This window comes from Streptopelia decaocto (assembly GCF_964273445.1).
Source record: "Streptopelia decaocto genome assembly, chromosome: 5".
Lineage (NCBI taxonomy): Eukaryota > Metazoa > Chordata > Aves > Columbiformes > Columbidae > Streptopelia > Streptopelia decaocto.
Window position 1 is genome coordinate 44,351,763 of NC_138659.1, and position 283,363 is coordinate 44,635,125.

General features: G+C 40.8%; 5 protein-coding genes and 1 long non-coding RNA gene across 9 annotated transcripts; 3 read left to right on the plus strand and 3 right to left on the minus strand.

The window, feature by feature from the left end:
- Window positions 1–23,485: 23,485 nt before the first annotated feature.
- Window positions 23,486–137,178, minus strand: ZCCHC24 (zinc finger CCHC-type containing 24). The gene is made up of 4 exons (XM_082053522.1): window positions 136,620–137,178; window positions 119,683–119,883; window positions 37,334–37,498; window positions 23,486–26,871 (listed from the first exon to the last, which is right to left on the minus strand). Exons 1-4 carry the CDS (start codon window positions 136,857–136,859, stop codon window positions 26,758–26,760), a joined length of 720 nt encoding a protein of 239 aa, XP_081909648.1. The 5' UTR covers window positions 136,860–137,178; the 3' UTR covers window positions 23,486–26,757.
- A 32,267-nt stretch (window positions 137,179–169,445) lies between these two features.
- Window positions 169,446–174,698, plus strand: LOC309440140. Its single transcript, XR_014184137.1, has 3 exons — window positions 169,446–169,535; window positions 172,016–172,112; window positions 174,516–174,698. It is a non-coding gene; the product is annotated as an uncharacterized lncRNA (long non-coding RNA).
- Window positions 174,699–177,510: 2,812 nt separating this feature from the next.
- ANXA11 (annexin A11) lies at window positions 177,511–202,421 on the plus strand. Its single transcript, XM_082052760.1, has 15 exons — window positions 177,511–177,641; window positions 188,096–188,156; window positions 189,266–189,378; window positions 190,755–191,120; window positions 191,656–191,743; window positions 192,134–192,228; window positions 192,670–192,783; window positions 193,899–193,989; window positions 194,103–194,182; window positions 194,299–194,355; window positions 195,239–195,332; window positions 196,091–196,186; window positions 198,777–198,835; window positions 199,460–199,582; window positions 201,671–202,421. The coding sequence occupies exons 2-15, from the start codon at window positions 188,105–188,107 to the stop codon at window positions 201,728–201,730; spliced, it is 1,488 nt and encodes a 495-aa protein (XP_081908886.1). The 5' UTR covers window positions 177,511–177,641; window positions 188,096–188,104; the 3' UTR covers window positions 201,731–202,421.
- A 962-nt stretch (window positions 202,422–203,383) lies between these two features.
- On the minus strand, window positions 203,384–216,776 carry PLAC9 (placenta associated 9). 2 transcript variants are annotated; one of them, XM_082053056.1, is made up of 4 exons: window positions 216,306–216,763; window positions 206,057–206,157; window positions 205,024–205,144; window positions 203,384–203,574 (listed from the first exon to the last, which is right to left on the minus strand). In XM_082053056.1, the coding sequence occupies exons 1-4, from the start codon at window positions 216,361–216,363 to the stop codon at window positions 203,564–203,566; spliced, it is 291 nt and encodes a 96-aa protein (XP_081909182.1). In that variant the 5' UTR covers window positions 216,364–216,763; the 3' UTR covers window positions 203,384–203,563. The 2 variants fall into 2 exon arrangements, with proteins under 2 accessions (XP_081909182.1, XP_081909183.1); XM_082053057.1 differs by lacking the exon at window positions 203,384–203,574 and adding an exon at window positions 203,581–204,940 and having other exon boundaries at window positions 216,306–216,776.
- Window positions 216,777–229,118: 12,342 nt separating this feature from the next.
- On the plus strand, window positions 229,119–260,829 carry LOC309439564 (L-threonine ammonia-lyase-like). 3 transcript variants are annotated; one of them, XM_082052279.1, is made up of 12 exons: window positions 229,119–229,324; window positions 233,846–233,872; window positions 236,533–236,875; window positions 240,906–241,022; window positions 241,628–241,869; window positions 246,079–246,244; window positions 246,673–246,769; window positions 247,670–247,745; window positions 248,446–248,571; window positions 249,838–250,005; window positions 250,329–250,386; window positions 258,962–260,829. In XM_082052279.1, exons 1-12 carry the CDS (start codon window positions 229,224–229,226, stop codon window positions 259,058–259,060), a joined length of 1,620 nt encoding a protein of 539 aa, XP_081908405.1. In that variant the 5' UTR covers window positions 229,119–229,223; the 3' UTR covers window positions 259,061–260,829. The 3 variants fall into 3 exon arrangements, with proteins under 3 accessions (XP_081908405.1, XP_081908406.1, XP_081908404.1); XM_082052278.1 differs by having other exon boundaries at window positions 229,185–229,518; XM_082052280.1 differs by lacking the exon at window positions 233,846–233,872.
- Window positions 260,830–266,022: 5,193 nt separating this feature from the next.
- TMEM254 (transmembrane protein 254) lies at window positions 266,023–273,402 on the minus strand. The gene is made up of 4 exons (XM_082052802.1): window positions 272,980–273,402; window positions 271,183–271,286; window positions 269,891–269,950; window positions 266,023–267,585 (listed from the first exon to the last, which is right to left on the minus strand). Exons 1-4 carry the CDS (start codon window positions 273,085–273,087, stop codon window positions 267,465–267,467), a joined length of 393 nt encoding a protein of 130 aa, XP_081908928.1. The 5' UTR covers window positions 273,088–273,402; the 3' UTR covers window positions 266,023–267,464.
- Window positions 273,403–283,363: the final 9,961 nt, after the last annotated feature.

Consider the following 283,363-nt stretch of genomic DNA (forward strand, 5'->3'; position numbering starts at 1 on the left):
CTGCCACCAGGAGCAGGTGCAGCTGGACAGGTTGTTGCAGGGCACCACAAACACACGTTCTGCTGCTTGTGCTTTCCTTACACAGGCATTTGGGTGCCTGATGATGAACTCTCAGCTGGATTTTGCCCTGTACTGAAGCAACTTCCTTAGCCTGCAGCAAGACCACGCCATTCCCTCATCTGTGTGTGTCACCCACCTGAAATCACACCTTAATACCATCTTCTTTCCAGTAACCTACCAGTGAAGGCAGGTGCTGACTGGAAAACCAAACTCCAAGTGTGTGTGGTGTTTGCTGTCACCAATTTGTGTCCCTTGCACAGCAGCTGTGCCTCCAGAATGACATGACACGGGGCTCAGGGCATCTGCCTTCAGCCTGCGCCGCTCCCACCTGCCTGTGCAGAGTGGGGGTCTCTGGCATGGCTGCAGCTCTGGGGCTCAGGTACTGACCCACCTTTGGAGGATGAAGGTGGACACGGCTACCCTGGCTCCGAGCAGTGCTCCCACCATATCCCTTCGGGTTGCAGGCTTGTCCCTCTGTGGGAAATCTGGCCTGTCTGGCTAAAAACATCGATTGCAAATCGCTGAAGCTAGAAGAGGTGCAAGGATTTAATATATTGAAAACAAAACAAAACAAAACACTCTCTGTTAAACGCTTCCCTTTTTCTGCTGGGCGAACAGGATTGCACAGAGTGTGAGGGCTCAAAACACAAGACACAAGGGGAGTTCACCAGGGGATGGGCCACCTCTGGGGTAGCTGTTGTTACAAACCACTTGTTGGAACTGACTGTGTCATGTTGGGTCAAGGCAAAGCAGTTCATTTTTCCAGTGCTTTTATTCTGTTTCTTTTCCAGTTGTTTTGAAACCACTGGAAAAGTGGTTTGATGCCCCTGGATTTCGGAAAATAGTATTCATGCACTCAGATGCAGGAGTGCGTAACGAAGGAAAACTAGATACTTCTTTTAGTTGTAAGGATGACTTCATTTCTGGGGTGAACTGGAGGATTATATGACAGTTAGTTACAAAATGCATAGAAATTGCTGTGGAACAGAGGAGAAGCTAATTATGTCTTGCTCTTCTCCACCTTTTCAGCACCGTTCCCTTCATGCTGAAACGAAATGCTTTTTTCTGTTCACAATAATATGAAATAATTTTCCAGTAACAATCCTGGCCCTGATCGCCTTAAGCAGAGTTTTAAAACTGCATCTGGTTCAGCACACAATTCACAAGAGAGGGCAGCCAAACTGTACCCTGATGGCTGTATGACATGTCCTTCCTGTGGGGTCCTGCTGCATGAAACCCAAAAGCTCGTCCGGCCCCTAATTTTACAACCCTGCTTCTTGGCCATGCTAAAAAATGTGACTTTTGAGGTCTGCAGCTAACGCTTCTTTCAGCCATTAAGATCTGGTTCCTGAGAAAGGTGGAGGAGGCAGAGGGTGTGGGGGGAGCTGGAGAACAGTCAGCTTCACCTGCAGGCAGCACAGCAGCATTTCCCAGCTGCTGATGGTATTTTTACTCCCATTTAATTACTGCCCCAATTAATGAGGTTTACATCGGCTCCTTCCATAGCTGTTTCATAGGGCGTCTGAGGAGCAGGGTGGCAGGGGGCACCTTCACCCACCAGCAGCCAAGGGAGGGATGTCATTTGCTGCCAGTGTCACACCCGAGGTGCCACAGCACCATCCTGCATCATGGGGGCAGAATGATGTACTCCTTCCGCTTTCTATTTGCTTTGCTTTCTAAACTCAAGACACGGGTGAAAGAGCAAGGGTGTGAGAGTGAAGAGAGACAAAACCATGGTAGCAAAGTGCCAGGTAAGTCAGTGAAACAGAAGCAGCTCTGAAACCAGCACAGCTCAGTGTGGACATAGTACCTTAGAATACAGAAGAAAATAGTATTTTGTACCTATAGGAGAGGAATTAATACAGTATTTCAGAAAAAAAATAGGTAAAGCAATGTATTTTATGTGCCACAAAATGGAAAAGATGCGAGTACTGATGTGTTAGCTGGAGAATCATCTGTGTATGTGAGCCTGCAGCTGTGGAGGAGGTGTGAGCGGAGCACACGGCTACTGCAGCTGCTGCTGGGGCATTTGGAGCACAGCCTGTGCCAGCTTTGCCTGCTCAGAAGCTGCCTCAGTACCTCAGGAATGGAGCTGGCTGTTTTTCCGTGGCTGCTAACAGCCTGCAGATAACGTAGGTTTGTTCCCTGTTGTTCTTCGAGAGCAGGGCCCCTCTAAGAGCAGACTGAACTCTGTATCAAGGAGTCAAAGGGTTAAAATAATATTGCCCCAGCATGTCATTGCTGACTAGGGTCCTGGGCTTAACAAGACCCCAAATTGCTCCTGTTGCACTGATGTAATTTGTTATCCTGAATTTCCCCCCTATTTTATTATTTCAGAGTTCCTGTCTCTAAAGTCAAAGCTTCAACACGCATTCTTCAGTCACTCTCTCAAAACCTGGCAGAAATATGAGTCTGCATGATAAACAAGTTCTGATCTTGTCTGTATTTGACATTGTTCACCTGGCGAGCTGGTTTCCTGTGGATCAGGGTGCTGAGGCTGATTCTGTCCCCAACCAAGTTGTCTCTGGCTTTTCCTTGTTGTTTAGTCAAGGAAATAGATGTGCTGGGAAACAGTAGTGGTCCCAAAGGGGGAAAAACACTAGGAAAAATGACTTGTGCTCATGTGGTGTGATCCTCAACCTGATACGGTTCTTCAATAATCAGTGAAATTTTTACCCTGTTCCAATCCAGTGTCACTTTTTTAGGACAACTCATTCTTCCTGGGGAAACACTTAGTTTAGAGCCAGTTATTTCTTAGCTTTTTTTATAGACTTGTAGCTGGGGCATCTGAGTGTTAGGGTCTCAGTGTTGAGGTGACTTCATTGCTACCAACAGACCATCAGCATAAATGAGGACAGACAGCATTTTACATGTATTTTGTACTAGCTGGCAGAGAGCAATAGAAAACTGGAAAAAAACAAAACCACAGACTATATAGCAGAATGAATAAAAACAAAAAAATAAGCCAGGTCCTTTATTTTTGGAAACTCTCCAACACACTCTAATATGCATTAGTGAGATATCAACTTTCTGCCTTGCAGGGTGAACTATAAAATATTATATCTTAGCCCTGCACATTTTCAAGTTCCCTGTCCTTTGTTACAGCCACTGGTTTATTAAAACTGGAAATGGACCTAGACCAAACCTCTGCCTTCTGTGTCTGAATGGCTGCATCCAAACCCTGCAGCTTTTGCAAACTGGTTTCTAAAGTCTAAACCAAAACCGAGCCCAACACAACAGTGAGTAACTTCTCATTTCTCCTCCCTTATTTCCCTAGCAGAACAAAAATCCTTGCACCTGGGCATGCAAGGTTATTAGGTTGACGGAGTAACTCATTGCCCACTAATGTTAAAGGCAAAATGCTCAGTCTGGTTAGCAGTGTCTGAGGATTAAAATTCAATCCTCCTTGAAACCCTTCCCAAGCATATATGATCAACGGTGAATTTGAAAGCATATTATTATTTTATTTTTTAAGTCCATTGATTTGATTTGTTCTGTTTGTAAGACTAACTGGCAGTAGAAGGTATTAATTTCCTATCACTTTTTTCCAAATTATCCTTCTCTTGTCCTTGTATTTTATGGTCTTCATTATGGAATGTTGTTCTCTGGATCATTTTTATTGGCTTTGATTTTTAATAATCAGCATTCATGCTTAATACAGCAGTATTTTTGGTAACAAAAGTCATAGCTTAAAAAACCCAAAGCATCCCCTCTTTCCCTTGGACAGATTTGAAATGCGATTACTTTTATAAGTTATAAATAAATGCCTGGTAGTTGATGTTTAGTGGGAAACTCTCCCAGTGTATTTCAGAGCCCCATTTTTCAGGCTCCTCTGATAAGAAAACTGCTGACTTGGCATTTTGGGGAGCTGTTTTTCGTGCTTTGTGTTCCTGCTGTATCTGCCAGGGGTTAGCAAACCTTCAGGCTGCAACGTGGCTGGACCAGCTGCCTGTGCTGCTGTGCTCCCTGACAACCATAACACCGCGTTGGCAGCTGCTGGGCTTTGCCCATGAGCTGCCAGATCAGGACGAGCTTTGGGACATCAGGTTGCTGTCCCCAGGTGCTCAATCTTGGTGGCGTCTGTGGCAGCCCTTGCCCCCACCTGAGCACCATTCATACCAGCCCGCTGCAGATAACCCTCACCGCTAGGTTAGAGACGGTCATCTGGGACAACACATAATTATGTCTGCTTTTTGCATTTACAAGTCTCGCAGACAGAGCTTGCTTAAAAAGAGGTAACGCGCCTCCCCGCTCTGTGCACGTTGTCCATTTTTTTCCATGGTAAGCCACTGGGCTAAGTCTGGGGCAGCCCCAGGGTGAGCAGGGGCTGCCCAGCCTCTCCTGCAGATAAACCACCGCTGGCTTCATCCCTCGGCAGGCTACTGATGTGGCGGTGGTTTGGGGACAGAGAGGAATATCTGGTGATAAACAAATGGCTTCGACTAAAAGCAACTACTGACAGATATGGCTAAAGTACTGCATGGGTTTTGTAAAGTAAATAGAAGGGTTTGCAGTGATTAAAATGACACTTACAAGCCTCAATTTACAATAACGATGTTTTCTCTTGACCTCATTTAGTGATATCCTTTTGTAGCAAAGAGAGACCAAATAGCATTCACAGACCCAGAGGTTTCCTGAAGGATTTGCAATTTGGCAAAGGTGTTTCTAAATAGCCTGGCAGAAGTGCGTGGTTTTGAGGAAAATGTGCTGGTCTGTTATTGGGGGTTCCCTGCCAGCCTGTGCTAGAGAGATTTCTTTTTTCTTTTTTATTTTCCTCCCCATAATTTGCTGCACCAGTTCAGCACAGGAAAGTTCAAGGGGAAGTAACCCTTGTCAGGATTAAAAAAAAAAAGCTGTAAAAGCAGTCTTTCTGATGATAGTAGGTGAGAGCCCAGTAAAAGAGATGATGATCCAGCTTAAAGCCTGCTTCAGTAACTTAAAAAAAAAATCTAGTATTTAAAATGGAATTAATTTTGTCTTTGGATTGTGGTCAGGTTGGAATCAAGTTTAATTCCTTCAAGCTATGCTTTCCCTCAAACGCCATTAGTTTTTAGAAGCATTCCTAGGAGAAGCGAGTTCATTTGTCTTACAGCCCATCATGCTGCTGGACTTTGTCTTGGTGGAGGAGGAAGGCTGGGCTGTAGCTGTCTCCTAATGAGCTCCTAACGGCTGTCTCCTAATGAGCTCATACTTGTCACATATCCAGGGCTAGATGGGCTTGTCTGCCCCTCGCACCCACCCAAAATATAGCTGTGTCCCAGGGAGATGGCCTCCACCCTGGGCCCCACAAGGACGAGGCGATGCTGAGGTACGCACAGGCAGATGCAGCCCTGCCCGGGGACTGCCGGGACATACGGCTCTGGTACAACTGCCAGAAAGAGATACAGGACAGCAGGAACAGCTCAGCTTTCCAATCCTGGAACCCCCAAGGAGCACAGAGACTGCGGCTGCCCCGGGAAGTGTGCAGGGAGTGTGCTCCTGCAGGCAGCTGCCCCTACCTGCCTGCGTGGAGCAGGCAGCAGCAGGGTCCAGGGCTTGTGACAGGATCCCCAAAACCAGGAGTTCTTTTTTTTTCCCAATAGCTGATATGTGCATGTAGATAACAAGCAAGAAGAATTAGGAATGCTCATTAATGGCAGAAGTATCATATAATAGGCAAAACTGAACCTTAGAGATTGATTTTCTTGTCTGAGATGTTGGTGCCTCTGTCAACAGCCTGCTTGGGCTTGGAGAGAGAGGTCTTTGGTGCACCTGTGAGATGTGAAACCTCCACATCAGGACATCTCTAGATCTCTTGTCTAGGCAGTCCTGGTGTGCAGAAGACAGAGAGCAAGGCTGTCAGGTCAGAAGAAGCAAATGTGATGGCTCAGGCTGTGCAGCCCCATGTGGCTCCTGAACTCCTCCCTGAGCTCCCTGTCCATTCTGCCGCTGCAGCACCCCAGACCTGGGGAATCTGAGCTGTGGTCTTGGAAGAGATTCTAGATTTGGCTGATAAAACTAGGGGTGTGACATAATGTGCTTCACCTTCTGTACCACACGTGACTTAGGATATCATGGCTTTCTGATTTAAGTAAAAAAAATAACTGTAACATCAATAAGGCACCTGAGAGGTGAATTAGAATTTGATACTGATAGCTCTCCTCAAGCAGTCATCAAATGCAGAGTGAGTGTGTAGTCAGTGGGATTTTACAAGGATTGGGACTTCTAAACAGATTCCTGATCAATCCTTTTTATCAATACTAATATAAAATCACTGCTGGTAAAACTTATGGACAGAATGGTGACAAATAGGTAATGATGGATGGCACCAGGGAAGTCAGGCACAGTAATGAGAGTGATGGGTTCACTTCTATGAAAGCGATTTTTATGTAGCCAACTACAAAGCTATACTTCTGAGAAAATGGAAGGAGCATGTATGTGTAGAGTGAGTATTGCATCCTAAAACCTGCATATTTGAAGGAGTTAAGGGCTGTAGTGGATGCAAAACTCATCATGAGCTTCCATTATGGTGCTGTAGCAAAAGGGCCATGCAATGCTGGGGGTGGCAAGTAGAAAGCAGAAGAAGCTCTATGAAAAGGAGAGAAAAACCTGTGTGGTTCATGGACCATTTTCAAAAGATGTTGAAAAACTAAGCAAGTTGCAGAAAAGAGCCACAGATATTATTTGGACTAGAAGAAAATCCCTTATAAAAAGAGACTTTTTAGCTTAAAAGTTAATAAAATGGGAGGGAAAAAAGGAAAGGACTAAGAGTGACTTAGTTACACTATGTAAGTGGAATGTGGGAAAAAATACCAGGTACTTAATTTACCGTGTGAAAGTCCAAAGAAGACACAACACCTGGACTCTGAGGTGTGTGAATTAATACAGGAAATGAGGATCAACATCTGACCAGTGAGGATGATGAGCTTTGGACCCAGCCACCAACTGATGCGAGTCCTCCAGTTAAGATGAAATGCCTCTCTTCGAAGACAAGCCAGAAGAGTTATTAGGGTAAATATGAGAGTAACTGGCTGAGATTTAATGACTTGTAGCATATGGGCTGTCAGAATAGATGCTTTAGTGCTCCCTTTTGGCCTCCAACTGCATTTAAACCCCTCTTTCCTGACGTGAATCTTGGCTTTCCAGCAATCCTTATCATTTCTTTCTGCTCTTGTTCTTAGTCTGTTTTTGGAGGAGTTTCTCTCTCTCTCTCTCTCCTTTTATTAAGCCACTGCAGACAAAAACTGGGGTTTTTGAAGGTCCCGAAGGGAGTTAGACTCCCGGCTTCATCTGAAGTCAAAGGCAACTGGGTGCCAAACACAGATCTCGTGAAAGCCTGAACTCAGAGCCCTGAAATTCTGTGTAGCTTTGAAAGCCTCATAAAAAGCAAGCTTGCTGATAGTGGGCTGTCTTGAGTTTTATTCCTTCATCTTAAGCATTTTTCTGATGGGGGTTCTATAAATATAAACAATGATGACTAGAAATAAGAGAGTACATGTCTGGCTGTCACATACAAATTTTCTGCAAGGAAAATCTCCACAGTTATTTTACTGGCTGGTTATCTCAAAACAGCAAGTATCCAGACGGTTGTCTCCAACTGTTGTTATTAAATTCAGCAGGAAATCCATCCTGTCCAAAAGAATTATTAGTTTCCATTGCTCCTGGAGATGTCCGGAGATGTTAATTTGTGCATGTTTGTGTTGCACAAGTAGCCAGCCAGTGAGCAGGGCCATGGTTTGATCTTGTCCTCGAGCTCTGGGGGCTGGGTGGCAGCTGTGAAACCAATGTCCACATCTAAGCCAGGGGGTTATTTATGAAGGTGTGTCTTCCCAAAACACCCCGATTGCTCCAGCTATAAATATGTTTCACATCACAGGGCAGCATTTGAAATTAGTAGTTTAACAACTCGGAGTGGGGCCCACATTCCATTAGTGGCAGCCTTCTCCGTGAAGAAGTTGGTATTTGTCAGCTATTTCTGCCCAGAGGTGTGTGAGACACCACAGTTTCCCTAGTTACTTACAAGATGAAATAACTGTGGTGGCAATCTTGTCTTTGTCAGTGCTGTAGATGCTCAGCCCCAAAGCTGTGGTCACTTATTTACACCATAAGGTCTGTCAGGGGTGGGAATCATCTACCAAAGGGAGCAGGATGCAGAAGCTGGACAGGGGGGGAAATTTTGCCTTGGTCGGCTGCCCAGAGAGGAGTCCGCCCTTGCCAGCCCCACCTCAGTGCTGGTGAAGAGGGACCACGCCGGGACCTGACCCCTCGCTGTGGGGGGACCTGGGCTGCAGAGATCCCAGGGGTGCTGGACGAGCCCTCGCCCACTGCCAGGGGTGCTGCATTTCCAGCCACGCTGGCTGCTGCTGCGACCACCAGGAAGATGACCAGATTGCAAGGTGGCCATCAAAGGTAATTCCCAGTGCTCTGCCAGTCTCCAGCATACAGTTTTCCTCTCCTCCTTTCTACAGTACAGGAGAGCTCGAACCTATCCCCTGACTTCCCAACTGGACCTTTCCTCGGCCAGCAGACAGGAGGTGGGATGGAGAAACCGGCATGTGCCCAGACTTGGCCTGGCTTCACGCTGCAGCGTTACTTCTCAGGTCGTGTTGGCCGTACCGAAATGATGGATGTTATCCTGGCGTAAGCCTGGCAGCCTGTCAGTGTAATTGCAGTACTCAACCACCAGCCCCTATTTGTTTTTCAGAAAGAAAATTTAGAAAATTTTAGATTAGTCTTTAAAACTCTGGTTCAGCTTTAAAATAGTTGTATTTCTGGCAAACTAAATACATGAACTTTTTACAGGGATGTCTGCATCAGGTCTCTATTTGGCATTCTCAGTAACACCACAGCCATGCATAGCTGTCTGGCAAGTCTCCTGGAGAAACTCAACAGCACAGGAACATGCTGCTGCAGCCTAAAGAAAATAACCATGCAGCACAGACGTTGTTCAGATGTTTTATTAAAAAAAAAATACTTCTGTACATAAATAAAGCAGGCCGCAGTGAGCACACACACACGTAGCGGGGCTGGCTGTCGGTGCTGCAGCGTGACACAAGCTGCGGTGGATGCACGCTGCTGCGGTGGGTGGTGTGGGGAGTCCTGTGGCACCAGTGGCTGGTACACAGCTGGAGCACAGCTGGAGCATGGCTGGAAGGGCAGCTGGTGGGGAGCACTGCGCTGCTGGTGCAATCCTGGGGCCTGCAGGCTTTGGGACTTGTGAGAATCGCTTTGGGTGGGTACCAGCAAGTTGAACCCCAGCCGGAAGGTGAATCCTGGGGCTGGCCTCGGAGCAGGCAGAGCTTCCCAGAAGCCTTCAGCATTTTGCTGTGCCCTTTCTATCTTGTTCCAGTTGCACAACGGCAGTCAGCCTCCTGGGCTAACCCTTGATGTTAGCGAAACCTGCACAGTGTTGTTTCCAGTGTAGGACCAGTCTGCAGGGCTCAGAAGCTGTTCCTGCCCTTCACCCAGAGGAAACAGTTGATAGCCAACAAGGCTTGATGTGCTGAGGTTTTAGCTGCACTGAAGCTGACCTCCTCATTTATTTTTAAGGAATGGTTTCAAACGTTGTAACTTTAGGATGGCAGTGGGTTGTTATGCTGCATTCAGCCTCACACTTGCTTTATAAATCATTAATAAATCTATGACAAATTCTGCAAGGCTTTGGGTTTTATCTGTTGTGCTTTACTGTCACCACTTCTTACAGCCAGGATGGCTGTGTCAGCCAGGGAGCACTCCTCCAAAGTCTAGCAAAAACCCTGCTCTGATCTTCTGCAGGTGGTCAGGGCACATTTTCAGGTGCTGCCAAAATACCCCCACGGTCACCAAGCTGCCTGCAAGTCTCGCTTTATGCTGTGCTGCCAGTTAAGTGAGGGCTGGCACTAAACCAAAGCAAACGGTTATTCAGTGAGCCTTCAGGTCGAGATTGTCTAGAAAATAGGTATAGAAAAGAAAAATAGATATAGAAAATAAAGCACAGACCCCGAAACATTGATTATCTACAGTATATTTCTTTTCCTCTCTTACTCAAGTACAGGTATTCCAGCTTGACATCCCAGGAGTCCATAGTTCAAAGACTTTCACCCTCTCTTCCCTGTTTCTAGAGAATATTTGTGAACTCCAGCAACAATCACACTAATTTGAGGTTCAGAACTTTTCTGTCTGTTGACCTTCCCTTTTCCCTCCCCTCTGCCTCCAAGCAGGTCGGTTGGGTCCCCAGGAGTTTCTCACACGTTGGCCAGGGTGGCACATGTGAACGCCACAGGGACAGCCCGGTGCACAGTGCACTCTCCTTCCCTCAGCTCACATGTGGTGAGGGGGGAATCACCAAGTTTCTAGGTCAGCTTTTCTACCTGCTCTAGAGACTTCGCCCTTCCTACACAAAAGTTTCCACGGATGTGTGTGCTTCATATCTAGAACATTAACTGCAAACTCATGATCTTTGGTACATTTGCAAATTATCTTGCAAAAATGAAATTAAAAAAAAGGAGTGTGTTGTCCAGCTGTCTCTGGGGCAGCGCGCCCTTACCGCCTTCTCTTGCTCTGGGAACTTCATGACATGTGCACTCTCCATCACAGACCCTGCAAATGAGGCAGGGCTTTCGCAATTAATAACAATACTGAAATACAGGCATTCAAAGTAACAGCCCTGAAACCACACATACAAGCTAAAAACACTTCTCCAGTGATGAGTTCAAGATGGATAAAACCCTTTACATGTTTCAGGGCTCCATACAAAGAAGAATTTGAAGCATCAACCCTTAACATTTCCTATCTTTCAAGTACTGTGTTTTACTATCTAATGGCTTACTGCTGACAACTCATGATTATCTGGTGTAGCAGAAGAATTGAGATGACCAAGACATAGTAAAAACAAAGATAATAAAAAGCATATGGCAATTAAATGGTAAGAAAATAAAATAAAAGCACGGTGGAAGACTGAGCAGCACCGACCTAGGCAGGGGTGGTCTTAGAGGACTGTGTGATGGGAAAGGGCTGCAGTTCATCCAAGCCCTTTTGCAACTCACTTTGGACCCTCTGTGTTCCCAGTATGATTAATGTTCACCCTGGGTAATCTGGCTATGAATGGCTAAGGGCTGTTTTATTTTTGTACACAGTCATATCACTCCAATGAAGCATTTCACACTCTATGTTACTGGTGATGGTCCAAAGTGAGGTCAGCACAGATGAACAACGAGCATTTCACACCATTAGCCACCCCTGCAGACCATGCTGGGCCAAGAACTGACCAGCCTGGCTGGTGGGGATGCCCTCCATGCCCCAGCCCCAGATGGGCAGAGCAGGCTGGCTTTCCACAGCAAACTGCCCGCGAATAGAGTTCCATACAGGTGTATGTGGGGAAGTGATTCAGCAGTTGTTCCCAGATGTTGTAAAATGTCTCCAGGTTCCAGCCAAGCTGCTGGGGGCTTTCAAAACAGCTTACCACTAGCTGGAAAATGTTTATAGAGGGGAGCAAAAGCCCAGACATTCATTCACATGTGATTGCTCAGTGTGAGCCTGGACCCTCCCTAGGGCTCAGGATATTTGGGCAGGTTGGCTGCAGGTAAGATGTGCAAGGCCTTATCAGGCAGCTCATTCAGGAGTACTTGTGACTCTCTCAGAACTACTTTCTGATCAGCTTTTTTCCAAAGTAACCACCCTTGCTCTCTCCCTCTGGCTCTGTGACCCTGGAACAAGCATATCACAATTTTGGCATGTTTGGGACATGCTACCACAGTAAAGCAATATTATGTGGCAAGCACAACATATGTTTTGGAAGAGAGTTTGGTTTATTTTAGCTGCTCCAAATTTACTTGACCTGTTTAATCCAGCTTTCACACTACATCATCTCAATTACTGAGATTGCTTTTAGGTCATGCCCCACACAACATGTGCAGCCAGTTGGCCTTTTATTTATATGCTTAATTGTCCAAAATTATTTCCATGTGATTAATATAAAGCCCCAACATCCATGAGAGCCTAGGCTGCTCCATCCTCCATGTTATGTTTGGCAGGTGCAGGGTCTGGCCCACTGAGAAAGGAATAGTGTGAACAGAGTGTGTTGGGGAGCTGCGACAGCTTCCTAGCTGTGTGCTATCTGGTTGCTCCCGATCTAGGCTGGGTGAAAGTTAATATTGACTCAGCCACCCATGGGAACCAGTGAGGGGCAAAGCTCATGGTGTGGGCAGCCCCATCCTGCTCTGGATGCTGAGCTGTGGCTTTGCATGGCTGTTTGCTGCTCTGTGTATGGAAACAGTGGCTCAGGCTAGCTCTGCATGGGAGCCACTGCCACGCACAGTGGTACATAGGCATGTCTCTTCTTTTGGGACCTGTCCCTCCAAACATGCAGCATAGCAGGTGGTGCCAGTGAAGGTGTGAGTGCCAGGTAAGTCCGATGGCTGCTGCAGGTGGTCCCTGCAGGTCCCCTGCAGGTGCACCCCCCACACACTATGCTGGGGGGTGGGACAGACGATGGTGTTCTGCTCAGGGATTGCACCAGGAGAAATGCTACAGGTGTCACTGAGGGATGAACAGCCACAACAGCTACATCCTCACACTGCAGCCTGTTGTACCGGTGCTGCGGCTGTATGTGAGTTTTCTCTCTTGCAAGCACTTTAGTGTAGTGCCCTGAGGTGGTGTCATGTCCCACACAAAGTAAGATGATTGCTGTCAGCGCCACTTCTTTAAAAGAGAGATGCTCCGTTCCAACTCCTACCCTCTGGTTTCTCTTGCCAACAGCAACACCCACCACCCCAGCCTGTCAGCCGCTCCCCTGCCAGCCAGCTGAATCATACTAGAGAGGGGAGGCTTTTTGGGTGCTAAAACTTTACGAGGCAGACTTACAGAATACACCCATATGCGCTGCCTGGAAACTGGCTCCCACCTCTGCGGAAAAAGCCAGGCAGTCTCAATTAGGCATTCATGGAAAGTGGGGACGAGCTGGGGCTGGAGCCAGAGGCTGCAAAAGTTTCCACATTTGCCAGCACCGATGTTGCAGACCTGTCTGCTAACTCTGTCTTGTGCTTCTTCTCACTACGCAACCAAATATGCTAGAAGGAGAAATCAAGAAGATCATTTTCACATACAGTTTACTGTGCTTGGGATTTTCTCTTTTTTTTTTTTTCTGCACTGCAAACCATTACACTGTGTCACTTGTCTCCCCTAATATTCAGGGGAGCAACGTGCTCCCCTAAGCAATGTGCTTTCTGCCTGAAGAGCTATTCAGTGGTTCCACCTGTGCAAACGAAAGAAGAGGGATTCAACCAGGCCATTCGGGGGTAGAAAAATCTGATTCAGCCCTCATGGAAAGGCCTTCTAGAGCTATTGAGCTATCTGAGGAGTGACAGAAGGAGCTCTGGGATGAAGAAAAGGTTGGCTGTAACCCAGCTGCAGGTGGTCACACTTGGGGACTAACAGGGCAATCAAGACCTCAGCTCCCACCCCTTACAAAGCAGTGCTGTGTGCCTCATATGTGGCATTTTTGGTTCTCTGCTGACCCAGTCACCAGGACTGTGTGAGAAAGACTAGAAACCACAATAATGACTTAATTACAGAGACCTTGCTCTGCTTCCCATCAGGGCAGGGAAATGGCAGTGGTCGTGCACCTGCTTCCTCCTGATCTAGAGGTGGCTGGAGTTTGGCACTGGTTAAAGCCTGAGTAGTTGGCCTAGCTACTTCTCCATGTCCTTCTAACAAACTTAAGGCCCTTTCAGTGCTTCCTAAATGTTTCTCTTAAAAAAAAAAAAAATAAATAAATTACTCAACAGTCTACAACAAATCATTTTCTTTATAGTACCACTGGCGGCAGAGAGCACCAGGGCGTGTGGGCCAGGGGCTGGTTGTGATGTGTGTGAGAACACTATTAAGGACATGGGGAGAAGATATCATGTTATTGTAAAACAAAATATTGCTTTTGAATGGCTGGGAGTGGTGCAAAGCACATAATATAACTGCAGGCTTGAAATAAAGGGGCCACAAAACACCAACAACTGTGAAATACAGGCAATAGGAGGGAGTTGAGGGAGGCAAGAGAAACTGAGGAGGTAAGAGTCATCTAGGGACTTGAAGTTTACAGTTCCAGTTATTTCATGCACAATCACTTACAAACTAAATCTATAGGTGAAAGAGCCTCTGCTGAAGTTAATCATCTTTGTAATCTCAACATACACGTCTCATTCCAGTCACGGAAAAGATATTAACCAGATGGGAGTTATTAGAAGACTAGTTATTGGGATGATTTTTGATTTTGCTGTTGTTGTTGTTGACCAGGGAAACAGGGCACAGTTTGGGGTGAATTAATAGCAGATTTTTTTTTTTTTTCATTCTTAGGTATCCCTGAAAGGGACTGGTGACATGCTAGAGACCAGGCAGTACCTGGCTTAAAAGAAAAGCAGTTCTTGACTCTTAAGAAAACAAGAATACTTGCCAGTAGTGAAAACAAGGTTTATATGCCCATTACTGTAAGTTAAACACTACCAGCTGTATTGTCTACCCTTACAAAAAGAACTTGGTGACAAATCTCCCATGCTTTTCATATTTAAAAAGTCGTTTGAAATCTGCCAGGTTTGCTAGTAAGGTGTTGAAGAGAAGATCAGGTTTATGAAGTGTATTAAATTCTCATTAAAAAAAAAAAAAAATCTAAGCTATATTTCACATGTACAGCCCTTGAGGGAGCATATCACACATACCTTAGACAGGACTTCACCTTTCCTGGGACTATAAAGCCTTCTTTGAGCCTCTGTTTCTTCTCCTGTGCTAAATTCTTGCTCAACATAGGAAGGAAATCGGGGCAGAAAAAGTTCACTTTCTTCTCTTGGCTACATTAATTTCACAAAAACCTCCAGATGTAAGCCCTTTGGTCTGAATATTTCTGTCTGCCTCAGACTGACATTTCCTCCCCTCGCAGAGAGATGGGCAGAGATATTTATGGCAGAAAAGACAAATTGTGAAGTGTTTTTCAATCGAGCTCTGCACATCTTGTTCTTTTCCCAGAGCTCCTGTGTGTTTTTTATTCAGACAAGAGAACCTCAGGTCTCTGAGCCAGCACGAGGGGCTGTCTGGGTGTGAGGCTGCACCCCTGGAGTTAAAGACATCCATAAAGAGATCAGCAGATGGGGAAACACGGGTGCAGGCTATCCATCCTCCCTGGTAATGCAGGATGTCCTTGGCTGTGGCTCGGTAGCATGGCTGAAACCCATAGTGGAAGCCCAACACGGTTTGGCTGCCTCTTGTCTGCATCGCAGCACAGCATATGGCTCAGCCAGAGCCTACAACCTTATCCTTATGACCTCTGTTTACTGGACCTTTAGGATTCTAGGAGGTGCTTAAACACCTCTTAGAATTTTACTCAGTTCACTAAATGCCTTTGTGACCCCAGAAAACCATATGGTGAGGCTAATTGAGGGCTAGACCCTATTCTTCCACTTGGAAAGTAAGAGCCAGTGGCACAGCCCAGTGAGCTGGAATGCAGTGCGTGAATGTATTTAAAATAACTTGAAACACAGTTAATTAGGACCAGCTTTTCAAACAGAAGTATCTGCAATGAATTAAAAAAGAAAGAAAAAAAAAAGATAAGATACTGAACTAGCCACAGTAGTTCAATATCCAGTTGTAGTCTACGAATCACAGTGGTGTTTCAATCACTTTCCTCCCAATTTGCCCAACCGAGCATGAGTGTAGAGTTGCAAGGTTTTCTTCCACAGCACAGCTGCGGGGAGCTCAGGGATATTGCCCTGGGCACGTCTGTCTGAGCCTGCCCCGACAGCCGTCAGGTGCTGGATGGGTGCCATGCAAGTGTTGCCTTCCACGCAGCCCTAAAAGTATGTTTGCGTTCATATACCGCAGCTCCCACTGTTACACAAAACCAGTCCTCTCAGACCAGCCCAATGATCAGACCAGCACCTACTCCAGTATCTCCTTTCCTACAAGAACTTACTGAGGGAAAAGATATTAAACATAACCAATTGACCTTCTGTTGGTGTTGTCTCTTGCTGCTGGCCACTTCTGTGCTTTGGGATTTCCTGAGCTGGGGTTGCAGCTTTGTGGTTAATAACCCTTACAGGATTTTTTTTTTTTTTTTTAGTGTAGTTTTGTATCTCATGTAGTTTTTGATCTCATTTATTCTTTTGACAGCTAGACTATCCTATGACTACAAATTTCAGTTTCCTGTGTGAAATTTTTGCTTTAATTCTGTTACCTCAGATAATTTTATCCTAAATTATCTGCGTTTAGAAGGAAAAGGATTATAGAAGCAATGACTATTTCCTCCCTCCTTACTGTCTTTTATTACAAGATAGATAGGCCACTATCACATCTGCCCTCAGTGATCTCTTTTCCGGGAGATGGAGGGCCAATTCACAAAGTCTCTTTTCACAGATAAACCATTTCTTTCCTTTCATCATTCCTGAATTTTTTGACTTCTGTTTTATCCTTTTAGAGCGATAAGGATCATATAGTGATGTTTTCTCTTTGGTTTCCTGTCCCTCCTTCCAAATCCTCTATTTGTGCCTTTCCTGACTCTTACTAGCTAATTTAAAATCTGTTACTGAATTTGCACAATTTGGGGTATCTTTCCAATTGTGCATTATTTGTATTTATCAATGTCAAATTTCAGCTGCCAACTTATCAGCCCATCAGTGAGTGTCAGGGACTCTGTCAGTCACTACTCCCATTTGGTTTTGCTTTTGTGACTCTGAATCAATGAATTGGTGTTCACCTCCCTCCAGAAGACTAGTTCAATGAAGTGGGTTCATTTCCTTTAAATCCTGAAAGATGTTGGTGCGAGCGAGTACTGGTTCTCTTTATTTAACTCAGTCACTTTTACCTCAGTTTAACTAAAGCAATGCAAACGCATGGGGTAGCCAAACGGCCAAAGAAGTAATCACACCTTAGACCAAGGTATTACTTGATATGTGCAATCAATGTGCATTCCAAAATTGTCCAGGACATCCAGAAACTTTAGCAGAGCATGTTAGAAAGTCGTTTGAATGGGTTTATTACAATGTGCATTTTTTAGGTTTCCATCCAGAACAGCTTACTTTTGTGTATTTCTTTGATGAAATTCCTACAGCTGCCTAAGACTTAGCCATGTTGAGATTTGTGTTACTGTGAATGTTAAAATGAGAGTTATTAGTCTCTCCTAGATGTGAATTGAACTGTCCTTTGTCTCCCAGCTGCCTGTGAGGATTCCTGCTGGTGGCACTGATGTCCTTGCACTGTTTTGCTGTTGGCTGTTTGGTTTTGCCCTGCAGTGGGGACAGTGAAGTGGGAAATGCCTGCACCTGGGGAGGGGCTGGTGCCCCACAGCTGCCAGCACAGCTGGAGCCCACAGCAATCAGTGCTGGCAGCCAATGGAAGAGAGGTGGAGGGGAACGACACCCTTTCCTGGGCTTGAGGCTGCCAGCTCTCTGGATTTCTACCTGAAGGTACCCAATACATGTGTTTTTGTTCTTTCTTCAGCCAGTGGTATTTGTTTGTTTATTGCTGTTCAATTTGTAAGCAGTGAGTTTTGAGGTATTTTCTTTCTGTAGTGTTTTCCTGCATTGTTACTTCTTTTCTAAGCTTAACTGGCTGAAATCAAATGGAGCATGATTATGTCTGACTCTTTGAAAGCCCATTGAGTTGTAACTTCTTTTATATTGCAAAACTGTAAGGAAACCTTATGAAAAGCTGGCTGGAGTTAGGTTTCCTATACCTGCTGCTTAGATGTATTCAGAAATTGTGTAAGAGAGAACTCTCTTATGGTGTTCTGACATTCTAGTTTCTGTTCTCAGCTGGTGAAAAGGAGGCTAGAGTACAAAATAAAATAAAATATTTGGCTTGCACGCTACTCCGTTTAAAACGTCCATAAAGTTTTTGGCTACAATTTGCTTTCCCTGTGGGTGTTTTGGATGGGTTAGCTGGGCACACAAGCTCCATTTTTACCTTTTATTAAAAAAAAAAAAAAAAAAAAAAAAAGGAGAGAGAAAAGAAGTCAATGATTACTGCATTTTTGTTTAGCTAAGCTCATGGCATAGAAGCAAAGTCTCCGAAGAATGCCCAGGGTTGTGGCTGCCTCTGTGGTTTGCTGGTCAGCCACAGAGCTGTGTGCTGGGGCAGCCCCTTACTCAGAAGTGGCTGATGATCTTCTCTTCTCTTGCAGAGTGGTGTTGGCTGCCTCTGCTCACCTGGGCTGCAGACTGGGGAAGCTCCAACTCCTTGTGAATGTGGTTGCCTCAACCTCAGTTTCGGCCCTTCGGAAAAAAGGCTCAATAAATGCTGACTGAGGTAGGTGTTTCTCAGCATGTTCAGTTACTAAAAATGTCTCCTAAAGTTTGTAGAAGGATGGTGAGAAGTATTTTTAAATGTTGTTTGAAAGAGGTTTTGCAGTTTTGGTAGGTTGTTTTCACGACCAGTTTTCTGGGTTTTGATATTGTGTGAAGGGTTTTTGAGGTACTGATGGTGATGAAGAGCAATTGTGTTACTTCCAGTAAAACAGAAGTGCTGGGTGTGTAGGTTTGGGGCCCCCTGGCCAGTGTTTCCGAGACAGGAGTTTGCAAATGCTCTATTTCTGTGAGTTCAAAAGGTGGATACTAGAGAGAAGCAAAACTGAATGTTGTAGTCTGTTTTTTCAGGATCACAAAGTATGTACTATGTGCTTCTGAGGACTGAGGATCTTATATGTTCTTCCAGTTAGGAGGTTTCTTTAGTCTTTGACTGCTTAGTTCTTAGTGGAAAGGCCTGACCATCAGCACTCAGACCTCGGTGTTTCAGGTTCTCTTGCCAATGTAATTTGTGTACATCCTCTGCAGAGGGACATGGAGAAAGGAGAAGACTTTTAAACTTATTTGACTTGTGTTATATGGCAGTGAATGATCCATGTATGGGGGGTCTGAGCAAGACTACACAGGTGCAACATGCAGGCTGTTTGTCCTTCCCAGCTGGGATTTAAGGTCGAGTTTGTATGTCTGGGAGGATCTGGGATGAGGGTTTTGATGTGGTGGGACTGGCTTTAAAAATAGTAACCTTGGTGTACTGTTTAAATTGTTTTTCCACAAAGAATAATGAAACAGCTTTTTATTTCAAAGTATCAATGTTATATGAAATCCCTATTATTTTTTTTAAAGTGGGAATTATTTGGCCCTTCTGTTACGAGCACGTTGTTGCATTGTTGCTTGACCTTATTCATATAGAGCAGGAAGGTAAAGTGCTTGGCAAGGAAAAATGAGGGAAAAGTAGTTTGGTCATTTTTGCCAACACCATATCATTTGTGTTAATTTACTTTTGGTTTAAGTATGAAAAAGTTATTTTTTTTGAGGAATCACAGAAAATGTGGTAAAAACGAGTTAGGACTTTATAGTTGGTCTACTCACTGTTTCTTCTGGTCTCGGTGGAGCGCTAAATCTGAGGTGTTGGCATTGGGGGAGACCACAGTTGTTCTGTAGGAAAATGTATTTCAGTTCTGAGCTTGGCTTTGTGGCTCGTGTTTGCTATGGGAACAGTGCTATTGGCAAGCTTTATATTGAAGAGCAGTATGTTTTACTTTTCAAACAATAATTTACCAACTAGCTCTGAATATGCTCTTTTCCTTTCTATGGGGCTGAGCTGGGAGGAAATCTTTCATCATTTGATGAAATAGTCACCTTTTTCAAGGCTTCAGCATTGCACCATTCCTTCGCCGACCTCTCCCCCTCAATGCATACCCGTGCACACACAAGTGAGATTTAAAGGATGTCACTGTGGTAAAGATCTCCAGGTGTCAAATATGCGCCATGTTTGTAGGGGGGATCATGCACAGATGAACTGTCTGCTGGTGTGTCTATCAAAAATTTTCTGTTTGTTTTAAATTAAGGGTATCTCCATTTTAGAGGCAGGATACCTGAAGTCCAAAGTTAATTTCATGACATCCTTATTTTAACTTCCAATCACAAGAGTATTGGCAGTCTCAATAGAAAAACTGCTTCAATTGAATTTTGGGGACGAAAGAAGAGCATTGCTAATAAGCAACAAGCATTTAGTCAGTCTAGTCCTTGCCATCTGATAGCATCCACAAAGAATGAATTAGATCAAATCGCCTAACTTTTAAGTGATATAACTTAATGGCATTTTAAAAGGACCATTATAGTAGCTTTCTGGCACTTAAACTTTTCTTTCCAACTATTAAGGATAGAAATGCACTTTGTCTGATTATAGGAGGGTTTTCCTTCCGAAGAATGCTAGACAGTAGGAGGCTGTTGGAATCTCCGAGCTGACACCACTAACCTGTTCCAGGCGCAGATCAGGCTGTGGGTGAAGCGCTCTCAGCCAGGTGCCACCGGGCTGGTTGCAGCCCAGGGACTCAGCTGCAGTGCAGAAATGCCTCTTCCTATGGTTGGGTCACGGTTGTGCTGGGGCAGGTTTGCACCACAAACACGCAGCTGCTAGTAAAATTTCAAAGGAAGGAACATTCAAGAAAACCATACCACACTCTTGTTTTTTTTTTCAGTACTTTAATACAGCATTAAAATGCTAGAATACTAGAGGAAAGCTGTATACTATCCAGCAAATAAGGCACATGTCGGAATGCCATTTTATGGACAATCCACAACAGAGGTTTTACAGTCTCTTTAGCAACACAGTCACCAGATGAGCAAGCTGTCATCTCGATTGCTGAAGCAGAACTGGTACCTCTGAGGCCTTTGTCCATAGGTTTTGTTTGTTTGTTTTAGCTGTACAAGTTTATTAACAGTTACAGAAAAAGAAATTATACAAATCACCAACTGAATCTGACAAGGTCAGTGGGTACAGCTAAACAACTGTAATAATATATAGGTTAATTTTTTTTTAAAGCTGAAGAAATTCATAAGATACAGTGTTAGTTTTAGCACTAGTACACAACGCAGTTGAGTGCTGTACTAAATAACCTTTTAAAGGAAACAAGAATCCAGTACAGGGTTGGGCAGACCTCCCATTTCAGTATGGTAAAATATCAAACTAAAAACCCAATCCTTCATAGTATAATCAAACTACATGAAATGTAAAGTGTAAAAATGCTTCAAATACGTGCACATGCATATTCTATATTGCTATGAGTTCTAATTAAAATAAACATAAACCTCTACAATAATCTACTTCAATCCTTTTCTCTTACATCCTTTGATTGATATTATTGCTGTAGCCGATACTGCATAGCTGAGCTCACAGTCTGCAAAGAGTTGTGAAAGTCAAGTTGTCAAACAGTGTCCCAAACATCTCTCTTCCCCTCTGCTTATGGGAAAGGAAAGAGCCACCATCTGAAACCCAACGCTTGTGCTTCGGAGTTTCTGAAAGCCGAGTCTCTACGGTGCTTTCAGCATCTTCTCTCTCTCACAAGGCCATAAAGTGACAATATACTGTTATTTGCTCCTCACTTGCTATATGTCTAGTGATAGCTTTTTCTAGCAATCCTTCCCCAAATACACATAAATAAACTGTATAAGCATTTTCATATAAGTCTAAGCACTTGAATAATACATTGGTTACTTAATACTGATATTTTCATCCAAGGATAACAAAAACAATATGGCTTAAAGAATTGCAAGGTTTTTTTGTCAGAATTATGTACCAACTTTCATATAATATTTTACGTAGACAATATTTCCTTCTTAATGTAGTTCTGTTGCATACTTTATACAGACAAAAGCATTGTAAAAAAAAAAAAAAAATTACTTCCATAAATATTTTCTTGAGGATACATCCTTAGTTCTGTAAAATACTTAAGAAAATCCTTACCTCTGTTAGTATCCTAGTTGAAAGGAAGGCCCTTCTGAAAGCTTCCAAATTGTAAAAACTTTTCCCAAAAAAACAAACAATACTTTTTTTAAAAAGGCCCTCAAATATATACAAAAAAGTTACTGTAAAGAGTTTCCAGGTAAGATAACAATTCAGTATTACAAGAAATATTTGTAACCATTCAAAAATTTTAACATCTAAAAAGGTTTTCAAAATACACACATAGTATTAAAAAAAAAATTGAAAGAAACTCTATGTCAAGTATAACTCAAGATAAATACACATCTGCAAGTAAAACTGTAAAATACTTCATACGGGGTAAACATTTGTATCAATCATCTATAGCTAGTAACTGCACACGATTGTCCCTTTGAAATTCATCCTAGAAACCCAAACCATCGTCCCTATATCCAAGCTCTCAAACAGCCCTCTGAGCACTTCAGCAGTATAGCAAACTGAATGGACAGCAGTGGTTTTGCAGATAGGAAAGAGATATGTCTTGAAGCCCAATTGGGAGTGGAGTGATATCTTAAAGAATGATTATTTTTTTGTACGGGGATAGTTCCGTCACGTTTTAAAATATGTTGGCAAAGGCAAGTGGAAAATGTATGTCAATTCACTTAACTTGAAAAACACATGTTGATGATTTATTGCATACTGTTTGCTGGACACCTCTCAGGATTCATACTAGGAAAAAAACATAATCTATGTCACTGTAGGACAAAGAGAACTAATCTATGAAGTTGGACATTGTCAAAAGCTCTTAACATTCAATGTTCTGCTTTATTTTTGGAATAACTGCTTGAGCGTCACAGGTATGCAGCCCATGTATAATCTAAATTTCATGTTCTACAAAAAGGTAAAATGTAGAGAATACTTCTCGGTATAAGGCTTCCGTCAGACATATGTAAATTCACATTTTTAGTTTATAAACTATATCCCATATAATGGGGAACTTCAAAATACACCTGTTTTCAGAAAGAATATATACTCTTGTGTATTTATTGGATATTAAAAAGCAACTTTGAGACTAAAAAGCCTCAAACTTTGCTTGTGTGGCATCATTTTACATCCATGGTAGCAGCAGCAGAAACTGGCTAAAATGGGGCCATCCTTTAAACTACAGGGATTTTTCTTCTTCACCATTAAATGAAGTATTCGTAACAACTTCATTGGAACCGCATCAAGTTAGAGCAGCTAAAAAACTACACCACGCATTTCAAATCACTGATACTTTTCTCCAGAGTAGTGTCAATGCCAAATTCTGTGTGAAATGTTCTGACCGACTGAGGAAACAATTTGTGTTTATTTTTTTTAAAGAAATAAATGAAAGTTTAAAAGCCTCCAAAGGTTTGAGGGGAGAAGGGGCAAAAAAACCACCCCAAACTCTGTGCTGGATGGATTGGGAGACAGGCAACAGCAAACATCTGAGGTTAAAAATCCAGTTTGCCAAATAAGCGCACAGAGCCAAATTTCTCTTAGGTACATCCCTAAAGAGTACTTGATCTACAGAGTACTGATTTAAAACTTCTAACTGATGATTGCTTTGCTTCAGAAAGACTGTCTAAGAATGTCTTTGAGGATTGCTAGCTGATGTTGTAAATGCAGAGCTGGCTAAAGAGAATGTCAGAAAGCATTCAAAAAATCTAAAAGGTAAATCAACTTACCTTCTTTTCAGTCAAAAATCTCAATTTTTAAGCTTTTTTTTTCAATTTTGAGAGAGTTAGGTCTATGGGTGAATTACCCTGGTGGGGCAGGAGGGGGAGAGAAGAAATCTATGTTTTGTAATCAATCTTTTTTTTTTTTTTTTTTAATAAAAATTCAGAAATTTCCCTCTGTGCCATTAACCGAAAGCCAGTGGCTGTAAGCTATTGTAAGTTACTTATGCGGACGTGTTTTCCCAGCAACCCACAAACTATACACAGCCGAGCGTGGAGCAAGTTCCCAGGGCTGGAGGCTGCGATGGAGTTGTGGTGTCTGAGTCAGGCAGTACAAACTGTGGCAGTGTCGCTCCTTGCTTTCCTGCACGTTTTGTTCTTCAGCTGCTTTTCCCCTACATAAGTGCAGGGGAAAATCTGTTCTTCTCGTTATTTCAAATATGCTGAATATTACTTAGATACTTTATATGTCTGCTGCTTAGGAAAATAACAATGATATAAATATTGAACTCTCATAAGTATGCTTTTAAGAATTCTTGTTCTACACATACAGACACTTATTGTTTTCGAGTCGATCATGTGCATATTTAGGAACCTTATTTTAAAGTACAACCTAAAGATCCATATGCTAAAGGCATTGCCATGCAGTGTTGAATCTGGTTAAAAAAATTTTAACACTGTCATGAAGAAAAATAGCAACAGTTGCATTTAATGGTATCTTTTAGTTGGTCTTTGTTCAGAACCTGGCAATGTGCTGTATATTGATGCAGCTGTATGGGGGATGTGCTGTTTTACTGATCTAGTGGTTATCATAAGATGGAAATAATTTCAACACAGAAAAAATGGTTGATAGCAACATCATATTTTCAGGGAGAAAATAAACCAACATTTTCCTTATCTTAATCTAACCGGGTTTCTCTACTTGTCCTTTAGCTGGATGTGAAGCATTAAGGCATTTTTTTTTTCTTTTCTTAAATGTATTATTAAGTGCTCAAGAGGAAAAAAATAGATCTGGTTTAGTATGTGTCTCTTTCAAAATTAATTGTCCTTGAGGCAAAATACCAAGATTAATACTGGAGCTCAAGCTTTGAAAATCCACCCCTAGATTTGCCTGTCTATTTTCTTATTCTTCTTCACATGGGCAGATTAGTATCTTTGCTTAGAAAATTTGTGTCTAAGGTAATTTCTGAGTCTGTGCAAAAGAATGTGTTTCCATTCGAAAATACTAAAACTGCATATCTTCACTGAGGCAACTGAGCTGTTATTAGTGTTTACTTTCAATATTATTTTTAGCTAATTTAGCTGATGGAATTGCCAACTAGGCAAAGCTAGTTTCAAAATGATTAATTTAGTCAATACTAAATACTTTAGCATTACATAGCACTTTTTATCCAGTGATGTCAAAACACGGATGTTAAGTAAGTCTCACAACACTCCTGTGAGGTATGTGTGCTGAAGTATTATTATCCTCATTTGGCACTTGGGGAAACTGAGGTCTAGAAGGATCTTGCGACTTGCCCCAAATCAGGGAGCTAATGGAAGAGCCATGGTAAAAAGCCAGGAGTCCCAAGCTTTATCCATTGCTCTGACCAGTAGACTGGGTCACCTGGACTACCCATAAATAAGGGAGTTTGCAAGATATGTACGTGACATTACCACCAGAAAAAGCAGAAACAATTTTGTCCACTGACAGAAAGGCAGGGAAATGGCAAAAATTTCACCCTAGAGCAAAACTGTACAGAGTTTCACATTTCCTATACGAATACTCACTGTTAAGTATTCAATTTGCTTTACAAGTGCTTGACTGTACCTACTGGTAACATCCTGTTATAACTTGGCATAAAAACCCCTCTGACTTAGCATTATGGAATTAATCCTCGAAACAAATTTAATCTGCATCAAGTTATTTAGGATTTAAAGTATTTCCACTAAGTATCATTCAGACAAATCAATCTCTCTAAAGGAAAATTCATAAAAAATAGAAATTGTTGATTAAAAAAAAAAAAGGCAAACATTATCCCTGTAATTTTTTTAGTGAATAATGCAAGTGAGTTGCTTGTTGTGTCTTTTTGCCAATGTACACTTATGTAGACATACAAACAGGATATTGTCTCGAGGTACTTTCAGTTCATGGTATTTCCAAATCCCTGACAATATGCTTCTTTGCAGCAGGATGCCCCTGCACAAAGTTTTACCTGAAATGGGACAATGAAATATAACTCCTACATTTCTCCTCAGATATGTAGGTGTTTCAGGAAGACATAAAGAGGGAAGGTTATACAGAGTGTTCTCCATGCCTCAAAACACCCCTATGGCCAAGAAGTTTTATATTATTACAAATTTGTACAGTAGAAAAGAGGACATAAAAATATTTCTAGAAAGTGGCTTTAAAACTATTATAAATAGTCAGTTTGGCTAATATTTCAATTAAGGGTTTCAGGGACAGTTTTAAGTATTCTTATCCCCCCTTATTCACAGTAAATTTAGTGTGCTTGTGGTCTAATGAACAGCCCATACACATACAGGGACCATTTCAGCGGGATTATATGACAAGAGAAGGATCTGTTAGTCACACAAGCAAGCCAATTTTGTCTCCTCTAAAAACCCCTTGGAATCCTTCCTGATTCTGGGTCCCATCATGGCATTCCCTTTCTACCCAACTCACACCCTCAAACAATTATTCACTTTTTTTTTGGCACATCCTGCAAAACTGGTTTTGCCTAAGCCCTGCCCAAGCGATGGCAACAAATGGGAAAAGTCCAAGAAAGCAGCAGCACAAAACTTCTCAGACTTTCTAAAACTGGGAAAAAAAATATTTTTCCTTCTTTTATGCTGTGGCTTGTTTCATTTCCTTTGTCTTGTCATATAATAGGAATAATGTTCATGTTGTGGGTGAGTGCTTGCAATTAGTGGCCCCACAGTTATTCAACCTCTGCAAAAGCCATACATATAACATATACTCCTTGTGAAACCTTGCCTATTGAATAGTACTTCTTTTCACCTGGCCATGATATAGGGTCTGTGTAAACAATCAGCAGAACCTGTAACCACGGTTCTGTTGTGAACACTATCAGTAACGCTTCATATATGTGTGTGTACATATACATATAAGTTTACATATATGTATGTATACAAATCATAGTCCTGTAAATACCTGTTGCATGCATGTGCGTGCACAGGAGAAATGTTACATTCTATTAATGGTAAGGCATATTATTAGATAGGCAATATTGGCAATTATTTTAGCTTTTATCTTGATTTGTTGTGTTGCTGTTGATCGCGTGCTGCCAGAGGATCTTTAAGGATGACGGGGACGGGAAGAGGCCACTTCGAAGGCTTATTGCACACGGCGGCAGTAGTAGCCCAAAACTTTGCACTTCTCACACAGATGCTGAGGATGCTCTTTGCTCTGATCCGAAACATCCAGGCCATCTGGCTTTTCCAGGGGCCTCTGCAGTGAAGGGAAGGAAATCAGATTAGGTCCCAGGTTTTGTCACTGTTACTGTTTACTGTGCCTGTGATGCCCACTTTCATGCTTAAACTGGGCTTTCTCCGAGCAATTATGAAGGTACTGTATTTATTTCCTGAAAGGATGAAATATTTATTCAGCTCTGCACTGGTTCAGAGTGGCCTCACAACTTACTGTCATTCTTCTTCATAAAGGTGGTGGTAATTTTGTCATAGACAAATCACTAAAAGACTTAACTGGAGCCTATATTTATAAAAGCAGTAGTGTAGAAGAGTTTATTCTCTCGGGCCCAGTAACTGAGATGTCCCCAAGGCATTAACTAATACCTCAAGCATGGGAATGCCATTATCCAGCAATTCCAGCAGGGTTTACCAATGTTGGGATTAGCTACTATGACAAGAAAACTGTCTTAACCATGCACAGATATTATGTAGTTAAATGAGGTTTTCCCAATATTCAGACCCATATTTCTGAGTCTGAAATTTTTGAAGTAGAGCAGCAGCAAAGCTAAACAATAAAAACAAAAAGAATAAAACCAACATAAATCCCCCAAAATAAACAAACATAAACCAAACAAAACCCAACAAAAACAAAAATGCAGTCAACCAAACAAACAAAACCCCCAAACAACAACAAAAATGAACCTCACACAACTTTGCTTGAACCTGAGTAATAAATTGACTACGTATTTGTAATAATATTTGTGAAATTGCAGGGTTGAACGTGTATTTGGCTAAAGAAGGGAATTAAACTGCTTTGGGTTTAGTAGATCTTTGATCTTTAATGTTCCATGACAAGTAAAAGGTTTCACAATTATTCTGAAAATAAAATGCCCATGTGAAGTAAGGTTAAGTGTTTGGGAAATCTAATAGGTGAAGAGGTAACAGAGATGTGAGGCAGAACACCATAAAGTGCACCATTTGTTTGAACAACAACAAGAACTCTCTAACCTGTAATTTCTCTGTTTTTCTGAAATGTACCTGAAGGACTGTTTCATTACACAGTGCCTTCCCATGAAGACAGTGGTTGTTCTGGGGGCCTGTGGTCCATGCAGCCAGTATGGGGTGTGAAATCTGAAAAGAGGCCAGAAGCTTCTCACTGTTCTCATAGGGATATTAGACTCTTGCTTATCTCTTCAAAATATGGTTCTTGGAGCAGGTGGTGGATAAATATAATTTACAAAATGATTACCATTTATCTTTTCGCACCGTTCCTAAATCCTAAAGACTTTCCTTTAGCTGTGAAAATCTTAAAGTACACCTCATGATCTAAGTTTTCATTTGTAAGTTCTTCATTCCAAAGCCACCCACCTGAGATCCTGTGGATAGGAAGAAGAGACATTCAAAGCTTTTTTGTTTATTTTTTTAGCTATGTAGCATTGCAAAAACAGCTCATAATCCAGAGAACAGAAGGGTTTTTCAGCTCTCTCAATAGCTAAAATGAGACAAAATATATTCTATTATCCTGAACAAGGGTTGTGTTCAAATTCTTGCTTGGTTGTATTGGATTATAAGTGCAACACTCTTATTATATTGCATAGCTAGTAAAAACAATATCTGGGAGTAACTGTGTAGTGATTGCCAATGGCTTGTTACTGAATCAATGTTCTTACTCATGATATTCCCTGAAGTTTTGTCTGTCCTGGGCCACATATTATATGTCTTTCAGTTTAACTTTTTTTACAATTTAATTGAAAATTGGATTTCCTGTATCAGGTGGGGGATAAGGAAGGCAGATGGATCCCTCATCTCCTCTAAATCCTTTAATTTCCCCCTGAAGCCCCACAGAGCTTTGAATGACTTGTTGGAAGTCAGTATGTTAGGATTTGAGATCAGAACCAGCAATCCTGTTCCTACGCTTGCAACCCAACCCCTGGTGCAGGCAGCGCTTCTGCCACAATGCAGACAAGTTGAGTAAGTCCGTTTGGTCAGAAAAACTGCCCTTCTGACTCTACTACTTATTCCATCAACACCTGCCCACAAATTTTATTCAAGAATTTGCGTTACATAAATGCAGCCCAAGATGATGCTCAGGTTCATGAGTCCCAGGAGTTAATTTATGCTCCTCAACAGAGAATTAGAGAATTTTGAAATGCTACACTTAAAACAGGCTCTTCGACTCAGCTCTGATTGCTTCTACATGCTGGCTGTGCTCTGATTAAAGAGGAAAAAAATACAGCAGTTATCATGTTTATTGATATAAGCCAGATTTTTTTCCTTTTTTTAAAATACGCAAGGCCTTGGGAATAATTTTTCCTGGAAATAGTGCAAAGGACATTGGGAATGCCTTAAAGCGCCAAGAGTTTTTGGATGGTTTTCAGAAACAATAGCTCTCTGTGGTTTGCTTTCCCCCTGCGTTGATTGAGCTCAGCTTTTTGGCCTGCAAAGCATTTAGATTTCAGAAATGTTATTGTTACCAGCGTGTTACGACACACAGGCTGGGGAGAGAGGGGTTACGAATGCAGGAAAGCAGGTTGCCAAGGGCCAGCTGGAAGGAGCTGAGCTGAGCCCAGGCTACGTTTCTGGTGAGGTGATGGAGGGCTAGAGGCTTCAAAACTGGTACTGTGGTAGTTTTTATGTCCCAAAAGCAATTCAATCCAACTTCTGCATAAAATGCAGCCCCAGCTTTATCTCCACTTTTTTGTCTTCATGGGTTTCTTGTAAGGCAAAAAAACCCCCATTCATACAGCCTGAGAAGTGTTCTTGTCCTGCTGCTATTTGTCTGTTATTAATTGTGGAGAACTTTAATAACCTTACAGCCTTTCAACCTTTCTTAGACCACTCTGAAAGGGTAGGATGTTAGCCAAAGAGCTGTGTGTCCACCAAGGTTGGACTTCCTTGGCACAGGCTGACCTTGGACAATTCTCACCAGCTTTGGTGCGGTGGAAGCAGAGGGGCAGGAGAAGATGCTGGAGCAAGAGGGGTGCAGCAGGGTCAGGCTGCTGCACACTGGGTATTAGTTTTGGGGATTGCCTGAATTATGCAAAAGATCTGAATAGCTGAGGAGGCTGCAAGAGTTTGGTGGTGATGCTGCTGAGAGGCTGGTAGCACAAAAACTCAGCCATGGGTTGGAGAGGGTGTGGAGAAGGGGATGAGCTATTTGGCTGAATAAATAATTCCTTTCCTTAGAAAGATGTGAAATGGAGTTTGTAAAACAACAGAAAATCCTCCTACGTTTCTCTGGGAAAGGCATACTTTTTTCCATTAAATGGAGAGTTTAAATATAATACTTCAGTTTTCATTGTCTTTTTTTTTTTTTTTTTTTTTAATGTAAGCATCCTGGATTTGGCAGTCCGTATTTTCAGTAAAAACTGCAGGGATGGGCATGCTTACATTCTTCGTTTTTGTGCATCTTTGCTTCATTTTCTCCTAGTAGTTGCCAAATGGAAATAATCTTGTGCAGCTCCACCAGAAAAACATTTGGTGGTTGTGACTAAAGCTGTTGCCTCAGGGGAATGAAGCTGAAATAAATTTAAATTTATATAGCAATTCCTGTCCCGCAAATTAACTTTTGACTGTGAAGTATTGCTGTCCCAGTCTACATGTACTGAATGAACTCTGCACTCCCCACAAGTCAGTTAAAAAGCCCAAACCCTCAAAACAAAAAAAAATCAACCTTATGAAGTGTTAGGTGTCAGAGAAAATGTCAGTAGGACATCCTTGAGGAAAATTGCTTCCACTAAGAAGCAAAATGGAATAATGTGGCTGTTTATGCTTGTATTTGGAAGATTGATTTTTTAAAATTTATTTTATTTTATTGTTCTTTTTTCTGTAGAATGGAACTATTTGATTGCACCACTGATGGGTAAAGGGTTGCATCAAAATTCAAATGTGAGAAAACACTTCTAAATAATTTTCTGGATGTATTACCTCAAGTCTTAATGCAGCAAATGAGATGATTAAATGACAGAGTAGTCATGTGAATAGAAATGGATTCTACAGCTATGGCTGGCAGGATAATTGTTAGGTTAACAGTCTTAAGAAGCCATAGCTAGCGTGAATTTGTAAGTTTTTAGTTCAATAAAAGGTGTGCACTGGGGATAAAGAATGAAATGCAATGTGCATTCTCCAACAGCAGACCCTCTGCTTTTCTGTCTGCGTAAGGGAACAGGGACGCTGACAAGGCCCTCAGTGGTTGCTGTGGATCCGAGACAGCGATAGGAAGGCTGCAGATCAGAGGCATGATGCTCGGAGAGAGCAAGGATCCTCTGTCAGCAGCATGCCACTGGGACAGCCCAGCTAGGAATGAATGATAACCACATGGATAATGGTGAAAATCTCTTTTTAGAATTTACAGAAGGAGCAGTCTGGGGTGACCTGTACTCCTACTGCTGAAGCATGCAAGTAAGGGCATGCTGGGGAGGGCTTATTAAATCTGAAGTGTCAAAAAAATGTATGCCTGTAACTGTTGAGAAGTTTATTGAGCTTGAGTGATCAGACCCATCCCTGCCCACACTGAGAGAAGTGGCTGTGGCTGCACCCAGGTACGGGAATTGTGATGCGGCCATTGCATGGCCCATGGATGTAATAGCTCGGATATCATGAATACTATATTTACATATCAAATTATTTCCAATTCAACAGTAAATTCCTGACAGCTGGAAATAAATAGTGTCCAAGAGGACAAGTTGGTCACCAGATGGCTGGTTCTGCACCAGTGTGACAGCTGTCATCACAAACAGCACTGGAGTTAGCCACAAAGTCAGAGGAGAAGCCTTGATAAGCGGCCAGCCAGGAAGCAACCACAGGCGCAGATGTTGCCGCTATAGCAGACGAGAAGAAAATGAGAATTCAAAGCTTGGCGTCTGGGCTGTTATAGTGCCAGGAATGCCGGTGAATGGCTGCAAGGACTAGCTCCATTGCTGGAGCAGGGTAAGAAGGAGCATAAACAACTACAAAATCCAAATTCCTTGGAAGAATAAGAGGTAGGTTTAAGTCCCATCTGTTTATGTTCAGAGTAGCTAAAGTAACTACCCAGGAAATGGCTTTCGGAACAGCCATAGAGCAACTTTATCAGGGTAGTTCTTCGGTCTCCTGTTCCTCAATAAGACTTGAGCTCAACTGGCCTCCAAATTTTGCCCCGTGCCCTGTGAATTCCTACAAGCACTCTCACGGGGAGGTTTACTGTTTGAGAGATGTGGTGGAAACCCAAAAGGAGGAACACAGTGGCATCATTTCGTCACAAAACCAAAAATGCATACAGAGCTTCCTTGGGACAAGGAGCAATTTTACAGCTCAGGTGCAAGACCCACCTGATTCCCCCCTCTGTGGATGAGATGGAGAATGAATGGCAGCAGCCCTGCTATCAGGATCTTGCATTACTACTTGTAATATGTGCTCCACCCATCTCTCTTAAATGCAGAGGTTTAGAGCTGTATTTATAGAGCACTCTGAATTATATACACAGCTGTAAAATTGCTGAGAAGACTTTTCCTGCCCCAGAGAGATTAAAAGCTCCTTCTAACAGATAGGGAATGTGGAGTGAGAGCGCAGGGCTGAATTGAGACATTCCTTGTGGGGAATTGGCACAGGATCGTTTCCTGGAGTGAAATGAGCCTCTGGGAACAAAGAGCAGGTGGCAGGGAAGTGTGGCTGCTCTCCTCTCCGGGGACTCACTAACGAAAGGTATGCATAAGAAATCAAAATTTGAGCATAGCTGAACAAGCCATTCACAGAACCAGCACATGTGCTTGAACGGCTCCCCCAGAGCACTCCAGAGTGGAGATTATTATCTTCAGTACTCTGATAGTATTGCCTGAGCCAGTTACATGGGAGTACTCTGGCAAGAACCATCCCTTGTGTGACAATGTGGACAAGCCCTACACGACTCAAAAGTCCATAGATTGAGGAAAGTAACCAGGGAAGATGAAAGAGAGATGGAGATGAGGACTGGAGAAAAGGGCAAGCCCAAGTATTGAGAATAAGCTACTAATTCACTGCGATGTCAGGCAATTCCGAATATAAGGATTTCATTTTTTTTCTCCTAAATTGGACAAAATCTCAAATATTCAGGATGATGTAGCAAAGCATGGTGGCCCATGTGGTTATATTTCAGCTGTTGAATAGACTCTACAGAGGTTGATCTCTTTGGTGAGAAACAGGGGGAATAGAGATAATTGGCAATACCAAGGATGGAAAAGTATCCTCAGAGGTGGTTCCTGTGTCTTGTCCTATATCCACACCTTCCTTTAAGTGTCCTCTGCTGCCCAGGATCACATGTGGAATAGGGAAGTATGGTGTGATCTGGTATGAGTTGTCATTCTGTATGCACTATTGTGAATGGAGACTTCAATAAAATGCCTACACCAGGGAAAGGTGGCACCTGAGTGGCTTCAGACTTGGTCCAAGTGGCTTGCAGTTAAGTAATTTCTGTGGTTTTGGAGGCTTTTGTATAATAACTTGACATAAGGCTAGTTAATGTTGAGGATCCAACAGTGATTTGCATCTGGTGATAAAATGATAATTATTTTTTAAAATAACATTTGAGATATCATTGCAGCCTAACAGATGAAAAGTTATGTTTACTGGACAGTAGGGCAAGGAGTAGGAAAAGGAGATAATGAGTTTCCAACACATTGCAGAGAAGAAATATTGACAAAATTGCTTTGAAGTAGAAATAAGACTCTTTGTAGTGGTGCCCGACAACAGGATGAGGGGCAACTGGCACAGATAGAAGCACAGGAGGTTCCTTCTAAACATGAGGGGAAACGTTTTTATTTTGAGGGTGCCAGAGCACTGGAACAGGCTGCCCAGAGAGGTTGTGGAGTCTCCATCTCTGGAGACGTTCAAAACCTGCCTGGACACCTTCCTGTGCAACTTGCTCTGGGTGAAGCTGCTTTAGCAGGTGGGTTGGACTGGATGATTTCCAGAGGTCACTTCCAACCCCAACCATTCTGTGATTCTGTTATAATTTGTTTCACTAGAGCTAAATAGTGTTTGAGCTTGAATGGAAGTTGAACTTCTGTGTGGCCAGTTCACTGGGTTTTTTTACATTAAAAAATAATCCACTTATGGATTACCTGTACTATGATCACACCACACAGTGTGGTGACCTTGCAGTGAAAGAGTAGATATTATAAAACAATATTGGTTTCTTCATTCTGAATGGAGTTAAAATGACACAAGAGAAACATCGCTTCTAGTAAGAGGCAGCATCTTTTCTTAGACAAATTAAGTTGGAAAAACTGTTTAATGGAAGATTCACATGAGAGTGAAAATATTCTAATCCCATATAATGAAGGCAATAGGAGCACATAACTAGCTGAGGACATACACTAATGCACTGAGGAGGGAAAAAAGTGATTGCTAGAAACTTGCAGAAGTGCATAGGAGCTTAAACATGAATAAGAACTCTCCTGTTATAGGTGCTGACAAAGTAATCAAAATCTAAAGAATAAATAGGAATCATAGACAGAAAAAGATAAGGTGGTGCTCGCAGTGCTAATTAAGAAAACTACTAAATAACACCACACAGATAAATGTTGATCAATGTTTAGAGAGAGTATGGTGTGGAGCTGGATGCTTGGATGAAAAACATGTATGGGTGAGCAAACACTAGGCTCTGTCAAGAAGCAGCGCTGAGCTCATGCAGCCCAAGGTAGCTCTCCTTTGCTACTGGCTCTGTGCATGAACTGGTGCCGTTTTCTTTACTGTCTGGCCTCAGGACGAATGAAAAAGTATAGAAAGAATGATGACAGTAACACTGAGAAGCAGAAGCTAACAGAGGTGAGGCAGAGACAACAGGATGTAAAATCTTTCAACTCAAGGCCCTAAGTTCAAATTTTAGGAAGGAGCACTAGTGACCAGATGCAAGTTATTTCTATCTAGAAGCCTGGCTGAAATGCACTCTCATCTTGAAGATCTCAAATAGCTGCAATACCTACTGGTGGGACATGAACATATGGATAGATAAGAAAGGCAATGCTCTTCCACATCCTGAGTTATGGTGTCCTTAGGGAATGATGTGGAAACAGTGATGGAAACCTGCACCGCACATGCTGTGATTCTTCCCAGGAGAACACCACGTATGTGGCTCCAAGGCAAGCACAGGTTACAGAAGCACTGTAGACCTTAACCTTTCCACATCATGTCCTTGATGTTAGTACTGCTATGCAGATTAGACTCCTCTAGCCGTGCTAGGAGGGGCAACTCTACCCAAGGGACTACTTGAAAACCTTCTTTACTACAAAATATACATATTCCCAAGTCTGTGCCTCTTGTGTGCTGTGGATGGGATACCTCTTGAGCAATTTCTCATAATCCTTTGAACAGCAACATAAATGATGAATAGAATTTAGAAGAACAAAGTAAATATTTATAAAATTGGGTTGTAAATCAGTGGTCTTGTAATTTCACGCATGTGATGAATGCATGAATGCACGAATCCATTGCTCAGCCTGGATTTTGCTTCTTAGTCTACACAATCTGTCTAAAGAGGGGCAAGGAACCAGAGACCTTGGAAGCTTTGAGACTGTCTCAGGTAATTTAGCAAAAAAGGTTCTTGAATTTTCTTGTGATATAGTTTCCGGACACAGTTTTGTCAGGGACATTAGACTGCTGTTTCTAAAGATGACATCTTGTTTTCAGGTTTGGAATCAGAGTGGCATTAGCCCAGAGAAAGGAGAACAGATCACATCATCTCAACTGGCCAACAAAGATATTCACTGTCTCGTCCAGGGAAACATCTATGTTCATTGTAAAGTACAAAAACTTCCATGATAGAAAGAAGGGATGATAATCTCACAGTGAAGTACGTCAGGTTTAAACCAAGGCTTCTGCCACAAGCATGGCAAGCTTCAAGCACCACATTTTAACTACAATTTGTATTGCTTCAAGGTACTAGTAATTATAAATCAGTATTTTGGCTGCATATTGGAATGCAATGTTGCTGTAGAGACTGAGCCAAATCTTGCCTTTAGAATTAGATGAATATGCATATGCATGTAAGAGGAGGAAATATAACTGATTGGATATTCCTGGGTGTGATAAAGCTAAATAAACTTATTTGTATCTCTTCTTCTTGCCCGTTGCAATGCATTTCAATATTCCTCTGTCTTTTCATGATAATTAAGTCACAGTATCCTCATTTAGGATTTTTTTTCCTGACACCATCCTGTCCAAAATCTCATGAAATGGTATGATGTGTTCCTTATGAGCCCATGGAAAGAGCAGAGCTTTTTATAGCCATTTTGCAAGCACTTAAGTAACTAATGAGGCACCTAAGGCTCTTGATGGAATTTCCTTTGTACCTTTTGCAAGTATACCCACATGATCTGTCTATGGTTTGAGCAGTATCTGAGTGGGCAGCAGGTAACCTGACCCATGCAGAACTCTATTTATTACTGAGATTCAGCTAGGATGAATTATACTTGCGGCAAATCACACCTCCCAAACTCTCCTAAAATAATTCTTACCTTTTCCATCCACAACCATTTTCTGCAACATTGCAAAATCCCTCTCAAATTTTTCTGTTATGGCCAAATTTATTTTTCATGGGGTTGTCAAAAGTGAATTTCTGCATGAAAATACAGCTTTGACAGCCAGTCTGTAGTCTGGTTTGTCAGCAGAACAAAAGGGGTGTGAGCTCATGCAGATGGCCCGTCTGTCTCCTTCTAAAGACTGCTGAACTGGTTGACTGTTTGTGACCAGTGCTGGTGGGGTACAAGCAGGAACTCACAGTCTGTTTTCCCATCATGAGCTGGAAATGCAGGAAATTACTTCAAGGGACGGGCGCAAAGGCAGGCTGCAGGGAGCAGGAAGGAAGGCTGTGTGCACCCTGTGAGCTACGGCTGACAGGATGGCAGATACAGCTTTCCGAGCAGAGCTACTGCTTAGATTTGACCCTTTCAGTTTAATAAAAGACTTTCTCTTGAAGTTCTTTGCTTGGGCATCACTTGGTATTATGGAAACAGAGAAATCACTCCTTAACCGGGTTGTCTTGGTTTACTGTCATTAACCAATGAAATCTGTAGGCAGGAGTCATTTTAGTATTGTACTCTTTTATCATTTATCGTTATAAATAGACATAGCCTATTGCCCAAATCCAATCTTATTTCAACAGGTGAAAAAAGTACTGACACCAGTGGAATGAAACATTAAATTGGTGTAAATACAAAGAGAATCAGAAGGACTAGGAGTCCCACTGCTACTCCTGAACTTGTTTTAATTAATCTCAGATTACAAGGCCCCACAGTCTGTTTCTGTAATAAAGGCAGGTAAAGATTTTGGTTTGCAGGTATTTTTACTGAAAGACAGGACATTCAAACTTTGCAACTCTGACACCAGTCCAGATTCCCAGGACTGAGAACAGCAGCTCATGTAGGGAACAATTTTTGTGGCCTCTTGTAATCTGTGTTGAGTCCTGTTTAAGCCTTACCCACAGTTTACAAAGGCAGGAGCATTTCTAGTTCCAAGCCTGTATGCTAGCACATCTGCACTTCTCCTACCTGTTTGTGAGGATAAACATTAATGTGGCACTTGATACATTCTTGTCCCATGTTAGCCCAGGAGTTTCCACTCATCCATTTTCTCTTGCATTTGGGGCACTTATATTCACCGAAGCAGCGTTTCTTGCCCTGGTATGGAGTCAGGCCTTCTCCTTTTGGACGAGCCTACAAAACAAAGGGAAGTAGCAATGAATGACCAAAAGGGGCGTGGGGAAGTGGTAGTAAAGTATGGGTTTTTTTAATTAGGAAACTTTGCACAAAAGATACTGGAGGCAAACACGAAGGTCATAGCCCCTTAACGAAGAGTTCATATGTTGAAGTTCAAGTTTAACTGTTCGGAGAGTTATTTCTGTGAGAAGTATGCAAAAGACGTAAGACTTGCGACACTGAACATAGTATTGAAAAATATGTCCATGTGCTTTTTGCAGTGAATAGTTTTGATAGCCATTTCATTATATAAGATCGTCTCTCTTGAGAACGTATTGCTAGCATTACATATAGCATTTTGAGAAGTAGCTTTGTAGTGAAGGACTATATTTCTTCACTAGATGCTTGCATATTCCCCAGTAGAACCCACCATTAAGACAACTTTTTGTAAGTTAGCTTTGCACAGCCTTTAAATGATGAAATATTGGCAATTCATTACTGTATGGATCTGCATTATTATTATACATGAGAGTGAAAATTGGGGTTGAGCATGACAGGAAGACGTGTTTTTGATTAGTGAAAATAAATAATTTAATGACCTTCTTTATTTTGTTTGGGGTTTTTTTGTGCTCTTGGTAACAATGTTTCAACAATTTCTACATTTTGAAGGACATAGGAAGAGATTGCCAAATATAATGGCCTGTTGTGCTGTTTAAATGTTAAATGTTCCCTAAAGAAAGCTTTTTTACTTAAGGAAGCTAATAGAATAGGCAATGACCTTATGCAAATACTGGTTTTATTTTTTCTAAATACACTTACTAAAACTGTGTGTCATACTTAACAATAGCAGAATGCATAATACGTGAAGTGAAGGTGAAGATGTGAGTATTGCATACAGCTGTCCTGAAGATAGCTGTAAAGATGAAGCCATTTTCCCAGAGTCTCAAGCAGGTGTTGAAATATTGTCCATATGTTTGCTGTATTTTGTTTATTGTTGCCTAGAGGGACATATTCTGCCTGTATAGCGGCAGAATGGTATGATCACCTATCAAAGGATTCTTTGTCATTTATTTATATGTCACGCCTCTGCGGCTTTGTTTTTTTCCCAAGGTTCCCAGCTGAAGTTTACAAAAGTTAAATGACCCATCATGCTGGGAAAGTGTTTGTTTTTGTTTTGGGAGCTTGTACAATTTCTCAGTATAGAGGTCCAAATTGCATTCTATGTAAAAACAGGGTTGAAAAAGCAGGTGGTTGGCAGAAAGACCTGAGCTTGGCAGGAGCTCTGGGACTTGAACTCCCATGGCTGATGGAGATGGTGTACACTGTGTTACCTCCAGGGTCGCACTTGGGAGCAAGTGGGAACGGAACATTGAGTGCACTTCCCACTGCATGCTGGCAGGTGGAAGAGGAGCAGGAGGACCTCAAACCTATTCTGGACTTTTTTTTTTCTCTGTAGCATCAGGAAAAACCATTCTCTCAGCATAGCAATACTCTTCTTTAAAAGGTCAGATGCAGGAGCAACGTCCATTACAAATAGGCAAACATCTGTAATAATTTGCTTTGTGACACTCAATCTGACAAGCCACTGTAAATATTCTGGCTCATAGCAAAGATGAAGCTGACACTAGGACGTGCATATTTACGGAAGTATTGCTTAGAAGGCAATAAAAAAAAAAAATTCATTGGTGTAACGAGAAACACTTGGACTTTCATGAGTAGATGAGTGCTGGCAGGCACCCAGAGTGTAATCCTCTGATCCATGGTGTCCCTTGATAAGGATGGGAGATTGTAATTGAATGTAGGGCAGGAAAATGTCAATTTATGGAGACATCCTTATTCTGGACACTTAATTTGGCTCTGCATCTGAGAAATTTGTAGCAGAACTCAAGTCAGTGTAAGAAGGAGCGACATGCTCTCTTCATTTAGGAATTGAATAGGAAGTCTGTGTACAGAGAGCTCCCATGATTGAGAGATGTTTCCCCTCCTCCTGAGGTGTCACTGATTGCTTTATTTGTAGCTTCAGCTGGGGCTATGTTATTGAACATAAGTTATTTCTGATTCTCGGGCTTGGTGACACTTTACTTAAACCCTCTCTGCAGTCAGACCTGGAAATGCAGCTCCATTGCCCCTCCTCAGAAGCAGTCCTTTCAGAAAGCATGCAAGCCACCGAATGTGTTATTTCCAAAAGTAATAGCACTGACTTTGGAGACTGAGTGTGTCTGAGAAGTCTTGTAAATGTTTACAAACAGTATATAAACATAACACTCCCACTGCAATATGTTATGCCAGCCATAAAGAGCATTTAAACACCAGACTCCCACAGCAGTATGTTGTGCTAGCCACAATTGGCAGACAAGGGACACTTGCAGAGACGGCCACTCCGAGCGGGCTGGTAACTGCAGGTTTCTCCAGGTCAGGTAGCTGAGTCCAGAGGTGCCAATGCCCCAAAATGTTTTGCCCCCTGAAACACACAGAAGGCTACTGAGGATGATAGTCAGTGATGTCCTCTGTGTGTAGAGCTGGGCATCAGAAACGGAGGTTTTCCAAATTAGAAGCTACTTTCAAAACTTGGCTTCTTCACCTTGCTCAGTAAATCGGAAGCAGAACCAGGAAAAGAACGTAGGAGCCTTGACTCCGGCAGTAATTTCCTGTCATAATTGCTAGACTAAACTTCTGATTTATTTTTATTTTAACTTTTTGGCTGTCACAGCTCCCTCCTCAGTCAGTGACTTTAATTAGTTTGCTGGCAAAGCTACAACATTCTCTGTAGGTGCTTCGCTATTCTGCTTTATGGATGTTTATACTTTGCCCTAACAGATATTATTTTCCTCACCATATCTTCAGTTTCCCAAACTGTGCCCCACAGGGAATTTGGATTCTCAAACAAACAAGCTCATTTTCTCTAGTGAGAAACATCATTAGGAAGCACTGACAGCAGTGAAGGCAACTCTCCAACTCCCTCCACCCTTCATGTCCAAACAAAACAGAAATTTGACAGTTTTTGGTGGAAGGCGAAACCTGAGTGAGATACACTAATGGCCTTAGAGGTCTGAGGCTGCGTGATTTCTTTTTTTTCTTTGGTGTGTGTGTGTGCCTGTGGCTTCAGCAGCAGCAGAGCTGAATTGCATAAACATTTCCAAGAAGCAGGCTGCTCCTTGGCGCAGAAGCCGTGGGCCCAGCCTAAGCACCCAGTTGCTCTGTGACAGAGGTGCCTCAGTGCTCATCCAGCTGCAGGGCAGGAACTGTTTTCACCAAAGGTTTTTGTTAACTAAGTGCCAAAAAAGAGCAAGAAGATACATTTTGTCTTTTGGTATTGACCTAAAGACTCTTTATTTTATAAAATGTAGGATTTACCTTTTTAAGCCATTAGCCTCCTATTCCCTCCTCACCCTGACTCGATTTGAAGGGTGTTTAATAGTAAACCGTGGTTGGTGCTTAGGTCCTACAATTAACTCACTGAGCATCATCTTTTCTTACTCTTTCTGAGATAGGGATTTATTTATGTTCCAAATTAACCTGGAAAAGTTGCAAAATATCTTGGTTTTACACACTAACGTAAGTTGTCCTGTTGCCTTTAGGCTCAGGTAGTCTTTGGCCCAGTTTCTATCCTTGGCTGCAAAAGCTTGGTGGAACCTCTGTCTCACTATGTTTGAAACAACATTCACACTAGCTTACAGACCATAACATGGACAAGGTTTTTACACTTTCATGTCTCTTTTTGTCTGGGAGTTGACAATTTTGTACTTTAAATGTTGATTTGACAGTCTTACTTGGTAAAACAAAAGCTCCCATTATTTTTCCTCCTATGTTACCGTTTGGCTATCCAACAAATAACTCAAAGATTATTAAATGCACCCAGGGAAGGTAGGTCTTTGGGGATGATCAAAACCAAACAGTTTTCTACAATGACCAGAAACTAGCCATTACTTGAAGTATGTTTCAATGTCCTGATCTAGATTCTTTGTGCTGCTTTGACTTTGGAAATCAGCTGTGGGTTTGCAGAAGGAGGAGCCTTCCTTCCTCAAGGCACCCCTGGGGTGGGAGCTGTGGTGGCCCAGAAGACCTGCCTTCCTTGTGGCCCTTGGGCACAGCCTGAAGCCAGTCCTAGAGTGGTGGTGTTAGTGCCAAGGGTGATGGGGACTCCCTCTGGCCTCAGATTCGGGAAGCAGCACAGATTCTACAAAAGCCCTTGCTGGGCCCTCTGTCCACTAGCAGTTAGCCAAAGGAAAGGACCTTGCCCTCTGATTCATGAGACAGCCATATATCACCTCAATCTTCCAAACAAGCGCTAAGACAAGTGACATCATCTTCGCAGGTTTACCTAGCCAGTGCACGTGCCTGCCTTAGCTACATCCAATGTACATACAAAGCCAGTATCTTTTGTGTGGCACAGCAGAGAAAATGACATTGATATTCCATCTTTCACTGACACTCAGCTGCCTCTATTTTTCATCCTCCTCCTTTCTTCAGCCAAAACCACAAATTGGCCTCAATAAGATTTTAAAAGTGTTGAAGTTGAGCTTTTCTGTGGTAACTGGCCAGCCAAGCTCTCTCACAACGTATCATATTGTGCATCTCACGGTGGAATCTGCCAAATCACTTGGCAGTGATGGACATAATAAAGGACTCTTTGCTTTCCCCAGACAATTCTCTCAAAGTATCAGTTTGCAGAGTCAGCAAAAAACAAAACACTCTCCGCCCCCCCATGCCCTGCTTGAAACTAGATTAGTTAAAAAAAACAACAGGCAGCGAGGTCCCTCAAAGTGAGATGCAGAGAAACAGTTTATTTGATGCTTCTCTTCCCCTCATCTTCCCCCGAGTTTGTGTTGTACAGCTGAAAGATGTAGAGGACAGGGGGAAGACGAAGTCAGCATGACACTGGTAGGTGGGTCCCCTTCCTCGAAGAACTCTGTAAGGGTCTGCTTAGAAGGATGCTTCATCAAATAAAGGAGAAAAGCAATAATAGCAAACAACAGCTTGATGCATTGATTAGATCCCAAGTGGTTTGCAGGAGTGGGACAGACAGAGTTGTATTTTGAAATATGAGCCCTCCAGCACTCTCAATTGTAAGTCAACACAACTAGGAGATGGAATAAAAAACCCTAGCCCTCTTATTTTTTCTTACTCTACAGGCATAGTTTTGAGAACGGTGAAATGATGACAATAAACCATACCCAAAATGTTCAATTAGAAAATGAACAAGAAAGTATTGGGCCAGATTCAGCATACTGGGTGTCCTGGCACTCTAGTTCTGACTCTGCAGCAAGGTGTAGAGAGTTGGGAAATTCATTGAATTCCTCTGACCTTTCTCAGTGCTGTGTAGAGAATAAGGATGCACTCATACACCGATGGGAGTCTTCAGCAAAAGTGATGCCAAAATGGCACATAAAAGGGAATCCTTAGATTAGTCATTTTTTTTTCTTTGTCCTTCCTGACTTTTGTATTTATTTAAATCTCAGTATTGATAGAATACATATACAGATGCAGAAGTTATATGTTTAGGAAATGAATTCTAAGATAGCTGGTCTATTTTTCCTTGCTGTGTGTACTCCATGTTGCTGCTGTATGATATTACTGATGTGTGATACTGGAGACTTCTCAGGTACTTAAAAGAACTGCTGCTACATCTTTAATTAGTAGATGCAATATAGGAAGAGCATCTAGGAGATACAGAAATTAAATTAATGCTCTGTTTCAGCCTTCTTGTCTCTGGTGTAATTAGTGTATTGATGATACGGTGAGAAGTCTTGCTTGATATGGGTCAGTTAAAGGATAAGGACAATAGCTGTCAGAAAGCAGACTCTACATGAAGCATTACTCTTAAAATAAAAACTTCAATTTGATTTATTGAACTATAGACATTACAGAGTTCCTAGATGTATTTATTGGATGTTCCAGACTAAGTATTTACTGCAAACAAAATTGTATCTGAGCAAGACATGACTGAAAAATAAAGAAAACTTGAAAACTTGTTTGTGCAGCTTAACAGAGGAGGTCAGTAGGTATTTTATTGGGCTGGCATTTTCTTGGGGTCCTTGCCTGTGACAAGCCCTAGAGCTACTTCAGCCTCTGACTGGGTTGTCTACTGTATGGCTTTTATCGCCACTGGAAGCATCAGGAATTTGAACTGCTACATTCATAGAAATAAGTTTGTTTTTCACTGCAGTTAAAGTTGATGAGTTGTTATTGCTCATCTGAAACCTTCTATCACACTCATACCACTCTTAAAATCTGATCAAGGTGGGAAGTGGTTTTTTACTAAGGTCCCAAACAATGAAACTGTTACAGTCAGATATTTTGTAAAGTTGGTAGGATTTCTCAGCACCTCTTCTCCAGGGCACTGTTTGTATTGTAGCCTTCCTGCTCACTGACAGTGTGTTGGGCAGGGGAAAAGGGGGCAACGAGTTACTGGAGCTGATGCCCGGCCTTGCCTGGCCCCTCCAAAGAAATGTAGAACTAGAAGGAGGCACGACTGCTTAGGTACTCTGTGTGTCTCCTTCCACTCCAGGGGTCACTGTGTACTGGGCTATTGCTAGTGGCATATTCTATCACCTTATGTGGACAATCATTTCACAGCCACATGTGTACAGAATTTTGCTCGTTGATACATTTATCCTTTTGTTTCATCTTCATGCAGGTACCTCTACTGAGCATAAACAGAGTCCTCTACTTTCTTGGTCACACAGTCAGTGTCCTTCTAGCAGGGTGGTGTTCAGAGTGGAACACGACTCTCCAGATGCACAGTGTTAAGCAAAACATGCAAGTTTGTGTATCATGCAATCCGAAATAACATTAGTCTTTTTATTTTGCTTGAACAAATACCCTAGTTCCGCTGCTAAAAAAAATGTTCATTTCTCCAAGTATTACTCTTTGAAAAATATATCAATTAAGCTGTGTCAATGAACTTTATAGGTAAATTTTGAAATGGCAGAAGACCAATTCTATATTTGTCATTTCAATATATGAGTATGTATCTCTTGGTTGCTCAGTGTTGTCAACATATCATATGTTGACTAAGATTTTGATCTCATTTCCATAATGGTAAACCGAGAGTAAGATTTGGCAGTATTTGTTACTAATAGCATGCACATGGTTTCTGATGATGATTAAAGCAATAGGCATGGTTGTCATGGACATGCTGATCAAAGTCTAGAAATCCAAGAAGATGGCTTGGCAAAGATTCTAATATTTAAATCAAAATCTGGTTTTGCAGATTTTTCAGAATCCTAGCCATGCTTTTTGGAACAAAGGCTTTTTTTCTGCTATCAAATGCCTAGCTGAGCTGATCATTAGGACCACCCTTGGGCCAAAGATACATAATACTAATTTCTGTGTTAAGTCAGTTTGAACCATAATATGTGCAGAATTGCCAAATATTAGTTACTATCTGATGTTTCAATTACTAAACATGGACTGTTCTGAGAAGTTGATAGTGTGGGTTTCCTTCTTGGTGAATCTTAGTCATCACTCCACAGCTAGTATAAAAATAGAAAACATGTAAAAGCTCAGGACCATACAGTCTGAGAAAACAACTGTATTAATCAAATAATAGTATGGTGTTTTCATAAACGTGCAGTTATTGACACAACTAAGGAGTGTAACAGAAAAATATTTGGGAAGAATGGTAATGTGTTGACAGGACTGGTGTTGGACTCCAACACCTGGACTGAGAATGTAGCTCTGACAGATTTTTCTGCCTGATCTTGGTCAGGTTGTGTAATCAGACTGTACCTCAGCTCTTTATTTGTAGTAGGGAGAGGTCCTTTTGCTGTTCCCTGCCATTTCTGTGGTTCTTGTGGCATTGTATAATCACTTTGGGCTACGTACGGTGACACAGATTATGTAGCATAATGGAACTTCATCTGCGCCATCTCATAAGAGCTATTATAACATACCAAGCAAGTAACACTCGCAAAACTTTCAGTCAATCCTTTTCACAGAAGAAAATTTGAGTGCATAGTGTATTGCATAGAAACATGTTCTCTCTAGATGAAGCGTGTTAGTGGAGTCTTAATAGAAGGTGAAATTCCACTTGCATTCACAATTCTAACCACAGATTTTTTTTTTTCTGAATGCTCACATTGAATTTTCCAAGTTTTAGAATTTCAAACACTATGCTTATATATTCAGTTATATCATGTGTTATATATAGGGCAACAGGCAATGATTAAGTGTTTAATGTGTTTGGTAGACTTTCAGAGCTGCACAGTTCAACTAACCCTACCCAAATCTTCTATTAAGGAAAGATGCAAATAATTATCTTGGTTGACTGTACTTCAAGGACTTATTTTACCTGTGTGTGCTACTCTTTGCTTGTGCATGACTGTGAAAGAGCTCCCAAACTGACTATTGACTTGCAGCCAATCACAGCTTTAATGTGTTTGTTCCCGTAGGACCTTGAAAACAATGGAATTACTTGAGCATATAAATAGCTGCCTAATGAATCTTCTTTTGAAAGTATTGCATAACTCAGCCTAACCCAGAACCTAAAATGTCAAGAACGGGGAAAGAATAGGTCTCTGGTCCTTATGCACGTGAAGATAACAGTCAAAATGTGAACCAAATGTTAACTCATAAAATGAAGCAAGCATATTGAAAAATGTTCTTACTGAATTGGGTAGTAAAAACTGTTTTCCATGTATTGTTTAGTGCAATATGAAGTAAAAAAGGGGGTGGGTCTAGAAAGTGGTGATGGGTAGTTCCTAACTGAACCTGGGTCTTTGCTGTGTAATTTAAGTGCTGTATGTCATACAGAAAATAGGGATTTGCATATCAAATTAGGCATGTGGAAGAGTTAAAATTACACTTGCCTGCTGGGATGCAGTGAGGCACTTCTTTTCAGTGTTACAAGATCATATTATTTCAAACAGCTTGAGATAAAAGGAAGTGGTTGAAATAGTTCTTTCCCCTTCTCTGATACAAAATTGGCCATGCTGAATTAATTATGAAGAAACTAGGAATGTATTCATTTTAATAGTTTCCTGATGTGTGGACTCTTTTGTCTCTCTTCATTCGTTGCTTGAAAACATACAATAGCAATACCTTTCTCCTCTCTCCCTCCCCCTTCTCCTCTGGTAGCACTCGATATTAAATATGTTGACATTTTTTTCAGTACTTGGAATCAGAGTTTTGGAGCAGTGAGGGTCACACCCTTGCTATAATCAGGCATTAACTTGTCCAAGCTGAGGTCACGACTCATATTTTTGGACCTGTTTAATTGGTCCAACTCAGATGGCTTCATGTGGGTTTCAGATTTCTCCTAGAGCTAATGTGGCACAGCCAGGGCACTGCTGTAGTGATGACCTGATAAGTCTAAACAAGATGATCTTCTGTCCTTGAAAAAGCAGCGGAGCATCTCTGGGAGCTCCCTTGCCTCACCCATAGGTCATGGGACCCTTCCAGAGGCAAAACAGATGGGAAAGCAGTGAGGTGTCAAAGGAGGAAATTTTATTCCAAATTGAAGTTAGTGGCAGGTGCTTTTGACGCCCCATTCAGAATGTGGGATGTCGCCTTCTGCTTCTTTACTTGTGCCTATACAAAGTCTCTACCTGAAGAGAAGATTTGGACTGAATTATGTTGTTGAGATACAGCTGCAGGTCTCCAATAGATCATGTGGTGGTACTTCTTTCCTTAGTAAGTGTCCAGGTAAATAAAATGCATGAGAAGACTCTGTCCATACTAGGTTGAGTGTGAGACTATTTGGTGAAAGCAAATTTTCAAAAGAGGATCTGGATCAGGGAATTTTGCAATTTATGCGGTGAGCACAGAGCTTGCATTACTTTTTGGTTTATGTTTTAGCTGAGACCTTTTTCTGCAACAAACTACATGCAGAGTAGTAGTGTTGTCCCTACTATTTGATCTGTTTGCGAAAGCTGCATAGGAACTTTAATTGCAGGCATGACAAATTGCAAAATATTTAGTACTTTATGAACTAATGCAGTGTAGTCTTATACTGGGTGCAGCTTGATATAACTTCGGTGTGAATTTACAGAGAGGAGCAGAGAAAGGGCATGTATTAAATATAAAGAGGACTGCAGACACTGATGTGAGATGCTTTCCTCTGCTGCTCGAGTGGCTGCTGTATGACTATCCATATCTTTTGGTGCCTTCTCCTTCTGTAAATCTGGACCTTCTGTGGCTTTCCTCCAATCCCTGTATCTGCTGGGCTACACTTGCTGAAAGTACTTTGGGAAGGACTCTAATACCTCAGTGGCATTAAGAAGAAACCTCACCTTTGGAATCTGCTACTCTTGCTCGTTCATTAGAAACAGTCTGATGTCCAGGGACGTCAGGACAGACCACTGCTTTATGCTAAGATAATTTCTCCACTGAGGCAGAGTGGTTTGTAGGACTCAGATTACATTAATGAGGCAATTACAATAAATCATATTTTTTTCAAGTAGAAGCTTTGACATCGCTCATATATTTAAAATTAACATTAGTTTTTTGCCTAGTTTCCAAGTGAAACTGCATAAACCCAAAACATTACTGTTTTTCTTCTATTCTAACAATTCGTAGCCCACAGCAAGGTCAACCTGATACAACAGATATTTTATTATCTTTAATTAAGAAAGCAATTTTTAAAGAAACATATCAAGTTCCTATGCAGTTTCCTGAGTAGTCGCTGTCCTGGGCTCTGATGGTGGCCAAAGGCTGAGTGCTTTGCTCCCTGCGGGCTGGGCAAGGCGCAAATGTATTGCACTGGGATGTTGAGAATTTATGTGGTAGGGAGGAGGAGAAGGTGGCAAAGCAGAGAATATTTTAACTCAATGCAATTGCACAGCGCAACAAGAAATGCAACTTTAGCAGTGTTACCACTCAGGAAATGGCTCGTTTTACTCTAATTCGATTTTGCTTGCTGCCCCCTCTGGACTGACACATTCTTTTCTTGTTGCTTTTCTATGTGTATGAATCAACATAACAATGGATTTCTTTTAGCTTGAATTAGAAATGCTTTTGCTCTTGTAAAGGTTTTATCTTTTCAAAACAACTCTTGGAAAGCAAAGGAAATATTGTCAAGACGGTAAGGATGAGTTTCAGGGGAAAGGATGTTTCTAGAAGATCTGAGTCTTCTTCCTTCCTTCTGCTCTGAAAGAGACAGTAACTCTTTCAACTACCTACTAAATCCTTAAGGGTTCAAGACCTGGTTCATGGCACATCCTGCGCACTGCATAAGAATAGGTATAACTGCAATAAGAAAAATCCACCAGAAGAGTGCACATCACAAGGAGAAGAATGTGGTCTTATGGTTAAGACATTGGACTGGGCCTCTGCAAGCCCATTTCTGGCTTGACTACAGCCCCTTTCTGTGGGTTTGTGGACAAGCTACTTGATGTCTCTGTGCTTCATTCATCTGGGATATGGGCAGCTCTAGCATGCCTCGTGTTCTGGGAGTATAATTAATGTTTGTTATGACAAAAGTGAGCAGTATGCATGAATCCTGAGTTACACAATTCTCAGATAAGGGCTTTGAACATGGACTGCTACGGGCCTGCCACTGGTGACCATGACCTCACCTTTTGAGACAAATTTTTTAAAAGCTCTGCTTAACAGATGTTTTCTCTTTCATACATTTTATGTTTTCCCTACAGCCCAGTTGGCTAAAGCAGTCAGAAATGTCATTTTCCATTAACTGCCTGTGACATGTCCACTGATACATCATTAAAAAAGTAAACAAAAACCACATGGCAGAAGGTAAGGCAAGTACATATACAGTTGTTATAATGATTTCTAGCTAGGAAATTCTTTAGGCAAAAGATAAAGCATGGGCTCTCTTTAGAAACATTTCCGCTGCAATAGAAACGAGGCAAGGACGGCTCGCAGCCCCTCCAGCCTCCCCTCCCCAAAGCAGCGCTGTGGTGGGAGCTCCCAGGATGCCAGCACACAGAGCGGGCTGTGGCCGGTCCTCCTCCAAGATGAAATACCACAGCAGGAGTGTCATTGCTTCTAGCTGGAATAGGCCCTTTGCTTGAACTATTAACAAACAGGGAAAGGAAATAAAGACCAGATGAGCAACCACCCTCCCTTTCTCCACCTCAGCCTCCTTCCCTCCACCTTCCCTCCCCCACCGCGCTGTCTCCAAGATGACACACAAAAACACCGATTGAGTCAATCAGCCTGCTTTAAATTGCAGCATTCTTTTTGAGCCTGGAAGAAGACATGCTATGCATAGCCCAGAAATGAAACATGATTTCAGCTGCTGATATCTAAACTGCATAAATGTTTGTTATGTTTAATAATGTGAAAGGGACTCTTTTATCTAGTCTCAGCATTCTTTCCTCTAGAAATTTTCTGCCAAGATTACACAGGAGCATAATGCACAGAATAAAGTCCTGGAAACTCACCCCTTTTGCCCAGAACACTCTTGTGTAAGTCAGTCTACCTCAAAAGCCCTCCAGTCCCAGCTACCTGACTTAGTTCATGTGTATGACATCACTTGAGAGCTCCTTGCTTGCTCACTTGCTTTGGACTCTTGTACAGGTACCTGGGAGGATCTCCTTGCTAGACCTTTCTTCTACTGTAGGCTCAAGTCTCTCTGTTAGAAAAGAGCAGGTTTTAAACATCTTAATTGAAGTGATTCAGAGAAGTCTCACTGTTTTAAACATAACCATTGGTTTACATTGAAAACTTACTGGCCTATACACCTATACTTTAGATGACCCAAAGACAACTGTCCTTTGGTGTGAGGTTTGTGATAGAACATTTTGAATCCATAACTCTGATCTCTTCCATCCTTGCCCTTCTCAGTCCATCCTGTTTCTGCAGTTGTATTTGCATTTTCCACTGTGCTTCTTCACTGTTTTTTTTTCCACTATGTGCAAAGCTAGCTTGAATCATCTAAGGAATCGCTTGTGTCATGCTACCAAAACAGCATCAGTGGCTGCCAAACTTTGCTAACCATTCTGTGACATTCATGGTTGATGTTTGTAGTGTTACAAGAACTTTGAACATTTAGCTGAAACTCTCATGAAAAGAAACTGAGGCAAACTGGTTCCCTCTGCAATATCTTCCTTGATCACAGGCAGAAATATGCAGTGCCTTCATGGTGAGGAAGGATGGACTGCAATCAAAGTGTACAGAGTAAGAATGCTAATGGGCATCTGAAGGGTGAGAGCACGACATAGTTAAAGCATGGGGTGAAGAGAGCTGCTCACATCAGTGTTCTGGCTAGACTGAAAGGAGAGAAGTGGCACGTAGGAGATGACAGCACAGAAAAGATACAGCATAAAATGTATAGCCTTTTCAGTGATTCAGATTCTGCTAAAAAGTTAGTTTACTGACTCTATCTCTTCACTACTAATTATTTAGTTCTTCTAATATGTCACAAAACAAGCCGGGAGAAGGACTGTTTTCAGAAACCTTTTGGGAAGTGGAAAGGTCATAGGTTGAATCAGGCCATGGATGTTGTATGTCTTGGTCTGTAACTGTGGCTTTTGAGAAAAATAAAATCTCTTATGTGTTGAAATAGGAAACACATCTGACTCATCAGGATGCCTGGCTGTACTGTAAGAAATTGATTCTTTTGGACACCTATGTTTTAGGCTTGTTCTGTACAGCTGTGTAGCAGGAACTTTGGGATTAAGATAATCATCGCTGTTAAAAATTTTGAATGGAAACTCTGTTTTGACCAGAATGTAGTCAGAAAAGCGACACAAAATGGTAACTGTATAAACAAGCAAGTTGTAATCACAGTTTCCTTTAATGCAAGTAGATGACATTTCTATTCCAGTTTTTTTTTCATTACCTCTTTGCCTACTCCATCTTTAAAAAGCAAACTATTCAACTGTTTGCAGCCTTCACAATATGTTTGTACAGTGGCTCCAGACAGCATTTCCTATATTTAAGCATTTTATTGTCAAAGACACTCACACACAGCACTTCCTTATCATGGATACCTAAAAATCTCACTTCCTGAAAGTCACAGCTTTCCTGCCGGGGTACAGAGAAGTAGCTGTCACCACAGGAGTCTCACACGGGACTGCTCTGAGCACATGATGTTGGCAGTACCTCAGATCTGTTGCTGGCAGCTGATCCAAAATCAGGAAGTAGTCAGAGACCAACTAGTAGTTCCATATTCCTTGACATATACTGACCCTAAGCAACACCAGGAGACGGACTGGGAGATGAATGAGCCTTACGGAATAAATAATCTTTCTCCCCAAAGGGAGAAATTTTCTTCAAGAAAAAAATGAAGCCAACACCAAACCCCACCAACAAACTAGGTATGTTTTTTACTAGTGAAGAAATGCTGCACCAGAAAGCACATGTGAAGCACAGCTGTGGTGTTCAGCTACTGTACATATTCTAGTAGCATTTTTCTCCAAAGAGGCTAGTTCTATTTTAGAGATTACACCCATCGCTCTGCTCAAAATATCTGATTCCACTTTTGTCCTAGCAGAGAGTTTCAATACCCACAGGCAAGTAAAGTGAAAAGCTCATTATCAAACAATAGAAAGGATGAATACTTGTTCTAATAGAAACCTCATGAGAGTGGAGGATCTACCAAGGGGCTGTAGGGCACAAAAGGCCTGACAAGCCTTTGCGCTGTGTTCAGCACTTTTCATGGGAACGTTTATGACCAAGGCCATCTTCAACTTTTATAAAGTCTAAGGCAGCCTTCCTGACACAGACAGTGAGCAGGCCGCTGCAAAATGTCTTCACTGGATGCTGTCTCTCTGTTTGCTCAAGGCTAAGAAACTATTCATTTCTGAAAGGGTATTGTTCAAGAAGCATCTGGTACGAAATGCTTGCCATAGTGTTTGCTGCAGATGATTACTGGAGAGGTGCGATGAAGATTTGGGTAAGGGAGGTGTGCAGTTTTTTATCCCTTTTGCTGCTCTCTTTCCTCTCCTGTTTCACCCTGATAGTCTTTCTCTGGAGAGATGGTTGGCTAAGGATGCCTGCTCTGCTTGCAGAGGTGCAGTAGGAGTGAATTTGCCTTGATCTTGGAGTGGAAGGAAAAATTCCAAAGTACTGAGAAAAATTATCAGGAGTCCTTGATTTTGGTTTTCATATTAAGGTACTCCTCTTTGTTGCATGGGAACATTTCAGTAGTGTTACTGATTTAAGAAAAAAAATGAAAAAAATCTATAGGGAATGATAAAATATAAGACGAACAGAAACCAGTATATTACATCTGACTTACTACAAGGTCTCTGAGTCTAAAGGTGTTATTTTCCCAAATCAAGGAGTACCATCAAGGCTGTGCTGTTCTGGTAAGCCACGGATTCAGACTCTTGTGCGGAGGCTGGCACAGCAGCAAATGCCTTCTAGCCCCTTGTTTTATTTTTTTTCAGTCCTTCCAAGGACCAGTTAACTTTATCCGCTCAGCGCTTCAGGGGGATGTGCAGTTCAGTGTGTGCCTGGTGAGAGGCTCATTATCCTCCGCAGGCTCAACACAAACCCTCGATTTTTAAAAGGCGACAAAAGAGGCAGTAGGTCCCAGTTTCCTGGCTCCCCAGGGTGGCTGGCTCCTTGTCCCCGGCGCAGCTGCCGCTTTGTGCGTGGGGGCATCGCGGGGAGGGCTCGGGAGGAAGCTGACACAGGTGTGCCACAGGACCGGGGACTTGGCTGGGGACGCTGCCTCGGGTGTGCACGCACGTGTCCCCACACATAGGTCTTGTGTTCGGTCTTGGCCGCGTCCTTCAAGGGCCTCCTTGTCGCGGCACAAAGAACAGCGTCACGCAGCCGCCCTTGTGCGCTGCCTCCCGGCCAGCACTGACCAAAATAATCCCCTTCCTAAGCCCTAATACCACAGCAGAAATGTCATCCTTATTCTGTAGCTGGCATTTGTCAACTTGGCGGGAACAAAGAGAGCATTCATTGAGCGGGAGACAGACAAGGAGGGCCTCAGGAAAAGCCCTTTGAGGGGACAGAACACGCTGAACTCCACCGGAGCTGCTGTTTGTCTTCAGGTCTGACTGGACTGGAGATAGAGGGTTGCCTTGCATTGGCCATGTCTTCAGCTGGGGTTGCAGGGTAAATTCAGGTATATTTTTTAGGACAGCTGACTAGCAACAGATGGTCTTTCTTCTGGGGCAGCTCCATCTTTAATAATTCTAGAACTCTACTGCTCAGCTGGGTTTGCTCTTGCTTGGCAAAATAAAGCCTATAAGAAATGGCTTTATATTCACACTTACTTTACACACAGATGCAGTTATTCTAATATCAGAGACTTGTACCTCCTGTCCAACATTTAGCAATACAAGGCTCTTGGCAGTGGCGAGGGACAGCTTGAGCTCTACCAAAGGTACCAGTGAGAGGCAGCAAGATGAAGCAGGGGAAGCCTGCTCTTCCTTGGACATCCTAGTAAGCCCTGCAGGATGCTGAAAGACAGCAGACATTTCCACTGGAGACAAATATGTCAACAACAACCTGCAGAAGAGATCGAGCCCTTTTGACAGTTTGCTTAGTGAGTGAGCAGACTCCTCACAAACAGCACTGGCTCCTCTTGCCCTTGCTGTTGAGTTGAAGTAGATGGCTCAGGACAGCACCATGGAACCAAGAATATTACACTTTACTGAAAACAGATCCAGTGGTTTTCTAAATATCACATTACCTACTAGCTGAGCACAAGCACTGAGCTAACTTAGAAATCTCTCTGCTTGGAGCAATGCTCAGAGGTGGTTAAGCCTGGGATATTTGTGTTAAGATGACTGCTGCAGTGGAGATCTCGGAAGGCTAATAATTTCAGACAATCTTTTTTTAAATGTCCTCTAATGAGGCTGTGTTAAAGCATTATCATGCATCACTGCAGAAGTTGCAGTGTAAAAGTGAAAAGTTAAATGAACTTTGTGGGCCATAAATAACATAACCTGGGCTGCTTCTCACTTGGTCCCATTCCGGAGCACTCATCAAAGTACAGAGTATATCTGCTGGTATGGAAATGCAGCTACCTGTTGGGTGGAGAGCAGGACCAGTCTGTGCTTTGCATTCTGCTAACTCTTTACATTAATAAATCTTTTGTCTAAAAGTACTGGGGTGTGCTCAGTATGTATGGTCTTCAGGAAGAGAAGGTCCTTCTAATAGCTATCAAATGCAAGGCTGTGTTAATGACAGTGGGATTTTAATCAGTTTTGAGAAGCTGAAATTATTTTATCATCATACATAATTACTCTAAATGTAAGATTAATAACAGCAGCAATAAGGATATATGAGGATGTATTCATTAGGCATTTAACTTCCACGGATAAATGGAAACGAAAGAAGAGTATGCGTTGTGTATATTTAGCATGAGGTATGCAATTGACTCAGCAAATGTAGGGAATTTTCCTTACAATGGCAAATGTTATAGTTCAATTTGATATAATGTTATTGCTGGATGGGTCACCAGTGAAGCTGCAGTTCAATAGGTCTGTACTGAATTTTGAGAGCTGGTGGAAACTGACAGAGAAGACTCTGGGACAGTGGATGGTGCCTTGGGTGAGCCCTTCCTAAAGGCTGGTGTAGCCAAGTCAGCTTGGCAAGAGGACTTGTGTTCTAAGCTATTCCAGCTCCTCCTTGAAGATGAAAGGAAGAAATATGTGTCAAGTATGTACCTGTTACTCTGTTCTGATGGTTGTGGGGAGTGCTTTGGTTGTACAACAAGATGCTAGAGCTGCCCGCCTGGCCTGTGGGCAGCACACTCCATGTTGCCAGGCTGTGTTCAGGGAAACATGCTGGAAACCATTTTAAAGATGTGTATCACCTGCTTCTTTTTAAGGACGTGGTTCCGCACATGAAATTGGGATATAAACAGGAAAAGCCTCCTCTTTCGTCTTGCTATCTGCATATGCAGTAGATGGGGAATCCAGTGTCTCCAGTTCTCTAAAGGATACAGTTAAGTGCCTTATTCCTAAACCAACACTTAGGATTTGGGTTTAAACTGAAGTCACGTCCTCAACAGCAGGCAAAGTAGTACTTGAAAATCCCTTCCCTTGCTTGTCCTGTATTCCCTACTGGATATAAAACAGTGGAACAGATATTTTCTTTTTCTACTTAGAAATATATGAAGAATGAGTAAGGAGAACTCTTCAGAGCACAGGGACAGGGAGTTTAAGGACTATAAACATAATCTGTAGTAAAGTCAATAGACTGGATTAAAATAGAAGCATAACAATGTGTTCTGAAGGAGAGAGATGTGAAAAAAAAAGTGTTGAATTGCATATTCACTGTAATTTGCAGCATAACAAGAAGTGGGGTGTTAGACTTGCACAGAGATGGATGTACCCATCAGTCAGAAGTGCATATCTGTGCTCTCTCATCACCTTCTCCAACAGTCAGCCATGTTTCATGCTCTTTCACTGGCCTCTATTCTTCAGATATTACATATTAAAATAGTGTTCTTCTCTAGAAGGCGAGGTAGGATGATGGCTGTCCAGTGTTTTAAAGTGAAAACAGTAGCTGCAATTTCTATGTATGTAGTTTAAATTCTTGGCTTTTTCTGTGCTTCAGTTCAACTTGTGAAATGGCAAAAATTTCACTGTTCTACATCACATGGTATTAGGAATCTTAAATGCACTAAAACCTCTGAAAATCTTTAAGAACTGCCTCCAAAATTTACTCTATCTGCCATCATTGATAACATAGCCATCAGTTTTTCCTTCCTGTACATGTCTGAAAACATCCCAGGGCCATTAAACACAGTGAATCCTTGTTACTCTATTTAGGTTTGTGATCTAATAGCTTATTCAGCATATTAGGGTAGACGCATGTGAAATGGGATGGGATAGAGCTCATTTCTTACTATGCCTGTCCTTGTGCTGTTTTTCTCAGGCTTTATCCACGTTATTTAACACATTGTTCTTTTATATACAAATTGTTAAGCTTAAAATATGTAAATATTTTCTGTAAGTAAAGGGTATGTAGGGAAATATAAAAGAACTTACCCAGACTTTTTAACAAAATATTGAGTTTCTAATTAAGTTGGAATTGTCCTCACTTAGTTTATATCTACGATACCCTGTAGTTAGTGTTAATTGAGTGATCTATTATGACTAAATTTGTCAAAGCAGAGGTGATGGGGTTTTTTGTTTGTTTTTTAAAAAAGGCTTTTGATGCCAGAAGACTGTAACCACACAAGGATTATCTTTCAGTTCTCATATGAAGCAGATGTTTCATTCCTTCATATAGAGGAAACAGAGATCAGCTGATTACCTCACAGGCTGGCCTGAAAGAGAGAACATGTTGCTCCCAGTCAGTGACTGTGGGAAGTGTTTTGGAAATGCAGTTTGACTTGGGAAAGGGGCAGTAGTAAACAACCAGCTTGGAGTGGTACTTAGCAAGAAGGTTGTGATGACAGTGTATTTTTGAAGGCACCATGAAACAAAGTGTTCCAAAAAAACAGATATGCGCAACAAATTCCAGGGAAGGAGAACAGCTGCAAAAAACTTCTCTGCCTTTGTTTGATCTCTGATTTTAAACTGAACTGTTTTGTTTCACAGTGCCTGCAAACAACTGGAGCACTTCTAATGCTACTATTGATACCTGTTTGTAGAAAAGCTGGAGCTATTAGCAGTCATCTCAGTGTGCAGATAGATCTGCATTTAACAGGACTTTATTAACCAAGGAGGCGATGTATTTGGAATGATTAGTTCAGATTTTAAAGTTGTGATGCCAGCAGGCTGCCTGGCTGCTGCTGGTGGGCAGCACGGTTCTGCAGGGAAGCTGCATAAGGGCTCAGCAGGGCTGGGTGTCACGGCTTGGTGCCTAAGGTAGCGTGGAGGACACAAGACAAGGAGTGCTGCTGTTTAGTGTCCATACACACCTGTCACTGGGGTAACTTGCAGATATCTGTCTGCCTAGACTGCAGGTCCTGTCACATCCCTGGGTAAGCACGTGTCACACATGGGGAGCAGACAGACACCCCGGCTTTGGTGCTGTTCTCCTGCAGCCAGCCCAGGTGTGCGCGCAGGAGGAGGCTGCTGCTTGTGATGCAGATGTGTGCGCGTTCTGCTCGGGTGGCTGGGATGGGCCACGGCAGCCCTCAAGTGCTGTCATAAAAGCCGGGTGGTCTGTCCCAGCTCACATGTACGCAACTTTGCAGCTTTTTACATAGGATACTTCTTTGAAAACATTCTGTCCGTATTCACTGGAAACTCTTTTGGGACTTTGTTCAAGGAGACATTCAACACTGTATAAGGAAAACTGTGCTGAAAATGTAAGGCAGCCCTCTTATAGCAAAGTCAGTTTTGTAAACTTGCAGAAAAAATTGCTTTCAACCACAACTTAGCAATAGTCTGTTGAAATGTGTGGAGCCAATTTAGGATTTGTATTCCCCTCTCTCTCAAACAATTAGCTCAGCTAAAAGTGCATTATACTAAAGTGTTTAACCAAGAGAAAAAAGTAATGTCTCTTCTGTTAACCAGCGTTACAGATTAACGAAGAACAGAAGTACAATTGCATATGAAGCTCCTGCCTGGCAGCGAGAGCTTTTCAAACTACAGTTCAAAACTTCTCCCTAGAAAAGCCATGAGTGGGTTGTGTGGGTTTGAGCCTGCAGTGCCTGTGTCTGCACAGGAACAGCTGCCGCTCCTGGCTGGGAGCAGGACTGGCAGGGGGATGGGGACAGTGTGGGGCTTCCAGCAGCGGGGAGTAGGTCATTTTAGTATTTGCACTGGTGAATAGGAAGGACAAAAGGAAATAGCTGGATCTTGCCAGTAAATGGGCATAAAAATAAAGGATGGAGAATTTTTTCTTCTGTCCAGGAAACAGGGACTAACCATGAACCTGTTCACTACAATAAAAAGCATCAGAGCACAGTTTTACACTCATTTGAATATGGTGACTATCTTTAGGCCATTCAGATAGAGATTAATATCCTCACAAGCAATAGATATAGTCATTCCCTTAAGTGGAGAGAGCTGAACAGCCCCTTACACTGAAGACAAGATAGTTTGCAGAAGGAATAAAGCACCCAAGGCACACCAATTTCTTACAGCTGTCTTAATATTCCTGGACAAATGATGTACCGCCATGGCAAGATACATAATAGGAGGAAAGGGCCTGTGACCATTTTGGCCGGTGTGAAGATGAACTTCCCTTTGCAGCATCTGCACTGTTTGCACATTTGCTTTCCATAAGCCAAGTGATTAGTCATGTAAACATGTTTCTAAAAACAAACAAGCCCAGATGCTAACTGAACCGGAGTTAAACGAAGGTTGTTCAGGTGGCACTGTTAAACCAAGGCCCTAAATCCCAACATGTTCTGGTACGTGATTGCAGAAGCAGCAAAATGAACAGTGTTTTCTCTCATATATGCAACGCATTATTCCCCCTTTGTTTCTTTGGTCCTTTCTTAGTAGAAGTTGCAATGTGCAGTATCAGATTTCGAAGGGCATATTCTGAAACCTTGCATTGCAGACCAAATGTCACAAAGTAGACATAAAACATATACTTGTTGTAGACAGTGGGAAATTTGGTCGGGTAAGTGGAAGTAAAAAAGTCTCTGTGTTACATCTGAGGAAGAAACAAAACTGTCCGAAATTCTGACAAGTGTTAAAGGCAGGTAGGACTTTGGTGCCCATCTCCCCTCAGCAGGTACAGTGTGAGCAATACAATCAGTTATTTTAGTCTTGCTTACATGTGCATCCTTCTTGATGATCAGCTGCCCTAAACCAGTCCTCTTCCAGAAAACAGAAAAGTAGATGAGGTGAAATTACCATCAGATAGTCTGCACTTTTTAGTAGTTAATTAACAGAGTTCTCTGCTCTTATTTTTTCTTTGCTGCTATGACTTTCATGCTCTTCCGTATTCTTTTGTTCTTTTTGGGATCAGTGTTCTTAATGTTTAAAAAGTTCAACAGTGGAGGAAAAAAAAGTATATGTGTAAAAATCTCCTCTAAGTAGTTCTTCTCTGTAGCAAAGCAGTGCTCTGTGTCATCTACAAATGAAGCTTTCTTCCCAGTGATACCTCTCCCCTCTCAGCACTGTCCTCCACCCTGACTCCTTGCTCCTTTTAGTCACATTATGATAAACAGACTTCTCTCTGTGGGGCTCGGTTGTTAGTAATAACTCAGCCCCATGAGGCAGAAATATAACTTTATAGTCTATGTGATCTGTCAGAAGTGGTGATATGTAGGACTGTACTGTAAGTAGTTGCAGGAAATGCAGCTTATGGACCTAGTTATTAAAATCTACTGTAGAAACAGACACGCAAACCATAGCAATTAATGAAAAAAGTCACAGAAATCTGACCGTATACAACTTGCAAATTACTTTTAAACACAAAATTGCACCAGTAAACTGTTTTCAATTAATGATTTACCAGTTCAATTTGAAATTGAGCAGGAGATCCCAGCTGAGTGTAGAAACTGTAGTAGATGGGAAAATATTGCACATGAGCTTTGGGTTTTTCTGAATCTTGAACCAAAAATTAGTGCAGATAGTGGTCTTGTTTACAATACTAACAACTTGCTGGGAACTTGAAAATTTGCCTCTTTACCTCTCTTAGAGTTGCAATCACTTTCTCAGACTTGACTGGGAAAAACAAAATGCTCCCGACTGATGGAAAAATAGGTTCTCTCAAACAGGGAGCTACCACAGACAAACATTAACTCTTATCAAAAATATTAGTAATACATATAAAGAGACCACAGGAGCTGAAGTGTTCTGCATGCATGCTGATTCTAAACCAGTAAGAAGATATGCATCCTTTAGATGCATAGAAAGATGGAAAAAAAAAAATCTTAGAAAGTTTGTTATCCCAAGATAATTAGCATTAAGACCAAAGTACCTTCACCCAGTACGTTGTCATAACATCATTCGGCAATCTCTCTCACCCTTCTTTAGTGCAGTGGAAATCATGTTCTAGACAGGACTTTTCATTTTTAAATCTGTTGTAAAAATACATACTTCAATAGATGTTTACGTGAAGACAAGCTGACAATGTGCACAGCTTGTACTCAGGGAGGCTTATGGTAATCTTTAATTCCTGACCACCCTTATTCCTGAAGTTAAGACCCCCCATTAAAAAGGTTGCTGCTCTTGGGCACAAGTGCTAGGGGAACTCTTAGTGATCCTAGTGGGTGAACTGTAGGTACCCTTAGGTAATACAGCCCAGTTCATGAAACAACTCAAAGATGTGGATTTTATGGACCACATAATTAAAGATGTTTGGAGTATCTCATTAGCTCAGTGATAGTGTCTGTAGGATCTCAGCATGTGATTCAGCCTTCTATTTTGAGGAAAGCTGTAGAAGACAAGCTGACTCGTCAATTGCTAGGGACACATTAAGCTATTCTTGAATGCTCTTCTCTTCCTAAGAGGTGTTGGCATCATATCCAGGTACACACAGTGTTGCACTCAAGTAGAGAGGTGAGGAAGAGGAGAATAAAGCAGTCTGGATCATCTCCTGCAAAGAGGAACTAAACTGCAGTATTTGGAGAGGGGAAGAAACATGTTGCTTGATAATTATGACAAGTTAGTCTTGGAGAGTAGAACTACAATAGTCCTAAAAGAGTGACTAAATTTGACTAATCTTTACATTGCACTAGTCCTAAAACATTTCCAAATGCTCTCTCCTCCGGCTGCCAGCGTCAGCTCTTGTTCTTGTTCAGCTTCAAGCAGCTGTTCTTCATCCATGAATTCAATTTACCCCACTGAACATGGGCTCACTATGTAGAAGTGATTATTGGTTGCAGGCAGTGAAAACTAGCTATGTGTGTCACATATATAAATATTGCTGGCATTTAAATGCAACCATCCTACCTAGTAAATGCAACCACACAGATGCTGTAAGAGATCAGAGGGAAAACTGAATCTTGTGGGATGCCACAAAACTGAGCCAAGGAAGAGGGACAACTGTTGGAAGTGGTGTTCCTGTTGAAAAAGACCGAAGCCATTTTAACGCATCACTCTGGTTGTCTGCCACCTCTTCTTGGTGCAACAGCTGTATCTCACGGCCAGTGGTGTCAAATGCTAAAGAGGTGCAGGATGAAGAGAATGGATGTGTTCCCTCTTCATTGCCAGACCAAGGTCATCCATCAGTGCCATTATAGTGGTTTCATTTGTGCCCTGGTTTGCATCCAAGCTGTGCTGGGACTGTTTAAGTTCGCTAAGACAGACTCCTTTAACTCTTGTAAGACATACATTTCTTGACACAAGCAGAGCATTCCTTCGGAGAATTCTATTTTTATCTATACTTTTGTGAATATCTGTCAGCCAGACAAGAAGCTGTCCAAGATCTTCACATAGAGAAGTAGCAGATTGATTTGAACTTACGCCATACAATTAACCAAGCCTTTCATAAATGTTACAAGATTAAGTATGCACTGTGCTGTTGAAGTTGCTACTGCACTGTCTTAACTCTCCCCTTCCCCCTACCCACTTCTACCCTTTCAGTATCATGTTAATAAATTTTGCAGACATTTGGGATCAAAAACTACTGGCAGAAAAGGGGAAAAAGCTTCCCTAGTATTACTGCTGAGCTATAAGCTGGGTCTGGGAGTTTTAAAAAAAATGTATTTATACTACTGGCCACAAAATGGCTTAAGGCCTAAATCATGCAGTAGGAGTTCCTCCAGCAAACCCATTAAATGATTAATCTTCAAGTATCTTAAAAGAAATATAACTATAAAGTTGTATGCAAAATATACGTTGCACTTCACTGAAAGAATTCCAGGCATCCATTTCTTTAGTCTCAGGCTCAGCAGCATATCTTTAACAAGCTTGCAGGTAACATTTTAAAGCATTCCCAGCTTATTGAGCCTACCTAAGTGGTCTCCCAGTTTGCTTGCGTTTTTAAACTTCTCAGCTTTCATGGTTAGGGTTGCTGTTTGCAGTTCAGAGCAGATATAGGTATATTATTATTTTGTTTAATTTTGCTTGTACTACTTGGGTTGTGTTTCAATGTGAGGCCATTACAGTGAAAATGTTCTATGTATCAATGCGAAGAGGATAGGAAAAAAAAAATCAATCTCCTGTGCTTGCTCAAAATAGAAATAAATTGGCAGGCTCTTAAGTTTCTACAGATTTCTGTAATCTTAATAGAAATTAGGTGGTATAGTTGAATATAGTACCCCGGAAAGGAACAAAATGTGGTCAGTGCTTAATGAGGATGTCAGGGCTTGGCCAGTGAACCCCTAGAAAGGCTCTCTTGCGGTCAGAGGCAGGGCCAGCCTTGCCAGCCAACCTGGGGACGCAGGCTGGGCCAACTCAGTGCCATAGTCCTTTCACATTGGGAGACAGATTTGATCAAAACAGCTAGCACTGTGAATCTAGTTTCCCTGAACAAGTCCTCCTGACCATTCTGGTGCCAAGTCCCTAACCTTCACAAATTGATATAACTATCTTTGATCAGCAGACAAGCAATCACCTGTTTGAGGTCAAAGCTGATAAAGCCAAGTGCCAAAACACATGTAACACACCATCTTCCAGGTGCACTGCTAGCTGCAGGGATCCAACTGCATGGCATGTCCTTGTTTTATTCTTGTCTTCTAGCTCTGGCACTACCTACGTACCTATCTTTCTCACAGAAATAAAATTGTGGATCTGGGAGCATGTATGGTTATTTACCTATGAAATGCCAGGTGGGTTTCTTCAGGGTGTGCTAGGAATGTTCAGCAACTTAAAAGGTGACTTAAAGATGAAGGCCTAAATCTCTTGCACAATTCCATTCTGTTCAGCATCCTCACACTTTGGAAGAAGTTAATGAAAGTAAAACACATGGAATAAGATGATCCATTTAAATGCAGTACAGAAGCCTTGACCTGTGTGTGGTCAGTAACACCAGACAGTTTCACACAGTTCAAAGATTGTCTTTTGAAACAGAAGTCTGGAAAGAACAAGGACCTGTCAGCTCCTGCCCCCGCCATGACCACCAGCACCAGTCCTGGAGCTGCCATGGTTAATCTAGAGCAGTTTATTTCACAGCACTGAAAGAGGCAGCCCCCCCTCAACAGTCTTTGGTTTTGAAATGACTTTAGCTCTTTGCAATTGCCAATATAGCACCTGCACTAAGAACAGATTTTAAAAAGTAGGTCACAACTGCACATGCAATTATTGATTGCACAAAACAGGCAGGCTATAAAAGTGTCCTGGTGTATCTGCTTTAAGCGCTGGCACGCAATGTCAGGAAACCCAGAAAACACAGGACCACCTGTGGAGTCCTCATTGCGGTATGATCCTGTTAAGTTAATACTCTCGAGCCTCTCTGCTGACTAATACAGGCAAACATTACAGTCAGCCAGGATTTTAATAAGCAGGACGCTTTTACCTAGGGCACATGCCAACCCGAAGCTTGCTGTGGAAAGCAAGCACAAAAGTAAGCAAGAGGTTAAAAAAGAAAACGTCTGGCTTTTTCAACAGCTGGGTTCCATTGTGAAAGGGTCATGTGGTGCCAAGGAAAACAGAAAATAGGAAGGCACACAGATTTGTTAGTTTGAAGTAATTGACCACATGGTGTCCAATGGTTTGTGTTCTCATGTTCTCCAGAGCGAGGTCCCATGGGAGCTGAGGCAGGGGTTCCAGTTCCTAGCACTCTATTGTTTACTCTGATGGTTTCCAGATGCTGGAGACAAGGACAGTGAAATCTTTGGGACTTTGCCAAAGAATGAAAAAGACTAAAGAAAACGTGTATTTTTTTTCATTTTATTTTTAAAGAGACAGTGCTTCTTTTCACTAAGATCACCCTTCATTTACAGTTCCCCTGCACTCTCAAGTACAGATGTGCACACTGCTTCTCTCTCTTTCTGCCTTCCCCCCACCTCTGCTCTCTGTTTCTCTGTCTTCTCATATTTAAAGAGCTCTGTAATGCAACTGACCAAGGGGGAAAGCAATGTAGGTTTGTGGTGTGGGTTGTGTTGGGTGGTTGTTTTTGGTTTTGTTTTGTTTTGTTTTTTTTCTTTTTCCCCCTTGGAATCCATAGCTCATTTAGCTGTAACACAGTGGATGTGCAAAAATGGTCAGAAAACCCCAGCAAAAACTTCATAGCAGGCAAATCACCAAGAGAGTGTCAGCAGTGATGGGAAAGCCTCAGAAGGCTGCGAGTTCAAGTTTGCTTTGGCATGGTTGGAAGAAGTTTGCAGAATTCTACAAAGCATTTCCAAACATCTGAACCATGGAAAGAAGTGGGAAAGGGGAGCAAGAACGGGAGAGCAGTAGGCACTTTGACCAGCAAGGCCAGCAAGCATAGGAGACCAAAGGAGTGGAAAATAATGAAGAGAGGGGAAGGGGGGAAAAAAGAGAGATCCCCCACCTACCCCAACCCAAACAAACCTCCTGGTAATTAATTCTTAACTTCCAGGAGGCTGAGGTCTAAGAGCAGGACTTCATGGCTTGGAGACCTGTGTGCTAGTCAAGTTCGGCTGCCAACACTCTGAGTCAGAGGAAGTTTCTACGTTTCACTTACATGAATGTATGTACTTGGGGTTAGGCAGAGACTGTGGAAATCCACAAAAGAGTTCTTGTTGTTGCCATCAAAAGGTGGTGGAAGAGATAGAAATAGAAATATCAGGTTGTGTCTTGACTTTTGTTTAATAAAGGGTATCTGCTATAGTAATTTCTGCTGCGCTCTTCATATCTCTTCTGAGGGGTGGTAAGTGCATGGAAATGGGTGTTTTGCAGAAAAAAGTTCCTCTACAGTAGTCTTTGTGGAGAGTTTAATTTGCTAAAATAAAACTTTAACAAAAATACACCATTCAAAAAGAAATAAAGTTTTGAAACATTCTACAAGCTTCATTCTAGATTTACTAGGAAGTGTAAAAAGCCACTCGGATCATTGGTCAAAGCACATCTACCCTCAAAACCTCAGGCAATCTGCTGGCCAGACTTCAGATCTGCTCCTTATTCAGTCTCTCCCAAAGAACCTCGTACAAACCCCAAAGATGCTGAAATCTGATGTTCTGGGTCTAAGGTACAATAAAGGGGCACAACTGCTTTTCCTTTTTCTTCTTCCCACCAAAAGGGCCCTGACATCTCTTCCCTTTTTGATTTGGTCGTCCTTGCCTGGAGGGCTGATAAAAACCGCATCATTCAGAGAGGAGTACTGGTTTGTTTCTAGTGTACATTTCACGGCTTTTTTTATGTTAAATGTACTTTTGTTTTTTTTTTTTTTACTGTATGAGTTAACATTAAAACAGAGGAGCTGAACCCTGACAGCACTGAAATCAAAAAGGGTTTAAGAAAGCAACTTCTCAGCAGATGCCGTAAACAAGACTTTCAGTGTTAGCCGATACTTGAGCAACCGAGCGCGGGGTGTGTTTGTATGTTGACCTGGACATGCCCTGTTGTTCTGTGTGTCAGACCACTGAAGGGTTGCACCGACACACATCTCAATGCACACACTTGGTAAATCCATCCAGAGACAAATGGAGAGGCACAAGATGAATAAGTTTACATGTCTGTTTAATGACATGCTAAAAACCTTAGCTGTCTTATTTTGTCAAAGAATTGTGCTACTTTCCAACTGTAAACCAGATCAGACCATGCTGAATGCTAAAACAGTGCAGCCTTTCTATTGTCCCTGATGTGACTGTGTACAGTCTCAACCTTCATTTTCCCACTTCTTTAAAATAAAAAAATCTAAACTGTATTTGAAAATGAAAGGGTTCCTGTGATTTTTCCAATTAACCTCCTTCCTTGTTGCCAAATAATATGTAATAAATGAGCTGCAAGCCTGTTTCCCTCTACACGAACTGCAAATAATTTCTAAGGTTGCTATTACCTAGTATTTGAATCACAGTTTGATTGGTGCTTGTTATCAGCAACCAGTCAGGTGGTTCCATGTCAAGATTCTGTTTTACAGTGTGGCATGCCTAATATCTTAATTTTTTGTTAATGTAGATCAAATGATAGCTATGGTAACTGTATCACCTCTTCTGGAGTTGGAACTTTTTTTGTTTTTATTGTAACTAAAGGCATTTGTTTCCTTCATTAAATAACTTCATTTTGTACAGGCACATACATGCCAGAACTGCTGTACTGGGCCAGACAAAGGTGCTGGTCCAGTCCCTGGCGGGGCCAGCAGTGGATATCACAGGGGAATACAAAGCCAAGCTAAGCATAAAACAGAATTTACCCCAGTGTGCTCTCCCAGCCTCCACCAATTCATACTTCAGGGGTGCCCTGAACCAGAGGTGGTATCTTTTTCCAAGTTCCCTTCTGGCTTTGCTTCTCAGAAATATCATCTGAAAGCACTGTATCTGATCGAGCACAGCTGACGAAAGAAAAAAGAAATGAATAACCATGTAGTGAATGTGCTAACCAAGTGTCAGGGCTGGGTCATAATTCACTTCCACTGAAAAAATCAGAAGTGACTACACGCTCCATATTTCTTATTTTGGGTGGAGATAATGAACAATGAGACTGTCAAATGCTACATGAAAATCCTTATGTTCCCCACGCTTTGCCTTCTAACGTAAAGGACACAGAAGAATGAAAAAATGTTTTACAGTCAGAATAGAAAAGATGTTTTTGTTTTCAGGCTTGAACTTTTTGCAGGCTCCAAAGCAACGAAGTTTTTATAAAGAGCTCTGTTGTCTCTGTCAGGGTGTCTTGGTTTAAACATGCTGCTTGTGCTGGTGACTTATCAAGATATGCTTTTCAATACAGCTCCTGAAAGACAGACTCCTGCAGACAGAACCGCCACCAGAGCTCCCTGTGCTGCTGCGCGCTGGTCTCGGGCGGGCAGAGGAGATGTGGGCTGGGCTGGGGGAAGGAGCACGACTGTGGTGACTTTTCCTATTTATTTTCATAACCCTAGGTTTGGAAAAGATGGTTTAGGACTGATCTTTAGCTAGTCTAAACAGACATAAATGGGTAAATGCAGCTTGATGGCTTTCTAGTGGCTGCAAATCTAGGTGCTAGCATTTCCCTTTTAAACCCTATTGTAGAGATGAACCATATGGAAGGCTATTTACTGTGATCTCCTAAATACAGGTACTGCAATTTTGACTGTTTTTTAGGTACCCCCTGAGGGGTATGGTACCAATTCCCTTGTACCTTCTGCTTTTTCAGGCACCTGAGTTTCAAGAACTTGACAGAAATTAGTACACAGGTCTTTGCCAAAGAACTGTGAATATCTAACACACTGTGTTAAAGCTTAGCGGCAAGATGGAAACCTTTCAATTCCATTGCACTTTCAACCGCTGCCAACCTGGCACTCCAGTGTGCAAGTTTTGAATCAAGCCTGGTGTATTTTTTTCCAGGCAGATTTTTCCTTACTTGTAAAAACTGACTGCTCCATTTTAGAATAACATTTCATTTATGGTAGGTAAAAGGTGGCTTGAAAGAGCTCTAGGACAAGCCCTTGGTGGCTTAAGAAGAAGAAATAATTTCTCACTAAATATGTTTTTTCTCTCTATCTGTATCCACATTTTTGTTATTGGAGAGATGAGCATGAATCCTGGGTATTTATTGGCCTTTTTTTCACATATGCTCCTGAAACAACTGAAATGTTTTAAATAATTAATATAAGAAGGGGCACCCAGTGCTTCATAAGCCAGTAGTGCTTTGGAGAATCTCTGGATTTGGATGTTCAGCTTCAGATATCAAGAAGGGGTTTTGTTTTCACAAAGTACAACTCAACCTGTTTTTCAGACGTCAACATATTACATTAGTATTTTATTTTTGCGTCTCTTCACTTCTATGATTTTTTAGAAAATTAGAAGGAATACAGTACAAATTCAGTTACCTAGTGCCAAAAGTGAGGGTTGTATTTTGCTTTGTAAGTTTTTCAATAATCACTATTGTTTACAATTCAAACATTTAAGAGTTTGAACTCTTAATCTAATGCTCTTTATCAGCATTGGAGATAGAGCTCTGATCAGGAAAAGATATTTTAAATGGCATACGTGGATATATGCATTTGTTAGAGAGACAGAAAAAGAGAGAGATCCTTTCAACATTTGTGACTCCAGTCTGCTAATGATGTGTTTTCTGCAAGCAGCTGATTCTCGTCAAGTCCATCTGACCCAGCAGATGTCTTAAAGTTAGGGAGCTATGACCTCAAGCACTGGCTTATGGAGAGGTTGGCTCCCAAAGAGACAGTCAGAGAAAATAAGAAAGGAAAATGGTTTTATTTGTTGCATCCGGTTAACCGGTAACAAAACAAACAGAAAAACATACACAATTATATCCTGGATTTCAAGAGCTTCAGTTCCAAACTTTGTTTGACCTGTTTGCTCTGGGCTGGCTTTAGAAAATGAAACACTGTCTTTCCTCCTAGGCTTGAAAACTGTTTCCTGCCTGGGATTTATGGCTAGTGGTGGACCTCAGAGGACTGCACAATGTTCAGTATCATAGGAAGTGAAGTGGATTTAGCTGCGAACAAAAACCAAGGAGATTATCAGCACATTTCTGTAGCGCTTGTGTCTGTCACGTGTAGCAGACTCCAAGGAGTTTTCTTCCCTCTTCTTTTGTCCTGTTTGTACTCAGTAAATTGCGTGTCTGGGGATTGTATGTTGTGGTCAAAATGTCACGAGTTAAAATGTGAGCAGTTTTAAGATGGTTACATTGCTCTAAAGTATTCTACATTAAGATACTATCTTGTTTCCATACAAAATAGAGACATTGGCTGTTTCTGCTGCAGCTGTTTAGTGCTTTATTTTTTTTGAGGTTCAGGCCTAAAATAGTGGTTTATGTTATACATCTTTTGAACTGTAAATTTTCTTGTCAGAATGCGTGAACAGATTACAGTACAGGCAGATCATGCTTCTTTTAATCCACAGGGAAATCAGATAGCAGAGCACTGAATGACCCGTGTGGTTTCAAATCAGGCTTCACCGATGGCTGCAGAAGTTGTGCTGTAGAAGTCAGTGGGAATAAGGTACAGCTCCCATTGGGATGAACATAAATAGAGAGGCAGTAAAATTTTCTCATTTGCAATTGGTATCTGGTTTGAGGAGAATTGAACATAAAGTGGTAAGAGATCAGTTTTTAAATTTCTTCTGGTGAGAGCCTTGTAACTGATGCAGAACTTACAACTACCAGTAATATTTTGCATTTGTTTTTGCTGTGCTTTCCTTGAAGTATTATGCAAATATCACTTTGAATCCCCAATTTTCCTGTGCTCTGGCACACTGGAATAAGGCTGCATGGCAGTGCCTTGCCTCCTTGGCACTGTGTTTTCAGCCCCTCTGAAAAGCCTGGGGTTTTTTGTAAGTCACTGAGTATCATCCTGCAGGTCATCTTAACTTTGTACAAAACTGGTCACTTCAGAGACAAGAGAGAATCATTGGGAAATCTTGGTCTCTGTATGCTTCTAAGAGAGTGGCTGCTGCCAGGAGGGAGAGGATGCAGCTTCCTCACTGCGTGGAGCTGCACCACAGCTGCTTGGGTGGTTGGCACCATTAAGCAGAAGGGGTTCAAGCCTTGTAGGCCCTCCAGAAAAGTCATGGCTGTGGTCTTGTTACATCTTCAGCATGTTGGTTGCCTCCTCCTTTCTTTTGTATATATTCTAAATCTTTTCTAGCAGTACACTATTGTTTCTCAGGTCACATCACAAAAGCCAAAACTACTACTTGGAAACTATTTTTGCAAAATACTGAGTAGACATAACTTTCTGTTTCTCATGGTAGGTCTCTACCTACCTATGTATTTCTGGCCATAAAGTACAAAATATAGCTGAAGAAGAACCTGCTTTAAGGGAAAAAAACCCCCACCTTTCCAGAGCTAGAAGAGCATTCAATTCCATTATGGCCCTTAGGACGTATCATTGCCTTTCTTATTCCTCACCCTTCCTCATGGATTACTAGTTACTTTTGGCTTAATGGTAATGTGCTAAAGCAAAGCTAATAATTTTAGACTCTTATTATTATAGCAATGTGGGTCAAACAATAAAAAGAGTGTTAGAACACAAATAAGAGGGAAAAAATGGATTAAGTACTGTAACTGAACAAGGAAAGCTCTCTTTGAATTTAAGGATTAAGGATTGCAAGATATGGCAAAATATTTGAGAAAGTAAAGGCCGTGTCTTTGGCACTTGGTACCTAAAGCTGTAGACACGAGAGCCAAGATGGAGGTGTTTGTGTGTCACAAGCCTCATAACCCAAGCAGGCAAGTTCTTAAATATATATTTAACTTTGGAAGCAAATGAAAAACTATACTGGAATGAGGTAAATTTTGCTGGATTGCGGTCTTATGACTCCAATAGTAAACTTAATTTGAAGGAATCTGAACTTAAACTGTTTTTTTCCTAAAGAGAAAAAAACCCGTCTTATCTCAACCCAATTTCATTCCTCTGTGTGAGTTGTGTATGTGGGGAAAGGTTCAGTACTTCTTACTCTTCCTAACACTCAGACTATTTTAGAGCAGACAAAAGAGAAAAGAACCATTGCTGAATGAGACTCTGTTTCCATTGCTTAAGATGGCTCTCATCTTGCTGCAGAAATACATGTGAAAGCAAAAGAGACAGCTGCGCCAAAGAGCCCAGTAACCCAGAAATTTCCTGTCCCATTCTTTCCTGTGGAGAATGCGGGGATTTGGGAGCTCTCAAGACAAACGTGCATCTATATTCCCATATAAGACAGTACAGCTGCCAAGATTGCAAGATGTCACAGAGTCTGTAGTTGTTTCTGAGACAAACCGTGATAGGAATGGATAATCCCACCTTTTATCTACACATTAAAAAATATTTTTAAAAAATTCCCTGTTAGGTTATCCATTAAAGTCAAAAGGATGCTAGGGTAAACTAACATGAAAATGGCTAATTCCTCGGCTTTAGTACTATTTCATTGGGACTGGGATTTTGTGGCAGGTTTTGCTATAGTGCTTGCTCACATGCACCAGAAACACCATGAGAAATGACTGACTGCTGATGGTGGGTGTCATCTTTTTCTTGTGATGCACATATAGATTTACATAAAACTGGAAGTAAATAGTTGTCCATCACTCAGGGCAAGGATGTTCTTCTGCTGAGTTCAGATGCAATTAAAATCAGAGCTGTGATACTGACTGGCATGAACAGTCACAGGAGACCTATGATGTTATTGATGGTAGCACAGGCTTTCCTGGCAGCTGTGGAGGTTGGAGACTGGGTACCTACGGGGCAGACATCTCATCTTTTGCCTGCAGAGCACCCTGATGCCAACCCTGGGCTGTCTTCTGCTGCAGGCGCTGCTTCTCCTTGGGAGCGTCGCTCTCCAAAAACAGTGCCTGTGCACAAACTGACCAATTTACTTTTTCCACTTTATCTTAGTTCTTAAGCTATGGAAAGATAACAACAAGTACAGAAAGCCTGTTTCAAAGTGACATTTCCCTGTTTACTGGGGAGCACTAGGGCATTGCTCTCTGGATCCTGACTAGAGATAAAACCTTATAAGCAAGTTTGACCAGAAGAACTCTTTGAATGTGCCATTGAATCCATTGATCCTTTCTCTTTCTCTCCTTCTTCTCTCCTTGCACCTTCTTCCATTGTATGGTAGCGGTGGAAAGAAGTAAAGTGAAAGAAAGGAATAAAAATAAAAGATCAAAGATGTTGATATGATCAGACCAAGCAACTGCTTTTTCCCACCTTACTTAAAGTCCGTACATTAAAAAAATTTTGAAAGTGTAGGTCTTCGAAGTTTCTTGCTGGCTGCATTGATGTAAACTTGAGCTACTCTTTTGTGACCTGCTGCTGGTATTTCTACATAAAAATACTCCGACACTACCAGGGAACAGTTCGGCAACCAGTTCTGATCAGAGAAAACTGTGTTTTAAATGTCACCTTATTAATATCTTGTGCTTGTCTTCATAGATGTTTTGAGTATTTTTTTTTTTCTTGGCAATTGATATCTGTTTTGATATCTGAAAATTTACATATTTTTGTTAAAGAGTACTCAGATTCCATAATGGAACTGCACTACTGCGCTCTCTCTTTCAGAAGTTAAAACCAGTCAGCTAGAGTTTTTGTGGGAAATAACAACAATCTTAGATTCCAGTCTTGCAACTGGGTTAATGCAGGATGACCTGTAGTACAGTTGGAAATTCCCCTGAAGTTTAGGGAAAATCTTCGTAGACACAAGGATAGGACTGTAAATTCATTACCTTGAAAACATATGTTTTGTCACTCACTGTAAGACCAGAGCTCTAGCCATGTCTTGATAGTTGAAACAGATATATTAAAAATTCAGTCATTTTCCTTTAATAGATTATCTAATAATTGTTTATTTGGAATTAAACATCAGCCTTTCCTCAGAGAAGAACTGAGAGAAACACATGTGGTCGGAAAGACCTGACCTTCCAGTAAAAGGTGAAGACGATACAGAAATTTGCTTTATATTGACCTGTGATCATTTGTCTTATTAATAGTTAAAGTTCAACAACAAAAAAACCCAGGCATGAATCCGATAGAGACATCTGTGCCTGGAAAACGTGCTGTGTTCTGGCCAAGCTGTCTCTGCAGAATGAAATACAGGGTAAGTGAAAGCACTGCCCTGGAAAAGTGAGTAGTATAATAGTAAAGCTATACAGACATGAGAGAGTCTTCTTTTCTGCCCAGTGGATCCTCCTGCCAGGGGTGGCCAGCGGAAGAGAGAAGAAGAAACACTCAGGGATGAAAGGGAAATAAGGACGAGTGAGGAGAAAAATCAAGTGCCAAGTGAGGGACTGCAGAAAACACTATGAAAACAAGACCAAAAATAATGTTTCTTCAGCATTCAGGTTTTTTTTCTTTTCTCACTTGTAACACACTGCTAACTCACCCTAATAAGTCAGCCAAACAGTTAGCACCCTGTCCTGGAGTAAACTAACTGTCAAAACAGAGGAGAACGATGCATTTTAACAATCACAGAATGTTAGCGACTGGAAGACACCTCGAAAGCTCATCCAGTCCAATCCCCCTGCCAGAGCAGGAACACCCAGATGAGGTTACACAGGAAGGCATCCAGGTGGGTTTTGACCGTCTCCAGAGTAGGAGACTCCACAACCTCCCTGGGCAGCCTGGCTGAACTAAGCATGATATTTGTATGCAAAACTATAAGGCCACCAGCAAAGAGCTCATTTATTCTACAAGTCAAACAAATGTAGCTAACATTTCTTCAGATTTACGACTGAGTCGTCCAGCACAGATTTTCCTCTAATTTGGCAGTATATTTCTGTCCCGTTCCTCTTAAGAGGTCTAAAATCTGCACAGGTTATTTTGCTTGTTGTACATCAGGTCTGCAGAGACTGCTATCTCTCTTGATTTGGGCTGTGATAACGCCACAAGGATGATCTGGGAAAAGAAAGGCTGATCAGCCTCTCTTCAGTCCTTGGCAAAACCATGGAGCATATCCTCTTGGAAACCACTTCTGGGTTTGAAGGAGGCCGTTGGGAGCAAACAGCATGGATTTACTGAGGGTAAATCACACCTGATTGCCTCCTGTGATAAAATAACTGACTTGTGGATGAGGGGAGAGCAGTGTGTGCCAATAACTTGACTTGAAGCAATCTGTAGACAAGTAGTAATAAACTGTAGAGATTCAGAAGATGATTATGAAGGCCAAATAAAAACTGGGATTGTTTAGACACAGCAAGTGAACAAGTACATGACAGAATTGCAGAGTGGGTAAACTGGAAGATCTCCTAGCTCTTTTGCAGAGGAAGATGTTAAAGTAAATTAGAAAATAACACACGGAAAAGGTTTAAAGGAAGCGCACATTATACAATGCGTAGTTCGAACTTTGGTACTCTCTAAGACTGAGAACCAAATTGGATTTAAAACCAGAATCGGGGACTTACAAAGAGTGAGAACAATGAGTTAGGCATGGTAAAAACTCTTCTGCAATTAATAAAAACCATTATTCTGCAGGACATGTGGCAACTACTACTCATAAAGTGTATCTTTGTCACATTGTTTTAAAATTTTACATCCACTAGAGGATTTTTTTTTAAATTTCTTGAAGTATCTGTTCAGTCATTGTTCTTTACTAAGAGTGATGTCTTTTTTGAGGCTGCTCCTGTCTAATGGTTTGAGAAAAGGTGCTGGGTATCTCCAGGCTTTTGGTGATGTTGACAGAACTTACACAGTAGTTGTGAATCTGATGGTGGGAGGTGATGACTCTATAGAAAGGGTTGGAGGCACAAGACAAGCAACACAGAGTGCAGAATGCTGTAAGAGTGCAGTTGCAAGCAAAGATGGGGCTGCAGAGATCTTACCGAAAACCAAGATGCTCATAGGAAGGGGCCACTGACAAAGATACTAGTGTTGGAGAGGGACAGAAGAGGATGTAATCACAATAATAGAGATCTGAACTTAACTAAAGTGGCACTGAGCTGGAGGCATGCTGCTATTTTGGTCCATCTCCTGGAACTGCAGTGTTATTTACTGGAAATCTAGCCTGAAAACGCATTCTTTGTGTAATGCTCTAAGTAGGAAGCCACCCCAAGGGATGTGAATTACCAAATACTGTGACGCTTTGGTGTACAACAGAAACCCAAACAAACCAGGACCCTCAAAGGCCTATAGCTAAATATTTATTTCAGAGTCAATTTAAAAACAGAATTTTCATCCAGCAAGAGCACACAGTAATCCTGCAGGTCTGACTTGGTCCCGCTATTTGCTCACGCCACGTTCCCGGCCCACACAGATTTTAACGCTCCAAGACTTGGGGTCTGCAGTGGGGTCAGTCCTGTCTGTCAGGCAAGGGAAAGGGCGCTTTTCACAGCACTTAACAGTACAACACCTATTCAACACACATTATGGAAACTAATAGTAAATATAACCTAAGTCTATTAGAAAAATGACACTGAACAGACGGGATTTATATTTTACACTAGATTACCACAGATGTTTAATAATTAAAATGCCATTTAATTTTTCAACCAGTCTCAAATTAAGATTCATTGGCATTCATCCAGTAGTAATGTGGCAAACTTACCTTTCATGGATTTGAAAGAGACTCTTACCACAGATTAATCTGTTGCTGATGAACAAATTTCTAAACGTTTGGATTTTTTTAGGGAAGTTTGTGAACATTCATTCCTCTCACTGAATGCTTTTTCGTTCACGAATAACCACAAAGACGCAAATGCAATTATTTTTTGAGCCTGTGGTCCTCCTGAATGAACGTCTCATCATTTATCTTCATCTGTGGGCACATAAAACTGTGGTCTCTCCATTATTATTTTATACCTCACAGAAACTCTGTGTCTTAGATAAAATTCTATGATGGCCTAACAGCTAAATTAATTCCACAGGTACCAAAATAAGGAACAGCAGAGCACACTTCTATTTGTGTTATTTGGTATTTTACACATGCAGCATTTTTGCTATAAAAGGCTGATCTTTTTTGGCATAGCAGTTCAAGGATGAGCAGATTTTATGAATTTAGCTGTGGAAGTCTGTTATCAATTTTCTACATTAAAAAAAGAATAGGATCACAGTGAGTTCTCCAAGACTGACTATGAGTTTTTGGCCACATGCATAATGTTTTTAACTGGTTGCCAAGGAGAGTCAGCTGTAGGTGACACAGCTGGTAGGTTTCAATGATTTTGATTCTATAGAAACACTTTTAAAAGGTATGGCTGACAGGATAGCACATGGAAAAGGTTTTTTGATTAGTCTTATTATAATGAGCTTACACAGACCCAGAGGCTGCTTTACAGAGGTGAATGTCGTGATGCCCATTTTGCAGAGGAGAAACTGAGGCATAGATGGGTGGAAAAAATGTGCAGGGCAGGAGTAGGGCTGGGAGGAAAATCCAGGTGTCCTGGCTCTGGGCTCAGTTCCTGATTTCAGGCATTAAATGTTTCCATTTAACAGACATGCAAATCCCTGTCCTGACGAATTGTTTCTTATGCATATGTTGTCATTAATAATGCAACCCTGAGGCAGGACAATTTAGTGCAAAAATGATGTCTCCCTAAGTTGTCTAGATTTGGGGCCTGATTTATTTGCTATGAAGCAATCATTTTTGTCTTCCTGTTAGGACAGCTGCCATGTGGCCTCTGACACTGCTGAATCATCCCCTCACGCTCATACACACTGGTAATATTTATTAAATGAAACACTTATGTCAACAATCAATGCTTGGCAGTGAGGAAAACATGACAGGAAATATCTTTAGTATCAAAAGAGTTGTTACACAGCAGGACAAATACACTGCTTGAAAGTAGAAGTTTATGGCTGTTTAGCTGGGTCTTTATTGATATCCATCTAGAGAAAGGACCTAGATTCCAAGGGGCCAATTGGTGTGTTAACATCCCAATCTGCCCTGCCGTTTTAAAGCTCTGCAGATTGTCATAACACTCTCTGGAACTACAAGGTTTGATATCAAATCAGCAGCAACTGCAAAAACACACATACAGTTTTGCTTACTAATAAGTATTAGGGCAGTACAAAAAAACAGAACACAAAGAATCAGACACAGATGTGGCGTACCTATAAACCAAAAGAACTGCAAGCTGAAAGCAAGACAATGGTGGTAGGAAACAGTGGGACTCGTGTGTCCAGTTCCATAAGGTTCCTTCAGAAATTTTAGTAAGTGTGGGAAGCTTAATGTGTGTAGCATCATTCTGAGATTCAGCATCTCTTGGAGGTTTTGTGAGGAATGAGGAGTGACCAGCTGCTTAAAAACTAATAGCTCCAGGATTTGGATTAGGATTTGGATCAGGATCTGGTTTTCTGTCTTAATTTCTAGGGAAAAAGAGCCACATTACCAACCTCAAAAATGGCTGTAGGTGAGTTTTCCTCTGAGGCTGTGCCCTATGCCATTAACCAACATGACTTCCTGCTGAAAAATTCCTTCCTTCCAGGAAGCCATGAAGCGGAGACCAACAGGAGAGAGAAAAATACTATTCTAGCTACTTTAGGGCTTGGATTTCCACTAGGGAAGTGGACTTTCCCAGAGAAATGCTTTGTTTGAAGGGGGAAATACAAACAAATGCAACCAAACAACTAAAAACCCCAGCTCATTTGGAATCTTGCCCCTTGGACGTGAAGCTCTTCTGTTCCCATCCTGTCATGCTATGCTTCAGTTTCTATTTGCAGTCCTTGAGTCACCAAGTGACCAGGCTGCAAACTCTTGCACATGTACTCACATACTCTTCTGCTCTGTTTACCTCCCCCTTTGTTCCACTGGGATAAAGAATTATTATTTTGCTGAGAGGGAAGAATGTCAATGATTATGTACAAGATGAATTCAGAACCTGCTTAATGGAGGTGCACACCTTAAAGACAAACATCCTGCAATTGTAAATCCCAGAACTGCCTTGTTTTCTTGAGCCTGTGCTTGGAATTTGTGGAAGAAATCTCTGGGTGCTCTGATCCAGACTCACTACCTGGGGCTTTGCTTAGTAAGCATTACAAATACTGAATGGCATCCTGATGTTTATAAGTGAGTGCACGTGAGTAAAAACCCAAACCAAAAGATTAAGAGATGTCTTGCATAAATAATTAGGAGTGGGCTCAGCATTATTAAAAATAAAATAAAATAAAAATTGAATCCAGGAACACTGAATTCCCAGGAGTTTAGGAGCATCCAGGTCCATGGTTTGGATTCTGTCCTTTTTATAGATGCATATCCAGAGTTGGGCTGGGCTCAGACACTGAACAGTTTGATCAGGCAGGTTCAAAGATTCTCTGGTCTGGAGCTGGGCATCCACATTATTTCCAAGAATAATTTACATTTACATTTTTTCCTCTTGTCCTCCAAGAGCCTAACTATATTGCTCTTGGCTTACGGAACATGCATGGACATCAAAGGGGATCTTCTGTAGCTAGACAATATGTATCAGACCCTACACAAAAACAGAGAAGAAAAAGGTCCTTTATAGGTTTTAAAATGATGATCTAAATTTTTGAATGAATTCTCTGGATGTCACAGGCTGGTGCTGCTTGTTGCTCCACACTGCAATGAGAAGTGAATGAATATTGGGTTATGTTATCCCTATCCTGATTTACCATATTTCACGGGTTTCAAACACTATTTCCTGAAGCTAGAGATCTAGTGTTAAAGATGGGACAAAATCCAGAAACAACAGTGATCACTCGTAGCTTTCTCTCAACATACCTGCTTTGTTCTTGGTTCTAATTTTTAGCTCAGCCAGGCTGAGGTGATAGTGCTGAAGTGTAGTGAGACCACAGAATTATTTTTCTTAGCTGCTAAGATATGGTGGATACTCGTTAGGCAGAATATATGTTCTTCCAGGCACATCTCAAAGGGCCCCCTCATAGAAGCGTTTATGTGGAAACCACAATTCCTGGAGGAAAACAAAATTAGGGAGGAAAATTTCTGTCCACTTGCTAGGATTTGCCATAACCTCTAGCACCAGATTGTGTTCCAAAAAAGAGCTGATTTTTTTTTTCCCTTAATGAAAGGATTGAAAGTGTAGAAAGCATTGAAAGTATAGTCTTGTGCTAACCAGATTTTCAGCTGGACTGCAGGACGAAAGTGTTCTTCTGTTGGAACATATTCAATATATCTGTACTCAGTTGGATTTTATCTAACTGAAAGAAGATATATAACAGGGGCACAAAAAAAAAGTACTCTGTGAAGATGCATTCCAGCCAAAGATGCCAGCCACCCTGCTGACCTGAGTCTGGACTGTGCAGCTGCTGAGGATGGTTTGTTAAGGTATCATTGTGCAAGGGAGACCTGAAAAGTTATCCATCCCAGTTAGTGATTTTTTTCATGCTGTGGAAAGAAAGGAAGAAAGAGAGGAAATCTCTTTTCCTTTTTTCTCTCTGTCTAGATGATGTGTGTGAGATGAAACAGTCCTCCCTGGAACTGGTAGGAAAGCACAGGCAGGAGCACATGTTCCTGGGAAGTTTCTGGATTTTTGGGAAGTTTAAAGGCCTGGGGCATCTAATGCATCCTCATCCCTCCAAGTGAAATGGCCAACAGAAGAGGAAATAAGAGATTGAGCAAAGCCATGTGCTGGTAGAACAACACTGGCATGATGGCAGCGATAGTAATTTCAAATAGTTAGTGAGCAGTAACCGGCTTGATTGCAGTTACAGGAGGGTCACACACATTATAACAGCTGGCATTTTGGAACATGGCCTAGAAAATACACTAAAATGGTAAGTCGCCTCAAATTTCACTCAGACATTTTACGTGCTTATGTGCACCCATGGCAGGTTGTCTCTCATCTCCCATTTCCCTCTCTGCTACAAAAACAGAGCCCAGTTCAACTTACCTTAGTAATAAATTTACATACCTGCACATCCAGAGTGATGGAAAAAGACTAGAAGTCTACTGTAAAAACAGAACTAAACTGAGATTTCTCTCCTGAGGGCCCAACAAACACACTGTGAACAGAACATCTCACCACTGCTTTGCCTGCTAATCTTCCAGGGCTCTGAAACCTGAGACTCAGTGAGCTAAAGCCAGGTTTAAAGCCAGCTTAGCTCTGCTAGAATGACCTGTTCTCCTGAAGCTGATTCTTTCTCTCCTGGTTTTAATACATTTCCAGTTCTAATCACAATTAGAGCATTTTTCTTCCTGTCAGGTTCCTGCTTTTGACACACACAGATACGTTTCACTTCTTAAAGCCTGGGAATACACAAACACATCTATATCTCCAGATTGGGGGTGTCAAACTCATTTTCATGGGGGGCCACATCAGCCTCACAGTTGCCTTCAAAGGGTAGGAGTAGTTACATTTATACAGTCCTAAAATTACATTTGGCCCTTTGAAAGCAATTGCGAGGCTGATGTGGCCCCTGGTAAATGAGTTTGACAGCCCTGCTCTAGACAGATGGTAAAGGCCCAAGTAATAAATCCCAAATTCAGCTTGAAAGCACAGTTTCAACCAAAACAGTGGGTTTAGCCTTTTATAATTGAACCCCTAAGTTAGAAAATTTAAATTGAAATGAGAGTTGTCGTCCCTATTTTGTAAGAACTCATACAAATTACTTGAGTGCAGGTTCCGTGCTTGCAGGTAGTTTTTAAAAATTTCAAGACAGTATCCTTCCTTTGGGTCACGGCACAGAAGATAAGGGAGTCTAAGCAAAATATTGGTAGGAGAGCAATCTTTAGAGGGAGAGGGATAAACTTGCTCTCAGCATGCAGAGCTGGGTCCTGATTCTTTATCTCTCTGCTAGAATCATTATAATGAAAAAGATAACTCAAAAAAAGTGCTCATTGTATGAAAGAAACATTGCAGAGTGCTGTTTCCTGGAGCTGGCTTCAAATCAGAATCTCTTGTGTGGGTGAGACTTTAAGAATTCCTTTAAACATTACTTGGATCGTGAGACATCTGCCGAGCATTACTGCTCAGATCCCTGGACCACCACTTCTGCATATGGATAGCTTCAATGAATACATTGGCTTTTTGAGGGTTTTCTTTTCCCCTGATTTAATGTTGTACCATCCTCTCTTCACCAAGGGAGCGGTTTCCTCATTTGTGATGTGGTAGCTTTTGCCAGTTTAGGAAATTCCAGCTTGAAAAAAACCCAGACGCGTGAGGGTCTACATGTTGTTATAATTATGTCTGAACCAAAAATCATTTGCATTATCTAGTCAGAGGGAAGTTCCTACTCTGATCTGCAACTGAACTTTGCAGCTTGACTGGCCTGCTTTTCGATATTGCCTTTTTATGCTAAGAGCTTCTAGAGGAATAAAAGCTACCTGACATGGGATAAATGTTGATGGAGGTAACTGCATGTAAATGGGTATTAGCAATTTATTTAAATGCATTTTCAGACCTGAAAAAAAGGAGGCCTTACGCTGCCCACACCACCGCGTTTGTCCGCACGTTTGCAAGCAGGCTTCCTTTCCCAGGGCAGCCGCACGAGCTATGGAAAGAATTCCCTGGCTGGCAGCAGCCTGGTCGGCGGCAGGAAAACACAGAGCAGAGCCGCTCTCAGCCGCGCGGCCCCTGCGAGGCCCGTTCGACGCAGCGATAAAGTTCAGTGCCCTGTGGTTTCGCAACCGGGTTCACGGTGGGGACTGCCGTTGTTTACTTTAGGGGAAGATGGAGGCGTGCAGGGGAGAAGGGAGTCACTCCGCCATGTGCTGCCAACTGCTTGACACCCCACGGCAGCCCCGTTCCTAATGATTTATGCAGCTGCTGGATGGGGTCTGGTTTCACAGGCTGTGAGCTGCAGGAGCAGGTGGGACTCCAAGGCAAGGACTCCAGACCCTGGAGACAACAGAAAGCAAAATCTGTCCTCTTCCCAGGGTGGTGAGGGGTCTGACAAGTACTTTGTGAGCTTAACTTTTCTCCATGACTCCAGCCCCAAGGATCTCTGCAAAGCCACCTGCCATTTCCAGGGTAATAGGAGCCTGTGTAAAAATGCAGGAGAATTAGCCCAAAGTACAAGAGCAAATGTTGTTGAACTGCTCAACACCTAAGGTAATTACTACAGTAATTTTTCTGTGTGCTAGAAATTCTTTGTTTAGGTCTGTGTACACACACATCCTTTCAACACATCAACTCTGACATGCAGCACTTGCCAAGCTAGGGTTTTATATCACCTCCCACATTATCTGTGGCATAAAGAGAGACAGGATGCTCTTTATTTAGTGCCATTTGGGGGATTCTTCCCCTGGGCCTGCTATCTATGTTTTTACAATTTAAAGTAATTTGTAATTTAAAGCCACAATCCCTGGGCCAATGATAACATCTCTTCTTGAGCTCTGTGGAAGTTCACATCCTCCACTTTGTATTCCCCTTCTCCCCTGCCTGCACTTGATGTATTTTACCGGTAGGCTGATATCAGATGTAATTTTCAAAGAACAGAAGCTTCTGTGATATTAATTTCAAATGCTGTTTTTACACTGAAGCGTGTGCATAGGGGAGATCATTCTGGGGCAAAAGGTTAGTGGTTGAGGATGGGGCTGGGAAGGGCTCCTTTCCTGGGAGTTGTCTGAGACTGAACTGGGCTTCTCGGTTCGCTCCTTACTTCTCTGTGCACTGCTTAATAGTCTGTTGTGGGGACGATGCACTGCCCGGCTCAGGCAGGGTCTGTGATGAAGGTGGATGCAGATGGGAAGTCCTATGCCTCGGCTTGGTTGCAGTTAATGGGACCCTTGCACATGTTTCAGGCTTTGTGACACTAGGCTTATAATAAAAAAATTGTTGGTATCAAGTTAATCTCTTAAAAAAACCCCAAAAGATTATTAATTTTCCAACTGGGCTATGATATATTCCTTTAAACCTGGAGGTTTTGACTGTTTCTTTTGGAAGATCAAATGTTATTGGAAGGAAGTCTAGGCTCAGAAGAGAGAGAGGGGGAAAAAAACTTTTAGACCACAATTTCAAAGTGACCTCATTAGCCCCTGTAAGTGAGCGATTCTCCAAGACATGGCAGCGATTGACCGTAGGACACTACTGTGTGTCAGGCCTTCCTGGCCTCCTGCATGCCCTTTATATTTTTCCCATAGCCTTCTTTGCACTCTGGCCAGGCCAAGATTTCTGTTTGGGATAAGTTCTCAGGACAACTGGAGTCTCCTTTAGTTCAGCTCTGAGCTCCTCTTTGGTCTGTTAGTTTTGCTGACGCAGATGCTGGAGAAAGGCTGGTGTGAAGGTTACTGAATGAAACTTGGGACAGGAGCGGGGGACACTGAGCAATCTTCATCCATGTAAGAACAGAAGTTGTAGCTCTTAAGGTGAGGACACAGAGAAAACTGTCAGCGTAGGTATTCCTTATTCTCACCTATATGCATAGGTACAGATTGATTTTACTCTCAACCACTTCCAAGAACTGCAATTCCTTTTTTCTTCATGCCTCGTAGCTGGTTCCTATCAGTGTTTAAGAACTTTAACAGAGTTTTTGAAGGAATTTACTATGTGTACATGTCATTTATTTTATCGCTCCCTGCTGGCACCCTGCCCTTCTAGCTCCTCTCTAGCAAAAGGGATGGGATGTTTCTAGCAGAGCCTGCAAAGCTGTGCACAGCCCTGCGTTGTCTGCAAGCACCTACACACCCCAGTAACTGGGACATGGAGAGCAGAAAAACCATCCCTCTGCCTCCAAATAGCTCCCTTTTGCACCATAAAAGTTTTTGAAAACTAAAAATCCACCCTGCGCTAGTTATTTTCAGGTGATGCAGGGAATAAGTGGGGTGTCATAGCTGCAAACTAAAGGATGGGATTTTTGGTTTCTTTTTGTACAAGTGTAATGAACTCCTCCCTCTTCTGTGTGATAACTCAAAGATCTTAGCGCCTAAGAAGACTCCAAGGTAGGTGTCTGGGATTTGTAAGAAGCTCCTGGAAATTTAGGTCTGTGTTTGCACACATCCATGTTGTAATGTCTTGCTCTTCACCATCCTTCCAAAGTCAGGCAATTCCACAATAAACAGAAAGCAGAAATTCTTTGCAGACATATTCTGTGTCATAGGCACTTGGGTCAATGGCTTTCGAATCAATTCTTTGGATGCAATTGGATTTCCTAGTAGAATACTGATTCTCAGGTTGTGTGTTTTAGGAAGAGGATATATATCAACAGTCACTTAGTAGTTATTCCAATGAGCTAAGCACCTAACTAACTATTGAAAATGTAAGTTATAGGGTGTATAAGTAAATGGTTTTGAGATGCTATTTCTAAACAGGCTTATCAGGACATAAGCCTGGCCACAGAAATTTTTCTTGGTCTAGTTCAATGGCCCTAAACAGCAGGTTTTTTATACTGGTCTGTATGGTGATTATCTTCACTTCCTAACTTTGAAGTCCTTAGCACTTGGTTTGAAGAGGACACAAATGTCTGTTTATAGGACAGCCTCATCAAAACCAGAAATGAAAGGAAATTGAAGGGAGTTGCAAATATTTGAACAGTTTATGTATTTGGGCCTTTCTCATGCTGTGTTCAATTCTCATTTCTGAATATGCATAGTATCCTCACCGTGCACCCTGAAAAATGGGGACTTGCTTTATAGCTTCACTCACTTTTAGTTTCTCTGGTAAGAAACATGAAAATCTGTTTTGCATGTTTATTATGAAAAAAAAAAAAGTCTAGTTCCTCACCTTGCTAGAAAATTACTACTTGTCTCCTACCATGTAACACAGAGACTTCTGAACCCCTCTGATCAGCAATATAAAATATATCAAATGGTGCAGGGAACACTGGTTACTGGCTGTGCCAGTTTGGCAAGGCACCAACCTGGGCAAGCAGGGAGGAAACTATTGCTGGAGGACAAAACTGTAGGTTGGGTTTTTTTTTTTCATTGTTTTTTAGTATATTGAAAGTTAGGACTTATAATTCTCCCTTTTGACATGAACCGCATTTACCAGTGAACCTTTCTGGTGATCTTTCTGTCTCTTGACATATACTCGATCTCTGAAGTCAGATCATCTGCACATCTCTTGACACCTCTTCATGCTAACTATGTGTATTTCAGGATTTTCTCAGCCAAAAGAAGAAGAAAAGCAAGAAGTAGGAACTATCTCCCACTTTCTCTATGTATTTTAGTTCTAGAGTTAAACTTATTCCCTGCATCACTTGCTTAGACCAAGAGGAACAGCACAGTCAATACTTTTTGCTATAGCTGAAGCCGAAGTATAGGTAGAATGAGTATTTCCAAGCTTCCTAAGGTGATGGTATAAGCAATATGACCAATCAGGTTATTTCCAAACGGACAATTTCCCATTTTTATTGTTTTTCAGTATCTTCCTTTCCTAACACAACAGAAAACTTGCCTGTTTGCTATTCCAAGCTTCAAACAAATGCATAGAAATAAAAATGAACCTAAATGTTTTTTAACCCAACAGTCCCCTCTTGTTATCATCAGCAGAAAAGTCCAGTTGTGATTAAGAGAATGTGTGCTGGTGAGAGCAGGGGGACTGTGACAGCTGAATATAGATGCAGGCACGCATCAGCTTTAGCTAGTGACAAACACCACAGAGCTCCTTTAAGTTTCCTTTGATATTCAATGAGTGGGCGTGTTGAGACACACAAACAATACGAACTTTAATAATACTAATAGTAGTAAACAACATAAAGTGTTTTAGCTGAGGACTGAACTCAAGTCTCACGTATGGCAGTGCCAAACACAGCCTGAGAAGCATAAGCTAAGGATCAGTAATAATGTCTTAGCCCATAAAACATGTCCTCGCTCAGCCAACTCAGATCCAATTCTGAATTGAAAACATTTAGCTCTGATATTTATACACAACCAGCGGGGCTGACACATGTCAAAAGAAAGAGCTGGTACAGTTATTCTTCACTACGCTGGCAAAATAATATTTCATTCTGGATCAGCAAGACTTGTAGCTGTCCGTATGTGTTTTTAGGAAATGCATAGTGTGGCTCTTTCAGCTCATCAGAAATGCACATAAGCAGTTTTGTGTACATTTAGGAGGAGAAACAAAAAAAGGCAGCAAGGCGGACCTGGAGTCACTGTTACAAAGGTAGCTTCCACTTTATCTGCAGCTTTTATGCTTTATGTTAATTGATTTTATTTGAACAAAAACTAGTGTTAGACTCAGGGATGATATCAAGGTCATGGCATTCAAAGAAAAGGAAAATACTTCTAACCTGCATCAAGCTCCTTAATTCCTCTTGATAATGGCAGCATAACCCTATATGCATCTAGCATCATCCAGCTAGTGTAGTTGTCAAATAACATTATGTGATGTAACATTAAGAGGTAAATTCTAAATTATTAAGTGTTGATGATGATGCACTGTATTTATAGGAAGGGTATTTCTCCCATCTTTTAGTAAGCTTTGTGGTTTGTCTGTGATATCTGATCTGAACATTTATAGCATTCAAAACTTAAGGATATTGCTTCTTTTTTAATGTCCAAGCACAAACATTATTAATAAACATGTTTTATGCACATAGAGTATTTGCACATAATATTTTTAGTCTTGAAACATTGTCCCTTAAAGTCTGATTGTATTATGAAAAGCAGCTATCTAAAAATTCTATCTGTTGAGTAGGTCTCATCCATCCAGATTCATTCCAAAGGTTGCTCAAAGCCAATGGACTTTCCATTGCTTTCAGTCAGGCTCTAGATTATTCCTTACTGGTCATTAAGTGGAGTATGTGAAAGAAGTAACCTCCGTGGGTCTTGTTTTTAATGATGAACCAATACATTTAGGATACAGGGATCTGGATTACAACCTTGCTGGCAAATCAACAAATCCCTATCCTGATTTATGTTTCCTCATAGTGGGTCTTTGGCTAAAAACATAAATAATGTCAATGTTTCTAGGTGGCACATGGTAATTAAGTGCAATTTTCCTTTCTTCCAAGAAAGCCTGATAGATAACTCCTTCTTGCCCAACCTCAGTTGTGTACTCTTGTATTCCTGAGGCCCATTTAAGGCTACTGCAGGCTTATCTGGCAGCCTTTGCAATGCTGTCAGTGTCAGACGGGATGTTTTCTGGGTTTATGTAGACATGGCCTATAACAAACCCTGAGGCTCTGGCTTGTCGGTGCCTCCTCCCATACAGACACCTCCTGATAGGCTCTCACACTGAGGGCCAGCAAAGCCTAGCAGCCAGCCAACCCCCTTCTGCTTGTGGCAAATGAAAATGGGGAAGCCTCTACATGTGCTTTCAGGTCACTCTTTTAGACCAGTATCAGCAACTGAGGAAACAGGGCTCAGATCTGGGATCCAGAGACAGATCTCGTACACTGTTAACACTGTTGTTGAAGTGGAATTACAGCTCAGGTAGAGACAAGGGTGGAAACAAAGTCATTCCAGAGAACTGTGCCACTGTCTCATCATCAAAAATTGAAATTGCAAGTTCCTCACAGACTCTGGGTTTCACTTGTGGTTTACTTTGTATTCAAAGGAAGGAAGAAATATCTGTATGTGATGCTGAGGCTTGCAATGTTTGCATTCACGATTTAAGGACTTACTTATCTGATGATGCTAGGAGAGGAAGCTTGCTCTTACTCCCTAGCTTTCTACTGTCACAAGCCACGTCACTGAATTTAGAAGATGATTATTTGAGCTATATGCAGGAAAGGACCATGATATAAGAACTACAAGTGACTGCTTTTGGGCTTCTTGGTTTTGGGGGCTCTGCAGTTTTGTGTGACAGGGCAAGAGAGCCCATCCAGTTTGCTGGCCACAGCTCTCTCAGCAGAAGTAGCTGCTGCCCAGACCTCTGGCAAATTGAAAAGCCAGACTTAGCCATGCTGTTCCTTAAAAGTGACATAGCCACAGGAATGGATTTGTGACAAGATGGCAAAAGGACAAATCCCACCATAAAAGAACAACAATGAAAGGCTGTAAGGCGGGGAAATAAAGAATTCCAGAGTGGGCCGATGTGCTTACGCAAGACAATTTACACAATCACAGCATTGTACAAAGAAACAAAGATATGGCCTTGGGGAAGCCACTGCCATTTTGTAAGTAATAGTTAAAAAATGCTTGCGCTGACTCTACCAAGAAATGCCTGTAGAGGCAGGGGCCCTAATAAGGAGCAGCAGGCAGCACCCCAGTGGATAAACAATAAGGCATGGCTGCCTGAGCAAAAGACTGGCCCCTTGTAAACACAAAAGGCTTCATGCAGAGTTGCATGTTCTGGTTGTATCTCTGAGCCATGCAGCCTCGCGCTGGCCTTCGTGTAAATACTTCTGGGCTGAAGATATTCTTAGAGATGCATGGGGACAAGAGGTTTCACAGCAAGAGCTTCCATCCTCACTTTATATTATTGTCTGCGTCTCCGGTGTGTTGGGAACTCGGCATGCTCAGCTGTGTTTTCAGAGCAAGTTCCTCCAGCACGACTTCTTTGTTCCTGTTCTGCTCCAAACTGCTTGTATTTAGGCTTCCCCAGCAGGGTGGGAAACCTCCACAAGTGTCAGTAAAATATTAGTGTTTGTTTTCTTCTTTCAACCTAAAAATCTAGCAAATTATAAAAAGTGCTTTAGCAATCAAATGTTGCGGGGAAAAAGTGCTTTTGCAGATAGGAATATAAATTGTTGGTGACTGATTTGGGAATTTGATAGCTGTCACTTAAAGCAAGCAGTAGCTCCCCAAGGTCATCAAAGCCGAATGCCTTTCTGGATGAGGTGGCTTTAGAGTGCTGCACTGAGTTTCCAAAATGCTGGTGAGAAGGATTTCAGACCATAGAAATCTCAGTTTGATGAGGCAACGCATGGCAAGATCTGTTGTTGCTCAGAATTTCTTTTCTTCCTGTGTTAGCATGCATTAAAATATGAATTAAAAAAAAGGGGTTTTATAAAGTAACAAATAGAACTTGGGAAAATGATCCATAAGATTAAAAAACAAAACCAAACAAACAAAGCCACCAGTCATCAGGTTTTCTAAGGGGGCCTTAATGTATGAAGTACTCAACTTCATGGAACTGCAGTAAGATTTGGTGACAAAATCACTGCCTAAATGAATATTTGTTAATGAATAACTAAATATTCTCTAGATTTCAGAAGCAGGAAAATACTTCTGTAGCTATATCAAACACAGGTTCCAAGGGAGTAAAGAATTATTGTGGTAAATGAAGAGTATTTGTCTACTATAAAGTAAGCAGTGATGGTAGTGCGTGTTGATTGTTGTTGATGTTGTTATTATTATTGTTAGTGAAACTTCAGTTTAAATGTCTAAGAAGAAAACTTGTAACAGTAAGGTAAAGCTGTCAGGGCAGGAAATGGCAGAAATGCCAGTCTTTCAGCTATCTGAAATCAGGCTTTGTAGAGAATTCAGAATACACAGCCAGAAATGCAGCAGCCGTTAGTTCAGGAAATGGCAAGGCTAACTCGATGGGCTGGTCCATTTTGGTTTGTGATTGTCCCTTCCTCTGAGCCTCCAACGGTCTCCTTCCCCTTCATTCTGCTCTTTCACCTGCGGATAGAACTGTGCAAATATCTACGAGGGTGAAACAGTGTGGAATTTCATGTGTGTTTCTGTTTCCCCCTTTCTGATTTCCTCACTTTCTAGTTAGAAGAGAGACAAAGACGTGCCAGAGTTGAGATGACAATCCTTCTCATGCCCTTAGATGGACAAGATATACAAAGTTATGCTTCAGTTTCCAAGTAGGTACAGTCAGCATCAGAAAGCAGCAAACCATCTTGGCATGGATATATAAAATATATATAAAATATATATAAAAATATATATAAAAATATATATATATAAAATATAAATATATATTTTTATATATAAATATATATTATATATATTATATATTATATATATTATATATTATATATAATATATATATTATATATATAAATATATATATATTTTCAGCTTAGGTGAGATTTAGGTCTATGTGAAAAAGAAACCATGACTTTTAATGCTACCAGTAGCATTTAAGATAGCTTTACCAGTGTAGTTTTAGGTGCCTCTGCAGTTCTACAACAGCTCCTTGTTTAGCAAATGTCTAACTTGAAGCCACTACTTTGTCACTATGGTATCTTAAGCAAAGAGCTTGCTGGCACGGCATACCACCTGAGCACTGCTCTCCTGGTGTGCCCACCTCCATCATCTTCGCATTCTTTCGTGCTAACAGGATGACTCTCTCTTTCAAATTCACAATGCAGGCAAAAATTTGGATACATTTCTTCTCCTCTGCTGTGTTTTTTGAAGCAATTTGATAGACAGATATTCCTATATATGTCTCTGCGAGATTATGCTGATTTGTTATTAGCCTGCCTGATAAAATAGTCCAAGTTGTATTAGTGACCAGCGATTACACACAGTTGTTTTTTTTAATTTTGTTTTTCACTTGAATATAAATCGTCTAGGATCAAAGGACTCTATAGTCAGAAAGAGGCTAGGAAAGAAATGTTTCTGTCTCTTCCTGCCATGTGTCTTAAGGCTACAAAAGCAGTTCTCTATTAACCCTGAAAAGAAATAACAATAAAAAGGCAAACCATTAATTAGAATGTGGAAATGACTTTAGTGTGAAGCATGGTAGCTTAGTCACCAAGGCATTTAAAATGGGACAGTAAGAGGGGGAAAACCCTGTGTTAGGGGAAGACTGCGCCAACCTAGATGACTGAGCAGGCGTTGTCAGGTGGGATTTCTAGGGGTCTGCTGCACAGTACATCAGCAGTAAACCCAGGAGGGGTTATACCAGCTGAAACATCAATGCAGACCATAAGTATGTTGAAACAGATTATATTATCGGGAAAAAAAAGCCTTTTTGGGGATTGTATTTGTTTATGTTTGTAATTCTGTAATGGGAACTTCAGGTTTGTGTATAAACAATGGCAATAGTGAACTAAGAAGCACAAACTAGTATTTTGCTTACTTTTGAGAAATCTTTTGTAAAACTTGATGTTTACATGACAGTTAGCACTGTCCTCCTGCCAGAAGATATTGAAAAGAAAGGAAATGAACTGTGCTGTCATTTACACCCCATGAAAAGACATTTGATAGCTTAGAAAGTTTTCCCGGTTTCTCTAGTGACTTGTTTCTAATGTAAGCTTGCTGTCTTCACATTCTGGTCACGTATGGAGCCAAGCACAAGAGCGGCACTGAAAAAAAATATATATAAACTCTAGGGCAAAATACATTCCTATGTAGCTTCATTGCAGGCAGTGGAGTTAAGCCAGGAGAGAATTTGTCCTGAAGACTTTGGAACAATGACTAAGTATTAAAATGAAGCCTAATAGAGCATTAGAGCTGACACGAGTAACAGGAATTTGTTTGCAATTAACTTTCACTCAGAAAATAAAGAAAAATGGCAACAGGAAAACTTCCCAAAGCTATAATGAGCATACCTCTGTCTTCTCTGAAAAGGAAGCTGGCCTTTCCCATAGGTTTCCATAAACGTATCTCCCTATAAATATACACTGTTATCTCCTGGTTTTGATCGGTTCACTTGTCCAGATAGGTCCACACAACTGCTAACTTTTAAAGCTGAGTCTTTGCCAAAGCTGGCTGTGCTCTCAAAGTAGAACAAAACATTGCATATGTAAAGGAAAAAAGAAGAAAAAAGCCTGTCACTGATCAAGACGACATTAGGAATGACCTACTAGGACAGATGCACACCACATCACATAATAAATACATTGTTACGGCATATGGTATGACATCACAGATGTGCCTGAACACACTTGATGATTTAGCACCTTTTGCTGTGAGATAAAGCTGTGCCAGATTAAGGCAGAAAGCAATCCAGGCAGCCGAACTATGAAATGCTTTCACAAAGACCATAAGTAAATCATTTAATAAAGTGTTCCATTCTTTTCAATATTGCATGTTCAAGACTAAAGGACAACAGGTGCTCCATGATCAAAGATCTCCAGTTACAAAGATGCATAGAATATAGAAGTAACATTGTAGGAGGGTGAGGGCTGTGGGCTTTTTCACCTTGTTTGTGGTGTGGTTTTCTTGTTGGGTTTTTTTTCCTCTTGTGGATTCTATCAAGAGACTCTGAGCATTTAGTGTAACTCCTTTTCACTCAGTCCAAGTAATTTGCTTCTATAGAGTAAGGATTCAAGGAATTTTTGTTTAAATCCATCCATGGCTAGTAGTTAACCTGATGTTCTTCACTTTGATCTGGGCTACATTATTTCTCTTTTCTAATCCAATTTGATCATGGCAGAATTTGCAGAGTTTCAGATAAACGTTCCCAGGTTTAGATTCCTACCAAAAACTTTCTAGGCCTGCTAAAGTGAATTGGATTTATCTAGATGAAAGACTTTTAATATCACCTGTACCCTGGTTGTATGGAATAAATCAATAATAACTTTTCCAGTATTACTTGGCATGCCCGTTTCCTGTCCTTCTGCAGTTTGGCTTAGCAAAGGTCTGCAAACATGCAACAGGATGAGGCAAAGCCAAATATCCATACTCTTTCAGAATTTCAGAAGTTAGTTCAGATCTGGTTCAATACAGACTTTTGCAAACAGTAATATTTTATCTGATTCAATTAAATCAACTGTTTCTAACTCTTGATGAGTGTTCTCGCTCCTGTGACTGAAAACAGTAACCTCTTGTGCTGCTTCCACAGTCAGTACCTAGTGATGGCATGAAAACAGCACAAGCTGTTGATTAGGTCACTAGTCAAGTTTGAGACATGTAACTGCAAGATTATTTGAGTTTCCTGAGCTGGCCTCATGTTCTTCCCTAAATACTGATTGCTGCTGTTCTGCCCCATTCCAATGACTTCTGAAGACCCAAACAACTATACCAGTTAGAGATATTTGAGATGAAGTACAGTATTACCACTGAAACTAAGTCGCCCAAAATGTTAGTTTTGACATCTTTTGAAGGTATTACTGCAGGGTTTCTAAACCAGTGCAAAAAGCATTTATAAGGATGACTTCTGTAGAAAGGAAATTCATCAGTACTGGAAATAACAGGGTACTGTGCAGCGTATTTGTCTCTGTCTGCTCCGAGGGCAGATGATATGTGCATTCTTTAGAGTAAGTTCATCACCCTCTGCCCAGGCTTTACCACTCTTCTTGCAGGGCAAAGTTTGCTGGTACCAAACTATGGAATGTTCCTCCACCCTACTGCTTTCCAGTTCTGCCCGTTATGAACCTGGCTCTGAGTGTGTGGAAGGTCTTTTGCTCTAGCTTGGAACAGTAATTTGAGAGGGGCACAGACCTTGAGAATTGGAACAGAATAGTGCAGTGGATGTGACTGCTTTGGTGAGTCCATCTGAAGCCTGACACAGGGATCACTGTTTTCTGGTAACTGCTGCACAGGCTGATGCCAGACCTGATTCCAGTTCTTAACTCCTCCTTTGGTGTGTGGATAGCGATGCAGAACTATGTAGCGGTATTTCATGCTCATCACAGGGACAAGCAAGGATCAGCCACTGACCTTCCCTTGGGCTAATTATTTTGTCATGGCAGGTACCTTTCTCCCGTTAATATATACTAAAGAAACTGAGGTACTGAGACAACTGCAGTGTAGTGTTCTACTCGCTGCAATCTGCAAACTCTAGGAAAGGCTTTAAAAAGGCTTCAAAGTTTGGGAAGTAACTGTCTGTTTCTTGCTTGTTCACCTTCCCCTCAGTTTTGCTGGAAAGAAAACTTTGCTTCACCCTTCCCTTACTCTAGATCACATGGATCAGACCAGGTTCTAGTCATACATCTTGTTTTAATCAAAATAGACAGAGATAGCACCAGCACAGCAGCCTATTTTTATCATCTGAGAAACAGCTGTAGTTAAAACAAGAAGTAAATTGCAGACTAAATGAAATTTCAGTGGTCCAGAGTATGGTTATCACCTGTCTCCAGAATGCAGTCCGAGAACATATGCAATAGGTCCTAATATGCATACATGTGTTCTGGGGTGAGAATGATTAGGTGAGGACAACACTCTGTGCTACTCTGAAGAAAGACTGAAAGGCTCAGTCCATTCATCTCCTATTCCCTCCTACTCCCCACTCCAGAAGAAAAATATAAGGTTTCTTACTACAAATCCCCAAATTTCAACTTTTGGTTTTGGTAGATGATTGTACTAAGCAAGTGTTTGCAGATAAACAGGGTGAGAGAGAAAGCAGGCAGGCATGCTGGCACAAATGTCACTGTATTTTGAGTAAGCATAAGCAGGTTTGATAAGAAGTTCATAGGAACAGTGTCATCAGAAAAATTAGGGGAAGGGGAAGTGTGACCTTAGCTTTTATTTTTTCTGTTGGCTAAGCCATAGTCAAGATCATCTCCTTTGTCAAAGGGAAAATGCAGAGTCTCTCCATCCATCTGGGTAGAAGCAAAGCCTCCTCATAAGAGGGCCAGAGATCCTTTCCTATTAACCCTTGTGTGTTCCATGATTCTCTACACCACATGGAGGGGAAAAGCTCCAAAGGAGAAAGGTCTGGTACTAACTTTATTGTTCACTGTTTGTAAGAAGCTGCCTGTCACGCTAGAGCTGGCAGTCCCTGCCCCAATGAGTTTATTCTCTAGATAATAACATAGACTGAGAACTGGAAACCCAAGTAGGATTACTTTAGTTTTGAGGGTCCATGGAGTACATGTTTATCAGATCTTGTAGTCTTGTTACTAACTGCAGTTGCTACATCAAGCCCACACTCAAGTCAGTCACACTGTTCTGGCATCAAGTGGGGAAGTTCTGGGGTAAAGTAGATGGTGCTGTTAAGGTAGTTTCAAAGCTGGCTTTATGGACAGCGCATTTTCCTCTGTAATCTGAATTAGTCTTTTTTAAGATTCAGACTTCATTTTATGTTTTCAGTTTCTTCCTGAGATTTTGAGGAAGGATTAAGCTGTATGTGAGGCTGCACATTTACAGCAGAAAAAGGAAGAAGGCAAGAGTTAAAGAAAAAAAAATAGGCTTGCAAATAACAGCTGAGCATAGATAAATTACGAGAAAGAATATGAATCTTTCAGGCTGTAGCTGAAGATCAAATGCATTGAGAGAAGTTGCTTTTTCCATTAATGTTTTCACATGGCTCTGCTTCCAGGCTTCAGGCAAGACCAGAAGCAAAAGTGCCAAAATATCATGAGAGAGGCTGCTCTTGCAAAATTTCTGGCCTGACCAGAAGTAGGAAAATCTCATGAAAGACTGTTCTCATCTGCTTTCCAGCCCTGCCTGGCATGTCCAGGAGGCTAAACCAGGTTCCACTTAGAAGTTTTGAACCATATTTGAATTCTTCTTTGGTTTCCCATGCCTTTTGTAAACAGTACTCTGTAAACCTGTGGTATGTCAGCTGTGCTAACTTGATAGACTTATTCCCAGACCTGTGCAGACCAGCCGTGATGAAGTGTGTTTAACCTTTGTCTAAAAATTATTTCCAGTTTAGTACTAAGCAGAGATCCTGAGTCTACTGCAGTAGGAGCTGCACAAAGTGACAGAAAAATACTTCGGCCACAAGAACTTAGACTTTGTTAGGTTCCTCATCTATAAAACACAGACAGTATCACTAACCCAAGCACATACAACTGGACAGCATTCAGCCTAGATTTTTTGAATCCCAGTCCAGAACTTAAACCACAAGACCATTCTCTCACATCCAAATGAATGTGCTACACATTATAAGAAGTCTAAATGCAAACAAAAACATCTGAAAAGCCTGTTGTGCAGGAAACTGGCTGGGATTCAGTCTGTCCCCTCAGTGAGTTCACAGTCAGTCTAACTCACTCCAGCCACGAAAGTTTGTACGTTCTATTGTTGTGCCTGTGGTAGACAGTAAGCAGAATTGATTTGAAAGTCAATACGCACAATGTCTGTTCTCACTAAAGAACAAAAAGTCTAACTCCCAGGTCCTGCAACTAGTAAAAGTAATGATGACCTGTAGAAAAAAAAATATATTTTTGAGATTACATGAACTACCGAAGAAAATTGGAAGACCTTGCTGATTCAATGAGCCACTGTGGAAGTCAAGTTCTCCAGGAATTTCTCCATTACTTCTGTGTCAGTTATTGAAAGCTTTGTTATTTTGCTCACTTTAGAGCTCTCTATTTTAGTTGCTATAATGTCATTGAAGTAGTACCATGATTTCCATTAAACAACCCCCTTCCTCAATGCAATAACCACTAATGATTGACTTTGAACTATAGACACATAGTCCAGTCACTCTTTATATTAAAGAAATAACACAAAACTCCCATGCTGTTTCCAACCTATACTTTACAGTTAGGACATGTATCCAGTAGCAACACGCTAGACTCAAGTTCCAGGGACACATGCATTGATCGAGGAGGACCTGGCTATCGTTTTGAAAAGCATGAATTCCCTGGGGAGAATGTGTGGGGTACTGCAGTGCCTCGGGGCAAGCGTAGAGCCAAGGAACATATTTCTGACCGCACTAGAAAGATACCCCATGCAAAGTCCATTAAGCAGAACAAACACAGCTCTGTTTTACACGATGCGAATGGATTCTAAGGGCACATTACCGCCTTCTTATAAAAAACGATCTTCTTTGTGACCAAAATTCCTTAGCATACTGCACACTGCAGCTAAACTGGGGAGGTCTGCACACAATCCCTCTGTTGTATTATATTTCTGTGGTGAATATCTGGTACTGCAAAAGACAATAGCAGATGGGACAGCCCTCACTGAACAGTGAATAGGATTATCTTTCTTTAGGCTTATAACGTTTTCATAATCTGCTGAACAGAATTGAACTGTCTAGGTTCTAATATGTAAGGTAGTTTCAAAGAGCAGTTTCTGAACCAAAAGTATTTAAAAGTAGTCCACAATTTGGACTAAAGATGCTGTCATGCAGCACTCTGCACTGACGCATTATAAGGGCAAAGCATTACCAGTGGATCTTGTACGCAGGATGCCATGAGAAAGATCAGAGTCTGTCATAGATTTTAGGAAGGCTTCTAACTTTTTCCTTATTTCTTTTGTATAAAGTAATTGTCTTTTCCACTGTTGACATTTCCCATCCCCGTGGGACTAAGGACCTTTGTGACTATGTATAAGAACAACGCCAAGCAGAGTGAATTCAAGGCAAGTGACCATACTATAAATTACTAATAGTCTCGCTCCACTTCTAGATAAAAGGAGACAGTGGCTGCAACTTGTTTAAAAAAAAAGGCGTGATATTAGCTTTTGTTTGCTGACCAATGCATACGTCAGGGTACTACTATGTTCTTCATTTCATCTAGTTCCTGAGAATTACAGCTTTCCTCCAAAGAAGTAATGAGATGTAACTTTGATGGCAAAATAGTAAACCATTGATTTCCAGAATCTCTCTCTTCTGTTGGTTTACCAGCCCTAAGTGCTTCAAGCACATATTCTCTAAACTAGTAGGATTTTGACTGAAGAATATTTTCCATAGGCCCATCATAGGTTTCTGCCAGCTGTGCTGGTTTTCTTTCCAGAAATACATCAACTAAAATTATATCATCAGTATCAAAACAAATTACTATCTGAACACTTACTAGCATCCCAAAGAATGTAATCAATTCCCTAATATGCAGGAATGTCACTGCATTTCAACATGAGATGGGAGCTTCAGACTGACCTCTTGGAAGGATGGGACAGCATTCATCTCGCATTGCAGCCCGTGACTATGTCACGTAAAAGCCAATTATGCTATCAAAGGGACAGGCAGACATGAGAATGATGTAAAAGTGCTTATCTGGGTTTAGTTGGTTGAGATTGATTAAACCACAAAAAATTATCAGGCATCTTGCAAAACTCTTCTGTTTGGATACAAACAGAAACATACACAGTGGGCTGTACCTTGCAGATAGCTTTTGCAATCCACAGCATTTAGGTTTTAAACCTCTGCCTTTAAGGACATGAATGGTACAGTTTGTTACAGGCAAGGCTTTGTGCATCACTTTTGCCACAGCACAAGGAAAGGCAACAAGTTTGAAAGCTGCACCTTGGCTGACTTAGAGTTATTTTGAGCGCCTATACCAGCAGGTATACCGCACCCCATTTTGTGCACAGGGCATCTTTAGAAGAGCTGGTAGGGGACAGTGTTTTTTCCATTCTTGGCCCATATACTGGAGGTGTGAATAATGGTGCTGCAGCCATTACAACAGCATTATGTTATGGATGCCTGTCCACAAAAAAAATGGACTGATAGCACTCATATGAATATACCAAAGGCCATCAGACAAAATGCTTGAATGCTAGTGACCCTCTTTCAAGCCTGAACAATAACTTTATAGCTCTTTCATGTCCACTGAGATTTTAAATGTTGTGTGTTAGTATTTTCTGGTAAGATAGGCATTGATTGAAGTTCATTTTTTGGCTGGCACATGACAGCAAAGGGAAGTTCTCCTTTAAATCAGAAAATGAGAAGGGAGACTGTGTCTCTGCACAGCTCCGTGCAGCTGGCAGGAAGCCTCTCTCCTGCTCTTTACGTTTGATTCCCTTCTCGGGGAATGCGAGTGAATGTGTTCTGTATCCAAGCCTGCCTTCCCTCAGCATCCCCTGTCCCCTCACTGCCAGCCACACACGTATGCGTGTGTACACGTATGCACACAGTCTTTCTTCGGGTGTCATCTGTTTTCCTAGTTTAGATTTTAACCACCTTGGCCTGTCAACAGAAGTATGAACAGAGCTGGGCTGTAAGGCCAGTGCCTTTGGAAGCTGAAATCAGATGTCATGCAGCCACTAAATTTTGTGTTTACTTGAGCCATGACAGATCCTGATCCTACCATCAGAATCATACAAGATTTATGATGTTTTGTGAAGAAGAAATAATTATATATTGCTGAGGGTTATGTACCTCAGGGGGAGAGCACACTTTTTGCTGTTTCCAAGTAACAAAACATATAATATGTAATTTGAGGTAGGTAATCATGGTATGATCTTCCTTTTTATTTTGTTTTCTTGTGGCAATATACGCATAACACTGATTAAATAGAAATTATGGTTGGATTTGAGCTTCAGATTGGGCAAATGCTGTGAACTGCTACATCATACAAAGTACCAAAGATTAAAAGGAGAAAAACATCACTAATGCAGTTAGTGAAACTAATACTGAGATTCTCACCTCCAGAGCCATAGTTCCTTGTTTCATGTGTCAGAGTTATGGGGGAATTCATGAGGAAAAAGTCTGAGAACAGGGCATGCAGGCATCTCTTCAATGAGGTAAGAGGACCAGTAGCTATGTTTAAACTCCACCAATTCACTGATAACTCAAAAAGACTTAATGCTCTACTTCTACTAACAGTAAACCTAAATAAGAAGTGAAGCATGTCGCAGGGGATTTTTTGCCAGGAGGAATGCAGAGAGAGGGTGCTTTAGAAAGATGGCTGATAAAGCCATTTAGCACCAAAAGTGAAAGTTGTCAGTGCAGCTTTTCAAAGCGTCCCTAGCAGGGAGTACAACAGATCCTGATTCCACCTTCTCCTCTATAACAAGCTATTGAGGTATTTCAGACCACATTTCACTAGAGATATATAGTTATTTCTTCCATGTGGGCAAGGTATTTACTTTTGGTTTTTCTTGCTGTTGCCTTCCCTCCTCCATCTTCTCGTTCATTGAGAAGCACTATCTTGGCTCCTCCTTCCAGGAAGCATAAGATCTGTCAATTGTTCATGTTTGCATGAGGTCACACTGCAATCAGTGCTCCACACAAATGGGGCATACATGCCCTCATCAATTTGATCTCAGGAAAAGAGCTAAGGAAAAAGTACTACTTTCAGGACATGTCCTTGGAGACAGGAGGAATTGAGTAGGAACAGAAAATTACAAAAGAGGAAGACGTGTCTCACACCCAACTTTGCATGATGTATCTGGCAAATGTTATTGCAGTGTGGTAAAATGCAGGAGGTTGAGGTTTTGATGAGAAACAGAATTTTAAAGCAAATGAGAATACTGCTGCTTTGTAACAAATGTCCTCTTTGTTCATTCTTCAGTCAGCATCCTCTGCATGGTGTTGTTAAGGCTGTTGTGTACAACTAAGATGCAATACAGAAAAATGGATTGTTATGTGCTTTGTCAAATGTTAACATAACCTACTCACAAAGATGGAACTTGCCCAGACTCCTGGGCAGAAGCACATTTATTTATTCTTTTGTTGACACCTAGAAAGGATATGATCTTGTAATCTGATATCCAAAAGGTGAATGACTATCTGCAAGAGGTGGATGTGGGAAATGTACTTTGAAACCAACTTGCATCTCTAGGCTGGAATCTTACATAGGCGGATTTCTGTTTTCACATATAGACTAAAGCAGGGTTGTGAGGTTGACTTGAATGAGCAATGAGTAAAAGTTCCAGGACCAACAGGGCACAAGAAAGCAGCATTTACTCAGAATGCTGTTCAACTGCACCTGCCTCTGTAGCCTGCAATAACTTTGCTCCAGTTCTGCAGACCATCAAGTTATTTGTTTTCCCTTGATGTTTGGCATAACTTGGTGTATTTGCTACATCTTTAACTTCTCTTTCTGAGGTAGCCTTCTCCAGAGTGAAACAGTGTTAGTTAAAGGAGAAGATAAATAAAAGGCAAAAACATCCTCATAAACAGCTCTAGAAGGAATCACCACTATGATACAACTCCCTCACCAAAATGATGAGCACCAAAAATACAGATATTTAATGTAACTGCTGCTTATTCCTTCCTTGTCCTTAGTTTCCTGTATGTCTTGACTGGTGTAAGCCACAGCTCTTGAAAATACAAAGTTGAAAGGGAAATTATAGTTGGGTTGATTTAACAGTGAGAGAGAAATCAGAACAGTGACAACAACTATTGCTGGCATTTAGAAACCACTACTTTGAGTGATAATATATATTTATGGGTCTAAAAGTGTTCAGGATTGATTTGTAGGACTTAAAAATGAGATCTTGGCCTTAGTTTAAGCACACAAAGTTTGATTGAAAGTGTAAGAAGCAAATGGGGAGGGAGAAAAAAGATTTCAGATAAACCTCTGTACCTGCAAAATGACTAGTATGACAAATTCAGACATCATTGTGTGATCATGAAGGCCAGTGAAATAACTTTTCTCTAAAATTATTTGAAAAAAAAGTTGAGAAAATAATATATGCATTTATTTCTAAATGTTCCATTAGTTTGATAAAACATAAACTACATTGTTTCAGCTCTAAGGCAGTTTTTTAGTTCTGCTATTTTCAAAGCATAAAAATCCCATGATTTTTCATCAAATGCATCTTTGAAGTGCTTTTAATCTAAAAGCTTTTTTTGCAGAGGTATCCTAGGATTGTTATTTATTAGTTTTCATAGTTAAACTTTTAAAACATTATATTACCTGCTTGTGATTATACAATATTCCTACAGGACAAGGGACTATAAGCAGAATTTTTACTACAGCAATATAAACAATTATATAGATACGGGTCAAAGCCAAACATCCAAAGTTAGAAAGGTTTTTGTATTTTGGAAAAATACTAGAACAGGTTTTGACTCTTACTCATAGTGATGAGTAGTAACTCAGGCTCACAAATTCACCATTCCCTGAATCATCCTCATAGTTGACTTGGTTGTAATGATGTGCTTTTCACATTGTCAAAAGCAGTTTAGGGGTGAGCTGAATCTGAAAATAAAAATTCATCATTTTTAACACATGGCTGCTGAAGCAACACCTTTTGTTTTAGTTTGATAATGTTCCATCGAGTTGTAGCCAAAAAGACGAACAAAGGTAACATAAAGACTAATAAAGTCTGCAAAGGGCGGTGTTTGGGGTGTGGTAAATAATTAAGAAGTCAGGTAACTGATACAGTGATCTCAGTCATTGGGTAAGTTGCGTACAATCATGTTTTAGCATGGTTAAATGTAAAACCAGAGGGGTATAACTTGTTACCATAAGTACAGGTCTCTTCTCAAGTGTTATTCTGAAAATGGCCTTAGACTACTGCTGTTAATCACCTAAACTTCAGTTTCCAGTGTGACACTATAAAGAAAATTCAACTTTTTCTTCATTGCTGCTTATCTTGTGTGCTACAACACGGTCTTTTGGTTTGATTTGGTTTTTAATCAAGACTCGTCATTGAAAAGAACAAGTACTCCAATTCTTTGAGCAATTAGGTCAGCTGGACAGAAATTAGCATCAAGTTGACTACTTCCAATGACTGAACTCTTTGCACTGCTGGTGCACCCGACTCAAGGGTCTCAGCATCTGCTGAGATGCAGCTATTCAAAACTTGTATCTCCAGCCTTGGATCAGAAAGAAGCAGGGGCATTGTACAGAATGAGGAATGTTTGGTTTACATGGAAATGCTTAGACAAATACAAGGTACAATAAGTGGTCGAAGGAGTTGCCTTGCCATTGCTGACTCAAGGTTCACATAACCGTTGCGCAATTTGAGCTCTTTCCACCACATAAACACAACAGCTACATGAAGTCAGAATGCCATGCTAGCTGAAATTCTCGGCTAACAGTATTACCTGGCTTTTCCTGTTTGTTATTGTGGGCCAGATCATCCAATATTACAAACAGATGCATCCCCACAAAGTTGAACAGAATCACACTCATTTGTCCTTGAGCGCTGACCCTGTTAGGCTTGCCTGCCTTCAGCCTTAAGGCCTAACACACAAAATGCAGCTGAAATTGAGAAGTTGTGAGGTAAAACCCAACAAGGACAGAGAAGAGGGAGTAAAGATTTTGGAAATCCTAGCACTGTAATTCTCTTTAAAATGGAGAACTAATTGCAAACTGCCTACCTGCAACACAAAATCTGCAGTACAAAGAATATTCTCTGTCAAGAACTTGATGAAAATACTAAAGCCAGTGCAGATTTTCTGACTTAAAATAAAGTTTTGGCTTTTTTCTTTCTTTCCCCTCTCTTCCATTTGATTGGGACAGAGAAAGTGGAATCTGAGACTGAGCACCTGCCTGCTGATGGGAAGTAGTGAATGAACTCCTTGTTTTTCATTGCTTGCATGAGCAGCTTTTGCTTTACTCATTTACCTGTTTTTATTCCAACCCATGAGTTTTCTCACATTTACTCTTCTGACTTGCTCCCCCATCCCACTGGTAAGGAGTGAGTGACTGGCTGTGTGGGGCTTGGTTGCCAGCTGGGGGTAAACAACGACAACTCTTCTCACTGGTATTCAGTGGCAGAGGAGATGAGATGCAAAAGGTAATGGGCACAAACTGAAATACAAGAAATTCACTTTAAATGTAGGAAAAGCTGTTTGATTGCAAGGGTGACTGAGCACTGGCACAGGTTGCCCAGAGAGGTTGTGGTGTCTCGATCCTTGGACATTATTCAACACCCGAGTGGTGTTGAGCAGGGAGTTAGACTTGCCAATCTCACCAGATCCTGGCTAGCCTCAGCAGTTTTGTTAATTGTGTGATTTAATATTCTGGAGTCACATGGAAGGTTTCATGAAAAGTACCTGCATTCTGAAGAGTAATGGGGAGAATAAAAGCGGTATTTAGTAGGAAAAGTTTCATATGGATGTGCTGAAGACCCCATTTCCTTTCCCTCAAATTGATCATAAATGAAATGAAAATAGACTGATGTCCTATATTGTGTCTGTAGGATAGTTGTCTAGTTCTACCTGCATATGAAGTAAGGATACACTAGCAGAAAAGGCTCAGCTACGTGTGGTGGAACACCAGTTCTGTATTTTGTGGGATGTTTATCTGATCAGACCATGTAATTTACTACAACAGAAAAGTCAGGAAGGACTTAAAAGAAAAAAATCAGCTCCAAGAAGATTAGTCTTCTGGCGATGTACAGTATAGTACTTCTTGTAGTGTCCAAATTCAGTTATTCATCCTGGTTAGAACTGCCTCAAGTGAGAAGGAATCAGGTCTCTTAAGAAGCAGTATGAAAAAAATCAATTTTACAAGGAGACATTGAATATTCACTGCTGGATATTCAATTGCTGGCTGACAGTCTGACTTATGGAGTCCTACTAAAACCTACAACGGGCTTTTTCAAGAACTTAAGTTGCTTTTGCACAGATCTAAATCTATAGATTTAACTCTTGGGGCTCACTGCATTTTGGGCATGTTCCTTGTTGTAGCATAACCAGCCAAGGTATGCCAAAAACATCCAGAGATGAAACCACTGTGTCTTTACTTGCAAGATGTGCTAAGCAAATAAACATGTTCTCTACAGTGATTAATAAAATGACAGCCACTGGAGATTAGAAGAGAAAAATATTGGAAAAACTGTTGAGTTTGGAAAAGCTAGATAAGGCTTGTGTCTCTGGGAACTGTATACAAGGAATACAAGAGCTGTGCTTTCCATTCCCCATTACACCTGTTTTGGTGCACCACATATCTATTTTTCAGCCTTAATTCTCCTACATCAATGGAAGGCGGCACCTTGAAAAGGAGACTGAATGGGACAAAATACTGATCTTACACACTATGGAAAAGGAATGAGGGATTTAACTGTGGCAGCTGGATAAGGAGTGGAATTGATTGGGAAAGAATCTCAAGAATGGAGGTGAGATAAAGAGGAGGTATGACAGGATGCAGAACATGGGGTCAGCAGGGTCACACCCTCTGTACATTCTTCAATAATTCTGCTGGAGCAAGAAAACAGCCTGTTTCTGAAGGCCAACCATTCAAAGTTACTCATGTCTGTCTCCAGCTCCTACTGAAACTAGCAGGTCTTTTCTACAGACATAGATGGCAGTTAGACTAAGTCCTTAGTTAACTAACCTTAGGGTGATGCTGTACACTGCCCTCTCTGGTTATTTTTCAACAGCTGGCAGTATTCAGGCAACAGCTGTCTTCTCACACTTCCCTGGCTCTTATCTCTACTGGCTTCTGCTTTTGGCCCTTATCAGCCATCAAATGTATTAGGGGCTTGTAAGAGAGAAGACTATGGGCTATCAAGAAAAGACATGATAAGAAATGTTTATGAAGAGCGACGCTTTCATAAGATACTGCTCTTCCTCCTCAGAAAGATGGGCAAGGTCCAGGGGATTTCACTGAGGTGGCTTGCATCCTACATGGAAAGCATCACTCAGTCTGCTCTCCCCAAGTGACCAATTACAGTTCTGCCACTGGTCCCTGCTGTGGGTTCTGAGCGCACCAATCCTGTTGAATCCCTGTGCAGAACCACCAGATGAACTGCTTAAAACAACACAGGCTCTGATGCAAAGTCTGCGAACTGCCCCAAGCTCTAACCATCCATCATCACAAGTAATCACCAAAGTGAACCAGGGTTCAGATAAGATCATCTAATGAGTAATGAACAGCTCGATAACCTGGGCCAAATACATAGTAGTGAACAAGTACTTTGAAGTGCCTGTAGCTATGGAGCAGTTCCCTTCATAGGAGGCAAAAACATTCAATAGCCCTGTTCAGTCTGACAGCAGAGAGCTCCTGGAGTCTATGTGGATGCTAAACTACCACTAAGCAGCACCCACAAGTAATTCTGCCACTTTCTGTTGGTCAGAAGATTTATCTCCATCATAATAGGTATAACCACAGTCCTCTATGGAGAACAGTCAGACACGTCAGGAGAGTGGTACTCTTTAGTAGGCAAAGGGGAGCTTTCCTGGGTTACAAGCTGAGCTAAGACAATGTTACATGCCCTCACAGGACCTAAAGCTCTCCATTCCAAGGGCAAGGTACATATATTTTTCTGATGTTTAAGGAAAACAGTTACTGAACAGAAACACTATATTACATGCACAAGACTGACCCTGGGAAGAGACTGGGAGAGCAAACCACAAGCGTATGTCTTGAGAACACTCAGATGATAAATTATATGAAAGGAGAACAGAATTGAACAGACCAGAACAGAGTGACTGACAGGTAGCTTTCCTTCATGATAAGGCCATCGACCCACCATCCACAGATGGGGGAAGTGCCTGTGTAGAAGACAAGTCTGCTGTTGCAACAGAGTTGGCAAAGAAACCTAGAAAACTTTTCTCTCTTATCTTGCCAATCTAGAGGAGTGTGGCTGTGGAAACATAGATGCAAAAGTAGCATAAAAGCAACTTTGTGGCTTGTTTTAAGTCAAATACAGTTCCAATGAGGGAAGCTCACAATGCCTCACAATCTGTGCCTATGGAAACGCCTCTCAGAGGCAAAGCAAACCCTGGTGCATCCTGATGTTATTGAAAGTACAAAGACACCACTTTTATTTCAATTATTCACTTGTCTGAAAATTAGTGGGAACATTCCTTTAAATTAGTCACATAAACAGCTTGAGTAAAATTGATTTTTGTTAAGTATTTCCTCTAAAAATGAAGCAAACTTCTTTTTCCAATTGGTTACTTGGCCCAAGTCTTTTGGTACAGGAACTTCTGGCCCACTCAATGTCTTCTCACTTTTCCTTGACTTGCTATCAATTTTACCTCCAAACCATTCTCCTGTTGCCCTCTGCTCTCTGAAAACACACTGAAATCTAAAGTTTCAGACATTCTAGGAATCTCTCCTGATCCTTTTTTTTTTCAGTCTCCAAGAAACCTGATCCACCAGACGGGTGGGAGAGCTTATTGTTTTTTTGTCTGACATCTGGATTTCATTAGCAGACTCATGCGTGCTGAATCAGGAATGGGAGCTCAGAAGAAAGCAGATGAGAGTTAAAATTATGTTAATGGTAAAAAAAAAAAATCCCCATTCTCCTCTCCAGCTTTGCAAACAAACACAAAATGTGAGTCACGTTGTGAGATCAGTATAAACAGTACAGCCCTTATTAGCTGTACCCACTTACGTTAATATTGCATATATTGTGCCTCAAGCATCTATAGAGGAGAACGTTGTATTATTTACTTATATATGCCAACATTATTTTTTAAAAATAGCCTTTCCAATAGTTTCACACTAATGCCACCTCTTTTCAGGTTTATAGTGTCTCCTATTTAAAAAGATCCAGTATAGTACACAAGGAAATAATTTATCATAAACCAACCATAAAATTACAGTTAAGACTTGCTGTTCAAGAGACTCCTATAAATGATACTAGCAAGAGAGATATTTTTTTAAAAAAGTTTAACAGGAGTGTTAGCAGTTGCCTAAAAGTCAGACTGTTATTAATTACCATAGCTTTCATTACTGAACAACAGAAATAGGAACACAAGTGGTAACCATCCGTCAGTCCTGTACGTGGTGCTATGCTAACAACCTCTGGATGACAGAGATCTCATCTTATTTGCTAAGGCTGATGGTTGCAGGCACACAACATCCAGCTTTACAGCCCACTTTGTCCTTCCTCTCCCTCCTCAGCACACGAACTCTCTGGCTCTCAGACCACGGGTGCCATGTGTCAGAGATCCCCCTCTTTGAAGGGCACTGAGCAGAGATGAGGAGACTCAAAGTATCATGTGTGACTGAGTCACATGGAGGAAGAGGTATCAACAAGAAGCTTTTGGTCATGTTTGAGAAGATCAGATGGGTCTAGGGTAAGGAATCGAAATTACAAAATGGTGAAAAGCTGAGAGGGCAGAGTAATTACAGATACTAGAGAAAAGCTGAGCATGGAAGTCAGGCCTTTGCGCTCCCCTGCAAGTCACCTCAAGAGAACTTCACACATCACTGTAACAGATGTCTGTTCCCTCTTCAGAGCTTCAGCTTACACATCAGATGTCCACATTACATCACATAGGATACAACTGGGTAACAGACTAGCAGAAAACTGATAGAAACTTTTGGTCACTAATGCCAAATGACTAGCGCACTCTAAAATTGGAGTATGATTAGTTTTATATGTTTAACAGCACTCTGTGCTATCTGAGGAGATACAGATATCGCCTATCCTGAGAAAGTTATATGCCCATGACAGGTGAAATCCAGGTGGATATGTATGTCACCTGTCACAGCCATATAACAATCTCAGGATAGGAATGAACCTCTAAATTTACATAAGTAACCACTTTCAAGGAAACCTGAAAATTCCCAGGCTTGGTTCTCTATTTTCCCATGTTTTTGTAAACACTTTAACAAGTGGCAAGCACAGCACTAAAGCCAGCATGACCACTTTGTCCTCATGCAAAGCATACAGAGAATTGGGCCTGAGGACACCTGACATTACAGGAGGAATTTTCCATGATTCTTGATAAAAACTATGAAGACAGCAGTGCAGTCTTGTCATTTAGCTCTAATCTACTAAACTTCTTAACCGGGGTTTACAGAAATCTTAATAGCAGAGCTCTAACTTGCATTGAGAAATACAAAATTCAGGTCTGGAATGACTCCTATTAAGCTTTTTTTTTTGTAAAGCTATTTAAACCAAAGCTGCCTTTCTACTGTAGTGATAAATCTCCTTCGATCTTTTGGGAAAGCCTTGTGGTTTCCCACTTCTCTGAAAGGAGCCTTTCTCTCCCCTACTTTCTGGTCTTCTAATTTCCTCAGCTGTGTAATCAGGCATTTAGGAGTAACATGACTGCTATATAAAACCATCTCAGAGGTCATCTCTGCTCTCATGAAGTCTCCCGAGCGTCTCCTTTCCTCTCCCACATAAAACCCACGGGGCAGTATTTGGGAGGGCTGAGTGTGTGCTTAGGCTGGGTGTTGTTGGCTGCCAGGTGGTGAGGGTACGCTGGCTCGGGTGGAAGTATTGATTTGTTTGTGCTGTTAGAGAGTTTTATCTATAGCTGCACACCTGCAACACGGCTTAAAATTAGAAATGGATTTGAAACCAGTATTTTGTATATGAAACTCTTGAACCTGGGAAATGCTTGGTGTTACTCTGAACTCATGTCTGAAATTACAGCTTGAGACCACATCTAAGTGTGGTCGAAATGTGCTCTTTGCAGAATGAAGAAGAAGCTGTTTACAGGGTTAGTAATAGAGAAGATTTCAAAAGGTGCTGCTGTACTCCTGTGCATGTTTCTGCGCAGGCAGAGAAGGAGTTACAAACAAAGAGTAACAAGTGTTTGTGGAAAATTAGAGGTAAATCTGATGATGAACTTGTAATCAAGATTATGTCATTTCCAAAATGTCTGCTGTTGCTGATAAAAATCCCCAAATGTTTCAGCTTAAGTGCCTGTCTGTGGGCTTTATTGCCTTGGCTAATAATTTGGCACTGACAGGGCTCTGAAATGAAGGGCTTATTCTTTGTTTTCTCTAATTACTATACAAACATTTTACCTTCTCTACCCCATGAAGGAATTTTGGAGGAAAAATTTTGTTTTTTAAGAAAAAAACCAAGCTTCTACAAATCTAGGAGCTGTCTCCTTAAATAGCAGTCTTCTATCAGTAACATGACAGATCATTTCTAGTGTAAAATATAAAATGTAAAGAAACTACGTTTACAGTAAGCTCATAATCAAATATATTACTTTTTTTTTTTTTTTTTTTGCAAGGTGTATTTTGCTGTTGAAAATAAATTAGAAAATTTGAGATATTTAGTACTGGTTTTCATGAGCTGATGTAGAGAAATAGCCTAGGAGTTAAAATAGGACTTGTGTCTGGCAACTGAAGCTATGTTCTCAGCTCAGTCTAACAGCAGGAGAAGTTATTAGGTTTCTGAGAGTGACATTATGCATTTGTACAACATAAATATACTGTATTTGTGGATGTAGCATGGAGTCAGACCTAACGCTTCCAGAATATAAACACAGACAAACAATATTATGGAAATGACTGCTTAATGGTACTAGTTTTAGGGAATCAACAGTTTTTATAATATTGAATGCATTAGGAATGGCCTAATGTTAAAAAAGAAAAAATAAACTAAACACAGATTCTGCTCTTTCTTTAACATTCAAGAAAATTAGCATGACCAGGCTCACAGGTCTTCAAAGTCTTCAGGTTTGGTGTTTCAGCAAACGTAGAGATACTATTGCAGATATACACTGACTGGTGCTGCTGCAACAAGGAACCTGCAGTCAGTTTTTTTGGTCTAAAATACCATTAATGTAAGGCTAAATAAAACATATGACTTTTGCTCTGTGGACAGCAAATAATGGCTGTATCAAAATGTGCTCCTTCTGGGACGGAACAGTGACTAAAGAGCTGCTCTAAACATACAGGGAGAGCCTCTCTAGGATTACAAACTGAATGCTGAACGAGTCCTTGAACCTTAGCATCACTACCAAGATCAAATGGTCTATTCTCCAACAGGTGCAATGGCTTCTAAATCAATATTAATCCTCAGGTATTCCTTTGTAGCCACAGGATTGCTGATTATAAGTGAATTCAACTCACATAGTATACTCTGTAGGTAATGCTGCTCTGAAAAGCATCACTTGGACTATTTAATCAGATTGCATGATGCCTCACCACTTGAGAGGCTGATATCCATGCACCAGTATGGCACAAAGACTTGTGTTCCTGATCCACGTGCTGCTGCTGTCTCTCCTGCTTCTGATCTAACTCGCTCAGCCCATCTGAAGGATGTAAAATCCCACAAGGCATAGGTGGGCTTTAGTTACCTGAGAAACTCTGTTCGCATCTCTACCTAGACCTTTTTATAGCTACAAAAGGGGCAATATCGAAATATACAAGGCTCCTTTTTCATTTCTTATCATAAGCCAGATACAGGCAAGGCAGTTCACTCCTCCGACTGTCGCTTTCTCCTTCCAGCCAGCACACACCCTGTTCCTCTGGCACCATCCCAGCCTCAACTCCCACCTTGTAGGCCTCCTTTCTTGGCACATGGCAGTTAGCAGAAAATGCATTTTCACTTTCGAGAAACTGGGAAATGATTTATATAAGAGATATAATTGTTCACTTGCGTAAATGGAAGTTATGAAACATTGCAAAGCAAAGAATGCTTCTTCCACTTCAGAGGTTTACTTCAACTTCTTGCCTTTTTCAGCTGAACACCTTATGAAAGACATTTTACTAAAGAAAATTCCTTAAAAAAAATAAAAAAGTTATTTCCGAGGTTTAGGGTCTCTTGTTTTCTGTATTTGTTGTTGTAATAAATGCCTGTTTGCTTCAACTTTAATGTTTTTGCAGTATTGTACTTTGCAAGAGTATTTTATTTAAAAGCACTGTGAGGAAGGATTGTGGTAGATATTAGAGCTGGGAGATACAGAGATTTTAAAGAACAATCAGTGCTCGCTTATTGCAAAGCAATTTAGTTAATTATCAGATTAGAATCACAGTATCATTAAGTTTGGAAGGAGATCACGAAGTCCTGCTCAAAGCAGGACCAACGTTGAGTTCAGGTCAGGTTTCCTAGGGCTTTGTCCAGTCAGATCTTGAACATTTCCAAGCATAGATGAAAATTCTACAACTTACATTTTACACTAAACCAAAACACTCTTATGAAGTGAGAACACATAATTGACTTAATTTTCCATTACTCCCTTCTTCTCAGTGCAAATGAGGAATTGATAAACTAGTGCAGCTCTGACATGGTAGTTCTCTCTCTAACTTATTTGTAAGCCAGCTTGTGGAGGGCTGGAAATCCAACGTTACTTTCTCTCTCAAGAGGAATGTTCACAGTATTCATTTCCAAGCTAAGCACTTAATTATGGTTTATCAGGAGTTTTAGTGCAAACTAAGCAAATACCAAATTGTTGGTAAACAGAGTTCAGCTTTAGACCAACGCAATGTTCAGTCTACTTCAAAGGAGTTTATAAAAGTCTCCCAGTGACTTGCACAGGATTAGGATATAGTCTGTTGTGTGTGGTTTTTAAATATAAATAATACACATTTAAGATAATGACTTGTATTATTAGTATGCAGATATACAACAGTAGAAACATAAGGCTGGGAAATGCTTTGGGATGTTCTCTCACTTGGCCCTGGACAGGATCACCTGTGAAAATCCTGATGTATGTTTATCTCTTTGTTCTGAAAGTCTTCCAATGATCAAGAGCCTTCCCAGACACTCCACTTCAATGCCTCACAGTTAGAAAGAGAGGCCTAACTGAAGTCCAGGACTCTGGAATCATTAGCTGTGGATCTGAAAAACAAACTATGCCCTTAATGCAAGGTTTTCTACATATTTGCAACATATGTCTTTTTGTGGGAATAACCAACACCAATTCTTCAGTCTTTCAACGGAAGTAATGTTTCAGAGATCCCAAATTAATTCCTCTCCTCCCATCTTCCCTGAAATACTGTGCTCACCCCGGACCAGCCAAAGCTTTACCAATGCCAAAACCTTATTCAGTTGAAATAGCAGGTATCCATAAGGGTGTACATTTAAACTGCACGCTTTTTCTGATACCCCCTTGTTGTTTGTGGCCAAGCAACTTGAATTTATCTAGACAGTGGAAATGCAAATGAGATTCAAACGTAAACAAAAAGAAGTTGGAAAACCTCAATGAAACTTCAAATTCTGTGGTGGGTGATCCTCCAACACCTGTCACACAGTGGTAACCATTGCACAGGGCCTGAGTTTCCACCCCCAGGTCACTGCAAAGACCAAGCAAGCACACCTTCTTACAGCGTTTGCCTTTACCGCATCTGTTTACGTTGCATTTCCCACAGAAAACAAAATAAATAACTTGAACTTGTATCAGTAATACAGACGGAACCACAGTAATAACAGCTTAGTGATGCTGCAGAAGGAGGAGGTTGGTTTTGGCTGGTCTTCCCGACTTTTGGGAATGTAATATCTCGAGTAGTATGCTAGACCGGAAAGGGGCACAGACACAGGTCACTAGATATTTCTGTTTTCTTTTTCACGATCTAACTGCTCTTATTTTGGTTTGTTAGGGTTCAGTATCTTCTTTCCAAGCAGCAGTTTACCAAACAACCGGACATAAATGCCACAAACTATAGCCACCGTTTTGAAACTAGTACTTCGGGAGCATGCTGGCAAAGCTGGGCTGGTTGGATCCCTTCTACTCTCATACCGCTGTCTGAGTTACTTGCCTCTCTGATAAATGGTTTAAAGCCATAACATGCACAGCTTATTCAGAATTTCCAAAACAGAGAGAAATGAGTATTTTCTGATGTTTCAGACTCTTAAACAGCTTACATTTCCAGAGGTAAAACGGATGTGACAAAATTACAGCTCACCATACTTTTATTACAAGATTTCTGCAAGTCTCCATAATAAAAATAGAAATGGTCTGAGAAAATATATCCAGCTAAACTCAGAAACTCTGAGAAAACTTGGCAGGGCTGTGTTCAAGCATATGAGGGGAAAAACAAACAAACACTAAATTTTGTAGGGTTTGATATCTTGGAGTTGTCAAAATGGCTGCAGGTGGTAAAAAATTTAAAAATTCTTAGCCAAGTCCAGATAATCTGAAATAACTTTATGCACGTTTTGAGTGGAAAAATATGAATAAATGAAGGGTAGTATATTGCGTATAAACAAGATTTTTGAAAGCCTCCGATTGTTCCAGTATGTTGTAAGGTGGAAGTTTAGTATGTGCATAGATATTTACAGAATGAACACCTAAGAATTACAATTTCCTATAGAGATATATTTAGGTGACGAAATATGCACTATACAAAACAGGTTAATGTATCAAAATATATTTCAAAGATAGAGAACTGAGGGTCTGGAAAGAGATAGAGATATATAGATATATTTCTTTTTTTCTTTCTGGAGTGCCACATACAGTTTGAAAACAATTATACATAGTAGGGATCAACAGTTTTTCCTCCTTGCAGTAGAGGCATTCAGGTTCTCTATTGGTACTGCTCTTACTAAAATCAGTGTTAATACACCAGAGATTAATTCAGCTGGATGAATTTTATTCTATGTCCACTATTTTCATCTTTATCTCTGTACAAGGCATACTAATTTCAGTGATTCAACTACTGCTTTATCCATATCAGGGACTGCACAGTGAGGCTTCTAATAGCTCTCTAAGCCAAGAGGACTGAAGCACAGACGCTCATACAGCTCTATATCAAACAGCAGCAAGCATACTCCAATCAAAAGCTATGGTGGAGCCTGCAAAATTGAGCCATACAAGGTTTAAGATTCCTGAGGGACTGGAGCGTTTGACCCCTCATCCGATAACTGAATAAGAATACTGATATTTCACTCAGTTCAATGGAGAAAAAGATATGTTTATTTGGAAGCCATCACCTAATATCCAAAAGACTACTGTAAAATGTAGCAACTGTCAAAAATTATTACTTTCAGAGTGATGTGGAAGAATTTTCAAAGTTGATCTCCTTTCATTCCAGAGCTCTCTGAAACATCATCTTCCACTTGAAAAATAAATTTCAAGAGGTTTGTGTTTCTTTTACCTTTTTTTTTTTTAATTAATTAAGATCTCTAAGACAAAAGACAGAAATGTAAAATCTTTTTGTCTTCATAAGGATGGCAGGTTTTTCATCACTTCCATCTTAGCCAGCCTTTGGTACTCGGAGGAAGCACAGCTGTGGACTCTTTGCATTGCACAGACATATTTGAGATCCTTGCACAACCATAATGCACAAGACAAATTAGATTAATGCTTCAGGCATGAGAGTCACTGCAACCTTGCAGCCAAATAGCTGCCTGCTGAGCCGACTCTACTGCCAAAGATCCACTATATCTGACCACCGGGAGGGACAGCTCCAGGGCAGCACGGTGTGGCAGAGCAAGCTATGGACTAAGAAGAAAGGACTAAGCTCAGCTTGACTCTGATTTCTTCCACATCCTGCATGAAACCACAAAAGCACATCTATGCAAACTCAAGCAGCTGCAGTAACTACCTACTAGTCCCACTGACCTGAATATGTGTTCTCAAGGTACTTTGGTTTTACAGGATCTGCTTCAAAGATCACTGTTGGCAATGGAAAGGCTCCCACTGTTGGACTCATTAATATGGATCATTCCATACATTTCATTCACAGATTTAAAAATGCAGTGCAAAATGAAGCTAATATTGTTTCCTGTTACGTATATGTCTGGGGTAGCATGTCTGTTCTTCTGTAAACACGCACATGCATTTTCGTCTACGAGTACGGTGTAAAATTTGGAAACACACTGTGTAATGGTTCTGTATCTCTCAGGGACTGGACTAGATAGTTGTAGAACACCAGGGATTTGACTGCAGAACAGTGATATTTGCCCGTTTTGTTTTTTTCCACCATGTCTCCATGATGTGGGAGTTTCTTGCCTGTGCAGAAATTTACAGGAATTGTCAGGAAGAATTTTCAGAGAGCTTAGCACTGGCACAGGTTATCCAGAGCAGTCTCCTTGTTCAGCATTCAGAAAAACATGGCTGGAACCATGTATTCATTTTTTGAGTGATCAAGCCTGCACATATTATCACAGAGGACTTGACAGCACCTGAATAAAGTTAGGACAGAGAGACTAGTAGATAGAACTGGTGCTTGGCAGAAACACAGGGTAGAGCAGTTTGGAAACTTTGCATACAGAGATGCTATGCTGGAGCTCTGAGCTTGGACTTCTACAAGTACAAACTGTTGCTGCCTTTACTGGTAATCCACTACTGCTGAACTTAACAGAAGGAATAACGTATGCAATAAGTGAGGGATCCGTGTCCACATATTTTCTTCCCAAAGAAGATTTTGGATTATGGCAGGCATTCAATCACTCAGCCAGTGAACACTGAACTAGAAGTTTTATTCACATACGTCCATATATACTGTATCTGACAGTATACCCCATTATCCTGTACTTTCTACATATTAAACCTACATGACAGGTCTCTGTTTAGGGAGATGACATCATGGAAGGGTGGTAATGTCAATAACATCCCTATACTGTAAAGGAGCAAGATACATTTTGTACAGGCCATGCACAGCACAAACAATGCCACCGTTTCTATTTTGTAGGCTTTAAAAATATAGACTACAGTGGTAATGGGTGAAAATAGACAATGGAACTTTTTAAAAAAAGGTCTTCTATGAGTTTCTACATCTGCTAGATAAATAAATGTCATAAAGAATCACATATCTTAACTATTACTGGCCCCGAAGCTCATAATTATTTGTCCTGGCAAGGGAAAGAAAATCTATGGTTACCATGCATATGTACAATGGACACTGGTACAGTACCTTCAAGTACACAATTAAGTAAACAAAGTTTTGATAAACCTCTGTACATATTTATATATCATGCAACTAACCACTAGTAAACAAGACCAGAAAAGTACTCTCATTCCTCATTTTCCTTGCTACTTAAAGAGAAATACTTTGTATACTTGATGGCACTGTCAATGATAATTTAAGAGAGCCATCATGTTAAGACTAAGAGCATTGCTTTTAACCTTTATTCTCTCGACATTTTTAACTTCATTCAAGTCAATGAGAGTTCTGTCTGTGAAAGAACGTCAGAGAGGTATGAGTAAGATGTTATTATCTAAGTCACTGAGGTTGAAAAATTAGCTCATAGGAAATGTAGGTATGCTATAAAGATGACACTAAACATAGAAAGTGCTGTGTTTCTTATAGACAAAATAATTGCAACAAACAGTTTTTGCAAACATAGGCAAAACGGAAATGATGAATTGTAGGCATAACATTGCTCTCATTTCTGGCAGTTTCTAAAACAGAAAGCACACTTTCTATCACTGCAGATCACACAAACTACATGCTAAAACACTAGTAGTTTGCTAAATCCTATTTCAATTTCCCAACATAGTTTTGGACAGGATATTGGAGAAACTGCAGGTACTCGAGGTACTCAAATACTAAAGCTGGCCTTTTTTGTTTATAACTATTTAACCTCCTAGAATATGATCTCCACTTAAGATATAAATCTGAACTGTTACATGTATTTTCCTCAGTATGGTATACCATCAACTTTTATAGCAACAGAAAAAGAGCACATATCTTTACAGAGTTTATAACAAGCAGAATTAAGGGAGGATATAAAGTCTCAAAGTTGTTACACAATTTCTTTGTTATGCAGGAAAAACTCCGTAACGCGCTCCATTTCAAAATCTGTTTCTTATTAGACAGTTACTTAAAAAGAAAGTAAAAATACAATATGATTTACTGATATCCATTTTGTCCAAATCTGATTAGTCTATCTCTTTTCTCTATCTGAATTTATGTACTTTAAAAATGCATAGCTATAGCCCTTTTTTGGTAGGATTTGCACAACGGCTTTCATTTTTGACAGCACTAGAAAAACTAAGCATCAAAATCTAAGCTATTAAGTAGTGCATATAATGTTCAAATTAAGAAATCAGTTATCATCAAAAGCAGTAGTAACCAATGGGGTCTTCCTAACAAAGGCCTGATCCTGCTGCTGGTGCTCCCTTTTCGTGCAGAATGTTTTCAAAGTTTTGAACATAACTCATGTACACAGAGTCATCCCCTGCAGATCTGTCCTCAGATTTAGATAAAATATGGGAAGTGCTTAAGTTTCTGTGAACATTTAAGTATGCTCTTTTTCAAGAAAGCACTTACATGTTGACCATAAAACACTTGAGTTAGAAATGTCCAATAAAGCAGAACTAATTTCATACCACCTGTTCCTTAAATAACATAAACTTTGATCTATTGAAACAGATAGGTGGACACACAACAAGAGGCACTGATGAGATAGAATCATAGAATCATTTTGGTTGGAAGACACCCTCAGGATCATGAAATCTAACCATAACCTAACTCTGGCACAAAACCATGTCCCTAAGAACCTTGTCTAAATGCCTTTTAAACACCTCCAGGGATGGTGACTCCACCACTTCCCTGGGCAGCCTGTTCCAATGCCTGACAACCCTTTCAGTGAAGAATTTTTTCCTAATATCCCATCTAAACCTCCCCTGGTGCAACTTGAGGCCATTTCCTCTCATCCTGTCACTTGCTACTTGGGAGAAGAGACCAACCCCCTCCATGCTACAACCTCCTTTCAGGTAGTTGTAGATATTGATAAGGTCTCCCCTCAGCCTCCTGTTCTCCAGGCTAAACAGCCCCAGTTCCCTCAGCTGCTCCTCATCAGACTTGGGTTCCAGACCCCTCACCAGCTTTGTCACCCTCCTCTGCATTCTCTCCAGTACCTCAGTGTCTTTCTTATGATGAGGGGCCCAAAACTACACACAGGATTCAAGGTGCAGCTTCACCAGCACTGAGTACAGTGGCACAATCACTTCTCTAGTCCTGCTGGCCACACTATTCCTGATACAAGCCAGGATTCTGTTGGCCTTTTTGGACATCTGGATCTGTTCTGGGATGCCATACATATATGTGGGAAGAGATGAGAAGGACAAGAGAACAGTCATGAGAAGGATGAGGGAACTGAGAGTCTATCTACTTTTTGTGAACAGACTGAGCAAACCTGGCTCAGCTGGCCCTACAAAATGAATGCTGAGAGAGGATATGATTGCAGTCTATTAATACATCCTGAGATAAACACCGGGGAGGGAGAAGAGCTATTTCAGTGGAGGACAACGTTGGCAGGAGAACAAATGACTATGTAGTGGCTATGAGTTACATTTTTCCTAGAAACTGGAAGATTTCTAATTGAGAGAGGACTGAGGTTCTGGAGCAGCTTCCCACATCAGCAGAAGTGAGGGCAAAATACTGAAATACTTTCCAACTAAAACTTGATCTGTTTACAGAAGGGGCTGTATGATATAGCTGTCTGTAACTGTAGAAGACCACGTGCAGTGAGCCAGCAGATGCCTCCCAGTCCTGTGTTCCTTCACTCATTACTCACTAGCCAGCCACAGGGTACGCTCTGTAGGAAGTCTTTTCATGTCCTGGTTCACCAAGAAATTGAAGACATTGCTAGTAAAATCTTAAAAAAATACATAAGATGTGCAATTTAAGTGAATTAATCTTCCTACAGGACCCTTAATTTGTTTGCATTTCCTGGATTTCCATGGATATGTCTTCATTTGTCATTATTCTTTAATTCCTAGTCCCTCAAACTGTAAAAATACCTATGAAATAAAAAATGCATTACTGACAACATTCACATTCACTTGGGACTATCTGAGTGAGCTGCAGCTTGCACGTATTGATTGTCAAGAGACCTGTTGCCTTCATTTGGTTTCTTACGCCACACAGCACAGCCATCTCCCTCAGATGAGCACTCTTACACTGCCACATATTTAGTCGTTGTAGTTTTAATCCTTTTTGTGTAGGTAATGTATGCTATTACATCATTCCATCACAATATTTTGCTGTAATAAGATAAACTAAGTACATTAAAAAGAGAAGTATACAAACAAGAATATTTTTGATCTCCTAGCAAAGAAAATTTCTCTTTTTTTTTTTTTTAAGAAAACTGCCTTACTCAACATGTATTGAAATAATGAGGTAAAACATTTTCAAGTGCCACACTCAACACTGCAAATGTAGTTTAATTCCACAGCTTTTGTTAGAATTAATATAACATACACAGCAAAAATCCTTGAAGAAAACATTTTAGACTATACATAACAGCAGGAGGAATACACTCAGTTAAAGCTCATCTGACATTAGACTTGTTTTCATGCTGACCTTGCTCAGCTGGCACATGCTTTTCCACCTGTGTTTTGGCTTATAGCTGTGAATGAACTGTAGTTAATTCTATGCAGACTAATTCTGCTGAAAATCACGCATTAAGAGGGTAGGAGGTTAAAGTCATAGTGAGGCGGATGCTGGTAATGTCCACATCTGCATTTCTAGAGTATTGGCAGCACGTTAATTTCCTTGGGACTCTACATAGGATATTGTTGGAGTTGTGAAAGTTTAAGCCAACAACACAGACTGCATCCAGCTGAAACTTGAGAGGATGGAGAAACCTCACACACTGTGGCTTGGAGGCTCAGAAAAAAATAATTGGTGTGTGGTTTTAGTGCACACAGGTTTACACCTCTTTTCTAAGGAAATAAATATTGCCAGCTTTGCCACTACAAAAAAAGTTCTAAGAGTCCAAGATCATCACATCTTGCCAAGTATAGCAAACCTCTTCTATGAGACAAAAGACATTTTGCACCAGATATACTTGGAGCTTTTGTTACTGATACAAAGTTCTCATCCAGTGTAACAATTTATTCTACTTTAACATATGTAACTTGTTATATTTTTATTAAGTGCCATTGCCAAACTGACTGTACAGTGCGCTGCTTGAAAATGTATTTTACACGGTCCCTGTGACAGAAAATTACATAGTAGCCATTTTTTAATTTTCCAAAGTCTACTTATTCATGTACCTAGATTAATATATTTTTATCTTTCGTAATGTTTATTAGGCAAATGAAATAGCATATTTTTCCATAGGCATTGTGATAAAGAATAGATTAAAAGAACATATGGCTAGCTGGCACTTTGTCAAGGTATTTCTTCAGTGCTACTCACTCTAAATAGGTATTTCAGTCAAATTCTGTGTTACTACATGAAGGAATGGTGAAAAGTTTCACAAAGATTTTTCCAGAATTTTGTATATTCCTTACCTGTGGGCAGTCTTTGATGTAGTGTCCTTTGTTAAAGCAGAGGTGGCACAGGTAGTTAGGAGGTGGCCTCTTGCTGGGTTTTCTGGCTTCTGAAGAAAGGGATAGGTCAGAGAAATGCTCAGTGAGGGAGCTTAACCCATCCACAATGTTATTAAGAGAGCCATACGGTGATGCACTCTTGTACAGACTGCTGCTCAGAGCCTGCAAAAGAAAAGCAAAAGGTCACATCAAACAGTATTGTACTACGGATTGCTCTGAGACTCATCTAAGTAGGGGAAGGATAAAAACAGCAGAAAAAATGTTGTTGTTGTTGTTGTTGTCATTATTATTATTATTATTATTATTATTATTATTATTATTATCATTATTATCATTATTATTTTCATTATTATTATTTTAATTAGGAACATGGCTGTATATTTGAGGAGAGCAATATACAGGCCATTAATAAAGAGGTTTCATGAAGGCAATGCAATGGAGCTGGTCACCCCACTGCTGAGCAAACTGTTGAGCTTGCCATGGTTCACCTAGTCCAACCTTTCTGCTAAGCTATGATTGCTTTCTTGTGTGTGATCATAACCACATTCATGGTACGTTTAGAATATGCCGGCAAAAAAGCTGAAAGAACAACCCACAAAAGGGAACATTTTTGTGTCCAAAACTACTAACACAAACAACACTGAAGTCAGGGAAAGGAAAAGAACACCAAGAAAAATGTAAAGTGATTTTAATTTCCAGTCTGGTTAATAAGACAGTCAACATAAAGTCACATGTTCAAACAATGACAAGAAACATTCAATAAACATCTGCCTTGGATTTTCTAAAGGGAAACCTGCTGTGATTTAAACATTCCTTATAAACAGTAAATACCTAGTTTTTGTACTTCACCTCAATAGGATCTTCACTCTCTCAGCCTGCAAATCAAAATCAGAAACTCCTAATTTGCTGTTCAGTAGTTTTAGAACAGCAGGAAACCCATAATCACCTAAATAGCTAATTTCCCTAATAGAGATAACAAGGATTGATTCACTTTAATGTATTAGGGCTCAAAAGAAACTGTGTAGTAGGAGTTTAAAAAGTAAATAATAACTTAAAAAAATAAATTAACATGGTAATGAATCACTGTAGAAACAGGACCAACCATTGACAGTCCTCTCCACCCTGAAATGATGGGACACATTTCACAGGGTGTTCCTTAGTTCTGGTACACCTCACGGTAATGCTATGCTCGTGTAATTCTGGCATCAGAATCATTACTGCTGGCTTATGGGAAAGTGAGGTAAGAAGAGGTCCAATCTGTCCCTCTGTGGAGACCTTGTTTTTCAGTGCTATTAAGTAAAAATATTTAAATGGAGTCTTTATATATGTCATAGATGTTTATATGTGTTATATAAATATTGAACACATGCATTGAAATTGATTTAGAGAGATTGTGAAATAAACCTGAAATTCACTTACATTTGTCTCACAGATCTCAAACATTCGGGATGTCTGCACGATGAGTGCATGTTCTGGGTAACAGTCACATTATGAAATAATCATACAGAAGCTCGAGGCACAATTACCTGGATGAGTCCCAGCTATCACTGAATCCCACCCCACTGCAGATGGTGTATAATGTCAACAAAAACTCAGCCTAAGTGGTAGGCCAGCACCATACAGAAATCTTTTTCACCCCAGCCTCACTATAGCCAAACACAATGTGCTGAGCTCCACTGACCCCTCTCACAAAGCTGAAGCTGGTGCCCAGCAGGAGGAACAAGTCCAAGGGCCACAGGGTAGAGTCCGTGTCACACGTGTCCTGGCACTGAAACACCCATCGTTTTACCCCCAGCACAGCACAGTTCTGTGCTGGTGCAAGACATTCTGGCTGCTGAGAGGAGAAGCAGTCATGTTGTTTCAGGGGTTAAACCTGTACATTTTAAAAGGAAAAGCTGTTTCAAAAGCTAACAAAAAGGTTTTAGCTGCTTTAGCCATCAAGCAACCAAAGATACCTCCAACGGTCAGTGGAATTTATTTTCTAGGATTTATTGAACACTACTGGAATGAGAAATTCTTGGCATCAAATTGTTAAAAGGAAGAGGAAGTGCTATGGATGCCAAAACAGTATTAATTAAGGGTCTTCAAGAAGTTCTTGTCTCCCTAGGAGCCACTTTCTCTTACATACACTTGGAATAATACAAAATCTTTCTTTTTAAGAGCCCCTCTTGACAAGAGATTCTTAAAGCACTTCACATGCATTACACCCATCAGTAACTTTGCAAATTCCCTATTATCTGACTTTTATAGAAGGGTGTACGGACATACCGAATGTGTGAAATCCCAAATTCTTTACCCGTTGCAGAAATCTGGAACATCCCCTGGAGATGTACAATATAAAACTCCTGCCCATCAGGAGGCTGCTATTTCTGCCTCCAGGACCAACCCAGTGACAAAAAAAAACATACCTATCTGCTGCCTTCAGTGGGCTTTGAATTGGACATATGGCTCGCAGCGGTGACTATTTTCTTTTCTATGTATCCTTTACGCTGAGTTATTACCCCCATTAGAAGGGAGCAATTTGGCAGCACGACTGGATATTACATAATTCACTCCTCCACACCAGCCCTCCTTGGCACATTTCAGGTCAGTACAGAAACATAACGGTTGCAACCACCATAGTTTTGCCCACTCCATCAGCAAGAGTTGTTTACAAACTTTTGTTTGTTTGAACCATGGCAGCCAGAAGCCAGGATCCCATCTGACTACAGGCTGTACCAACACTAAATCATAAGCCTAGCAGCCACGAACAGCTCTGTGGCCGAAGCCTGACATATGGCTCTGAAAGTGGCCACCTGGTTCAGCTGGCAGGGCGTTTCTGCGATATGTGCCAAAGTTGGACAGGCCAAAGCATCCAGTCTACATACACCACCATGAGACACTTCCCTGTAATAATCCTGAGGCCAAATGTTACGTAAAAGACACAAATATAATGTCCCAGAAGATGACAGTAGAGGAGAAGATGTAAATTACTTATGTCACTGGTGCTTCAAGCAACAATGAATTCATTAAGGAAAAATCCTAGATGATCCCAAGATGCAGCCTCCTGGTATAGAGTCCGGCAAATTGCTTCAACAGTTCCTGCCAATCTGACCTGGAAAATGGTCTTATATCAGTTCAACCCTGATTCCATGCGAAAAACACATCGATCTGGCACTTGAAAGATGCTATAAAGAGCACCAGCACAAACTGTGCTACATCCTGTTGCTAGCTGTGGAAATCTCCAGTTCCTCAGAAGAAGATAAGGAAAAAAGCTGTTCCAAAAAGCCAAGTTATAAGGGGGGGATGGTGGGAAAGACCATCCCAGCCCCTGGAATCAAATAGCAAAAGCCCAGGAACATGTAATTAATATGATAGAAGCAAACTGTGATTTAGTCTTTGTAGAAGACAAGGTATGAAACGATATTGCTGAGATGCATAAAACAGTATTTTCTCATCTGGGGCACTTAATTGAGCAAATCAGCAATTCAACCCTTACTAACTGTTTGCGCTGCTGCAAAGGGGAGTTTTAAGAAGGGTTTTGAACAAAAACTCTGAATTAGCTTCACACTCAGAAGGAACGTCCAGGGGATGATCAGAGTGACAGGGAAAAAGTTGGTTTCATGCAGACGACAGTAGAAAGAAAAATAGAGAGGAGGAGGGAAATGCATTCTGGCTCATTCTGGGCTCCAGTGTATTGGTACGCTCCTCTGATGGATTCCACCAAAAGCAATAGCAGCTTTGTGTTCATGGTGTGCCCCTAGCAAAGCCAACCTATTTCTTTAAAAAGAAGACAACGCTTTGGAACCAAAAATAATGCCTCACTTGGATTCTCATTTTGAGCTATGACAGAATATAAAGGATTTGGCAGTGAAAGGGTTAGTGCTCTCAAGAAGCCAGAAGACCACACTGCAAGTCCTAATTACAAGGCTCATCAGGCCAGCTGCAATGAATTCAGGATTTCCTTATCTTGCTGTAGTGGGAGGATGGGAGACCTGGTGGTAAACCTCCAAACTGGCTTGGTGGGAAGATGGAGCTGATAATGTAAGTTTGTTTGTTGATTTTGTTTTCTTCTTATGAAGCTTATTGACTTAGTTAAATACAAACCAAACTGAAGATCTGGTGGTGTACTTTCTAAAGGCAACCTCTCTGCTCAGTAGGTTTTTAAACTATATTTGTTGGTGGTGTTGAGAAATAAGGCTTCCTTTGTTATTTGTTTGCTAAGTGTTTCCAGTTAAAGGGCAGGTAATCTGTAAGGTTACCATGTGGTCCTTTGTGAAAAGAGGCAGCTATTGTCTTCCATAGCTCTGTTACTCTGATTTCCAGTTCAGTGACATATGTGAGTGACTCAAGACTTCCAGCATGTAACTCACCTCTAAGAAATTCATAGTTATGTGAATGATTTGGCAAATGCTCTTGCTTCCCTTGGCTGGTCCCTGCCTTTTAGAGACGGCTTTTGGAACTGTTGAATTAAGAGGTGGATAAGGAAATACTGAAACAGAATATATCTCTTCAGCTTCTCTTTTAGTGATGGTATTGTGTTGAAAATAAAGGCAACTGTACTTTTAGGAATATGCAACAAAACATTTGAACAAATAGGTGGTAAGTCTTCCTTTCCAAACTTCCCACTGGTTTGGCAATTGCTTTAGCTGTAAAGATACTTTTTAATGAGGAGCAGAAAGCACAGATAGCATGTTGCATTTCAACTGTGACAACATTTAATTCTGCCCAGAGGTGATGGGATTACCTATTTTCCAGAACACCTGATATTAATAAGTGACAGCAATTTCTTTATGTGTGAATGGAATCTTGTTATTAGGACATACAGGAGTTAAGATGCAAAATTTCTAGGCATGGGACTGGAAATGTAGAGGCATATCTGGAAAATGCAGTTTCTGCCTGTGGCTGCTGGACCCTTCAGGCAGGCTAAAGGGGTACAAATCCATCAGTTACCTGAAACGTGTATGATTTGTGCTGGTTGGACTATGCCTAGCCAGTACATTTGTTCAGTGTTTTAGGTGTTGTTTGGTTTTATTTTTATTTTTATTTTGGAGTTATACTTTAAAAACTACTTCACCCACCCCTTTGAAGACCTCCTTCCCACACACCAATCCAAAAAAAGAAACTACACTGGTACACACACACAATACATCACCAGTTAAAATAGTGAGAAATAAATATTTAAACTGGCTGAATGAGCATGGAGAAAATGCAACTTCTCGCCCTTTTAGAAGTTATTTGCTGTTTAAGTGCAATAGCTAAAATTGGATATGAGGAGCCATATAATGCTCCAAAGCTGTTGGATTTGGTGTATGTTATCCCTAATTGCAAACGTCCTTTATTGTTTCTGCTAGTTAAAAAACTTAATGTTGAAGTTGGTAGAGGTGGCTGTTTTAGCAGGGCAATTTCCCTTGGATGTGGCAGCATTGTTGTGACTATTCCACCTGAAATGTAGTGGGTTAACATTAAAAAAAAAAATAAAAATCAGTCCAATACGAAAAAATTCTTGCCTTTTTAAAAGCATCTCTGAAGGACTTGCGAAAGAGCCTGCTCGAGCCGTAAATTGGTAAGATTTGTGCTAGTGGCTGTCTGTTTTAATTGCACATACTGAAGTGAGGTCCTGTAGCATTTCAATGTTCCTATAATGTAGTCCAGTCATTGGTTCTTCCACTACATGAAATAGTCTGTAAATGAAAAGTGATGAGCAAAGTATTTTTAATTACTTACTTTTTAAGTATGTTGCCAACCTTATAAAGTGAACAAAAAATAAAGCAGTGTTAACCTCTAGCATGAAGTTTAAGTCACCAGGCACCATGGCTGTTTGAAGTTTGGAAAAAGCAGTAGGGTTGCCCTATCATCAGTGTGGAAAAAAGTAAGGTTTTCATATACTGTAAATTATAAAGATTCTCCAGTCTACGAGTTGGGTATGATGGTAAACAGACCAGCCATGCTGATTATTAGCCCTGCACTGAAATGTCAAAAGGTGCTGAGGTTGTTTATCAGCTTGGATATTCATGAAGATAACAACTGATCCCCATGCTGTGTCATGAGTGAAACAGTAGGCTAGACAAGTCATTGCTTTCACTCAGTTGCTATTTTCACGTCAGAGGAGGGGGAAATCTGAAGCTATCCAAATAGTAATTCAGTGGCCTGTACATGCTAATACACAAAACTTAACCTGAGGGCACTGGTCTTCCCAGTTAGTGCCGCAAGGCTTGCTTCTGATGGGGGATTTATCTGTGGGGCCAAGCAATGTGTGTGGAAGCACAACAGCTGCATCTGAAGATGATAATGTGTGGAGAACTGCAAATCTGTGACCTTTCTGAGCTTTAGCCCTTTATAAGTGGTCAAAACAGTTCCCTGTTTTTGTCCCCAGAGAAAATGTCCAATGCAGAAATAATGGTTTTGGCCAACTCCAAAGCCTTCTGAAAATAGCAAGGATAAATGAAAATACTATTATAAATTTAGTTGTATGTATTTGAGCCAGAAATAGGGGAGTTTAATTACCAAGGCTGAACTGGAAAACCTCAAAAACTGCTCCTGTATGGCTTATGTCTGCTTTAGCTCCTCTGATAAATTATAGATAACTTCTACAGAAAACAGCTTAAGAGTTTATTCAGTAACATTTTATCATTGGATAACCACAAGCAAAGCTCATCACTCAGTGAAGAAAATATTTGCCTGAAGGAATAAAAATAGACTTGGGCTTCTGTTTCATTATGAAGTCAGTGTTTAAGTTAGCTGTCAAAAAGCCAGTCTTTGGGCTGACTTTGGTAAAATGTGATTTCCTCAAGCTCCTCATCTAAATACAAAGATAAATGTAGATAAGACAGGTAAACCTTAATTAATACATTCCTAGCTAGTTTGATTAAACAAGTATACCTTAATTCATCCTTGTTCTGTAGAGGGCTTTAGATAAATACATGCTTATACTGACCACTGGCTGGCTGTGTTTTCTCATACTGTAGTTGTTCATTGTGGCTGAGACTGTGCAGATGAGCAAGTGGGTGCAACATGCTCCTCTGTGTGAGACCAGCACATCCTCAGCTCATGGCAAGCTCAAAGAGCAATGCATGCCGCCGTCTTGCCTTGCTTTCTATCTGCTTACCTTTAACATCTTGATCCAAAGCTTTCAAAGAGTTTTACAGATTCTTAGATCTTAAAAAAAGAGCTGCTGCCCCTCTTACTCTACAGTGGTATAGAAGTAACTAAATGCTGACAGTGAAGAAGTTGCTCAGTCACTGTAATCAGGCTTGCTGAAGCTCAGGTAAAGCCTCTTAGCTCTTCACTAGTAGCAGGATTCTCCTTATTCCAGCCTCAGGGAAAGGTTTGCTGTGGATGTCAGTGGGCCACACGTGTTTCACACAATGTACAGGGGCCTCACAAAAAGCCTTTAATAGCAGATGTGGAAAGATGGGAAAGGAGAGGATAGAGATTTCCTCTGGTCAGGGGTGTACAGTCTTGGAGGAACTCTCTAAATCTTGCATCAAGCTCTGCAGGAATCCTTTTCACCCGCTGAACACTAAACAACTGCCGACTTCTGTTAAAGAGAAGCTCTAACACATGAGCACTATATTAGGGACAAGGGAGACCATTCACGTTGCAAATTACTTTAACACATCCCCACAGGAGGTTTCATTCCTCGGGCTGTCCCTCCGCTGCCTGCAGCTGAGTCTCCCCAGGCTGCAGGCCGCCAACCTCCCTGACCTTTCCGAGCGCGGCCGCGGGGAGGGCCTCCGCCAGGCACCTCCGTCCCACCGCCTCCTCACGTCCTCCAAAAACAAGCCTATTTTGTCGAGACAGGGTTCTCAGACCAGGAGGCAGTTATGAAGGTTGTACGGCATAAAAGTGAGGGGAGAAACGGACGGACAAGTTTTGACCCCTGCACTTTCAGTTAACATCTCTGTTTCCTGCGGGAAATCTTGTCTCAATCTGACCTGCAGTCTGAAAAACAAGAGTCGGGTTTCCTCTCATTTGGTGTGTCTTTTGACACTCCAAACATAAGAAAAATAACACCCGGAAATAGATATGTGCCTGTTCAAGACACACTTAGGAAAGCATTTACCTCCTGTGCAGCTCTTGCATGATGAAAGGTTTTGCTAAGAAATGTCCATTTTGGGTTAAATCTAACTTTAAGTCTGAGACAGTGTTGTTTATATCATTTACATTCAGTAATGCCTTCTTGGCACAGAAACCTCTGCGACAGCTGCCAAAGTTTAAAAGAGGCAAAGCTAAGGTCACTGTCAGAGGTAGAAACAATACATCATCTGCCCAAAATGGGCCCCTTGCAATGCATTTAGGGCCTCAGTTCCTGCACTCATGGGAAGACAAAAAATTTTATTAAATTGAATGTAGTGAGGAAAATAAATTATTTCCATGTACCAAATGGCAGACTGGGATTTCATTTTGTGATTCCAGCTTTTAGATAGTTTTATCTACATTTAGAGCCACCTTCTTAATCAGTTGTGATACAGCACAGCTTGAAGTGTGATCTGAGCAAGTAAAGCTAAAACTTCACAATCTGCTTCAGATAAATCATAACAATAACAACTGAGCAATCTGTTTTCCAAGCAGACTTACAGATCTTTTTCCAGGCTGCCTCTGTTAGAGGCATGAATCTATTACTCTTGTCAATTTCGGTTGTGATGTACGTTGAAGAAAGATGATTATAAAAACACCTCTGTATTTCAAGGATGCTCAAACCCTCTTAAGAGCTCTTACTAATCCCCCATTTTCAGCAAGCAATGACTGTACAATAGTTCCTTTGCTTTCCGTTCAACCACAGGTATCCAGAGCCCTAATGGTTACACACAAATAGTGGCCTGGCAGGCTGGCTTGGTGTGAAGAAATACAGGCTCCAATTCTCCTGCTACAAGTGCAATCAAGTTTAGAAAACTGGAACCCCTAGGTTGACAAGAGAAACCTATGGGAGCAAGATGATCCCTTTGAAATGTTTGCTTCGTTGGCAGTTAGTAAGCTGAGATGTAAATATAGATTTCCAGATTCCTGTGATCCTTCTAGGGTATTGCACTTGTGTTCATTCAAAAGAGACACCAAATCCTGCCATGTGCAGGGAGTAGGTGTGGGTGGTCGTTTAATACAGCAGGAATTTAGTTCTGCTTTGGATATGAGAGGAAAAGTCCCAGACCATGAGGGCATTTGCTTGTATTCAAACTAAATCTGTAGAAACACAAAATGTATTTCCTAAGATATGTGTTTGGAAGACCACGCAGCAGCTCTCCTATCAGCAGCAGTTAAAAGAGCTAAGAAAAAGGGCCTACAAGAGGCTCCTTAATATTGCTCTTAGTCTAAGTATTGGCCTTGTTTAATATTTGCCTACACCAAAACACATGACAGAAAGTAATGGGCTAGTCTTGTCATATGTTAAAACTTAAAAAATCATCAAAACTCTGAACAGCTGTGCTGGCCTGGCTAGACTGGGAAGGACACAGACAAAGACCAGGCCTCGTAAACCTGCATTTATTCTGCTTCCCTCAAGTGAATCTGTCTATAATTTTAGGTTCTACTTTTAGTAGATCAGAGACTGTTTGTAACATTTCTGAGAACAAAAACCAACCTGCAGGGGGGAAAAAAAAAAGTGATCTAAACTGTGACACTTATGAAGTACTATCTGTCTGAATTATGACAGCATTACTGTAAGATTTGAATAGCTTTGTAAAACTTAGTTGGTTCCTTTGATCCTTTATAACTTCTCTGGAACCCAGATAGAACTTAAGTAAACTGCCATGAAGTGAAGACTTATATTCTTTCAATTTAATTTAATCATTTCATTGTGGCTTTGTAAAAGATGAAGGGCAATCCACGAGGGTGGCAAAATGGGCATCAGGCTGCTGGCAATTTTTCTGAGAAAAAACCAGAAACTAAGGTATGAATATTTCATTTCACAAAACCATTCAGAACCTTTAAGGTGATAACCAGCATCCCTTTTTAGGCAGCGTTTGTATTTATGTCTTTAGTTTATATAACAGAACACCTTTGCTTTCGTTTCTATGCAAATACATATTATCAGTATTGTATGATTTAGTTCTGTAATATCTGTTCCTGTAGCTTTCTGCAACTGCACTGTGTCATTGTGTTTTATGCTTCTTAAAGTAGCATGGAAAAGATCCTCTGGTCTTAGATTTAAATATTTCTTGAATCAGGTGTCAGTGTCCTTTTATGGCCCACTTAAACTCTGAACTAGAAAACTTTATTTGCATTAATCCTCACCTAGCGACTGTCAATAATGTGATCTTTTATTCTAATTGTTTATTACTAAAATAACAGGGCCATTGATATAAGTTGTTTGCTATCTGTCTCCTACAACTCCACAAAATTCCCCAAACAACAAAAAGGTGGGGGGGAGGGTGGAAGATGAGGGGGATTGGCTTTTGGATAAAAGCAGTTGTGTACACCTTTTGGTTATCCATTCATTCCATATACTTCATAAACTTCCATGTTCAAGTCAGAGTTGATTGTCTGATCATTTGTGCAGTTCATTGGAGAAGGATCTTCCTTTTCTATTCTGAATAACTGAGCCTGTGTCTGCAGAGCAAAAGAGGAAGGGATGAAAAATCATTACCCAACATACAATTACATCACCCCTTTGTTTGGGTGCCTTGGGATGGAAGACACTGTAAACGCATAAAATAACTGTGTAACTGAAAGCTGTGTGTATAAAATAGGATTGTAACAAGAATTTTACATGCTTTTGCCTCCAATTATGGATTGGAGGGTTTTTTCTATGTGTTGCCTGGTAAGTTTTTCAAGACATGGATGTATTTGTGAGACAGAAAGTAAATGCCAGTGCTCCTCCCAAGTGTTTTAAAAGAGTTGGCAATAATTTTCAAATAATCAGAAAGTATACAAATAATTGGTCTATCTTCTATTGCTAGCTGCTTTTTTTATTTTTTTTTAACCTATGAAAAAGACATCAATAGTAAAGCAGAAAGCCCATATCCCTCTTCTGGAAGACTAGATTTAGGTTCAGCAATTAATATTTTAGCTCTTGCGAGTAGCTGCAGAAGTCTATGGTGGATAATACTCTTTTTGCCATAAAGTAAAGCCCAGCTGTGAATCGTGTTTGAACTAGTTAAGGCTAGAGGTAGTGCGGGTGTGCTGCAGAACTACAACAGCATTGGCTTCAGGTGTAGGGAGGGTGAGGAAGCCACAAAAAGAGGCTCTGGCCGTTGGAGTAACTTCAATGTATCTTCATTTCTTCTTACTTGTGGGAGGTTTCTGCTGTTCTTATTCAGGTAAGGAAGCCTGAGTAAAAGCAACATAACTGTAGCATAATTTCTTAAGAGAAGCAAATTTGGCTCTTGTGTATTCCCTTCTGCAATCAAATTGCTATTTGGTAATTTAGGCTCAGTGTGAAGAAATAAGAAGGTTATCTACCATATGCAGCACAGAACAATAACAACAAAAATAATTCTGGAGAGTAGAGAAGCCTAAAGGTGTATCTAGAGGATACAAATGGAAGAGTGTAATTTGTACAATAACTTGAGTTTCCCATTTCTACAAAACACAGATCTTATTTTCAGACTCCACTTCCTATAGTACATTCATGTATGTTTTATTTCTTCCCTGGCAAAATAAGGTGTTTTCCAAAGAGAGAAATACCAGGGCAGGAGGCCACAGCTGCAGAAATAAGAACAGGGGGCAAAAAAAAAGAATACTTCGAGACTTAAAAACCTGAATTTTTGCATTTTAAAGCATACATCCAACTGGAATTGGAAACAGAGTAGTTGTTAGCTCAGATACCTGTAATAGGATCTGAGACTCTGGGTCCAGCATAGAGTGGGCTGTGAAAGCTGCACTTTGTGTGCTGAGGCAATATTGTCAAAAGGGCTCTAGAGCTGGCTGTGTGGGAGGATGGAGGAGGCTGATGCCACCAAGATCCCCAAATGTTTATTGTCTCCTGACTATAGAGATTCAGCTCCTTGGAATCTCTTACAAGGACAAGTTTGAGAACTGACATTTTAACTTCTTGAAAAGCAGTTTGAAAGGAGCTGACTGGCACTTTAGCCACAAAATATCTGTAATGTACAATAATTCTGAGGCAGGGAGTGCACGGAAACTGTTGAGCTATTGCCTTTTCAATGCAATTTGTAGAAGGACAAAGCTGCTGACTTGTTACTGCTTACATTAAGAACCGTGAGAAAAATGAAGATGAGGAAATCAATCAAATAATAATCATTGTTACTAAAGGATGATTGCATGTACTGCATGCAACCTGTATGCTGCACTACTCTGATTGTCAATAATTACTCTTACATAAAATGAGATAAAACTGTGGTTGTTTAGTCTGAAAGTGTGAAGCAAGTCCTGACTGCGCATTAAGCACTCTGTGTGTCAGAAATATGCTCTGTGTTAGAATAACTAATATTTCACAAAATCAAGGGAATCAGAAATGTTTTGGAGTGTATGGCTGTTCCTGCTGATCTGCATCTCTGTTGTATTTGCCTTAGGACTGTACTGGTTGTGAGAAGACTCTTACAAGGTGTTTTCTTCTCACTTTTCAAGTGTTTTAGTCATGGCTGTTCTCTGAGATATGACACTTAATTTAGCGGGTCAGTTGCCTGACCTTGTATGGCATTTGCTGTATTCTTCTGATACTATGAGAATGGTGAATTTTTTTTAATCTTATCATCCTCCACATTAATTCATCTAGGCTAAAGAACGGATTTGTCTTCATCAAGTATCAGGCTAGTGTGTATTCCTCTAATTCTTTGGAGAGCAAGTAGAAAACAAGTTTTTCTGATACTAAAAGTATCTTTTGTGGAAGTGCCAACTTCCTTCCATACATTTTTCTGTTCTTGCTAGTGTTTCATGGGATTTGTTGCTGTCATATTAACTTTATTTCTTTGGGAAACTGTGTGATAAGCAGTATCTATCCCAGTGTTGCAGACCTGCTTCTGTTCCACAGGGGTTTGAGTGTTATTTGCCACAGTACACTCCAATTCTATTTAATTCCCAAAATTTTCCTGTCCAAGTGAGTGACATCCACCTTACTGTAGCAAACTGAGCTACCTCCAGTTCTCTCATTTGCAATTAGGTCCTCTCTTGCCTATAAGGATTGGATCTGGAAGTCCCCGAGTCAGAAACACGAACTACTTTCTGAAAACACTGATTATTTTCTAATCTAGTATATGCAGTTAATTGTGCTTAAATAAGATCTGGTTTAGATCAGGAAAGCGGCTGCTATAGAGGTTTCTAGAAGGAATTTTTCTCTTGAAAGACACACAGACTATTGCACATGGGCAAAGAATTCATTAGGACAAAGGCTCCTTCTCACGGGTAAATATTGGCTTGTGCCAGAATTAGTGCTCTAGGTTCAAAGAAACAAATTTGATTATTATAACATGGTGATTTCTAGTTGCTGTCTCCTCTTGACAGAAGTCAACATTGATCTGGTTGAATGCCGACTGTGAGTACAGAAAAATACTATAGGAGTCTCTTACACCCTTACTGTAGCTTTCTCATTTATACCACTCAATGACACAAAGCCACAGTTACCTGGCTGTGTCTCAAACACGTTAAATCCCATGTAACCAGCCCCACAACAAAACCTCAAATACTTGGCTCTGATATATGGTGTTATAATGAGGGTGGAGCTCAGTTCAGTAGCCAACTTAATGCATCTTAATGTTCTAACATGCTTTAATTTCATATCTAGGACAAATGCTGCAGTAAAGTTTTATTTAAAGCAGGTCTGTTTTGCAAAATGAGTCTTGCATATAGAACAAAACACTCATTGTCACTTTACTGTTTAAACCTTTATTATTGCTTTTTTTTTACTGGTACAATGGGCTTTTATGTACCAAACAGCTGTGTTCATCATGTTTATTTAGAAGGCGTCCATTGTAGTGGAAAAAGTCTGGAGGACAAAAATCTTGGTGCAGTGCTAGACTACTCTGTGGGTGCTGGCAATTTTTTTTTTCTGTCCAGTTCCTTTGGTCAGCATGCAAGTCACATACACAGGCACTGCCATGCAGACTTGCAAACCCTGTATAATAGCAACTTCTCACAAGTGCTGTCTCTTATTCCAAGCGTCCTTCTCCAGAATTTTTCAATTGCAAGGCAACATACAGGACACGAGACTATTTTACACCCTATGATCCTATCACTTCTCCATTTGTTGCTATTTTGGCCCCTCATTAGGTCACTTTCCAAATATTGCGTACGGCTATGTGTCAATCATTGTCACAGCTCAGCTCTAGCCTAAGCCAATCCAGGACAAAACTGGGAGGAAGAAAAAAATACTAACCAAAGCAAGCACTGTGCAGAAAACAGTCAACAGTTTAACTGTGGAAAGCTATGTGTAGTTCCAAAGATAGCATAAGCCTACTTGATGCAAAAGCAGCATATGGTGCTAATGCCCCCCAAAATAATTTTACGCAGTTGAAATACTTAGTGTATACCCAATGGCACCTGCAAATAAACACATTAGAACCTCAAGAATTAAGAGCATGATGCTGTAGGAAACTCTTGGGTGACCCTTGCCAAAAAAGCAGTCTAGTTTTTGGAAAGAACGGAGCATCTAACATATTGGCGGAACTCTTTTTGAGCAACAGTATCTCTAACACCTTCTAAACCTTTGAATGAAAGCTGCTGTAGAAGCAGGCAGCGTTGGCCTGTGGAAATGAAGGGCTCCCTGCTTTCTTTGGGGTGTATCCAGGAAGTCAGATTCACTCCCATGCCATATGAGATGGCTGTGTCCCTGTCCCTCTTTTCAGGTTACTCTGTATTGACATAGAGATCAGGTAAAGATTGGAAACATAGAAGTGTCTCCCTCAGCCACACAGTCAATGCTATTGTTGTCACAGGCTGGAAAATGAACTGGAACGAACGAACATACTTCATCTTTCAAAAATATTAAAATATCTGCATAGAATGAAATGGCTTCTTATTTCCTGAGCGCTGAATGCCCTAGGCTTTCTACAGAGCTGGCATTCTCAGTTGTTGTCATTCATGTGGCTCAGGAAACTGTGAGGTTAAAAATAGTAAAAAAAAAAAAAAGTTGCGGCCATACAGCTTATAGATGATAGGAATCCATGCAGAAATGCAGCTAAGGTGACTGCTGGGATCCGAAAGCAGCGTGGCTGGGGAGGCTGTGAAGGGGCTGATGGCTCTGAACTAGGGCTGGGCAAGGCCTGGCTAACAGGGAAATTATTTTCCAGAAGAAAGGAGAAAACAGTTTGGGGGGAAAAATAGAAAGAAATGTGAGCCAAGTGGAAAGGGAGAGAGTGTGACAAAAGGATTAGCCCCTGTTTGCAACCAGTACAGTGGATGCAGAAAACCAACTTGGAGGGAACTTTAAGGAAAAGAAAACTGTTTCTCAGAGACTGTTTCAAAGGCTTCCTGGATGTAGCCTCCATTTACTTGTTTCTTCCTTTTTTTCCCAGGAAGAGAAAGGACCCGTTGTGAGCAGAATGCATCCCAACTTGAACAAACACGGACCTGAACGGAGTCCCAGTTTGGAGGAAGTCCAAACCCCTGGAGTCTTGTCGCTACCTGGGCACCAAGAAGCTTGTAAGCCAAGCACAAAGGGGCAAAATCTACAATTTGTAATCAACAGGTAGGTAGCTGGAAGTTTACATTACACTGCCTGTTAGTGTTTTTGCGAAATCAATGTGCTTGTTAAGTCTGTGTATTTTTAAACTAGGTATGTTTTGCTGTGCTTAATAAAGCTGGGTAGATCAGATTGAATGGATTTGGAAATAGACACTGTTTATGAAAGTATATATTTTGAGACTGGATGTGTTTTGTGAAATTCTTAAGGAGAAAGAATTTCTAACTAAGGAAAAAAAGGATGTGTATATAAAACTCCAGCTCTTAACTATTAAGAGCTATAACACCATAATAGTTAGGGAATTTGATGTGGTTTTAACAACCTCGTATCTTTGGTGAATAAACAGAAACATGTATTTTCACTGAGAGTACTTTCTAAACCTATGCTTTAACTTAAATGGTGCTGGGAGGGCTCTGAAATGTCATTCTGTGGGAACTGCTAGAGCTGGTCGGCTGCATAGCTCATCTAACCCTCATCAAATGGAACCACTGTTGAATGTCTGTGGCAAGAGCTGCACGGTATGGAGCAATGACACTGTTGGATATTTTCTGGAGAGGCTGTGAGCGAGGTGCCACCTTGCAGTATCTCCATGCATGTGAAGTCCCTCCAATGCAGAACTGCTTGACCTCAACAACTTCCTGTGACAGGGAGTTCCACAGTGAATTGTCTTTGCATACCCTGTTTTTTTAGCTTCCTTCCCTTTGGTTTCATTTAGTCTTGTTCTTGTGTTATGAAATGTGCACAAAACTTTTTTTCACTCTGTTTTTGTCACGTTCCTGTTTATATCTCTTCCTTTCAAATAATGTCAGCCTCTGATCTCTCTTAAACTACATATATTCTTTATGTTGACTTTTTTAAGTCTCAAAAAGGTGGGGTAGGGGGATTTTTGCATGTTATTACGGTTGTAGCACTTTCTGTGTGTCCCCCCCTCGTACGCCGGCACCGTCCCGGCAGCGCAAGGGAAATCGGTGTAACCATTTACCAGACTGTCAACACGGGCGGCGGGCGGAGGCGGCGGCGGGGGCAGCTTCGCCAATGCCGCCCGGGCGGCGGCGCCTCGCCCCGGCGGCCCGTTAGCGGGACGGGCGCCGCCGCCAGCGCCGAGGGGCCGGAGGAGCGAGGCAGCGCGCTCCGGCGGGGCGGGAAGGGGCCGGGGAACGAACCTGCGCCGCCGGCCGAGCCTCCCCAGCCGTGCGGGGCGCGGAGCGGGGCTGCCCCGTCCCGCCGGCGGGCTCGGTCCTGGCTCGGAGGGTGGGGGGGGAAGCTGCCCAGGCATCATGGCGGTTGCGGCCCGGGGGGGCTGGGGGCTGCGCGCCGGGCGGCGGCGGTGGTGGTGCGGACTCACCTCGCTCCGCTGGAGCTGGAAGAAGCTGTTGAGATAGCTGGAGCTGAGCGAGGAGCCCAGCTCCGGGGTGCTCTTGGTGTAGCCGAGGTCGGGGTGCTGGGACGAGGAGGGTTCGGGTCTGAAGGCATCGAAGGCGCTGGCCTGGTGCGTGTCTTGCAGAGAGAGATAGACCCAGTTGAGGAGCTGGGCGGGCTGGTAGACGGACGCGGCGCTGGTGTCGATGGCTGACAACAAGCTCATCTTTCCCCACGGGCTCTGCCGGCGGCGGCTTTCCCCGCGGTGCCGCTCCCCCTCCCCGCGCTCCGAACAGCGCCGCTCTCTCGTCCCTGCCCGGGGTGCTTCCCCCTCGCCGCCCGGAGGAGAGGCCGGGGGCTCGCTGCCGGGCCCCGCGCCGCTCTCGCTGCCCCTAAGGCCGGCGGCGCCCGCCCAGCCCCAGCGCTCCGCGCAGCACGGGCATCGCTGCCGCCGCCCGCGGGCTCCGCAGGAAACTTTCTGCGCTCTCCCGCCCGGCCGGTGCCTGCCCCGCTATCTGTCTTTATTCCCACTCCCGCAGGCAGCGGCGGGGAGGGGCTGCCGGCGCTCCGGCAGCGGCGCCGCGCCCCCATAGGCCTCTTGCCCGCCGCGGGGGTGCGGGGGGCGGGCGGTGGCCGCGCCGCTGGATGCAGGGGCGTCCCGGCGCCGCTCCGCCCCCGGCCCTGCCCGGCTGCGTGTGTGTGTCTGTATATCTATTATATGTGTGTATGTGTGTGCGTGTACCGGCGGAGGTCCCCGGGCCACTGGCCGGGGGTGTCCCCGGGCCGCTGGCGACTTGCCCGCCTGGTTTGCGCCGGCTCGCTTGCTTGCTCCCCGGCCTTCCTTTTCCTCCTTCCTGAAGGGTTTTACACGCAACACACGCAAAGCCTTCCCGAAGGCTGCTCGCCGGGCTGTTTTGGGGTTGTTTTTAACTCTGCAAGTTTCGCTTGGTGACTCGTCAGCCCGCCCTCCCTTTTCACTCTCATTTCTATTTCTTGCCGATGCTAGGAGCTCATAGTAACCTGAGGTTCCTTCTCATTAAATCTCTGTCAAAGCTCCAGGTTTACAAAGGCTTACTTGGTCACGGAGGTTGTGCCAAGCCTTGCAGAGTCAGGGTTTCCCAAATAAGGCAGGCAAGTGGGCGATGTTCCCTTTGAAATCCATCTAGGTAGCCCTGGCGCAGGCTCTCGGGGAGCCTGGCTGCGGTGGGATACGCTGGAGTTAAAGCTAAGTAGGCCTTTTAAGGAGTTAGTAGCACAAAAGAGGATGATGAATGATTCTCCTTTTAGGAAGGAGCCTGAGTGGGTAAGCTGGTAATTACAGTTCATAAACTCTTCACCACTGCCTTCCCTGCGATGAGTGGAGCAGGGCAGCTATTTCTCACTTTGGTACAAACATCTGTAGCAATCAAACTAGGAGTTTTCTTTTTAAAACCAAAGGAACTCCCAGGAGGTAACTTGAAAACTTGAGCAAAGCTCCTTGTTCTCTTTCCTGAGTGACAGGAGGATAGAAATTTATGTGTCTTCCCAGTGTGGTCTTGGTGGGGGGAAACCTACCTTACTTAGATAACAGAAAAAATCTGACCTTTGAAACATCAAAGTTGTCATCTAGGTTTGCCATAATGAGCCATATGTCTGCTAAGATTGAAGAAAAATTGCTGTTCTGAAAAGGCATGGCGACAACCAATAGAAAATGCAGGTCAGCATATGCACAGCAGAAAACACTATTAAATTGTCAACTGCAAACACCAAAGATGGATGTGTTTCACTTTTGAGAGCATGTAGTTAAGGCAGCACAGCTATCTGCTTGCAGGAGTTTAAGTGAAGGTGAAGATTGTAACTTTGCAGAACTGTAAGGTGAGGTAAAGTTTGGAACAGCTGAATCAAACTCATCTCCTTCAGTGGTGCTAATATATCTTTTCTTAATGACAAAGTCCTTGCAGCATGAATGCAGTTTGCTCATTTATAAACTCTCTTGGTCTACAAGCTTTTTAGAGCAAAACTAAACATGTACATATGAGCATGAGAGGGCACAACCTAGCCAGTGTAAAAAGTCTCTAGCTCTGTAACTGTTCACTGCATAGATCATAATAACAGAGAATTAAATCAAATTGCATCCCAAACTCAAACAATTGTATAATGTTTTAAAGAAGAAAAAAAATATGAATGAGGTTTTGTGACTCAATTAATCTCGGAGGAAGAAGAGGATGACTTTCCAGGATTTGCTGGTAAATGGAAGAAGAACAAGATATACAGATCACATCAGAAGAACTTGCCCTTCTGGCAGATGGTGATAGTTAAGTCAGAGTATGGTAGAAAGTCTATGAGGAGGAACTAGGCTGAAGCTGCTTGTTTTGTTGTTGTGGAGTTTGTTTTTTGTAGGCATGTGAATTTCTTCCTTAACAATAATTTCTGTTCTTATCACTTCCCTCTTTCACTTGATAAATTTAAAACAAAATACATGTATTTTTCTTTGACAGATACACTGTTCATTCTGTTTAGTAGCATGCTGTGAAGCAAATGGTAGTCTTGAACAAGCAGAGAAGATAACAGGGTTCTCAGACCTTAGAGTGGCTGAGGTGATACAATGTTTTGGACCAAGTGTGTTTGGTATATTTTGATACTTTTTTTCCAAACTGAATATAGCCCTCACTGTGGTCGGTGGGTTGGTTTGATTGCTTCATCTGGGCAACACAGTTCAGACCACAGCAGGGCGAGGGCAGGCAGAGCTGGAGCGCACTGATGACCGCAGCTGCTCTCAGAGGCGCAGCAGCCCCAGCGCATCAAGGACAACATGCTTCCCACCAGATGCGTTTGAATGTTGAAAGGTTTCATCTGGAACCTCCCCTTGATAGTAGCCCTGGTGGCAGCTAGTAACCACACAGAGAAATGAGTGAACTGAATAGGTGCTTTATTTAGCATATCAAGAAATGGAAAAGGCCGCCTATGCCTCAGCTATGAATAGCTTAACTAAAGATCACCCTCACTTCGAGATTCAGTTGTCATCTTGGTCTTCTGTTGTAGTTTCTGCTGGAAAGCAGTTTCTCTCCCTTGCTGGCCTTAATGCTGCTCTTTGTTTAGCAAAATGCTGCTGCCACGTTTGCTACAGTCCAGTTATGCTCAAGATAGTGTTTCGTTTTGGTTTTGTTTTGTTTTTAATAGTAAACCCTCTTTCTTCATCTCTAGAAGCCATAGATTAGCGGGGAGAAGGTTGGTACAAACGGTCTTTTTAGCAGGTATGTCACAGTAGAGGAAAAAAGTTGTGAAGGGTAATTGCATCTGTTGTCCTCTGAAATATTTGAGGCAAAACTGTTCAATGAGACATCCAATGGTTGCATGATGTCTTCAGCATGTGCACTGTTCCTATTGATTATGTCAAGGTAGGGTATGAGTGACATCAACTATACAGATTATGCATCAGCCTTATGGTGTTAAAACAGTTGGGTTTTTATCATCCTGATTTTATTCATGAGTAGTGCTAAGAAGGGAAGAAAAAACAACTGGAACTGTAACATGACACTTTAAATAATCTGAATGGCTTAAGTGGCTTGAAAATAGAAGCCTTGAAACAGTTCAAAGGCAAACACAGAGAGAGGATCCGGCATCTTCAGACCTGTTCCCTAAGTAGTAGGTGACCATGTAATTTATTCAAAATTACTTTATAACTGCTCACTCAACCTGTCCCCTTAGTGAGCTGGGCCTCTTCCAGCTGCTCTCTTCCCAAGGCATCTCTGCACAAGCGAGGAACATGATTTTCCACTTCTGGCCAGGACTTGTTGTTTCCTAATGTAATGTAGTTATGTTCCTGCTTTCAATGTTCATAACTTTAGATGATGTCAGCCTTACACTGTATGACTTTTTTTACTTTAATGTACTCCATATTTTAAAAATGAATATGCCTTAATAGTAAATATCCTGGATTCTCAAACTTCAAAAGGTGTCTTGATCTGAACTGCTGTCTTCTCAGTCTACTTGTAGATTAGATAGGACTCTGAAAGGAAAACAGAATGAACACCCCAAACTGCCAATAAGACTAGAGAAACCAGGTAACTTGAACCCACCACTGTATTCTCTGGATTCCGTAATGGGGATATACATAATATAAGAGGCCATTCAGCTACAGTGTAGCTGGAATATTCCAAGTAAATGTTTTTCATATGCTGCAGCAGAGATTCTTATCTTATTATGAAATAATTTAGCTATGTGATGGAAACAGTGTGTAAGCGCTCTTCAAATTATGAGAAGCTATTTCAGCAGAGTCATAAACTGTAGAAGTACATCTGCATGTGGCATTTCTGAGTTATGGACATTACAGCCATTTGTGTTTGCTATATAGGTACAAGAATTCTGCTGCCAGCAATGAAACATAATGTAAACCACTTTGTGAAACTGGGTCTAGGAAATGCATGTGCTTGGGTATGTCATACCATGTATTTTTGCAGCTATCTAAAGGCTCATCTTCAGCCTAGTGCTTGGGTAAAAAAATCAGAATTACAGTTTTCTTCCTCTAAGCAGAAGTGACTTATAGCTACTCTTCCTTCCCTGGCTTCGATGTAGAAAGATCTGGAAATGGAAGAATATGAATTTGTAGTTCATTCATATGTACAATTTTGATAAATATATACCATTTGCGATAATGACTTGCTGCGAGTTGCGTGTCCAGCACAATTCCTACAGGACTGTCTCAAACCACCAAATGGGTAACTGGTGTATCAGATTCTTCTGGAGCACACAGGTTTTGCACCTGGCTGGTTTATGATTTCAAGTCTTGGAGCCTCCATCCTTGCTCTGTGTTAAGTTGTCAGTGCATTACTGAGTAATTACATGAAAGATGCCCTGGCCATGAGTAGTTGTGTGAGAAGTACTGGTTTGGTTTTGTGGGTTGTTTTTTTGTTTTTGTTTTTTTTTTATTTTATTTTATTTTTTGTTTGGTTTGGTTTTGGTGTTTTTTGTGTGTGGGTGTTGCTGTTGTTGTTTTTGTTGTTGTGGTGGTTGGTTGGTTGTTTTTTTTCATCATTTTGCAGAGCTTCCCACAGGCTCTTCAGCAGCAGCACAGGCTTCTGAAGTGTTCTCTTCATTTCATTTCTAAAAGGCAGTAGCTTCTTGTCTCTAGTACTGACCTAAAAGTACAGCATCCCTGTCCAGAAACAGTAGCTGAGGCATCTTATCCCTTTAGCTTAGCCCACCTTAGCTTTTGTCTCTTGTTTGATACAGGGATCCAAGCGCGGGAGCCCAAGGCAGCGGGCAGAGCAGAGCAGGGCAGAACTGGCGCAGGGGCAGCCTGGCTGCCTCCCCTGTAGGCGCCTGCCCTGGAGCTGCTGCTGGTGCTGCCTCTACCAGCCAGAGAAATGCAGGTGGGGGGGGCAGTCTGGAGAGTTACTGTCACCTGGGAATCCCCCTGACTCACCTTATTATGTGTGAGACCCTTTACTGAGGGCATTTCTTAAATGTCCTCAGTGCTTTCTGACTGGCTACCAAATGAAGAAGATACGTACTGCCTGTGGAGCCCCTTAAAGGCATAGGTGTTAGAGTATGCAATAAAAATACTACAACAGCTGCCCAAGGAGGGAAAGCGTGACTTTTCTTTTTTTTTCTCTTTTTTTTTTTTTTTTTTTTTTAATGTGTGGACTGTTTCATTTGTACCTTTTTGTGTGTGCCTTTACTGTGTATGATGTCTCTGCCCCTCTACTTCTCTCATTAAATACACAGTACAGCAAGCTCCAGGAGCCAGATATGGTGCCTAATGGCTTGCCATTTCTTCCCTGTGCTCTCCTGGGAGCTCCACCAGATTCTTTCTTCCAAGAAATATAAGCTCGGAGTTTGCTGAGGTAGAACAAGGCTTCAATAAAGTAAGACTTAGAGCCATTGCAGGAAGGAGAAGAGAATGATGGAGATAAAGAAATGATGATTGGTGGATGGCACAGGCCATAGTAGTTAATAGGAGATGAAGGGCATGAGAGGGGACTAGTAGGACCTATGAACAGAGTGGTTGTGGTGGGACTGGAAGCTGGGATTGTAGCTACAGTTAGCTTTTGGTAATGGGTTATTTGACTGCTTTTTGTGGAAGTGTTGATTGTTCTTAAGTCAGCTCGGGTATGGAAGCAGCATTTTATCCATCATGTGGGAATCTGCTTGCATGGCAGTTGTCACAGAGAATATTGCTACTGCCTGCTTTAACATTGCATCTCGCTGATTTCTACTTAATGCCTTCTTTACATATCTGTGTATTTGCTTTTTCTGTTTTAAACCCCCTTTCCATTAGGCTGGATAACAGAATGATTATTTCATTTGTTCGCAAGTACATGGACCTTACCCATTCTGAGTTGCCATGTCAATTCCAGAGCTGGCATTTCTCTTAATTAGCACTAACCCTGTTGCAGGAAAGCTTGCTTCCTGGTTACTTTTGTTGACATGTTATTTATATTAGAATTTGAAACTCTTTAGGAAGGTTTTAGGCAGTTCTTTACCTGAAAGGAATGAACTGCAGATGCCCGAAGACAAGAGATTTTTATTTTCATGTCCTGAAACTTGGACCTCTGTCTCACATGAGACCTCAATGATTGCCTCAGTCAGCACACCTCACATGCCTATGAAATTCTCCAGGATCATATAGAACTTGTCTTGCGTATGATCTGGTTTTGAGTTGTCTAATTCAGGTAATGGGGTGACAATAATACCGATCCATTTAGAGCTCTGGACATGAAGAAGCTGTCACTTAGTATCATCCCATGAGGGACCTAAAAGTCATCAGCTTTTATAACAGATACGTGGTGTACAGGTTTTGGATCAGATTTACATCAGTTCTAGTGTATGGTTTTATGGGAACAATGATATTGATGCGGGTATAAAATACGGACTAAGCTACTTTAGTAAAAAAAATTTTCCATATATGTACATTTATCAATTTTAGATAGAAATCATGGTGATATTAACTACGCTAGCACTGCTCCTGGAACAACAAAACCCTTACTTAAAATCATTAAAATCTACTCTCTTCCTTTGTAAGCCAGGCTGTTTTTTCACCTCAATTAATACAATTGGCAAACATCTTTCTCTCTTTCTCACATATAAGTATTGTTAGTAAAAGCACTATTGTCCATTCTCCATGTACTATAGTCCAATCATTCACCAAGAAAAAGATTCGAAGGTAAAAAAGTGCTATTCCAAGGCCTGTGTAAAAACAGAGTTCTTGGTATAGGGTTGCTTGTCCCTGATCAAATTCACGTTCACATTAGCCCTGTTTAATTCAACCAAAGGCAGAACATCAACTTCTAACAAGACATGTTTTCTTTGTTTCTTCAAAACAATCCTAAATAAGAAAGATGAAGTGATAGTGGAGATTACAGTAAATAAATGAACGAGAATGGTATAGGTACTCCTGCTTTAAGGAAAAATATACACCACTCTTTGGTGTAAAACTGCAATATTTTGAGCAATACCATTCTTCTGGAAATTTTTCTTCCTGGCTAACCTGAAACTTTATTTTTTCTCTCTGTGTTGGTCTAAACACTACTGCAGACCCATACAGTGAACCTTCTAAGGCTGGTAACAGCCGGCACATACAGACATGACCTGTTCCCGTTCAGTGAGGCAAGTAGCTTCTTCTCATATAAAGGGCTGAACAAGCCTACTAGTGTGTCTATCTTAAACATAGCTGTTAATTTGAAGGTGTTAACATGTACCACCTGGTTCTGTGAGGACAGGATTAGCCAAGGGTATCATTAACATTAATAACCTGTTGAATGAAAAGTAAAAATGAAACCTGAGGAAGTCTGCAAGGCTGTAATTGCTCCAAAATTAACTTTCCAGCGTTTCCACCTTATGGAATGTTATATTTACTAGGAAATGTGAAGAGCCAATGAACAGATGATATATGTTTTTGATGAAGTAGTGAAAAAAGTGTGGAGTTTCTTTTCCCACTTTTAATATTGATTGCACCTTTTTTTCTTTCACTTGTCTCAGCCCAAGCTGTAGGTCAGGGGCAGCTACAGAGCCTGTATGTAGCTACAGAAACACATTCTCCTGCTGACATGTGTCCACCTCACTGTTTCTGCCACAATATCCTTGCCACTGTAAACCTCTGAGCGAAAAACACTCATCCCCATCAACGCTGTCAGAGACACTCTTCAGAAGTACGTCAAAACTGAATTGCTGAGTAAATAAGGACATTGAGAAATAAATGGATGTCCCAGTATAATTCTAGTGCTCACCTTACAAATACAGCAAAAGGTCCTGCAAGTATCTACATGGGGAAAATATAAAGGACAAGTATAGAAAAAGTCACAGTTTAAATCTTTTTGTGGTGGCTTTCCTCTACACTTGTTGCCTTTTATATCTCCAGGTAGAACATCTTTCAGGAAAGTGGCTTCAGCTCACCATCAGAAATGCCATACTGGTGATGTCAAAGGTACTGCGTGTTCCTGCCATTGCCAAGTTCCTGCTTTGCTAATGGCACAGTTATGTGTTGTGTTCACCAAAAATGTTTTCCCATCCATGAGCAAAGATTTTAACAAATGAATGCTACAGCAAAACTTTATTCAGCATGTATTTATCCAGTTCTGGGGAGAAATGTAATGGTACTTCAGCAAACTGTACTATTTGTATTAAATAATTCTAATTGGTGAAAATCCTCATACAAAATACTCTGTCTTCATTGACAATATTTGCCACAGAAAAGCCTAAATTAAAATGCAAAATTTTGAGTCTCTGGGTCCCCCAAACCAGCTAGATTTTCCAAAAAGCAAAAACATTGATGTTTTAGTTAGTATTGGTTTATTAATTGAAGTGGGTGGAATTATGCAATTGGTTTACTACGTCTTCTGGTACAAATTAAATTATTGAACCTTCTCTCTGTATCTGTAGCTTGTTTTTACATAGTCGCTAATGTATTTTGAATGAAGAGCATAGTGAGTGGGAGTTTAACTGCTATTAAATAGTCTGCATTCATCTCCCTTTTTTGGGTTTAGAGAAAAGGAGAATTAAATTATTAAAAAGCCTAAAATGTTAGAAAATGGTTATTTTCTACTGTTTTAAGAATTAGAATGCTGTCAAGCACAGATTACTTCTGAAGAAACAGACGTAAATTCTGTATTTTCTGATCTGAAATCGGGGTGCCGGGTGTTGTCCCTTGTTAGTAAGAACCAGAGGGATCCAGAACAATCGTAGGTTCTGTAGAAAAAAGTTTGTGTTCTGCTTCATTGCTGGTTTAATGTTAGTACATTACATACATGCTAGTAATTCTGCCTCTGGTGTAAGCACATGTATTTTGACTATATTTACATCAAAATACAGCAAAGTGGAGGTGACACATGGTAACATCCAGACTGAGGCACAGCACAAGATGGGCTCATGCTTTTTGATCAGGTTTTTTTTTCTAGGTCATGAGTGACGTGAATGAAGATGTCAGTATCCTGTATCTGTTACCCTATCTTGCCAGATGTATTGAGGTGAGACAAGAGGATTCGTGGAGCTAGAAAAACAAACAAAACCAAAACAAACAACAAACAAACAAAACAAAACAAACCCACTTATCTGCATTGGTTTTTTTTGTCTGTCAGCAGAAAACTATCAGGCATCCTTTGGCAAACAGAGTGCTACCAGAAAGTTTCACTTGGCCTAAATTTACCTGTATTTAGTAAAGAATATAAAAATATATTAGAAATAATATCCTTTGTTTAATTTCTTTTGAACCTTTCCCCTTGACGAACTGAAAATATGACTGTGCTGCAAATATTGCCAAAATTATGATTCTCTTAAAAATCTTTTGAGAAGAACTGACAGTGACAACTAATATCCCCAGTAAAATGTTGTGGTTTGGCTTTGATTTGTGGTTAACTGTGGCTGGGGTGTCAGCTGGAGGTGCAATTTACAGAAGTACTTCCAAAATAATAATTCATTTTCAGTTTAGCTGGACAGTTTGAACTGGGTTCAGATTTGGTTCAATTCTCTATTTTAAAAACACCTTTATCTTGTACTGTTTCTTCACTTCAAAGATTCTCTTGTTCTCTCCACCATTGTAGTTATGTGACTATAATTCTTTCATAGATAATGGCTCTAGAAGGCCAATAAATAAATAATTCATGGTATACCCCCTAAAGATCTGGTTTTTGGATAGCTTGAAGACTGTATGTTAGCAGGGGGCTTGGGTTACATTGGGAAAACTTTAACAGTCACACTTTTAACATGAATAATTGCTTTTGATCATAATGGCAGGCAGTCTGCAAGGACTAATAAATTCCACTGAGTTACTCAGAGATGTAGCTTAGTCTCCTTGGAATCTATAATGGATTTTTAATCGGACTATTATGGCTCCATGGTACCTGCATATTCCACTGAAAGCTTGAAAACCATTCACTTATAACTTAGTAGAAATTTAAAGAGTCATATATCCTGCCTGGATTTCTTAAAGTTCTGTTTTTGGCTTGTAGTAATTCCCAGAGATCACGGAAAAGGCCTCATTCTTTTCAACCTGCTTCTCTAAGCATCCACTTTCCCTTACTTAAATCTTCCTTATCAGTAAACTCACGGTTCCCTTTCTTGGTCTGTAATGGTTTGAGTGTTTATTGTTTTGACAGCCTATTTGGGGAAGTAACAGTCCAACCGGCTGTCGGGTGGCACGTGGGGCTGTATCTGCACTAGTGAGTACTGTGGCTTGATAGCAGTTATTGTTTTAAAGGAGGATCAATGGACCTGGCATCCACACTCTACTTGTTTCAGGATTTTTCTCCTTAGGGCAAGATCTAGTCTTGCCATCTAGACCAAATGCCCATCAGCAGCCAGAGAACGTTTTCAGCACAGATTTGTGTTTAGAGCATGCTCTCTGTGCTCTGAAATGTGAATAAAAACAGGGCGAAGGAGAACAGCTGCAAGATTTATGACAGGAGCATGCTTCTGGACTAAAATGTTGACATAGATGAGGTGAGCCTGAGAGCACAGAGCATGAGCTGGACTGTTCCTCTGCCTTTCCTCCTTGCTCTTGAAAGAAGATGAAGGATACTTCTATTTCTTCCATGCTGGTTCTGGGACTGAAGGCAAATTCCTGCCTTTCCCACTCCCACCCATATACAATGGACTATAGCAGTTCTCCCTCTAGTGTGTGGTTGGTTGTTTTGGTGTTGTGATGTTGTTGGGCTTTGGTTGGTTGGGTTTTTTTTCTTCCCACTTTCATGGATTTTCATACTTTCTCTTCTGCGGAGGCATAAAAGAAGGCTCTCAGCTGAGCATTGCTATTAGCTGGGATTTCAAAATGCTAAGATGTCCCTTCTGTGTTTTTTTGGAGGGCACAGAATACGAATGCTTGCCATACTGGCATTTCAGCAATTGCAAAATGTTTTCATGCTTTGATAACCTGAATAGTTTGTCTTCAGTCATACTTTTATGTTGTTGTGTGGTTTTTTTGGTGATTTTTTGTTTGTTTGTTTGGGTTTTTTTGTGTTTTGTTGTTGTTTTGTTTTTATTTCCATTGTGTAGCCTATTTATCCTTTCAGTGAGGCTTCCAGAAGGATTGATAGCAGGAGTAGTGGCCCAATGTAGTACTAATGGTCACTTATTTGCTTGGAATGGAATCAAAACTATGTATTATTTGACACGGGACACTAAACAGCCATCAAGTCAGGATTTTATCAGTGGCGTGGGTCAAGTTTCAATCAGCAAGGGAAGAAGAAAATGTCCCTATGTCATTTTCTTCAGGCTCTAAAAATAATGTTTTTTTCTAATGATCCTCAGCTGAGTAGTACTCTAGAACTACTAAGTACTTTATCAATATTAAATAAGGGTGAGTGCATCCATTTGATGGGTGTTATTAAAACCAACTCTGTAGGTATATAAACTTAGACCAACTAAACAGCTTGACTGTGGATAAACATGAAACCCTGGCAGGCAGAGCCAGCCAAAGCTGTGACCTCAAATTTCTTACACCAACCACTAAGCCACATAGCAGGGATTTGATGCGTGTGCTTTAACAGTGAGTACTTTAGAAATACCTTCCCTCTCTGGAAAAATCCTGCATTTGGGATGAAAAGTGCTATCCTGCATTTTGCCCTGTAACGAGAACAATTTTCAGTTAAAAAAAAAAAATTAAAAAACCAGTCAGCTAGCCTGCTTCTGAAATTTATTTTTCCCAATGAATTTTGTCCTCTTTAAAGGACTGACTAAAATCTGGACGCAAGAAAAAAATTCTCCTTTATTTCTTCATCTTGTTTACATTTGAGCTAGTTTTTGCCTTTTTCTAGTGAGCCAACTTGCCTGCTAAAGCCGCTGGCCTCCCCTGGGGCCCGGGAGCAAAGCGGTTGTCTGAACCCTTCCCTTTACCTTGCTTTGCAATGTGAATTTCAGGGGAATGGTTTCCACTGTTTATTGGAACTGGGATTAAGAGTGGCTGTGTTTTGAGTGACAGGCACTACTGGGGAACTGTAAAAGCCTTCATTTTACTTATTCCTTTCTTTTCACACGGCTCAGATGGCATTGTGAAGTTGCACTTCTGTTAAGGGTGAGAAACAACCCCAATGCAAAGCAACAACTTTAAGGAACCCGGTTGCCTTTTGGCACTGAGGCATTTGGGCTTGGACGGGCTTAAAATCTTAACCCCACTCACTGCCTGTGAAATACTTGTGAAAAGAAAAATAATGCCTTTCCTGTTCTTCACAGGACCAACTACATCTGTTACAGTCACCTCACTGCACAATGTCATCTCACACTGATAGCCCTCCCAGCTAAGCTGATCACCAAGGGAAGGCAAGGAAAACCCAAACTTGCAGCAGTGGCTTTGGATCTCGGCAGTAATATGAGTTTGTTTGGCCACGTGTGTGTTTGTGGCTTTTAAGTGTCTGCTCAGGCCCCGAAGTTTCAAGTGTAAACTAGTAATTTGTTACAGGCTTTTCACTTTAAAGATTTTTTTCTTTCACTTGAAGTTCTAGTGTTACTGTCCAACTTCTGCTCTTGCAGCAGTGTGGGTACAGGCTAAACTGGGATATTGGTATTTCTGGAGGACATTGTTTAGAATTAAAACAAAAACCACCAAAAAACCCTAGTTTGCGGCGAGGGCTTTGTTTGCAAACCATTTTTCCTGCATCTTACCTGGAATATCTCCAGCTCCCTTTTTCCTTTTTTTTCCACTGGCTGGTCATGACAGATTCCCAGAACTAATAAGCGACCCTTTCTTCTAACAAGAGGAAGGCTCTGAGTCTGCCATAATTGCTCAGAGCATCCTGGCTCTACCTGGAGTGCTTCCATCTCCTGGAAGGAGTCCAGTGTCTGTTCTGCAAACCACAGGGCATAGCTTTGGTTGTTAAAAATACCAAAGATTTACTTTCTCAAATATGCCTGTATGAGAGTTCAAGACTTAACAGTTCTTACTGGCATGTAAGGGAGAGTTATTTGGGTTTGACTTTATACTTGATGTACATTAACATTTTGATTAAGAAATTATATGTTACAATCACTTCTTTAATAACCGTAAGCTCTGTCATTTTGCATTACAGCATTCTAAGTATTTATAGTGTATTTCAATACAAGCCAACACAGAAGGTACTTTTCCTCTTGAATCTGCCTTGTTCTTCTCCTTCTCTTAAGATGAGAGTTGTTTTGTGTATTTATTTACCCAGACAATTCAGTATAAGTATTTCCAGATTTGTATTTGCAAGTTTTTGTGTTTTTTTTGAAGAACAATAGCAACTTTGAAAACCCAAGCAAAAAGTGCTGTGAAGCTGAAAAGCTTGTTATAATTTTATAGATGAGGAAAAACTGCCAGCTTTTGTCTCAAACCAGGGGTTTGAAAAATGTGAACGTATAAGTTACACAAGGTATTAGATTTATTGCCTCCACAACCAGGATACTTCTGTGGGGCTGAAGAAGGTACAGCAGTGTCTGGCTGCAGTCCTGAGGGGTCCCTGCTGACCAGGCTGCTCTCTTCTCCATTTCATCTCTGCTTATCCTCCTAACTTTTGGTAAACTCACTGGACTTCTGTACATCCAAGCATGAGAAATGGTTTCAGGCATTTCATCTCAAAATTTCTTTCTCTGAAAGATAATGAGCAGATCTGAGAACATAATATATTGTTACCACCAGCTGCAGGGTGGATGTGACCCAATAACCTGGCTCACAAGTTCAGAGATGTTGGTCCCATCAAACATTGTTGTGTTTTGCAGGATGCCTGGTGTTCTGCTCTCAGCTGCTCTAAGTCACCGTTTGCATGTAGGTTCTGCTGAGAAGTCTTGGGAGGGAGAGAACAGAACTGAAATGCACTTTTTTGTCAGCGCTCTGTGTGTTTGTATGAACTCCCATATATCTGTGTGCTCAGAAAAACACCCTGTGATTTATGTTGCAAACAAAGCCAGCTGTATGTAACGAGCAGCCAATCCTTCTCATATACTGCTGCCATATGATCTACAGTATAAAAATTATTTGTAGGAAGAACTTGGCAAATAATTTTTGATAATTAATACATCCACAAAAAAATGACAAAACTTAACAAAAAGTTGAGATTGGAGTAAATTACTGAGTTTTACTTTGGAAATCCTTTCCTTAAGAACACCTTAATTTCATTAATTTTGTGCTGCTTTCCAACCTTAACAAATGTATCAATAATATAATTCATAAATAGAAATTTATTTAGTCTGGTATTCATTTTTCTTCATTAGATTTCGGGTTCATATTATTTCTCCTCTAGCAGGAATATACATGTATGTCTCTGGCTACGTGCATATGTGCTCAGAGCTGTTTATTTTCCTTGTTAATATTTGTGACAACTCCTCACAATGTCTTGTGAAAATGCAGTTAAACTCTCTTGTTGCCTATTCTATCAACTTATTAGCATTGCCAAATTGTTGAGGGAGGGAATAGAAAAGACACCACACTTTCTCCAAATAGACATCTTCGTACATCTATCTCGTCCATCAGATATTTTTTTTAAACAGCATATATGAAGAAAACTTTAGAAGGAACAATGAAAAAAAAAGATGGGGGGGGGGGGGGGGAGGCAGAATATTTTAATCGCCATTAGATAAAAACCGGTCTCAGTTATTCTAAAAATAACAAAACCGAAATTGTAAGAAACAATTCACAGGTGAAAAACTTATAACAGCTGCTAAATTCTAATATATATTGTTAGGATAGATTTTTTTTTTTTTTTAAGTTATTCCTTTCTCTAAAAGCTTATTAAGTATTCTGCTTTGAAGTAGTGTATTTTGGAATATCTGAACTTTCTGCTCCTACTTCAGGCTATACCTGGCTTAAAGATAAAGTGAGAATTGCTCAGATTTTGTCCAGCAGCAATTATTGTAATTAGCAATTGCCAATTTATTTGTTTTCAGGCTTAAAAAGTGGCTATTGGAATGGTGCCTCCCAGTTGTGTGTTTTGATCAGTAGCTACTTAAGACCCAATAATTCTGTTGCTTGCTCTATGTGGACAGTAAGTTAAGTTTCCTACAAGGCTTTTGATGATCTGTCAGCAATTAATGCAGCTGTTCCTTCCCAGTTTTCACCCAACATAAAATAGGGTATAAATGTAATAGGCTGTGGGTTTTTTCATCTTTTCAGTAACTTCTTATTAGGTCAGATTCTGTGGGAAAATATGACCAGAGATAAAAATCCGTTTCTAATTTTTAACAAGAAATATTTTACCACTGGCAAATTTTTCATGTAATTCTTTGACTGTCTGGTCCAGTATCTGACACATCATATTAGATTTTTGAGATTTAGCTCAAGCTAGGTTGTCTTGCAGAAATTGTCCAAAACCCCTTGCATTTACTGTTAACTTGCAGATCTTTAGGGATGCATAAGGGAATTCATTACTCAGATGACTCTGTGCATGGCCCGATTTTTGTTGCTTGTTTTTACATGTCTTGCTCTGCAGTTTTGAAAACAGTCACTGGTGAAATCTCCTCAGTGCTACACAAGCCTGAACTTTTAGCTATGGACTCAAAACAGTGCTAAATTGCATAGTTGTTGAGATGAAGGGGAGTAGTTTAGTTTAGCGTCTTGAGTACACATGTCAATGGAGGCTGTGTATTGGTAGCACAGTAAACCATACATCTTTATCCTTTGGCCAAGGACTGGCCACAATGCAGCTCATATAGATGGCAACACAGCAGTTTTTGCCAATCGATAAACCCCAGACCTTAGTCTTATTGTTATAGGACCACGCTTCTCCAGTGTGAAGATAAAAGCTTGTAATTCTAACAGTGTATGGTACACAGCATCTGTATAGCTGTGTGACTGCACCTAATGAGTGCATGGAGACTTGTGTTTTGGAGTTTTGACCACCCAGGTTTCTTGAAATATCAATTCTTAACCTTAGCTATGGTAGCAAATAGTCAGTGAATATCTACATTTAAATAGTTTGGCCCAAAATACTGTAACTATTTCTATACGCCTATTGAACACTCTGTAAGGTATGTGTTAATGCAGTGTAATCCTCTTGTAATTACCTATGAGGACTTGCTGATGTACTCTTTGTCCAAGAAAGAAATTTCTTTCTTTTTACTTTGCTGTAGATATACAAACTACCTATGTTCATAAGCGAAAACAGGGTCAGTATAGATCAGTAGCTGTGTGGAGAACTTAATTTTGGTGTCAACACTATGTACCGTGGGTATAAGTGATTGTCAGTGTTCCTATACTGCTGCATTAAAAAAAAAAATCCCTCTGCTGCTCTGCAGGATGTTTAAAGCATCATGTGATGGTAAGGCTTACTATATTGAATGAGTTTCATATCGACACCAGACAATATTTGACCTGACTTTGTCAGTTTTACAGCAGAAGTCAGGCTTTGGCAATGTTATCTTTTGCAACCTGGGTAACTAATCTGCAGGGAAAGGGTTATCTTTACCTGTCTCAGAAGACTGTTATAACTCTAGGTGTGTTACTGACTGTAAAGAAATATGAGGTCTTGTAGGAATACTCTGTAGAAGTCTGAGTTTTTGCAACTCATTTTTTGGCCATTTTTCCATTTTCTATTTAGTGTCCAAACTTCTCTTCTTTGGCGAACGCGTTTTGACTGCTGTGTCTGCCAGTCTTTTGTTTTTTCCCCCAAAGAGCTTGATTAAACTAAGCAATTTTAAACCTTTTAGCTGCTGACGTATCTTCTTGGAAATGAAACTTGGAAAAGTATGTTACTGCTTGCATTAAAAAGGGCTGCATTGTTGCTTAGAGAGCTCCCATAAACGCTGTGTTGAAGCATCTCCTAACGAACAATGGGTATTGGGAAGGAAATTAACAGTGATCCATTGATTTCTTATTACACTTCTGAACTGTTTGTCTGTTTTCAGCTTCTAAATAGTGAATCAATACACAGTAAAGTCTTGACCTTGAAGAATAATTACTGGTATGCAGTAGCACATGTTGTGGTTAGGGCAATAAATGGGACTTGGGAAGAGCTCTATTCCTGTTAGTTGTTCAGCCACTAAACTACTACATGGCCATAGAAAAATCTCTTCTCTTCTTTATTTTCAGGGTTTTTTTTGTTTGTGGGGTTTTTTTTTTTTAGTTAGATTGTCTGGCCTTTTTATGGAGGGACTACCCCTTGTTCTCTGTTTTGCCAAGCTCAGAACAAGGCCTGGCTCGACTGCCCAGTCACATCTATGTAGGTCCATTACTGTAGTCCTATAGGTCAGCTTCTAAGGTCAGAAATGATCATATAATGTAGTTTGGTGTTGATAGGTTATAGAAGGTTAATCATTCTACTTCTTCCCTTGAACTGTAGCTATTTCACTATCTTGTACTTTGCTTTACAATGAAGAGTAAAGTTACTAAGTGCCTTTATAGTTTAAATTTTCCTCTTTAACTTAAGGCTTGATAGAGGGGGTTCAAATAAGATTATATATTTGGGAAGACTAAGCATAACATCTGCCACTGAGAACATTCCAGCTTCAAATCAATTTTATGTCTATGGTACCTGAAAGTCTAATGCAAAATGCTGTTGTGCATCATGAGGTACACTGATAAGAGTCTGACCAGAAGGGTTTGGGGTGAAATAGAGCAGCTTTGTTATACTGCCCTTTGGGTCAGAGTTGTTGTCAGTGATCAGCTATGCCACGTGACTGCAAATAAGATAAAAAAGGAGACAACTTAGCTGTGGGGGGGTCTTCTCATTGGCAATATGTGTAGCAGATATTTCCTAGCAGGAAAAAATGTGACATGGAAAGCAAGTTAATAGGTTTCCTTTGCTGTTATGTTCATTGTAGTACAGAGGAATAGGAGGGAGAAATGAATTGCCTTTTAAAAGTTTTTGGATTAACTCCTTGGCTAGACTTCCTTGTTGCTGAAGTATTTTCGTAGTGGTTGAAAAGTATGGTCTGTGGTGAAGAGCATAAAAAAAGAAAAGGTTCTCCTTGCAAAAACAAACAAAAACCCACTTTCACCAAAAAGAAAAGCTCTTAACTTATCAGTTCTTCATCCCATTTCAAACTTTCAAGAGCACAGGGTATAAATTTGCAGCTGACCTGAAATGTGTCAGGGTTTGCCCTGGCTGATAGAAGCACCAAGGTCAGAAATAACCAACCAGAAAAAAAATATGGTGAGCAAAAGAAAAAGGGAATGCTATGTATTGTACCCAGAAAATACAGGCTGTTTGTCTTTTGGTAGTCAACTGTAGGTGACCAGGAGGTTGCCTTCACTCATATACCTCTTTCTTGCCACTCATTCGGCTCTTAGATTGCTTAAAGAAGAATTTTTTAAAATGCAAAGAGGTTCTGTGAAGGGATTCTGAGTATTTTCCAGCTCAAATATATCTTCTACCCCATTTCTGCCCCACTCCCCCCCCCCCCGACCTATGTCTGCACTAGTATGCAGCTTTGTGCAGAGATGGAAGACCTGTTGATCAAGGATTTGATAGTGTATTTTCTCATGAGTGTTTTCTGGTGTATTTTACTGATGTGTGGGTTTATTCCCTTTCAATGTGCTCAGTATTTTTCTTGGGAAGGAATAAGAAAAAAAAAAGTAATCTCTGTTATATGACTCAGTCAGTTGTCTACAAAAAGACTCTCCTAATTAGTTGACCACTCAGCCCTTGGCTGGAATGGCTGGAATATGGTTCAGTTCCTCCAGGGTTGCGTTTTAGCACTGGGTTTAACGGTTTCATTGCATGTGCTCATATTTCTTCCCTTCTACTGCTGTGAGGTAGCAACCGTATTAAAAATACACTTGATGTTACTAGATACCTTAGTGGATAACAGGATTTTGTGTAGAAAAGTGAATCAAAACCTTCACCTCAAAATGTTGTAAGGCCTAACTCTTCACAGAATTTTAAGCTGGCAGAGGCTGTGGAAATGTTTATTCTGACTAACTCTAGTACGCAAGCTATCAAACTTTGCCAAGAGTTGTATAATCTTTCTAATATATTTGACTAAAAATATCTTCTTGATCTGAAAAACACCCCTGTAACAGGTAGGGCATCAACTCCAGTGATTAATTACACTCTCTGCATTAAAAGTGGCCTCAGCCGTGGTTATCAGAGTTATCGGTTTGTGGTTTTTTGGTTGTGGGGTTTTTTTGGTTGTGTTGTTTTGTTTTTCTTTCTTCTTTCCCCTTTCCCAGGTAAAAAGTTGTGTTTTGCTGTTTTGTTTTGTGTTTTATTACACAGTATCTTCTTTCTATGGAAGTTCTTTTGTCTTGTGATCACATTGCCTTTTCATTTTGCTAGATTAAATAGTTTGAAACCTTTGTTACTAAGTAAAAAAATGGAATTCAAAAGCTTTTTTGTTTTAATAACTTAAACATTTCCTTTCTGTTAGTCTGCTCTCCAACCTTTAGCTGGTCTCGTTCAAGTGTGGATGTCAGCTGTACACTGTCTCCCAGCTCACCTCACCAATATCATATATAGACATAAATCACTTTCCTAGTAAAAATCACATCTACCCTTGTTTGTAGAGCCAAGAAACTGGATTGCCTGGGGTGCATGGAAGGATCATGCTGGTTCCAAATTCCCTTTAATAGGTAGCGATTGCCAGGATAGCATCTTTTTTTCAGCCCAACTGCGTTCCTTTCTTTGGGATATCAAAGCTTTGTTTACCTTCTGAGGCTTGCAGGACTGATGTTTTTTCTACAGAAAACTAAGGATTGGGGGAGACAGATTATTATTTTTTTATTTTTTTTTTTCTTTTTTTAATCATCGGCCTTCTCAAAAAAGCATCTGAAATGAAAACCTGAAGTTGAAGTCTCTAGAATCTGAATCATGTACCTTAGTATATGCAGTTGTTAACTTTGACTTTGTTGTACTTCTGTTAAATCAAGGCAACACTTAGAGAATAAATTGACCCAACTAGCACATACGTGGGTAATGTTCCTCCAGTTCTGGTTGAAGCCAACAGTTGGAAACTGACAAGGAAAGGCTTCCAGGGTAGAGAGGTGATACTCTACTCCTTATGGGAAAGTGCTGTCAAACACACTCGCTTTTCAAGACACCTCCCTCTCAACCTACCTACTCCATTCCTCTCTTCACATTCAGTACATATTACATTTCATTACAATTATGATCACTATTATTAGCTTGGTTCTTGCTCATATTCTGAGGTGGCTTCAGTTCCATGCCTCTCCAATAAGACAATCCTTACAAACTTATGTTTGAGAGAAAGAAATAAGCTAGACTTTTCTAAGCCTCACTGTGGTATTGTCTGTAGGTTCCAATTTGGAAGGTTAATCTATGCAATAATTACACTGCTAAAAACCATAAATGGAAAGAAGAGCAAGACTGAAGATAGCAAGTGACTCATTTGCATATATTGTCTTAATATCTTCAGGCTATGGGAAGGTGGTAGAATAATGAAGACTGATTTTTTTGTTTGTTTGTTTAATTATTTTTTAAAAATCAGTTCACTTGCTCCAGAAATTCCATTTTATTGGTTGCAAAAGCAGGAGAATCTTCTCAAAATTGCTGGTTTATGTTGCAGTGCTGAAGTTAAGGCCTTTTTCATTATGCTCCCTTGATCTTGGTAAAAGAGATGTTTGAGTCAGAATAGCCAACTAGATATTATTAAGCTTCCTTTAATGAGAAATTAAGGCAAGTTGTCAAGCTGCACTTAAGCTTTTTCAAGTGTTTTTATTCTTTCTGATACAACCTTTGATTTTTGCTTACACACAGAATGCAACTATTTGATGTATATGAAGAAAAATTTAAAACAAAGCTTGCCTGAAAATATTCCTGCTGCAACAGCATTCACTGCTGCCACCTACCACAGGGTGACTATGGAAGTGTGTCCCGTGGTCCTAGGGTGTGAGTTGCTTCTGTACATCCAGCAGCCATACTGGTGAGGTAGCTTTGGGGCAAAACCCTAGAAGGGCGGCCTGATTCAAATTTCTCTAAGCTGTCTGAGTGGATATTCATAGAAGCAGGAGTTTGTCTAGCTCTTCTAACTACTGGCTTTATAAATTATTGGAGGCAATTTGATTCTGTTGAGTATTTAACTAGTTAGGACAGGAATACTGGAAAATGTAATGCAAGGGGAAAAAAATGACACCGCAGCTGTGCAAACAATGCTAAAATGTTCTTCATACCCTCTCCTCATTGATTTGCATCCCCCCTGCCTCATGTGGTCAGAGAATGCAGTAAGTTGTATATACTTGATGTGTAGAAAATAGATACGCTTCTAATGTGGATTATTATGGGCATAACTTATTAATGATGGTTTAAAGAGCACACTGAGACTCATTTTGTTACAGCCCTTAGGGCATCAGCAGTTTAAGGGTCCAAGAGGATTGTAAACTATGATCAGCACGACACATACCAGTAGGTGTATCTTCAACAGAGGAACTGCCATGGGGCTATTTTTAGTGTAGCTATCAGATGTCTTAGGGTGGAAAATTGCAGAGCTCTGTTCCAGAAGATCCTACAAAGCCAGACAGGATGACCTCAAAATATAAGTAGATTTTTAAGACTCTACTAAGTATGAATACAACCTCAGAAAGATGAAGGGCAATTTTTGCTAGTCATGCAGGAGACAGAGGAGGAGATGCTTTCCTTAAATTGTGGTAAATAATTTTTAATTTTTTCCAGGGCTTGTTTCTTTTCCTCAAAGTTCATGGGGACCGGTCTTAATACCTCCCTATTTACACCTGCATCATATAATTCCCTACCTATTTTTAAGCCTTGGCTGTACAGACCGAGCTGGTATGTTATTGCCACGTAGAGTTCGGTGCTAGCTACTGTATGTTTTTAATAATAATTTATATAGTGATGGCAATCAAGAGGTCCTTGCACAGGTCTGCTTTCACTAATCATACAAAGAAATCGATGTAATTTTTTCTTATACTCTTATATGCACATTCCACCCAATAAAACAGGATACTATTAGTCACATGCAGCTAAGACTAAAATAAGAGCTCCAAAACCAGGTATATATGATAACTGTGTTGTTTATTTGAAATATAGAATGTACATGCATATGTAAATGCATAGACACATACTCCATGTAAGTACACTGAATTGCACGCTACTGAAGAAGCATATGCTGAAGATTGTAATGAGAGAAGTAACTATGCCGCAAAGCATGGCATGTGGCTCTATGTTCTTAATTTTAGTAGTATCTAATCTCTGTGGCAGTAACGCAGCAGCTCAGTTTCCACAGTCAGGTGTAACTTCTTGTTAAATTCAGGCCTGACTACATGAAAGTAGAAAAAATACAAAGATATTTCTTTGAAATTCCTTCCTAAACTCATATAAAAGTGCATGTGAGAATGCCTGCCTGGAATGAGGAAAAAAAGGACAGTTTATTTGAGGACAGCAGTTGAATATTCTCTTGCTTGACCAGTACCAGGTTGCTGGTTGTATTTTCTGGAAATTTTCTGGAATGTGATGGTGTTGGTTTTCTGAGGTTTTTTCTACCTGTCTTGGATATGCAGGAATAAAATAGTTTTTACTTTTGAAGTGAGAGTATTAACAACTGAGTGGTTTCATAGCTGTGGTTCTGCAAAGGAATTTTTAATAGCCTAGTCTCGTTGTTACCATGCAATGATTGATGCAAATTTTATTTTGATCCAGCAAATAATTGGAAAAAAGACCCAGATATTTGTCACTGGCAGCAAAATGTTACCTGAAAGTGTTTGTAGTCTGATATGTGTGCATCACTCTTTACTGAGTGGAGTCTGAGACACTGTTTCCTGCAGTTTGCAAGTGCTAATCCATAAAGGGTGCTTGTAGGTTAGACTGTGGAGAATCTGAGCTCCACCTCACGTTACATTTTTTTTTTTTTTTTTTACTATTCTTAGTATTAAAAGGGGTTATAGGATTTTAACTGTTTGTTTTATTGTCTATCTGGGCCCGCTCTGAAAATCATACATTTGGAATGATGGCAATGTGATCTCCCTGTTTCCTGTTCAAACTCTTTTACTGTGCTCCCCAGCTGAAATTTCTGGCTCTTTCTTGTTCCAGTGTTCTGTGTATGGTGATTGTCAGTATTTGTAAATTTGCTGTTCCCTACCCTAAAGATTTTGTTGATAAAATGTTAGCTCTTTTCTGTTGCTTAATTTTCTTCCCTCTCCTTTGGCAGCTTTCCTCAGCTCTTGGCAGTTCCAGTTCTTTGTCCAAGCTGTCCAGTAGGAGATATTCTCATTCTGGGTACATTGCTCAGAAAGGACAACTTTTGTTGCCTCTCACAGAAGCCTCATAGAAATCCACACAATGTTTTCTTTTCAACCAGCAGGCTATGTAAATCCGTAGGATTCAAAGGAGTCTTCCTGCTATCAAATGGTAGCAGAGGTGAAAGTCACCTCTTTCACCTCACCCTCAACCTTTCATTACACACCATATTAAGCAGTTAATTATCAATTTATTTGAATTACACTGAGGTCTGAGATTATTTTTTTTTTCCCCTGCCAAAATTGCTGTGCCCCAGTCATGAACTGCAGACATTAGAGGGCCTGTTGAATGGAAACCTCAATGCTTGTGGAATTACTACACACATAAAGTGGCTTTTGTACCCCACCAGTAATAGGATCAGTAGCTGTGTCAATTTAAATGATAATTTATTAAGGATAGGATTAGTAAGAGCTCACTTGAGTTTGGGACTAGAATTAGAACCCTGCTCAAAATACCACCTAAATCTCCTGTGACTTCTCTTTAGCTTGTCTGGTTTCATTGTGTTCAGCTGGTCATTCGGCAGAGGTTAAAATTACATGCACTGAACTAGGCACTGTATTAGAGGTGTTTTGGTTTTTTTTAAGTTATTAGTGCTTACTACTCCCTTGCAACTTTCAATCTGTCTTACAAGCAGAAATGCATGGCAGTTATAGTAGCAGCTGCTATCTTCTCTGTTCTAAGCATGCAATCTCTGCTGCTCTATTCCTATCCCCCTGCATCTCCAGTTTCCAAGGGAGAGCAGTGAAAGGGTTATCTCGAGGGGAGATCTCTCCTACATTACTGGGCTTTTCCTGACTAGAAATCCAAGTGGCTTTTGAATGTAAACTTTCTCCAAAAATATCAGGAATTTTTTCGATGGAATATTCTGATACAAGTCCTCTTACCCATATAACTCAGCTTGGGTTTTGTATTATTTGCTCATGTTAATCTATTATTACCTAACAGTGGCAAGTATCTAATACAAATACTAAGTTCCTTTAAATAGTGTCTTACTCATTATAAATCAATAAAGGTAGGAGAAATTCCTGTTAATAACTTGTACCTAGTAACTTGGCTGCACTACTAAAACATTTCTCGCTCGCTGCCCCAGATTCTGGAAAAAAGATTTTTAAAATGAAGTTGCTAAACTTTTCTATTTCTGATCATAAAGGTAGAAGTGAGAGTCTAATTTGACACAGATGGTAAGTAAATGGTTTCTTAAGCTTCCTCTACTAGGACTGTAGAGTTTCAATTGATAAGCTTCAAACAAATTTTAAAAGCCCAGAGTATAATAAATTTAGAGTTGAACTCAGGGTTAGAAGGAATAGATTGCAAATGCAAGGTATAGTGGGTGATAACGCTGAACAAATGGTTGTTCAGTTTTTTAATCTTGTGTACACAGATGAACTACTGATTTTTAAAAACATGAATTGAAAGTACATCATGAGCCTACTGTAAAAGAAATCAGGGCCAGAATATTAGTAAAATATTCATGTACCAGACTGAGAGGAAACTAACTGTTATAATGGGCTGAGAAATAACTATGGAAATAATATACTTGAGTAAGAAATTAATAAATTTAATTTGCCGTGCATCATTATAGCTTACATGCTGTCATTCTCTTATGGGAGGATAGTTAGAAACTAAAAAATACAGGAGGGTGGCAATAACGTCATAGATAAGTTTATTCAATAAATTCTGGCAATTAAATGCATATAGTGCAAGCTTGGGATTGTAGGTGTAGAAGGTAGTGATCAAATCTGGTCATTAAATTGATATTCAGTACCCAGTTATTTGCATAATATGGACAGACTAGAAAATATATGCAGAGGAAAGATTAAGCACCTAATTAGCACTTCATATAGTACTTTAGTGGAGCCATGAATTAGGGAATTCAGTTTATTCAAACCCTTGAAGTGTTGAAGTCTCCCTGCAGAGAATTCAAGGTAAATGTTGGCAAATACTTGATGTACACAAACATTGGTGTGTAATTAAACAGTGGTATGATAGAGACTAACAGGTTGAGGTCAGAAAAAAGAAACATTGCTGCTCTGCTGACGGAAAACTCTGTTAGATTGCAAAGATGGAGGCAGTGGAACCACTTGTTCAGATACTACAGTAATTTGGCTGGAGCATGAGTAAATGTACAGTTGGGATCAGTCTTGTTTTGGCATGGAATACAACTAGATGAATTAGTGATATTTTTTCTCCATTTCTAGCAACTATGATGTCACTCCCGTAAAAATATTTCCTTATAGAAAAATAGATAAAAGTCTCTCATCTGATATATTTCTTCAGTGTACTGCAGGGGTGGAAAGTCACCATGCTGAGCTGTCAGAGTCCTGGAGAGTAAAATTTTCCTTTACTATGCATCACAGGCAATGGCGAGCCATGATGTGGGCTGCAATGGTAATTAGGTTTTATAGCATGTGTATCTGTGTTCTTTTTACAACCTATTGCCAGAATGTACTATTTTAAGAGGTGAGCATGTGCCTGTTGAGGATTGATCTGAGCTCACCAGCTAAGGCCTTGCACGCTACCAAACAGCTGTCAGAACAGAGAATTCGGCTCCAGTTCTGTACTGAATTTCATGCAAGCAGCTCCTGCACCCTGTTCATGGATCTGCCTGCACAGAGCTTGCTGAGAGATTCAAGCAAGCGTCAGTTGTTCCCTGTAGCAGTGTTTTATCAGGTGTGCAGTGTCATGGTCTGTATTTGAAGCTGGATACAGGCTGGTGGCTTACTTATTAAATACTTTGTTGCCAGGGTCCTTGGAAATGCCAAAAAGAAATTATGATATTCCTATGTATTTTTTTTTTAATTCTTGCTTTGAATCAATATCCCAAATGTTAAGTTCAGAGAGCAATGTCCTGCAAGGCAGGGCTGTGTTTCTGGCTCAGTTTTGACCATGTCTTCCTTTCCTGCTGGCAGGAGCAGGCAAGCCAGGCGCCTCCAGAGCAGAGCTTGCTCCGGGATGATGATAACATAGAAAAGCACGGAGAGGGAGGAGGGAGCAGCCTTTGCCTTGGCCCCTCGTGCGGCTGGGACTCCCCGCTGACTGCGGGGGCTGCAGCTCCCACAAATGAAGGCTGCCTTCATCCCCTCCTGCTGTTCTGTCCTATGTGCTGCAGATGTTTTCTGGTAGGAAAGAGTTTTTTATAAATTATGCATGATGAACCCAGTTTGGGGGACTATCAGATTCTATCACTTAATTATAAAGCAGGATTTTTTTGACTAAGTTTCACATCCAGAAAACAAATGTATTTCAAGATCATGTTCCACACTGGGACAATCCTGACCATTTCAGATGATTTCGTTGTTCTCTTTAAGATGCTCCAAGGATACTCTGTGGCCAGACAACAATAGAAATGTGCATGAGAGGTGGAGCATCCTGGTTTGAATTGGGTTTCCAGCAATCTTGGAAAAAGCAACGCCTGTGCCAAGTTTTCACTTGCAATTTCATGATACTTGGCTGATAAAAGCCATCTTTAAATTATAGCACTCTCCTCTGCACCAGTTTCATAGATCACCACCAGGCCTTTCAGATGGATGTCTAAATTGCACCTCCACTTGAGCGGATTTAAAAAAAAAAAACAAACCACCAAAACTGCATTTCCCACTAGTCATTTACGCTTTTCTTTGTAATTTCCATGCTTTTGGCATTGCCCTCCCTTTAAAAAGATTCTTTTAAAATATGACATATTAATGGAAGACTCTTGAATATGTTTGGTCCTTTGTGAACACTACTTTATCTGCAGTATAGCAGAGGAACAGAGTTATGGTAAGTCACTGGGCATGTTCTACCTCTAAACAGCTCAGAACTTTCAGAAAATTCTACGGGGTGAGGAGCAGCCTGCCATTTTGAGCATAGTTGAAGCAGTTTGTGGAACTAGTTTAACACTGAGGTGGTTACTCTTTGAATTCAACTTGTTTCAGCTGTGGGCCAGAGTTCAGATTCTGAAGGACTTGACAGAAAGATGACAGAGGTTTCGGTCAGGAGTGCTTTCCTTTGGCTGTGTACGGTCCGACTCAGTTGCAGTAGTACAGTAGTAAATCAGCTCAGAAGGATTATACATGCAGCTTGTGTCTCTGAAAAAGTTCACTGCGTTGTCATGTGCAAAACAGGAAATGTGTAATGGTATGAACCCCAGTGGAGCCGATCCAGGGCAAACTCTCCTGACCTTGCGAACCTCATAGCAAAGTGGAAACACACGAATTAACCACAGAAGTTAAGAAATATACTTCTCTGATTTGTATTGCTTTAACATGGAAAGTTTTTTTACATAAGAAGCTAAGCAATGAATAACACAGCCTGCAAACATGCTACCATGCAACTCTCTTCATGTTGTTTTTCTTCTTTTTAGAAGCAATATCGCACCCCAGTTTGTTTTCATTTTGCAAGCAAAGTGGTATTTTGGAGTGGATGACATACTTTCAGATTTACACACTATTGGATTTTGTTGCTGTCCCCAAAGAGTAAGAAAAATGTAAATCCTAAGGAGGGAGAGACATGATTCAAATTGACTTGAGCAGGCAAAAGCTAGATCATTAATTAAAACTGAGTAGAGATTTGATTGAGAACAGATATTTTGCTACAGAAATGATGTCTTCTGGATCAGACCAGTTCTCCACTCTGTGTAATTTTGCACCTGTCAGAATGTATACAAGGCATTCTTAAAAGCAAGTGACACTTCAATCTTGTCCTGCACAGATGTAAAAATAGGATCCAAATCCTGTTCCTACCGATATCTCAGGCCATGTTCCTTAAAATACAAGACTGAGGTTTTATTTTATATTAAACTAGAATTAAGGGAGGAATACAGTATTTGAAACCCAAAAAGGTACACTCTAGTTTTCCTGTAAGCTAAGGGTTATAATTAATTATTTTAAAAAGGCCTGGAAATAGATTTAAAATGAGAAACTTTGGAACTTTATCTATTCCAACTACAATGTCTGCTACATAGAGATGTGCTAAATATTTACAGACAGATGAGTCTTAATATCTTCCTTTAAAATTGTGGTTGTTTCAGTAGTGTGTGTCTTCACCTACTGATTGAAACAATAATACTTTAGCAGCCTTTCTCTTAAATACAATGCTGAAGTTATTCAGCGCAACATAAACATTTAGCTCTGCAGTTTAGTCTGTAAACATTTAAAAGGTTGGAATGTTTATCTAAAATGGCCAGACGTCCAAAACTTGCAAAGCTGATCTGTTTGCAGTGTTAACAAGGGGTAGAAAATGAAGAGTTCTACTCATTTGTAAGTGAAAAAACCGAAAATCTCATATTTGGCTCCTCTCAATAATTGGGTTCAGGTTTGTGTCAGTTCTGAGTTTCCTTGGCCCTGGTTTGCTCATCCTGAAGTGATTTCAGAAGAGAACTGGTTGGCATTAGGATTGCTGCCAGAATCTCTGTGCAATTCCAGGTCCTAGAGAAAGGAGGGAAGGGGATTGATGCAGGTAATACTGCTTTTCTAATTTAATTTTTAAAAATGTATTTATTTTTTTCTAAAAGGCTCATTGCGATATGTTGAGCTGAAAAAAAATAAAAAGGCAGAGTTTTAGGAATTGCTGCTTGAGCACTTCAATCTTAACTGCCATAAAAATGGCAATTTCTGTGAGAAGGGAGGAGCTACTGTCACACAGATGTGACCGTAACCTCATATTTTTGTCCTTACGATACTGCTAGGAAGTTACCACACCTCCAGGCAAGTAAACATGATTGCTTCTCAGTTTTTGGTTTGCTTACTTAATATTTCCACAGAACTCTGCTAGCCCTGGCAATATATTGTAGTTGTAAAGAGTTTACTTTGGTGTAGCAAGTGTAAATGTTATTTCTGCTTATTTTTTGTCCTCCTTCAATGCACTGTGTTGCTGACTCCAAGCTAATCTGGAACATGATTCATATCATCACTGGATCAGCTGTTGAAATCCTCCCGTCAAGTCAGAAGGGAACTGGCCACTTCACATAGAGGGTAAGCAGCAGAAACAGTAACAGTCCGAAGAATGGCTGCAAAATACTAAATTAACATTTTCATAGTTCAAAAGAAAGTTTGCTTCACGTTCTGATGAAAGAATAAGTGAAGTTGGTAAGGTCTTACAAGTTAGTTTGGTTGTTATTAAAATTGCAGAATATCTTAATGAAAAGGCAATGTAGAAGAAAGATTTATTTTTTTAAATTTTCAAACTGTAGCAGGGGTTAACTGAATAGATGTTGTTTGACAAGCTCTGACTACAACATCAGGAAAGAACTCAAACGAGTTTTACAGTTAAACATTGGTTTGCTAACAGAGGGGACCTATATAGTTATCTGACATAATTCTTCTCAATATGTTTAAAAGTAATTACTCTCATAGATGTTTCATAGCTGTGCCCATAGATGCAATTGCTGTAATGACACAAACGGCCACTTGAATTCTCCAGTGCACTTGTAGTGATTGGATTGCTGATACTACCCCATGTTTTTGATCTGCTAAATACCCTGAGGTGACTTTATTTTGCAAACCTTTTTCATTCTTGCTATTAGTGCAATGATAGTTGCACAGCAGGGACATAGTCATTATTCAAAACCTCTGTGAATTTGCACTTCAATAAAGTTTTGGTAGATAGTAAAAGGACTCCCTCTATTGGCAAATCTATGTGTAACTATAAAATAAAATTAAAATTATTGCGTGCATATATCTTCCTGGGATACTTGCATTTTGTGAAATCTCAGCAATTCGATTAACGCAGTTGAAATTAAAAAAACAAACCCAACTACCCACAACTTGCAAATGAACTGTAAACTTTGACACCTTCATAATTCTGGTCTATTTGCACCTGAGCATTGCATACAATATTTTCTCTAAACATATTTTTCATTCCCTGCTGTAGGATTAAATTAAAATTGAAGGAAGCGGGAATGTCAGTGGATCATATTCGTGGGTGTTAAATATTTGTGGAGGTGAAATAGCGCAACTATTTAAAGACAAAATGTCTTGCCGTGTTTCCAGGAGAGGACTCTGAGTCACCATGTAACGTATTTTAATAGACTGAAGGTCTGAATCTTATCTACTAGCAGTGACCTGTCATTTCTTTGTGCTTTGGGCCACCTCAGAGATAATAGGTTATGCAGATGGAAGCTGCTTTCTAAAAATCAACAAAGGTTTGTTCGTTTTTTTTCATATTGCTCCTAAATATGAAAACGCAAGTCTTGGTCAGGATATAATGAGGCTCTCACTCTCTTACAACTTAAATCAAAGAAGTTTTGCAGGGCTTAAAGTAAGGGTAAGGGGTGCAAAACAAAGCAAAAGGAGGACAAGTTGGAGGCCAATTATAACCATCTAGGACTGGTTGAGTTGTAGAGAAAAGGAAAGAGAGAATAATTCCTTGGCAAAGGTGAATTGCTATCACACCTGATCCTGTGTTCTGCACATGTTCCCTGGCTCCCAGCGCAGAGCTGCAGTGCGAGGATGCTGCTGGGATGCGGGCGAAGCTGCAGAGCAGAGCTGTGCGATGCGGCACGGCCGCCCTGTGCTGCGCAGCTCTGCTGCTCGATTGCCACCAGGAGACTCTCGCTCCCTGCGATTCAAAGGCAAGGAAAGAAGAGTGTCCTGATTCAAAGTATCAGCTACGCAGGCAACGTTTGTTGGAAAATCTCTCTAATTTTAGATCTGAATTTACCTTCTTCCCTTTATAGAAATACTGCCTCACTGTGGCAATCCTGACAACATAAAACTGATTTTATTCCGTTTCAGTTAAATACTGTGCCATCCGGCTCTCTCAGGATCTGGTCCCTAGTCTGTGGTTAGGGTGTGCACCAGGGTGGTTGGGACACCTATGAAAGGCAATCTTTCAGTGTTTGCTTTTCTTAGTGGTCGCAGAATATTTTGAGCAATCTTGGGTAAAAGATCATCTGTGCTAAAGATGGCTTGAATGACACAGTTTTCCCTCAATGTGGGAAAGGCTCCTGAGTGAGTCAGGGCTGAGTCATGGGAAGATTATGCTGCTTCTACGTATGAGACCTCGTTTATTATGTTCCATGAGTTACGCCCTGAAGAAGTGCTTTGCCACAGCAGGATGCTGCTGCAGCTGGAGGCATGACTTGAGAAGATGCTGACCTGTATCATCACTGAGGTGAAGGAGCCCCTCACAGCTTGCTTTGCACAAATGACCCCATGGGCTTCAGATTCAATGAACAGAAGGTTTGACAGGTTACAGTTTGAACTTTGTTGTTTGGCACTCTTGGGAATTTTTTTATTAAGCCTCTCAATTTTGTCTAATAATTACAAAGAATGATTCTATACATATTATATTTATCCTTATGCGTAGTCCTCTTGGGTTTATCCTCAGACTGAGGATAGAGGAGTGATATTTATCTCAAATTTTAGGGAAGGAAATCTGAAGCATGGACAGGCTAAAGTCACATACTAGGCCTATACTGAGACAAAATTACCCAGATCTTGATGTTCACTGAGTATTTTCAGCTCCATGATTATTTTGACACATTTAATATATGCATAAGCTATAGGCACTCCTTACCCAACAAAATCACCACACAAATAAGAAAGAGGGGCATATATAGTAGATGAGGGAATAGAAAGATAGTTCAGTATGGTGCACCCTAACAAAGGATTTAAAGGTGAGGAGAGAAGAGCAGAAGATATGGGAGATGATTCAAGTCTAGTGAACAGTACAGTAAAGGTGAAAAGCTGTGGATGCATGTCCTGACAGGAGGAGCTGTAAGGTGCCAAAGCTAGAATCGAGGCTAAACAGAGCTTTGTGAATGAGTGACGCCAAACCCCATCTTCTTTTTCTAGTAGAAGTGCAAAGCAATGAGAAAGTAAGGAGTAGGTAATCATAGAAACGCTGCTGTAAGACAAGAGTATGGAATAGTTACATAGGAGGCAAGGGGATACAAGAACGGAGATATTTGTTTTCTAAAATTGTTTCCCAAGCTGTATGGTGTGATGGGTGCACCCACTCTTCAGTTAATAGTACTTTGGTTCGGGCACCACCAACAAATAGGGCTGGCTGAAGCCAGCTGTGTTGTGCAAACCTTGAGAAATTGTGCTAAGCTGTATCTTCTCAGAAACCTAAGGAATTTAGGTCATGCCTTATCAGGAACTAACAGCACCAGCCTCAGCTGGGGCCACAGGAAACTAAAGATGCTACGGCTGCACACCTGCACGTACACAAAAGGTTTATTTGACTACGCGTTAATCACTTTATGCTAGAAAAATTCATAGCTTCCAGAGCCTGTTGAGCTCTCCTGCATGGCAGTGGGCTGCATGGTGGTGATCTTCTCTTCAGCAGGGATGCCTCTCAGAGCTACTCCTCGCAGTCAAGAGATCCCTTGCCCAGCATCTGATATCTACAGCAAGGTAAGAAACATTTTAGTTTAGATCTAAAGCATATTGTACAAAAGCTAGCTTAATTATTAGAAGTGTAGTAAACAGTAGAAGTGACAGATGCACTTGACTCTTTGACCGAAGTACAAGTAGTTTGGGTGAGGCCCCAAAAGAGGTAAAGGTCTTAGGCTTTGAGTGGGCCATGACCTTCTCTAGTTCCAGCCTGTTCTTTGAAAACCCTCAAAGAAAAGGGTGATCTGGCGAGCTTGGGTGTTATGAGAGTTTGGATACTGGAACACAACCATGTGATTAACACATGAATAGCAGCTGGTTCTTCCAAGGCTCATTTGTCAAGTAACAAAGAAAGTTGTGGTACAAGGAGCCTCTTACGTCCATCACATGTAAGTTGACTACAAGCCAACCATTTTATTTTATAAATATGACAGCCTGAGTGAGACTTTTTTGAGCTCTCCCTGCTCAGCAGCTGGCTGCATGGCAGGGATCTCTCCCTGAGCTGGGACACCTTTCAAGGTTACTCCTCAAAGTTGAGAGACCCCCTTACCAACTGCAGATCTTTGGTAAGTGACCAATATCACGCATAACCTTGCATTGCAGGCCTTTAAGATCTTGGAGTGGTAAGTCTCTGATATTGTAGGTGTAGGTACTTGTAATAGCTCATGCCTTCTCAGTTTGCATACGAGTTATAATGGAAGTCTTTAATATTTCAATCTGCGCTTGCAGTATGGAAAATGCCAAAGAAAGAGGTAGTGCTTGAGTAAGAGGAAAAGCAGTGCAATACCTTGCTATTGAAAATAATTGAAAGACCAGTAGTAAACAGCATGAATTTAATACAGCTTACGGGGAACAACAGCTGTTATAATCAGTGGAGTTAACCTGCTGCCAGCTTAGTACAAATCCCTTGCCTTGTTCAGACTACCATGGAGCACGGCAAGTGCCAGAAAAACTGTCTTCATTCGTATTTGGTTTATATTTTCTCAGAAATTCTGCCACAAAACAAATTTCCTTCAACAGAAAATGCAAAGATAATGTTTTTAAACGTGCTATTGAAATACAGTGTATGGTTGGGTCTCTTCAGCTTCCTGAGAACTTATCAGAGAACCTTGCTTTTCTTCTGCTCAAGAGGAGGAAATTCACTGCTCAACTACTGACCTGATTTGAAAACTCTGTGATACTGCTGAGTGTCGGATTGCCTGAGTTGCTTCACTCTCCATTTCCTGGAGACAAGGAAGGGGGGGAGATGTAGTAATCTGTGTTTATGTCATATTAATTTCCACCCAGAAACTTTGTGGGGCTGGAAAGTAATTTACGATGACGAAGCAGAGTTCATAATGGTACTGCAGACTGCCACAGTTGACACGCAGGGATAAACAGCTGATCTAGAACCCATTCGGATGGGTTTCCCAGTCACTCAATTGACTTGCATTCACAAGTACTTAAAAATGCCACCAAATATTCACCTGTTTTCCCATACTGGGAGCTTAAACTCTGTAGGTGGGGTGTGCATGCCAGGGCCAGCTCACCCTGTTTCTGTGAGCTCCTTTTCCTGTTACCTATTATTTGGAAGTAGATGTTAATTGGAGTTCAGAATTCAATTTTGCACAAGATACAACCCAAAGCAGAAAGTCTAAACAGACTGTAGAAAACCCAACCTGCAAAGGGCTGAACTAGTGACTTATATGAGTGTGTTGTGTCAGGCTGCCAAAGTAAGCCAGGTTATGTACACCAATCAGTAAACACAGAGCTATCCAATTGTAAAAGTTTAGGAGTTTAATGACAAGTTTGTGTTGATACAAAATGGAAACTAAAGCACTTCCATCTGTTACTCCTTGATGGAATTGTTTATTTCAAGACTATATTCTTCTGCATTTGAAGGGTAATGGTTTACATATGCTCAACACTCCATAACTTCTGTAGCCCGGAGCATCGAATTAGCTCTTATCTTAATTCAAATGAATTTAGTAACAATGGAAGGTGTTCAGATAGACAGCCCCACAGATCAAAGCTCACAGCATGATTGTTTTGGGAAAAATGCAAAACTATGTGCAAGAAAATAGTTTCAGCAAAGATCCTGCATACCATAGACCTACATGAATCTTGGGTAGATGCCCTTTGATAACACAGTCTGTACAGTCCATCACAAATTGTGGTTCAGTTTATGAAACGGCTGTGTTGTTGCATTCCTCAGCATACATAAGTCACGCCATACACTGTACCACCTGCTTTCAGACTAAGGGCAATGCAGAGCCCTTAAACTTTGCCATCTCCCATTGCAACAGGAATGCACAGGGAAAATTAAGCTGGACTGTAGAAATTAGTTCAGCTAAGCTTGCCTCTAAGCAGTGGATTTTAAGTGGTAGAATTTTCTCATGAGTGTAACACAGGTTGAGGTTAATGCTGTCTCTTAAATATCATTAAATATGCTAGAGGGTACAAAGAGCCTGCAGAGGAACAAGCAGGGGAGAGGAATACAAGTACATGATATTGTCTTGCAGGGAGCTGGTTTCACTGAAAGCCCAGTTATGAAGGAGGAACACAGGTGCACAGAAGAGCTGCAAACTGCATGATTTGGAAACCACATGCAAAACAAAAGTAAGTAGAAAACCTAAGGAATGCTCAGGAATAGTAACAAAACTGATGAAGGAAAAGGAATACCTTTTGTTGGCTAGCACAGAGTGAAAGTATTTGGGAGACAATCTTTCCAAAAGACCAATCAACTAACAGGACTGTAAATAAGTGAACTATAACCCAGAACAACTGTGAGTGAGCTCCCTTTCTCATAAGGTAGAGTCAGCAAACGACACATATGAGTTTTTCAGGGCTCAAAATCAACACAGGCTGTATGTACCTGTATCTTCAGAGGATCTGAACTTGACTAAGTTAATCCAGGAAGCCTGTAGGTTAACCTGGACCACTTGGGTTCCAAGCTAGCACTCCCAAAAATAAACCACAGGCTGGCTCATACTCTGGGTTCCTTGGCAGCCTGAAAAACAGTGTTATAATACTCACAGAAATGTGGTGGGTTTTTTTGTGTGTGTGTGTTTTGGTTTGGTGTTGGTTTTGGTTGGTTGTTTTTTTGTTTTGTTTTTTCTTCATTTCTGCTTGCTTTTAGTGTGTAAACTCTCAGGTATTTTATCTTTGAATTGTCACCCATGGAATATTTAAGTGATGGAAATGCTGAAAAATTGATATGGAAAAAGGAAGAAGACAGCACCTGTGAAATCAGGGGTGCAGATGTTGTATGGAATTAACATACTAGTTTCCATCACTTGGTTCTGTTTTTGTGCTGTTATGGCACTAATCCACTTGGAAAAGTATGAGGTTGGAACTGAAGTTTGGAAGAGGCACTAGGAAAATGCAGTGTTTGCAGGAAATGCTGTTGTGATTTTGTGGGTTTTCCCACAAAGACTTCTCTTCAAATGAATTGGTACTGGGTCAATACAATGTCAGAAAGCAGTATGACCGTGCTTCAGATGATGTGCAAACTCTTCACCTATCCCAACAGCAAGGATTCTAGGCCTTGTTTGCTGCTGTCTTACCCGGGCTGTGGCATCACTGTCCACATGTTAGAAATCCTTATACAGAACGACAGTTGTCAGTAGGAGTAAAAGTAAACCTCAGTTCAAAATGCATGCTTAACACATGAGGTTTGGAGGTTCTAACCCGGCTAAATACTAGTTTACATATTAAAACCTTAAAGACTAAACAAAAATTAAAACTTGCTGCTGGTAGGTTTCCTGTAATTTTGACTGAAGAAACTATCCTTGTTTTCCTCTCTGTATCAGCTGCATTGCATGGCTTCTGCAGTTAGTTTGGGAACAGTGTGCAGAAGATGTTCTGATTCCAATCTGGGTTTAGGTTTCCTAAACTGAGCTGATTGAAAACAAGCCTTAAAAGGTATGTATATAATATACATATAATAAATACATGTCATATAGTATGCTGTACTGCATGTTTCTGCATAGTTTTCCTTTTGTGAACTCTTAAGGAAAATGGCTGCAATTAGTCAAATTAGGACATAACAGTTACTTTACCAGTAAACCATTTTAATGTACTTTTGAGACAAAATGTGTTAGAAAGATAGTCCTAGTTGGAAATCTTAAGGCTTTTAGATCTCCCCTCCTGGTAGGAGCTAAGCTGATCTAGCAGGGATCAAAGCAAGCTGGGCTGGAAGTGAAGGGTGGAAAGGAGAGAGCGTCCTTGTCCCTTTTTGGCAGCAACTATACTGTGAGCTTCCCTGTGGGAGTATCAGATGTAATGCTGCTGGAGGCCAGCAGAAGTGGGCTTTATGTGGAGCTCCTGTTAACATCTATTTTTATGTTAATAAACTCTAAGGGAAGCAATAATTTAAAGTGCAAGTAACATCTAGCTCTGTGACTTAGAAATTGACATGCCATCCTTCTGAAAATGCTTTCTGTATTTTATGTAATTATATATTTTTACACATCTAGGGTGACAAAAATTGGCACTTTTCAGATTACACTTTGTCACTTGTTTGAACCAACCACCTATTAGGTATTGAATAGAATTGAAAGGAAGAAATAGTGGGTTGAGAAATTACATAAATATATTGCTGGAGCTAGATCTTCATCCTTGCATAAAATACGAGTGAATGAATTGTTAGTATTTAATGTCCTGAATGCTCACTTGTGTGACTTATGAGTATATAACTGTACATATCCCCAGGAAAAGATACATAATATACCAAAACAGGTGATCTCTGGTTTTGTGGTTGGTTTTTGTCTGTTTTAATCAGGTGCCACTTCTTTATGAGGGACCTATCAAAAGCATGAACAATACTTAATATGCATCCTGTTTGATATTTCAGAAAGTGTTACATCTCTGCCATGCAATTCCTTCATGCATGTGTCTAAAATACAGGATCCACATGAAAACATTATTATTTCTTCATGTACTTGTTCTTGTGAGTCTCACAGCCTTAGATTTTTCCTGACAAGTGCCATGAAATTAATTTGTTTTAATGATTTTTGTCAGGTTGAACAAAGCAGGGGACAAGGTTCACTGCTCTACTGTACAAAGAAGTAAGGGCTTTGCTGTCATCTGCTTTCTTCTGCCAAGAATGGAGATATGTGTCTTCCTCCCAGAGTGAAGACATGGGTGTCCCTCTCTCTAAGAGCATCAAGAATCCCTTTCCCCTGTGGAGGTGTGAGAGAAGCGGAGCAGGTAAGAACCTCAACAGTCAGAATGTAGAGTTGAATCAGTAGGAAAGCCCTAGGCACAGCATTCCTATTGCTAACAAAATTTCACCCAGTGCTGGTTTTTTGCCCCAGAGGCAGTGTGGGAAACCAGACTCCATCAAGATGCCTATGGAAGTTCAAGCTCTTGTTTTGGGCTGCCTACATTTCCAAACAGGCTATTCTGTATTGCTTACACTTGAGTCACTTATCATAGGTTTTCATCTGTCTGTTTTCATAACCAGGAAAACTACATGTTAGCTGGGATTTTGGTGGAACAGCATAAATCCTTCAGTCAGAGGCACATGTACAGGCAAATAAAGGGGTCTGATTTCTTCCTGACTCAGTTTCAGCAGAATCTCTTTTCCTGTTTTAAGGTCTCCAGTCTCCAAAATTCTACCCTTCTCTAACAAATTTATAAATATTCCCATAGATACTCACGCAAATTCACAGCTTAGATCAAAACCAGTCTCTCTAATCAGTGTCTTTGTCTCAGGCTTTAATCCATCAGCTTCACATGGTTCTCTTAACAGTTCCCCTTATTCCACTGAAAATGAAAGATACACCCTAACCACTTACAAAGTGTTTCCAATATATTAAAAAGTCTAATCTGTAACTTAATTACAATCATCTGGGTTTACAGAAAATTTTCCCTTAATGGTGATGTTATGCAACTTTGAGTTTGTACTGATATAGTGCAATAGCTTTGGCAGCATGCTTTATCTTTTTCTGTTGCTTACAAGAACATGTGCTGTCCATAACGGTTTTTGCAGGAAGAGCAATTTGCACCAGCCGAAGCTCCTGAAGAGCGTGGGCTCTGAGGTTATCAACCCTGTGGAAAAATTTCCAGAAATGAAATATGTTAAGCAAACACCTCACACCCTGTCTGAAAACGGCAGCTAGTGAGGTTTCCATACAAAGGTTGCCTTGTCCCTAAAACACTCCATATGCTGCCATAGCCGGTGCAGTTCTCTGCTTATGAATGCAGTGTCAAAGCTGTGGGACTTGTATGAATCCCTCTATTTATCCAGCCTCAGTGGCTAGGAGTGAGCCAAACCTGCACCCTAGTTGAAGCCACTGAATATTGCAATTGACTTCAAAGTGAGCACAAGCAGCTCTGGAATAAATACCAGGCTGGTTGCAGCAGCCCAAGCTTCCTCCTACATCACTTCCAGGCTAAGCATGACTCTCAAAGGGCTTTTCTGCATGTGAAAATAACAGTACCTAAGTGACAGAAATATGTTATTTTCCAAATCTCGCTGGAAGAAGTAACCTTTAGTGTCCTCATGGGGTGGGAGTAGCAGCTCCTCTGAATGGCTCCTAACCTGTTTCAGTCAAAATTACTCTGAATAACAAAACTGTCCTTAATGTGGCCCCTTTGGGCTGGCACAAGTCAGATATGTTAACGCTGAAGAGCAGCTCTGCCAGCACACTGAGGGCACAATGATCCCTGGCTGCCTTTGCATGTGAGCTGCTCTGTGGGCGCATCTTAATCTTCCCATCTGCCTGCATAGTGAATGTCAGATAGCACTTTGCATCGAAACCCTTGTTGTTTCACTTTGCCTAATAATCGGCAATGTCTTTATCAGCAAGGCTTAACTTCAGCTGGGAATAAGCTTATAATTTATGTTAAATCACAATAAGCAATTCTTAAATTAAAATAGACATGTACACCTGCTTTGGACTACTTGAAGTTTAGCTTTCTCCTATGGGTGCAGCCTTGGCTTCTGTGGTACCCGTTAAAATTTTTATGAGGGGTACAAAAACCAAAAAAAGAAAAAGCAGGCCCTGCACTGAGTGGGAGAATAGGACATATGCTCTTAAAAAAACATGAACACATCCATCAAAATTAGTTTAGCTCTCAATGAAAGTGTCTGTGATGAAGCATGTGTATGGGTGAAGAGAGTGTTGGAAAGGAGGTTCTGAGATTCTGTTCACAAAAATCCTAGCTGCAAATAAGAGTTTATTCCCTGTCCAAGTTGTATAATGCTGTGATTCAGTCAGCAACGTTATTTTCATGAGTGTCTTGGCAAAAGAAATTTAATTGGAAAATGATAGGCCTTTTTATTTTTTCATTTTTATTATTTTGTTTTGTCTCTCTAAATGCTTCCATGTGAGCAGCTTCACTCATCTTTAAAGAATGCATGTAGGAAAAAAGATGTTTATTGAAGTGTTCAGCTAGTACTGCTTCTACTAGAAAAGGTCAACATGAATAACTTTTGTAGAGTTTTACTGAGGGAAATGGATATTATATGCAACAAAATGGGGATTCATGTCCCACCTTCCCTGGGAAACGTGTTTTCTGAATGTTTTCTGAATTCCTGGTGCCAGCAATCAGTGTCTGGCTTTAACTCCGGCGGCAGCTGAGCGCTCACGGCCTTGTCCGAGACGGCGAATTCCTGGAGCTGGTTTCGCCGTGTCCGCCTCGGCCGGTGCGTGGGGCGCACCGCAGCCTGCCCGGCTCATGGGTGCAGCGACTTTTTTCCCCTGTTTATTTTGGTGTGTTTTGTTGTTGTGGGGGTTTTTTTGTTTGTTTTGTTTGTTTGCTTGTTGTTGTTGTTGTTGTTTTACGAAGCGTGACCTCTCGCTGGAAATCACTTTTTGTCAAACCTGTTTTGTGGAACCAGCCCAGAGCCGTCAGGCTCCCCTGCCGGGAGGCTCCGGGCCGGCGCTGGCAGCTGCCCCGCACGCCCCGTCACGGCACCGGGCCCGAGCCGGGCGGTGCTTCCCCCGGGGCCGGGACAGCGGGCGGGGCGGCCGGGCGGGCCCCGCTGCAGCCGTCACGTCTCCCCGCCCCCGGTTCTCCTTCGCACCGAGACCGGCGGCCGCGGCGGCCCCTCCTCCTGCCGCACCCGCTGCCACCACCCCGCAGCGCGACCGAGTCGTCAGGAGGGGCGGCGGCCGCAGCAGCGACCGGGGACCCGCGGTAGGAGCGACCCCCGCGTGGGACGGGATGGGGGGAGAGGGCGAGTGCCACTGTGTGCCGGGACGAGCGGCTCCCGCGGGGCCGTGGGCCGGGCCGGGCTGGTGTCCCCGGGGGGACGGTGGAACTCACGTCCGGCTGGATGGGACGGCTGGAGCCCTGGCGCCCCCGGGGTGACAGGCACGGCCCGGGTGACAGACACTAGCCCAGGGTGGCAGACACCCGCCTGGGGTCTGGTGCAGGTGGAGGTCGGGGTCCGCAGCGACTCGGCGGCTCTTCAGAAAGCTGCTCTTGCTTCTTATGGAAATGGGCTGGTTTCAGAGGAAAATGAGTGTTTTGCTGTTGCAGTTTGGTACTTTGTGTCCTCAGCTTGTCTTGAACTTTTGATACTGATGTGTATGGTTGATAAGAGAAAGAAGCCTAAGATGGCCTTGTTAGAGCTGTTACACAATGCTTCTTTTAACCAAACATCCCTTTCTGCAGACTGCTTCTAACATACTTCACTTTTTCTTACACTGCATGTACTCAGAGTGCCTTGAAAGAGACGCTCTTAATTCTTGCCCTACCGTGTGTAAGACAGAAGACAGCATAAACATCTCAATATTCAGAAAAGTTCTTCCCTGCCCTGTTTCTGGAGAAGGGAGGCTGGGCAGTGGGGTGTATGTTCTTGGGATAGTTTTCCTTCGTTTACTAGCTCAGTGGCACTTCCTGGAGGCTTCTTCCTGGTAAGGAGGAACAGTTGGGGCAGAGACCTTCTGAAGGGAGGGGCAGAAGCAGGGAAAGCAGCTCAGCCAAAACTGGGGACGGATGCATTGGGGCAGAAAGAGTGAGGTAAAGGTGTGGACAGAAAACACGCTGACAACGGAAAACTGCTGGTGCAATGTGTTTTGATGAAGGAGCTGGTCAGTAGGTTTTTGTGTGTCTAGAAGCCTGGCTGCTGTAGGAGGCGGGGGGTTCGTTCCCTGGCGCCCTCCAGCACACAGTATTTTCCGCTGGGTGAGCCAGAGCTCTGCTGGAGCACATACAGTAATGTCAGAAGCGGTACAGAACTAGCACTAGTGTATGGCTGCTATAAAGCTCTAGCGTGTGAACACTCTCCCCACAGCTTGGCTATTTCTATAATTTCCTGTTTTTAGGGCTGCTGTAGGAGTCATGTGGACTGCTCTCCTCCCACTGATGCAGCAGATAACTGAAAGCAATGCCCATGACAAGTTGTGTTTGTGGCCGCCCAGTCCCCACCGCATTTCTGCTCATTGTTTTCTTCCTTAAAATGCCTCTGTAGATACTTTTGTGACTTCTTCCACCCTGTACCTCCAAAGCACCATATGTAATACAGACACAGCAAGACTTTGAAGGTCCTAATGATTTTATGTCTGTGTCAGTGATGATATTTATGTACCTTTCTCTTGTCTAAATTCAGTATGGGGTTAGGAACCAAAACATCTTTGTGAATCTGGCCTGAAAATTTCTGAAGTAGTCATCACAGTCATATGCTATATCCGTTCTTGTTCTCTATAGTCCCCAGAAGTTTTGAGTTGTCAGGCTGGAAATTCTTTGAAATTTCAAAAGCCACTAAAAGAGATAATCAAACTGCACTGAGATGGGGATATGTTATGGAGGTATTTATGTAGTCAATACAGTATATTAAAGACAAGACGTTATAAAGACTGTGTGTAGTGTTAGATAACAGCTTAAAATACACAATGTAATCTACTACAAAAAGTCAAGCCAAGAAGTCTGTGTGTTTTGAAGGCTCCAGGAGATGCTGTTTCCTAAACCTCTGTCAAGTTTTGGAAGATGGAGCATGCAGAGGATCTGTTCAATAACACTGTATTAATCAGAACTGAGATAGACCCTATTTTAGTTCTGTGATAGCAACCTAGGGATTAAAAAATAAGAAAAGAAGGTATAGTTAAAGCAGAGATGTAGTAAAAAAAGACCAAAAGATGGTTTGATGGTGGCTACAGAAATAGCAATGCCTTTGAACTAATCAGAAGTTTCACTTATTTTTAGCCAAGGCTCTGTGTAGTCATCCATGGAAATTTCTGTCAGTTTCAAATGGTAGAAAGAGGCTTACCTTGAGTTAAGTACACAACTGAGTAATAGCACCAGTTTAATTTTTTTATTATTTTTATGTGTGCTACCTTGAAACACAGTTTCTTATTGGATATATTTTTAAATTGTATTAGGTAAACTGTTGGAAATAAGGACAGAGACTTGTAAGCCATTTGAAACTCGAGTTGTCATGCACCAAAGCTGAGGTGGTCCCTTTGCTTTTGCTAGTTTATTTGAAAGCAGGAGTGTTTGATATAAACACTCAGTTTCCTTCAGGCAGTTCCCCAAGGTGGGTTGAATGTAATGCAGTACCACAAGTGGTAGATAGGTAAGCCAAAGGGCAGCGGCAAATATTTACAGCGTGTTACTTCTATGGTTGCTTCATGTTCGTTCCAGATTTTATCAGAGCTCGCTGCAAAATCTTGATAAGAAGTCAGATGCTGGCTGGGGAAAGCCTGGAGTTAGTTATGGTTCAGAATGGGGACTTGCTGGTGTCCTTTTAAGAGACAATTTTATTATGTGCTTGTAGTGATCAGGCTGCCAATCTGGCCTACGCTTAGCAGCTGGTTTTTTGTGTATACTTGTGAAATGGTATCTATACTACTTGGCTGTCACAGATGCTGAGTGTGGACCAGTGCTAATGGTTAGATTGTAGGAAATAAGCTGAATAGGCTTCAAGTGTGGGGGTGTTGTTGTTGTTGTGGGTTTTTTTGTTGTGTGTTGGTTTTTGTTTTGTTTTGGTTTTGTTTTTAAGAAAATGCACAACCCCATGCAGTCCTGCTACCTGCCTGTTCCATGTACAGGGGGAGTGCAGAGTGTCCCTGTGCTGTCAGATTGGTAGCAATTTTCTTTTCTAAGACATACAAAATAATTGAAAGTAGTATTTTTTTTTTCCTTATGCATCGTCTATTTGAGAGAGAAGATACTGTCTTATTTTGTAATAGGGAAGGTTAAAGCTTCTTTTTTAAAACTACATAGTGTGGGTGTTGTGTTGGGTGTTTTTTTGAGGGCATTGAGAAAGTGTCACCAATAGGTTATTCATGCTAGCTTTAGCTCAGCTGTTGTCTTGAAGCACTGGTCCTCACAGTTTCCTTCCTTCTTTGGAGCTGTTAATTAGCATTCATTTCATCATTAGGAGAGGTGGGCCTCCGATTCAGACTTTTGCATCGGGGCTTCTGGGAGGCTTAAGAACTATCAACAAAATTAATCCCACATTAAAGATCCAAATGAGTTTTAAATCTTTTCAAGGCCTCTGTTTGTTCTAAACCTTACTATAGCCATTCAGTCAATATGCATGTGAAGTGATACTCACTGTGATTAATTTATGCATTTAATTCAGATTCCCAAAGAGTTCTCGATTGGGTAAAAAAGCATCTTAGATTTCTAACTTTAACTTGGCATGTTGTCCTAAATTAGGTGCTTAAGTTGCCTAAAGCAGATGCTGTGAATATCCCTTTTATTCTTGCTAGAGAGAACAGCTTTAAGTTTGGAAAATAATGTTCATTCTCTAAACATTGCATGTATCTGTAGTCCACATATTTGGTTATTGGCTGCACTTGACAGTGCTTTGAAAATACTCAGTTTTCCATTAGCTAGGAGAATAAATGTATTTTACAGATGTTAGGATTTAGGGGAAAAAAATACTTCTTTTTTAGTAATAAGCGTTAAGGATTAAAGTTGGCTGATCCCACATGCAGACTGGGTTTAAAGGCCACAGTCTTCCTTTCTTTTGACTTTACTTGTTTATGGTGGTTGTGAAATACCTGACTCTCTGGTTTACTATACTAAATTGGTTCTTTCTTTAATAAGTCAATCCCTGTAAAGAAGTAATTGAGGAACTGAAAATCAGTATTTCCTTATAGTCAGGAACGAACAAAGTGTGTCCATTTGCTCACAGACAAGTAATAACCGGTGTTCTGGACAGCCCTTCAGTGCCTAGAAAGCATGAAAGCTGTCACCTTTAAGGAAAAGTTAACATATTTGCGAGCTCGTATTTACCAGTTTTTCAGCTGGGGGGTCTCAAGGCTGTCAGATGGGTGCAAAGCACAGGCGTTTTGTGCACAGTGTGGTAACATCCATGCAGCTTTCAAATTAGGGTTCCATGCAGGTCCCCCAAGTGTGCCTTTCTTTGGGGAGTTGTCACTTGAGCAGCTCGGTGCTATTCGGCTTCTTCCGCAGCCTGAACAATGTAAGTGTAGGAAGTACTGGCAGAGGATCTAACCGAAAACTTCCATCTGCCTTTCACTGCGGGTGCCCCGCAGGGCTGGGGGTGCTGGGCACCCTCCAGCTCTGCACTTCATGCTCAGGTGCAGAAGCTCATTAAAAATTGATGGCCTGAAATGAACAACTAGGTATTTTTCTGGTAACTGCTTTAGAGTACGGAGTGTTTGACTGTTCCTTTAGTTCTGTAGGATTTCCCCCACAGAGTGCACTTGGTGAAATGGAATAATTAATATTTACCTATTTTGACTTGTACTGATGATGTGAAAGTTTGTTCTTGCATGGTAGAACTTAAAATAGATGAGTATAAATCCCTGAAGCATTAGTCAGTTGAGAGCATAATTCGGGCTATTCATAGCATGACTGGTTTTTGCAACAAATTACTTTATATGACAAGTTATGAGTTCGAAATAGAGCAACCTCATTCTGTTATTTCTTCAAGCATCTCATAAATCTATTTTGGTATTTCTTGTTTTGCTAGGAAAGTATCTTTATCTGTGTTGTCATATACACTTTCACTGTCTGTATTGTAAATGTTCAAAACAGAACATTGCAAGAGTGTGCTTCAAAAGGAAACACTTGGATCAGGGCAGAGTAGGAAGCCAAAGTGAAGTTGACCTCCTAGAAATTAACTCACAATTTTGCTGCATGTGCATTTCAAGAGCTGGTGCAGTTCAGTTAAGTTCTTCGGGGTTTGTTGCCTTGAGTAGGGACTGATATGTAACCCCAAAGACATGTGTGATCTTCCCAGAAGAGTCGCAGATACTAAATGAAATTGTATGCTGGGGGAATAAATGTTTATCTCCATAAGCAGGATCTTCACAACGATTAAATGCTGCCGCAGAGTGGTAACGTGATGCTGCCTTTTTTTCTCTCCAAACAGTTTGTCAGCTATTTGGACCCCTTAGACAAGGGTCCATAAGACCAAGCACAGAAGTATGTTTCTTGCTGTTCAACGCTTGCCGTTTCTGTGGTTCGGTGCTGGTGAGCAGTGTTACCTAGCCAGCTCTGCTAGTCCCAGCTCTGCTGATCCCTGGAATATGAGGCTGACCTGCTTGTCCATTCAGAACCAACCCTCTGCTGAAGGATGTGGGTGTTGAGCTGTCGAGGAGGCGCCCCCAGAGAGGGGAGTACACTCGAGCTGGGGTGAACTGGTCTCATGGAGGAAATAAGGGAGCTTGTTATTGGGGCTTTCCTTCCCTCTTTGTTCCTCTGGCAGGGCAGGTGCTGGTTATTATTACTGGGTGTTTAAAGAAACTTTGTCATGAAGTGGCTGAATTGCCTGTTATATCAGAATTATCCTTTGGAGGTCTTACTTGTGTGGTGTCATTTTTGTTTTATTTTCTCACTAGCCAATAAAAGCAAGCAATAAAAGGTACTAGTAGTGGGTCAGTGGCAAACTAGGGGTGAGAAGTTCTGTATAAAAGAGCTTTCCTGAATTTTGGCTGGCATGAACTCAGGTACATTAAGCCTTGTTGGAAGGGGGAGCCTATTCTACTAAATTTAGGTTTTTTTCACAGTGAAAGGAAGGCCACACCAGGAGTTGTGTACACAGGAGACGTAATAGAAAACCAAATTGCAGGGCTTTTTATATGTCAGGATGAAAATACTATACCAGCTATAGGAGAGGACTACTACTATGCTGCAGTGCGTAAGTCAAAGATAAGTCTTGCTTAGGCTGGTAAAATAGCAGTTAGCTGGTATGATGCTGACTGTGGCTCGTCCTTGTCTTGCAGAAGTGCAGCGGTGGATGCCTCAGTTCACCTCTGATGCAAATCCACAGCGTATTGTAAGGTGATAAATTCTTCTCTGCTGGTTTCATAATCAGGGATTGGTCTTGGAGAAGCTTGTGCCTTCCACACAGTGGAATTCTGTAATTTATAGCTTTAGGCAGCCTTTTGTACTACATCCTGGTAATCAGCCCAGAGGAGGAGTAAAGGCCAAGAGTTTAACTTTACTCAGTGTTCACTGAGAAATGGGCATAATTAAATAAATTATTTTGAGCAAATATAGGTTCTAATCTTTTCACTCTTTTTCCCCCCTTAAATTATTGGACCTTGGTGTAACTGGAGCCTGAACAGCAGCCACTAAATGAATTCCAGGAAGGGATGTGAATGCTGTTGCTGAACTTATTTCTGTTGCACCTTGAAACAGAACTTTTCTGGTAGCCTTAAAATGTTATTATTTACTTTTGCTGCCATTGTGTAATTTTTATTTTTGTTATAAATATCTCCAGTTGTAGTCCTTTTCGGCTGTGCTGTGGCTTAGAGGAGCATATTTTCAAGATTCCTATTGGAAGTGTATCTCAGATTTAATCTCTTATGAACAGGCCTGTTCCCTCTTAGCTTTGCCAAAGCAGCAGGAAAATATTCAAGAGCCTGAGCGGTTCATGGGTTAAAAAGTGAAGCGAGACAGCGATGTCCACTGGGGGAGTAAAACCTCAGATCTTTATTTAGAGTTTTGAGGTGGACCTCCAGGGTGAGCACTGGGAACAGGGAGAAGACCTTAACAGTATTGGCTCTGTATTTCCTTCAGGGCACTCCCTCTTTCCGTGTGTGGTTTGGTAGTTTGGATTTTTCCTCTCTTATGTACCACTTCTTTTATGGCTGAGCAAACACAGACCTTGCTGTTCCTATGTCCTCGCACACGGTAACTATTTGACAGGGTGGACTTTGGCATCTGCTGTTCCCTGGCATATGTCACCACTATTGTCTGCAGGCAAGTATCACTCGTCACTTACAGTTCTAGCAAGATATTGTGGATGTAACGGAAGAAATTTGGGAAGATGGGCTTAGAAGGTGAAATGGAGACAAGGTTGTGAGTGTGGTTGGAAAGTTAGTTTAGAGGGGTAAATATTTCTAAACTGGAGAATTTGCCAACAGAGAAGTACACAAAAAGTGGTGATCAGGAAAGTTTTTGAATGTGAGAAGTTGGTGTCTTTGTGGATCCTAGTTTGCCTGGAATCCAGCCAGTGTGGGAGGAGTTCCCCTTGGAAAAGTTCTGGATAAATGCAGTATTCAAAAGAAGCAAGCAGAATGTTTTTAAATATAGTAAAATACTTATCAGATTGCTAATGAAGTTAGCCATTATTCCTCAACCTCAGCTTTAATTGCCAAAAGACTCCTTTAAGTTTTTTTTAAATCTGAAAGGAACGTTCTACGTGGGACAAACAAGCAAAGAACCCCACTTAGAAAAACAATGTGTTTACCGCATTGCTCTACACCCTTCAACATAAAAACCTCAGACCTCTTTGCCTTAAATTTGTACCTAAAGCTTTTTTGAAACCTTATCATTTTTTAGAGTGTCCTGCCATTATTGGATTTACCTTGTGAAACTATAGATAAAGAAATAAATATGTTTGCACATGAAGCGGAAAAAAGAATAGTTTCAATGCTGTAATAATCTGTATACTAAAAATGTAAACTTTGACCAATAAGCATTATACATGCTGAAAATCTGGGTTGGAGTGGTTTTGTTGTTTGTTTGTTTGTTTGGGTTTTTTTTGAGTGACTTAAGTAATAGGGTTGAGTGTTTTTTAGTACCATGGCTATATTTTATTATGTAAAGTTAATGCATGACACAGCAAGGCTCTGGAGTGGCAGGCTGCCTTCTCTTGTGGTTTTGTTTGTTTGGTTTGTTTTTGCTGGCTCCCTTCCCGTGCACTGGTACCTGCCCAGAGGCAGCAGGGCGGGCAGCACAGGCAGTTGTGCAGTTCTTCTGTATGCACTGTCTTGCAAGTGCTCTTTGGATGGGTTTTATAACCTTAATTTTCATCTATTATTAAAGCATTTGGCTTTATCAAGTTCTGTAAAGTTGCAGTGAAGTGCAGGGGCTGGAACATTGTCCCTCTCGAGCATTGAAAAAGACCCCATACAGCTGCTGCCATACTTTATGCTCTTAATTTAGCATCAGTGTATATTCAAAAGTAAAAATCCATTATTTTGCTGAACTGCAGGGATGACCATGAGAGACTTTTTCCCAAGACTTAGCTTCTAGCATTAAAAATGGACAAAGATAGGAATCAGATCTAATGTGGGATGTGCACTGGGCATGCCTGGAAAAAAAAACACAATCACCTTGACGACTGTTGTGTGGAGTTTGTGCTCCCACGTGTATATTGCACAGTAATTGTATGCCAGATTTGGTGCTGTAGGTCTTACGCACTGTGTTTGCATGTGAAATGAAAACATACATAACGCTTAGTCATGTCAAGAAGTGCTTGTCTAATAAAAAGCTTGTCATCTTTTCAGCTGTAGCAGCCTTGATATTTCAGTTATTCTGAAAGTCCTAGATAGCACTGCAGTGAAAGATCTCACTGGAAACCAAGGCTGAAGTGAATGCAGGAGAAACATTTGCCATGTTATGGAGAGCATCGTGTAAGCATCTCATTAGATGTAAAACCTTCTGTAAGCCTTTACCCTTGAGATATAATCTGGTTATGAATGGTGTCATGTTAGCTAATCTGTAGTCTGTTCTTACAGTTGAATATGCAGAATGGGGCCATGATGGTTGTGAATGGCTTTGGCTACCCCGAACCTTTCCTGAGGTTTAAATCTAGACATTTGTGACTGACAGTTTACTTATTTAAAGCCTAACTCTGTAAAATATCTTCAGGTTTTCCAACTTGGTTTCCCGATGTGTGCAGCTGGATAAATTGTTAATTCTGTTACACTCATCACAAGGGGAACAACGGGTAATGATGGGGTGATGGATTTACCCCTCTGGCTGACCCCACCTCGCACATGTGTTTGTAGGGGGAATGGAGAATGAACAAATGGCACAAATAGGAGGGCAGTACTTAAACTTGCCTGCACAGAAATGATTTTTTCCAGTTAAAGGCATCCCTTATGGGTTTCCTGGTAAACAGGCTTTTTTCGAACGCTAAGAAACTGTGTTTACTTATTTGTTGAGTCTTACACGCTTTACATGCTGGAGTAGAGGTAAGGTAGAGTTATAACTTTTAGTCTGCTGTGTTCATTGCAGTTTCTGCTAGTTCATTTCTCTCTATTTAAATTCAAATGTGTACATGCAGTATGAAGTCCAAACTGCTTTTAAATGAATCGAAGAGTTCCTAATCATATTTTCCTAAAAAAAGATCTTATATATATATATATTTTATATATATATTTTTTATATATATATAAAACTTATACATATATATTTTTTTTTTTCAATTTCACTGTTGCTATGCAAAAGACCCATGCAAACCAGAAAGGGATGTTAATATGATTATGCAAAATGAGAACAATACCACAAAACCAGCACCCCCACTAACCCAACCCAGGCTGGAACTCCACAGCTGAAATCCAAACCAGCAAAACAAGCCAGATACAGAAGGTAATGCTTTAGGGAAAAGAGAAGAAAGAAAGGAGATGGATACTGCTTGCACAGCAGTTTAAAAATAGACTGGGAATTGTCACTAAAAATAACCTTGAAAAAGTTGAGACGGGTTGTGGATGTTTTCTTCATCTGGAACAAGCTCCTTGAGTTAGTTTTACCATTCTTCCTGAGAGCTGTTCTGTTTAAAATAAGGCTTTTCATGTTCTGGACAATCATTTTAGTTTTGTCCTTCCTTTTTGACCTCTGCTTCACTTTGGACAGCTAAAGACTTTGTGCACTTCTGTGCTGACACAGGCACTGCCAGCTCTGAGAGATCAAATTTGCAGTGAGCCCTTCATATTTTATGGCAATGCTGTAAGCACAAAGTGTACCCTTTCCGCTTCTTACTCTGACCTTGCACTCCTGCAGATGTTTGCATTTAGATGCTTTCTATCACTTCCGATACAATTATTCACTTGAAGATGTGACTTGTTTGTCGGATGATTTTCTACTTTTGATTAGTAAGACTGTTCTGTATAGGTTGCAAACTTAGGGAGATTTAATTACCTCAATGAGGTAAGAATTTTCAAGTAAAATATCCTTAACAACATAATAGGCAAAGTGAGCAGTAAGCAGTAACTGAAACAAATAAGAAAAATAGTCTGAGGGGTGACTCTACAACTGCTTGGATATCTGAACATGTTTATTAGTCCATGGGAAGAGGTTTGCCAGGGAAAAGCTGATGTGACTTGTTTATGTCTAAATTTTATTAACTGGCTACCACAGACATGTTGCCTGCTAATTTTATGCAGTGTAATTAGTGAAGCGTTACAGAAAGTAACTGTATCACGAATGCTTTTCAGATCTTTGCAATGAGTTATCCTGGCTATCCTCCAGCGGGTGGATATCCACCGGCGGCCCCAGGTAAGTTCTTTAGATGGAGCAAACATTAAATGGTAGTGGTTGTCCTATCTGGAGTGTAAAGGTGGCATGGACTCACCCAAGCTATCTGTGTTCTCTTGTTAAGTCCTATTTTATCTTGGCTGAGGATTCAGATTTATATAATATGGGTGCTTTACCATGTTGTCACATCAGGTCCATTTTCATTCATCTCAAACGAAGCACACAGAACTAGGAGATGGTAATGACTTGACCAAAATCAATAAATGCCAAGGAACAGAATCTGGTTAGTACCGAGTCTTAAAGGCAGCTGGTGAGAAAAATTAGTATAGGGAGAGATTGGTCACACAGTTTAAAACCATATCCCACAAAATATTAGGGCCTTAATTATGACATTATCTGTAATTCACTGTTCTTAGGCAAATTGTTGTATATGGAAAGGAGAAGGCTGTTAAAAAGGGTATAGATTATAATAATATTAAGCTGGTGGAATATGTAACTGCTGCTTGGTATCAGGTTTTTGGTAATGAACTTTGCAGTTGTCAGTATTGTTGGTGGAAAGAAAGGACTGGACTCATATGGGCATGGTAAATGTGGAGTTAGGCAAGCTGACTGGGGAAGGGGAAGTGGTGTATGGTGAGAAGCCAGACCAGCCTGGGAAGATAAATGCCATTTCTCAGCAGAATATCCTGGCTTAGTTACACTGCTGTATGAACAAGACTGTACTGCTGTGTGCAGCCATGTTTTGTGACTTGGGTATCTGTGAGTGTAGTGGATCATGCTCTGTTAGACATCCCTCAAATTAGCAGCCTAAAAGGAGTTAATGTTTTCCTACCGGAATACCCAGACAACTTTGTAGTTTAAGAGAAACTATGTCTAGTCAAAAGATGATGTTTACAGTATTAACTCTTAAGTGTCAACCTTCAAATATGTTTAGAGTTGTTTAAAATGAGAACGGATATATTCAGTGATAAATAACATGATTAGAAATATTCAGTGAGGTGTCTCTTTATATCATAATTGCACTGCTACCCTGCCATGTTGAACAGATATCACATTAGAAATGTCAGTAGTATGGAATAAGTTTTAAAGGGTGTAGTTTCTGCTTTCAGCACAGGTGTGTTTGATTTCAGGTAGCAGTCCTTGGGGCGGTGCTGCCTATCCACCTTCAAATCCACCTCCAATCGGTCTAGAAAATGTGACTGGCTATGCCAGTCAGTTCAATCCCAGCTACATGGCTGGAATGGTGAGTTGCCTTTCCTTTAATATGTTTTACTGTGACTTCCTTAAGTGCAAAGATGTGTTTCTGGCATTGCCACTAAGAAGTTTATCTCTTGAGTTCTGTGCCTTTATGTCTAGTCTATTTAGATATTGAGCGTTCAATATAATCTGTTGAAGAAAACAGTTACTGCAAGCAATTTCTTATTTTAGGAAAGCAGACCTATGTTAAATGTTGATTTAAGAGCTTAACTTCGAAAGTCATGTATATAGAAGTAATATAACTTGGCTTTGCTGTGCAGAGGAATAGAGGAACAGACTGTTAACACTGAGTAGCCACTCTTAGTATATTCCCATGGGCAAACGCGGTCCAGATTCTGCCTATTACCTGGATTTTGGCCACTCTAAATAAGGAACAAGTCTGTGCAATCAGCGACTCCTCCCTGAAAAGAATTTGGGATCAGCTGTCTCTTAAAAGCACTGATATTTAACCGATAATGGTAAAGACTTTTTACATTGACTGAAGAAAATGCAGATGTTTCAAATGTGACTTTTTTCTTTTTCATAGAGAAGTGAGTGATACTTCCAACAACTTAGTTTTCAGAAATCTGTTATGCTGCATAATTAATGCACATTTTGTAGGAAGACATTTGTATTATAGATGCCCTTCTGAGACAATGGTTAAATGAAGTGATATGGCAGCCTGCAGTCAAAAAGCGCAGCAAACTGTCTGAGGTGCACATAACAATATCCACAGCAACTGGCTTCTGAGAACACTGCGGTCATCAAATGTCAGTTCTTATGATTCCTCTGTAGAAGAGGGTCAGAGTGTCTCACGTGGGAAGATGATATTGCATGTGGAGTGGAGTATCTTTGTGGCAGTTTCTGCAGATGTCTTTCCGAATATTCTCCAGGAACTGTTGCCAGCTGTAAACTGCTAATACATCCAGTGCATCATAAACCAGCCGGAGGTTGCACATAGTAAATCCTAGCACTCAGATGATGCTGTGGTTGCATAAGGCAGCCTTTGACAGAGAAGTCATAAGCATAGTTTTGTTTTGCTGGGATTAATTGTCATAAGGCTTTAGAGTAAGAGGTGCGTGGCTATTGGTCCTCCTCTGTGTGAGTGGTGTCTGATGCTGGATGCAGTGACAGGTATGTGTCTATTTGTTCTGCTTCTTGATGTTTGGCAGCTGATGTTTACAGTAAAGCAAGAGTCAACTGAATACTTCTTTTTTTTCTGTCTTTCTGGCTAGTAAGACATGATGATTGCGAAGTTCCTCATAGATGCAGAACTACCTGTCTGTGCGGATACAGTGGGAGGTTGTGTTGTGTTAAGCATGTTATTGAAACTCAACCATTTGTACACCTTCCTGTCTCTTGCTTTATTGGCTGTCATTGCAGGCATCTAACCTGGCGGGGACCTTTGGAGGGACAAACGCACCGCAAGGCTTATATCCTTCAACACCTGGGGGTTACCCTCCGGTCCCTCCCGGTGGCTTTGGGCAACCTCCCCCGGGACAGCAGCCTTCCTATGGAGGATATCCTGCACCTGGAGGGAATGCGCCAGCTTACCCGGGATACCCAGGCGGCCCCGTGCCAGGCCAGCCCACGCCACCGCCTGCTCAGCAGCCGATGAGCTTTCCAGGACAGCCACCAGCACCTTACCCAGGGCAGCAGCCCATGCCAAATTATCCACCAGGCCCAGCTATGAACCCATCTGTGCCCTCTTACCCAGGAGCTACTGGGCCTGCCATCTCTCCCATAACAGTAAGAGCATTCAGTGTTTGTTTTCTTGGTTTTTTTTTTTGAGATGTAACCACGTGTGTGTTTCTCTACATTTTATTTGTGTAAACCAAGCCTAAAATTGAAACAAAAGTAATGAAGTTTGTCTAAAGAGATAGAGGGATCCCTTCTAAATACAAGCAATGTAGTCTCATATGACTGGGAAGAAATGCTGTTTTATCACATTTTCCAAGTAGAAAGATTTTACATGAATTCAAAAATAATGAAAACTTCGTTTCCTAATTTAACAAAGTATTGTCAGTTGTATAATATATGCACTTTCATCACACCTTAATTAGTTGGACAGCAAATTCAATATCAGTGAACCTTCTTGGCCTTGCATTTTCTTATAATTTGAGTGTAAAAGTGAAGAAATTGTTTAAGGTGGGTTTTTTTGAGTTTTCTCTGTTACTTTTCTAACAAAAATAAGAATGGTAACAGTAGTCATCTTTTCTAAGTAGTAAAACACAGTGTTTTCCTGATTAACACTAATAAACAACTCAACTTGGTCTGATTTTAGCATGGATACCGAGGCACAATCACCGATGCACCAGGATTTGACCCTCTGAAGGATGCAGAAGTCTTAAGGAAGGCCATGAAGGGATTTGGTGAGCAGTCTATGGATTTGCATTTTTGTTAAAAGTAGAATTGCAGCTTTGATTCAGCAATGCCCTTGTCCATTGTGACACGTGTACTGAGTGGGCTAGTTCACGTGCATGTTCTTGGTTATCAGCAGAATTATTGGAAGTGAATGTAGGTGTAAAGAACATAGTGAGTTTGGCATTTGATTTGAGGTTGTCTTTTTTGTATTGCTGTGTTTGTGATTGAGAGTTGAGCTTGAAGTTCTGTGTCCGTATACTAGAGAAGATACCGTAGATGATCTAAAGGCATACACATCCTTCAGTTGGTTTTAGAAGAGATAGGATCAAATGGGAACAGAAAGCTGAGTCCTCACATGATGTATGCGCTCATTCTGTGGTGTCCGTGTGCATGTACAGGAACCGATGAGCAGGCGATTATCGATTGCCTTGGAAGTCGTTCAAACAAGCAACGTCAGCAGATCATCCTGTCCTTCAAAACAGCTTATGGAAAGGTAAATACATCATGAGAACAAAAGGAAGGAGAAATGAGTCTACGTTCCTTCACTGGAAGACAGAAGACTTAGTGTTTGGAGAAAAGGATTGGAAGTTGCTTAAGGGGAAGGTAGTTCACAACTCATAGCCTGTTTAGGGTTCTGCTTTTACCTGCTCTTGGTTTCTTCATGCAGCGTTTCAGATGAAACATATAAAGCAGTTTCTCTGACAAATGGTTACTTTGACTCTTTGATCTGTTCAGTTTGTTTAATTGGACCTTAATTACCTAGACATACATGTCATTTTAAGCTGGCTTGAGTGTTGTTAAGTGGAATGTCTTTACTTTGATATATTATTGATGCTCACACATGAAGAATTGTAATTAAACTCCACAATTTTGGTGCTTAGATTTCTCAATTTTGGTTTTTCTGCATTTTTTCCTTGTTTTTACTTCTCATTAGGATTTGATCAAGGATCTCAAGTCTGAACTATCAGGTAACTTTGAGAGGACGATCTTAGCAATGATGAAGACACCTGTCATGTTTGATGCTTATGAAATCAAGGAAGCTATAAAGGTTTGTGTAGGAGATACAAATTTGTAAGATAGAGGAAATATTTGAACTGATAAAATTTTTGGTAGTCATTTAAAAGCTCGAACTTACATTCACTCCTCTCCACCCAGAAACTCAGTCCACTGTTTGACTGATCTGTACCCCATTTCTTGGAGATATATGATAGTAAAATTGAGAAATAATTCTTCTCTTAGGTTAAAGACTATTTAATAGATTGGCGTTGTAAAAAAAATATGTCAATAAGTAAATACACAAAACAGTCAGAAACCGAGTTCTAACAGTTTATTTATTACATAGTCTTGAGTAAGCCAATGAGGCAGCTCTCTTCTAAGCCAGCCACTGCATGGGATGCCTTAGTTTCTGAGTTTTTGCTTTGAGCTGTGATGGAACTGATTATGAAACTGCTTCCCTTAGAGTTTCCAGTGACTTTACATTCAGTACTCAAGAATAGTTCAGAAAAGTAGGTTCATAAAGACTTTTGAGCAGGGTGTATGTATTTTTTTAATCTTTTCCCTCACCTCAAAAGTGTATTTTCCTAGCCTGTGTTGAACCTTTTCTAAAATATTTTCCTTTAAAGCAATCAGACTATTTTATAAACATTCAGGTTTTTAAAACAAAAACAGGTTAAACATTTGTATTTCAAGACAGTGTTTAAATGAAGGTGAAATAAATATTTCCCTTACTGAGTCAGTATGTATATTTACATGTTCTTTGGCTGCAATTTTCAGGTACCTATGAAGATGAAATAATATTAGCTGGATTGTAGTTGCAACTGCTATCTATTGACTAGTAAAAGTTACTTCTTAGAAATAGGAAATTAATCTTTGGTAGGAAAAAATTCTGAAAATGCTAAAACCTCATGTGAATAATGGCATTTTAAAATGAAATTTTGTTTTCATAATTATTTTAATTATCTGTTCAATTTGTACCTAATATATATCTGTGTCTGGAAATGTGTTATAAGTAGCATTTAAACTACTCACTTTGGCTTCTCCTATAACAACATTATATTCTGAATTATATTTTGTTGTATAATTGTATTACATTCCTTTTAAACTAGGTTGTAGAAGCAAGTTTTCAATCTGAAGAGTGTGTTTTCTCCATATGATTTGTTTTAGGGCGTTGGCACAGATGAAAATTGTCTCATTGAAATCTTAGCTTCTCGCAGCAATCAGCATATTCAGGAACTCAACAGGGTCTATAAAGCAGGTTAGATTTGCTACAGTTCCATTAAAATCTTCTTCCTTAATCACTGACTGACAATATAAATTTAGGGAATGAGCAGAGGTGTGTGATGATTCATGACTGTGTCTCTCTTCTAGAATTTAAGAAAACTCTGGAGGAAGCAATAAAAAGTGACACATCTGGACATTTTCAGAGGCTTTTGATTTCACTTTCTCAGGTACTTCCATGCTTGGATTTTGGAGTTTGAGTTTTGTGTGTGTGTTTGTAGTATTTTATTAAAAAAAAAAAAAAAAGGCCCACCAGTAACAATTTTGTATCTTCAAATTCTTTCAGGGAAACAGAGATGAAAGTACAACTGTTGACATGTCTCTTGTGCAAAAAGATGTGCAGGTCAGTAGAAATGCCTCATAATTTCTAAGTATAGTTCAGTACACTGAAATTTGTGTGGTTTCTGCATACTCCCAGTTTTGGACACCTTGTGACATCTCCTGATGTAGTGCTTTTGTTTCAGTGGATGGAAGTGATATGAAAAGCCCTGACAGAGCACCAGATCTGTGTAATTTCATTACAGAGATGAAGCTCTAGGCAATAGAGTCCTTAAGGGGAGGGGGCTCTCTCTCATTCTGTCAGCTCTCTGGCTTTTCCAGGTGTTAGGTGACTCCATTGTGCTACTTATTAAGGGAATGGTCCAAAGAGATTTGAGGTGATATGTGCTTAATCTGTTAAGCACCTGCATTAGCTTTTGCCTGTTATTTAAGAAACTCTGGCTTTTTGCAGAAAATAAGGCACTTGGACCTAGTAACTCTTGCCTGATTACTTTTTTTGTGTGTTCCATTTCACCACATAGCAAAGAGAAAACCCTGGATCGTTTCAGCACACTACACTCATATAAATAGCAATGTAATTAGCTTTTTACATAGTATACCCTAGCCAAAATCCAGTAACGTCCCAGAACGTACCTATAGGCATAGAAAAAGAGCTAAATGTAAACCCTGTTAGGAAGAACAGTTCTCAGGTACTTTTAAAATAATTTTTCCTCCTTTAGTAATCTGAAGCTCTTGTGTGTGAGCATTTATGCTCAAAGCTAAGCAATGAAGACTGCAAGCATGACATGTTGTAGGAAGGTTAGAGCTACTTGCAGTTTTCCAGCAGTAGATAGCCTAAGAAATAAGCACAAAAGGAGGGGAGGCTGTAAGGAAGCAGATCTGTAACTGAGCTTTTCAGCCCGGCTGCTTTTCTGAGTAATGACGTGTGAATTCCCTTCTGTGTTCAGGAGCTATATGCAGCTGGAGAGAACCGTCTAGGAACTGATGAATCCAAATTCAATGCCATTCTATGCGCAAGAAGCCGGGCCCACCTCAGAGCAGGTAATGGTGTCCTCTATATAAACAATAACTTGGTTCTGTTGTATGTGGTGATAAAAATGTACAATACTGCTCTGTGCCTGAATTTCCTCTGTCTGTAAAATGGGTGTAATGATACCTCAATGGAAAGCAGGGTGAATTCTGCTGAGAGAAAGGGCACACAAGAGCTGCACGTTATGATCGTATTTCTTAAATATCAGAGCAGGTAGAGGTCATGCTTGTTCAAATGTTTCTCTGATAAAAGAATTGAAAAACTAGATTTTTTTTTTTTTAATTTTGTATGCTTGTGTGTGCACAAGACACTTGCAATCCTTCCCTTCCCCTTTTACTTGCTAGGTATTATATCAGTCTATAGTGGTAGAAATGTTTTAGTAACTACACAGAACTTTTCCAGTCTTCTACGTATTGAGGCACTTAATACAGGAAAGGGATGTGTGTGTGAGGTAGCTTGAATGTTTTCTTCTTGATTTTATTGACACACGAATCTTTCCTAGAAGAATTTTCACTATTTCCCTTACAGTGGTTTCTTGGTCTAGCCCTTGAAAAATAAGTACAGAACTAGACAAGCTAGAAGGAGTGTGATGACATGTAATTGGAACAACATGGTTGATAACAGCATTAGTCTTTGAGATGTTAAAACTTGTCTGAGCGTACTGTAGTATCAAGCTGAGAAGTGCAATTGCAGTGAAGCCGTGCAGCGTGCACCATTGCAACCTCTTCTTGTGAGGCTGACTCCTGAAATCTTTCTCTTCTCTTAACAGTCTTCAGCGAGTACCAGAGGATGTGTAACAGGGACATCGAAAGCAGCATCTGTCGTGAAATGTCTGGAGACCTGGAAAAGGGCATGCTGGCTGTAGGTAGGTGTCGTCTCAGCAAGTTCGTTCCTGGTATTACACTAAAACTGGTGGCATCTGTGACTCCAGCTAAAGATCATCTTCTTAGTAATAATTCCAGTTTTCTGCTTTTTATGTTGAGCTTTCTGTGAAGTCGCTTGTGGTCAGTAAAGCGGGGCACTTAATTTACCTCAAAATGACAGATCAAGTTTTTGCTTCAGGCAGCTGCAGAATTTAAATTTGACATCTTAAAGTGGGGAGAGAATTATTAACTGTACTTTCCATTGTTTTAAGAAGTGATGAGAACTTGTACCAACCACTGTGGCAGTGAGAATGTAATATTTGGGGCAGATTTGGAAATCAAGCAAAATATAAGCATTAGTCCTCCAGTTAGTTACCTCTACTTCTTTTTAGTAGAAAGAAAACCGAAATTTGATTGTGAAGAGGTTTTTTTTTTTCAACATTTCCTGTGGTCACAGCTTTGTTAAATCTTTGTTTGTAGTTCCTCCAGTACTTTTAAAGAGTAAAGACTCTTCCCTCAAGTCTACTGTTGTCCCTTCAGAGGCAGTCATTAGTTTCCATGAGGTTAGGACAAGGCCTCAAGCTGTTGTGCAGTAGTGATATTTGGAATGTTTTATTCTAGACAAAATTGTGGACGTCTTTTTGTCTCTTGTCTTCTGTCTCTTGTCTCTTAGACCAGACTGCTTCTTTACATCTCCATTTCTTTTTCTGTTTATTACTGTGAATTTCCTGTGGTATCTAGAGCTGCTGCTTTAAAAGTGTTCTTTGGTTTTGAATATGATAGTCACTAGGAAAGTGATGTAACAAAAAACCAAAAACAAATCAAAAAAACTCCCATGGAAATAAATAGGAAGAATGTGCATTGCATCACTTCAAAACAAAATGAGAGAGGACATTCAGCTCAAATTCATTAGTTTTTTTCCATGGAAGTTTCTAACAAAATCTTGGAAAAATGGGAATAAATTTTAAAACTCTCATTTTTTTTTACTCCTGTATTGTGCGTATGTGAACTATGTAACTATTTTTCTTACTCTGCTTGGCCAAGCTGTCACTACAGTCACCTTTTAATGACCCAAACTGGGTCCAGCTCTGGTGTGATACGTTTGCAGACCTTTTCCAGGATTTCGAATTTGTCACCTCAAAAACTATTGTTAGAAAACTTAGGGGAAATAAATATTTCCCAGTGTTTGTGGAAAAGAATGGCCTCAGTAAAGAAACTGTACTGTCAGAGTTTGGAAGTCATTTCATTTCATAGAGTTTTGCAGTCATTTGATAGGTCTCCATGTAGATACCCATTCAGAACTGGGACTGTAGCTTGCAAAGGAGTCAACAGCCTTTTGAGCAAGATTTTACTGTATAACTCATTTATTGAATAGATTTTGGTTTGAGTTTTTTACTTGTGTATTTATATATGTATATACACATATATAAGTCAATTGTTTGTTCTGTGAACCTTATTGTCAGGGAAAAAAAAAAAGGATTTCTAATTGAAAATATTTAATTTTGCTTTCTTTAAAGCTTTCTGGATTGTACAACTGGTAACTTACAATAACATCTTCAAACATCTTAAAGTGCAAGTGTGTTGTTTTAGCTAAATACAGTGATAAAGAAACATGCATTTCATCTGTTTTTGAATTGTATTATATGTATCAATAACAATTGTGTGTGGTGAACTGTGCTCTCTCATCTACATTTTCTTATTCAGAAAAGTACTTCTTCCTATATAGAACGTGTGTTGCTGTGAAATGCGTATTTAGGTTTACTCCTTTTGTTTTGTAGTGAATTTGTGTGATTGCTTTTGATACCTTTTTGTGCTATAAACTATAAGCCAGGTGTAGTTTGTTTTCTGTGTAGTTTGCTAGAGATTGCATGATCATTTAGTTGTAACTAACATAGGATTAATATATAGATTTTAATTCTGATGAGTGAAGGAGGATTCTTTCATATCTTGATCAACATGACAGTAATTTGATTTAGACTTCGCTCTTTCAGATTTCTAATGAACTGTACTAATTAAATATGAAACGCAGTCATTACTAAATAAACGTGTCAAGAATTTCTCAGGAGTCCTGTTGAACTTTATGTCTAAAAAAAAAAAGTGTAGCTAACTTTAAAATAAGCATGAGGTTTCTTTCCTAGCTTCCTCACTCGTATTAGGGCAGGACTTAAATTTGTCATACCTTGCAGATTCATAGCCTAAAAAATCTTAAATAAGGAAAAAGCCAGGAGTGGCACTAACTATGTGTTCCTTGAAGCCTTTTTTCCCCTCCCCATCTCCTCTTCATAAGCAAGAATCTGGTCAATTAGACTTCGAAGATTCATTATGGCTGTTTGATGCTAGATGGTCTCTAGTAACTGAAAAGTTTGCTTTGAGCCATCAAGTGTAGTAGGTTCTCCAACTTTATTGCAGCTACTGTTTGAAATAGAAGTCATTTCAGCGACTAAGTGGGGTGGAACCTGCATTCTATCAAGTGAATGTTGATGTAAAATTAAAGCATGTTGTTGTTTGGGGTAAGCTCAAAAAATGGCTGTGAGTTCTGAGGACTAATTGAGGACTAATACCTGATTTCTGTGATACTGTTTCTTTTTGCAGTTAAGTGCCTCAAGAACACGCCGGCTTTTTTTGCAGAGAGATTGCAGAAAGCTATGAAGGTGGGTACCTGTGACAAGATACATAAATTTATAGCGGTGTTTGGGTTTTTTTTTTTTAGAATGTTTGTACAGCTCATTGGAATGAATTGTTCAACTAAAGCTATTACGTTTTTCAGTGGGCTACCAAGATGCAGTCACTATTATGAAAGGCTGTGGAAAAATCTAGCTAATATGAATTTGATCCACTTAACAAAGATGGGCATACAACCATACCTTAAATGAAGAAAGTCTTCACTTCATAAAATAAAATCTGCTTAAGACTTGTTGAAATTGATGTCTTTTAAGTAGTGAGATCTAGCAGAAATAAATAGGCCATTAAACTCACCAAACCTTCCTGGCCCCCTGTGCCTCTGACTACCCCTCTTCTTTTTTTTTTTTTTTTTTTTAATTCCTAACTGTTCTTTTCCAGAGAAGTGACGTATTAGTGTCCTACCAGGAAGTTTTCTTTATTAAAGTATGATAGGCCAAATTCTGTTCAAGCTTATTGAAGTCAATGGGGTTATGCTGGTAAACTATTGATCATATGGTTGGTCATGATTTTTCTTTTCTTTTTTTTTTCCTAGGACTGTATTGTCCAGCATTTCCACACATTATTAACACATATTGGTTTTTTGTTTGTTTCAGGGAGCGGGAACAAAAGACAGAACTCTGATTCGAATCATGGTATCACGCAGCGAGGTTGACCTGCTGGACATACGTGCAGAGTACAAGCGGATGTATGGCAGATCCCTCTACGCAGATATCACTGTAAGACTGGGAGATTTTATCTTCCCCACTGTGACATCCTTTCTGCTAAGTAGAACAGGGATCCTTATGCAGAACAGCTATTAACTGCACCGAATGTAGCTGGCTGTGTCTGGTTTGCTACATTTGACGGGAGGGTGGAGGCTGAAGTGCCAGAGAACAGACAGCACTTGCTTTTGTATGGGGGCTGGATGAGCTGGAGATGGGAAAGAAGTCAACAGGCAAGGAAGAAAAGAGAAATTAGTGCAGAGGGATTTCAGAGACCAGGTTTTAAGTCTGGGTTGCGTCTCAGTCCCTGTATACGATCTTGTAGAAACCACAGTCTTTCAATTGAATAACAATCATGCTCTACCTCGTGTGTGTGTGTGTGTGTGTGTGTGTGTGTGTGTGTGTGTGTGTGTGTGTGTGTGTGTGTGTGTGTGTGTGTGTGTGTTAAAGAGTTGAAAGCTCCTTGTACACTTCTAAAAGGTTGCCTCCTCTTTCTCTTGCAAGTAAAAGATTTTGGAATTAAGTTAAACTTCAGATTCTTTAGTGGCTGATCCACCCTACTACTGCTATTTACCACTGTAGTCAAGAGGATGTCTGGCCAGTGGGGGAGAGTAGTAAGAGCTGGAACAGAGTGAGTGTGGCCACTTTTCATTTGCCTTGTAGTGAAGGTGCCCAGTCTGTTAAGCCCTTATTTATTCCTTCTGCTGTTGACACTGAGGGGCTGCAACTTGGAGAAGTTTGGAAGGAATCCTGTGAAGATAGTGAAGGATGATGTGTGCAAAAGAGTCTTCTGCCAGCAACCATATGGTCTTCCTGACTGTGCAGCACAGAGGGTCACTTAGCAGAAGCTTTTTCCAATTGTGTAACTCTAGAGTGAAGATGTGCTTCTAGTACAATAGTTACATGCCCTGTAACCACCAATGTGAGTGAAAAACAGTGTGACATTGGTCAAAAAGCATTATGTCTGTCTTTTTTTTTTCCTCCTTGTCTTTTGACCTAGCATTGAAATAACTTTACTGCTCAGAAACCAGTCATACTCATTTAATGGGCTGAACTTAATTCAAAACTTGGTTTCTGTAAATATGAGGCACGCATGCACACAGTTACGTGTGTGAAAACTGCTTCCTATTTCTGTAAAAACAGCTGAAAACACCCTTGGAAAGAAAGTTCTTAGTTCTTCTCTGTTCTTTTGTAAGTGGACAGCAGTTCTTTCCTTTCAATGCATATATGAACAGGAATGTTTTCTATTTTGTGGACTGTGCTTGCACAGGATTTATCCTGTGAGGTGTCTCTTTGTCACTACTGTAATAATTTTGATCTAGACAAAACAGTTTTCAGTCATACCTGAAGATGAAGGATGAAATAAATGCACTAGCTGAAGCTGTTCTGTGAAAAGGATTGTCAAGCCTCATCCACCAAATTAGTTAATGAGCAGCTCCCAGGGAACACTTTTGACTCATAAGAGCACCAGGCAAAACTCAGCTAGTAGGGCGTTTTGTGATTAATTGCTTCTGTTCATGGAATCTTTCGGTCTTTTCAATGCATGTTTGTGTGTGCATCCATACTGACTTTCACTGCCCACAACATGAGAGCGATGTTCTCTGGTTATGAAAAAAAACCCTTAGATCTTTTGGTATAAGGGCATTGTTTTTAAGGTTTGAACATAACAAACAGTAAACTTTCACTCTCTGTCCTTGGAAAAATACCCACATTGACTGCAAGGAACAGGACTTCTGTGTTAGTTTTTCCATATTTACATACCTTTTGCTGTAAGACAGCTTTTCAATGAGAGTTCTTCATTGAACTATTCCCAGGGAAGTAGTTGAACCAGTATACCAAATTCAGTTTGCTAAAGAACTGTATTCTCTATGGACACTTTTGGTTCCAGTTATGGAAGGAGCAGATTTTACTGTGTACTTGTATTGGGATGATTTCTAATTGACAGGTTTTTAATTTTTTGTTTAAGATGTTACCATCTGCTTTCTTTCAGCCCTGGCTTCATCTCTTTTGCTTGTTAATGTCGTTTTTAGGATGCTTACACTTCTTTTTCCACTATTTCAACCCATGAGTCTTCAACTTTTCTTTTTCGTTGTCTCTTTCCAGGGTGATACTTCAGGAGACTACAGGAAAATCCTCCTCAAGTTGTGTGGTGGAAATGACTAAATGGAACGTGAAGTTTTTCTTGGAAAAGCTGCTGTTTTCGTGTTTTTGCTTTAAAGCATATTTTTGTTTTTCTCCAAAAGTAAACAAGTAATGACCTGTTTCTCCTAAAGCAATTAAATTTTTAAAGATAACATTGCATATATCTTCCCTTCAGTTCAAAATCAGTAGGTAATAAATGCCAAAAAAAAAAAAAAATCAAGCTTATGTGCCATCTGCTCAGGATTTTTTATAGTACTCTCAGCAATCCATGAACAACAGGTCATTATTTTCTTTCTGCTCATATTATGCTGAAATAATATGTTTGTTTTATGTAAGAAAAATCACAGTTGTATGATTTAAGGTTTTGTTTTGTATAAAAATTACATGTAATTTTCATGCAAATTTTCTGTATGTTGCATGTGGAGTTGTTTTCATGCCAGCCTGCTCCCCGATACGTGGAGAGAACAGCCTTGAGTTTTCGTTCCTAGTTAAGACTGTTTTGACGAAGCTTTGTCCAGTTGTGTTTTCTTTCCTTGATTGTTTTTAAGGAAGATGTGTTCCACATTTCACTCTCACTAGGGCAACTGTTACAAAGCAGCAGTAATGCTGACAGTAGTGAAGATTCTGTAGTTAATGTTTTAAGGTTTTGGATTGTGCCTTAAATTTATGTATGTAAGAAGAGATTATGAAATTAAAGCTGTTTATCTTCTAAGTCTTTGCAGACTATGCTTTTTTGGTGTTCATGATGATGTACGTGTGAGTGATGACTCAATTTTATGTAACTTAGTTTTTCCATATAAATTCTCTGCTTGAATCCACAGAATTATTCAGAAATGGTTGTGTTGACAAGAGTTTGGGACTTGTGTGCTGTTGATGAGCAACTGTCTGCACATGATATGTGTAATCTGTAGTTATTGCTCAGTATTTTCATTTTGCATGTTGCAATTTTTCTGACTCTTGGAACTCTCAATTTTTATTCTCTGCTAGCATGGATAACCTCTCTTCAGCTTGTCATTCTCAAAATAGAAACATATAAAGAAATAAAGGAAAAGTACAAGGAAGGAAGATGTTTGGAACTAGGTGAGTGAAAAGAGACTGCTTGTTAATCAAGAGTGTGCAAACTCCTGTTATTTTACACACACACACTCTGCATTCTGTAAAGGTTGGGCAGGGCCTTTTTCCTAGAAGAAGTTGGGTTACTGCTTGTTATGGAAAAAAAATGGGGGTGTCAAGGGGGTGGATGCTGGAATTAATTCTGGATTGCATTGTCACTATGGCAAGGAAGAGGAAATAAAGATACCAAAATAATGTGGCTGTGCATCCAAATGACGAATGTGACTAGTCCCAGTTCTGACTAGAACGTGCAGACAGGACTCCCGTTTCAGTCAATGGCAGCAATGACTGTGTCCAAAGCCAGACTACTCCCTACACTCATTTTTGTTTAAAATCTAAGCATATCTTCAGAGGAAATTGCAACTGAAAGTCTATCTTCATTGAATTGCACCAATATCAAGTGTTCAGTTCTTCACCAGGGAAGGAGTAAGCTTTTGAGTTAAGTTTGTTAAGCTGTGCTTTAGTCTCGGACGCCACCAGATCTTATTTTCTTACTGAGAGTTCTGTATTTGAAATGCACTTTTGATTGAGTGGAAAGATGTAAAATACAAAGCTTTGATATAGTGTCTAAAAGCAAATACATTTTTATTATAAAGCACAGGAACACAGAAAGCAAACTACATCTGAGGATCGTTCATCCCCACTCAAATTCTGGAAACAGACGCTTATTAAATGAGCAAAAGTGCAACTGTTTGTGATGACTAAACTGTTACATTCAGCTGTCTTCTGTCTTTGCAGTGCTCAGCTGGTATCTGTATAGAGAAGAGTTGATGTAAGTCTTTTTGGCTGCAAGATCAGGATCAATTTTTGTAGATAAACATAATTTAAAACTTGAATCCTACTACTTTAAAGTGGGGAATTGTCACTTTGATTCACCAAATCACAGAAGGAAGGTCCTTGAACTCCGCAATTCTTGAGCCACTTGGCAGTTGTTGCAAGGTCCATCTGAATAGTACCTACTATAGATGTGCTGCAAATATGCTGAAGTCGACTTAGGATTTCCATTTTAAGTTCACTTTAACACTTTGCTAGAATACTTTTTAAAGTGAATTGTCATTGCAGGGCAGTAGCTTAATTGTTACCTATTAACTGCCCCTCACAGAAAACTGGTAATTTTAGTGAATGACAAAGTTGGTGAGGACATAGCAGTCATGGTGACCAGATCCATACAGCCAACTACAAGAACTTAAGAGCAACATAAGCTCTTCTGCTGTCTGCTTTGAGCCCACCCTCTATCATGTAAGTGCACTAGATATGCACGTATGTGTGTAAATGAACAAATAAAAAACCCAGCACTGGCAAAACTCTCTTTGTAAATATGTCTGTGGATGCTTGTACCTTTCCACAAGAGGTTTGTTTTCCACCAGGAGTGTCTCTCACTTTGTTAAATGCACTATAGATATTTGGGCAGAGGATGAAGAGGACTGAGCATTCTAAGAAGCCGTGCAGAATGGGTAGTGTCATTCAAATGATTTCTATTGTGGTTTAATTTATTCCTAAAACATTTATCCAGGAACACGTTTTGTGTTGAGGGGCTTGTGAGTCAAAATTGGATTTAAAAGATCAAAATACTTCCAATAACTTTTGTATTTTGTTGACCTCCTTTGTTTCATTTGTCACATGAGAAACAATTACAGTATCTTAAAACTGAAAGAGACCTCAAGATACTTAGTCCATCCTGCTGGTCTAAGGTGTGATGCTTGTTTAACATTTCCGGTGCTGGGGATACTAAGTCATACAATTTCAGTGGTTCACTGTCCTTTTAAGAAAGCTTTATGTTGTATTTTGCTTGGCTCTTTCTTGCGGCATTATTTCTTGTTTTATTCAGTTTGCAATGGGGAAGAAACCACAACTTTAATCTTTGCAGCAGCCTTACTCGTTCTGGTGGGTGGCATTGATACTCTTCAGACTAAACATCCTCAGTATAACGATCTTTCTATATAGCTCATGTATCTAGCTCCTTGGATGGAATTTTGGTTTTTGGTGAGGTTTTTTCCCTTTTCTGCAACATGCCTCCCCTCTCTTTAGTGGTTGTTGAAACCTGGTTTTCAAAACTGGACCTGGTGTTTCAGCTAAGGCCTTATCTGCACTGAGTGGAATGAAGGAATTACTTCACATCTGGAGAAGGGAAAATATGGCGTATTGGTAATAACATATGTAACACTGTTTTCAGTGTAGGTTCTATCCCACTAGATACTTACCATCAAAAATGTCTATAACTGGGGTTTCTGGTGCGATGGGGATATTTGATGTTGTCTCATTGATGATGTTGAGGAGTGACTTGACTTCTGATTCTAGGTGCTCCACTGTCTTTATTACCTTCTAATGAAAATAAGGGAGAGAAATGGAAAAAGGGAGTAGTCAGAGGGTAAGTGCAAGTCTGATGTCCTGTAATGCTAACAGCTGATTCAATTTGTAGTGTGTGTTGCAGATTTAAATGTTTCTTGTGTTGTGCTGGCCTCTAGTGGCCTGAGGTATTAAAACCTTTTTCGCAAGACTGAAATTACAGCACCTCTGTATAAAGAATCGCCCATAATTTGATTTCTTGGAGACAGCTTTGCACTTATTTGTTTTTAGTTCTCTCTCATCTCTGAGCCAAGAAAAGAATCTGCATGGAAGATGAGAGGATCTGATGGGGTGGAAAGAAGGGGGCTGGAACTAGAACGAGGGAGAGGTAATGTTGCTGTTTGAGAACCAAGAGCATGCAGTCTGGCAGCTGCCTAGCTGGAAACACTTAGCATGTACATGTATCTTGTGAGTGCTTAAGACACATGGGGAATAGTAGAAAAACTTTGCAGCTTTTCTTAGAATCCCAGTCATAGTGTTCATTTAGCTCTGGAATGTCTGCAGGAGCGAGCAGAAACTCCTCCGTCAGTCTTGGGGTCACCTGCAGAATTCACATCCAGCCTTGAGCAGATGTGGAAGTTCACAAGTATCAGTTTTGAGATTGTTATATTAAAGGCATACTTATAAGCAGTTTAGAAAAGGCTGATAAGTAATGTTCAGTGATTAGTTAATCAGTTGTTTGGAATTCATTGAAATTAAATGTTTCTGGTAATCATGGCTTTATGAGTAGTTACAAACCATGAGATCTGAAAAAAAAAAAATAGACCTTAAACAGAGTAATATGAAGAAGGGACAGTGTCTAGAAACAGCACCATTCTTTCTTTTCTTTGGTCAAAAGGGTGGGGCAGAGGTCTGGGAAGCTCCAGGAACCAGCACAATAGCTCTTACCTCTTCAATAACATCTAAGCGTTCGTGGATTGTATCATGTTCATGACACCAGCTTCCTCCTCCCAAACTTCCAGGTAACACACTGGCAGGGTCTGCAGCAGCTGGAAAAACAGCCACGGTTAATTAGCAGGAGCTTTTTAATAGCAGTGCTTACCTTTCTGACTTCTGAAGTGGTATTTTGCATGCTAAACAGCATTGTTCATGAAACCAAATGAGGAGTCCCAGGTAGAAACCGAACCTCTCTCCCAATAACTACAGCTCTACCGCAGTGCTGTGAATGTGTCCTTGCCTGTGCACATTGTCAGGGTTGGTTGGAACAAGCTGTTTTTTCTTGCCAGGGGTATTTTTCTTTTGTTTTGTTTGTGTGTGTTTTCCTACCTGTGTAGGGTAAATTTATGGACTGTAACTCTGTCTGCACAAGTATCAAACTTAAGCGTTGCCTTACAGATCCATTCCTCCTAGACTTTCTTCAGAAGCAACTGTTACAGTAAAGCTTTGAAGAACAGCTAAGTTTGTCCACTTGTGCCCCAAACTGATACAAGCTGGTGATTCCGCTGTGCCAGAAACTCATCCATAACAGTCTGATTTTGCAGTGGGAAGGGAATAATAGTGTGTAGAGCTGATGCTGTTTGCTGACCAAATCCCTTATAAATGGTATTATATACAAAGTCATTTATCCCTGTCAGATATCTGTACTTACCTCTCGGTACTCATGAACTCTTGCTCTTTGAACATTTGATTCTGCTGGCATGACTCCATGAAAGGTCAGTACCTCCTGGTGTCCATGCTTTAGAGGAGCCCATTCCCTCCTCATAACTTTCGTGCAACATTCAGTAACATTTAGATATCAATATGTGTGCATAGAACTGTAGTGGAGTATTTTAAACACCACTAAAATGATAACATATCTTGTTCCGTTTTGGTAAACTGAGGTCTCCTTGTTTGAGGCCTGGAGAAGTTATAATAGTGAGAAACCAACAGCAACTCATTCTGTTGCCGTTTGATTGTAACGAAGAGGAAACTGAGCTTGTGTTGTAACGAAGAGTAAGAACCACAAGAAGAGCTACTAGTTGTGTCCTCAGTTCTGCTGTGCATGAGCAGTGATTTAGAACTGCTGCGATGCTTCATTGCAACTCTGTGCTGGGATTCCTGGAGTGTTGGTATCAGATGGCAGCAAACACGTGTCGGTAAGGATTGCAGCCCTTGCGGTTTGATGGGTTGAGATGTACTCTGACTTGGAATGGTAGCCTTGAAATTGGAGGGCGGGAAGGAGGAGAAGAGTAACACTTAATCTGAGCCACTAGGTGTGGCAAAATTTAGAAATTGTTTTGGCAGAGCTTAAGAGATAATTTCTTAGTTATTTGTAATGAGATTTTGATTTGGGTTTTATGGTGTGTTGACCAGGAGGTGGTGCTGTTAGGACAGAATCCAAAGAACTATTCTATCTGCTTACAGAAGACCGCTGAAATACGGCAGGTACTTAAACACTAGCTGCTGTGCAGTTGCCCTTTTTTCCCCCTTTTGTTGCTGCTGTTGGTGTTTTGGGAGTGTCATTACCTTGTAACTTAGTGGCCAATTGAACCATGCTGCTTCTCAACATTTTTGCTTATGTACATGTTTTTTCCATCCTGGCTTGAACAATATGTAGATACTAAAATCCTGTGTCAGAAATGGAGGTTACAACGCAGTGGCCAGTCTTTCTCTATAAACCATGTCTTTCTGAATAATAGGATAACAGCAAGGTAAGCTTCATTTTACTGTGAGGGATTAATAAAATTTCCACTTTTCCAATATTCCCATCCCTAGCTCTCAGCATTAAGCTTGATGGCCTGATTCAGCTGTATGCTGAACTTCTGCCCATCGTGTTGGAGAGAGGACCAAGGGCAAGCAGAAGGCATGGTGATGAAGTAACTGTAGATAGGTTGTTGACTGCTGAGAGCATTCCCAGATCTAACTACAAATGAACTGTGAATAAGAGGTAGCAGAAATAATTAGGTGGACTAAGAATAAATGGGAAAATTTAAGAATCCCTCAGGAGGTTATTTTTTCTCTATATTAACTTAGTTGTAGGTGGCTGGATCACAAGGTTGGATGGAAAGTCTGGATGAAGGCTAGGCCAGCACCAGTTGCATGTGGTTGTTGAAGGAGCCTTTGGCCAACTGTAAGTTACATGCCAGGCTTCTTTAGTTTTGTCTGTTCCCTAGAAATGGAAAATGCAAGAGAGTTAATGTTGGCTAGTTAACTAATGTTAGCTTTGGCCACTTCTTTTTCTCTGACCATGCACCTTGCATCGTTCTGGTCCACTAAAGAAATCCCAGAGCTCTCCTTTAGGAGAAGTAGCTGTCTGTCCTGCCTGAATTGGAATCTGACCCAGAGACCCCTAACGGCATGGTGGGCATGCCTGTTGGCACTGTGCAGGGGCTCCTTTCACCTTTTTCCTGCTACAAGACCTTAAATCCTCAAAGTGACTCTTTGAAGCAGAAATGATATAAGGTCTTACCCCAAATGCCACTTTAATAATTCCTTTAGTTTAGCCCTTTGGTGTGAAAGAGGTTTTTGTTCACCACAAACCTCAGCATCAGGCTGACTGCTGCTCCAGGCACGTGTATGTAGATGGCAAGGTTAGATATGATGGATGAGTGTCGTTTGTTCAAAGAGGGGTGTGCTGGGGTAGGTATGTGTAGCCAAGTTGTTGCATCTCATTGTGAGGTTAGCAAAACACTGCACAGCTTTGTGCATGTGTGCACATCTAGAGAACTGGGTGAAGCGGTTGCTGTGAAGTGCAGGACTCAGCAATGCTTGGTTCCTTGAGGTGGTTGTTTCCTCTCTTCTGGCATGGACAGAGAGCACTTTCTGGCACTCAGAGCACATTGCCGCCTTATAAACTGTAATGGGTGAAGGAGGAAGTGTCTTGTCCAAGTTTGATAGGGCTGTAAGATGTTACCCAGAATCACAGGTCTAGTGCAGTGTCTAAAAAAAAAAATCTGACAAATGGTCCAAGCCTAAGTGTCTCATGAAGCATCTGATAGCTGTCGTTAGCGAGTGGTAAAAGTGAGCAGAAACTAAGGTGTGTGTAGCTCCCAGAGCTCGCAGAATGGAGTGGGTGAGAGCTGACCCAGCAGAAGGCCTCTCAGCCAGGTCCCACGTGTCTGTCTCTGGTCAGCAACCTCCATGCCGGGGCAGAGCTGCTCTAGCGATTGCCCCTTCCCCACCACGCCACGACAGGTGCTGCAGGTGGGCGGCTGCTGCTGCTGCCTGGGCAGCCTTTGCTTTGGTCACTGTAGTTTTCTTCTGTTTTGTCACCCTTGGCTTGAGGCTTTGGCTGCTAAAAACCCTGATTGTTATTTTGTTGTCTGTCTTTAGCTCTTAACCCGCAGGCTTTAACTCTGGGGTGGACTGTTCACAGGACACATCCAGTCTCTTGTAAATGTGGCACGTATCTGGGTCACTATGGTCAGGCAATGCAGCTGCAGCAGTAATTTCCATGTGCTCAAAGAGAATCACGTGTTGCTTATGAGCACTGCCCTTCTTTGTATGGTAGTTGGTGAAAGAAAATGACATAGTCTGCCCTTGGCAATAACCTTCTCCAGCAGCATCTCTACCACACATAATAATGGCAGTCACCATGTAAAGGGAGTGAAGAATGAAAGGTTGCAAGCTGTGTAAGCAAAAGACTAATGGCCTTCTAGGATACTTCCATGTACTTTCTCTCTTGTTGCTAAAGAAATATTTTTTAAATGTAAATTAGAATTTTTACTTGCCTATGTGTCAAAGCACCTGCATAAATACAGAAAATTTTGATAGGAAATTGTAAAGCTAACAGACTTTAAAAGTAAACTGTTCTTCGTATGCCGTATAAATTACATACTTAAAATGTGTGGGTATTTGCAACCTCCGACGCTTAGTCAAGTGTGTAGGAGGTATATTTCAATGTCTTGAATATCTCATTTGAAATTTAGTAGATTACTTCAGGCAGGTATTTTGTTGTAATGTTACCTTTTAGTTCATTTTCCATCTGCAAGTTCCCACCTGATGCTTCTTGCAAGTAAGATGCTTAGTTCAATTCTTGAAGTCCATTCTATTTGATACATGGGTGGTTATTTTCCATCAAGAATCAGAACTCACTTGTTCAAGAGGAGAAAATGACCTGTTCCTTTTTTCCTCTGATTCCTCTATGCTACATTGGTGGTGCCCATACAGCTGGGTAGTTCTAACCTCCTGATGCTGTGATACAGTCAGACATCAGCAAACAGAGCAGGAAAATGTTGCTAATAAGGGTATTTTTAATTGAAGAATATGCTTGTTGTTTGGAAGAAGTGGCACAATGAAGAAGATCTGTGTATCGTGCTCAGCCTGACTGTAGCAGGGGATAGAAAAAGCAATGAAATAAGATTTAAAATAGGTGAACAGGTTAAGAGCAAAGGCCTCAGTTTTAGAATATCTCTGTTAAGCTCCTCTGCCTCCTGTACATTTGATATATTCCCCCAGCCTCCCAAGATGTTGCTTCTACACACTCCCAGATGAAGTCCCCTTCTAGGACCATCAGGATTCTGTCTATCCAGATGCTTTTAAATGGCTCATTTTGATTGTCCAACTAGTTGCTAATGTTTAACATCAGCATAAGCCTGAACAACTGTCTCTTCGCTGTCATTTACTGCTGTAACTGACAGAACTGAAGTACGCAGTTACACAGATCTGGTAGGCCTTTATAAGCATCCTTCCTAAAGATGCATTGCTGGTCAAACCGAGGTTATAGGCTTGATACAGAAATTACTGGGTTGGGCTCTTTGGTCGGTGGTATGGGGAAGGTCAAGCTCATTGACTGTAATGTTCCCTGTTGGTATTAAACTCTATAAAATTCCTTTTGTATCACTCACGTGGTTTTGAAAGTTAAATGAGAGTTCATGTTGTGATCAGTAGGGTGGGAGGGGTAAAACAAAGCAAGCCACAAGCCAAATGAGAGACAAGTGAGATGGAAACAGGAACCAGATGGCAACTAAGGTAGGTTGAAATAATGAGATAGAACAAGGGGAATAAAAGAGAACATGTATAACTCTTCAAGAAAACATACCATGCTGTGTGGTTTTGTTTGCACTGCCTTAGGTTTAGCAGTATCATTTTATTCCTGGAACATATAGCATAACATGGCCAGATAGCTTTTAATGAGAAATATAAAGGGAGTAGTAATGGATTTATGTTCCAATAGGAAAAAGGTCATGAACTTGATACTCAAGTTTCAATGGTGAACTCTCTAACCAGTTTGGGAAGAATGCAACAGACCTCTGAAGGGATTTTCTTATCCTTGCTTAAATTATTCTTTGTCTAAATAAAAGCGTTGGACTCCACTTTAACCTACATATATAATTTTGAAGTGCTAGCTCAAGAAATTACATGGTTTACAAAAGGGGTTGGTGAAGTGAATTTGCAGCTGAATACAGGAAAGGTTCAATTGCTTTGAAACTGAACTGATACTAATACTATCAGTATTAGTGCTTTCAGACCTAAGACCATGTTAAGCCAAGACTCTTAGTCATATTTAATTTTGGGGACTGTTCTTAAAGGCATCAAAATTAGTTTCCAGTTATGTCAACCATTAGTTATTTTGGCATCCTGAGATGTGGAAGTACTGGACAAACTTTCTGTACCATTACAAGTTTCATTATACCAGTGTGCCCAAATTAATTTTAAGATGCATTATATATTACTCAATCAATATTAAATGTTATTGTTAGTATGCCAAAGATATCTGATTTTGATAGAATGTGTTGTATTGGAAATGCTTTTTAACACACAGATTGTCTTCAAAGTCTTACCTATTCAGCAGCATGTCTTTAACTAGACATAGAGCATCTTCCAAGCTGTACTCTGTAAAACACTGCCTAATGCTTAACTGGGATTTAGGCATCTCTGAAAGTTTAAAGTTTCTAGTTGCTTAAAGATAAGAGAATTCTTGCCTTTAGTGATTGCAACAAAGGCTGTAGGAATTGTAATAAATATTTAAAGTTTCTTAGCTTCTTATGTGCTGTCATAGGTTTTACAAAGGAGGAAACTGCAGGGGTTTGCTTATATTTAAATGCATATATATATATATACAAATGTAAGTATATTTATGTACACACCATTATTAGGCTGTAGCTTTTATGACAGAACAACATTGCAAATTCCACACAGGGCAAATGTGGACTATCCGAAGTGAGAGATGGAAGGTAGACAGAGAATTGATAGTAGAAAGCTCTTCTGGAATCTGAAGGGCAGGGGAGGATTGTATGGTTGGTTTTTTTCCTTTTGTTTGTGGTTTTGTTTTGTTTTTTAGTCATGTCAAGAAGGTACATTGGAAGTTTCTTATGCCTGATTAAGGATTACTCTGTAATCTATACATCACTTCCACTGCTACCTGAATGCCAAGTCTTGGAAAGATTTCAAAGATGGAACAAAATCCAATGGATTCCTCTGGCATCCAAGATTCCCCACAAGCCTGTGGGTTAAGAGCTAAAGCCTCTGATAATAATGGAAACATCCTGAAATAAGTTTTCTTCATGAAATTATTTTTAATATGAATTTTAGAAGCTAGATAACCATATCAGAAAGTCAAGTTCCAAACTTACAGACCTGGTTCATACTCTGTTTATCAAGATGTAGAATATGCTGCTATGAATACTATTTCAGATCCAAAATCAGTTAAGTTTGAAGTTATTTTAATACTTTTTTCCTCTGAAAGAGAAGAACCAAAGAGGAAACCTCATGGATTGTGTGAGGTATTGCATTAGTGAAGGTGGGCCAGAGCGTTAGCCTGTCAGTTCTCACTTCTCTAACTCATCTGTCCCATCAACCTACATGTGAGATGCCACGTTGTGATGTGTTCTGGCCCTAATGTGCCTCACTTGTGCTTGTGAAGTCAGAAATGAGACTTGATAGGAATTGTTCCTGACTGAGATGGCTGCCATGTATTTCTGTGTAAAACTGCTTTGTTTGGAGGAAGGTTTTGCTATCATGATCCATGTCACTCTCACTTCACAAGGGAGCTTCAGCTCTCGCTTACCCAGCAGTGGATCCTGAGAAGGAATGCACAAGGCCAGGGACAGGTCATGCTGCCCGTGGGCTCTTTTTCACGCACAGCTAAATCTGGGGCTCCTGCCATGGGTGTCTGCCAGAAGCAAAGTTACTGCTTGAAAAAACACTTTGCTGTTGTGGTACCATATTTGTGAGTGTAAGAAGCACTAAAGTTTCGTATATTTTCATTCAAAGGAAGGAGGATGACAGTGTTCCTGTGAGGGAGCCGTTGGCTTGGAATGTGTTTCCAGCATGCTGGTGATCTGAACAAGCAGCCAGGGAATGTCCTCTTCTGCTCACTGCTGCAGTGGGAAACGACTACAGGGAATCACACTTGTAAGAGACGTGAGCTATGTAATTTGCAGGTAAGTTACTGTAATTCATATACACGTATATATACGTACACGTAATTATGTATGTACATAGGTATGCACACTTACATTCATACATTCTAGATCCCAGCATTCATGGCCAAGACTCACAACTGCTTCAACCAGAGCAGATCAGCTGGATATATACATACAGCTGCATCCTGCAGATGAACAGCAGGAATCCTATATTTCTAAATCCCAGACTTCTTTTTAGTTTAGTATTAACCTTTGCTTGTGGATTAGAGTCCACAAAACTTAATACATGTCCTTTAACTAAGTTTAATAGAACATAGGGGTTTACAGGTACATAAATGTGTGAAACAGCTCACTTCTGTGAAGAACCCTTATCTTTAGATGCCTCATGGTATTAAGAAACATACCTACATCTGGGTGCACTTTATTGTGACAAACTTTTTCTCCTTCCTTGTTGGAGCTCAGACATGACTGTTTGTAAAGACTGTAATCCTTAGATTGGAAACTATAATGCTGGTAGGTTTCTATAAGGACAGAAAATACCTCTGACATATGGTATAGGTTAAAACCACTACTAGTTTATTAGTAGAGAAATATGAGTCCAACTCTGGCTTTTACTGTGGATTTAGTTCTACAGTGCAGTAGTTTAATCTCCGGGAGGCAAAACTCTTCTGTGAGAATGCAGGTGGTCAGTTCTGGGAGAAAGTGAGCTGTTCTGAATGGGCTTTTCCTCTCCAGTTTCTGGGCAATAGTCTAACTGCAACTGCTGAGTACCTCCTTTATAATAGCCCTTTTCACTCCAAAACCTTATAGGTCTTCCCAGCTTGACATGGCATGTGGATGTCAGAGGATCCAAAATGTTCTGAGAAGTTGTAACATGTTAGTTGAAGGAAGAAAAAACATTGTCAGATTTCTTTTGCCTGTAGTTAAAACCAGATGAAACTTCCCCTGTTTAAAAGCAAATCATGCCACTATGTGGAGTATTGAGCAGCAATGCCTGCCGTGGAGCTCTCCTGCTGATCTCTCCCTCATCACGGGCTCAGGATTTGGCTTGCTTAGCTACGTGGAGCTTGTTGGCAGGGCTGGCCTGCTTGTCTGGTCCTTGTTTACCTAAGGACTGCAGGTCACCTCTCTGCCATGCATAAACATGCAGCAAAGGCTTTGCTGTTGTGGTGAAGCACTCCTCAGAATTATTTGCCTGGAGGTTTTTGTAAGAATGGAGACATGTTTAAATGGGGTAGGTGTTAGATGCTCCAGTGCCCCAGGGCTACATTGTGTGCAGCATTAGAGCACCCCACAAGCTAGCTCAACTAGAACAGCAAAAAACAGAAACTGCAGTCATTTGGCAAGAGCAGGCGGTTGCATCCAGAAGGGCTCCTGCACCAGCCTCGCCTCCTGGGCTGCTTGGTTATGAGATTGTTTTAATTCAGTCATTAACACGAACACAAGTTCTACTTTGGCCAACCCTGAACCATTTTTAAGAGGAACCCATGGAGGCTGGAGGGGATAATCTGTAATGAAATCAAATGTTAGAGTCCTAAACTAAAGAGGTAGCAAAGGGTAAGTGAGTCTGACCTCTTTAAGCCAGTCAGACAGCCGAGGTGCTCCCTGGCTGGGATGGACACAAGTTTTTCAATCTCACGTGAAGTACCCCATGGAGACAGTGGAAATGATTCCTTGGTTGAGTGCCACCACCTGGCATGATGCTGGGTACTAGTCTCCGTTGCAGTTATTATTTGAGCATTATTCTATTTGACTGGATTTTATCTGGTGCTAATGATTTCAGCTTAAACGACACCATACTTTGGGGGGAATAAACAAAGATATACTTCTAGCCTTTTTTTTTTTTTTTAAATGTCACCATTCTTTTGTGAAGCTCACAAGAGGATATTGAGTACTTGTGGAGTGAAAACAAGTTAGAGTGCCCTTGTTGGGGTATTGATATTTCAGTTCATCACTGATAAACATTACAAAGTCAGTTGTGCGGGAGGGAGACAGGGCAAGGAAGAGTGACTAAGACTTGGGGGCAGAAGGGACTAAGCTTTTCAGGGAATGTTTTCATTGTAATGGAAACTTAGTACTTTGCCATGAAATACAAACATTGTGTGTTATCATGAAGCAAGAGCAGAGTGAAAATAAAGTGGGGCCTCAGCTGGCAGAAAACATGTAATACAAATGGGCTAGGAAGCCAGGTTTGTGGTTACATGGGGACTACAAACCCTTGAACTAGCCAAACTGAATAGCTTTCAGTCACACTGTCAACTACAACATGATTACAGGTTACTCCAGCACTAATCCGCTGTTAATGACAGTAAAATTCAGATTTCAGCTTACAGATACTGTGTGTTTATACTTTGTACTCCCAAGGCATTTAGAGAAGATGTTACGTACCTTGAAATCTCAGGAGTAAGTAAACCAAAGCAGAAGAGAAAAAAAATACAGTGCTGTTACAAGCAGATCTCAAAAGACGAGTTTGAATAAAGGAAAATTTTATTCACCTTAAACTTTTATCTCATTTCTGAGTATATTAGTGTGTATGTTATTAAAGCTGCCAGAACAGTAATGATGGAAATGCAGGGTACTGGCACTTGGATGAAGTTCTAAATTTCTGAAAAATACGATGACAGCATCTCTCTTGAGAAGTGAAAAATCTTTACTGAAGAAATATGCCTCCAGGACAGACTTAAAAAGCACAAAAATTGAGGGTTCTATATTAAAAACTATATTGCCACAGAATTTTGACACATACCTGTGTCACCTTCATATAAAACCCATAAAGTAACCAGTTCTTTACCTCCTCCTCCCACCCCATGCAAAAGCTCCAGTTTCTGCTTTGCAAGCTTGGAATCACTTACCTAGAAGATCTCGCTCCTGCAGGACTAAAATAAAAGCCAGCGCCCAAAGGCAAAGCATGGTCTCAGCCTCTCCAAGCTCTGCCGTAGTCCTGGTGCAGAGTCCCGCAGCCTCCCTCCCAGCTTCGCACCGACTCCTCCGTCCAGCCGTTTGCGCTGAGGTTTAGCCAGAGTTAGGAGGAAATATGCCCAGGCTGAGCCAAGATTCTTGAGCTGTTCTCTTCTGCTTCCCTCCTTTTAAAAAACACCCTTCCAGCTCCACACAAAGTCCAGTTACCCAGGCAAGCTGGCTGTGGTCCAAGCTCCCCAAAGTATTTTTTACCCTGTATTTATTTATGCAGTCTACTACTGGAATGTGCTGAAGAGCTATGAATCCTGTAAATAGGGCAAGTGGGGCAAGAAAAGGAAGGGAGAGGGGAGGAGGAAGGAGTGCTGGATGTTTCTTTCCCTCTAGGGTTTCATCTAGGGCGGGGAAAGCAGAAACACTGGAAAACACAGTGTATTTGATACTGTGGTCTTACAGGGCTTCTTCTGTCATTTGTTCATTTTTAACACTGCAGAAAAGTCTTTGGGGGGCAGGTTGAAGTCCTGCTGGATGAAGCATGGCAGCGCTGTGGGAGGTGGCAACTGTCTGCGGTGCCCTGTCTTTGGACGGTATCGTCTGAGCTCTTTTCAGTTTGGAAGGTGTTTGAAATAGGTTGTTAGGTTTGGTAAGATCATGTGCAAAAAATAGCACAGCTACTGGTATTCTGGCATCGTGTGTGATTTTTAGCAGGATCTTAATTAAATGTTATCTGTTTGTTTTGAGAGTTCATTGGAGCTGACTGGAAAAGTATCTGTCTTTGACTCCACTAGACTGATGTTCAAAGACTTAAGGTATCTCCTTCCCAGTATTGTTCTGCATGCCTTTTTTAAACTATTGCTAGTAAAAGGTAACAGGTCTTTAAGTTGTCCTACTTAATCCTAAAGGCTGTTGTCCAGAATAACAACCAACATTCTAATTATTGAAAATAACAACTTGTAAACTAGAACAGATTTCCTTAATCTTTGTCACCTTTCTAGTAGTCAGAAAACTGAATTATTTGAATATCTGAAAGTGAGCCTGTAGAGATGCTATCATAGAGTTCAAAGTATAATCATCCTCAGTGACTTCTAAACCAAGTTAGATTGCAAGCTTGATTACAAGGCAAAATATCCTCAGAAATACAGCTCCTGTGGCTAGAATTCAGCTGGTAATTTCTTTGAGACACTGAGGAAACCAGGGCACTGAACAACCTTAGTGTGTATTGAGCCCTTAGTGTGTATTGAGCCCTCAGGGCTGGTGCTAGTAAGCTAATGTTTTTGTGAAAGAAAAATGAAATTGTCTATGAGAATTAGAGCAGCAGTTTTCTTCAGGGTGATGGGATTTAAATCACCAGGTAGCAGTACTGCAATTTTTACAAATTCTTGTTTTGAGAATAAATCTGATCATTCCTAATGAAAAATGACATAAGTTTTAATTTTGTTATAAATGAGTCTTTAGAGAGGAACTGTGACAGGTAGCAGTGAGTCCCCACTCAGTTTTGTTCTTTGTTTGAATACGTGTCGCTGGGGCGGCAGGCTAGGATTTTTGAAACGAGAGGTTATCTGTGAGTTGTCGGTGCTTTGGCGAGAGGAGCATGAGGGGCAGAAGAATAATATTTATGAATAGTTGGTTGCTGTTTTCTGAATGTGTTTGTCCTTTGTCCTTTCTTAAGCAGAATCACCCGATGCATTCTCTGTATTGCAAAGCGAGCCTTGCTTTTCTGTGTGCTCTCTGCTGTCTTCTACACCATACCACTAAAAAGCAATGAACATTCATTGAATCAGTTTTCTCTTCACCACACTATAAAAAATAACACCATTTCCATTCCAGACCACCTCTGCTGTGGTCACTCACCCCTTTTACAGCACATTTCCTTGAGGCTCCTCCTGAATTGCTCTCTGGCTTCTGGAACAGTTCAGTCCCTCCAAGGCACTCGCTTCTTATTTTTACATGTTGTGTTATGTTTGACTGTTGTGAGGAGCTTTGTGATATCCACAGAGAACTAAACAAAATAATGAGGATTTTTTCTAGCATCATAGTCCTGGGGTTGTTTCTGTAGTGAGAGAGAAGGTCTTTCAGCTGGAGGAAAATGCAGTCAGGAAGAATACTGCTAAGTAGGATTCTGGTTTTCAGTAGGACTACCTGTCCTGAGAATTTTGATGATCCTGGTTAATTACCTAAGATGAGCTTTGTTTTTCATAAATACTCAGAATGAAGCTACTACAGATGAAGACAACTTAACCAGCAACATGAAGTAGAAAAAATAGAGGGTGTGTGACAGAAATCATTCCATTGCAAAGTAGAAATCTTTTTTTTTAGTGCAGGACAGAAGATTTGAGAGCAGAAAGAGTATCATACAAACCTATTTGTCTTCTGAAAAGTCAGTCTGTAGTTGATTACCCTCAGAGAAAGCATTCTTCAGCACATTCATCTTGGAAATGTCCATATATGAGAATATAATGAGATCATATGAATATAGGTTTGCAAAAAATCCAGCTGTTGAGATGTTCCCAAGATACCAGCAGCCAATAAAAACATACCAGTGAACAGGGATGTGAATTTTTGCCAGCAGGCAGTCTGGTTGAAAGGGAGAATGAATACAAAGATTAAGTCTATTTTGGGAGTGGGTTTTTTTGTACAGTCCTTCTGTATCTCTTTTTTGGATTAGTCAAATGCATGGCAAAAGCGATGAATAAGTGCACAGGGATCCCACTGAGTGCACAGGGAGAAGGAACAGCATAAACAAAGGGCATGTGTCAGCACAGGACATATGTGCCATGTGAAAAAGATCATATTGTTATTGGGCATGAAATCCTGCAGCATGGACTGACAGAGGATATAGCTGAGTGTACACTTGGCAAAAACTGGAGTGTACTGTGCTGCAGTCTCTTGGGACTCAAGTAAGACAGAAAGAAAATCAAGTGTAAATTACTTCAGGAAACAAAATGTATGGTAGAAAACCCATCCTTGTAGGGAGAGGAAAACACCCTACAATGAAGAGAAGGAAATGGAAGAGAGTAATCTCTGTTCTGGATTTAATGCTAACGGATGACGAAATCAGTGCAAGGTTCATATGTCCTGCCTACCTGCCCCTGCGAGAACATTTGTGTCCATTGGGGCTGTGGAGATTTCATCACAACCTTAATGTCTGCTAGCTACTCATGATGCAAAGTTCCTGCTACTTGGAGGATATTGAACACCTTATGTAAAATAAGGCTTGATTCATGATCCTCTTAGAAGAGGTCAATTATTTTCACTCTGTTTGCTTTCTGGCTGCTGTGTTGGAACAGCAGTTGGATAGTTGTGGAAACAATTTTGTTACCTGGAGAGGCTGATTTCCACAGAGCAGGTATGCAGCTTGTGGGCTGCTTCTACGGGAAGAAAAGCTTGCTCTGCAACCAACGCATCTGTTTCGTGAACAGATGAAAGACATCTTGCAGCAGTGATTTCCCCAGAATTAAGTAGGCGTTGCCATTTAAAGCTTTTGATGGTAGCAACTCTTAGAACCATGTCCCTGCCAGTCTCCACCGAGCCTCCCTATCTTTTTTGTTTATGGGGCAGCCTTGGTTGATGTTACAGGTTTCATGGTCTGCAGCCTTTAATGTGTGAATATCTTCAGGTTCTGTTCCAGTGCAATCCCTTCTTCAGTCTGTCATACATCAACTTGTACTAGTGTTTATTATCTTGATTTTTAAGGGACATCAAAAAGTGTGAAGTTCTCTTGCTGTTGTCATAAATGTATGATGTTTGACGCTGTTTAAAAGAAAGAAATCACATGGTTGATGGTATGAGGTACTGTCAAGATCAGCTCTGTCTCTAATTGTATCCTCCCTGGAGAAGTTAACAAACGTGTGTGTCACGGAGCGGACAACTCGGATCCAGCCTACTTCAAAACAATACATTTCGTACTACGCCTAAAGCCAGCAGTGAGTCAGCTGCAGGAATTGACTCTCTTGTGTCATGTTGGTGCCAACACACCAGGCTGGATTCTGTTTAGCAGCATTAGGTAAGCGTCCGATGGCTTCGGGCTGTTTCGCATCTGTGGCTTCAGCTTCCTGGGCAATCATCTGTGAGGAAACTGAAGGAAAAGGTGGGTCACATGGAATATTAGTGAATGCTGTCATTTGTTTTGCATTTTTAATGAAGCCCGGCCATGCCTCAGAACCCCCAGTGAAATATAGTATGCGGTGTGCCTGCCCATTTTAGAGAACGGAAAACTTTGTCCTAACAAACCTGGATTAACTATATTCCCAGCTAAATTAGTGACTCGGTAATAGACTCTTGACTCCCAGTCTTTGCTGTTGTAACTTTACGTCCACCCATTTGAGTCACATAAAAATGTGAAATAGATCCGTGAGTCCATGGCAGATAATATTCTAGAAAATAATACTCATGGGGGAAGTACTTGATTATTCCCAAATTAGAATTAGTCAGCTAGTGTCTAGCAGATTGCTATTGCAAACCACACCAATTAAATGAGATAATTACTTGAAACCAGACCAACATTTTCGTTGTGTGAAGTAGCAGATAGTATCTGAGAAGCTATTCATCTGTTGAACAGCACCTTGCTGAGCACGAGTCATGATGAACAGCAGTAAAGCAAAGGTCTGTGTTACTTAACATCTGTGTATCTTTCTCCTTAGGCAATGCATCAGCCATGTATACAAAACCTTTGAATATAGTTAATATTTGCCATATGAGGCACTTATGAAGTTGGAGATATCTGAGGAAACAGAGAAACAGCTGGAAGTAAATCCTGTTTTGGATTACTACTCAGCCTATTCTCCTTTCCTCTTAATTACCACAAGGTCACGGACAGATGCGAGGGAAAGAATCACTTGCCAGAGAGAGAAGCCAAGTTAATCACTCCACTGCCATTCCTCTGAAAATTTACAGTACATGTATTATTTTACAGCCAATGTAGTAAAAATCCCAGGTTAAGACTCCTTTTAAAATACGTGTGTTGGAGGAAATATAATACTGTAACAGGATGGTCATAGTTGCTTTGTTATTACAGATCCCCCACATCTTTAGCTGCAATTTTTCTCCAAGCATGCTTCCAACATGTGCTTCTAGGCGGAGATTGAGCACGGATGTGTATGAATTCTTTCATCCTGCTGCCTGCGTAGTTAATCACGTGTTGGTTCCTGTCCAGCAAGATTCCCCGACAGTGCAGCTGGCTATTACTGTATGGTACTGGCTTCTCGCCTCTTTAATTCCAGCTGCAAAACTGTGTTAAAAGATAACTTAAATACTTTTATGATGGCACTATTTAATCGAAGAATTTGTGGTAGTTGCCGCAGGGAAACTGTGTAATAATGAATGGGAAGAAAAGTGCCCATGAAACATTTCCTATTAAAAGCTGATCCAAGACATGAAAAACTCTGAGAGAGTATGAACAAATTAATAAATTAACAAAATTATCATGCACCACAAGCTCTAGAGGCAAGGAATTAATTCAGATTGCTAGAAACCAGATGTGGGCTCTGTATTCTTGTCATTCGCTCCTTATTTTGAATTTTTTTCTAATGAGATCCTTGGAGTGTGATCAGTTCCACGTGTGTTTAGGGAGGAGGCTGGTGGTGGTTACACCTGCTGCATCTGCCTGGATATTCTACTCAGTGTTAAGGATTAAATAAATAAGAGCAAGAATTATAACTTGAAACAAAATCCTTGGAGGAAATTAGGATGGCATGGATGCTGTTTCTAATGCCAGGTTTTAGGACATCCTACCTTGCTTTAAGAGACCGGTTGGCTCTAAGTATATTAAAATATCAGTTACAATACTCTGTCCAGATGTTGTAAAATGCTTTAAATTATCTGTTCCAACTGTTCTTTAATTCAGACCCACCACTGGAACTCATTGTAAGAATAACAGAAATGTTATTTCTTAATTCAGATATTCATCTCTGTAATTTTGTGGTTTTATTTCTGTAAGTGCTTTCTGTTTTTTTCTTCTTGGATACTACTTTTTGCCACCTACATGATAATGAGGGGATAATTTTCTGTTTCACAGTGGTGACTATCTAAGATCTCTTGTAATTAACATTGAGAAAAGGGAAATAGAAGATTAGAGGATAAAAAAACATGGAAGCAGAATGGAGGGCTCATTGCATGTGTTCAAGGAATAAGAAGCATCAGAAGTGAGGATAGAGAAGTCGTGTGAGTTGTCAGGGTGCTATAAATAATTATGATGTAATCTATTCTCTTTAAACTATCGTTAGGGAGATGAATTAGCAGAAGCTAATGGGACAGGAGCCTCTGTGGTTTGAATTTAGGAGAAGAAATGACACCAGTCTGGGGTGCAGAAAGTGTTTTGCTGGTGTTAGATACTAAGACCAGGAAACAAACACTGGGAGGGACTTGATGGCGTGGGTGGGACAGAGCGAGGAGCGGGCAGGGATGAGGAGAGGTGGTGGGGTGGCCCAGCAGAAGGGCAGCGGGGAGTGTGGGGAGCAGCTGGATAATGTGGGTGAACATCACTTGGCAGCCAGGGACCTGCCCCAGGAGTGCTCAGTGAGGTGACCTAGTTCTGTCTGTGTGGCCACCAGGTCACCCAGAAGCTGCTTTTCTCCCACCCCGCTTTGGCTCCGGTGGCTCCTTCGTTTTGCTCTGCCCACCGTGGCACCTGACCAAGCTCAGGGTGAGCTGATCTCCAGCACAGTCTGAGCTGCAACCGGGAGTTCAGCATTTTAATTAGACACAGCAGGAGGGGAGGGAAGAGGATTTAGATCAATGAGAGTCCAGGCCAAAGTAACAGACCCTGAACTGTTACGTACTTGACTTTGAGCTTGCTTAGGCTGTCAGGAAAGCAGAGGAGCACACACAAGTACCAATGCTGAGGAGGTCTGGCATGTGGCACCCCAGCAAAGCGCTTATTTATTTCAGCAGAAACCACCAGCCATTCTTCACTGCTGTTGGATATATAAGCAGTGACGTTTTAAACATCGTCAAAGTCTTTTTGAGCCTCTGAAAGCGTCATGTAATAGTTAACCTATAGACTGCAGCAAATCAGGATCCCTTTTAGTAAGTCTGTAAGAAGCTGTCTGTGTTTCACCTTGCATCCACTTCTTATTTGAATGTTTGGTGATTTTTGTTAGTCAAAATAAAGGTAATGGTTATAGTAGCACTTTGAAATTATACAGTGCCACTGTGATGCTCTAATGCCATCTGAAACAGTGGAAGGTGAAGCTGTCGATGGCAGTTGCTGTGCTCTGCACAGACAAACTAACATGGATCCTCAGAGACTGGCTGTGTGGGCAGCAGCTGATGCGCCTGTCCTTTCATGTGAACACAGAGACGTGACCAGTGCTTTAGACCCGGGGGACAAAAAGCCTGGAGTCAGAGGTAACATAAGGTTTCTCATGTTACCCAAAAATGTCTAGATACAGTCTTTGTCAATTAATAACATTTTGTGAGGTGTATTTGAATAGGTTATTGGATATTTTCATGCATCTGCAATGCTAACTTGTGGCTTCTGCATGTATTCAAAATGTTATCCTACAACTTGAAATTGAGATAAGCAGGATATAAAATCATGGAGTAGTTTGGGTTGTAAGGGACCTTTAAAAGCCATGTATTCCAACTGAGATAAATATCCCAAATAGCAATGCAAAATGTTTTGCTGGTTCTTATCAGTTATTTAGTCTGGATAGTAGAGAGTGTGTATTTTTTTTGTAACAGCAAAGCACAAGCTTTGTGCTGGAGTTCCCAGTTTCTGCTTAGCTGTTGAAATTTATTTGTTCAGCATCTTAGAATTAGACTTCTGATGGATATAAATACTATTTTTAGGAGATAATTTTTGGACTTCTAATGTAAAGTTTCGCTCTTTGTTTTGAGAAAGCGCTCATACTTTCTGCAAAATGTTTTCCTGCTAAGCAGATACAGTCTGTCCCACATCATAGCTTTACACAAAGCCTACTCAGGCTTCCCTCCAGCCTCTTGTGTCAGCAGATATGTTCTTTGAATTGATGACTGTCCTTTCTCTCAGCCACTACAAAATATAGCTCAAGGAAGCTAGATCTGTTTCTGCTGATTTCAATCTACCATATCAGTCTTTTCCCAGCTCCCTAAAGATAACAAACAGGAACATGGCATTTCCCTACCATGGGTCAGCTGCTCTCTGCAATAAATACGCTGGTGGCTGAAACTCTGGTCTCCTTTATAAGTATTGATTTATGCAGAAATTGAGATAGAAGTCAAATTAGTATGCTAAATTAGAAGAAAATGTGAAGCTTTTTTGTGTATATTCCTTCTTTCCCTTTTCCCCTTTCCCTCTTACCCTTTCCCCTTTCCTTTTTTTAATTGACAATTCTTTTTGAATTGTCTATATTTATTTATCCATACTGATTGTTATAGTGGTTTACCACCACATCTGCATCAATACATTGCATAATCCTAAATTATCATTTTGGTTTTCTGTGTTGCTAGTCTCGGAACAATTTTTATTGTTTTTCTTGGCTTAACTGCAGGCTGTCTCCACCCTCTTCTGCAACTGATCAAATTCTGCAAAGAATTCTCTGCTTTGGATAGACTGTCTCTTCCCACCCATGTTGTCCTTATTGAGGCTGGAAATGTTATTAATTTTATTTTGTGTGGGGGAAAAACTTGGCTAACCCTTCAAAACCATGTTTCAAGTCCTGTAATTCAATGTAGCCTTTATTTACAATGGTAATAGCTGTTTCTCCCAGTGTTGTCCAAACTGAGTTTTCTGTGGTTACAAGGGAATGAAGCACTGTTTTCCATTTTCATGGCAAAATGGTCCTATTTTGTTTTTCAGTTTGGGGAAAACACAGCATAACCTTGTTTAGAAGGTTTTCTAGGAAAAGAAGCAGCTGTTACTTCCCACATTATGCTATCTTTTAATGGCTTGTGTGCCAGGGACTGAGGGAGGAAGGCAGATAATCATATACAACCTGATGAATGTAAAACTGTTATTTTGAGATTGGGACTTTTCTCTTTCTTCCAGTCCTAATCCTTGGTCTTGCACGCTAGCACATGAGCACTGAATTTCAGTTCTGGCCCTTGATTAAAGTGGGGGTTTGTTTTGGACTCAAAATTATCTAAGCACAAGAAAATAATATTGCATAATGATGTGGACAAAAACACTTCTCAAGAATTGCCATTTCAGATGGACACAGATCCCCTGACAGAGGCCGGTTGTACTGAGGTCTCAGTTAGGTATGCCTAAAGCTGTGCAGATAGGAATGATGATTTCCTTGAGCAAATACAAGAAGTGTGAGTGGCGAAAGTAAGGGAGATGTAAATGAAACCTTTGGAAAGCTATATGAGACCAAGGCTCTGGCTTTCTTCCCATAGGAACCACCAAAGAGCAACTGGGAGGAGGTAAAAAACTCTAGACTTGAAAAGAAATCTGGTCTGGGGAAGACCTGTAACTTAGTGTCGTCCCTGACGGTTTGATGGTAATCTTGTTGGGTTTCACTTGAGCACATTCTCTCATGCTCATGCACACTCTCATATAAAAAGTCAAAGATAAAAGGTAGTTTTTCCTTCCTGTGGTGGTTATGGTGTTTTTCAAAGCACTTTGAGTGGGTTTGGAAGTGGCTATATTAAATTATTCCGGGTCATGGTTTAAGAAAAGTGGGGAAATGGTTATTTGAAGAGTATGGCTTGTTTGGAATTTAGATAACAGGTCTCCAAATAGACTATAAGTCAGATCGAATCAATGCAAAAGGCACAGAAAAGTCAACCCCATCCTATCCCAGGACATCTATTTTGTTGTTCACATGTTAATTCTTTGATTAGTCTTATGGTCCATATTTTTAAATCTTCAAGTGGTTACTGGACTGATCCCTAGATACTTAGGTGACTTTCATATGTTTTGTTCTGCTGGTAGTGACTGGCTTGATCCTATTCAAGATGAATAAATATAATGAAAATAATGTATCTCAGTCTGTTAGCTAAGAGGCGTTCAGCTTTTCAAAGCTAAGAGACAAGAGTGAGATTATGTGAGAAAGATGTGCAGGATTAGTTATTAAAAGATGATATTCTGGAGGAGTTTTTTACTGATTAAATGCAAAACCAGAGAGAATTCAGGGCATCCTGGGAATTTAAAGTGCAGTAGACAACAACCCCTTGCAGACAGTTGATTCAAAGGCATGAGTGTGAAAAAGGAATTGACAGCAGATGGTATCAGTAATAGGATATAGCCTTTATAGCTGACAAGTTCAAATGCATAACTGGTCTACCATGACCAGTCTCCTTTGATGTAAATGAAGTAGACGGCACCATAGGTAACAGGAGTTGAATCCTCTCCCCACACCTGACTGGATGCTTTTGGTGGCAGTGGGAAGGAGGCTGTGTGACACCCTGCTGCTGTGACTTTCGCTGTTTGCATCCACCTTGTCATTTGTAAAGGTTCTCTAAAAGTCACAGCGCTCCGCTTGGAAAAAAAAACATCTGGAAAAGCGATGAAATCAAGGAGCTGTAAGGTCCATCATACCGCTTTTGACATAGCTGTTAAACTATGGGTTAATCTAGTTCACATGTATTAAATCTTGTACCAAAAAGCATTAAATATGTTCTTAAATTCATTCCCAGCATCAGTACTTTGATGTGAGACTGCCCCTAAAAAATGCCATTTACAGGGCTGTTGCCTTCTGCTGGAGAGTTCTGGTTCTTGGACAGCAGCAGCAGATATGCCAACTCCTGCTAATAGTTGCATTAATAAAGACAAAGGAAATAAATAGGAACTTCCTGGAGAAGGAAATTAGGAAGAAGTAGGAGACCAGATTAACTTCCTAGATGAAGGTGGCTGAGTGATTTAAAGGATTCAAGTAACAACAGAGAGAGGTGTCTCTGAGAAGACACACAGATGCTAAAAAAAACAGTGCCTGTGAAAGGTTACAAAATCCAGTTGCTCTAGAAAGAGAAAGCAGGACTGCTGTACAGCTGTCCTCCCTGTGTGCACAGATAGTGAAGGTGGATACGTGAAGTGGCGGACAAAACATAAGAAGCTTGTAAGGACAATGAAGTTTGACAGGCAAGAATGAAAGGAAGACAGATCTAATAATAGTGTGTGTTTAACTGTTTATCTCTCATTAAGGAAATAAGCAGCTTAGAAAATGGTCGTAGTTAACTTACAGCAATTAACAGTGATGCTGTACCGCCTAAGACACTGCACACTCAGCATTTCCAGCACACACTTAGGTAAAGGCTTTGAAGGAATGTTTGACGTGGGCCTAAATCTACAGCAGAAACTTCCAAATATCCTTTTTCCCTAGTGGGCTGTTTGTTTAGGAGTGTTTGAGAAGGACAGCAATTCAGCACTTCATGTGCTTCTGTCCTGAAACAACTTGCTGAATTTGTTTTGAACTGCTTGGCCAAGTGGTCCCAAAAATCCTTGTACTGGTTTTGCGTGGTCGACAAGTGCTGATTGCCTTATTTTGCGGGGAGCTGAATTCATGTCAAGATGTGAGTGCGTTGGTCTGGACTCCCAGACACCAAAAGCTAGGTATTGTGATTTTCACCACTTTTAAGTTCCCTTTCCTGCCCACCATCGCCCTTCAGATGTGTTATGAGCAAAGTAATAACTCCACCTGCCTTCCCTCTGTGCTTCAAGGCACCATCGCAGTTGGCCTGGACTCCACTGGGGCTTAGCACTGCTGTGCTGGCAGCGCCGCCCGCTCGTCTCTTCACCTCCGCAGCCGCCCGCTGCTGGGCTGTGGCCACGTGTAGCACGTGCCGCTTCCACAGCCAGCACATCTGCTGCCTGGAAAGGGAAGGGCTAAGGGGTTTGCGGTGGGAGAGATGGCAAAAAGTGTTCAATCCAGAGCTCCATCTGTACTGGTGAAGTCAAAGGAGCAAGGACCTGTCTGCCACAATTGTGTAGGCTCCACCAGCACAGCTCAGAGTTTCCTGGAGATCCCAGAAGACTATTCGATAATTTATTCTGACTCTCCCACACAGAGCAGTTTATATTATTTCTCACAGTACTCTGTGGGGAGGGTTAGGTCACAGTTTGGGTTAGATTTTACAATGTGCCTGTTCTCTCTCTTGGAAATTAAGATTGTGTATGCTATCAGCAGAAAGCAGAGTGTACTGAGGGACCACTGATACCTGGAAAAGGTCACCTGGTCAGTCCCTGAGCAGCCTGGAGCCATGTGCTCCATTGGGGCTGTATACCAGAGGAGAGAAACCATAGAAGGACCCCCCGCTCCCTTCCCCACTACACAAGCATCCTGCATCTGAAATCTGTCACTGCCTTTGCTAACACTCCCACAGGGCAACGAAGAACAGATTTAGATGTTCTTGTTTATATTGTTGCTGCAGTCTTTTCCCTAGATGATCTGTTCTTTCTGTCTGTATGTTCTGGATACCTTTGTTTTTCTGCTACAAGGACTTGTGCCAAGAGAAGACTCAAACAAAGTAGTTAGTCCCCTCTGTGTCTCAGTCATGGAGACCCGTGTCCCTTGGTGCTGCTTTAAAGGATCCATGCAAGTGACTCAACCACCACTAAAAGGGTGTCCCTTTCTTGCTGTTTCTGCCTACCCAAGTGCACGGTGTTAAATCGCGAGCCCTGCAGCAGGTCTAGATCATGTTCCACAGCTAAGTGGTAAGTAACTAAAGCTTTGAGTGTCCTGCTAACAGAGCGTCACCCAAGCATAATCCAGGCCCTGACTCAAATTGACAAGGACAGGCTGGCCTCTGAAATAATCTCTTTAAATAGCAGCAGCCATCTCTCGCACAGACGCTTCCCTCCCCAGCCAGTGCTGGAGGGCTGTGTACAGCACGTCACCCACTATTTCCCACCCAGGCACTGCAGGGCTGGCACTTCTCACAGGCAAGTGTGTCCCCTGCCTGCAGTCTCCCAGCTTTACTTTGCACCAGGAATTACAATGAATTTTGCAGCACAGTTTCTCTACTCCAGGGCGTTAAAAAACAGAAGTCCCAGGAACCGCTCCAGGGAAGATGAAGAGTACGATCCTTTCTGGCAAAGGTTGGAGAATATTGCTGTCTGACTTAGAGCTAGAGCGCTCCTTTCTCCCGCTCAGGGGTCATGGTCAGCCCTCGGGGTCCACCCGGGGCCAGGCCCAAGGACATGACAACCCCTGGACCCCTCCTGCCTCCTTATGGTGTCGTAGTTGGAGTTTTGCTTCGCCTCATTGTTTATTTAGTCGCTGTGCTGTATAGGTAATACTTTATTTTTCTTTTCCTTACTCTCTAAAAAAAAGAAAAAAAAAAAAAAGAAATCTTTAATAATTTTCTGGTATCTCCCGGGGTTCCGTGGTTCAATTGCTCTTGGAGTTGTCCACTGGGTGCACTGGGACTGTCCGTACTTTAGACCTGAGTGGTTCAGCTTTTTCACTTCTTCAGAGCACAATATTAGAAATAACCCCAGGCCAACGAACTTCTGAAAATGTATCTTGGGATAGCCTGTATCAGATCCAGTTATTACAGGTGTTCTGTGGTTGTCTTTGTTCTGGTGTTTATGGTCTTCTTGAACTCCTGTTTTCAGGCTTGGATGGTGCAGCAGGGAATTTGGGAGACGTCTAGTGCCCCTGCACAGCACCCACGTGGCATGGTTATATTTGTACAGCCTCCCTCTTAACCTTTTCCATAGCTGTCTTCTGCCCCAGTTTCATTATCTGGACACCTCTAGCAAGACCACAACCTGCTGTTGCCAGATGTGGTATAAGCAAAGGATGATTCTAATATCCTGCATCCTGCCACTTGTTACAAATGTTGGTAATATTTAAAACATAAATTTTTCAGTGGGCTCAATGCTGTTAATAAACCCTCATGGAACACCAAAGGGAAAGACAAAACCCTAGTTCTGCATTGAAAAAATGACTTGCCCAAAGTCATATGTGGTGTGACGTGTTCTGCAGTGAATGGAGAATCTTAAACCAGCCCTTCCATCTCAGAACCACTTTTTCCTCTCTTTTGGGTTGTTATTCGTTCTTTATTGAAAGGGAATTGCGGATATATGTTAATCACCAGAGAACCTCTAAATTCAGAATAGATTTAACTTAAAGAGGAAAAAAGTGTAATTTCTTGAAGAGTTTTAATTACCAAATTGTTATAGTTATAATTTGACATTCATGGCTGTGAATGTCCTGCAAGAAGCGCTTAGGGAGATGGATCTGTTCGAGGGACACGTGGAAGGTGATGAAGCAGAGGTAACCTAGAGAGGTGACCTTCTGAGTTCTTGCTTTCAGATGACTTTTTCTCATGTTACGTATTTAGCAGCTGACACCTAGTTGTTATTGCCAGCAGTAAGCAATGACATTTCAGTAGTGTGTCTGGAAGACTAGCAGTGGATTATGACCACAGATGAAGGCAAATATAGTACTAGGCTCAGGCTCTGCTAAATCTGAATTACTGAAAGTAAGGAGATATTTTATCAGAAGCGATAATGCAGCTTGGTTGTTCCCTGCATGAGCCTGAACTATCTTTGCACTTGTTGCTGGCATAACATCCCACAGTTTTGTCAGCCCTGTATATGGTGAGTTATAAATGCCTGCTCAACCTCAAGGCTTGGTTGTTATGTACCTGTTTATGCTGGATGGTCACAGTGCAAACATCCCCTAACATTTGTGTTGTACGGGCTGGTAACTAAGCCCTGATCTCTTAGTCTTTAAGACACTCCGATAAGTAGCCCTACTATGAACTTCCTGCAGGAGCCTTAGGCAGGTCATTTGATCTGTCTGTACCCCAGTTTCTATCAATAAAGTTGAGCTAGTATTTACTGAATTTGTCTTTCTGTTTAGGGGAAGACATTGGTGATTCCTGTATGATTTAGAACAATCACATTGCATAGAATTTGCCTGCGATAGATGCATTTCAGATTCCCATCCTCTAATTGCTACTAGTGGGGGTGATACAGTCTCAGACTGGTGTTTCTAGATACTAGTGTTGTACAAAATAATTATAATTTGAGAAAGTATTGTTTGAGTGCAGTATTGTCTTTGGTCTGTTTTGACTGTATTGTCAGAGTTGTAGTGTGCTTCTTCCCACTGCCTGGGGGAGTTTAATTGTCACCCTGTAGTCCTGCGGAGGACACTTGGACACTATACAGTGCAGTAACCTGGAATAACTACCAGTGAAGATGACAGACGTTGTGATGCTTCTTGCTATTTATTTCTTAGCAAGCCTCAATGTTTCTATCACTTCTCTTTCAAAAAGATCTGCCTGCACAAGCTGCTGAGATGCTTTTAAGAACTGCTGCTACTGCAGCCTTTTTGTGTGATTGGGGAGGGGGGAAAAAAGTAGAAGAGGGCTGGGTGGGGTCAGCAGGGATTTTGCAGAAGTAGGAGAGCTCACAGAGACTCGTGCTGCCAAAAGGAGTTGGGATGGAACAGGCATGTTTAGGAGATATTGGGAAAGGGGATTGCAACCAACAGGGAAGTATCAGAGGGATGTGGATGGCTCAGAGGAGACAAGGCTGGGGACATGGAATAAGAAGGATTAATGGAGCTGGGGAGGTGCTGGGTAAAAGAGGGATTTGGAGGAAGCAAAGGCCCCTTTCTGTCATACCCTGGGATTACCTCTTTCTCTCTCCTTCGAGCAGATCCCAGCCCTAGTCATACCTCAGTCATAAACCAGGCAGACTGCTCCCTGCAGCAGGCTGTGCTCCCTGCCTCACCCCCCAGGACATGACCCACCTCTGCTCAGCACTTTGAGGAATGAGGCAGGAATGGGCTTGATCTGACGGGGACCTGCAATTGTCCTGTCATTGCAGGATAACTGCCTGGCCATTTCTTTCTCCTTGCAATGAAGGCAACAGTTGTGGTATTTAGGTATAGTGTGCACTGCTAGTGCATTTTATCTTCCCAAAAAGGGGTATTCTCAACTTGCAGCCATAAGATCTGAGACCATATATCCAGAAAGCAGATGACAAGTATGTTTAAAACTGTATCTTAGTCTGTTGCTCAATGTGCTCCAGGAAAGTGTTCAGGGAGCCTGAAGAGGATGGCAGCATATAGACAGGAGATTCAGAAACCCCTGCACCCAAAACATTACAAAAGAATAACATAAAAAAAACACATATAGAGAACATATGCATATGTGTGTTGATGAGTTAACTACAGGCCAGCCCAAATTCACTGAGGTGGTTCGAAGTGGTATTCAAGCTTAACACTTTGTGAGTTTGCACTACACCATGGATCAGCCCAAGTTAGACATTGCAATATGGAATTCTTCTCGTGGTGTAGACCTATAAGGATGCTAAAATATGCTACAGAACTTGTGCCATACTATCACTACCTCTTCACGCTAAGCATGTATTATTGTGAATGCAGATGATAAAAACTGCTGTATAAATGACTAAGAAATGCCGAGTTTTCAGTCTTATACCAAAATTTTTTTGCTTCCTTTTGTGACACTTGGACTTCTATCTGTGAAGCAGCACAGTAACATGGGAATGTATGTCTATAATTCTGACTTAATTTCTGCCTCACAATATGTTGTTGTGATTCATGCTGTAAAACTGCCCAATGGGCCAAGTGCTAACGCGGGATACATCTGTAAATCAAAATGGCAACACTGAGTCAGACCAAGAGCAGTCTACTGTCTTCTCTGTAGTGGTGGCCAGTAACAGAAGCTTAGAGAGAAAACAAACAAACGAACAAACAAAAACACCACCTAAGGTACTTTCTCTCGTATCCTTCTGTGGAGTCTGCCAAGTGAGTGCCGAGGGGCTTCCTGAATCACAGATTGCTTCTTGACTGATGTGGTCACTGTTAGGCACACTTCCATACAGTTGCACAGTTCTTTTAGGAACTCATTTATACCATTGTCCTTCATAGCATCCAGAAGCAATGAGTTCTATGAGCTAATTATTTTCTGTAAGAAGGGAACTTTTAAATGTTCAATCTGGTACTTCCATATGATCTCTCTCTAACATTTATACTGGGAGAAACAGTGACTAATCTGTCCCAGTTTGCTATTTCCTGGACATCCATGACTTTGCAGATTTTTTTGCTTCTTCAGTTTCAGAAGCTGAAGAGATGCAGTTATATCAGGTAAAGTTGTTTAGTCTGTTTCATGGATCCCAAGGAAAGCAATCTGCATGGGCTTCATCTGATGGGGACCTGCAATTGTCCTGTCATTGCAGGATAACTGCCTGGCCTTTCGTTCTCCTTGCAATGAAGGCAACAGTTGTGGTATTTAGGTATAGTGTGCACTACTAGTGCATTTTATCTTCCCAAAATTATTTTTGTTGTTTTATCAATTTCCTAGTTTATTAATATTGCTATTTTTCCAAAATAATTTTCCCCAGTGCTATTTAACTTGATGAAAGTTATCAGTATATTCAAAATTGGAAACAGAAAAATTATTCATTCCACGTTGTTGCTTTTTATCATTCTAAGAGTACATATTGGCACACGCTGTCTTTTCACTGGCTTTGAGACTTCAAACTATGTAAAGCTATCTACTTAAACAAATGATATTTTTTCCTGTTCCTTAATTATCCATGGAATGTCTGCATATGGATGTTCTGTTTTATTTTTTGCAGTTACGCTGAGAAGCTGTTCTTGAAAAAGTAGGTTTATAAACTGTATTTTCATGTTTGCTTTTACTAATCACTTTAAAGGTAAAATGTCATAATTTATAACCATGTAACAATGCTTGCCAGCTGGATATTTGTTTTATGGCTAGAAATAAACAGACCTTTAAATGAAAACTTTCCTAGACAAACTCTAAAAAAGGAAAAGTGTTCCATTTGAAAGGAGCGATGTTTTATAATGCTGGGGTTTGTATTTATACTGGCTCAGATTTTAATCTAGTGGGCATGATCACTGGAACAGGGGCCATACTTTGTTACTGTGCATGAGAAGTCACGTGCAGTCTTTCTGTGAGCACTTGCATGCTTTGCTGCTTGCTTTGACTGCTCCTTCAGTAGAAATTCATGCTGAGGTGATCTACACCAAGCATATGGACTGTGTTTGAGGAGAGAAACGCACCTGACCCAACAGGGTTATTGCCTGGGTGTGTTGGATTTTCAAATCTCAACCCACTGTTTCACTTGGGAGTTTGAGAGCTCACAGTGGGTCTGTAGTGCATGCCCAGGTGGTCTCAATAGGGAAAAATGTCATTCACTAATGTGAATGAAAAATACATACATAGGAGGAGAATAAAAATTAATCTGAAATAAATATGTACAATAACATGATCGTAATGAGGCTGCTGACCTTTCAGATGTAAATGTATGGCAGTTGCCATATTAAATGTTGAGATGGTAATGTTTAAGATGTGCTTTAAACCTATCTCAGACTTGAAGAGCCTACACATACTTTACAGATGTTTGACTTTTGTTCTTTTTTTCCAGCAGTCATAAGGTGGTGTCTCCATCAGGGTCCTGGGCAGATACTCACTGTTCATGAGAGCAGTGCTGCAGATCAAGGACTGAGAAGCTGACTTACTTCCCTCCTTAGTTCTGCCAAAAAAAAGGAAATCCAAATGTAGGGCCAAAATTAGTATCCCTTTTTGGTCTTTCTATTTGCAGATAAAATTATTTGATGGCACTAGTGTGGTGGGGCATTACCCTGTAGTTTGTACTTTCTAGCAGAATCCTCATTCATCAGTGTTATCAGTGGACTTTTCGTGCTCGTCTTTGGCTGTTTTTTTGTTCGTTTGTTTTGTTTTGTTTATTTTTTTAATGGACTTTTGCAGTTGATTGCAATAAATGCAAGGAAAAAGCATGAATTTATATCCTATCTCAAATACCAGTCAGTAGAAAAATAAAAGACCTAGAAAAATCACAGATCTTTGATCTACCTATATATTTTAACCTATGTTTACCCTTTTAAACCATTGCCAATGTAAGAAATGTCATTCGTCTCTAGTGCTTGCTAAACATTTTAGATAATATGTTTAGAGATAAGATGAATATGTTATTCTCTTTTTTGGAATGGTTATGGGCTACTGTGATATGGAAAATATTTTTTTTGGGGGGGCGGATTGGGAATGGACTCTTTAACAGGGATGTGGCCTCCTAGATGATGATAGCTGTTGTTTATGCCAGGGGCTGTTGCTGTAGCAAGTTCACAGGGAGACATTCTGATCTGATTCTCATCTTTGCATTAAGCTAGCTAATATGCATGAGAACTAATGCTGGAAGCTTAACATTTGCTTACTGAAGTGTTCCAAGCATCTAACCCCAAAGGAGCAGAAATGCAGAAAATATGGAGTACAGCTACTTGAAAAGCTATTTAATTTGAAGACAGAATGCCTGCTATTTGGGTGTATTAGCTTTAAGATATGGCATTGGGAAAATATTTCAAATCACAAACATCAACATAAATAAGTTACAAATGTATAAATACTTTATTTATCTCCTAAAATGATTGTTGATCTCATTAATTTTGGAGAGGGAAGACCTTACTACAAAAATTGTCTTTTTTCTCTCCTGTGAGGATATACAGAATGATGGTTGCAACTGCTACATTGCTTGACCCAAATAACAAAACCTTTTGTGTTGCCCATATTGTTATGTGAAGTCCTCAATGGAACAATTGGAAGTGTAATATGAAGCAGAGCTCCTGTCACAAATTATTGGGACTGCAAAGAAAATGGATGACACTGCCAAAAGTAGAGCCATTGCTCAAAAAGCAGCTGTTTCTAAATATTTTAAAATTCCTTTTTGAAATAATTATAATACATATTACTGATCACTGCTGTAAAACCAGAACATGAGACAGTTGATGACTGTCAAGAGTGTGCACTGCAGGTGTGCAACAGCAGAGAAGCAGATGTCTTGTGCACAATGTAGTGACATTTGTTGCTGCTATTAATAGTATGAGGCAATGCTCTGCGGCAGCTATTTGCCTTTTTTGATAAACCTGGAGTTGTATACAGCAAATACAATTCCAGTTATTCCAAAATTTCTAGAAGCACTGAACTAGGATCATTGCCGATTGAGACTGAGTACTGAGGAAGGCCTGGCTGCCCAGACAGCGTGGGTTATATCTTGCTTATTTTCTTGGGAATGACAGTTTCCCAGTTTGTCCACATGTCCAGTTATCTGTGGCTTTTCTAAAAGCTGGCTGGTACAGTAGCTTTCAATCCACCTACAAGATAAGGTAACATGATGGTAATAATTCAGTCTGCCTGTGTGAGGCTTGCGAAGAGAAATTGAGACGTGCATCCTTTTTAAATGCTAAATCCAAGCTTTCCTAACAAGTTTCTTCTTTTTGTTTTTAGGGATGACAATAAAATAAAGAATCAAGTTGCCCCGGCACTTTGTGATCTTCACTGTTGTAAGGATGGGCCGATAAGAAATGGCCTTATTGGGCAGAAGCCACCCTCTATCAACCCTGAAAGACTGAAAGATTTTGGTGAGGAGGATTACCTGAACGGAGATGTGAAGACCTGGGAAATGAAGATAGTGAGCCGTAATGAGGAGTTACTTAGAGATGGCCCTTCCCGCGTTCCTCAGTCAAGCAGTAGGACCAGTCTGTCAAGCTGTAACAAGCTCATTCGATTTGAAGATATTAGTGCAGCAGCTTTCAAAATCCAGTGCGGTGTTCAGAAAACCCCCTGCATGGTAGGGAGTTTATATGGCTTTGCATTCTCTCAGTTTTGTTTTCTTTATAAAAGTTAATTGGAAATGAATGAAAAGTATTTGTGAGGTGCAGTAGATAGATCTGTGTAAGATGACTCACCTTCATATTATTAATAGTTGTTGTTAACTGTCAATAATAATTTTCCTCTTACCTGTTAATACTAACCTAAACCCTCAGGTTTAGGTGACCTGGGTAAACAAAGGATAAACCACGTTAGGCATAAACTTAATGCATTGTAGTATTATGCTCCTGGTGAAAAATGCTTACTACAAGGAACCCAAGTTGGAGACAGTGGACTATCAGTGTTTGGGTAAGCAGTCGTGAGAAGGTTTGATTTGGAACCAACCCTCATGTTTGAAGAGTTTGAAGGTACAGATTTTTGTTCCTAGCCTGGCCAACCTGGCAAGGCTGAATATGTTCTGTAACCAGGCAGTTCTGCCATGTGTGTCTTCAACAAAACAAGGACATTAAGAGATACACACTCACACATACACACCTGTCCATCAGTTTAGGTATGAAAATAGCTGAGACACTCCCATGAATGAGCAAGCATTTGCTAAAGTGTAAGAGAAGTACAGTTGCAAGTTATTTAGTTCATAGTGTATTTCTACTGTTGAGAGCTCTTCATGAAGGCTACTGAAGGCACTCTGCGCTTAATCTCCTCTTTTCCCTGTGGTGGGTGAGAAGAGTGTCTTTGCCAAATGGCAGTTTGTAGCAGCAACCCCAAAATGCTCTCTTGAGGAAACCCTCCCCGTTGATGACCCAGGGCACCCTGCCAGCCTCACCGGCTGTGGGTTGTCTTTCTGGCCTGCACAGGGAAAGGACCTTGGTGTCTGAGCTGATGCTTGGGGTTAACAGTCCCTGGAGAAAAGTGGCTGGGTCTGCAAGGTGCAGCAGTTCTCCTGATTCCCAGATGATGTCTCCTGATCCAGAGACATTGTAATTATTTTTGGTGGTTGTTTTTAGCTTAGAGTTCCCAAAATAAGGATAGCTGTGGTTTTTTGTAGCATGCTACTGAAGATGTCTTGTGACAAAGGGCAGGGATACAAGACTGTTTGGGGCTGTAAAGTGGCCCAAAAAAATTGCAGGGTAGTGTTGGCTGGAATGCAGGGAATCAAACTGCATGCATTTTGTATTCATATCCTGCCTGTTCAGGGTGACTTGGGAGTAAACCATCTTGCCAGCTGTACCTTGGTTTCCGTTTAGAGTGAAAAAGTTGGCTTGCTTGGGAAGGTGGTGGGGGAGTGAGGAAACACACTTGTAGCCAGGGACTGGGTGAACAGAGGAAGAGTGCCAAACTCCGCATGTTGTATTGTTTGTCACCAAAACTCTCAGACTGTCATGCTTGAGAGCACAGACAGTGCCCTAGACAGAGGTTTCAATCTTCTGCTTTTGTGGTGAGACTGTTCCAGGAAGAGAAGATTTGCATTTATTTTGCAGGTGATGAGCACTGCGCTTCTCTGTCGTGTTTGTTAGATGTGTTTAATCTTACTGTACAAAGGTAGGTCTATGGGCAGGGAGAGTGAGAGTGTCATGGCTCTATTTGGTAAGCAGAACTAACTGGCTCTGTACCCTTTGGTAGCCTGGATCATCCCTTCCCTGCAGATCTTGGCATCATGTACTTCTGCCAGACAGTTACAGCATCCTGTGTCTGTACATCTGCCAGGGTGAGACTGTGGGAGCCTTGGCCATCTGGGTCATTGAAGGACCTCATTCATACCCTCAGCTCAGATGGATCAGACCAGCAGCTCAAAACTAGTAAAGTCCACCTTGACCACATCCCCTGAGCAATCTACTAACTCCCAAGGTATGGCTCCTGTCTGAAAATGAACCAACCAACACATCCTGATAAAGGAAAAGGCAAGACTGCACAACTGATTCTGTGCTTCTCCTCACAGGTAGTTAAACACCAGTTCACATCATTTGTTCTCAGGCAGCTTTTTCCCTTAACTTAAATAGTTCTTTTCTTTTGGGTGTCCGTGCAGATTTATGCAATGCGGTTGTATCCCATTTCTGCATTTCCTGTGCCAAGCTAAACAGGCTAAATTCCTTTTGTCTCTTTTTATGAACTATGCTTTTGTGGATGCCGTGTGTTGTATGTTAGACCTAATGTCTGTAGTCCTTAGATAAGATCATGGTGACAAAAGGGAAAACTCATGGGCTGTTTCAATGAGTCTTACAAGGTCACGCTTCTGGTCAGTACAGCTTAAAATAGCGCTGACACCTCCTTTGTTAGAAGTAATTGCTATATTTAGGCTACATTAACAACAAAAAAAAAAGCCTCAGTTAAAGGAAGCAGAAAAGCATAACCTAAAGAGTTTAAATGTTGAGTATCAAAATGAAAGCAAAATAATAATAACCTGAAGTACACCACGTCTGTCGTAAACAGTGACTTGATGACACATATTTTTAAAAGTAGGAGACTTGGTAACTTTATAAAGTCACAGGATTCATATCCTTTAATCATTTTTCTCATTGTTCACTATGTTCACTCTAGAATACGAGATTATTTACAAAAGCAAAAGTGATAAAACTAGTGTGACATGTCAAGAATCAGTAAAGTCGTATTTCTTGTCTAGAGTTCTTGTTCTGTTTTGCATAGGCATTCTCCATAGATTAGGCTGTTTAGGATATAAACTATTATTACTGTACTAAGCACTTTCCCTTCTTTCAGTTCTGCAGCCAGATTTGCAAAGGAGCACCAAGTAGTAGCTCCTATTGCAGGATTTTCAGGAGTAAAATAGAGAATCTGGCCCCACCTATGGGTGAGGAACATTATATATACTTGTAAAGTTACTAAAAAGCTTTGAAACATTCATCTGAAGTGTTTAGTTTAATTGTATACCTTAAAGCAAGTATCTATTTTAGATATATTTAGTTTACATAAATTCACTTTGAAAGTCCCCAGTCTGAAAAATATATCTGTACGTATTATTCTGTACATTTTACACCATATGCATGACACTGCCAGATACCGTTTGAGATAAATATTTAAAATATGGTCATACTGTCTTTTAATTTATCTCTATTTGTGACTTATTATAAATGAGGGATTAAGCCCCTAAATGTCAGGGTCCTCATTTGCTTTGGCAGCCAATGGAAGAAACAGAGCCAATGACAAAACAGAAATGCAGTAAGATTAGAGAGCTGGAACACACAGGCTTACTGCAGCTCTATTTCTTAAGTTATTTTGTTTAAAACTCATGGTTTAGATAATATGGTAAAAGAAAATTCATATGGCAATGCATGCTGTGAGTGTCTTACTAAAAAAAAATGATAAAGGTTTGCCATTAAAAATAATAAGAGGAAGAATGATGCACTTGGATACTGCATCACATGTACTATGCTTGCTAATTCCTCTCAGTTCAGAGATCCTTTCTGTTCCAAACACTGACCAATTTCAAACAGCTGCTGCTTACACTTGCAGTCCTGGGAAATATATATTTTTAAATTGTTTCTGTCATTCTTCAAATAAGAGATGTCTTTACTAATGTTGTACTAGCCTTAGGATGCACAAGGGACAATAGTGAATCAGTGGCAGAAATGATAGCAGAGTCATAATGGGACTCAAGAAGGAATTTTCTAACTGCTTTTGTATCTATTAGGATATAACCTTATTTTTGGGGTATTCCATATCCAGGTCTGGCAAGTGCTAAAATATCAAACCATAAGCTGTGGTTTGTTTTTTTTTTTTTTTTTTAATAAATTGAAATACTTATATTAATATCTGTATTTGAACAACAAAACAAAAAAAAATTACTATTTTCAGGATTCATAATGGCATGGGGTATGTATTTCACTGCTATGAGTTTGAAAATCACTTTTATAAATCAGAAGATAATGGCAGGTAACAACAGGCTGTCATGTTTTTCTAAAGAAACAGATTATAAAACATACTTTTTAGAGCTCAAATGTAGCAGTTGAATGCATTCCTCACCAGGGAACTGATGGGGTATGGAAGATTTTTCTTAATTTTAAATACATCCCAATAACAACATTTCTATACTCCAGTATTCTAGGCTATCCAAGCAGTATGGAATGGACATCTACTTAAAGAAAGAGTTCCTCCAGTACACAGGATCTGTGAAGGAACGAGGTGTACTTTACCTTCTGACATCATTGCCTCAGGTATAACAAAATGCCATAGTTCAAAAAGAAATGGAGCAGAATTAAAGAGATTTAACTGTTAATGTCCATGGAATCACAGTGTTTCTTGCCTTTTGAATCATTGTCCTGAACAACATAGGTATGCAGGTATCTGAAAGTAAAATACTCTATTTACACTTGGCCGATCTGCTAGAGAAATGCTTAAAAATATTCAAAGAAAATCTTGCAAAATGTAAACATCAGCATTATTCTGTGGCATTTAGAAGAAAGTGTTTGTGTGTATACTATGCTTCTGACATGTTGAAACCACTAAACTTTAAGTGATGATGAAATTGAGTTACTATGGGTGATGAGAAGAATTGAGATCATCAATTGATTTGGTAATACATTTCAATATAATTACATGAATAACCCGTTAATCATTTATTGTAGGTTATTGAGTCTTTGCAGCAATAGTAATTATAATTGACATGATATAGCAGCCCAGTAACAGTGTTTTTTCTTACACTTTTTGTATTAACATGAACAAATCAGAATGATTAATATGAACCATCAGAATGATCCAGGATCATATGGAACAACTTTGTGACACTGTATAATGTGCAATAATCAACCCTGTTTTTTAGGATCAGCAAAGAAAGGGGGTGATCGTGGCTTCGGACAGTAACTTTTCCATGGCTGTTGCTTACCATGCCTCAGAGCTCCGTATTCCAGTGTTTGTCATCATGTCAACCAGCACGTCCCCAGCCAGAGTGAAAATGTGCCGTGAGTACGGTGCCATGGTTATTTCCTATGGCACTACAGCTAAGGATTCCCAGACACACGCAAGAAGATTGGCGCAGGAGAATGGTTACCTCTACCTCGAAGAGTAAGTGGAAAGTCAGGCTATTAGTAAGAATAGATTAGATACTTGCACAGCTCTTCAAAACCAACTAGTTTCATTAAAATTTGATCACGTCATCAAAGTGTTCCTGTTACTTGGGGTATGGACAGTTACGTATTCCCAGGCACAAATAATGAATCTTTCTATAACAGTTGGGGATGGAAGTGCTCTTCCCACAAATTAGGCAAACTTCCTGATTAGGAAATTATATGCGCTAGTATGATAATGGGTATATGTTAACTCTTTGTGAACCTTGTCAGAAAGCATTAAGGTTAGCATTCATTTTTGGTCTCTCTGTTTGGAGTGAGTAAAAGCTAATCTTTAATGAAAAGAGTTCAGTGGTGTAGTGTAGAGCAAGAGAAGGTTAATTCTGTAAAATTTTCACGTATCTGGTGTGACTGACAAAACTGTGATTCTGCCTTGAAAAAAGATGATTACGAGTCTACTTCACATGTACATTTAAAGTAGGTAAGCATGAATATAAACTTAAGCTCAAACTATTTGAGGTCATTGAACAAGTCGGTTCTAGTGAAAACATGATTAGAGTAAGACAAAAATAATTCAAACTGATCCATTTCCACCCCCCGCATTTCCCTTTTTTCTCTTTAGTCTCTTCTACCTTTCCTTCCCCTTCCTTTCCTTTCACTTATCTTTATTTTTTTTTTTAACCTTTTTTCAAGTAAGATTTCCAAAAGCACAGAGGGAGTGAATCATTAACATGAGGTAGCTGGCAGTCCCTCTGATGCACCAAGCTGGAATGTTATTCTTCCTCCCCATCACCGCCTCTGTGTGGGCTTCGTCCACCACTTTGTGTTTGTATGGCACCTGCTGCAGTGAGTGCCCATTCCCCTTTGGCTCCCAGGCACTAGTGTGCTAAATGTGGTAGTAATGAGTAATGCTGCTTGGAAAGAGGACCCCAGAATAATCAGAATTGAGAAAATCCTGATTTCTTTCCCAGTTGGTTAATTGGGAAGGCAATATTAACAACTGTACTTTTGAACTGCACTGTTAGCTCTGCCAAGAATGAATGACTCACGGGGCTGGTTGCTGTGCCTCATCTGTCACCATGGGCACAACCTTGTCCCAGACCGAGACTTTCAAAGAAACCCAAGGTAATAAGGTGCCCTAGGTCCCACTGAATTTTAAACCTATTTAGGCTATCCTTGAAAACCACAGCTTTCCATAACCTTGTGATTTCCAAATTTCTGTCAGCCTGTTGTCAATCGATGTGTTTACTGCCAGATGGCTTGCATCAGCTATCCTGTTTGCACATAAGAAATAGATTATTATATTGTAATTTCATGTTCAGTCTTCCCCTCCTCCCCAACTAATTATTTGCGTTACATAAGGTAGGCATTCTCCAGGTTCATGAAGCTCCAGGGACAACACGTGACGGACTTCAGCATCTAGCATTGAGGCACTCTAAATGTACATGTTATGTTAATGATATCAAAGCAGTCTGATTCAATATATTACCAGTTACAAGAAACAGAGTTATGTAATCTGCTACTATGTTTAATTAAAATCTCACAGATGCAATTTTTTACATTCTGGATTAAAAAAAAAAAAAAAAAAAGAAAAAAACATCTCACTACAGTTGTGAACCTTTCATAATGTGATGCCTGAAATGTATTTTGTTACGTGTAGCCTGGGAGAGCTTTCTCAGAGAGATGGATACATGGATAGCCAGTCTTCTTTAATATGTGTCTGACACACATTCATTGTCACTTGCCAAAGCTGTCTGTAAATCATCACCTGATCTCTTATGCTTCAGAATGGAACTTCTGAAATGTTGTTCTATTTCAGTTTAATTCTAGCTTGCATAAAATCCCAAGCAATTTGGTCTCTGAATCTCCTTAACCAACAATTCAGTCTTTCCTTCCTTAAGCAGACATTACATGACTGTCTTTGGTTTTACCTGTACAGGCAATGTCCTGTAATTGGGTGTGTCAATGTCAGTTCTTCCGATTTCTTGAGTGCAATTAAAATACTGTGTTATGAAAACGATCATGCAAGAGTTCAATTAAAGGAGGGAAATGTTTTAACCAACTGCAACTTCTTGTGAAATTCCAGGAAGGAAATGTGAGTTTTCGAGTTGGAATTCAATCATTAAGGCTATGTAGTTGCTGCCCAGGTAACATGGCATTTTTGATAACTATAGATATTCAGGACCTAACTATCAATGTGAAGATTGCCAGTAAGTAACACAATACCTTTGGGATGATATGAGAAAGATTGATTTGTGAATCAGAGAGGTAAGAGTGCTACAGATTGAATTGCACACCTTTCTTTAAGAGTACAAGTTTACCTTGTCTAACTCCAAATACCGATCAGACCTGATCCTCGTTCGTTTGTGACCTGGTTAGTCTGTTACTCCAGAGAGGGCAGATGACAACTTTGGAGTTCTTGCTCAAAAAAAGCCTGCTAGCTGCCATGTCAATATTTCATTGGGAAACTGAAGCTTGAGAGCCCATTCTTTGATTGCTGATGTATCACACCTTTCAGAAGGCAACTGACCAAATTTCTAACTCTGACTCAAAAATACTTATATAAAACTACAGTCTTTAGATTTATCTGCCCTTTCCTTGATTTTTTTTTTCCTTCAATGGCATATGATACTCAAAGAGAGATGTTTGCTTGACAAAGCAAAAGTAATCAGTCACAGTGCAAATAAAATAACCCATTTTATTATTAAAAGCTGAAGGCTGATCAGTGAACTGGTGTTCTAACTAGATGTTAGCAAGGCAAACATGATTATCTGAAACATTCATCCAAACTGCTAAAAATCTTCACGCCCAGAGCAGCTTCCTTTGGACAGAATTTTCAGTTAGTGCAGTTTTATTCTTAAATTACACATCCCTGGTCCTCATTCATTTTTGCAGGTCCCCATGGTATCCCATGTGACCATGGCAGGGGTAACTCTGCAAACTCAGTCCTGAATTTTATTTGCAAATAGGGCTCCAGAATTGTGGATTGGGCTCCAGAGATGAGTGACATATTTTGTCACAAAGAAGGAGGAGGAGAGAGCTCTTTCAGTATCTTGATAAAGACAATAAATTCAAGGGTTCAGTTACCCATCCTACTATGATCTCTTGCCTTCATCTTGAGCTGTGCTACAGGAGTGAAAGTTCATTCCTTCCATCCTTTCTTGTGTAGTTACACAGACTCTTGTCATGAGTAATCTGCTGTGTTTTGCTATGTACGTGAGGTAACTTCTCAACAGGGCCTTGGTCTCCACTTTGCAGGCATTCTGTGTTCCTGTGCGGAGCCTCTCTGTGCATGTCTAACAGTAATAAAAGCACAGATGCCTAGTACCCAAATGTCCTGGGTCAAGTAAATCAAGTGAAGTCATTTGCTCTAGAATTCTCTTTGCTTATCCATTTGCCAGAAAAAGCAGAACATACAGGCATACAGTAATCTCATTTTTTTGTTATGTATTGTTCTACATTTATATCATTGCTAACTTTTAAAAAATTAAAATGCAAACTAGCTTTTAGAAATCTATCCAAGGCAATTGTGTGACTGTCCAGTGGACTTTTCTTCAATCTTTTGATTCTGTCCCTATTCTGCTCATTATATTTGCCTGAAAGCGTTTTACCAGCAAGTATTTTGGCACAACTAAATGCTTCTCTTACCCTCTCAGAGTCTTCCAGAGTAATGTGAAGGTATCAGATGTTGGCCCTGGATTGCAAAAATACTTGACTCTGTAGCAACCTATTTGGTATTTGTGAGGTTGAACTCAGTGCTTAAGTTTCATGAAAATTCCTGTTTATCACAAACACTAAATTCCACTTATAAAGAAAGAGGAGATTTCTATTTGAGACTTTGCTCTTAAGTTTGGACTGCAACATTTAGATTTTATGAAGCTGAAGGAAGTGATGGCAGTGGAAACATTAATTCTGTCTTGCCAGCTCTGCAAACACCTCATGCTGGTAACAACAGAGATACGTGCTCTTCAGCCTGAAGTCTCTTTAAAGGGCTTGTCAGAGGCACAGGTTTCTCCCAGTAGGTAACAGCACACGATGATCTATCTGATGGCAGTGTCCTGTTGTATTACCTCCCTGCCTTGTTATGCTGGTGATTTACTCTCACATATATATTTTTCTGCTGAATGATGTCTTTAAAGTAGCAGATGGAGCTGTTGCTGTGTTGTCACCTGTGAACCCTGCTGAGCTGTGCCCTTCCTTCCCGCAGGGAGGACAGTGCTGTCTACCTGTCCGGCCTGGGAACCGTGGGGCTGGAGCTCTACGAGCAGGTGCCAAAGCTGGACGCGGTGATTTTCCCTGCGGGAGGCCACTGTGGCTTGCTGGCAGGGTCGGCTGCTGCGCTCAAACACCTCAACCCACACATTTCTGTCATTGTAAGTTTCCTTTCACTTACAAAGTGTTGCATTTTGGCAGCTTTCGCCACAGCTGTTTTCAGAAGGCATGAGTGTCTGCAGACGCTGCGTACGCTGGGGACAGGCACTATCTGATCCCATGGCCTTCATGTCTGAGAGCCTGGGAAACCTCCTGTCCCTTGGCTGCTTGGCTGGGTTAAGGAAAAATGTGGGAAGACCCTTCAAAAGCAAAAGAGATCTAGTGTTGTGTTTTGAAATAATTTCTTTCAGGAAAAGTTTGGCCCTAAAGAAGCCACAGGATAAGTTTAGTGATAGCACAGTTATTATGCAAATTGAAATGAATTGTTGATTTAAAGAGGAAACTCTGTGTAGCTTTTTTGGTGTCCACTTTGGTAGTGACTTGTGTTATAACTGGATCAATAAAAATTGGCTACACTTGTCTTCCCCAGGGAGTTGAATCTGAAAACTTCCCTGTATTGCAACAGTCCTTAAAGGCTGGCCACCCAATTGAAGACCAAGCTTGCAGCAATCATCACTTTTATGGAGGTAAGAAAACACATTATTCTTTTGGAGGTAAAATAAAGGTTATAATTTATTTCCCCAACTGTATTATTTTCTCACCAATTCAGTTAAAAAATATTTTAAAGGAAACCTCTTCAGAGTCAGAATTCAATTCAAGCTGTAAGAGCAACTTCTGCCACATTTTCCCCACAAGCACCCTGGGGTAGAACACTATTTCTGGTGCATGTGAAATGTTCAGGTGAATACTTAAAAACAGGAGAGTATTTATCTGACCGTTCTCACAAGCAGTAAAGTCAGAGGGAAAGCTCTTGTGTAAAAGACTAATTTGTGAAAAGGCAGGAAAATGCAGTGCTTAAATATTTAGACTCGCTAAATTGTTCACAGGACAACAGTGTTTATAAACAACACAGTTGTTTGCACATCATTTGCTCAAAAAGCTCAGCTATTAAGCAATTTAAGAATGTCCTGTTTACCTGATGTTCAAATCTCTGGAAGCTTTGAGTTAGATGGCAGTTTTATAAACAAACAACTTCTTAACTCTCTTGGTAAGCTCTGCCTTTCTCTGTACTCCTTTGCTAACTGTCCTGCTGTAGCTGACAAACTTGGTGCCTCGTTTGGTTCTTCTCTCCTGCAAGCCTCATTGAACAGTGAAAAGTGCTGCGCTGCAGGATCACTCTCACAGTGCAACTGTGCCAGTGAAGAATCATAATTTTCTTAAAGGGGTCCAAAATTGCAAAAATCTTTGTAAGAGGTTTGGTCTTTTGTTACCAAGCACATTTTTGTCATATAAAAAAAAAATCTGCAATGTAAGATCACATAACAGCAGTGTATTGCTGTTTAGGGCACAAAACAGTCAGGACTTTCAAAAATACTGAACTTGTCTAAAGCAGCCAGCTTCATATTTTTGTCTTTTGAAATCTGCAGATGTGAGTGGACTTTGCTTTGGCAGCAATTCTTTGCAGCTGACTGGGAAACTTGTGGATAAAGTTGTTGCTGTAAGGTAGGTGAAGAAAAGCAGTGAAATGAATAATACTGGACAAACATCGTTGTATATGAAAAATGTCCTGTACCAGCAGGGTATGGTGGTTCCTCATGTACCATGGTGAGCAGGGTGGCAGGAGCTGCCATCGTGCACGGTCTGTGAGAGCACAGTGCTGGTGGAGTGCCTTTCCTTCCAAGAGGGGCACTGAAGATACTGAACCCAATCCCATATATCATAGAATCATAGAATATTTCAAGTTGGAAGCTACCCACAAAAGATCATTGAGTCCAACTCCCTGCTCCTTGCAGAACTACCTAAAATTACATCATATGACTCAGAGTGTCATCCAGACTGACCCCTATGGCCAAACCTTCACCTGCTGCTAGTATCTGGTCATGCTCTGGGTGTAAAACTTGTAATTGTTGTGTTCTACGACGCTTGAAGGCGGCCTCTGACAAAACTCCCAAATCTTCACAGACAGGCCAAGTTGTCAGAATATACTTACCACTAGGAATCAGCTAGCACAATGGTTCTACTAAAAATGCCATCCTGTCATTCAGTTAATAACAAGATGAACATTCATCCCCAGCAGCACAGCTTTCTGTAGTACCGCCTTGGAGTCATTGTACCTGGAAGGAATCCAGTTATACATAAATGTATTGTCTTCTGCTTTTGGTAGTTATTTTGTTTTATTTTGACACAACTCTTTTGCCTTCAGGGAGGAGGACGTCCTTGTTTCGATGCTGAGATTGCTGGAGTATGAGCGAGCCACAGTTGATGCAGAAGGGGCCATTGGACTCGCAGCGCTGGTTGCAGGGAAGCTGCCGGAGTTGAAGGGTAAAAGGTATGGCAGCTGTTGCAAACAAGGAACTGTGGCAAAGGCATAGGGTTGAGTGCCTTGGTCGTGGGAAATGGAGATAAGCTACTTGTTTTATGAGTGACAAGACAGTTCCTGCTCCTGAACTAGCAATGTGCTTGTCTGTGGTGTCTACTTCTGACCTGTGAGTGGTCTCTTCAGCCTGAAGACCATGTTGAACAAGACACATGTCAGCCTGGAGACCTGACAAATCTTGTCATTTTCCTGTATTCTCAAATGGTTGAGGGAAAGGCAGTTACACACAGCTCCATGAGGCATGGTAACATCTGCCAGAAGAGCATCCAGCTCTTGTCAGCTTCTGGCCTTCTCTCATTGCACTTCTGGAAATCAGCCCTGTCTGTGGTGGGGCAGGAGCTAGGCTGTCTTCTGCAGTCACTCAGTGACACCTGCCTCCCAGCCCTGAGAACTCCTGCCCAAATAGTCAGTGGGATTATCCTTGTGCTTAGCATTAAACGTGTGGGTAAGTGCCTCCTTGCATCTGGGCTTCAGTACTCAGGAATTAAGTGGATTGAGGCTTGGCTTAGGACATAGTGCAGAATGTATTTAAACACACATGCACTCAAGACAAAATAAGATTTCCAATGCACAGCATTGTACCCTGAAATACTGCTGAGGCAATTCTTCAGAAGAGGCTGACAGAGCACACACAGAGCAGCCACACTTTTCAATTCAGTACAGCTAAAATAAAAGGGAAAATGCAAAGGTTTGGGTTTAAAGAGGCTGGGTTTGACTCTGCAGAGAGAGATTGCCATGGACTAACCATGTGGATCTACACTGGCTCTGCAGTTTTCACTTGATCTTCACTCTTGCACTCATTTTGCGGGGTTGAGATGGATCTAATTAATGGTTACAGAAAGCCTTGAACATACATGTTGTCTAACCATTAAGAGGCTAAGACTCAGAACTTCTAGGTAAAAATGGTGCCAGATTTTAACAATTTGAAACAGACCTAGAATTCTCCAGCTATTTATCCCTAGCAAAACTAAAAAGTCCAGGAAATGCAAAATAAAAACTAAGTTTCAAGACCAACTAATGCAGCTGGCATCGAGGCTCCCACTGCCTACCCACAATTGATAACAAGAGCCAGGAGCCCCTCTGACATGCAACATATATTTATTGAAGTGTGATCCTAGCAGATATTAAGCTGATATTGAATACAGTGTCTGTGATTTAAGGTTCCTTTGTGCAGACAAGTGCTAATCAAAACCCCTGTTTTTCTCTCCTTATTTTCAGAGTGGCAATTGTTATATGCAGTGGAAACATAGAGTTACATTTGCTACAACAGTGCATAGCTCGTGCCCTGACCCTCGATAACAGAGTGTGCAGATTTTCCCTTGTGCTTCCTGACTGCCCAGGAGACATTTCAAAGCTACTGGAGATTTTGGCTCGGGAAGAAGCAAGGTAAGTCAGACTAATAGTAGGGTAATATAATCACAGAATAGCACAAAGATTATTAGAGAATTGGACATGTTTCCAAATGTTCTCTGGAGGCAAGTCTGTAAGTAAGCAATTAATCAAAGGGTTGTTTGTTGGTTTCTTTTTTGTTATATTTCAGAAAAACTTTCATTTACTTCCTTTTTGTTCCAATGTGAAAGTACCTTTGCAGCATAGAATAAGTGTCTAATACAGAAAGCAACATAGATAGCTACTGTTCACACATAGAAACTATTTTACAATGACAAAGGATTGTTGGTGATCTCTAATTTATCCCTTATTTGATCTAGAGTTTTGGATATCAAACAAGAACGCACATTTGTGACATCTGGGCTCTTCATGGTTACGGTAAGATGAAATGCAGTTCCATTTTCTCTTCTAAATCACAAAACTGTATGGGTTGGAAAAGATCGTGGAGTCCAACTGTTAAGCTAGCACTGCCAAGTCCACCACTAAACCACGTCCCTAAGCACCATATCTATACACATCTTTTAAATACTTCCAGGGATGGTGAATCAACCACTTCCCTGCGTGGCCTGTTCCAATGCCTGACAACCCTTTCTGTGATGATTTTTTTTTTTCTAATATCCAATCTGAACCTTCCTTGGTGCAACTGGAGGCCATTTTCTCTCATCCTATCACTTGCTACTTGGGAGAAGAGACCAACACCCTCCATGCTACAACCATGATAAGACAGTGATAAGGTCTCCCCTCAGCCTCCTTTTCTCCAGGCTGGACAGCCACAGTTCTCTCAGCCTCTCCTCATCAGACTTGGGCTCCAGAACCCTCACCAGCTTTGTTGCCTCCTCTTCACTCTCTCTAGCACCTCAATGTCTTTCTTATAATGAGGGGCCCAAAACTGAACACAGGATTCGAGGTGGAGCCTCACCAGTGCCAAGTACAGGGAGGCGGTATCTTCTCTGTTCCTGCTGGCCACACTACATTCTTGGTGCATGCCAGGATGCTATTGGCTTTTTTGGCCACCCAGGCACACTACTGGTTCATGTTCAGCCAGCCGTTGATCAACACCCCCAGGTCCTTTTATGCTGAGCAGCTTTCCAACCACTCCTCTCCAGGCCTCCCCAGTTCATTCTGTTTCCCTGTATCTCTGTATGACTGTGTTGAGGAAGTCCAAAAGAACGTGCACAGTGATTTGGGGAGCAGCATGACAGATAATTTCTTCTGTGTTAAACAGCATCTTGCCTTACCAAACACTTGTCAGGCATACAAATTATCCAGGACCTGTTTTACCTGCTATTGTCACACTGTGGGTGAAATACTCCAGCTATTGCAACCCTTCTTTACATGTGTGGTGGTGTGCTGGGGGTGGTGAGCAAGCTGCAGCATCCATCCAGAACTTGAAGAGCCAGCTGTGTAGGCTGGCTGTAATTATCTGAGATCAATTTGTATTAAAGCAATGTGGAGAACACCCTTACTCTTAAGGAATCCTCGTGTTTAACTAGGGCCTCAGTTTTGTACCTCATCCACACAGAGCACAGAGCAAAATCATCATTCATTTGTTGAGTATTTGACACAGTAACAGTGAGGAGGTGTTATCAGTTAGTGGCATCTCTTAAAATGATCATTTGCCTCATGGCATCTCTCTTATTTCAACTGGTTTGGCAAAGGTGTGGTTCCACTGATTCATGCTACTGCTGTCCGAGTCAACCCGACTTAGCTTGTGAAATCACAGGTGGAAGTTAAATTAGGGTTCTTTGCTAAACAGGCTCATGACTGGAATTCAGTAATGTCATTGAGTAACCACGTTCTTCCATTTTGCCATTTAAATCTAATTTCCCACCTGGATGTAAAAACCTGCTCAGTATTTTCACTTGCGGATATAAAGAACAGGTTAGATTAAAGATGACTATAGCAAAGGACCACAATGAAGTTCAAAAATGTCTTTCAGAACATGATATTATTGGTTTTCTCAAGTGTCTACGACTAAAACTACTTTATTCCACAGTGTGCTGTAACTATAGGCCAGTTTACTGGTTTGGGTAGCTTGAAAATAATGTGACACTGCATGGGGTAGACAAATCCCTCTGATTCAGTGACTAATTTAGCTATGAGAAATCTTTTTATTAATGCTTGATTTTACAAACCCTGTAACTCTAAAGTTTTCAATTTGATTTTTATGAAATAAGTATTATATATTTTAAAAAAAAAATCAGTTCTCTTGGTTTTTGATTGAGAATGTTAGAACAAGTTTCCAGTGCTCTTGCAGCCTCTCACAATGAGGCAATTTTATTAGAATCTGTAGTAAATAGAGTCCCTGAACGATAAAGTGCCATGAACAATTGTCTGCCCTTTAAACACAGGGTATTTTCACAAACTGTCCACTTTAAGAGTGACAGTATTACACTACGAGAGGGTTGAAGGTACGAATTTGCATCCCTGAATAATTTAATTGGATGTTTGATTTGCGTGATGGCTTTTAATTAGTCTGGGAGAGGCTATCAGATAATTAGATGTGAAGTATCAAGTAATGATCCAGATTTATAGAGCTTGGGGACTTTGGAGGCAGCTCTATCTGGAGACACCTACTGAATCATGAAGCTTTTCTCTGAAAACTAAAACAGAGGGTGGTCAAAAAGGGTAGAATATTGATTTTATCTTTAAGCATCAAAATGAATTTTCTCTAAACAGATATAGAAAAATGTACATATTTTCATAGTAAAGCTAATACATGTGGGGGAGGTTTTGCTTTTTCTTTTTTTGATTGTAAGAGCCAAAGCCCTGTGTCAGCAAAGAATTTTGAACATTTGCTACTAAAGCAGCCCTGCAAAGAACTTTGTATCAATTTAATCAGTGTAAATCACAGCACATTACATTAAGCATGCATTTAAATCTGGATCAAGAATCAAAAATATCATGTGTTGAACTGGTGGTAACAATAAGAAAGGCATTACAGCTATACCCACTCCAACCTAACTTCAATACGTACTTTTGACTGTGGATATAGATGACGTGTTTGACATAACAGAGCAGTAACTGTAGTGGCTCATTTGAAACACTAAATCAGTCCTGTCAAGATTGTCATCTCTGCATTTAATCATCCTTTTAGATTTACCCTTTCATTTCCAAAAGTGAAAAACTTGGCTTCTAGTCACTGCTTATCAGGAAGATAGACTAATTTTTTTCCCCTCTAGTGAAATGTCTTGCTGGGTTAGTGTTTATTCATCTGGTACACACTTGGAATGCTCTATGGGAAGATCCTTGCTGATAGTCTGATTGCATGGAGTAGTAAGGACTTAGTAAAATGAAGCTTTATGTTCAAACTACACTTTTGGAAAAATAACTTTTGGAACATGTTACTGGCAAAAATAAGAGATGTTTTTAATTAAAAAAAAAGGCTACATCAGATTAATCTGATTCTTAATGAAGTGCCCGGTGCAGCGGGATTGGCTGGTTACATTCTTTGGGAGAATACAGGAGTTTATTTTGGATACTGCCTGCTCCTACCTTCAGTTTAGATTCTCTTTCCTGGTGGCTCATACTGGATTCCTGTCTTGCAGACGATTACACCCTAATTCACTCTTACCTGAGCAGTTAGGAAATGGCTTCCAAAGCCCCAGTATTGAAATAGGTAACTCTTAACAAATCATACAAATAACAAGTCTGGTAGGCTTCACATTTTACAGCTGTTGAAGCAGGTTAGATGACCAGGAATATCCAGACAGAAAAAAAAAATATCAGAACTAAGGAAAAAATTATCTAGTGTCACCAGCTAACTGGATATAGTGACCTAAAGGATTACACAGGTCATGGGAGGATGCTACAACTTGCTTCTGTGAACTTTCCCTTTCTTACTCAGTAATATTCCTCAGATTCACTGTGAGACAATTTATCATGTAAATTGTTTCCATCTGTAAACCTCTTTACAACCATTTACATCCCTTTAATTTCATATTGTTATTGACTCGGAGAGAAGTCAATGAGCAAAACCAATAAGCAACTTAACAAGGTAAGAGCAATCTTTGCTATGAAGTCATGCAAGGTTCTGCTCTATAACAGCAGCTTCCCTGCTTCATGCTTGTTGTGTTTTTGGACTTAGGCAATGCAGCTGAAAAAAAATATATCAAGTTTCTAGAAAACTCTTCTCCTCATCACTGAAAGTGCAGCATAAGCAGACTGGCAGGTACAGGAGGGTCCTGGAACCGAGCAGCAAAGGCCTGCAAGGTCTTGAGGTGCTCCAGCAGCTTTGCAGAGAAGCAGCTGCGGTGACAGTTTTCCCTCTGGCCTCAGTCCTGTTTGAAGTTATGGAGCCATCTGGCCAGTTCCTTTCAAACCTTTTGGGAGCTTAACTCTGCTGTGGTGGTTTTAAATAACTTGGAAGAGACTAGTTGTAGAAAGAACATCCATCACATTACTTCTGCCTCTGACTCTGCAACAAAATAATAATTCATAAATCAAATGTTGCTTTTTCTTTACAACAACATTACACATTGTCCCAGTGGTGCTGGGTTTCATGGCTCACTCTCTGTGGTGTGATACCTGTTTTTCTATACAGTTTTTTCACCTCAGGCCAGAACTAATTAAATTATTTTAGTCTGCTCTGTCAATTTGAATAAATGCCTTTGGGCTAATTTGCATTTTGTAAAAGGCTTGGAGGAAAGTATTTTGGATTAGAGTCCCCAGTTGCCAACATATTCCATATTATTGTCCTATAAAGAGAATATAGAGGAGCACGCAGACTTACAGGTACAAGAAGGATACTGTCATTCCTAAAGCATGTCCTGCATGACCTGGGCACTATTTCCATGCTCCAGTTCCCCATCTGCAAAATGGAGAAGTTTGGAGTGGGAAGTTTGACAATACACTTCTTCTGAGGCTCTCCAAAATCATTTGGTCATTTTCTTTAATGGCATTCCACAGCAGACTGACCTAGTACAGAACAGCCTGCCCCAGTTGTAGAAGTAAGAACTTAACTCCAGGGAAGCTAAGAGTAGACCTGTTGGGTTATTATCTGACTTAGGTAACACAACGGTAACTTGTTCGTGCTCATGGTCACTGACCTGAATGCGAGAGTATGCCAAAAGATAAGGGCTTAGGTTGCACAACCAAGATACAGCGCTGGCAGGTGTTGTGTTCTTTCTCAATATTGCATTGCACTGACCTTGGGGACTATCTGACAGCTGATGCCCAAACCATAAACTGAAGTGCTGTTGCCAAACAATCTGTAATGTACAGTAACCTACGCTGGGTGTTTACTGAACCACTCAGAAAATTGCCCAGTTGATGACTTCTCTTAATAGAAATGAAAAGACTTGCTTTATTTACAGAAGTGAAACCAGGTACAGGAATAAAGTTTTCATTTCTAACTCCAGTGATTTTTTTTATGCAAACGAACCGATACTGTTGCAGAGAGTGGTGTATCATGAATATTAATTTATGTGAGTCCTCCAAGACCAACAGCTTAGAAGAAGATGAATATGGTTTCTAGGATTAAAGAAGTGCGACACAAAGATTCAATGGATGAGTCAGGGACATAAGGAGTTGCACTAGCTGGTTACATCTATCTTTACATGGAGCATGGAAAATCATAAAATACTAAAATCTTTTGAGCAATGCTACTCAGATTTCCTCTGCTCTCCAGCATTGGTTCAGCTTGTCCACTCAATATCTTTATTTGCACACACAACCTGCGGATATCGGGCATCAGAGAATTGAGAGGCGCACCAAATTAATTTTTAATATCTAGGAAAAAAATGATCTGAAAGACTAAGTGCTCACATGTGAGACGCAGTTAAAAGGGAGCAGAGATACCCACCCACTTGCCCACATTATTCAGCACAGAACTTTGCAAATTTCCTCCTTTTGTGAAGCTATAAACTTTTCTCTCTTTGAAATGGAATTAATTCCTATGAATATTTTAATTTATGCATCTGGATTTTTGGGTTACACAGAGTAATAACTTGTGATCCCTTTATCTTTTTTTTTTCAGCTTTTGCCTTCTTTCCTCAGTTATTTCTAGTTATTAAAGCTCTCAAGACACCAATACTCAGTGAAGACTGTTCTGTCTTCCATTACTTGTAGGTCTGCTATTAAAAAACAATCCCAAGAGACTAACAAAACCCTTAGGCTGGAACCAATGTTTAGATTACCCACCACAGAGAGCAGAACTCTAAATGCAGTAAAAGGTCCACCAGGCTGGTTGTTTTAACAGCCTTACAGGACCAGATAATTTTAAAATTGTCATTATTTTTTAATCTAGCAAGGATATAATATGCAGGAGAGAAATACATAAAATGTACTCTTTTTTGTTGTTGTTTGTAGGTTTTTTTGATACACAGAATGGTTTATTGTGCAAACATGGTTCTGCAGTCAATGAGAGCTCTGCTGGATCAAAAAGCCTATGTTTGGTACTAAGGGCTTATGGGTTTGGAACAAATTTAAAGTTTTTTCTAGTTGTCATGGGTTATCTTGTCCAGAGTAAAAGAAACATCAGGCAATAAGTTTTGTCATTTATTCTTAAATAAAACAATTTGGAGCACTTACTATTAGTTCATCAGTAAGTATGCAGCCTCCTGCAGCTAGTAGTACTGAGGTGACTCTTTCTCCTAGATAAATATAATCCTCATGTACCTCCCCATGAATATGAGTGTTGTCCTGTTGGACATCCATGTACATCACACTTCCCAGGTGAAGCAAATAAGAGAGAGGAGTTTTTTGAAGGTAAAACTGCAATGTAAATTGGCTTAATCTGAGCAAGAAAGCAAATTCTTGCCTTCCTTGCTATTTAGATCTGTAGCTGCTCTGAAGAGCAGGCTGATTCTCTGTTTGATCCTGCTGTGAGCAAACGTTCTCTATTTGATAAGCGTAGAAAATCAGGTAAACTTCTGGAGTTGTTTATTATTGCTGCTAGTGCTGTTATTACTTTTATAATACACTACAGCATATTAATGGCCATATCATGTGTTAAATGCTGTGCATGCACAGAACAAAAAGATAGTGTTTTCCCCAAACTATTTACAAGCTCTCTGGCTACAATCTATCCAAGTCTGTATGGCTTCAATCATCAGAAGAAAGAAAAGATCAGAGGAGTATACTTAGCTCCACAAACCAAAATGCTTTCCCGTGCTTGCTCCCAGGGCAGAGCAGCTGCCAGGCATTCAAAGCTGAGCCTGGCAAGTCCAGACTGGTTCCAAGTCCAGCAACTCATTTGCTCAGGACAAAACAGACGTGATTGCTTTGAAAGGGGAAAAAGGCTGGTTTGTTCTTTTTTTTTTAACTACAGACTCCATGAGAGATGAGTGTGTGCTCTTGAGGATATGGCTGCAAAGCTTTAGGGATTTTATATTAACCAGGGAATGGATAACGAGTATTTGGTACTTGGATACCTAGATATCGTTCAGATGCTTTCCCCAATCTGTGTGTTCTCTCCTCTTCCCTCATTATGAATTGTCTTCTGTGACTGTCCTTCTCTTGAGACTAAATCCCACTTTTTCAGAGGAGAAAGAAATTATCATCTAATTTGTGTTCCAAAGAACCAAACAAGAACAGAACTATATTCAGGATAAGAGGTGAAGAATTACTGAAACAGATCAGAAGTGTGGATTATTTTGAGATGGATATTTAAGAAGCTATAACCAGTTCTCTAATTAAGTGAGCTCATGGCTGTTTAGAATAACCCAGAGTTAGTCTCTTATCCTCTCATTCAGCAGTTTTGCTCAAGCTTTATTGTTGTTTTAAGCTCATGCCCAGAAACATGAATTCACAAAGTTCTTATTTAGAAATGTTCTCAGAAACATATATGAGTAGAGATAATTTTTTTTTGTCTGTTGCTTTCTGTAAAGGATGTAGCTCTGACAGGAACATTACACTGGGCAAACATCTCTAGTAGTCCACCTTAAGGTTACCATGGCCAGGTTTTTCTCTGTTCTCTGTAGATTTGCCTGCTATAATAAACTCTCTGTTGTTGCACCATGACTCATCTTGGATCCTTTCCTCACTAGATTTCCGTGTTTCTGTGAGGTCTTTTTTCCATGTGGCACTTTGAGCATCAGTGATAATTCCAGCTGGGTCAGTGGTGACAGAAATTACTCGTCTAAAATTGTGAAGTGTAACTTTCCTTCTGCACCTTCACGTTGGTGCCTCACCTTTGGTAGTGTCCAGATTTTAAAATGGTGCAGTAGACATGTATGTAGGAAAGGGATTAAAGAAGTTAAAAAAAAAAAAAAAAAAGACATTTAAGTTATTGTCTTCAATGGCTGCATGGCACAATTGCCAATATACTTCTGGAGGCAAGTGAAGAATAAAAAGAAAAGTATCAAGATTAGGTTTGCCTGGGTTTAGTTTAATTTAGCAGCAGAACAACCATAACAGAAAACTGGAAGTGATGCAATGAGCAAACAAAAAAGTGAGAATAAAACAAGAAGGTATGTGAGTAGATGAAACCAGCCAGAGCACTGCAGAAATGATGAAGAACTGGAGGATAATTCTGTGAGAGGGAGGGAAGGAGGAGAATATAAAAAGCTTGATGAACAGAGGCACTGAAACAAACACTGCCCGGAAATATGGAAATGTGGTAAGGTAAGAGTCAGAGATGGGTGAAGTGCATCAGTGCCACGTACACACCTGAGGGAATGGAAAAGAGCAGCTGCTAATGGATGACTTCAGAGAGGCTGGCAGCAGACAAGTATCTTGCCCAGGAGCCAGCAGGGATCAGCCTATCTTCTTTAAACTTTGAAGGCAATAAAGTAGGGCTGTTGGGAGGATTTGAGAGCAAGCAGAAGGGCTGGAGGAGCCCCAGATGTCTGCAATGTCAGTTTTCCCTGCATAGATAGGGAGCATGCAGCCCAGAGTTTTTACATTGAACTGATCGTTTTGCTTTTATGAGCGTATTTTAGGATTGAGTTGGAAATGGCTCTGTCTGAGATTGCTGCCATGCCATCAGGAATGTTCATAATTCTTTTCCCAGGTCACCTGCACTGTGGAGACCAGAGACAAGATCCACGCAGCCCAGCTGAGGAGCGCGCTGCTGGAACGGTACCCCACAGCTGCCTGGACTGAGCGGTGATGGGCGCTGCACCAAGGCAGGGGCCGAGGTCCTCTGACAAGTATTTTACAGAGCTCTAACCTTGACGCATTCAGAACAAATATTGTCCTTCAAAGCTGAACTGTTAGTGAATAGTTTCAGGATATTTATTTCCTGCTCAAAATGTAGGGAATGTCCTCAGGAACCATTAAACTCAAAACTTAACTTAGCTAAGGGAAACTTCATAGTCTCTGCCGGTGTTGGTATTCAGTATTTCATTATCAGCTGGCTGCTTTGATTTCGGCTAGCATGTAGAATCCAATGGCATTCAATAAATAAACAGGGAGAAGGCATTTTTCTTCACATCTGAATATAGACCTCTCAAAGGCCTTCTGGTTCTGATGCCCCTAATTAAAGCAAGGCAGCTCCTTCTGCTGGATTTTGCCATACTACTGGCATAGTGATTTTCCATTTCGAAGCCAGAAGCGCTCCATTTGCTGAATCTGCTTTGGGAGATACATACATATGTGCGGCTGTGGGTTTGAACACACTTCTGTTCTGATCTTTGTTATCACGTGAGGAAAAATTACGCTAAAAAAATGCAATTTGAACAAAACAAAACAAAACACCCTTGAAAGATAAAAGCCAATATTGTTTTACTTTTTCTTTTTTTTCTCTCTCCGAAGGCAAGATAATCCTATTTATAAAGTGAAGTTCCAAAAGACGTTGCCATAATAAAAAAAAAAGTATTCTGAGTATAGGCAGACCTCATATGCAGAATAAAAATGTAGTTGTTCCCTCTGCTTTTGGGAACTCAGTATGAAAAGTAGCACATAAAGCTGCTGTGTTTCTTTGTAAAAAAGGGGTCTCTCCACCCATGCAAATTTTGGAATTAGTATTCCACTGATCATCTTAGTCTGCCTAAAACAGACTCTATCCATCTCACCTGACAGATTAAGTACACTGTTAAGAGTGAAATATATTTAAAGATCAGATGCTGGCAGAAGAGGCAGCCTAAGTCTGAGGCACATGGCTAATGCAATTAGCAAAGAACACATTGACCTAAATACCATTTTTATCACTAGAGGCAGAGACCAACTAATAAGGTAACATAATGGGATGGCAAGAAATGGAAGAGAAATTCTGGCCCACTTCTGAGTGTGTGTCCAACAGTTGCCTTTCTACTTGGGCAACTTTATTTTCTAATCAGTGGGAACCACATTTAGCAAGTCTTCACAAAACTGGGGCAAGAGAGGTAGCAGATAGAACAACCAAAAGTCAGTGCACTCAGAATCATTGTATGATTTTGAAAATGTGTTCTGGGGAAAGAGGAAAACAAAAGTGATGTCTAGACTTTACTTAAAATGTCAAACATGTTATATGCAGTTTGGTTTTACTTTTATTAGATATAAATTGTAAATCACTTTTCAATGGTAAACTCTTTACATGTGAGTATAATGATACCAGAGTTGACTTCCATTCTATATTGCTTTTATGCCAGTCCATTGGCTCTAAAGGTAAGATGAAATACTTCCAAGGGAAAAAAAAAGAACAAAAATGAATGTATGCAATTGGAAATAATACTAACCTTTTGCATTATGAAATATAATAGGACTATGGCATTTCAAGGATCTAATAATGTATTTTTAAATCTTTCATTTAAAGAAGTATTTTTATATAGCGTTCTTATGTACCTTGAAAAAAAAACTTTGATTATTATGTAAAAATTTCACAAATTCTTAAATGAACAAAATGTAAATCCAAGTATTGTATTTATTTGAAAATAATTAAAATTATGCTATACAACCTCAGCAATTAAAGATCTATCATTCTTTCATATAGTAATGGCAGCAGCTTTGCATTAAAAATCCAGAGGGTTTTTTTTCCCCATTTTCCTGTCATTTACATCAACAGGAAATCCGCGTTGTTCATGCAGGGCAAGCTCTGTGCTGCGGGGGAGGCGAGCGCGGCAGGGCAGGATGGGAGCTGTGCCCTGCGCAGGGGTGGGAGCTGCCACGCGGTTCTGTGCCACACACGGGGCCAGGGCCAGACGCTGCCTGGCTGGTCCCCGGCTGTGCGCCTGGGCTGTGCCTGGGGCCCGGCTGCAGGTGTAGCCTGGGCTGGGCTCGCATGGGCCAATGAAATTTGTGGTATCTGGTCAATCATATCTCAGAGATGCTCGTCACAAATAACGTGAACTTTGGTAAACCAGTCTTTCAGTTTCAGGGTGCAGCAGACTCCACCAGCTATAGGTGTTCTTGTCTCCAGTGGAATAGGGCACTTTGACCAGGTAATTCTGCTAGATCTAAGCTACTCAGCTTTGGGAGCAGTCCTACAAATACAAGGTTTGTCACAACTTCTTCCAAGGACTGGGCCAAAAAAAGATGTGTCTTTCATACAAATAAAAGCTCTTCCCATGTTGATTCCTTAATTTCTTCAGCCAGGTCCTTTTAGCTCTGGATTAACATCTAAAGCTCTGCCATTGTATGTCTACAGAGCATCAGGAAAAGTTCATCTCCCCTTGCAGGTGGCACATCCTCACAAGTAGCACCGCACCTTTCCATCCAGACTACTATTTTTGGAAGATATAGAAATGTGTGTTCCTCCTTCCTATCCCCAAAATGCAGTAAGGGCATTCGATATGCTATATCAAACTTTTGCTAGATCCAGAGCTAAGCATGTGGTTTAGTGATCAGAAAAGGAAACTGTAAGACCCTTGGTTTGCACTGTAGCTCCTGCCAGTCATTTATTTGATGGTCTTGGTTCTTCTGATGCGTTTTTTGCTGTTGACCTGTAAGCAGCCTGCAACGTGCAGGATATTGAAGTTTGCAGAGTTTCTTTCTATCACAAACCTTCACTTTCACGTGCTCCCAACTTTTTGCTACATCCCAGTGGAGGCAGAATCGTGCTGAATGTTGTGGCCTCCTGGGCATTATTCAAATGCACTTCTTTAGTTTTTTATAAAAAATAAAGCTGCAGCAAAAATTGGTGGCTGTGGTTGGAAAACATTCCAATAAAGTATGAACGTTTTGAAGTAAATCGATAGAGATCATGGACAAAGCAGGTTCCCTAAGATCATGCAGCTTATCCCTTTGATGAAAGGAAGAGTCCTTAAGGGGCAGAGCCAGATCAGCTGCACCTGAGAGCATCCACAGGAAGGGTGTGAGGGGCTTCCCCTGCCCATAGGAGGGATGGGTGTGTTGGTGAGGGGCCTCAGCTCTGCTGTTGGTGCTGTCTGAAAGCTCTTCTAGATGCAGGTACCCTTCTTTGCCTTTTTTTCAATAATGAACTTTTTAATCTTTTGTGCTTCTGAAATTTGTGGAGAAGTGTGTCGTTTGTGTGGGGGTTTTCTTTTGATAACAAGTCTAGAAAGTCTTTAGAAGGAGATTTTAACTGGTGTGATTTCTAAACTCAGTACATTGATCTCCCTGCCTATTCCCACAAGGGAGACCTAAGAGGTTTTTCTGTGAGAGAAGAGTCTCCAAGGGTGGTGGTAAATGATACAATGGTGTTCCTTACACCTCCCTCTCCTCCTCCTCCCGGTCATGTACATGCTGTAGTTGTGCTTGGAGTTGCAGGGGCATTATAAGAGCTGTGTGTTATAAGAGCTGTGTTATAAGAGCGTGGTACAGCACGCAGGTTGGGCCGTATTACCGCCTCTCCTCTGAAGAGTGATAGTAAAGGAAAACTTGAGGGATTTTTTTGTTTCTTTTTTCCTTTCAACAAACCATGACAATTTCTTGAGCTGCTCATGCAGGCGTTGCATACAGCACATATTGCTGGCAAGATAAACTGAATGTATAGGCTGTTGGCCATATGAGTCCTCAAATGAATGGAGTCACAAAAAAATGAACAAACCAAAGCAATCACCTCCACTAGAAATATATTTTCATTTTGTGTGTGGAGATCACGTGCTGGGAGGCAGGGCAATAAAAATGTACAAGCTTGTATTTAACAAGCAAAAAAGCAAAAGCTTTTTTAAACTGCGTAGCCTTGTAAATACTGATACTGATAGCATCATTAATGTGGATTCATATTAAAAAATGTGAATTGATGTTCCTTCCTCCTCATTCAGGTATGAGCTATAAATACAGAAGGAACATAAAATTCAGGTTAAATCATGGAAACATTACCACGTGTTACTTTTTTTCCTTTGTGATGGTCATTTGCTTAGAAGCCTTAAAATCAGTGAGCTAACAGTTGCTTTCCATAACCACGTTCCTCTAAAATCTGCTGTATTTCTGCTGAGGGTCTGTAATTTCTGCCTCCCTACCCCTCCTGCCCCAGTTGCTGATTATGCCAGAATGCCCACAAGCAGCAGACTGCAGGACTTCAAAGATTTTGCCTATAGTAGTCCAGCTTACTGCAGACTCTATGACAATGGTACAAGAGGCCATTTTCCCAGTTTTAACTGTGCCCTGTTGTCATTCAGGAGACCAGCTGCCCAGCCCCAGGGTGAATTATATGTCCTTAGTTAACCAACACTGGGGTATTTCCAAAGGCTGGCCCAGCTGCCTCCTGTGGTGTTCCGAAGAATGTAGGTCAGCAAAGAGAGGCAAAGCAAGACAACATATCGTGATTCTGAGGGAGGTTTTTGCACTGCTCCCTTGCAAAAATGAGCTGCAGCCCTTAAGGCTTTAGACATAGTTCTTGGAAGCAGATGGGAGAAATCTCATTGCCTCTGTTGAGGCTCAGCCAAGCTTCTGAGCTGATGCTGCACTTCCTGACCCAGCTTCTCATCCAGACAGCTTGATTTGAGCCATGATTTGACAAATGTGCTCATCTGGATTACTCACCTTACTTCAAAAAGTACATTACACTAATTTCTGTATATTATGATTTAAAGGTGAAAATGGATCGGCGTAGTGTGTGTTTTCTCCTACAACAAAGTTACCAAGCAATCACAGCATAAAAGTGCTGTTTTAAGTGATGTGGTTGTTTGTGCCTTGTATAAATTGATTTATTTTGATCACCAATGCAGTTCAAATAATGCCTTGTTTGTGTATACACCTAGAAAAAACAAGCACTGTTGTTTTTCATTTTATTGATATCTGCTTTACATTATTAGCATAAAGCATACCTAGTTTTGCACTTAGGCTTTCATAGCAAGTTTGGTTTGGTTTTTTGTGGTTTTTGTTTCTTATGTTTTCAATTTGAAATAGATGGGTAAATGGTATTTATTTCTCTCCAGTACTGTCAACAGCCTGCTTGGCAGAAATATCACTCCTGAAAAATGTTTTTTAATGTCAGCTTTTCTTGGTGATTTATCTTCTTATTTAGTGGAGTTCTTTAATAGTAAAAGTCTTTCTGTAAGTTTCATTTGGTTTTCCTTTTGGTGGGAAGTAATATTTTGAAACACTTTTTTACAGTGAAGTACTGAAATTTGCAAGTGTTTTCTTTTGGCAGGCTGGGTGGGTTGGGTGTTGATGGTTTGACACTCAGCCCAGCCTATGGGCTGTTGTAAGAACATAAGGGTACGCTCCTGTTGATTTCTTCTTCTGTTGTGGAAAGGGTATTCTGATTGCAGTGGAAAGAATTGCTCTACATAATTAATTCCTTGTTATTGCTGTACAGAGAGCCTGGGGAAATGCTTGTGCCTGGTGTAACCAGCGCTGTTTGCAAGGAGCCTGTTCCTAGCCATGAATGTGTGTGTTTTTATGGACTCGGTGAGATGCTGACACGGATTCAGGCTTCTACTGGCTTTTTTTTAAACAATTTTGTCAAGTGTTATGGTATGTTTATCTTGCTGTAATGTTAGGGACACTATAAATAAATATTCAGAAATTATATTTTGATATTATTTTCAATCTTGTCATTCTGCAGGTTTCTTTCTTTTCCTCAAGGCTATTTTACATTAAAAGCAGGTCAGCATTGTTTACCCCATGCTTCTCAGATTTTGAGTTGCAGATCTCATGGGCTTCAAAATGTTACAAAACAGGCACCTGTGCTGCTCACAGCCCTGGGACAGAGGCTGAGAGTAAATACATTTTTTCTTTCTTTAAGTGGAAAAAGTGAACTGCTGCTAAGCAAGAGTAGGAAAATGTTTGAAGGTAGATTAATACAATGCAGTTGCATTTCTATGAAGTTTCATAAGCAATGCCCAACAGCCTCCGAACAGAAAGCTACTGAGAGCTGTCAAGCTTAAAACAAACAAATATAAAAAAACCTAAACAAACATAAACCAAACAAATGCCAGAGGCTTAAAAAAAAATCTGCTGAGGCCAATGTCTGGCTAAAACTTGTTCTAACTTTGAAGTATTTTTTAACTGAGGCAGTTGTAAGTTGACTACATTTTATTTCTTTGCTCCCTTGGGCTGTACCAAGGAAGCTTTTACCATTGCTTCTGTAAAAGGAAGGCCTTTATGTGGAGTCTAACAGTTAGCAATGAACATCTCAGAGCTGTGATTTATCTGTAGCCACTCCAAAGCCTCGTGGAAGGGCTGTGGAGCTGTGCTGGTGAGCATGACAAATATTTGTTGTGCAAACTGGCACTGAGAGGGGAAGGTAGCATAGTACTGACCTTAATTACAGCTTCACTAATGGAAAGTGAATAGTGGGAAACAAGAATAGAAAAAAAAAAAAGTCTATTAAGAAGAAAAAGATTTAGAAAAGGTAGTAAAAGACTTTTAAGTAACTTTGGTATAAGTTACATCTTTTCCTCTGTACAGGAACACTATAAAGAAAATGTGGAACCAGAGTTATTCCTTTTATCGCTTCCTAAGTTAATGCTTGTTAAATATTCAATTAGAATTCCTCTTGAAACACTAAGTATTATACTTATATGTGGTTTAGTGCCATGGAGACTTTTTTTTTTTTGTAGAGACAAGTCACATCAATGCCTTGCCCTGTTAGAAGTACCAAACTTCTGTGGGACTTATTCTGGAACGCACATAGCCAGCTGATCCTATATGTTCCAAGTGTGAATACTGACATTGGTGTAAAGATGATGCCTATGTATTTTATATAGGCTAGTATTTCCAGCATAAATTAAAAAGAAAAACAACTTATTTTTTTTAAAGTCTTTATTCCAGGGTCACAGACTAAGATAAAAGGTAACACAGTAAAACATAGTTCAGGCTCTTGACATTCCAGTTGAATTTCTAGCCACTAAACATGACCTTCTACTTCTCTACAAAATGTTATCAGTTTGCCATTTAAAAAACAAAACAAACCACCATTTCTAAACCTTCAGTTCCCCACGCTTTTAGTACCCACTTAAAAGCAAAAACTTGATGTACTTGTGCTTGAATAAGACTTCTCCGTCAGAAGTGATACAGTCTGTAGGTACTGCACAAGGCATAAGTTTGTTACTGCCTCAGGGAGCTTTTTGTCAAAGAACAATCTTTTCTTGTGCCTTCTTCCAGAACAGCAGCACCACAGGTAGCGTGGTAAAACTTCACCCCACGCCATAGTTAGTATTTTAAATAGCTATTACTTATAAAAGTACTAAAATAAGACAGGCTGAATTGTTGTTCAAATATTCAAAAGTAAAAGACAATATGATAAAAGGCTCACTATGCATATGGGAAGTGCTTTGAGGGATGCTTAAAATGGTCTCTCAACCACAGATTTCAGAACACCAGCATGTGGGAAACGCTGGTGTACCTTTTCTTACCACACCCAATTTCATTCACAAATATAAAATTTTCAGCTAGGGTTTGGAATGCTAATTGATTTTTTTTTTCTTGGATAATAAATTACTTTTTGAAAAAGCTGCCCTCAAAGCTACAGGATTACTACTTTATGCTATGCTAAACCAAAGATTAACATTTGATTCATAAGATGAGGTTATGCTGCATGAAATTTAAGGCACGTGTATTAACCCAAGCTGAAGTGCTTTATGTATCCAAGCTCAACACTGCGCCTCAACCTGAACCTAGACTCGGTCTTTTTAATGTGCCCGCAGCAATACACTGGTCTGTCCTTTGTGGAAGAAGTTCACAAAACAAAGTACAAAGACCAGGCTCTAACAACAACAACAAAGCCAGTAAAAGGTTCTGTAAAGAAAATATAGGTAAATTTAACTCCTATCACAAAACAGGTGCAAGTTGCCTTGTGCTTGTAACTTAACTCCCCCTGTTGTAGAAGGAAACTCTTCCAACTCTATCAACTGCTACTGCCGGCTGCCAAGGACTTGTCACTGACAAACACGGTACACAGTCTAGGTCAAAAACTGCAGAGGAACAACTTTCGGCTTGTTGCATAATAAATGGGATTAAACTCTGACAGTACCAAGACCGAAGGGTTGAATTCCTACTGAACTATCCACAGGGCCCTGTGAATTATAATTGTCTTGTTTAGTAAGAGGAGAATCACTTGGGTAGAAGGGCACTGTATCATGTGGTAGGAATGTAATTAGCTAGTTACAGCACCTAGACATGTAAATAAGGATACTTTCTGAAAAATGAGGATGAAGAATGTGAGAAGTGACTTCTTTCACTGTCTTCTAGTACTGCTTCTTGGCTGAAGGTTTGTAACACACCAGGAGACCAAAGGAAGCATACCCAAACAAAAGTGTCTGAATGAACCATTGAAACTGAGCCACCGGGTCAGTGATTCCTTTAGATCTGTAACATTAACAAAAGCATAATGTGTCAAAAAGCTTATGGTATTACAGACTACACTGCGATACTTACAAAGTAAGCATAGATATCTCTACCCACCCTTGATACATCAGCCTTGATTAGAACATTTGAACTTAGCACCATTAATTTCAAGCTACTGAGACTTATTTCCTGTATTAACTAAACATACCAGTTCCTGTGATTTCAGTGGATTTTAAGCCATCCACAGAACATAGGTTCTTTTGGAGATTTCATGCATACAATTTCCTCAATGATATATACATTGCAATCTCAGTCTGTGCTATTTGAAATTACTTGTCCTGGAAGTTTATATACAAAGAACCAAGAAACTAGAGTAGCTTAATAGTAATCTTAGAACACAAGCCTGTATAGAACTTCTTGTTGAGCGTAGTCACAGAGGGCAGATCATATGCTAGCAGGGCAAAGAGGCTTGACAATTACTGCACCATGCAGGATGGAGAAGCACTGTTACCTGAATTTGTGGCTAGAAAAATACAGGTACATGGACTGAAGACACCTAACTTGATTTATGAAGCAGAGATCTTCCTAGTCAGTTACTTTTATCTAGGCATATGTGAATTTTAATATAGGTTACAAAAAAATGTCACTTTTTCCTCTACTTCATTGATGTTGAGATATACTACCAAATTTTCAGAGAAAAAGAATGAGTATAAAAATGATAGCAAAACCTATGGATTTCACATTTCCAGTAAACAATTCTGTCAAGCAGAACCGAACTCCAACTCACTAGTATACACGGGAGCTCCCTCTACTGACCTTTGCTAGAACAATTCAGCTTTTAATTGTTCCATAGCTTCTAAACATACAAAATGATTGTGTAGCAAGTGTTGATCAACACAGTATTTCTTAATGTTGACTCTTAAACTGTCTTACCAGCTGTGAAAACATTTTATTTCTAATCCCAGCTGCAGTGTTTCCAGTGAGTGTAGAAACTGGAAAACTAGGCATTAAGAAATGTGCCTTCTCATGCAAAGCAAGCTTCCTTGAATAGACCACATGCAGAAATACAGGCCAGTGACAGTACCACTACTGATGAACAAATTTGTATCTGCTTCCTTGCTAGTTCTTCCTCATGCCTCCTTTGTGATGTTCATAAGTAGACATCACCAGTAAAAAGTACATAGTGTTTGGTGCTCATAGTAAAGTATAACTGTTTAGTAATCTACAGAAGTATGCCTCAAGAGACAGTGATAAGCAATCTGTGCTCTCTCTTTCTTATGGGCTTTAACATTACTCTGTAAAACTTATCTTAATTACAATACGCTCATTTGGTACATTCACTGGTAATCAAGTTCCCTTGTACTTAAAAATCCCCTTAAGCCTATATACCTATCTATCTGCAGAATCAGAGTTAAAACTTTAAAGCTACATCATTTAAAACTGGAGCCTGGTAAAAAAAGATGACTAACTCCCATTCTGAAGGCAGAAAATGTTCATCCATATTCTGTTCTTGAGAACCACCTCAAATAGCTTTCCTTGGAACAAAATCCCTTTGCCTCCAAGAGATGTTACTTGAGAAGCCTGTGACAGACAGCTGTGAACTGAACTAAATGAAGTGGAAAACCAGCTTTTTTACAATAGCAAACATACCAGTCACCTTCTGTGTAAAGCACGAAAACCATTATCTACATTCTTCTGAATTATTGCAAACAAAATTCAAATTAACAGAAGGACTACATGTTTGGACAGCATACCTTTCCTAATAATATGTTATCCTACCATAAAACTTTGTTGGCCTTACTTTTATAGTCCTGACTAGTCAAAGTATTTTATCCCACAAACCTGCAGATACAAAGATCTTAAATAGTTCCAAATGGAAGTGTCCAATTGTATTCACACAATATAGATGCAATTATTTAAGCAGGTAGTTAGCAATCTCAAAATTCTGATGAGGTAACAACTTCAGGTGTTATAACTTCAGCAGATTATCAGGCTATTTCTACACTGTCTATTGCTCCCGCCAACTCCTGAGGCTCGGTGTTCCGCAGTGAGTTCAGAGGCGGACAGACAGCTCTGGCAAACCTGCTGCTGCCAGTTCTGCCAGCTGCCAGCCCTCCTGCCACCCCGCACACCCGTAACCACTAGCAGAATGTGCACTGACCTCTTGTGGAGGACAGAAAACTACCATTGCAGCAAGAATCTTATCAGTATCCTCTGAACTAATATTGCTGCTGCCAACCACCAAAATCAGTCCGTAGCTTATGTCACTTGTATCAGAAATCTTTTTCAGAGATCTTTGCTGGGGTGAGGGGAGGGAACAACTTACTGGCATAACTTAACACTGTAGAGGGCTTCTACTACGTGAATCAACCAGGATATCCAGAACCTAAGAAAAAGAAAATATGTTTTATTGTGCTGAAAATTAGGGAGAAGACTGTTGTATCCAAGACGCATTATGCAGACAATGTAAAACTGGAAGCACAGAAGTGACGCCTCACTTCAACCTAGAAAGTGAGGTGTGTTTCTTATATTAAAAAACAACACAGTCTTAAAAGAAACTAAAGTGAGAAGGAAGAACTATAACTCGTGCAATATGCCTGGACCTGCCATTTCAAGTATCTATTGCATGTTTCCAAAACTTTCAGCACTTACATTAAGACAAAAAGCCGAAGGCTTAGTGAAAGCAGTACAAGTTAATCTTAGTTAAGCATGCAAAATCTATCCTTTTACTTACACAAGTATTTTTAGTAGTCCTAATGAGTTACTGAAGCTTTTATAGATTTAGTTCTATGAAAACAACTGTGTATATAGATTCAGAACATATAACATGACTCCATCAGTCAAACTTGGTCTACAAATTTTCATACTGATGCTTTTTTTTAAAAAAAAACAAAAACGTTAAACAGGACATTCAGTTAGGATCAATTCAATACCTTGCTACAGCAAAGGATGCTCTGAGCAAAGATGAAGGCTTATCTTCTACACAGTGCATGGTAAAATAAACAATAAAGCCTTGCTGTCTGCCAATCTTTACAAGAAGTCAGCAAGTGAGAGACCTGGCTACAGAGAAGTGTTTTCCACCTCTTTTGTTAATTAAAATAACAAAACCTCAATTTTGTAACCCAGTCAAACTTTGCACTATGTAGTTTCTTTGGCAGGTTATTTCTCATGTAGACAGGATCAGGGTAAGTTACTAGCAGGGTAGAAAATGTTCTTTAATTGAAGCTGGAAAAAGAAGACTCCTAAAGAAAGAATTAGACTACTTGAGTAACAATTTGCCAGAAGACCCACTTATAGGAAGTTTTACAAATAAAAGTTTACATATGGTCTAGAAACTGTCTCCAGAAGTAGTATGTTACTTTTTTCCTTTCTCGCTGTAACAACACAAATGACAAATTCTAAGTTGAATTTTTAAATTTTTATACTGGTCTTAGCCTGTCTAGTCTTCTACATACTCATTACCCTATGCCCTTAGTTGTAATGAGCTTGAAAGGAGAGCTCTTTAAATGTAATTAACAAGTGGGTTACAGAAAGCTTGTTAACACAGACTAAGCAGAAGAGTCACAGAGAGGCAATAGGAGAGATGCAAAATTAACGATAGAGTCAAATATAACTTACCCGTAGCATACCCACTTGTGATGGTTTTCAACTAAATAATTAAGGAAGGTACCAAATATTCCCAAATATCTATAAGGTATAGTTGAAGGCCAAAGCGTTACCCACTTGAAAAAAAAAAAAAAGAAAAAATTGTTAGCATATTTCAAGGTAGAATTATTATAAATTTAACTTTCAGATTAGCTTTCTTTTTACTCCTCCTGCCCTCCATGTTTGTCAAACATGGTTTAGGGCTCACCTCTTCATTGTATTTCAACTCTTTCATTCCATTAACCTTGTCCAAGACCCATATTCTTCAACAACAAGACCACTGGCCTTCTGAAGCACGCTTAGTTAAGAAGACTCAGACCAAGGAAACTTCTTTTCATTGACATACGAGATGCCCAAGTGATAAGTTTAAGGTTGCTATCTGTGTACTAAGAGTGCATCTGCACATTAAGTGGCATTTAAGTTGTAAGCTCATAACACATGGTAGCAGCAAAAAATACATTGTCTCTGTCCCAAAGAAGTTAATCTGAGGCACCTGACCTGCAGAATTCAAACAATGGCTAGACTGAGAAGCAGGAATTAACTATCTATACCTAAGGGATCGACATTCTTTTTTTATTAAAAATAAAATAACAGATTTTCTTCTATTTTGAACGGGGCATAGAAGATAATTGAGCACGAAGCCCCAGACCAGATGCACACAGTGTAGGGTATGTTTCCTGTCGCTGTCTGCAGTGGTCATCGCTGTCTACCTGTATTGTAGCAAGCTGTGGAGGAGAAGCAGGGAGTCAGGGAGCTGCGTGCTTTAGAGTCCGTCGGGCATGTAAGGTAAACACAAAGCTGCGCCAAAGTTCAGACTGGCTTATCTTTCCTCTGGTATCAATGCTGCAGTTTCTAAGTATATGTAAATTTGGCTATGCCAAGGATGTGGCAACATGGTGGATTTAAATAAGGAATTTGCTTCACTCTGGCTCTTGAAGTAATCCAGAAGCTCCTTTGTGAGCTGTTTGGCCTGCCTTGATTGTCACTTTTTCAGTTGGTGGTTCGTATGTGTAGAAAATCCATGCAAATGGAATAAAAACACATGGAAGTCAATGGATGAGATTCATAAACTTGTCAGATATATCAAAACTGTCACTAATCTCCTCAGTCCAGTAATCTGACCTATTTTAGCTGAAGTCATTATTAATTAAGACAACATGGTGACTGAACTAGTCTGTTTTCCAACAACACTAACCCATTACTGTAGTCTGTAAGTAAAGCCATCACTCGTAAATGCACTTTGTTTACTGATACAGCCCATAGCTGTCCTGGGGTGAGTCTTATTGATGCACAGCGTGTTTTCAGTTCTGTGAATGTTGAAGACACTTTCACAGGCTGCCTGCAATTCAAACCAGTGCGAGCCACAGCACTTGGGTTGCTGTGCTCGTACCCGGGGATGCTGTTTGTCCTCGGTGCCACCGCCTGCTTCGCTTTGCAATCCAATTCAAGTATTTTATCTTTTTCCCTGAACATCCTTCACGGATTCGTACAGCTACCCCACAAGCTGACCCGGCCAAAGCGGCGTTTTCAGGTTCCCTTTTCTTCCCGGTTCGTGTCACACAGTGGCGCTTCAATGGGCACCGACCGAGGAAGTCGGTTCCGCAAACCCCGCAGCGCACCTGCGTGTCCCGCCGGGACCACCGCGGCGATTCGGCGACCCCCACGGGAGGGCCCGATCCGGCCCGGGAGCTCTGCAGCCCCCGCTCGGAGGTGACGGGGACCTGCTGCAGGGCCTGTCTCCCCGCCCCGCACCCCCCCGCCGCTCCTTACGCCGAGGACGACCATGCCGAAGATGATGGCGATCATCCAGAGGAGCCGGGAGCGCTGGAAGTGGCAGCTGCCATCGCGGACCCGCTCCGTGCCCATCGCCGCCGTCATCCCGCCGGGGCCGCCGCCAACCGCCGATCTGCTCGCCGGGCGCCGCCGCCGCTAAGGCCGCCGCGCGGGGGGCGGGGCCGCGGCGGGGCCGCCCCGTCGGTGACAGAGCGGCGGTGCTACTGGAGCGACCGGTGGCGTCACCTGCAGCGAGCGGGTGACGCTGCGACCGATGCCGCGGGAGCGGGCGAGCCCTGCCCGCCCGCGGGGGCGCCCCCGGGGCCGCGGCCATTAGCAGGGGCGGCATTGCCCCGTCACTTCCTTCCGGGCCGGCCGCCCGCCCGCGGCCGCCGCTCCCCGCCGCGGCATGCGGCCGGAGGTGGGGGGGCAGGTGCGCTGTCAGGAAGCCGGGCGGGCCCGGGGGCGGCCCTGCCCCTGCAGCCGGGGAGGGAGACCCGCAGGTTGCGAAACTCGACGCAAAATGTGGAGTGGGCTTTTCAGCTCGACTGTTTACGAATTAACGACAACGATCAGTGTTACGGATGGAGGAAAAGCAGAAAATGTAGGAAATCGGGCGATGACAGCGAATGTAGTTGGATATGCACCGTGCGCTCCGTGACTCCATCGTTCCCCGGGGCGCTCCCGATCCCCGCGCCTCTCCCGGCTGGTCCCCAGCCCGGCGGCGAGCGGCGCCGCGGCGCAGCCGAGAGCGCTCTCTTGTGGCACGGCTGGTGAACAGCCACAAAGGGAGCGACGGGGAGGTGACAGGCGGTGCCACCGGGCCCCGGGATGGCGCAGAGGGCAGTCTCGCGTGCAGACGAGCACAGTTCCACAGCGCAGCACACCTGCGGGTTACAGATTAGCCGTGGTTCTGCTTGCTGGGCCAAAATAAACGGGCAATGACATTTCTGTCACTGAGCAGTTCAGTTTTTGGGAGGACAAGGAATCCAAAGGGCTGAGGAGCCCTGGGAAGATTTCCTGGGTTCCAGAAGCTGAACTGGGAAAGCCCAAGCTCGAACACACCATGCCTTTAGATGACCTGCAACTTCAGGCAAAACTAAAAGAGGAGCTTGAAGGGTTTAAGTTATTTTCTCTTGCATTTGTGAGATTTAACTAGTTATAAAGCACGTTAAGATCCATGCTTAATATCAAATAAATTATTTGAACTGCTCCTGGTAAAAAAAATACAAATGCATAATACAATCCTATATTATACATATATAGGAGACACTAGTAGAATAACACCTTCATAACACCTTCCCTTTTGAAAACTACTGATTTAAAACACATTAAATCCAGCTTTTTCTACTCTATGCCATTTTGGGACGTTGAACTCAGTGATGAACTTGTCTGAAGGAGTCACTAGGGCCTTGGGAAAGGTGCCCACATATAGAAATGTTGAGGGGGGAAGTGTCTCATGCTTTCCTTAGAGCTTTGCTTGACAGTGACTTTGACAGGGTAGAGGATAAACAGAGTGAGAAATGTTCCCTGTGCTGTTCTCTCTCCTGAAGGCCAAATGCAGCTGCTCTCTTACCTATGTGTTAATGACGTGCCTGTACAGCTGTTTCCCTGAACAACTACTGCAGCAAGTCTTGGCATTTCCCAGCATGAGCACTGTGGGGCAGACAAGGGTCGCTAGAGAGGAGATTGAATTGGCGTGTGGTTGAATCTGTTCTGTCCCGAGACTGTTTTGTTTCCCCGTCTCTGTATTTCATGCCCAGCTATTCCTGCCCAAAGCACTGTGGCTTTTTGATGAGGTGTTCTGTGGGGATTACAGGAGAGTTTGAAAAGAAATTCCTGCAGTGGTAAAACTTGTTGGGAGGCCACTGACAAAAACCATCGAGGTTGGCTGGGTGGAAAACCACCTGCATGATATAGTTGCCTGGGATGCTTTGCTGATGCAGGGGAAAGGTGTGTGCAGCTCCACCCACCACATCTTAGTATCTGGCAGAAATTTCTAAAATTCATGTCACGGTCCATTTTTTTTTAGTCAGTTACTTAATTTCTTGCTCTTTAGAACATTCTGCACAAATTGTTTCTACCTGCCTGTAAATCCATGTCCAAAGGTTGCGCTGAGATCCTGAGAAGGCCTGATCTTTGTGGTAGAAGTGCCTGGCACTGCCCCACACAAGGAGCTCTGCTCACACACCAGGAACTTCTAAGGGCACAATTAAAGCAGCTTTATTAGCATGTAAACAAAAAGCAACGTACTTTTAAAAGGATGGATGTGCTGCTACTGGGAGTTGACTGGAGGTGGCAGCCAAGTACCCAGGAGAGACACCGGCTGCCAAACACCGAGCTGCTGCAGCAGGAAGGTGGTGGGAGGAGAAGGTGTTGCCACCTCAGCCATGGGGTGTGTGACCCGCAGCTGGGGACCAGGAATCAAACCCTTCCCGTGCTGCTTGTCCCTTGGAGAGTGACACACATCTCAGCTGCTCGCACATCTCTGTGGACATTTGCTTTGCTAGACTGGCTTGGGTGGCCAGAGACGATGTCACATCATCCTTCCTGCCACGCTCCAGTGAAGAGTGCCTGTGCTGTGTCATCTTGGGCAGAGAACGGGTAGCTGGCTTACTCTTGTTTCTCTTTCACCAACAATAATTGATTTACCTTTTTATTAACATTAAGTAATATTCTTCCTGGCTCAGAGAGACCATGATCACAAAAACAGCTGGCCCAGCATGTGGCCCCTCCAGAAGGGGCCAGTCTTCATGTAGGACAGCAGCCCACGCTCCCTGCCAGCCTTGTTGACACAGGTCACTCTACCAACCCTAGTCTGCCTCCACAGTCTCAGACTTGAAGGTGAAATAGTTAATGAAGACTGCTCAGTCCTTTCATGCAGGTGGACTTTCAGCAGTTCCATTTCTAATCCAGGGCAGTGTCTTTGACCTGACTTTTTAAAAAAGGCTGTTTCTCTTGACAGAGGGAGGAGTCTTTGGAGTATTTAAGAGGGTAAATATAGTTCCAGTTTTCATAATTTTAAGCCAGAAGTCCCATAGCATCATCTAGTCTAGCCAGCACAAGCCGTTTAATATTAGCTTGTTTCTCTGAAATAAGCTCAGTAACTTGCCCTTATTTGAAGCATGCTTTTCAAGGGGCATTTTAACTTACTTTGAAGATGTTAAAAGACACACAGAATCCACTGCTTTCAATGATTAGGCTTTCTGTGTTTCCTAGGTGTTGTTACTATGACAGTACATAACAACTAATTTTGAGGGAGCAATTTTCCAGAATCTAGCTGAAAAGCTTGCTCTATTGTGCTATGCAAAATGTTTCAATTTATGCCTTCATTTTTTGGACCAATAGTTTATCTGTCTTTGTGTCAACAACACTGGAAATGTTATTTGTCAGTTAATTGCATTTATTGACAAGTACAATCTAAATTAGAAACTAAAAATCCCAAACAGTTATGTGATATATTGAAAAAAAAAAAATGACAGAAACAATTTACTCTGTCACGTTTACAGGAAATAAAACTATTCCTGCATGCTTTACCAACTGTAACTCCTGAGGTTTCTATTGTTTTCCTTTCTTTTTCTCTTAATCAGTGCCACCAGGTGACTGAATGAAGGCCTGGCATGCTGAGTTGGCAGCTCTCAATAGCACACCACACACCAACGTATCACCAAGGCTGAGTACAGACAGCCAGCTCCGGCAGCTCTGGCCATGCTTACTGGAAGCCAGATTTAAATTAATGGTTTGGAACACGTTATCTCATGTGACGCAATTAACGCAGCTCCATGTTCTTTCTCAGGCCTTTTCTATGCTAGAGAACATGCAGATATCGATAGCTAGCAATCGACCCAGCTGCTGTCATGATGACAGGCTCTGTAAGTATTTGAAGATGGGCTAATCTAGCTTTACTCTGCTTCAGGCTGCTCAAATAGCTAAACTGGGTCTGTTTTTATAGTAGTCAGGGCCATAGAAGAGAGGGAAAAGATAATCTTAAAAGCAAGTGGAAAGAAAAAAAGTGTGCTACCTCATCATTGCACACAAATGTTTTTTGTTTCACTTGCATCACTTGGCTTAGATTTCAAATTAGGTTGATAATTAAAGTACTTTTTAAGAATCTAAGACCGAAAGAGATGTTCATTCTGAACTCACCAGGTAGGGTTACTAACTGTACAGTAACATGAGAAAGGGATGTGTGATTCTCTTTGAGATTTCGGAGACAACTGCATTAGTTTAAAAATTAAGTTTTTTCACTGAAGTTGTGTCCGTAGAGTCATGAGGTCTCCAGAGTGACTGGGTGTGTGAACTGAGATGGGTTGGTTCTGCTGGAAACAATATAATGGACCTGTGCATTCTTCCTGCCTAAGCCCGGAGAAATAGCTGGCTCATTTCACGTACTGTGTATATCAGTGTAGCACTCTCTTAGGTTTTCAAATACTAACGCTTCTGTTGTACCAAGTAGTGGAGAAAACTTGTTCCCCCTTCAGTTTAGAAACATTTACTATCTCTAACTTAGAGATATTGACTATCTCACTTTCATCGGGAAGTACAAAGGGTATTTGCCAGGTAGTCTGCCTCTTTTGTTTGGTGTTCTTGGTAGATGCCAGAGACTAGATAGAGACATGTTAGCTCTTGTGTGTCTTTTAAAATTCTTTTTTTTTTAAAAAAAAGCAGGGGGAGCGGGCAGGGTGGAGGATTAGTCTAATTCAGAACAACCTTTATGGTGTGAGTCATCCTACTGGAGTCAGTGATGTGACTTGTGTAAACAGCAACTTTCTGTGTAAGTAAGAATTAAGGGATTTGGCTTCTTTTAGGAAGTTACTTGGAAATGAACTGCAACTAACTTTAAACTGGATTTGAAGCTGGTATAAAAGAGATGGGATGTATTCAGTGAAAGTTACCTAAGGAGATGGAATTATCAATAAACATATTTTTAATCAGAGTTAAATGACACAATACTGTAATGAAACTACTGCAAGCAATGTCTGATTCCTCATGTAACTAGTTAATATGTGTCTTCTCCTCTGTCAAGGAGTTAAAAATTATTTCATTTTAATCTTTTAGTTCTAAGACTGGAAAAGCTAAGGAAAAGTACTGTCTTTAAAAATATTTTATGTTGCAATTTGAGAAGGATTACAGTTTTGAGGTTAATGGTCACAATTTCAGCAGATTCCCATACTTTAAAACGAAAAAAAAGAGACATGCATAAGAAGGAACAATGGGGTATAGTAATTCTACTTGTTGTAATGAATATCCTTTGTGACTTGGAAGTAAATACACCTTTGCACATATGCCTGTGGTATCCTTCTCATAGGTAAATTGATTGCTTGGATGTCTAATAAAACTAATTCTCTTCTCTCACATTTTGAACAAAATTGGGAGCATAATTGATGTCTTGGAAATTGTCAGCTATAAAGGTCCCAGCCAAATACTTTATTCTTTCAAATACTAAGAACTAAGCAATGCCTATAAGTTACAAAGGTATGGATTTCTCATTGATTTTACTACAAATTCAGTTTGTGCATTTTTGAGATAAATTCATGTCAGAGTTTTATATACTCATCCTAACACTATCTCTGTGGCGCCTTTTTTCTGTTATTAAAAAGGAATAGAAAGGTGAAATAGACTTTTTTATCATTATGCACTTCAGCCAACATTGGATTAATGGCCTCTTCTAAATAGACAGCCAAAGCTCACCAGTCTGAAGTCCAGGTTGCACAGAGAGCTTCAGTTTTGATCACAGTTGTGCATTTTACAGTTTTACTGATGTCTGCAGGAAGTCAATAACTTTAGTCCTACTAAAAATATTTTGTGAACATCTCTGGTGGCTTTCTTTTATTGTGTGAGATAGCTTTAAAAACTTAAAGAGTAACAAGTACTATCCATTTGACACCTCAGATTATAAAGATTGGATTTATTCTACAAGTATTTGGTGGAATTTTTTGAGCTGGATACATGCTACAGGTATTTGATGGCTTTTTCAAATGTATGTCGGGAAAAAAAAAGAAATGATGTCATTTGGGGAGGCTATTTAATAATACTGAACGTACCTTGTAGGAATAAATTACATGTGACCAGACAGCCTTGTTCATATTTGTCATGTTAGGAAAAGCCTGAGTAGTTTAGACTATTCAAAACTGGATTACATACAGATAAGGGTCCATGACTCTGCATACCAGCATCCTACAGCAGGATAGACTTGGTGGTTAAAACGGGCTGAAGGAGTAAGTCTCCAGCAAACCATCAGCGTTTTGATGCCTTGTTTTATCCCTTAACCACCTGATGACAGTGCATGCGTATTTTAATACATAGTATTTGGTATCTGATATCACTTTGCATTTCTCTCTGAAGGAATTCCTAACTTTATTTCTGCTTCCTGTTTTGAAAGACACTGCCTTAGGTGGCCAAGTTCTTCACATGCATGGTAGTAAACACAGGAGTGCATTGTTGGGAAAAGATAAAAGTTTCCAATTAGTTCACTGTTCTCATGGCTCTGTTGGACCAGCTATTTTGTCTTTATTGTGTTTCTCAGTTAATGAACAAGTCATGTCAATTGACACAGATTTCTAGCTCTGAGTATTTTTTTCCTACATGTCTGGATAGAAATATTGCGATGGAAAAGCTAACTGCAGGACAAAAAAGTCAGCACAGATCTAGCAAACTAAGGGGGTCACTAGCAGATGGATGAGATGGGTGGGAAGCACATTTCAGTACAACCACATGGGTGGGGATGTTATTTGGGAGATGAGAAGGAATAGGACTGACAAGGGAGGTTAGAGCGATAGTTCTTTGAACAGGGAGGAGAAGACTCCAGACAAGTTGTCTCCAGTCCCAGCAGACTAGCCTTAAGGCCAAATTCACTCATCTTTAGGCAACTAGTTATCATAATCAAGTTCAGCAGACTATGATGTTGTGATTTGTAGTATTTCTATAGTATCACAAGGGTGTGTTTGTATTCTGCTAGCACACAAAAAAGATGTAATCCTTGTCCTAAACCATCTGCAGTTCAGAGATTTGATTCTCTCAGGTGCTAAGAGTCCACAAGTGTTTCTGGAGCCGACATCATAGGGCATCTGCCACTTACACAAACAGCACACGGGTGAGGACGATGACAGACATTCCTTTACAAAGGAAAGGAGACAGGGAAGGAGACAGCAGGGAGCATGAGGGAAAGAATTACCATAAAGCAGTGTGGACTGTGAACCTGACCGTACAGGGCATGAAGTACTGCTGCATTTACATGAAAGTCTTTATCTCAGTGTTGCTGGAGCAAGTGAGGGCTTGCCAGACTGAACCATGCCCAGTAATTCTCTGGGGGCCCAGGCTGGATTTCAGGACGATATGTTCTACACAATTTTTTTATATTTCTTAAGGCTGGATTTTAGTGAACACAGGGTGTTCCTGTATGGCTTTTCTACTCAGCACTCAAAGGAGTACAACGTTGATAATCTACGCATTAGGCTTATTAAAAGTGGAAATCCTACTCCAGACCATTCCTGCAGTCGTGCAGACTCTGCTGACTTGCCCTTCCCTGTGGTCACCCTAACCCTTCACAGGCTCAGGCTCAGCCTGTCCGAACTCTGCATGGGTGTTCTGTGTGGCTGTGTGAGGCAGAAGAGAGATTCCCCCCACCAGAGCATGAGACACTGTATTACATGAGAGTGGGAGCACAGATCATTGCTTTCCCAGCAAGTCTGTTCTTGCCTACATCCATCTCCCAATAGGTTTTTCTGCTGCCCACAAGAAAAAATAATGGTGTTAGACACCACCAGGCTACCGCTTAATAAAAGACACATAGTTTGCAAGTGTTTTGGCTTCAGTTTTACCTGGGGTCATATTTCCTTTAGAAGTTAAGGCAGTCTTGTCTTTTAGAGGGATGACAATTTATTTAAGGATTGTCATAGGACTCAAAACTCACCAGTAGGCAGCATAATGACAGTACAAGTAAGGAACCGTTTTCAGGTTCAGGCAACAGATGACCATTACAACTCAGAAATGAGATCTGGAGTTTGACAGTTCTACAAGAATGCCAGCTCAGTGATGGACAAAAAAGCAAAATAAATGTTAAGAGTTATTAGGAAAGCAATGGAGAAAAAAATCATAATCACCAAAATAATTTTTAAAACACCATGATTCATCTGCATCTTAAATACTGAGAGTCACTCTAGTCGTCCTACCTCAGGAAGAGCACGGTAGAACTGGAAAAAGTTCTGAGAAGGGCAGCATGAACTATCAAAAGCATGGAGCACCTACCATAGAGCAAGTAATCGTAGACCAGCTTTGGTGAGTAAGACGGGATTCTTCAGTCTGAAAAAAGGTGGCTGAAAGGGGAAAGTGATGGGGTTTGATGAAATAACAGGCAGCATTAACTGCTGGAACCAGTGGAGTAATTTCACATTCATGTGTGGAGGTAGTGAGCATCAAGTGATACTAGCAGGTAACATGTTAAGAACAAATAAAAGCGTTATTTCATATAACACATAGTTAAGCTGTGCAAGTCCTAGTCAGAGGATACTTTGGAAGCTAGAACTTTACATAGGTTCAAAAAAAGACCGGATAAATTCACAAAATAGAAGCATATTGTGTTTTCTGTGTACTTAAGAGTCACAGAATGGTTGTGGTTGGAAGGGACCTCTAGAGATCATCTAGTCCAACCCACCTGCTAAAGCAGGTTCACCAGAGCGAATTGCACAGGAATGTGTCCAGGCAGCCTGTTCCAGGGCTCTGGCACCCTCAAAGTAAAGAAGTTTTTCCTCATATTCAGATGGAACCTCCTATGCTTCAGTTTGTGCCCATTGCCCCTCATCCTATCATTTGGCACCACTAAAAGGAGTCTGGTCCCATCCTCTTGACACCCACCCTTGAGATATTTATAAACATTGATGAGATCCCCTCTCAGCCTTCTCTTCTCCAGGCTGAACAGACCCAGCTCTCTCAGTCTCTCCTCCTAAGAAAGATGCTCCAGACCCCTCATCATCTTCGTAGCCCACTGCTGGTCTCCCTCCAGTAATTCCTTGTCCTTCCTAAACTGGGGAGCCCAGAACTGGATGCAGTACTCCAGATGGGGCCTCATCAGGACAGAGTAGAGGGAGAGGATAAACTCTCATCCACCTCAGGAAGTCTATAGGGAAGGCAGGTAAAAGTACCAGTATGTCACTGACTGACTGAGCTGGCTGCAGATACCTACCTTCCCTGGACAGGTATCCATTTTTGGCCTCTGCTGAGGAGTTAAATATCAGGCTAGACAGACATTTGGTCTTAGCGAGTATGGTCCTTTCTCTACAGTTATCCCAGGCTTCAGATACTTAGAATCAGTGTCATTTTAGGGGTTAAATATAATCTTAATGGTGAGATTATTCAAAAGTTATGTGAAACTGGCCTAATGCCTTTTTCATCTTGAAATCTGTTGTTTTAATGGGAACTGAATCAGAGCAAGATTTAACAGTTTGTATTGTTTTCAGCAATATTGTTTTCCTCTGCCTTCAGATGTTAGAAACAACAATCGTTCCAAGTAGGAAAAAAGGCAAGATCAATGCTTTTGCATAATAAAGGTGTTTACTGTAAGAAAAAGTTCAGTGGTCCAGGTGACAGCTCTCAAAAGCCAGTTCTGGACTGGGGAAGGAATGCTCTTGGAAAGCAAGGATTATCATAAGTTTCGCCTTCTTTTTGCTGAAGGTGAAAATGTGCCTCCATCCGGCTTGCCCTAAGACATCTTGGAAGTGTGTGTGCATGTCTGGGTACTGAATGATTTTTCAAAACGAGATGGACTGCCATAATGGTCCTTTCCCTGAAGAGGGGTGAGAGCACAACCGTCACTTGGCTGTTCATGTTCTTTGGAGGGTTCCCAGGCACACCTGTCTATCACAGTACTGCGCATAGGGAGAAATCTTTGTGGAAGAAAATTTACATTGTTTTGCTGAATTCCACAGTTTTCCATTTGAACATGAAATCTCTTTGCAATTCTCCAGGGTTGCTTTGTAGCATTTTTATTTCAGTGATGTAAGAGCTGCCTTTTACTGCCAAGACCATAATTAAAGCAGTGTTGACTGGTAAGTAATGGCCTGCAAAAGGTGTACCAGAAGATAATTAAAGATGCACTCCAGATAAGCAGGGCATAAGCATCCTTTTTATGAGGTGTTAATGTCTGAAGACCAACTAGTGAAATTGATCTTGCCTCCTTCAGGATGAAAGTTTTGCTTAAACATCAATAGCATTGTACTGCCCTAGAAAATGTTTGATGTAGGGATTTCTAGAGGTATGTGCTTGTCCTAACACTCCCCAGGCAGGCGCCTGGTGACAGAGCCCTTGCTGCACTGAGTAATTTGGCATCCCATTCATGTTAGCATGATTGTGGGGCCACCTTTGCATCACCTAACACTGAGGCTGC

Coding starts and splice junctions, on each gene's coding strand:
- PLAC9 (XM_082053056.1), bottom strand. CDS start 216,363: ATGCTTTGCCTTTGGGCGCTGGCTTTTATTTTAGTCCTGCAGGAGCGA. Junction 206,158..216,305: donor GCAGGAGCGAGATCTTCTAG/GTAAGTGATTCC, acceptor CTGTTTTTCCAG/CTGCTGCAGACCCTGCCAGT. Junction 205,145..206,056: donor GCTTAGATGTTATTGAAGAG/GTAAGAGCTATT, acceptor TATTTTCATTAG/AAGGTAATAAAGACAGTGGA.
- ANXA11 (XM_082052760.1), top strand. CDS start 188,105: ATGAGTTATCCTGGCTATCCTCCAGCGGGTGGATATCCACCGGCGGCC. Junction 192,229..192,669: donor TCAAAACAGCTTATGGAAAG/GTAAATACATCA, acceptor ACTTCTCATTAG/GATTTGATCAAGGATCTCAA. Junction 195,333..196,090: donor CCGGGCCCACCTCAGAGCAG/GTAATGGTGTCC, acceptor TTCTCTTAACAG/TCTTCAGCGAGTACCAGAGG.
- TMEM254 (XM_082052802.1), bottom strand. CDS start 273,087: ATGACGGCGGCGATGGGCACGGAGCGGGTCCGCGATGGCAGCTGCCAC. Junction 271,287..272,979: donor TCGGCATGGTCGTCCTCGGC/GTAAGGAGCGGC, acceptor TTTTTTTTCAAG/TGGGTAACGCTTTGGCCTTC. Junction 269,951..271,182: donor CACAAGTGGGTATGCTACGG/GTAAGTTATATT, acceptor TCTTTTTCTTAG/GTTCTGGATATCCTGGTTGA.
- ZCCHC24 (XM_082053522.1), bottom strand. CDS start 136,859: ATGAGCTTGTTGTCAGCCATCGACACCAGCGCCGCGTCCGTCTACCAG. Junction 37,499..119,682: donor ACATCAAAGACTGCCCACAG/GTAAGGAATATA, acceptor TTTGTTTTGTAG/GCTCGTCCAAAAGGAGAAGG. Junction 26,872..37,333: donor ATGTTTATCCTCACAAACAG/GTAGGAGAAGTG, acceptor CCTTCACTGCAG/AGGCCCCTGGAAAAGCCAGA.
- LOC309439564 (XM_082052278.1), top strand. CDS start 229,385: ATGGTCAGCCCTCGGGGTCCACCCGGGGCCAGGCCCAAGGACATGACA. Junction 248,572..249,837: donor CCGGAGTTGAAGGGTAAAAG/GTATGGCAGCTG, acceptor CCTTATTTTCAG/AGTGGCAATTGTTATATGCA. Junction 250,006..250,328: donor TTGGCTCGGGAAGAAGCAAG/GTAAGTCAGACT, acceptor TATTTGATCTAG/AGTTTTGGATATCAAACAAG.